General features: G+C 41.1%; 5 protein-coding genes across 7 annotated transcripts; 1 reads left to right on the forward strand and 4 right to left on the reverse strand.

Moving 5' to 3' along the window:
* Nucleotides 1–208: 208 nt before the first annotated feature.
* Nucleotides 209–2999, reverse strand: GPX1 (glutathione peroxidase 1). The gene is made up of 2 exons (XM_036739709.1): nt 2686–2999; nt 209–834 (listed from the first exon to the last, which is right to left on the reverse strand). The coding sequence occupies exons 1-2, from the start codon at nt 2908–2910 to the stop codon at nt 475–477; spliced, it is 585 nt and encodes a 194-aa protein (XP_036595604.1). The 5' UTR covers nt 2911–2999; the 3' UTR covers nt 209–474.
* Nucleotides 3000–13204: 10205 nt separating this feature from the next.
* RHOA (ras homolog family member A) lies at nt 13205–83479 on the reverse strand. 3 transcript variants are annotated; one of them, XM_036737523.1, is made up of 6 exons: nt 83023–83245; nt 74379–74459; nt 27162–27319; nt 21561–21681; nt 19011–19141; nt 13205–14531 (listed from the first exon to the last, which is right to left on the reverse strand). In XM_036737523.1, the coding sequence occupies exons 3-6, from the start codon at nt 27315–27317 to the stop codon at nt 14358–14360; spliced, it is 582 nt and encodes a 193-aa protein (XP_036593418.1). In that variant the 5' UTR covers nt 27318–27319; nt 74379–74459; nt 83023–83245; the 3' UTR covers nt 13205–14357. The 3 variants fall into 3 exon arrangements, with proteins under 3 accessions (XP_036593418.1, XP_036593419.1, XP_036593421.1); XM_036737524.1 differs by having other exon boundaries at nt 74375–74459; nt 83023–83173; XM_036737526.1 differs by lacking the exon at nt 74379–74459 and having other exon boundaries at nt 83023–83479.
* Nucleotides 82285–94043, forward strand: TCTA (T cell leukemia translocation altered). The gene is made up of 4 exons (XM_036737527.1): nt 82285–82341; nt 83563–83883; nt 84463–84517; nt 92405–94043. Exons 2-4 carry the CDS (start codon nt 83652–83654, stop codon nt 92445–92447), a joined length of 330 nt encoding a protein of 109 aa, XP_036593422.1. The 5' UTR covers nt 82285–82341; nt 83563–83651; the 3' UTR covers nt 92448–94043.
* Nucleotides 94044–95514: 1471 nt separating this feature from the next.
* AMT (aminomethyltransferase) lies at nt 95515–109111 on the reverse strand. Its single transcript, XM_036737521.1, is given in 10 exon segments — nt 95515–97378; nt 98212–98367; nt 102805–102985; nt 103296–103441; nt 103611–103689; nt 103870–104001; nt 105395–105475; nt 107536–107703; nt 108815–108958; nt 108960–109111. Coding segments are annotated over 10 exon segments (1356 nt in total). The 5' UTR covers nt 109050–109111; the 3' UTR covers nt 95515–97199.
* Nucleotides 109112–109595: 484 nt separating this feature from the next.
* Nucleotides 109596–118893, reverse strand: NICN1 (nicolin 1). The gene is made up of 6 exons (XM_036737522.1): nt 118584–118893; nt 116510–116689; nt 114645–114758; nt 112340–112411; nt 111598–111705; nt 109596–111518 (listed from the first exon to the last, which is right to left on the reverse strand). Exons 1-6 carry the CDS (start codon nt 118713–118715, stop codon nt 111477–111479), a joined length of 648 nt encoding a protein of 215 aa, XP_036593417.1. The 5' UTR covers nt 118716–118893; the 3' UTR covers nt 109596–111476.
* Between the last annotated feature and the right edge of the window lie 91465 nt (nt 118894–210358).

Consider the following 210358-nt stretch of genomic DNA (forward strand, 5'->3'; position numbering starts at 1 on the left):
GTGATGGTGGTATAGTGAGATCAACAGATGTGTTTTGGTATGTGGCTTGGCTGTTTACAAATCAATTCTCTCCACCTATAAGATGCAGGGGGGGTGGTCTAGATGATCTTTAAGGTTTCAGCCTCTCATCTCAGCAAAGAGAAAATATGAAAAGCGTTCAGGAAAGGAAAGGAAGTCAAAGGTCGATTCTGATAAATGACAGACACACTTAGTTTTCCTTCTAGAACTTTATTAGAACGGACAGGCACTTGGGCTATCCAGAGTAAAGGCGAGGCAGGCCACTAGAGTCTCATGGAGGTTTTACAAGCAACATCAAGTGTTCTTTCTCCATAGAGGTTTAAAAAGAACACTATCATAGATAAAACTCACATGGACTATTAGCACCCTTCTGCCAAACTCCAGACAACCCATTTCAGAGGAGAAAATTGAGAATCCTCTGAGCAATGGCTGCATCTTCTCAGACACAGGGCCTTATTATGCCTTTTGGGGCACCTTTGCCAGGAGCTCTTCGATATCCTTTTCAATATTGATGGTTTCAAATCTCCTGCTGTATCTCTTCACAGGTACACCATCAGGACCCACCAGGAACTTCTCAAAGTTCCAGGAGATGTCATTCCTGCACACCGGAGACCAAATGATGAACTTTGGGTCGGTCATTAGAGAGACAGCATCGTCACTCGGGACTGGCAGTGCCTCTCGAAGGAAGGCAAAGAGAGGGTGAGCCTTCTCTCCATTCACCTCACACTTCTCAAAGAGCATGAAGTTGGGCTCAAACCCGTTGCCCGGTCGGACGAATTTCAAGGAATTCAGGATCTCCTCATTTTTGCCATTCTCCTGGTAAATCAGACACCAGAATTATATTATAGAGGGAGGCTAAAAAGTTAGCCCAGGGTGTTCTGGGCCTCCATTTGGGGGAAGCCTTTATAAGGCAGAACAATGAAGGATTTCTTTTTCTGATGAGTCATAATGGTCTTTTCCTGGCAGAAGCCTGATATTGCAAAATTCAAGTTGGATCCCCCACGCCCACTAAGAAAAAATCCTAAGACATCCTTATTTTTAGCTCAAAGCTCAAAGCAAGTCCCCAGAGGTCATTTTCAGAAAAGGGTGACTCAAGAAGGTAAGTGGTTTGCCTGTTAATTTCCCTTCACATACTCTTTATTCCAGACAAACAGGCCAAGCATCTTCATCCTCCCCATTCTGAGCTTTGACTCAGGCCACTCCCTACCCCACTCCCAAATCTCCATCAGTTGAGGTTCATTCAAGGCCTCAATAGGGGTAAGAACTACTCCATAACTGCTCCCCCTCCCCCACAGTCTCTCTTTCAACCAGAATCATTGGTTCTGTATTCTCCTAGTTAAAAATGTACTTGTTCATCATCTTTCCCAACTCTTTCTCCCACATAGTAAATTCCTGGAGAACAGGGTCTGGGTCATCCATATTGCATATTTACCCAAAAGAGTACAAGGCTTTGCATACTGGAAGTGCTAAATGACTATCTGCTGAATTGGATTTACAATAGCAGGCCCAGGCCTAGGCCTGCCAAGGTCTCTCCCACCCTAGAGGATTGGCCTCATCCTACTCATCCTTTAGCAATGCTACCTAGAAGACTTCCCAGAGCCCTTCCAAGGACCTTCTCCCTCAGACCTGAGGCAACACTTTGTTTTGTGACTGTTTAGACTCCAGTATTACAGTGTAATAGTTATCTACGTTTTACAACAGAGCCTGGCTCCCCTAAGGGCGAGGTGCAGTCTTTATCTAACCTTGCATTCCCCCAGCAGCGGCTGCTGTAGTCAGTGAGATAAAGGTTGAAGTGAATAAACCCAAATACCTCCTTGGAAGGCACCTCCCCTTACCCTACCATGGGGGTAGGGGTAGGGGTGGAAAGCTTTTAGCCCTCCCTATAGCTGCCAGTATTTCTTGCCAGCTTTACCGAGTTTTAGAGAATGATGAAATCAAACAGTATGAATTAATACTGTGATGCCTACTGTGTTCTGGGCTCCTGATGGGTGATGTGGGGGGAAAAATTAAGATTCACGTGTGGAGTCTAAGAAGGCTGGCGGGTGACAGATCACTTAATCTTCGGGGGCCTCAGTTTTCCCATCTGTAAAATGGGGGTGATGTTTTCACTGCCAGTCTCACGGGGGTTGTTGTGAGGAAAACACTTTGTCAATCTTCAGGTTGTTAGAAGAGCCTGAGCTATGGCGTGGAAGTTAAGAGAGAAAGAGGGGGCACGGGAAGGTAGTTCGAAGGTTTCTTTGTTTTGTTTTGTTTTTGGTAACCTCTGCATCCGTCTTAAATTCCCCTTTCCCAGGGCAGAGGAGTTCGCCGGGGCACAAGAACTGCAGACGATGTTTATATATCGCCTTTCGGGTTTATAGAGGGTTTACACAGATTCGTTACCTCACTTGATCTTTACAAGTTGTAAACTACACATCCCAACAGGTATCTTCATCTCTATTTTACAGGCTAATTAACTAAAGGCTCCGAGAGGTTGGGACTTGTTGGGGGGAGGGAGGCACACACATTGCCAGAGGAAGCATCCAAACCCAGGTGGCCTGGCCATTTACTATTGTGTGAGCTCCGAGCAACTTCCTCTCCCTCCCTGGGCCCCTCTGGGCCAGAAAGCGCTGAGGCCGGACTGACTCTAGGGGCCCCGCGCGTTCCCCGCTAGGGTACCCCGCTCACCTGGTGGCCAAACTGATTGCAGGGAAAGCCGAGCACCACGAGTCCGCGAGCCTTGTGGCGCTCCTGCAGCTTGTTCATCTGCGTGTAGTCGCGGACCGTAGTGCCTCAAAGAGACGCCACGTTCTCGATCAGCAGAACCTTGCCCCGCAGAGAGGCCAGGCTCAGTAGCTCCCCGCTGCCCAGCAGGTGAGCTGAGAACTCGTACACCGAGCGCGGCACAGACATGCTGGGGCCGATCGGGAGGCAGCCACAAGTTCCGAGCAGGAGAAATGCGGAGAACCCCGAAGCCCTGGAAGCAGCGGTCTGCTGGAGTCTCCAGAGCCGCGCCTTTTAAAGAGGCCGCTGGAGAGCTATGACGTAGGGCGGAAGCCTGGGCCCCAGGCCCAGCCCCAGCCCCAGAGGGGAGGGGTAGGTAGTCAAATTTCCAGTCACCAGGTGGGGGAAGGGCCCCCGGGTCCACCCTCTCCGTCTCAGCTACTAGGTTGATCTTTGGGCTCTCTTTAGAACTCCAGATCCAGCCTCTCAGATGAAGCAGGAAGGAGGAAAAAGGACTTCATCCTAGACTCACCCGTTAAACTATTAGGGCTGGAAGGAACAGTAAGCAATCATTTGGAACTTCCCGTTTTATGGAGTGGTAAACTGAGGCCCAGGGAGAGTAAGAGACTTAACCAAGGTCACACAGAATATTAATTGAAAGGGTCCTCCGAGGCCGTCAAGCTCACAGACATCAAGAGAGAGTTCATTACAAACCTAGATAGACCTGTTAGGAACTTTTATAGTATGGCCACAATTCCCACTCCCATCCATTGCTCCTAGGTCTGCTCCATGGGGCTAATAATGATAGCTAACATTTATGTAACATTGTGTGCCAGGTGCCTAAATATTTTCTCATTTGATCCTCACAACTCTGAGAGGTAGGGACTATTATAGACGGGGAAACTGGGGTGACTAGAGGTTAAGTGACTTCCCCAGAGGGAGTCCAGTCTTGAATTCAGATTTTTCTGATTCCGAGTCCAGGGATCTAACCACTGTAATACCTCTCTGATATGCTTGTGAAAAAGAACAAGTCTTATTACTATCACTAAAAGGCCATGCATGAGGCATTTTGTTGTAGGGCAAAGTGCCATTACCTTGGAGTCCCAAGACCTCACTTGGAATCCTAGCTCTTCCACTTTCTTAACCTGGGTGCCTTTGAACACTTAATCGCTCTGGTCCTTGGTGTGCTCGTTGTAAAATGAAGAAATGGGATTAGATGATCTCCAAGATCTCTTCTAGCTCTATGATCCTGTGAAAGGACAGAGACAATCTTCCGGTTCCCAGAGTTCTTGTCTATTCTCCCCCGGCCTGCCCCACAACCCAACCCCCCCCCCCCAATCCCAGGATCCTGGAACACAAGACTAAGTGTTGGATCCATCTGTGAGATCAGAAAGAAGTTTCTGTTTACTGTGGGTTGTGAAGTCTTGTGTGACACTGCCCTTCTGTTTTAGTTCCTGAACAGTAGTGATGATTTTTTAGTTTGTTCCATACCCTTTATTTTAAAGCTTCTCTAATTTTCTCAATTATAATAATTTCTCTCAATCAACAAGCATTTATTAAATGCTTAGTATGTTCCAGGTACCAGGAAGACAAATAAAGACTAAAACAATCCCTACTCTCAAGCAGCTAATGTTTTACCTGGGGAGACGCGTGTGTGTGAGTGTGAGAGACAGAGACAGACAGACAGAAAAATACAGACAAATCAGTGTGAAGGTCCTGGGACCAAGTTATTCATTCTTGTCAGTTTTAAATAGAGTCAGGTATGCACAGGGAAGGGGCCAAGAACTCACTTGTCATTAATTCTCATAAACAGCACCACTCCGGATTAACCTAACCACAGATCTTCAGCAGGCAGGCTGATGCAGACCGCAGTGCCGTTGCAAAAAAGGCTGTTCTAACAGGTCAATGCTTCACAAAGCTCAGATGCTCAACTGTGCTAGGCAGATGCAGCTACTAAAGGAGCTGAAGCTGGCTTTTGTAAAACAGCTACTGGTTGGCAAACATTAAGAACTTACTATGTGCCAGGCGCTGAACAGGAGATGCAAAAACCAAACCAAACCAAACAGTCCTTGACCTTAAAAAGCTCTCTCTGACACTCTGCGGGTAGGTAGCAGTGCTGGAGAAAGCCTTCTGTAGAAGGCTGGATGTCTTGAAAGAAACCAGGGGAAAGTAAGAGGCAGAAGCGAGGAAGGAGTGCACTTCAGCCATGCTCAATAGCCATACAAAGGCAGAGATGTGCGATGGATTGTTGTATTTAAGGAACAGTAAGCATTCAGTATAGTTGGATCATATGGAGGTGAGTCAGGTGTAAGAAGAGTGGAAAGGCAGGAAGAGGCTAGTTTATGAAGAAGGGAATAGGGAGATACACTGGAGTTGATTAAATGTAGGGGAACGACATGGTCAGACCTATTTAAAAAAAAAACACCTTTATTTGAAACCCTTTAAAAATCCACTTATTTTTAATTTTTTTAAATTGTGAATTCCAAATTCTCTTTCCTTCTAGTATTTCCTCTACTCATTGAGAAGACAAGCAATATGATATGAATTATACATGTGAAATCATGCAAGTCAGACTTACACTTAAGGAAAATCACTTTGGCAGCTATGTGGAGGGGAAAATCTTGTGAGAATGGGTGGCACATTTGTAAAACCCTGGTCTTCTGGAAGGAATTCGCAGGGATGATTTAGTTCCTAGATTCTGAGATGTTTAGGACTGTAAAAATAACTCAGAGCAAAAGGGGCCACCTTTAACATCTGCATGGAAAATGCAATGGGCCTTGTGATATTCAAAGTCCTGATGGTATGTTCATCTGTTCCATGCTTTGTCCCATTCTGTATTTGGTGCCAGGAGAAGTACTGTTAAGGACTATTGAAGACTTGGAGCTAAGAAACAAATATGAAACTCTTTTCTAAAGAGGAAGAAGGTAGACATTCAGAAGAGGAAGCAGCAATTGCCAAGGAATGGTAATGGGGTCACAATAGGGGCTGTCACTTGAAAAATCATCCATAAGGATCAGAGGAAAAAGAGATGAGTCACAGTGGTCAGAGCTGTAACTTGGACTGTGGCAAAAGTTGGCAGTTGATTATGGTAATGGTGGAGAGAAAAGTTTGAATGCAGATAGGTACAACTGTGTTGGGAGAGGGGCAGTCCATTCCCCAGAGAGTTTAATCCTCACTCCTTTGAGGGGGTAGGCCTTGAGACCTTGGGAGGATCCAGTGACTAAGTAGTTATACCATTGGCTTTGATCCTCACTTGAGAGAACCACCTTAGAGGACAACCTGACTCAGGCCATTACACTGTTAGTTTAGATTTGGTGTTTGGATAAAATGAGACATTCTTTGATTGTTCAATAGTTAACAAAAAGTGTCAAGAGAAATAATAAAAAAAAAATTGGGAGGAAGGGGGCCTAGAAGTGCCACATCTCAAACCACACTATAATTATGAAATTTATTAGATATTGGTTAATTATCAAAACAATTTGGTACTGGTTAAAAAATGGAGATGGATTAGTTTAACTGATTTAGTACACAACACATAGAACAAATGTTATGTAATAACCCAGTATTTTATAAACACAAAGACCCCCAGCAACTAGGATAAGGACTTGCTATTGGACAAAAACTTCTGGGAAAATTGGATTTAGAACAACACTGCATACCTTAACCAAAGGTCAGTTCCAAATGGCCATGTGAACTTCATAAACTGAAGACTGATATAAGCAGAATCAGAACAATTTATACAAAAACAAACAACTTTGAAAGTTGCAAAAACTACAATCAGCACAACTATTCATGATTCCAGAGGACTGATGATGAAACATGCTATCCATTACAGAAAAAATGATGGCTTTAGAGTGCAAAGACTTTTTTTTTTTATACACAGCTATTGAGGAAGTCTGTTTAGCTTGACTATGCAAAAAAAATTTTCTTTCTTTCCAGTGGGATGAAGGATGGGAGGAAAAGAAACAAGGTGTTTTTTTTTTAAGAGGTGTGTGTGTGTGTGTGTGTGTGTGTGTGTGTTAACTATAAATGTGAAATATTGCATGCACTTTCAGATAAGGTCATTGTTTTACTTTGTTATAAGAGGCCTTTCCTGAAATGGGAGTAATCTGTAAATGCTTGTAATGTAAAAAAAAAAAATACATTGAACTCTAAAAAATAATCCATGACATTTATATACCAAACTTGGCCTGGACATTCCCAAATTGATGGGCACGAATTAGATTCAAATTCTTCGCTTGCTTTCTTTCTCTCCCCCTCCCCTACCCCCTTTTGGATCAGGAAGCTTATTTTCCTTACAACTATTCCTTGCCCATTGCTATTTTTCCTCTTATCCTACCCCCCCCACATCACTAATTGTTTCCCATTCTTTCCACACCTAATTGCATGTCCATCCTATAAGACTGGCTAATGTGACAAAAAAGGAAAATGGCAAATGTTGCAGAGAACGTGGGAAAATTGGGACACTAATGTCCTGGTTGGTGTAGTTGTGAACTAATCCAACCATTATGGAGAGAAATTTGGAACTATGCCCAAAGGGCTATTCCTTTTGATCCAGCAATACCACTACTAGATCTGTATTCCAAAGAGATATTTTTAAAAAGGGGAAAGGACCTATGTGTACAAAAATATTAATAGCAACTCTTTCTGTGGTAGCAAAGCATTGGAAATTGAAGGGATGCCTATCAGTTGGGGAATGGCTCAACAAGTCGTGGTAAAGTGTTGTGATGGATTATTGAACTGTAAGAAATGATGAGCATTATATTTCAGAAAAACTGGGGAGAGATAGGAATGGATGCAAAGTGGAGCGGGACCAGAATGTTGTCCAGAGTAACATCAATATTGTATGATGATCAATGGTGAATGACTTGGCTATTCTCAGCAATACAATGATCCAAGACAATTCCAAAGGACTCATGATGAAAAATGCTATCTGCACCCAGAGGCAGAAATGATGGAGTCTGAATGTAGATCAAATTATACCATTTTTCACTTTTTAAAAATCTGTCTTCCTTCACAACATGACTAATATGATGCTTTGCATGACTGCACATATATAATCTATATCAAATTGCTTACCATTTCAGAGAGAGGGCAGGGGAGAGGGGGGAAAAGAATTTGGAACTCAAAATGTTATAAATGTTTTTACATGTAATTGGGGAAAATATTAGTTTTAAAAATTGTGTATGTTTAACTTTACACCCTTCACAATTTCCTCTGTGTCTGTATACTCTTCTCACACTGATTATGAAGAATACCAAGTTCCTCATTTCTTTCTCTTTTCTATACTAGTGTATTTTTTTATCCTCACTTCTCTTTCCCCTCTTAAAACCTCAAGAAAAGAACCAATTTATTCCTAGGTTGTTTTTCTTATTTAACACAAATACCCCAAGACATTAAATTTTGAAGGGACATTTGTTTTTTCTCCCCAATTAGAACATTAGTACTACATTCTCACATATCCCCTTCCAATTGTTCATGCAAGTTTACCTTCCTAAAGTTTCTCTGGATTTTGGTATTTCGAAGTTCTTACTCAGCCCTGGTATTTTCATTAGAAATGCTTCAAAGTCCTCTGTTCCATTAAAGATCCTTCCCTCTTCCACTCCATTAGATTTGCAGGGCAAGCTAGTCTTGGTTGTAAGCCACTACCTTTTGTTTTCAAAATATTTTATTCCAAGATGTCCACTCATTTTTAATAGAAGATGCCAAGTCTTATGATCCAGTTTCCTTGTTACTTGAATGGCTTGTTTTTGGATATTTGAAATACTTTTTGATTCAGGAGCTCTGGATTTTGGCTATGACATTCATGGGACTCTTCATTTTGAGTCTTCTTTCAGAAGGTGATTCATGGATTCTAATTTCATTTTACCCTCTAGTTCTAAGAGACAGAAGTAGTTTTCAATTATGATTTACTGGAAGTGTTCCAGCTTTTTTATTATTATTTTGATCATGGTGTCTAATTTTCCAGTTTTAAAAATTTAATATTTTCAATTAACGAAAATCTACTTTCCCTTCCACTTTTCTACACTGACAAAGAAAACCAAAAACCAAAAACCAAAACTCTTGTAACAAATATTTCAGGCAAAACAAATTCCCACAATTTATCCAATGATTCTTAAATTATCTTTGACCTGTTTTCCAGTTGTTTCTGATTTATCTTACATTTTCTTCAATTTTTTTTTGATACTATCCTACTTTGCAACATCTAATGGAGTCACTGATTTTTGTCTGGTCCATTCTAGTTTTCAGGGAGTCTATTGATTGGATAAAGTTCACCACTTTTTCTTCCAGGTATTTTCTTTCCAATTCTTTCCTCTAGAGCTTGTATTTATTTTTAAAACTATTTATTGTATTTCATTTTAAAAAATTTCTTCTTTGAATCTCTATTGTTGTTATATTTTTTCCTTTTTGGGGGAATCTATAGATTTGCAATAATCTGTGATAGGGTTTCTTCTTTGTTTCATTTCTCCAGTATTAGTTCCTGAATTAAAACTTCATGCTTGGGCCAGGCTCCAATCTGGTATGCTTTTGAGTAGAGTGGGTAGCCCCATTTGGTCTTGTCCTAGATCCCTTGGGTTCTTTAACTGACCTCTTCTAGGGTTAGGTCCCTCTGGATCTTTGAGATTCAGTGATGGATCTTCAGGGCCAGAATTCTATGGCATTTCAGGACAAGGTGCTAGAGACTTTGAAGCTCTGGGGTGTTCTGGTCCTACCTAACTTTACTGTTGGTTCCTGCCAAAATCACACAGCTACTGCTACAGGGATATCAAGTTTCTCTTCTCCCTATTCCCTGTCCCAGTGCTTTCTGTGGGAAATCCTTCACTCTTGCTGCCTTAATAGGGTTCTGCTGGTTATACCTGTCTCCAACCCATTTCTGTTCACTTTGGGCTTGTCTGGGTTGATGGCCCCCTTTTTACTGTCCATGGATTTTTTGTTTAATTTTGAGGTGGAATTACTATAGCTCCTCATTAGATGTTATCATTACTCAGTCTGGCCTGAAGGTTTTTGCTGGAGTAGGTGTAGGGTGACATGGAGAACATCAGGAAGCTATTTTGCCCTGGGTTATTTAACATTTTTATCAGTGATTGGAAGATAGAAGTGACATCCTTTTATCAAATCTGTAGATAAGAAAACTGGGATAAATGACATGATTAAAAAAGATTTGGACAGGCTAGATCATTAGGATAAATTGAATAAGATGAGGTATCATCATTAATACTCTTCAGTTCAAAAATCAACTTCAGAAGTACAAGATAGGGGAGTTGTGGCTCCAGTTTTTAAAAAATTTTTAGTGAAATGCCAACTTTGATGAATTGTGAAATGGTAACCAAGAAAGCTGGTATAATTTTAGGCCATATTAAAAGCATTCTGGTACTTTTAAGACTAGGATATGAGGACCAAAGATTTAGAGTCAGAAGGAACCTAGCATATACAGTTCATCTAGGCCGACTCCATCATTTTACAGAAGAGGAAACCAAAACCCAGTAAAGTGATTGCACAAGCTCAAAGCTAGGTTCTGAACCCAGTTCCTCTTGCTATAAACATAAAATAGAGCACTGACCACTGTGGTCTATGATGGTCAGACCACATTTAGAGTACAAGGCACAACATCCTAGAAAGGGAATAAATTTGAGTGCCCAGAGCAGAGCAAGATACCAAAGGATCTCTCTGCATGCTATGTAAGTACTAGTTGAAAGAAGTGGAGGTGGTTAGCCTAAGAAGACACGAAAGACATGATAACCTCAGTATTTGAAGGGCTATCATACAGCGAAGGGATTAGGCTTCTTGATGGCTCCAGACAGAAAAACCTAGAGTTACCAAGAGGCAAATTTAGGCTTGAGATAAGGAAAAAAATTCCTGACAATTAAGAGTAATCCAAAAGTGTAACAGAATGAACAAATGAGTGATAAAATATGAATTACATATTCATCATATGCCAGGTACTATGCTAAGTACTGGAGACATGAATGCAAGCAAGATATTCCCTGCTCTCAAGGAACTTACATTTTATGTGGGAAGACAACACATAAAGGGGAATACACCCATAGTGACACAATTTGGAAATGTCCAGGAAGTGCTTTGGAGGCCAGGCTCCGGGTGGGATATAGTGAAAGCTTACTTATCAGAACCTATGGTGGTCCCAAGAAGTAAGTCCAAGGATGATTTGAGCAGTTGGTTCTCTCATGGAAGTCTGGACACAAATCTTGATGACCACTTTTTATTTGATGTAGAAAGAATTATTGTTCGGTTACAAGTTTGACTAAAGGGCCTCTGAGATCCCTTCCAACTCAGATCCTCCGACGTAGTAGAAAGAATGGACTTAAGAGAACTCAGCTCAACGTCTGGCTTTGCCACTTAACATATATTAAGTTTGGGAAAATCACACTCTGAGCCTCAATTTCAGTATCTGGAAAATGGGAATATCACTTCCATTTCCAACCAATTACTTAACAAGCATTTATTAAGTGTCTATGTTCCAGGCAGTATGCTAAGAGCCAGGGCCACTGAGATAAAATTAAAAGTCTTTGCATTCTATCAGGTTTTTAACCTATATATATGTGTATATATGTACGTATGCACATATGCACATATATGTAGGTATATATGAAATAAGCAGGATAAAGTATTTGTGGGCAGGGCACTAGCAATTGGGGGATCAGGAAAGGAAGAAAGGATTTTCTAGAAACTTTCACTTGAGCAGAATTTAAGATAAAGAGATTCAAAGGGGTGGAAGGGAGGTGGCTTCATTTCATACATGGAGGACAGCCAATTCAAAGGTGTGGAGGCTGGAGATGGAAAAGCAGTTTGCCAGTCTGGAAAAGGCCAGTTTGGCTGGAGTGTAGAGTGCAGGGAGTAGAGTATACTAATGTTGGGAAGAAAAGGTCATACACAGATTGTGAAAAGCTAAAAAGAGGAACTTTTTTGATTCTAGAATAAGTTACTGGAGTAGGGGGAATGACACAATTACATAAAAAAAAATCATTTTGGTGGCATTGTGGGAAAACAAATTGCAATAGGGAGAAAGACCAATTAAGATGCTGTTGTGGTGTTAAACTAAGGTGGTGGCTGTTTAAAGACAATAAGGGGAAAGATGTTATAAAAGTAGAAATAGCAAGATTTGGCAGGTGATTGGGGGGAAAGATGAGATCAATTTTGGACATGAGTTTGATATGTTTGATATGGGATAGGGAATTTGTAAGGAAAACCCTTTACCTACTCCCTTACTAAACTTAAGTCTCCCTACTAGATTACCTTACTTTACTCTAGAAGGACAGGGATTATCTTCCTTAATCTAACTACTTGTGACCAATAGTGGTTCTGCATACAGTAGGCAATATGTATGTATATGTTTGTTGAATCTAAATAAACTTACTCCCTAACCTGAAAAGACTTAGACTCTATTCAGAACACATCATCTTTTGTCTCCAGTACCTGAACAAACATTTGTTGGCTAAAGGCATTCTACCCTCAACCCCCTTTCCCTCCTAGGGACAGCACCATCACAAGAGTTCTAGCTCTAACCTAGGGTCAAGTTGGGCCAGTTATATACAACTCAAAAGAATACAAAGCAACACTTTTGGTAATTCCTGTGGGCCAGATATTAAGGTACAAGTGATGTAAACTGGATGTATGTGGGAGGATGCCTCAACAATTGACATCACAGCCTAGTTCTGCTATTTTACCAATTATTAATCATCAGAAACATAAGACTAAGGAATGAATTATAAGCCAAAAAAAGCTGGCAAGAGTAGTGCAGAGTCCAATTGTTTCTTCTTAATGGAAGCAATAGTATTACTGGGATGAGGAAAAAATGATCATTTCTGTTTAATCCCCTCCCCTCCCTAGTCAGTCTTCAAAGGAAAACATCCCCTGTCAATGTTGGTGAAATACCATCCTAGGTTCCTAGAAGGTGGACTCTGGCCAGCGGGTCTCTAGCTGGGATAACCTTGGGGTTATGTTTGATTCTTCTCTCTCCCACACTTCCAAACATAATGAACAATTTAGGTCCCTTGGAGGTTACCTCTTACCCACCTTTGTGTTATACAAGTTCCAATAAACTGCCACTAAGACTTGTAATAACTTCTTCACCAATCTTCCTGCTTTCTCTATTGATCCTTCATTCTAAATGCTAGGTAATCTTTCTTAAGCCAATACATCTGGTCACATTGCTCCACTTCAGGAATTCTCAACTGTTTCCCAAGTCGGTAAGGACCTTCCTTCCTTCTGTAGTATTTCTTTTGCAACTGAGCCCTAACCTAGGTATAGCATAGTTACTTTCCTACTAGCATCTCAACTCCATGACAAGGCTCATATCTTACTTAAGACTCTGATTAGTACAGGATTCTGGGCACGGTAGAGACTCCATGTTTTTTTGAAGGCATTTCTAAGCCACTGAGGTCAGCCTATCTCAAAGTTTGTCCTGGGACATCCCCCTCACCTGCCACTGTTGGCCTGGAGAGTGAGCGAGACAAACACCAAGATACAGGAAGTTTAGAAAACTGCCTTTATTCTATTAGTAGTTGGAAAAAATTAACTGATACAGAAAAAAGTTTAGTCATCTGGAGAGGAATGAGAAGTTCCAAGGGGGACTTTGGCCACCAACAAAGAGAATGGGTAACAAGTTCCCCCAGGAGATTAAGGGGAGTCACCACTGTAAGAGTAAGAAATAAAGAAACATTATATAGACCAAGATGCTGCAACTTGAGTTCAGACCAATCACTCTGAACCATGGCATTGCCTTGGGGTGGAACCAATTCCCCATTCACTGACCCCAGCTCCAAGAGACAGGGGTGGATACTGGGCTATGTTGTGCAGAAAAGGAACTGCTAATGGCTGTCATTCACTGGAGAAAATGACAAAAAGGGATTTCAAATGTTTTTCCATCTGACTTTATGTTCAAATGTACTTTCTTAAAAAAAAAAAAAACAAACAAAAACAAACCCAAAGAGACCTTCTGTAGAGATAACAAATATCAGTATTAGGAAATCCAATTATACAAAAAATACTACATCTAAGCTGGGGTAGATATATTTATTTTTTGGTAACATACATTAAGTGGCACTAATTACACAGTAACTCTAAGGTAACTAACATGAAACCACAGAACTGCAGCTTTGCCACAGCTGTATGGGGACTTGCCATCTCTGGCTGTGTCCCATTTTCAAACAATTGAATAATACCCCAGAGCTATACCAATAAAAGCCTTAGAAGAGGTCCTGCTCTGAAGTGACTTTGTATTTATTCCCCAGAGGGCCCTGCAGCTAACAGCAACAGGACATGTTAGGTATAAAAGTAGTTAAAGCCCAATTCACAAAAGTTATCACCTTTTCTCTTTCTAGAAAGAAGCAAGAAGTTAAGAATTCCCTTGAATTAGTGCCAGATGTGCTGGTTGGGAGAATGAAGAAGGTTATTAAGAGTAATGTCAGAGGGACCCTGGTGTGCACAGATGTGTTGGACACAGACTGTCATTAAACAATCATGGTTGGCTTCTAAATACTGGTAGCAAGATGATTTCTGATTTGTAAATCTCTTAAAGTAAATTATAGATAAATGAAAAAGGCCAGTAATCATACACTAAGATTAATAAACAGCACTTCAAAAATTAACCGAGCGAGGGCCTGGGCTTTCCATTGTGTTTACAAGACAAGGCACCCGGACTTTTTCTTTCCACGTCTGGCTTGTAAAGCCGCTCTTGTGGCCATTTCAAAAACCTCCCTCACACCGTCTTTGGTCTTTGCTGAACACTCCATATAACCAAATGCACCGATCCGATTTGCCATATCTCTGCCTTCCTCAGGTTTCACTGGCTCCTGTGGGGAGAAAGGGGGAGAGAGAGAGAGAGAGACCTTTAGGTTCATGAACACATTCCAGGAGCCACCCACAAGAAACAGTCACAGACCATCTATAAAAATGGCGCTAGCACTGACTGAAATTCAGTTTGATCAGAGTATTCATAGGCTCAAAGAATGTCACAGAGCTGGAAGTGATGTTTACTCTGACCCCTGCATTGGACAGAAGGGGAAACACATAGAGAGAAGAAGCTGAGCTGGGGCATGGCCCCAGACTCTCTGATCTGAGCTAAATCTACTACTCTCTATACCATAAAGTCTCGGTCTCAAAGATCCTTCCTTCGGGGACCAGTTATGACTAAAATCCGCATCAGGAGTTGAAGGGAATAAAGATGATGATTTCAGATGGAAAGGTTAAGTGCTTGAGGGCCAAGTCCCAAGAGGGCAAGGAAACTCTAGGACGGATAAATGCCTGTTAAAGAGATGGATCATGACCCCAAGATATACAGAGACTGAACATGTGGCTGGCAAATACTGGTATGAAATACAAATGCTCCCTTGAAAAAGGCACAGATTTTTTCCTGAAAGCCGCTTAAAGCTGTTAAGACAAGTGGGAAAAGGTAAATAATAATAGGATGTACATCGCAGAGTTCACACCCCAACTACTGTAAGGTCCCTAAATAAACCCAAGACCCCAATGTCTCCTGGGCTGTTGACCTCAAGGGTTGCTTCAATTCTGTAGAGGATAAAAGGCCTCATGAACTGACTATCTTTATAGTCACAGAACAGGAGAGTTGGAAGAAACCTTGGAGACGACCGAACCTATCCAGTACAACGTTCTCATTTTATAGATGAGGAGACAGAAGCCTAAGGAAGTGAAGTAATATGCTCAAGGTTGTCCAACCAGTTAAGAAGCAGAGCTGAGAGGGCGGAGCCAAGATGGCACTGGGAAAGGGGGGACTTGCTTCAGCTGTCCCCCAAATCCCTCCAAACACCTGTAAAAAATGGTTCTGAACAAATTCTAGAGCTGCGGAACCCACGAAATAGCAGAAGGAAACAGGTCTCCAGCCCAGGAGGGCCAGGACGGTCACCAGGAAGGGTCTACTGCATGGTGCTGGGAGCCCTGCGTGGGCCACGCCAGGACAGACCAGACCTGGAGTCAGCCGGCAGAACAGGCCCTAGGGCCATGAGTCATTGGGCTGTGTGGCAGTTATCAGACTTCTCAACCCACAAATGCCAAAGAGCGGGTTAGTGGAAAACTGCGGTATCACGTTAAAGACCGGACCGGCCACCAGCCCTGGGGGTGGCGATGGCAGCAACAGGAAGCTCCTGAGGCTGCTTCCAGAGCTCCAGCATCAGCTGCTTCCCAAGTCCCTGGCTCACACGATGGGAGCAATCTAGGAGCGGATCAGAGCAGGAGTGCAAGGGGTGCTTTGTGGGCACAAAGGAAAGTTTTCTTGCTGTGCCCTGCTCGGATCTGGACTGCGGTCCTGGCTGGCGGTTCTTGGGGGAGGAGTGCTGCTCTGATGGTGGAGTAGAAGTAGCTCTGAAAACGGCAGTGCTTGGACCCCAAAGCTTGGGACAAAGTACTCTCTACTCTACAAGCAGTCATACCTTGACAAAAAGTTCAAGGGTCAAGTAATTGGCTGGGAACATGAACAGGCAGTGAAAACAAACTCAGACTCAAAACTCAAACTCTAGATTCCTTTTTTGGTGACAAAGAAGATCAAATCATACAGCCAGAAGAAGTCAACAAAGTCAAAGAGCAAGCCTCCAAGAAAAATATGGATTGGTCTCAGGCCATGGAAGAGCTCACAAAGGAGTTGGAAAAGCAAGGAAGAGAATTAGAGGAAAAATTGGGAAGAGAAATGAGAGAGATGCAAGAAAACCATGAAAAACAAGTCAATGACTTGCTATAGGAGACCCAAAAAAAATACACCTTAAAGAATAACTAACCCAAATGTCAAAAGAGCTCCAAAAAGCCAGTGAGAAGAATGCCTTGAAAGGCAGAACTAGCCAAATGGAAAAAGAGGTCCGAAAGACCACTGAAGAAAATACCACCTTAAAAATCAGACTGGAGCAAGTGGAAGCTAGTGACTTTATGAGAAATATCTCATTAGAAAAACCACTGACCTGGAGAATAGATTCAGGAGAGATAATTTAAAGATTATTGGACTACTTGAAAGCCACAATCAAAAAAAGAGCCTAGATATCATCTTTCAAGTAATTATCAAGGAAAACTGCCCCGGTATTCTAGAACCAGAGGGTAAAATAGAAATTGAAAGAATTCACTGATCGCTTCTTGAAAAAGATCCCCAAAAGAAAACTCCTAGGAGTATTGTCGCCAAATTCCAGAGTTTCCAATTGAAGGAGAAAATACTGCAAGCAGCCAGAAAGAAACAATCTGAGTATTGTGGAAACACAATCAGGTTAAGACAAGATCAAGCAGCTTCCACATTAAGGGACTGAAGGGCTTGGAATATGATATTCCGGAGGTCAAAGGAGTTAGGATTAAAACCAAGAATCACCTACCCAGCAAAACTGAGTATAATGCTCCAAGGCAAAATGTAGACTTTCAAGCTTTCTCAATGAAAAGACCAGAGCTGAACAGAAAATTTGACTTTCAAATACAAGAATCAAGAGAAGCACGACAAGGTGAACAAGAAAAAGAATTCATAAGGGACTTGCTAAAGTTGAACTGTTTTGTTTACATTCCTACATGGAAAGATGATGTGTGTAATTCATGAGACCTTTCTCAGTGTTAGGGTAGTTGAAGGGAATATACATATATATAGACAGAGGGCACAGGGTGAGCTGAATATGAAGGGATGATATCTAAAAAAAATAAAATAAATTAAGGGGTGAGAGAGGGAGAAAGGGAGAGATAGAATGGGGTAAATTATCTCACATAAAAGTGGCAAGAAAAAGCAGTTCTGTGGGAAGGGAAGAGGGGGCAGGTGAGGGGGAATGAGTGAATCTTGCTCTCACTGGATTCAACTTGAGGAGGGAATAACATACACACTCAATTGGGTATCTTACTCCACAGGAAAGTAAGGGGAAGGGGATAAGAAAGGGGGGATGATAGAAGGGAGGGCAGACAGGGGGAGGAGGTAATCAAAAGCAAACACTTTTGAAAAGGGACAGGTCAAGGGAGAAAATTGAATAAAGGGGGACAGCATAGGATGGAAGGAAATACAGTTAGCCTTTCACAACACGAGTATTGTGGAAGTGTTTTACATAATGATACATGTGTGACCTAGGTTGAATTGCTTGCCTTCCTAGGGAGGATGGGTGGGAAGGGAAGAGGGGAGAGAATTTGGAATGCAAAGTTTTAAAAGCAGATGCTCAAAAAACAAAACAAAACAACAACAACAACAAAAAAAACAGAGTTGTTTTTGCATGTGGCTGGGAAACAGGATATATAGGGAATGGGGCATAGAAATCTATCCTACCCTACAAGAAAGTAAGGGGAAAGGGTCAAGTGGGGTGACAGAAGGGAGGGCTGACTGGGGAATGAGGCAATCAGAATATATGCCATCTTGAAATGGGGGGAGGGTAGAAATGGGGAGAAAATTTGTAACTCAAATCTTGTGGAAATAAATGTTGAAAACTAAAATATTAAATATAAATGAAAAATTAAAAAAAAAAGGAGAGCTGAGATGTCAAAGTGGGTCTCTAATAATTTTTCCTACTTGTAGCATACTATCTCTTTCAGACAGGCTTGATTATTTGATTCCTGGAGCTGAAAACAATCATCTCCTGTGTTTTTCTCCTAAACTGCTATTAAATTCATTTTTGGTGAGTACAGTTATTATAAAAGTGATGGGATCCTGATTTTAAAAGCAAAAGAAAAAAAGCACTCCCACTCATCCCTATTTGGAACAATCATGAAAGTAGAGATTTCTGAGAGCCTCTTTGTTTGAAAGCAGAATCTATAGTAGAACGGGCTTTGAAGAGATTTAATGCAGTCCTCTTACATTTTACAGATAGACAAACCTAGGCCAGAAAGGAAAGAGTGAGTGGTAGAGGCAGAAGTGACTAGTCTGATTCTGGAAGACAAGAAGTGGGTTTGTGGATCCATCATTTTGATTTCTTATCAGCTACTTAATGACTCTGTGACAGTATGTTAGTCTTGTGACCCCCAGTGTTCTTCTCTAACATGGAGATAATTATTTCTGCCCAAGGTAGAGAGTGAGGTGGCAGGGATAGAATTTGCAGTCAGGTGCTCACTATTTTCAGTCTCAAGCTATTTCTATTCTAACATGGTGTCTTCTGGTGAATAATACAAAGATCTTCAAAACATTCTTGCCCAAATGGAAAAAAGGCCAAGAACAGTAATCCCCAACCCAAGCTTGTTAGTTGTAAGGATGCTGAGAAGAAGCTGGGAAAAAAGACAGAGGCCTGAGCTTCTCAGAGAGGGTTCTTTACATAGTCAGGCACTTTTCCTCTTAGGAACATTCTAGTCCCTCCCACCCCACCCCACCCCGACCTAACACATGCCTGCTTCATCTTGGCCAGCTCTCGTCTCGTGTGCTCATCATTTCGAAGATCCTTCTTGTTCCCAACAAGAATAATGGGCACATTGGGACAGAAATGCTTCACCTCTGGGGTCCATTTCTCTGGGATGTTTTCTGGAAGAACCAAAAACAAGTCACAAGGGGGTAGATGTACATAAAAACTACAGAGAACTCTGATTAAATGATAAGCATCTTTTTTGCTAAGGTGAGGCTAGACACTCAGTGAAATCCCTTTTGTTTCATAATTTGTGGAAAAAGGCAAAAATTGAATCCCTGAGCTTCAGTATCAGTAATGTGTTGGCATTTCCAAGTAGCCACAACAAAGCTTTCAAGTTTACCAAGTGCTTATATCATGATCCAAGACAATTCCAAAGGAATCATGGTGGAAAATGTTATCCACATCCAGAGAATGAATTGATGAAACATACTAATTTTATCTTTTTTTGTGGTTTTTTTTTTCCTTTTGGTCTGTTTCTTTCTTTCTTTTTTTTTTTTAACAACGTGGCTAATATGGAAATACGTTTTACATGACTGTACATATATAACTTATTTACCTTTTTAGGGAGGGAAAAATTCCGGAACTCAAAATTTAAAAAAAAAAAAAAAAAGAATGTTAAAAATTGTCTTTACATTGATTAAAAATTGAATACTATTAAAAAAGTTTACCAAGTGCTTTCCTCACCACCACCACTCAAAAAGATAGCCAGGCAAGGCAGCACAGGTATTATTATCCCCATTTTATAAAAGGAAAAATAGGGGCAGAATGAAAGCCAGTGTCCAAAGGTAGGTTCTGAACACATATATCTTCACAGTGAGGTGTCGCTCACAGTGGATAGAGTGCCAGGCAGAGTGCAAATCTGACCTCAGACACATATTAGCTTTGTGACCCTGGGCAAGTCATGTAACCCTGTTTGCCTCAGTTTCCTCATCTGTAAAATGAACTAAAGAAGGGAATGGTGAACCACTGCAGTATGTCTGCCAAGAAAGCCCCAAATGGGATCATGAAGAGTCAGACACAACTGAAATGATGGAACAACTCTTCACTTTTAAGTCTAGTTTTCTAACTACTAACTACTGCACGTTTTCACATGGACCAGTCTGGGTACCACAGTGACAATTAAAACAGAGTGTAAAATCACTTCGAGGCTGGTTTGCCAGAGAACCTTGCCTGCCCTAACCACTAGGATCCCAGGGCTTTATCTTTCTTCTTAACAGTAGTCAGTCCTTAGACTTTGAGTTTATCAGGGAAAGCTGGGCTTTTTGTCACCTTGATACACTCTGATACATCTGAAGGGTGAGAACATGTTTCTACCTTTTGGCAACATTATGGCAACCTTGAAAGAGGTTTAAGAAGTTATTTTAAATACAAATTACTCTTATTCTTTAAATATGAGACATTTACTAAATTGCCAACAGCAGAAGCATGAAAGGCATATTATACCTGCTGGGCCAGAACATCATCTTGTAGAACGGAAGCTTTATTTGTCCTATCACAAAATAATCTACAATTCACCCACAGTTCTCAATGACATTAGTTCAGCATACAAAAAAGAAAACACCACTTCACCAACTACGGCTTACTTTATTAATACCCTGATGTCTCTCTGGTATTTATACTTCGTCCGAATCTTGTTACTTCTACAACCTCTTTAGAGGGAAGACATATATATACAAGTAGTTACGGAAACAAAAACACCTCCAACACCAAGCCAGAATCAGAACCTGGAAGACCCTGAATCAAGTACCAAATCAGGCTATTTATTATCTATGTAACCTTGGGCAAAGCAACTTGCCTTCTGAGTTCTAGTTTCCTTATTTATAAAGATGGAGATACAAGTACTTGTACTACCATAGGGCTGTTAACGAGAATCAAGTGGGATAACCGATATACAACACTTGAACTAAATTTGTATCTGGAATATATTCCTTTTCCCAGAGCTACCAATTTTCAAGTTCTGAAACAAAGTGCTCTATTTGAAACTTGTGAAGTTTCCCACACTGTCACCCTGATCTTGCTGGCTGGAAAGAGCCTCTCTATGTCACAGCCATAAATTACACATCAGAGAAAAAGAAGGATCAGAAGAGCCAATTCCCTTAACAGAGGCATTTCTCCGTGGGACAAAACAGTAGTTGCAAAAACTAGTGTTTCTGAAGATTCAGACATATTAGATAGCAGGACCTCTATTCTGTTCATTGCTGTCTCTCTTCTTGGAAGTACCTCCTATTTCTCAGCTGAGTTCCTGTAACTTCCATGAACCCTCCCCACCCTCCCTCAAACTATTGTGCAATCTAGCTCAGATCTCACCACATGACATTTTAACTGCTTGCTGCATGCTTCTTGTTACTTAGTGATGGGAAGGAGTGGTGGTGGTGGTGCAGAGTAAGGGTGGGATCCAAGTCTAGCACTACAACATACTCAACAGGAAGTTACTGTCAAACAAATGAAGTTTTATCACTAGATGTACACACAAAGGGTTTTGGTTATTATTCCTTCTCCCACACATTTACCCATGCACAAGCCACTGTTACTTACCTAAACTATCAGGGCTATCGATGGAAAAACACATAAGTATAACATCAGTATCTGGGTAGGAAAGAGGTCTAAGGCGATCATAATCTTCTTGACCAGCTGTGTCCCACAAAGCCAACTCCACCTACGTGGAAAAACCAGGTAGATTATTCAGATAAGATCATAAGCACAACCATAAGAAAGCAGGACGAACAGAACCTACATTCAGATAGAACAGATTCTTTCAAAACAGGAAAATCACTGCTTCCCTGGGTGTAGAAGGTTTAGAAAGTGCACCTAATTTTACATAGATGAAAGCCTTTATGTAGAAAGAATGAACAGGGCATAATGGTAAATTGTTATTAGTCTTTGAATGCAGGCCCCCCAATTGTAACATCAGGACTTTTTTATACTCTATTGTGCAATTTCCCAAGCTAGGGGCGGAACCAGACAGGGACTAAACTAAATTTTATGTCATTATTGGAGTTTATCCACGACCTTAGTCACTAAACTCTTATGTAGAAGGGGAAGTGGGCAGAGTCAGAAAGTATAAATATGAACTGCCAAGAAAACTGAATGAACTATAAATAGCAATCTACTGACTGAAAGAGTATGAGCTTGTCCAGAAGACTTTACTTTTGCACAAAAACTCCAGCCTAACCTTCCCAGACACATTCCTGCCAGAAACACTCACTTCAATGCATGTTAGCTACAGCAGAAGATGGGTAACTTGGAAAGAAAAAAAAAAGTATCTGATGGAATCTGGAAGAAAGGCAAAAGGAATCGGGCAGGACCCATTTTTTCCAACCAAGGATAAAGGTAAGTCATGGTTGTGAATATGTGGAATTCATCAGATGAAGGAGGCATTGATTATTTCGTGCTTCATCTGTCAAGGAAGATGCTATTTCATAGGCCTTATTGATAGGGCACATAATAGAAAATGGTCTCTATCACCTTGTCAGTTTTAAAAGGTTTGTCATCTGTAGCAAAGGATAAAACTGATGTGCAACACCAAAAGCCCAGCCTCAAAGGTGGGAGGGAATAAACATTTATTTAGTGCCTACTATGTGCCGGGTACCATGCTAAGCACCTTTACAAATACGACCTCATCCCATCATCATGACCTTGTAAAGCTGGTACTACTACTACCCCCATTTTACACATGAGGAAACCAAAGCAGAGAGAAGTTAAGTAACTTCCTTACAAGTAATAGAGCTGTTAAGTGTTTGAGTCTTGCTTTAAACTCATGTCCTCCCGACTCCAGGCCTCATGCTCTATCCACTGTTCATCCTGAATGTGGGAATTAATCCTTAGGAACTTAAGGGGTCATCTTGCCCAAGACCCACAGCCTCTGTATACTCAGCTGAGGTTTGAGAAGTGTCGGTATTAACATTTTCCTTCTCACACAGGCAATAGTAACAAATAGTTGCTTTTAGCAAGTGCTCTAAGGTTTGTAAAGCACTTTACACATTTTTTTATCTGATCTTTGTAACAACTCTAAGAGATAAACAGTATAGATATTATTTCTATTTTATACATATGAAATCTGAGCTCTGAGAAGTTAAACGATTTACCTATATGGACACAGGATTAGGCTCTGGGTCTACTCTACCTTTAAAACCAGTGGTCTTTCTCTTAGATCCCCCTACATCTCCCTGCAAAGACACCTCAGAAAGTACACCCTTCATAGCTGTGTGATCCTGGGCAAATCACTTAACCCTGATTGCCTTGTTGAAAAAAGAAAAAAGTACACCCTTCAGCTCATTCTTGAACAGGAACTCTTCCTCTCTCCTCCTCTCCCAGGATGGCACTGCTTGAGAAGAAGCTGATGAGCCTTCTTTAGAAGATCTGCAGTGACAGGGGACTACCCACTCCATCTCTGGACAGTTTTAAATGACAACAAAGTTTTTCTGTCTACTCTAAGGTAGAATCCAATCTACCCACCATTCTCCAGTTCTCCCCCCTAGAGTCAAGCTGGACAACTCCAATTCCTCCCCGGCAAGGATCCCAGGAGTGTAGACACTTATTAGAGGGTGGGAGGAAGGGAAGACCAGCTTCCAAGGCAACTCCACAGCAGTGTAGCTTTGGAGGTTGGGAAGGTCAAACTTTCTACCTTACACCATTCCCCACAATGATGGGGAGTACCTTGCAAAGTATGATAAAGAGCATCAGGGAAGGCTACAGACTAAGATAATCTTGGGCTTCATTCTATTTTTCCTATAAACCAAGAGATTTAGACTCTAAGGTGCTTTCTAGTCTGGCAGCTATTGGACATATTATCATTCCTACAGAAACAGTGATCATCTGGGAAATCTAAGATGCACCTTCAATTACTTATCTCTCAAGTAACAAGCTACAACTTTCATATAAATCTGTAATTGTATGGTAAAGGGAGGGGGTGAAGCAAGAGATATAAATGGCTTTTAGTTATCTACTCTACACAAAGCTGTTTAATCACAGCATGTACCATAAAATAGGACCATTAGATTTGCTGAGTTATCAGCTATATGTTTGGTCATAATATCTGTAGCACCTACTTCAGAGGGCTATTGTGAGGTTCGAGTGAGAACAAGTATCTAAAAGTGCTTTGTAAAATGTAAAGCACCACCATATTATTACACAGTATGTATTCATTTCCATTTTGCAAAGCTTTACAAAAGAAAGGAGCTGGTTTGGTGCTGTAGAAATACACACCTGCTTGATGTACTTGAAGTCAAGGGGAGCTGTGCTCAAATCTTGACTAGTTTCTATGAATGTGGGCCAATCACTATCTCAGGTTGGGCTCAGGTGTAACAGGAATTAGGATAGGTGGAGAAGATGACTTCTAAGGTCGATTTCCAGTTCTAAATCCTATGACCACTGCTGTTACAATCCTCAGTTGTGAGTAGTACCTTAGGAAAATGACATATCCTAATACTCCAACTAGATAACTCAGCCACCCCTTCTCAAGAAAAATTTTCCTCAAGGATTTTTGTTGGTGCACATCTAAGGGTCAGAGGCCAGTGAAGATGAAAATATCAGGGAGCATCTGTACCTATAGTTCCCACTTTAAGGGAGTCTGGAGAAACATTCACCTCTTCCCAAAAGGGCACTTACTTTCCCATGCAAACCCACAGCACCAATAAGGAAAGCCTCAGTATCATGAATAGAGTTGAGGAATTTCCATTAGGACTTCTCAGCCTGTTTCCCTGGTGATACTGTCCCCATTGGACTTAGACCTGGCATAATAGGGGCCTGGCTTTCTCTGCTACTCCAGCCACTGCCACCACTTCCACTTTCACTATCTACCTTGTCTCTCTTGCCCCTATTTTACCTCTGCTTACTTTAGTTCCACCCTCCCTTAAAAACATTTCTCATCCAACAAAGTTCTTACAGCTTCACTTCCCTGGAACTTATGTTTTTGGAAAAATGATAACAATTCTAGATCACATCCACAGCTTTGCTTTAAAGTATTTCAACAATATTAAATAAATTGATCCAATGGTCATCATAATGGAGCAGAAAGAATATCGGCTTGTGGAAAAAGAACTCTATGAAATGCTTAGCTCTATTATTCTAGGGTCCACAAGGCTGTTCACATCTCATAGAAATTGTATATGATGGCAATAAGAATCTGTTTCCTGTATTGGCCCTTACATATTTAGTTAACATTTTAAAATGCTCCTTTTGGCCAAGATTTTCATAGATGGCAGTTCACTTGGCTGAATAAGTAGTAGGGTCTGAGTAAGCCTCCACACTACTCAGACAGTCTAGAAACCAGGTTAGCACAGAAGGATGAATTCGTTAGCTACTGGCTCCCAATGAGTCTTACAAAAATGATGGTTCTTTAGATATAGTTAGCTCCCCGCATTCTACAATTCTCTGCGCTGTAGGAAACACTGACTACCACTGTAGTCTCCATGTAGAAACCGCGACCAGTCAACTATCCTCTATGATGGTTCCTGAATGACTCATCAATATTCTTAGACTTTGGGGCAGCATGGAATATAGGAAAGAAGATTTGATTTGGAGGACTTGAAAGTTAACCTACACCTGTGTGATTCTGGACACCGAATTTCACCTCTGAGCCTATTCACTGATTTGTAAAACGAAGGAGTTGAACTAGATGATCAAAGAGGTCTGTTGCCAGATTTTAATCCTATGACTTATGGAATGATCAAAGCCCAAGCAGAACTCACTTCTCACAGCTGACTTCCCATCAGCCCTAGACTATCCTATACCAGTGTTGGGGCCTCTATTTTAACTCTTTTGCTTGTCTACATTCAAACAATTCCTGAAATCCTAATAAAATGGCTTACTATCTCTTTGTACCCCCCACTCTAAACTGCCTGTCTAAGCAGCCAACTCTAAGGATCCTTAGTCAAATTAGAAAGTATAAGTAGTAAGTACTAGTGTTTGCATGATGTAAACATACTAGTATCTGTGGATGTCCACACATTATCCCCTTTTTTCAAACGAAGAAACCGAGGGTCACAACTGCTGAAGTCACTGGCCTAGAATCATATGACCATAACTGTCATATACCTATAAGAGAGCTAGAATTTGGACCTAGGTCTTTTGTCTTTATGTCCACTGCTTTATCCACTATGGTACTCTGTTAACAGAAGTGATACTAAAACTTTTTAAATTGACAGATGAGAAGGAATCCTTGTACTTGAACAAGGAAAAGAGATACTGTCAATGTACAGCCATTAAACCCATGGATCTTTGTTTGTAGTTAGGGGGGTTTAGGATGATGAGAAATATTAGGTGGGTAGGATGAGGCAGCTGAAAGGGAAGGAAAAAGGAAGTATGATATAGTTCTTCTACATCAGTACTCTTAAACTACATCTATATTCTTGCTATGTGAATTTGGGCAAATCTGAGCCTCAATTTCCTCATTGGTAAAACAAGGACATAACTCCCTTAGCACTTGGTGTATAATCATTAATAAACATTAGGATGGTTGTATGAAAAACAATTTGGAATATATTTTAAGGTGTTGCATAAATTTGAACTTTTTAGATAAAGTAAACTGAGGAGAAAACACAGTCAAGTTCTTTATAAAGTCCTGGTTCAGGTGTGATAAATAGCTCTCTTCTTGAATGTGTGCATATAAAGTAGGACACTTTTCTGTTGCAGATAATAGCTTCAGTATGTGGCATATGCTCCTGGGCCTGAATCTAAGAATGGTGTGATGAGCCCGGAAATGTACGGTAAATTATGGGCTGAATGTGAAATCATTTTGATTCAGTATCTTGGTCTAAAGAAGTGAACTAACTTCCTTTATATCCTTGTCAGTTGACATCAGGAAGAAATGCAAGAAGCTGTTTTGAGGGGATTCCTGGTTCTTCTGTTACAGGTTGAAGAGAGAGACAGGATCACATGAGAGGATCTAAGATAAGATTAAGATGTTTTTCTTTTGACATCACTTTGCCATTGGAAGTGCCTGTCTAGTCAATCTTGTAATGGAACTACGCTGGGCCAACGTTGGATTAAGACATTTTATCTTTTAATACCACTTACTTTCTCCAAAGAACCTTGCTCTATTGCCTCAAGTATATTTTAAGACTGCATGTTTTCCTACTACATTTATGTATGACAAAAAGGGGAATACACAATAGCTCTTAGAGAATGCACACTTACCTGTTTTCCATCCACTTCAATATCTGCTACATAATTTTCAAACACTGTGGGCACATAAACTTCAGGGAATTGGTCTTTGCTAAATACAATCAGCAAGCACGTCTTCCCACATGCACCATCACCAACTATAACCAACTTTTTTCGGATGGCGGCCATAGCTGGAAAACAAAGAGAGCAAGAGAGAAATTTATTTTGATGCTCAAGTACATTTACACCCAGCACATGTGGATACATGGTTACTAGTGCATGCAGGGTAAGTAAAGGGAAATGCAAAGAGCTTCATCTTCAGGTTATAAAGCCATTCTGACAGGTAGCCCTGGGATTTGCTACTTGTACATATAGGCATTGAACAGAATCATCTTAGAAACTATATGCATTTTCCAGACTGGTTGAAAATAAATGTTATCAGTGAACAGCCAGTAATGACATAGTTAATTTAGGACAGAACAGAGATTTCTAAACTGAGTGAATGGAGAAACACAATCCAGCTCCTTACTTCCATTCAGAAGAACCCTCATTTTTGTTGTTGTTCAGTCAGACAGGTTCTCTTGGCAACAATACTGCGGTGGTTTGCCATTTCCTTCTCCACCTCATTTTACAGATGATAAAATGAAGGCAAACAGGCCTAGGGTCAACTGAGCCAGTAAGTGTCTGAGGCATGATAGGAACTCAGGAAGAGAAGTCTTTCCGACTCTAGGCCTGGAACTCTATCCACTGTACCACTTAGCGGTCCTCAACCCTCCTTTTAGGGGTAGAACATATAAAGTTCACTTTTTAACCCAAAGCCACTTCTTTTCCAATCAATAGAGACAATATATGTGGCAGTCAGGTGATTCAGTGAATAGAACAATGGGCCTAGACTCAAGAAGCCCAGAATCCGAAACTGAACTCAGACACTTAACAGCTGTGTGACCTTGGGCAAGACACTTAATCCATTTGCTCAGTTTCCTCATTTGTAAAATAATAATACCACCTACCTCCCAGGGTTGCTGTAAGGATCAAATGAGATACTTGCAAAGCACAGTGTCTGGCACATAGAAGGTGATATATAAATCCATTTTACAGCCTGCTTTTCCAGTCCTTAGTTAACAATTTAAATATGGCATAAATAATGTCAATTATTTTATAAAAAGTCTGACCAAAGAGAAGGGAAAAGGCTTAAGTTATATGAAACTGAGCTTATGTGCCGCCTTGATTCTCTGGAAGTATGTAAAAAGCCAGGCCAGAGCACTCATCTAGGTGGTTCCCTTCTCCTAAACACTTCCCAAGGTGGTTTTCTTGGGAAGGGAGGGTGAGGCCTGAGAAGAAGATACAAGATAAATGCTTACAATGAAACTGACACCTTGAAGAATTCAGTTCTTTCCAATCAAGTTGAACATTATCTAGAAATGTCTGAAACAATGCAGTTTTATGGATTTTTATGGTGGAAAGAACCCTGAATCTAGTCAGAAAAACCTGGCTGTGATACTGACTAGCTGTGCAAGCACAGGAGCGACAGCCTTTTAATTTTTTTTTTTTAGATTTTTAAAATTTGATATTTTTTAGTTGTCAGCATTGATTTCCACAAGATTTTGCGTTATAAATTTTCTCCCCATTTCTACCCTCCCCCCCACTCCAAGATGGCATATATTCTGATGGTCCCTTCCCCAGTCAGCTCTCCCTTCTATCACCCTCCTTCTCCTCCCCCCCATCCCTTTTCCACTTACTTTCTTGTAGGACAAGATAGATTTCTATGCCCTAAACCTCAGTTTGCCTACCTATACAATGAAAATAAAGAGCATAAAACTAACCTCACAGGATCTTTTTGTAAGCCTTAAAATGAGATAATATATTCAAAACCCTAAATATCAACCATTGTGCAGGGCTGCTTAAACTGAAATACATGAGACTAGAATAGAGGTGACATCCGGTTCTAATAAAAATCACTAACAGCAGGATCTCCAAATATCAGCTGAAAGCCTACTTAATTTTTTGACTTGCATTTTACATTGTGCTGGAAGGGGGAAAAAGGGAAAAGGGACATCTTTCAAAGCCCCAGAGCTTTGGTGACAGACAGTGAAAAAGCCAGACTCAGGAGCCCCAGGGTCCAGCCTGGTCCTGACAATAACCAGTTGTGACCACTGGCAAATGACTTTGCTCTAAAGTGTCAATTCCTTAATTAAAATACTTACAACAGAATTCATTTCACAAGGGGGGGGGAGGGGGAGAAGAGTGCATTAAAGATGAAAGCATTTTATGTGAATTATTTTTATTAGAGCTCTTCATGACGACAGAAAGATCCCATGTCAAAGGAAGGCAAAAGCAAACCCCCATTATTGAAGGAACACAACTTGATTCCCTATAGAAGGTCATGCTGTCTAAAGGAAAGTTTGGAATCATTTGGTACATTTTTGAACTTACTCTAGAATCCCTAAAAAAATAAGGTGAAGGAGAAGTGGAAAAAATTGGAGGGGGCTTCTGTAACATCTCCTGCTTGCCATGATTTTTCCTTTCCTTCAAAGCTCATTGCACTTATAGTTCCAGACAGTTCAAGAGAGAAACATATATATTGTGTCTCCCACTAAACCATAAACTTCCTAAAGGATACATTTCTTTTTATACCCTGTAACACCTTATTGGGTACACTGTAAATACACAATAAGCAGTGGTGTATTGCATCGCCACTTTTTAAAACTGAAAGGGAAAAAAGAGAAATAAGCATGGTATAGTGGAAAGATACTGGAATTGAGGGAAAAATGTGTTCAAATCTCAGCTCAGCTATTGTCTGTACAAACCTAAACAACTCACTTCACTTTTACGTAAATTTCCTACTATATCTTTTCCCAGCAAGCCATCTCTTATAATAAAGAACTGAAGGGGGGCAGAGGGAGAAGAGGAGAGGGGTCCACAATATTAACCCACATTTCAAGAAAGCCTTAAGTTATATATACTCACAGTCATCCACCTTTGTAAAGAGCAGGGGGAGCAACTGAAAAATGGTCAAAGGACATGAACAAGATGAAGAAATCAAAGCCATCTATAATCACATAAAAATGTTCTAAACCATTATTGATTAAAAAAATGTAAATTAAAACAACTCTGAGGTATCATTTTACATCCATCAGACTGGCTAGTATGGCAGAAAAGGAAAATAACAAAACATTGGACAGAATGTGGGACAATTCAGCCACTAATGCATTGTTTGCTAGTCTATGAAATGATCCAACCATTCTGGTGGATAATTTTGAACTATGGCCAAAGGGCTATAAAACTACGCAAAACCTTTGACCCAGCAGTACCACTACTAGGTCTATATCCCAAAGAGATTAAAAAAAAAAAAAAAAAAAAAAAAAAAAAAAAAAAAAAAGGAAAAGGACCTATGTGTATAAAAAATATTTATAGCAGCTCTTTTTGTGGTGAAATAGAACTGGAAATTAAGAGGGTGTCCATCAACTGGGGAAGGGCTAAACAAGTATACAAGTGGTATATAATTGGGATGGAATGCTACTGTGCTATTAGAAATGAGCAGGTGGATTTCAGAAAAACTTGGAAAGACTTAAATGAACTGATGCAAAGTGAAGTAAACAGAACAAGGAGAACATTGTACACAGTTACAACAATACTGTAAAATGATCAACTATGAATGACTTAACTCTTCTCAGAAATACAAATATCCAAGACAATTCTGAAGGACCTATGATGAAAAATGCCATCCACCTCCAGAGAAAGAACTGATGGGAATCTGAATGCAGAGAGGACCCTTAAAAAAAAAAACCAAAAACTTCATTTATTTTGGAACTGTTTTCTTTCACAACATGACTAATATGGAAATGTTTTGCATGACTGCGCATATAACTTTTATCAAACTGCTTGCCTTCTCAATAAGAGGAGATAGGAGTGAAGATGGGAGAGAATTTGGAACTCAAAATTAAAAAAAAAAAAGTTAAAAAATTGTTTTCATATGTAATTGTGAAAAAAATAAAATACTAAAATTTTTGCAGCATTGTTTTGATGATTTTGTTGTTTTTCTTTTCATTTATATTATAGTTCTTGTGTACTGGCTTCACTTTGCATTAGTTTATGCAAAGCTCCAGAAGCTTTTCTTCAATCACGCTCACTGTTTCTTAGAGCACAATAATATTCTATAACATTCATGTACCACAATTTAACTATTCCTCAATTGATGGGTATTCTCTGTTTCCTTGATGCACGCGTTGCCAGAGCTAGCTCACTGTTTGGGAGGCTCCAAAGGAAAGTATGAGAGAGAAGAAGTATCAGAATGACCACCAAACTGAAGGTCTACAGAGCTGTTGTCCTGACCTCATTGTTGTATGCCTGTGAAATCTGGACAGTCTACCAGCGCCATGCCAGGAAACTGAATCGCTTTCATTTGAATTGTCTTAGAATAAGGTACCAAACACTGATGTCCTTACTTGAACTAAACTGCCAGGCATTCAAACTCTGCTTCAGAGAGCACAACTCCAGTGGGCTGGCCACACTGTTTGAATGCAAAACCCATGCTTGCCAAAAAGACTATTTTATGGAGAACTTACACAGGGCAAGTGTTCACATGGTGGTCAGAAGAAGCAATACAGGGACACTTTCAAGGTCTCTCTGGAATTGTGTGACACGGGAGACACTGGAATAGGATCGCTCAGCATGGCCTACCCACATCAGAGAAGGTGCTGTGCTCTACGAGCCAAGTAGAATCGAAACAGCTCTAAGGAAACACAGGATGCGCAAATTTAGAGTATCCAACCCAAACGATCACAAGAACCATTTGTGCCAGATATGTGGTAGAGCATTCTGAGCTCATACTGGTCTGATCAGCCACAGTCAAGACATACAGAAACTTAACTCTAGCACACTGATGTCATTTTGGGCCTCTTCGAGAATGAAGGACAACAACCAACCACTCCTACCACAAAAAGTGTTGCTATCAACATTCTAACATAAAACAATTCTCTTTTTGTCAATGAAATTCTCGAGGCATATGCCAAGGAGTGGAACCTTTGGGTCAAAGGGTGTGGACATTTTAGCCACCTTCTTTGCACGATGCCAGATCTCTTTCTATAACAGTTGTACCAATTCATAGCTCTACCAACAAATGCATTAATGTACCTTTTTCTTTCCTCAACCTAACATTGACTATTCCCATCCTTTTTTGCTATCTGTGATAATTTGCTGGGTGTGAGGGAAAGCTTCGGGATTTTGGTTTGTATTATTATTATTATTAGCGATTTGAAACACTTATTCATATGGTTATCAATAACTTGCAATTCTGAGAACTGATTGATCATATCCCTTTGACCACTTATCTATTAGGGAATGTCTTGTGGGTATGGAGAGAGTGAGCAATCTCCTTGGCTATCGAACCTTTATAGATATGTCATAATATTTTTCATAATCAACTCTTATCCCAGTGACATTCATTTTGCTCATGCAAAAGGCTTTCAATTTCATGTGAGCAAAATTATCTAATTTATCCCCTGTGCACAGTTGTGAAAGACACATAATCCTCTGCTCTTCTAATTTGCCTGATGCTATGATTTTTGGTATTCTCTTATTGTGGAATAAGATGTAGTATATAGTACGATGCAGTATGCTGGCCTAAACCTAATTTCTTCCAGAACATTTTTTAGTCTTCCCAGAAACTCTTGTCAAATAGGGAGTTCTTCCTTGTCTATCTAGCTTGTTCCACTGATCCACTTTTCTACTTACTAACCAGCAACAAATGGTTTTGAAGATTACTCCTTCATAACGTCTAGATTTATCTAAGGTCTGGAAGTATGATTCCCCCTTCACTCTTACTTTTTTCATTATTTTCCCTGATATTCTAGATCTTTTATTCCTCCAAGTAAATTTTGTTGTTTGATTTTTATTATCTAAACCACACTCCTTGTGTGGCAGTTTAATTGGCATAGCACTAAATCTGTAAATCAACTTTGGTAGTAGTCATTTTTATTATATTGGCACAACCTACTCATTAGCACTGAACATTCCTCCAGTTATTTAAGTTGTCCTTTATTGAAGAACCATTTTCTAATTGGGTCTATACAGGTATTGAGAGAGGAGTGGTAGACTGATTCCCAAATATTTTATCAACTATCTGTAAGTTATTTAATTCATGATTATTCTGAATGGCTTTCCCTTCATCTTGAGACGTAGTTTCCTCATCTGTAAAGTTGGTATAATAGTTCTTTCACTACCTACCTTCACAGAGAACTTCAGGTAAGTTAAACTTTAAACCTCAAACTATTTTCTTCACCATCTTCTTCTGTGACAAGTAAGATTAACCATCAGTCTTCAGTGTTAGAATTTTAAAGAATCCTTTAAAAACAAATGTTGGTGCTCAAGCCTTATAGGATTCATAAATTTGCTTTTATTCTCATTTTTGTCTAGACATCACATGATTTATTATAATCTAGAGTTCATCTGTATTGTTTTATGCAGAGTCAATAAAAACAGAGCCTTTCATTGAAAACAAAATTTCAATTTTAAATTCCTAATTCCAACTGGAGAAAAGTGAAAATGCCAACAGTACAGACCTCTAGCCAAGTGCTTTGGGGAGAGCACCTAAATACTGAGAAGTAGACCACTATTCTAGTTATCAGCTTAAGCAGGAACAAGGAAAAGCATGAACGTCAGTATAAAACGAAAGCTCCATAGTTAGGAGGTGGATTCTGGACAACAGAGGAGTGGAAGGGCTACCATATTAGAACAGAGACATTGCAGGGCAGACAAGAGAAAACAACAAACTTGCTATTTTTCCTCGTTCTTCTTTTACTGAATCATCTTTTTCTCTTTGCTACTACATATTTCTTTTCAAATACAGCTGCCTGCCAGTTTGAGAAAGGAAACTAGCTCAGGCTCTCCCTGAACAGCTTGGGTCAGATGACTCATTTTCATGAAGGGATTTACTGAGGACATTTCTGAAGCTCAGTCCAACTCATCTAAGTGTTAACTGCAACAGCTTTTTTCAGGTTTGATTCTACTACCGCTCAAAGTTACAACAAATCTGTTTACTAGTTACCTGGAAGGGTACTACAAAATTAAAATCTCAACAAAAATGTTTAGGTTTTTTAAGACAGGCATTCTATATAGGAGTCACTACATTATCTGGCATCAGAACATTTGCTGATCATGCTAATGGGAACAAACAATTCAAAATCTGCTCTCTGTTCATAGCAGAGGTATGATCAAAATTGGATAATGAATCTTCCTGTTTGTACTTTTACTTCCCATTTTTGAGACAAATTTTGCCTCTAGTAAGGTTACAAAAGGCTCCAGAAATAACAACTGACATTCCTTTCCCACACTTAATAGTATTTATTTTTTCCAATTACATGTGAAGATAGTTTTCAACATTCACTTTTATAAGATTTTGAGTTCCAAATTTTTTTTCCTCCCTCCTTTCCCCTCTGGGCTCCCCAAGATGGATAGCAATCTGATATAGGCCATATATGTACAATCATATCAAACATATTTCCACACTAGTCATTTTATGAAAGAAGAATCAGAACAACAGGGAAAAACCATGAGGAAGAAAAATAAAAAAAAAACCAAACAAACAAACAAACAAAAAAACAGTATGTTTTGATCTGCATTTGGACTCCATACCTCTTTCTGTGAATGTGGATAGCATTTTTTATCATGAATCTTTTGGAGTTACCTTAAATCACTGTATTGCTAAGAGAGCTAAGTCTGACATAGTTGATCATCGCACAATGTTGTACAATGTTCTCCTGGTTCTGCTCTTTTCACTCAGCATCAGTTCATTTAAGCCGTTTCAGGTTTTTCTGAAATCCACCTGCTAATCGTTTTTTATAGTACAATAGTATTCCATTACATTCATATACTACAACTTATTCAGCCGTTCCGCAACTGATGGGCATTTCTTCAATTTCCAATTCTTTGTTACCACAAAAAAGAGCTGCTATAAACATTTTTGTACATGTAGGTCCTTTTCTATTTTTTATGGTCTCTTTGGGATACATACCTAGAAGTGGCATTGCTGGATCAAAGGGTACGTGCAGTTTTACGGACCTTTGGGCACAGAATAACTGACATCCTTTAGTTCTTTCAGGTTTAGAATCTGGGTCAACTCCTATGTCATTTAACTACTCTGAGCCTAATAGAAACCTATTTTGTCATCTTTTAAAATCCCTTCCTATCTCTGATACCATATTGTTGCTAGAACCTCACATTCGACTTTATACCTAGTGTGTTCACATACTTTCATTTAATTTTGTGAATATTTACCTGAACTTTCCATTAAACAACTCAACTGAAGAATCCCAAGCCTATATCTTCCCCATGGCCACAGCTAGTTCAGTACCATTAACAATTAAGGGTCTCCTATGGGGCTAACCAAAAACTATGATGAATAATGTAATGGAGGAGGGGGGAAAGGGAAGAAACAAGAGTTGTTGAAATACTGAGCTCCTTTGAGGTCTCTTCTGTAAATCTTGTGTTTACTCAATCCCAGGGATCCTCTATTTTCTGACTTGATTTTTTCACATCCTTCAAACATACACAGAACCCTTCTGACCAAATAAATCTCTGTAGCTACACATGGATTTTTGCATTAACCAACTATTTTCAACCAGATATTCTACCTTCCTAAATCCAGACACGATATGTACATTAGGTTACTCCCACTGAAAGTCCAATGAAGACTAAGTCCACAACAATCCACATGAAGATGAGAAAATAAAAGTTTCATAATGACATCCTTTCAAAACTTACTACTCAACTTGTTGCCCTTCAGTAGGGTTTTACAATATTGTAAATGATGATGTGTGCAATTAGTCATTAGATGTCACTGATTAGGGAAATCTGGCTGTCTTCACTGTTCAGCTGTAGTCCTATACTTACTTTTGAAGGTAGGGATAGAGTGCATGTAAGTGATCATATGGTGTAAGCAACCTTTTATTATTTACCCAATGGTTAATCTCATTTTCAATTGTTAAAGTGGCTTAAAAAATACAAAAGACCAACAGACCAATGTTATGATACATATTTTGGGCTACCAAAATATACCCTCTATCTATAATTACAACCTCAAATATCTACAGAAGTTCAAGGACCAGCAAGCAATGATGGACAACGACAAGATACCAGTATCACAGTTATGAAAAGAAAAACACTTCATTAGCTCTAGATTCTCATTTTACTTCCTGACTCTTAGATGGGAGCTGAAATGAATGTGTAAAGTGAGGAAATGAAGGCTATCTCTATGAAGTAAACTAAATTTACCTTTCTTAAAAAGACTTGCCTATGAACGGAAAAAAAAACAACCAAATAACTCCAGTCTACTGTTCCCTACACCCACATACTACTTACTAGCCCTGGGAGAAACAAGTAGCCATCTTCCCACTCACTTCCTGTCTCCCTCTGTTCCCAGATACAGCTGCTTCTCAGGACACAGGAAAAGGCAAGGAATCATTAGCTACTGAAGCAAGGAAATGGGAGATATATTTGTCTTGCTTCATTTCTAATCTCTCCTAAATCCTTGGGGATGGAGGCCTTAATCTTTGCCACTGTTCAGCCTTGTGATCATTATTCAAAAGTTAATCAAGAACACTTCTAGGAGGCTAGAGAATAGCCACCTGCCCAATAATTTTCTTTACATTGCTTAGATTTCATTCTTATCTTTCGTCTGACCCTCTCCCAGGAGAGCAAGCCCTTATGGGAATTTATTTCTAAAAGAAAAAGAAGAGAGATGAAAAATTTAAAGTCAATCAACACATCAAACAAAAACAGTCTAACATCATTTATTATAGTTCCTGTGGAACCCACATCTACAAAAGTGAGTGCAGGGAGAGGTCTTCTAGTCTTTTTTTGGGGTCAAGCTTGCTCTTCATAATTTTTTAGCATTCAGTTGTGATTTTTTGTGGCTTTACTCTTCCCATTTTCACTGTTGATGTTCCTGTGTACACTCCTGGCTCTGTTTATCTCACTTTGCAATGGTTACATAAATCTTTCAACACTTCAAAGAATTTATCATCTTCACTTCTTAGAGCTGCCCAATGATTTTAAAAATTAATTTCACCATATTTTATGACATGGCTCAACAAATCTAGTTATTGGGTTACCTTGGTATTAAACAATTTCATCAGAGTGCTTGATTGGTTTTTTCAGAATGATCTTGCCTCTAAACTATATATATGTTCCATTATCCTCCTACTTGCATATACAATTTCAAGTCCACAGTTCTAGAAATGACAACAACAAAATATCACAATTTTTGAGGCTACAAAGTCTGATTATCACTAGGATTCTTTTGTCCATTCATTCTTTTTTGTTGTTGTTGGAGGGGAGAAGGAAAGGCAATTGGGGTTAAGTGACTTGCCCAAGGCCACACAGCTAGTGTGTCAAGTGTCTGAGGCCGCATTTGAACTCAGGTCCCCCTGACTCCAGGGCCGGTGCTCTATTCACTGTGCCACCTGGCTGCCCCCCATTCATTCTTACACCCTTCATCTTATGGGGTTGCAGTGAATGAGTGCTCCATTATCTTTGTTCTTCCTGCACTTTTCACTATGCATTATTTCATAAAGGTCTTTCCAGATTTCTCTGTATTCTTTATCTTTGTTGGTTTTGTATAGTATTTGCATTCAATTAATGTACTATAATTTACTTAACCAGTTCTCATTTAAATTGTTTTAAGTTTTACATATGATGTTGCTATGAAAGTATCTAAACAGATTTTTTAAAAATGTTCCCTGAAAGAATTACTGTTGCATCGAAGAATTATTATTTTAAACAACTTTTTCTTTGTACTGCCACATAGCTCTCCAAAAAGATTCTATCAGTTTGCAATTCCACAAACTGCTCCATTCAGATGAGAGAAAGAAGATGGATTAGTTAAAGGTTTGGGGGGAAGTAGCTGTTGGCCAGCAGAACTTGTCATACAGGTAGGATGATGGATTTAGATTTACAGGTGAAGAAACAAGAATGAAGAGAGGTGCAACAGACAGGCTGAGGCCACGTATCTCCTGGAATAGGTATAAGGATCTAACTTAAAGGGTGTTTGTGCCAGCATTCTCAGTCTTGGGCCTGGCACACAGCAGGTGTTATATAAATGAAGGCCTCAAAAGCAATGCTTTTCCACTACATTCCAGATCAGATCGGTAGCCTGGTCAGAGGCTTTCAATGGACCTTTCCAGGGGATCCTTGGAAGTTCTTGGTGACTAATATGGGTCTCAAGATGAGTCAGGAAGCAAATGTCCTATAGCTCTTTCATCTCCCTCTGCTCCAGGATACTGTTCTCTTGAAAAACTAGTCTAATTTCTACTTTTAGGGTTGGTCTCTCTAAATCCAAAACAAAAATTTCAAGCACTTGTTTATAGTTTACTAAATTCTGGGATTCCACAGGGATGACTGTAATTAATTTGGAATGACACTGAACCTCAGACCTATAGAGTGAAATCCTTGGGAAAATGGTACTTGACACTTTTTGGGGGAGGGAGGCTTGGGAGCTGGAAGGAAATGTAGAAGAGAGGACCAGGGAAACAGAAAGCCTAAGCAAGAAGCCTAAAAGAGATAAAAGGCTGGTCTCAATGCAGTTAGAATCAGAGTTGGAAGCCTCATTGGTCATCTAGTTCAACACTCTCATTTTCCAAATAAAGAAATTGAACCTAAAGGAAGTTAATTGAAATGTCTAACTCTTACAACTAGCAAATTATAGTCAGAACTTGGTGATTCGGAAGGCCTTGTTTTCCAATTCAGTGCTCTTTCTTTTAGGAGGGTAGCTAGGTGGTATAGTGGATAGAACACTGGGCTTGGAATCAGGAAGAATCTGGCCTCAGATAATAGCTGTGTGACCCCAACAAGTCACTTAACCCTGCTGGCCTTAGTTTTTCATCTGTAAAATGAGCTAGAGAAGGAACTGGCAAATCACTCCAGTATTTTTGCCAAGAAAATCCCAAGTGGGGTCACAAACAGTCAGACATAACCGAAACAACTGAACAACAAAACTCTTTATACCTACCATGCTGCCTCTCAAGATGGTTCTTCAGAAAGTTGAGCCATTTAGACACGTAGACTAGGGAACACAGGCAGTGTGGTGCAGATGAAAGAGACAACATCTGGAGTCACAGAATCTTGGTTCAAATAAGGCTCTGCCACTTCAGACCTGTGAAGCCCTGAACAAATCACTTTAACTTCTTTGGTTCTCGGTTTCCTCAAGAAGTCCTCTAAGTTTCTTTCAAGCTCTAAATCTATGATTCCATGACTTCAAATACTAGTATTCTTTTATAGAGGCATCATTATGACTTAAAAACAGCACCAAATGCAGCTGTGTTATCTCCCTGACCCATATTTTCTGTCCTCTTGCTTCAAAAAACAAGCAGCAGGGTCTGTTCTCCTGCTTCCTGTCCCTAGTACTACACTACGTGCCTGGAGAATTGCCACAAAGAGAAAGGAATATAAAGATTTTTTGTTAGGCTGTAAAACCTTTGAGTAAGAGTAGATAAGGATAATACTTTGCCCATAAACACAAAGAGAAAAACTTGCAATTTTTATTCTGAATCACTGTCTTTACTCAGAAGGGAAAATGACCACTTCTCCAAACTGGATTAGAAGATGGATGGTGCTTCAATTTTAGCTGTTGCTAGGAAGGGTTGGATGTACACTTTGCATTTTGATGACATAAGCTCTTTAGCAAAATAAACTTACTTTTTAAACTGCAAACACTGATTAAATAAGCAGGCAATAAGTGACTGCCTAAGCAGTCATGAGGACTGAGAACATGAGAAGCACTCTAGAGAACAGCCATGTTTTACCTCTGGTAACAAGAAATAATCCATGTTTTAGTAACAATCACATTTTCTAAACGATTTACTACTTTCTGAAGTTAGGCAGAACTTGGGGAGGAGGAATGAAGAAAAGCCAAGGATTATTTGATAAAGCATGAAAACTTCAGATGATCACCTGAGACCAGATAAGAAAAGCCAGCCAAATCACAGGCAAAACCCTTAAATTAAAATAACAGACGTGTGTGTGGAGAGATATTTGTATTTATATATTTTTTCATATGTGGAGGAAAGAACTTTTGTAGGGCTCTTTTTCAAATAGACCACTTAAGAGAAGGTGCTTTTTACTGATTTAAAAGGGCTATTTTCAAAGTTAGTTCTTAAAAGAGTTTAGACCAATATCTCAACTCCCTTTGTTTCTTGCAATACACTGTGTGCACACCCATATGTACACAAACAAATCTTGTAACTTGTAAATGTACAAGTATCAAATGCATACCCAGAGCCAAGATAACAATGAGAAAACTTCATTCAAAGTCATGTATCACCAGAGTTAGGAGAGGTAAATACTGTGTATACTAAAGTGACAACACAGTTGAAAGAACACTGGGTGAATGGGACCCAGAGGACCTGGGTTCAAATACCACTTCTGATGCTCACTACCTGTGATGTTTAGCTGGTATCAGCCTCAAATTTCTTCATCTGTTAAAAAAAAAAAAAAAGAAAAAAAAAGAAACAAAAAAGGAAGGGGTTTGATCTCCAAAGTCCCTTCTAGTTCTATGAAGGTACTCAATGCTTACTTGTTCAGTGGGGATGCTGTGCCAATGAATTAGTCTCCCAAGACGGGCAAGGACATACCATGAAAAGAAAAATGACATTCCAGTGGTCTGGCTTCTTCCAAGTCAAATGTACAATATTCTTTTCTTGGTTGATTGGTGATATGATGTGAAGTGAATGTAGTAATGTTGGGCTTTTCTCTGACATAGAGCCTCCCTGCCAAATTATCAATACCTGACACCTTTTTTCCTCCCAATGCCTCCCTTTGTACCCTAGTTTCCTGGTGTCATTATGAAAGCTCTACATCAATCACAATGGCTGAAAGGAGGTCAAAAAAAGGGACCACAGTGGTCTTTTTAGATGCCTATGAATTTAGTTGAGGTTTTTTTTTAAAGGCCTTGTTTATAACTATTGTTCACCAAAGAAAGGATGATAAAAAAAAATCATGTTTTGTGGGTCAAGTGGAGAACATGGTCAATTTTTAAACCCGGATCACCAGGGTCAGTTTAGAATTCAGTACTCTAACAGCATAAAAATGAATACAACTACTACCTGTGAAACCCCTGGGTCCTGGGTAAGTTCCAGTTTTTTTATCTGTAAAGTGCTCTGGGGGCTGGACTAGATTATCTCTACAATTCCTTCTAACACTAAATCATTCCATGGCCCTAAGACACAGATGGCGTCAGCAACATCCCTGTACTTCCTGGTCTGATTGATGACTTATGTGGAACAATGACAATGATCACAATTGTACTCTTTAAAGGTTCTTCTTAAGAAAAAAAAAAAAAGAAAAAGAAAGCCATGCGTTCATTACTGCTATTCAAAGATACAAACGCTGCCATTTTTCCTTGAGAGACATTAGACATATAGGACTTAAGAAGTTGCTTTAGAAATGAAACATGAGTATGCCAATGAAATAGTCAAATTTCTATGAATTAAAATAGGTCCTTATAAAGGAAGCACCTCTCTTGAAAAGAATTGTATATTATGAAAGAATAAATATCTCAGAAGTAGAACTTATACTAATAAATCTTGTCTCATAAGAATATCTTCAGGCCAAACCCACATGGGACGGTGAGAAACTTGACATTTAACAAATAACTGCTTTGGCTGGAAGAGCAAATGGCAACATTGTAGTACCATATATTCAAAAGAAAAAGGCTTGTGTAAATGTGCTTTGGAGTAAATGCTAAACTGTCATGTAATTGCAGGAAAAAAACAACAAACCAGTCTGGAGATAATGGTTTTGAGAAGGCTAGGGCTAGATACTCATTAGAGGATTCTAACCACACGATGGGTTGACTTAAATTAGCCAAAACTGTTTCTGTGAACATAAGTCAAATAGGATCTTAAATATTTTAAGTTAGTCTGTTCTTCACCTGTCAAATATTGACAACTAAGGGGTAGCTAGGTGATGCGCTGAGTAGAGCACCGGCCCTGGAGTCAGGAGGACCTGAGTTCAAATTCAGCCTCAGACATCTGACACATGTACTAGCTGTGTGATCTTGGGCAAGTCACTTAACCCCAATGGCTCTGCCAAAGAACAACAACAACAAAAAACCCCCAAATATTGACAACTACTGCTATTCTGGAGTCCCAGAACAAATTTAATTATAGCTCATGGCTACCTGTATCTATCCAGCCTAAATCACTTTTATACAGCTTTGGTCCACAGACTTGGTTTCAAAGTAAATAAGGTTGCTCATAATTACTCCTCAACTTTATAGATAGATTGTAGGGAGTTGGAAAGCTAACCATATATTTATTTCTAGCTCTGATATGTCTGCAATAATTCTTATCAACAAATCAATCTTATAATAGAAATGACTATTTAGGAAAGCACCTTTAATGTGGATTATTGTTTTGGCTCCTGTGTTCTTGTTTATAGGTAATATAGTTACTGCCATGGTCTGTCTCAGAAGTCTATAAAAATGTCATAATTTTTAGACACCATACACTGCCCATGTATGCGTTAACTTTAAAAATAATCACCCCCCCCAATTTAATGTGGATAAATATTAAGAAATATAGAGACCCTTTGACCTAAAGGACAAGGCTTTCTTCTAGTTATAAGCATTTCATACCTTTGGACCCAGAGATTCCACTGATGGGCACATACTTTCCTCCCCAAGGAGGGGAAAGACAGAAAAGAGATTCCATATGTATCAAAATATTCAGAATAGTACTTTTTGAGGTAGGAAAGAAACAGAAACAAAGTGAGTACCCATCAATTTGGGAACAGCTAACAAGCTCAGCAATGATTTTATATCCATTAGAGGGCAGGGACTGTTGTATCTTTTTTTTTTTAAATCTTCAACACTCAGCACAGTGCCTGGCACATAATAGATGCTTAGTAAATGTTTACTGTTTTGTTTTACCCTGTCAGATGCAACTGATGTACAAGTTAGTTATGCCTAACTTTTCTTTCCTTTTTTTTGTTAACACTAGGCAGGACTCATTAAGAAGGAGGGAGATTCAGTCAAAAGAAGCCTGATGCTGGGTTTCTATTTGTCAGGAACTGTGCCCCTCCTCACCCCACCATTTTCCTTCTTGAGGTATGTCTTTGCCATTCTTAGGAATCTAATTAATTCACTAGCACAGCATCCCCACTGAACAGTAAGCATAGAGTACTATCATAGAGCTAGAAGGGACTTTAGAGATCAAACCCCTTTAATGTTACAGATGAAGAAACTGAGGCTGATACCTGTTAAACAGGAGATATTATACTGTTTAAAATGGGTCTCATGAAATACAAAAAGCTTTGTTGTGAATCAACATTTTTACACGACTTGAAATAAAACAAACCTAGATCACACATGACTAAGGGCAAATAAAACTGAAGACAGGAGTGCTGATACTAAACATCACATTCTTACCTCACAACAAGCAAACACAGAAGTCAAGTCATTTGGTACTTTGTAATTAAAAAGTTAGTAAGTATGTAACAATCTATATTTTTTACATTGTACATACAACTTATTTGCCACTGTTCACATAGGACAACTACAACCTCTTGGGTACTCCTCTAGGAGGAATTTTGCATTTCGAAAAGGAGAAGGCCCAATACCGGTCTAGACTACGTGTGTGTGTGTGTGTGTGTGTGTGTGTGTGTGTGTGTGTGTGTGTATGTATGTATGTGTATATATATATATATATAAATATAAATAAACTTTTGGATAGTGCACGAAGCTAGGTCTGCTTGCAAATGAGGTAGTTATAAATATAACTTGTGAAATCTGTTTAGACAAGGCAGAACTTAAGTCAGATACATTACTCACAGCTAAGGAGGCCTCCAAGTCAACTCCACCCTTGTTAGCCTGTATTGGGAAGCCAATGAAATAGGCCAGTTCTACTCAGCCCACAAGTCATGGAAAGTCTCTGAGCTCCACCTGATTAATAACTTACATACAGGTAAACTAACAGACCTATAATAAGAGGTCTTCTGACATTAGACACAAACCATATTAAGGAATAGTTAATACCCCAAACTGGCACAACAGCACTAGATGTTGGACTGAAAATAAAGCTTAGCCAAAAACAAAAAAACAAAAAACTTTGTGTGTGTGTGTGTAACATTATGATTAGAACTGCTCACATCTCAAATAGGAGTTCCCACATCAGGAAAAAGTTGATTTGGATACAAACCAGAAATTTAAGTTGTTATCCCAAAATGCTCTCTTGAGACAACTGAAGCCAAGAAAAGTTTCTAAACATTTTAAGGTTAGCCTGTTCTTCATCTGGCAAATACTGCTGGCTGTGGTACTGCTCACCTAGAATCTCAGAGCAAACTTATCTTTGGCTCCCAGATACCTGCACATACCTAGCAAGAATTAATTTCACACAACTCTGAATACAAGGACACAAAACAAGGATGTTAGGATAAGGGCTATGGAAAGATTGGTCTCAAAAGAAACAATGCAACTTCCAATCACTACTCTATTCCACAAGCAGTCAAGGGGCTAGAAAACTGACATGCTAAAAGCTGCTCAACTGAATGCTTTAAGTGAAGCCTTTTTAGAAGTCTTGTAAAAAGGAATCACTGTATCCAGGAGTTGGGGGGGGGCAGAGAGTAGAAATGGGAGGAAAACTTTTAACTCAAAATCTTGTGGAAATCAATGTTGAAAACTAAAATATTAAAAAATAAAATATGAAACAAACAAAAGGAATCACTGTATCAAGATTTGCAGTAATTCTGCCTGCGGGGGGGTGGGGGGGGGGAGGGGCCAGCCCCCCCCCCCACAACTGCGGAAATGAAGAGAAAAAAAAGCTTTCCTTGGGACTGAGATGCCAGAGATATACAAAAATGAATAGTTTGAAACAGTCATTACCCAGGATAAATGTTTTGGGACATAAATCATGACATAAGGTGTTTAAAAACAAAATAAACCCATGTCAGGCAAGGGTCACCCTGCCATAGACTCTATTCTAGTAGTTTTTAAATTTTCCCTGGAAACCTAGGGAGTCATCCAGGTAACTCAAGGGATAGACAAGAGACTACTCTAGTTCCAGTAGGTTTTGGTGGATGAGATGCTAAACCTATAACATTAAAAGACATGCCCTATCTCTTCTCGGAAATATCTAGTGCTACCTTGGAGAGGCTTCTCTCCTATACTTAGACATGTGACTTTGCCCACACTATGAGGCACACACTTCTAAAGAAGGGGATTCTTGAGAGAATATGCTTTCACATGTGTCTCAGATGTAGACTACATTCTAAGTCAGGCATCTTCTCAGAGTTATGGTCATTTCCCCTGAACTAAAGCTATGAGTGGTTTGAGAAGGCAGGTAGCCTCTAAAAATCTGTAAATTCTCAGCTGATCATTTTCTGGGGTTGTTTCTAATTGCCACATTGGTCTTGCTTGATGTTTGTTGTGGTCCTTTGCTCAGAATGTTAGGAGGTTCTGCCTCCCTGGCCTACTGATAGAAATGAAAATATTTCCTTATGATGTAATAAACTATCAATAAAAGGCTGAAAATTATAAGTAATACACATTGATTAGTCACACTCTGTGGGAATTTTCTCTTCTACATTAATGAAAATGTACGAGGCCAGAAAAAAAAGTTATTGCCTGAGTGAGACCAACTTGTCACCAGTGCAAAAAAAATTTTTTTTGGGGGGGGGGGGGGGTGTGGAGAATTAAAGGGGCTGGTTGTTTAAAAATGTTTCCTATTCCCCAGTTAAGAAATGGTCAAAGAATATGAACAGGCAGTTTTCAGATGAAGAAATTAAAGCTATCTATAGTCATATGAAAAATGCTCTAAATCACTATTGATTAGAGAAATGCAAATTAAAACAACTCTGAGGAACCACATCACATCTATCAGATTGGCTAACATGACAAAACAGGAAAATGAGAAATGCTGGAGAAGATTTGGGAGAATTGAAACACTAATGCATTGTTGGTGAAACTGTGAACTGATCCAAACATTCTGGAGAGCAACTTGGAACTATGCCCAAAGGGCTATAAAACTGCATACCCGTTGATCCAACAATACCACTACTAGGTCTGTGTCCCAAATAGATCATATAAAAATGAAAAGGAGCCACATGTGCAAAAATATTTATAGCAGTTCTATTTGTGGTGGCCAAGTATTGAAAAGTGAGGGGATGCCCATCAACTGGGGAATGGCTGAACAAGTTATGGTACATGAATGTAATGCAATACTATTGTTCCATAAGAAATGATGAGCAGGGGGATTTCAGAAAAAACCTGGATTTACATGAACTGATGCTGAGTGAAGTGAGCAGAAGCTGGGGAACATTGTAAACAGTGACAGCAACATTGTGCGATGATCAACTTTGATGACTTAACTTTTCTCAGCAATGCAATGATCTAAGACAATCCCAAAAGAGTCATGGTGGAAAAAGTATCCAGAGAAAGAACTATGGAGTCTGAATGCAGATCGAAAAGCATACTATTTTTTTCTCTCTTTTCCCCTTCTCTTGGTTTTCCCTTTTGTTCTAATTCTTCTTTCACAACATGACCAATATGGAAATGTCTGACGTGATTATACATATAAAGGCCCTATCAGATTGCATGCTGTCTTGGGGAGGGAGGAGGAGGAAAAATTTAGAACTCAAAACCTTATAAAAGTGAACATCAAAAACTAGAAATAAATACATTTAATAAAAAAAGGAAAATTGTTTTTACACATAACTGGAGAAAATAAAATACTAAATAAATTCAAGAAAAGAAAAAATAATGCTTCCCGATAGAATCAGAAGAGACAGTTCAGATCTGACATCTCCAGCAATACCTTGAAATTCACACCAGACCAAATAATAATGAAGAAATCCAATGAAAAAACTGACTTCTTCCACATCAGAACTGCATTAAGAGGTCACCTAGAAGCAGTGACTCAAAGGAAAAAATGGATTTTCCACAAGTGCCACATGAATAACTATAAGAAATGAATTAACATGAAAAAGAGCCATGGAAGAAAAATTGGAAGGAAAATGAATGGCTTGTATAAAAAAGTAATAAAGTTTACCAAAGAAAAGGACTACCTGAAAACTACAATAGACCAAACAAATCAGTGACTGTTAAGACAGCAAGAAATACTAGAACAAAAAAACAAAAGAAAATGTCATATGTGATATCAAAAACAAGTAGGCTAGAATATAGGTTTTAGAAGAGAGAATCTGAGGATCAATGGATTCACTGTGGAGGAGAAAGTATACAGCTTTTTCAAGGAGTTTGGCTAGAAAGGGGATAGTATGATAGCTTGAGTGTATATGGCAGGATCTAGTCAAGGTTTTTTAAGGCTGGAGACTTAGACATGTTTGAAGGCAGTAGGAAAGAAATCAATGGATAGAGAGAGGGGGGAGGGGGGGGAGAGAGAGAGAGCGCCAGCAGGGAGATGATTGAGGATGTGATCTGCTGGAGGGAAGAGGTATTCACTTTGGAAAGGATAAGGAATACCTCATTTGCAGAGACTGGGGAGGAGAGGAAGAGAATGGGAGATGATGTGAGACAAAGAAGAGGGGGAAAAGATGATCCTCACCTTGAATGGACTCAATTGAGAAAAAAGGCAGAGGTAGAGGTGTGGTAAGCTTTCGGTGGTGAGAGAAGGTTTAGAATAGCTTCTGTGGGGAATAAGATAGGCAGTCAATTAAGGAAGAATAAAGGACCTGACTGGCTAGACATAGTGAGAGCCGATTCGAGGTTGGATAATGTGAATTTATAATGCATCTAATTAGCACGGTTTTAATACTTCCTCCAGCTGCATTCAAAGGCTTGTGAGTAGGAGTGAAGAGATGAAATGGCTAACTCTTGGGTTGTGAATGGTGAGGGAGGAGAAATAAGAACAGGGGTAATGGCTGAAGAAGGTACTGACAGGCTAAAGGACAGGCTGATCTTCAAGTGGGGAAAGATGTTTACAAGGGGTGAGGCATAAGAGGGAAGGTGGAATGAAAGGGTGATGGTCAGATAAGTTTTTGATCAAGAAAGTGGAGCACTTGTGAGTGGTGAAATCCAGAGTACTAATCTATGCATGGTTGAGGCAGAGCAAAGGCATACGTCACAGGATTTAAGGAGGCTGAGGAATTGGAGAGGTAAGGGAGTTTGAGGGAGCATCTATGTGGATATTCAAGGCCTCCAGTGTAAGGAGGCAGGAGTCCCAACAGGGTCTGTTAGGGATTTTCCAAAAGAGACAATATCAATGAAGTGTAGTAGTACTGATGGCATTAATATCAGGAATACAAAACCAAGTTAGTCAGTCATTAAGCTGGAACTCAATTAAGCACTTACTTCTTGCCAGGCACTGTGCTGATAAGCACTACAAGCAAAAACAGACCCTGCTCTCAAACAGCTTACAACACCATAAAAGAAGAGCAGGAGGTACCCAGGAATAATTTTCCAAAAGGAGGAAGGATCTACAGGAGTAGAGTCAGGAGGCAGCTTAGGCATGGTTGTGTAGTCACCTCCATACATCCCAAGGGAAAAAACTGCTTAAGTATAAAAAGGGCTAATGAGGATTCTAGTAGACTTCAAACTCAACTTGAGCTAGCTGGGTAATATATGGCAGCCAAACAGGTTGATGTGATCTTAGGCATCTTTTTTTAAAAGGTTTTTTTTTGGAGGGGAGAAGACAGGGCAATTGGGGTTAAGTGACTTGCCCAAAGTCACACAGTTAGTGTGTCAAGTGTCTGAGGCTGGACTTGAACTCAGGTCCTCCTGACTCTAGGGCCAATGTTCTACTCCCTGAGCCACCTAGCTGCCCCAGATCTCACGTATCTTTAATAGAAATGTGGTAGCCAAAATGAGAAAAGATACACTCTGCCCATGTCATACTATAGCCAGAGTTTGCCATATTTTTGAAAGGATGTTAACAAGCTGAAGCACATCCAGGAAGATGACACTAATGATACAAGACTCAGCAGATATGTGGATGTTTAGCTGGAAAAGTAAAAGACTAGGATGAGTGGGGGAAATGATGATGGTGACCATGAAAATCAACAAATATTTGAACACTTGTAATGTTGAAAGGGAGTGACTTGGTTCTGCCTAGCTCAGACAGATTTACAGCAGTAATTCTGCTTTGCCCAGAGCTAGGAGCAATGGGCAAAAGTTATGGAGAGACTGTGGCTCAATAAGGAAGAACTTAAATGAGAACTATTACCAAATAGGGCAGAGATAGCTCCCAATCATGGGAAGATCTTCAAGTGCAGGCTTGATGATCATAAGCCAGGGATGTAATATAGGCAATCATGATTTGGGCAAAGGTTGCTGACTCTTTGACCTTTGAAGTCAACACTAAATCCTACTTAGTATTTTATGATACTTGGAGGTCTGGGTTGGGCCTGTAAAATATTAGCATTCTGCTATTCTACTGGAGTTCCCAGAAATCTAAACAAGAGACCATTAGCTGCCTCACAGCTTATCTTTCCTTTTGCCTTTGGGGACATACCTAACCAGAGGAAGCACTCTTCAAGTCAGTAATTTAGGAGGAGGAAAAGGCTGAGAGGGAGAAGACATTGTCTCTAATTACTTCTGTCTGTAATAACTTCTGAATGTAGGGGTCATCCATGGGAAAGTCAAAGTGGGTAATGATCTAAGTTGGAGCCCTACAGAACATTAAACCAGGGATGAAAATTTGTTTTTAGAAAGACAAGTCAATGCAACCATGATCAGCCTTTATTATAAAGATAGTCTACAGTAGGCATGATTCATTTATTCCAAATGATTTTCAATAGTACCCAGGGCTCCCAGTAAACCTCCAGAGTATATAAAATGTGTCTTAGGTGCTCTTCTGTAACACCCCATCCTCCTAGTATCTTCCCACTAGATCAAGATCTAGGTTACACCCTTCCCAACCACGTCCTTAGTGATCACTATCTAATCTAGTCAGGAAGAAAGCAAGTTGTTTACAGTAATTCTTGATAAAATGTGAATGATGGAAAGAATCTTGAAAGGAAAACATTTGTTTTTTAAAGGAAGGCTATAGCTAACTCAAATAGATGTCTAAATTTTATGAAGGGAAGACCTTGGTACCCAATGCCTACTCTTCAGTCAGCAATCCAGCAAATCAGGGACTCCTACGAGGAAGGAGTGCCCTGTACTAACTACTGTGGGATATAAAGGACTACAGAAAAGATTTTCAACTGTTAAGTAGCTCAATGTCAGGCTAGGGAGAAAATATTACATCCAAATGAATAGGAATCAAACGACTTATGTTGAGTGTAATGATTTTAGAGGAAGCATCTACCATGTACAAAACCTTATACTGGTCACTGAAACGTATTTTTAACTAAAAGCAGCAATAAATAATTGGGGTGCTGTAACACCCTGAAGCAATGAGGAAGACTGTTTAAACGAGGCTTTGAGAACTATTAATCAATATAAAATAAGTTTTAGCAAAAGAGAATGTTCTTACAAATGAGAAAGTTCTCATTTAATAGTTCATACACTCAGTATGAGGTGACTAGCTGTCTAGAGCTTTAAAAAGTTAGATTTTGTATAAGGGAGTTTGGTTTCTAGAAATATTTGGTCTATGCACAGATGTATAAACATATAAGGGGACATATAAACATAAAGTTAACCATAAATGAAACAAGCACAAGCAATTTCTGTAAATACTAACATTTTGAGCTAGCAGCAGCTTTAACACCAAAAGGACCAGAATTTGAGAGTACCATGAAGGATCAAGCTGCATTACTTGACACAGTGAATTAAAAAAAAAATCCATCTGGCAAAAAAATATGGAGATAGGATAAAAAACTATTTCAAAGTAAAATCAATAAATTTTTTGCATCACATGATGCTCACGTTTTTTTTTTAAGTCTTACAAGTGACTAATAGAAACTGAGCCGAAACATGGCGAAGATATCACAAGCAAAAACCTTTTTGCTTATATGTAGAACAACAGACTGACCACAAAACTTAGGCAGAGCTAGAAACAATAGCCACAGTCACTGCAAAGAATCACATACACAAAAGCAAATGGGATTGAAAGGAGCTCTCAACTTTTGTTCTTTGGATTTTTTTTTATGCCAGGGTACACTAGCTGTGTCACTCTGGGTAAATCACTTAACTTCTATTGGTCTCAGTTTCTCCAACTTTAAAACAGGGTATTTTCCCTACCTTGTATGGTTATTCTGATGATCAAAAGAGAATTTATTTATAAAGTGCTGAACACGGTGCCTGGCATACAGTAGGTGCTTTCTCTCTCTATACAAATGCTTCTTTCCTTATCCTCCTCCCTTTGGAAGCAGAGGGCTTCTGATATACCTTTCCTCCTACTCAGTACGATTGCAGAAATGACCCTGTAGATATTGCAGGTATTATTATTATTATTATTGTTATTGTTATTCTCATCTTACAAATGAGGCTCAGGCAAGGTGAAGGTTAATGAGTATTAAGAGACTGGATTTGAAAACAGATCTTTCCTGCCTCATTCAAGCATTCTTTCCACTATACCACGCTGCCTCTAATGGCATAATTAAAAACAAACCAATACCATCAACAACAGCAACAGCAACCACCACCACCAAACCAGTAAGAACCAGGACATTCAGTAGCAGAAAGAAAACAGATCTTTTTTTGGTGATGATACTTAATCATTTTCTAATCTGTAAAATAGTAAAATGTTTTTAATCAATTTCAAATACTCTAAAAAGTCAATGTAAATACCATAACCCTAAAAAAAAGTACCAAGGATTTTATAAGCAAAATCATATCTGACCAAGTATTCACAGGGCCAAAAATCTCAACTTCATGTTACAAAGAGAAAATTCTCAAAGTTTGGTTCTCAAACTTCACCATTAGCATCATTTTTACTTTAGGTTTCTGGAACTATTCAAAATATTCCCAAGATTCAACCAGACGGGGAAGACTGTGTAAAAGAGCAGGCAGTTGCCACCTGTTCTTTGGAAGGTGATGGTAATTATCTCAGGAAATTATTTCTTTGGCTCTCTTCCTCTAAATGGCTGCTTTCCATTGACTGTCTTTGGTTCTAAAGCATTAGATGTGTCAAGGAGAATACACAGAGAGGAAGAGGGAAAGTAAAGAAAGTAAGTAACAAAACCAGGACTTTGCTAGCGCAACAAATTAGAACCCAAAGGATAATTAAATCTTATACTTTGGTTTCCTGTTCTACAATTATAGTCATTATAATAATCAATTATACTTAAAAGGGGGAGGAGCTTTGCCAACAGATGCTAGTTGCCCTGATTCATACTTGGATCTGAATTGAAGGGAACAAGTAAGAGTTTAATTACCAAACCAGGACTACTACGCTTCAGGCTATCAAAGCTGAAATAATTAACATTATAGAGAAACAAAACTAAGGGAATAATAATGTAACACCTGCTAAAATTGTTTAAGTGCCATAAGAATGTACTCCATAGAGAATTGCAAACTTTAAAAGGCAGCAACTAAGTTTAAGAGGAAATGGATGTTTTCTTTGTTACTGACTAGACTTGGAGTGGCCCCCTCTAATCAGACTAAACAAGTTCTCCTTCCTAATGTACACTGTAACACACCCTGGGCAAGGGGAGGAATGTTTATTCCACAACCATTTTCACAAAGTTAACCTGGATGATAGGTTATATCACATTTGAAACCAAACTTTATTCAAAATTGGTTAAACTCAGGTGGTTCAATGAACTCTCTCAGTACAGGATTCTAACCTGACAATCTGCAGCACCCGCCTGCCCCGCCCCCCGCCCCCCCCCCCCCCCCGCCCCATCGTTTAACTACCATACTGACAGTGAAAATTCATTTAGTTATGTCAAAACATTTTTAATACTTCAATTTTCCTGTAAAGTGATCTCTCTAGACAGTCACTCTACTTCCTGCTACCACTGCTACTTTAAATAAAGTGAAGGGTTCAGTCAACCAAATATAACTGAGTGCCTATTTGTAAATAAGATAAAAAGAAAAGTGCTTTTAAAGCCTTAAAGTGCTATGGAAATGTCAGTCAACAAGCATTTATTAAATACGATGTGTCAGATAGGGGGCTACATAATGGGAATGAAAACAGAAGCAAAAACATGGTCATGACCTCAAGGAGCTCACTTTCTAATGGTGACCATGTACATATGTGCTATTACTATTGAAAGGTTCTAAACTACACCATAGGAAAAACACAGTCACTGTTTTCAATATCTAATTGGGAAGAGAGGCATACACAGAAAAATAAAACAGAAGGCAATAAGTGAAGCACCAAGTAGGCAGTAATATTTCTTCCTCAATGGGGTGCTGAGCAGTAGCTATTCTAGCTCTTCTCTGATCACCAACGGCCTCAGCCTCCAAAACAATGCTAAATACTCTAGGCATATCCTTTGTCTATATGCTTAAAACATTTTTTATTGATGACTTTTGTTGCTAAACTTAGCTAATTTTAATAATCTATAGCAGATGTCGTTAATCTGTGGTCTGTGAACTTCTGAGGGAAAATTTTTATTACTTTATTTTAATATAATTATTTTCTTCTGTAATCCTATGTATTTTATTTTATGCATTTAAAAACATCCTATGAAGGGGTCCATTGACTTCTGACTACCAAAGGAGTCCATGAAATTAAAAAAAGACTAGAACCCATGATCTATTCAGTCACCTTAAATTATTTCAATAAGATTATTCACCTAGAAGTTTAAGACATTGCTTCCTAAAGAGAGTCAAAGCATCCATCAACTACTGCAACTACTATGACGATGACCACCACGAACACTACTACCCACCTACACCACTACTACCCTAATTCAGACCCCCAGACCACTTTACCACAGTTCCTCATTCAAACTAAATATATACAGAAGGAAAGAGAAATGGGCTTCATCTTTTTCAAAAATAAAAGATTAGAGAAAGCTAGACAGCTGCTTTACAAAATGATTACACAGGCCCTTAGCGAGAATTAAATGACTGACAAAATGTCCTATCACCTTTCCAAGGCAAGAATGAAGCAGAACTTTTATTAGTATTAATTTTTTAGCGCTGTTAATGCAGCCTCCCTCATTTTTACAGAAAAAAATAGACCTGGGAAGTTTAAGCAAATTGCCTAAGAGTTAAAAAAAAAAAAAAGCTTGACTATAATAATACAAGCTCCATCACAATACAAAATTACATTGAATTGCTTGAAGATTGTTTTAAATTGTATACCTCTAAAAAGTAAATAGACGAGAAGGTCCATAAGGAATGGTACCAATTCTTAATTATTTCTATTAGGCAGGAATTCAAGTAGTTTTCAAGTATAACAACAGGGTCCACAAGAGTGGTGGCTACAGAGCCCTGTAAAAGCTGGAGCTCTTTGGGTTTCGGAGGCTTCCAGAATGGAATATGGCTGCAGTCACCTTCAAGGTGTCCAGTTACTCTAGAAGTGTCTGAGGAAGGTGGGGGTGCAATTCAAGTTGTCCATCCACCAATATCCCTTTCTTAGGATGTCCAGTAGTGGAGAACAGAAAATTCCTTATTCCTAAGTAGTTACTGACTAAAAATGTTCTGCCAATCCTGGTCTAAGCCTACAGTCTAAAGCAGAGGTGTCAATATTGCCAAGTGCGGCTCAAACAGATTAAAATAATTGGGAAATACTTAATAAGAGAAATAAAAATACAATACAGAAAATGTTAATATGTGGTTTTTCTCAGTCAATGTGTGGCCCCTAGTAGGTAGGATTTAATGACCCCTAATTCTATTTTTGACACCACTGGTCCAAAGGTTTTCCCAATGTTGTTCCCTGTGGACTCTAACTTTTCTTAAAGTGTAAGGGCACACAATGTGGGAATTTGTTTTGCTTGACTATGTTTACATAGCACAACAATTTTTTAATGGGGAAGAGGAAGAGAAAAATAAACTCTTGATAATGGTGTGCCTTTTTTTTTTAAATGTAAGGGAACATTTCCCAACAGATGTGGTCAAAGGATATGGACAAACAGTTCTCAAAAGAAATCCATATTATCAACAACTACACTAAAGATGTCTACAAATCACTAATAAGAAAAATGCAAATCAAAACAACTCAGTTTCATTTCACACCCAGCAAAGTAGCAATTATGATTGAAGCTGGAAACAGTAATTTTGGAGAGTTTGCAGGAAAGAAAGCACATTAACAATGATAGGGGAGCTGTTAATTGATCTAACCATTTGATAAAGCAGTTTAGTACTATGTTAAGAAAGTGACTAAGATATCCATATCCGTGGACCCCAAAGATCCCTCTACTACATATATCACAGAATTGACAACAGAAAGGTTCTATATGTAGTAAAATATTCACAGCAGCATTTTTGTGGTGGCAAAGGACTAGAAACAAAGGTGTGTAGCCATCTGGAAACTGCTACAAAAATGCAACAGATATGTTGTTGCACCATAACAACAAATATGAGCTATTCAAAGAAACACATATATGAACTGAAGCAAGCAGAACCAGAACAACAATATACACAACTACGATGTAAATCGAAAAAAATACAATGAAGTTGAACGTTGTGCAATGATAACAGCCAAGCTTGGTCCTCAAGGAGAGTGGAACAAGTATCCATTTTTCTTCATTGCAGAGGTAGTAGCAGGGATTGCTAAGGGTACTGAACTCTGCCTGTGGTACTGTCAGATAAGGTCAACGTTCTGCTTGCCAGATTTTGTTCAACTGCAACTTCTCCCTTTCTTTTTCAGTCCATGCTACAAAGGACAGTTTGACGAATGGGGTCAAGAATATATTCATAAGTATATTGAAGCAAAAGGCGCAAATTAAAAAGAAAAAAAACCTTAAAAGAGAAAAATACACAAGCAAAGGATGCCATTGGGTAGAGGGAATAAGAGAGAAGAAAACCAGTTTTACAATACCAAATTATTCCTGTGTTTTTTTTTTAATTAAGCACGTGAAAGATATAGGCACTTAAATTTTCCATTAATGGCAGCACTAAATAGTCAGCTCTTAACCTGAACCTAATTATAATCTAAGTCACTAATATTAACATTAAAGTACGAAATTACTCCAACGGTTGTGATAAGTTCCTTGCTAGAGAGATACATTAACCTACACAATGGCGTAAGGATCTGTGAATTTTAATCCTAGCTAGTGACTTCAGTAGAATTTAGATTTCCTAGGCAACCTAAAGAACCTGTAAGCACAAAGAGGCAAATCTATAAAAAGAACTACACTAACCTTTAGCAGGTGTCAAAAGGGATAAATAATGCACCATAACAATGCTTTAAAAGTACTCCACTACCAAGGTGCTATAAAAACTTGTCCTTCAAAACATGTTTTACTCCTTCCTCATTTTGTGTTTCTACTGCTATCACCACAGTCTGGGCTTTCTGTATCTCACACTTAGATTCTTAAAACAATTCTGACTCCAGCTTCTCCCTACAAGTTCTGCACATTATCTACCACCATATTACTTACTCATCCTCTCACAATCCTTTAATCGTGTTTCCTTTCTACTTAAAAGCCCTCAATGGTCCCATGTTTCCTGCTAAACTGCCTGGCTTTTGAGATCATGTCTAACTACCCTCCACCCCAACCCTAACAAATCTCATTTCTTACTCTTCCTCCATCACATCACTTCTGCTTTAGTTAAACTGGTCTCCTCATTGTGCACCCTTTCCCCCTCTACTACTGTATGCTCACTTCCACTTCTGTCTTTGCTAGGAAGTAATATACTCTGGTATTATGTCTTAATTGTTTCACATGTTAATGTCTAGGCCTCCCAATTAGGTTATAGATTCTTCAGTGGCAGGAATGACAGAAAACAACTCAAGTAATCAAAATTAGACAATGGCTTCCATTTTTCATTTTCTTCCTTCTGAATTTAGTTTTAATTTCATCTTCTCCAAATGATTACCTTTTTCAAGTATGACTTGTCAGTATCCACCACTCTACCTACTCTACCTAAACGGTCTGTAGCGTAAGCAGTGGAAGGAAACCTACCCCCCCCTCCACTTTTCTACCTTCTCAGCATCAGATAAGCTCCTATCAAGAAATCTGAATAAATTAATTAAAAAAAAATTTGAAAAAGTCCACCTCCTTATGAGGCCACAATTTCAACAAGGGAGAAAACTTCACAAGAAATCATTGATATTGTGTTCACAGCCCTCTTCAGAGGACTTCAAGCCAAGATGCCTTGAAGGAAAGCAGGCAGCCTAACTCCCTTACTTCTATTCCAGCAAAAATCTAAAAGTAGCACTTGATCGAATGATCAAGAAACCTCATGAGCTGTAACTACAGTAAATAGCTTCTTCTACTTCACAACAGAGCAAAAAAAAGAAAGTCAACCAGAAGTCCACAAACAACAAGGAAGAAGACCCACCAGAAAAGCCAGGGCCTGTGCTCAAGCAAATCAGTATTCTCTCAGCCCACCAGAGACACACGTAGGCTTCAAGGTTCTCTATCTAGAGAACAAAAGGCTCCCCTGCAAAAGCCCCAGGCAGGATGGTCAAAAACCTACGGGATGGACCTTGGAAAGAAAGAGGGGCCAGAGGAACCAACAGGGTGCACATGCGGTCACCATGGCTTTCACAACATCCCTCATTTTGAGGTTCCTGTCCCAAGAAGATGTCATAGAAGGCCTTCAAGATATAGTGCTCTGAACTTCAAAGATCCAGAAAGACATAACACTAGGAGGGGGAGATCAGCATAGAAATCCAGGGCTACCCAGGGCCAACCAGCAGGAGGGAGAACTTGGCCCAGGAAGAAAGCCCCAATTCAGGAATTAAGACTGAAGATATCAACAAACCTAAGAAGATATAGATCATTTTTTAAAAAACCAAAACAAGATCTAAAGATACACAAAATTCCAACTTGAAAGAGGAATTCCCAAGAACTACAAGCAGAAAATCAAAGGAAAAAAACAGATTCTCCACAAGGACTACTGTGACTACTTAGAAAATATGAAGCAAGAGATAAGGCCTGGGAGAAACAATTAACTGACTCTGAAAATTAGAAAAGCCCTAACAGAAATCTATGGGCATGAGATATCAAGAAATACTAAAACAAAATCAAAAGACTGAAAAAATTGAAGAAAATATAAAATATCGGCTATCAGAAACAAGTGACCTGGAAAACAGATCAAGGAGTAAAAATGTTAAAAATCATGCTCTCTGAATGTTGTGATTTTAAAAAATGCCTTAACACTATTTTTACAAACGGTAACTGTTCAGATAAGAACCAGAAGATAAGTAAAGATAAGAAGAATTTATATTCTTTCTGATTGCCTCTGGGAAAGAGGTCTGAAAGAAAAGGTCCTAGGAGTGTCATAACCAAAATCCAAAGCTTCTACTTCAAAGAAAAAAAAAATATTGCAAGCAGCCAGAAAAAGTTCAACTGTTAAGGAACCATGGTTAGGATCACGTAAGACCTAACAGTTTATATTATAAATGAACGAAGATCTTGGAATATCATATTTCAAAATGCAAATAATAGAATCTTACAACTAAGAATAATTTACCCTGCAAAACTGATTATAATTCTCAGGGAAGAAGTCGTAAGAGAAAGGATAATGTATCATATTGGGAGGGAAAAAAAACAAAAAAAAATCACAGATTTCCTAATCCTTGGGGGGGGGGGGGGGGGGGAGATTGAAAAGGAAAACAAAAAACTGAAAACTCATGAGAAATTTTAAAACTCAGAGCAAGGACTAACTATGTCTTCAGAGGACCTATATATTATTCCTGACAGAAAACTAATGGACTCAAAGCATGGAGAGAGAAGTACATTTTTGGACATGTCAGTGTGGATTTGTTTTGCTTGACTATCCACTTATTTGTTAGAATGCTTCTCTTTCCTATTCCCCCATTTTTGATGAGTAGTGATGGTGATGTCCCTCAAGGAGGACCACTGAAATTTTTAAAGAGCAGAAAACAGAAGAAATTCAGACAAGAAGTTTATTTTTGTTTTGATATTTACTCTGAATTTAAACACCAAAAAAGGATGAGAATTTTATATGATATTGTTAATCTCCATTTTATATTGCTTGCTTTTTAGAAAGAAAGTATATCTATACAATACTGCCTTCGGGATCTATTTCTATTCTCTTTATTGCACTTTAAAAGAAGTTTCAATACTTTTCTTCACAAAGCAAAACAAATCCATTCAATAGCCATGTCTAAAAACATTACGTCTCTTCCTTTATCACAGATCTGTCTCCTCTCTGTTGGGCAACATACTTCATCATAATACCTTTGGAAACATAGGAGGAATGAATGAAGCACAAATTAATTGCTTACTATGTGCAAAGCCCTGAAGATATAAAGACAGCCCATCCTAATGGGGGGAGACAATATATATGGAAAATTTCAGCTGCAAATAATATTGAAAAGGTCAATGGTGCTTATGGTGCAGCTAAACAGATATTAATACGTTTTCTTTAATGTCATTATTCAACGGATATTGAGGGAGTTAAATGAAAAAGAGGCTGTAGGGGTGGACTGGTTCTGTTCAGAGGGTTGGAAGAGGGAAGACAAAGAAGGAGTGGAACTTACTAGTTCTTCAAAAAATGCAATAAATATGAAGAAGGATATACGAACATGGAAGAAGGGGTGGGAGGAATGGGCATCAGATAAACCTCATACTCATCTGAAATGCACAAGACTGTTGAATACATACACACAATTTGCTATAGAAATACATCAAACTTAATGAGAAATGTGAACTAGATAATAATAAAATTAGATTCAAAATTGTTTGGATGGCCAGAAAAAAAAAAAAAAAGAAATACATCAAACTCAACAAGGGAAAAAGCAAGGATGGGGAGGGGAGCAAATTTCTTCATCTTGAAAAGGAGATGATTAAAAGAGGGAAAAAAAGAGAAGAATTAGAATCTAATTAGGTACTTTAGCCTGTCTCTTCTTACACAAGTGGCTAATAGTCTAACAAATTGTAGTATATATAGTTTTGTTTTAGTGTTTTAGGGGGTGTATTGAATTTATTATATACTTAAGAAAATCCAGCCCTTTTGATATGTAGGTATAGAAAAACACAGTATAAATTGACCAAACATATCAATGACAAGCAATAACCATTAACTTGTCAGGGAATTACTAATAGTTACTATTACTTCTTTTCCACTTGCCTAGTTATTTGTTCAGGCAAAGGGCCTTTGTATAGTATTTCCTTTATTAGGCTGTAAGAATCCTTTAGTCCAGATATCAAAAGATAACTGCTTAAGATACTTTAATTATTTACAGCAGAACTTATAAAATGGTCTGTAATTACAAAATTCAGAATGTTTTAAGGTCACAAGAAAATCCAGTTAAAAGAACTTTTCATTTTAGATACATTATTTCAAATGTGTATCCTATTTAAATTTTTTATTAAGCTTTTTAAAAATTCTTAACACATGTCAATTAAAATTTGCATTCCATCAACACAGTGAAAGGGGAAAAAGGCTTGTACATGAAACTGCAAATCTTGATTATGTCCAGCTTGTTTTCTTTTCTTTTTCTGGCTATGTTATCCCTAGTTTCCCTCTCCCTTCCACTCCTCACTAATTGAGGGGAAAAAAAGAAAAACAAAACCCTTCTAAACAAATTCCCACACCTACCATGTCTGAAAAGACAGCTCTTATTTACAGATACATTATAATTTCATGACTAACCTAAGACTCTTTCAATATTCTACCACAAAATGCCAGTGTTTAACCAATTGACCAATCACACACAAAACTCCACCCCTCCCCCAAGTTAAAGGAATGTATTTGTGTGTCTTTTCCAGCTAATAATGGGAGACTGAAATTTTAACTTTTAAGCCAAGAGAGCAAATCAGGGACCCGTGATCTAAAATTTTAAAAAGATTTAAAAAAGTCTTTCTTGATGAAACTGTTCAAAGATTATAATAGGAGTTTTGCTATGCTTACTTTTTCCAAGACTCAATTTTCTCAAGTCAAAATGGAATATTTATTAATCCTTTTCCATCATCATATAAATTTGATATAAATTTCCTGCTTAAAAATAAAGACATGAACAGTCTTTGAAATTAGCAGCATCTCAATTTTTCCCCAAGGGCTAATTACACCCACATTTCAATTTTCCATCAGTATAAAGCTTTCTTAATCTCTAAGAAATCAAATCATTTCACATAGCTTGAGATAAGAGAGGTAAAAAATAACATCTGATTGATTTACATAGCATGATTTTCAAACAGGAATCTAATTGAATATGGAAGGAAAATTTGACATTCTTAATTGACTCCTTAATACATACATTGCAGATAACTATTTTGATTCAATATAGGATTATCATTGCTGCTGCATCCATTCCTTCATTTTGGATAAAGCACTGGGTACCTGAGCTCAAGTCTGGCCTCCATCAATAGCTATATGATCCTGGGCAAGTTATTTAACTTGCCTTGTTTGCCTCAGTTCCTCATCTATAAATGTCAAACCACTCCTGTATTTTTGCCAAGAAAACTCCAAAAGGGGCCATTAAGAGCCAGACATGAATGAAACGACTGAACAACAACCTGGACGTAAGAAAGACTATACAAAGGATACTGCACCTCCCAAGGGCTTGATAATTTATCAGAAAGGAAAGTTTTGTTTTCTTAAAAGCAAAACATCAAAAACTGGTAGAGAAGTGAAAAGTGTTAATAATTTAGTAATGTAGCTTACTGGGCTATCCGCTGATGATGCAGCATTTATTAAACTTATTATATGCCAGGCATGGTGAACATCTAGTAAAATATGTTTTTCATATTTAGTTTGCTTTATTGCTTGTTTCTGGAAATGGGGCCAGTATTTGTATGCCACATAGTTTTCTGAGCAAGTTTTCTGGATGGAATTTTAAATAAAAAATTTCACATTATATCTAAAAGACTAAAAACTCATTTGGACAGAACTTGTTTTTACATACCGAACTCACAATATCTGCTCTACAACTAGTTCTTGTCAAAGTAATAAAATACACTAAAACCTTCACATTGGGTAGTTTTCTTTAGTGTACTGGTGTCAAACTCAAATAGAACCTACTTGTAGCTACATATTGAGTTAGAAAACCACAAAGTAACATCCACTCTGCTGTATTTTTATTGTTAAACATTTTTAATTAATTTTAATCTGGTTCCAGTTTTGTGAGTAGCCTTTGACACTTCTGCTTTAATTCATCTTACGTATAGACGTTTTTATTGATATCCCATGCTCCCAGTATTTAGAAGTTCTTTGATGGTAACCAAGGTTTAAGTATCCTATCTTCTTTAGTGTTTAACATAGTGTTCTAGACACAAAGTACTTAATGATTTTCATTTGGTTTTATTTTTAATAAAATTTTCTTCCTGATTTTAGCCTCATTTCCACTGACATATTCTATTTTTTTTTAAAAAGTCAATGTCCCAGCAAAGCTGTTCTACAGCAAGATTAACTGTTTCTAAAAGTAGAAAGGAAAATGATTGCTTCCAGAGGAAGCTCGACTTTTTCCAACTCTAGGGTTTGCCTCACAGTATACCACACCTTACAGAGCCAGAGTCACTTACAAAGCAATCTCAACTCTTGGAAACATTTCCTAGAACTAGGAGGGCAAGTAAGAAAGGCTCTGAGCAGCCAAAATGGATGTCAAAAAGTCTGTGCTGTATATCTTTTCCACCTTATTCTTAGAAATGCTCCTCAAAACCTTACTCAGAAACTGACTCTTACTCAGTTTCTGACCAGAATGAAACTTCATAGACTACAATATATCAGGTAAGGGAAAGGGGAGAGAGGAAGAGAGAGGAGAGAGCAACAGGAGAGAGATGGAGGTAGAGGGAGAGGAGAGGAAAAAAAAGTGAAGCTACCATGCTTACAGAAGCAAGAAGAGCTGATGGCCAGAGAAGAAAAGGATAAAGATAATCTATAAAACCACAATATTTGGAGCTAATTTATTGCACTGCCAAAAGTTTTGGTACTTAGTGGCAAGTCTTCAAAGTGGGGGTGGAGCCCCCTGAGGGGCTATGGCATCAACCCAAGGAGCCCAGGACTTGACATCAAGGAATATCTGACTGTGAAGACACCATTCCCACCATCCCCAGGAACAGCCAGCCAATTAAGAAACTGTCTTCAACATAAGGATACCTAACAACTTAACTATCACAGCCCAAAACTACCCAACACTACCCCTTCCTACAGCTGTGTCCCACCTTCTCTGGCTCTCCTGAGCCAAGCATTGGCCTCTCAGGAGAACTATAACCTACTCCTGTTGGCACTGGGGAGAGGGTACCATGGTGAAAAATCATGACTCCTATACCTACAAGAGAATTTTTTTTTTCCACAAAGTGGTAAGGGATCAAAAAAAAAAAAAAAAAGTTTAGAGGACACTGATCTAAAAAAAAAAGTCCTTCCTAAACTTGCTTAAAGACTCAATTTTCTTTAAGAAACTACACTCTAATTCCTGATGAGCAGGGGCAATATGAGAAATACAGTAATTTATTACTCTTATGCTGAAGAGACTGTTTAGGAGAAGTATAATGGGCAAGAGAAGCAAAGAGGACTGACTCCAGTGAGGTACTTTAATATTAGGTTTAGGAATAAATGTCAAAATAAAGCAAAAGCAGCTAAAAATCAAAATGGAAAACAAGTAGTAAACATACCTTTTTCCTCTAGTCCATTTATTCCTTCCACATAGCCAGTTGGTGGGTCAGTCAACAAGCATTTATTAAGTGCCTACTATGTTCTAGGCCCTGTGCTAAAAACTGGGGATACAAAGAAAGGCAAAAAAAAAAAAAAAAAGTTCTGACCCTCAGGGAGCTCAGATTCTAATAGAGAAGACAACAAGGGGACAACAATTTATAATCAAGCTATATACAAAGTAAATGGGAGGTGATTTTAGAGGGAAGACACTGAGTGGGGTGGGGTCAGGGAAAGAGCTCTTGTAGAAAGTGGGGTTTGAGTCCTGAAGGAAGCAAGGAGGTAGGGATCAGGAGGGAGAATGGGGGACTGCCAGTGGGAACCACTTACAATTTCAAGAAAATGAACCCAGAGAAAACTGCTAACAAAAAGTGAGCCTATAATCATTTCCCACTTGTTGGGTATGCTGGAAAAAAAAAAAAGGATTCTTGTTCAGGTACAAGGTGGAAAAATATCCCTTGAAGGTCTTTTCCCACTTGGACTTCGTGAGTTAGGACTTGGGTCACTATCATTAGAATTTGTGATTTATTAACTATTCACAACAACCTTTTTTATTCAGAGTTTGGCTCGTTCTATGGTTTTGATATGTCAGTCAGCTCAGGTCTTCAAACCTAGAGGCCTAGAAAATGTTGAAGGAGGAAAGGAGGCCAAAGGAAGGGGGATTCTGTGGATCAACGGCATAATGGTATAGATTTGTCTCAGGGCCAAATGTTATTCATTTATATTGGGACTTCTTTATTTGACAGAAGGCAACCTTAATGCACTAATCTTCAGTCTCTGCATTTCCTTAATGCAGAGTGATACAAAAAGGTGTTCAATAAGCAGTTATGTGGGAATATAAAGACGAGAAACTACACACTAGGATAAAATGCGTATACAGTTATCCCTTCTATATTACAACTTTCCCCATCATGATTTTGATATATCATAGGTAGGCATAAGAAATTAAATGGGAATTTTGGGGGAGTTTTGCAGAAGCTGCAGAGAGCACAGAAAAAGTTTAGAAACTCAGAAATGCATAAAAAAATACATATAGTAATATATAATATCAACTCAAATTTTACAGTAAGGTACTGTAAACACCCCCAAGAGAAAAAAAAAATTCAGACAACTTTTCTGGTACAAAGGAGGGCCAAAAAATTTTATATCGATTTTCCAGATCTTAGAGGCACTATGCCCCTAATCCCCTCGATGTGGAAGAGATAACTGTATACCTATAACACAAATTCAGAAATAAAAGTGATGTTAAGATGGCATGAAATATGAAAGGAGGCAAGGACTATCAATAAAACAGAAGCCCATTGAAGGCAGGAACTATTGGATTTTTGTCTTTGTCTCCAGTTCCTAGTATAGTGCTTGGCACACAGCTGGAGCTACTTAACAAAGAATTCACTTTAACATCTTTGAGGGTGTGGGAAAATAGGCATATGGATGTACTATTTATGTAGTGGTCTACAACCATCTGGATTCTTTCTGGATTTCAATTTGGAATTTTATTTAAGATTTGGACCCAATAACCCCAACACTGGACATCTACCATTTTAAGAAAGACAAAGACAAAAATAAAGGCCCAATTTTCTTCCATAGCAGAATTGTTTATGGTAACAAAAAGTTATAATTAAAGTGGGTGCCCAATGACATGTCTGAAAAAGCTATGCTACATGAATTGTAATGAAGTCTTACTGTGCAGTAAGAAATAATGAACGTGAAGAATTTTTAAAAACACTAGATAGCTGTATCAACTGACATAGGAGCAAAGTATGAAGAACCAAGAGAATATAGTCAATAACAATAACAACATAAATCAAAAGATCATTAAAAGGAAACTGAATTCTGAGTAACAGAGAAACAAAAAGGGATTCTAGGAAAGATTATTTACATGCATTATCAAACATAGTCTTTGTTGGGTAGTTTTGCTTAATTTGTCTTTGTCACAAGGTAGGATTCAACGGGGGTATGTGTGGAAGATGGCAGATAAGACAAAAGCCATCAATAATAAGTATTTTATTTAACAAATTAATTTTAAGTTTTCAATATTCACTTTTATAAGATTTTGAGCATTAAATTTTCCCCCTCCCCAAGAGGGAATGGAATCAGATATAGGCTGTACATGTAGAATCATATTAAACATATTTCCACATTAGTCAAGTACCATGTATTTTAAAAATTAAGTTAAACAATAGCTTCTTGAAAGAAAAGATCACTTCTAAGGAGTTGAAGGAACGGGTAATAAGGCCATAGCACCTGAGCTGAGCCTTGACAATGGGATTCTGGGATAGCAACTGGGATAAATGCATGGAATCTGGGGAGGAAAAAAAGAGAATGGGGAACAGAAAACAATCTAGTCTGCCCAGAATGTAGAGTAAACCCAGGGGAAAGCATGAAATAATGTTGGAAAAGTAAGTCAAAGGCAAATTTGGAGGGCCTAACCTGCTAAGCAATAAAACTGCATTTTATTCCATAAGTAATGGTAGCCACTAAAATCCTCTGTAGAGAGGAGTGACAGGGTCAAACTCATATATAGGAAAATTACTTTGGCATCTGGGGGAAGAACAGACTGGAGAAGGGAAAACCAATTAGGGGGTTATTACAACAGTCTTAGTAATCCAGGTGAAGTTAGGTAGGGCACACTTTAAAAGGGGAGTTCTATTTTGGATTGTAGAAATGTTGGCAGGACACAAAAGTGGTTATGTCCAGCAGGCAATTAGAAATAGCAGACCAGAGAGGTCAAGGCTAGAATGTAGATTTAGGAGTCATGGCATTGGATAAATTCCAGTTTACTTTAAAACATGAAAGGCTTTTTTTTTTTTAAAAGATCAGAGACCCAAACTCATATTGATTAAACATAATCCTATGTAATACACAGGCCTTTTTAGAATTAACTGCTGAGACAATAACATGAACTTACTGCTTTATTCTTCATTTAATGGTGAAATTTATTCATTATTGGCAACACAACTTCATGACTAATTTATGAAAATGAATCACAAGGCACAGATAGCAAAGTAACTATCAGATCTTCATGGTTTCATTTAAAGAGAAAAAGGCATATCTATTTTATCCTGCCAAAGTAAGGCCATCCTTTTCTCCCACCTTGGCTACATGGCTCCTGAACAGTGCCTCAGATCAGCTTCCAGTGTGAGAAGGCTCCAGTGGAGCTTTACACATCTCACTGAGGCAGCTAGTGGGCACCACAGTGTACAGGGCACTTGGCTTAAGAGTAAGAAAGATTGGAGTTCAAATCCAGTCTCAGAAACTTACTAGCTCTGTGACCTCAACTGTGAAATGGGAATAATAGCACCCACTCCTAGGGACATTGTGAGAATAAATGAAATGATACTTGTAAAGCACTCGGCACAGTGCCAGGCATGTATTAGGTGTTCTATAGATGCTTATTCCCATCCCACGCCCTTTCCCACCACTAGAATCTTAATGACCTCTAGGGAGGAACCCCTGAATTAAACTCAAAATGAACTTAGATCGCTCCTTAAGAGACTGAAGAATTGTGATCATTAGACATTACAGAGAGTAACAAAAATTTTTCAGAACTTACGGTAATCAGAGGAAAACCCAAGTGCTTTCTGCAAAGCTAGAAATGTTGAACTGGAAATATAAACATTCCCAAAAGAACTATCATGAAACATAATAAAATTACTTAGCAAAATTCTGCATATACACTCGTTAAACAAAGAGCTATTGTAACAGTAAGTCTATCTTGAGTTTTTCTATGTAAGGTATCTAGAAGCCTAAAAGAGCAGGCATGGTATCCGAAGATGGTGGCATCCTACCCCATTCTATACTTTCAACTAAGGCAGACAGTAGAAAATCACATCTCATCTGCATACTTGAGAAGTTATACAATCATTACATGGTAAAACTAAGTGAAAAATAGCAAAGCATACAAACCAACGAGAATTTTTAATTGTGAACCTTAAGATTCGTGCATTAATTTAAAAAGAAAACAAAGATTGGTAATCCCTACCTAAAATTCAACAGGATTTTACACTAGCACACTTTTTGTCCACTAATAGCTGAGAAGAAAATGAGGTTATTTTCTTCCATGTTTTAGTCACTGTAATTCTGAGTCTCTGTTTTTAATCCATCCTTCCTAATAAGCTATAATCAAATCGTTCTCCTGCTCAAAAACATTCAATAGTTTGCTTTTTGTTTACAGAATATAGTTCAGTCTGCCATTCAAGGCCCTCCACAATCTGGCTTCATATCATAATTATATTTGTAGTATAACGTAATATATTGTAATATCGACAATAGCAGATATGTATAAACATAGCATTTAAGGTTTATGAAGCATTTTATACCTATTTTATCACCTGATATTCACAAAATTCCTAATGTAGGTGCTATTATTATTCCCATCTTAAAAAATGAGAAAACTAAGGCTCAGAGAGATTATATGACTTGCACAGATGGGATTCTGAACCAGGTACTTCTACATCTAGTCCCCTAGACTGGCTTTCTTACCTTTTCAACTTTTATCTTACACCAGAGGTGTAAAGACTTCCTTCAGCAACGTGGGTCAACATTCCAGAAAGAGATTAACATGTAATTGGAAAATATTTAACAAAACAAAAATACAAGAGAACATAGATAATGTTAATATGTGGTTTTCTAAGTCAACGTGTGGCCCTCAGGGATGCTTATATACCCTATAAAGGCCTCTGTTTCTATTTGAGCTTGAAACAACTGTTTTACCCTACTTCCCTTCACATATTCTACTCTAGCTAAACTGGATTAATTAACTTTCCTCAAAATGCATTTGCACAGCCAAACTCACATTAAAATAAACTTGCAGTATTTTTTGTCTCTATTTCCCTTTGTCTTACTGACTTCTCAAATACTTGCAAACCTGGCTTCCAACCTCAAAATGGAAATTGGCCATTTCCAAAAAAATCAATGATCTTTTAATTGACAAATAAGATCTTTTCTCATCATCTGGTACTGCTTACCACTCTCTTCCCTTTAGATTTTCATGACATTTCTTTCTCAGTTATCCTTTCTCAATTGCTTTTCTTAGTTTATCATGCACATTCTGGCCTCCACCCCCCACCCCCCCACTACATCCATCTCCAAAGGCTGTCTTGGGCTTCCTCTCTTCTTCACTCCCTCCAGTATCTCTATCCTCTTCCACTCCTCCCCTCTATTCACTCCCTCTCCCGTAACATATCTCTCTCTCTCTGTGAGCTCATCAGCTCTCAAGGATTATCTCTATGCACTTGACTCTCACATCTTGATATCTAGCCCTGGTCTCTCTCTCATGAGCTCTAATTCCTTATCACCAAATAGTTCCAAAGGAATGACCAGTAGGCACCTCAAGTAGAACAAAGAATGTATAATATTTTCCCCAAAACAATTTCTTCTGAACTTCTCTATTTCTGTTGAGGGTACTACTATCCTTCCAGTCATGCAGGTTAACAACCTGGAATCACTCTCTCTATTCCTTTCTCCCTCATCTCACTTGGCCAATCAAGTGCTAAGGCTCATAGAGTCTAACATTTCTCTCATCCACCCCCTACTGTCCACAGAACCTAGCCAGCACCTGTTTGCCACATCTTAATAGACTCCTAACTGGTCTTCCTGTCTCAAGGCTCTCCTCTCCTCAAGAACCTCCCGTGGCTCCCTGATTCTAGGACCAAATACAAATTCTTCTATTTGGCATTTAAAGCCCTTCACAAATCTGGCTCACAACCTACCTTTCCAGTTTTATTTTGAAAGATTCACTCTAGTATCTACTTTATGTTCCAACTCAAATAGCTGGCTTGCTGCTTCTAGGAATACAAGTCATCTCCCATCACATGCCTTTGTACAAGCTATCCTCCATGCCTGGAAAGCAATTCCACCTCACTCAACCTCTCTGAAGAAACCTGGGGATTCTAACAGTACTAGCTACTACCAATAGGAGGCTTATCATGACCACTTATTATTAGCACCCTCTCCCACTAAAATTACTTTGTTTTCGTGTACATACGCACACAAGCATTTCCCTTGACAATGGAAGGGACTGTAATGGTTCTTGTATACTCAAGCATATAGCAGTGTGTGGCACACAGAAGGGTTTTAATCAATGATATCATTCATGTCATTGCCAAACATTTGAGTGCCTCCGTCCTACCCCCTTCCCCCATCCCATCCCTCAAGGGCCAAATCAAATGCCATTTCTTCCTGAAAGGCTTCCTTAATTCTACTTTCTCCATTTGGAAGAGAATACTTTCCTGGCTCTGTAATCTCACAGAACTTTGTACTTCTTATATAATTATATTGGTTTGAAGATAGTCCACATAAATTGGCCTTGTACAAGACCTGAATACAGGCTATTTTTACCCTAATTCTAACCCAGGGATTCAACACTGAATTTACAGTTTATCTGAGGTCACTTCTCAAACCAACCAATTTGAAAAGACAACAAAAAATGGTAAATGGACATCGGAGTGGTGCCATGAATAGAACACTCAGTCTGAAGTCAGGAAGAATGGAGTTCAAATCCAGCCTCAGGCATACTCATTATGTGTATCACCCTGGGCAAGTCACTTCACTTCTATTTGCCTCCATTTCCTCAACTGTACAATGGGGATAATAGTAGCACCTATCTCCCAGTGTTACTGTGAGAAATCGAATGATATAAAAATTGTTGTTAACAGTCAATATTGGAAGGTTGTAAAAAGACAAGCATACTAATCTTCTGCTAGTAGATCTGTGACTTCACCCAATCATTCTAGAAAGAAATCTAGAACGATACTAAGAAAGCAATTAAAATGTCCATACCCTCTGAGATCCTACTGCTGGCATAAGCCTTACGATGTCAAAAACAAAAATTAAAGTCTATTTACATATATAGCAGCACCTTTTGTATTAGCAAAAGCCAGAAATAAAGTAAACACCCATTTACTAGTGGAATGGCTAGATAAATTGTGGTATGTAAATGTAACGGAGTACTACTACAGGATAACAAACCAATACGAATACAGAGAAACATGGGAAAACTTATGTCAATTGATGCAAAGTAAAGCAAGCAGAACCAAGAAAACAATACATACAATTACTACAATAATGAAAAGAAGAAAAGAACCCCAAGTACTAGTTATAATGATTGAGTCTGGCCCAAAGAAGAAATGAGAAAATGCATCTTCCTGTGTTTGCATAAGAGGGGGGCTATAGGTGTGAAACACTGCACATACTGTCTGACTCAACGAATATGCTGGTTAGTTTTGCTAAATTCTCCTTTTGACACTGTGAATATGGCAATGGTGCCTGCTGGCTGCTTCTTCTCCCCTTCTGTCCCTCCATTCCTGCCAGGGAATTTCCTAATACCGGACACAATTTTGGTCACACAATCACCCTCTTCAATCGTACGATCATCCAACATTCAAAGCAATCTGTTTTTATACAGTAATTTGTATTAAGACTTTTTAAAAAAAAGTATGTATTTGTATACTTTTTGGAAAAAGATCTCCTTTTAGGGAGATAACTATTATCTGGACCAACAGCCTATCTTCTCTCCCACTACAGTCTAAGCTATTTGAAGGCAAGAAGAGTGTTTTATTTATCTGCATATTTTACATAGTGCTTTGTACATTTCAGGTAACTGAAAGGCCCAGGTTGAAATCACAACTCTTGACATATGATGGCTGCGTGAACCTGGATCAATCGCTTAAGTTCTCAGTCCTCTAGGTACTCTCTAATACCAAATTGCAGAGAAGAGACTGAACTGGTGGAGGGAGTTCCATATACCAATTAAGTCACAGGTTCAGTCCTTATCCTTCTCTTATGGTAAATATAGAGAGCTGATACCTGTAAAAATATTGACAGTTGGTTGCCCCTACCTCTCCTCAAGAAAAAGGTGAAATGATAATTACAGTGAGGGCCAGTAGCAGCTATTTCTATAATGATTTATGATTTGCAAAGTACTTTAAATACATTATCTCATTTGATCCTCAACAACCCTGTGAAGTAGGTGCTATTTTACACCTCCATTTTCCAGATAAGGAAACTGAAGCTCAGACAATTTAAGTGACTTGCCTACATAGTCAGTTGCCAGCCAGTATTTGGGTGGGAACCCTTTATGACTTCAGGTTCAGCCATACTTGACTGCCAGAAAGTTCTCTTTCCCACTGCCCATTCTTCTCACTTGATGTTCAGAGGTAGACACAGGGAGCCATGTTAAGCTCAAAGATATAACAGGATCACCATCACAATTCAAAATTAATAAGCAATCTTTTCTGTATTTAAAGAGACAAAAAAGTAATAAATTTCCTAGTTTTCCTATCCTTTCCCATAACAATACAGGAAAAAAAACCCTGAATTTCAAGCAGTGGGTACACCTGTCAACAACCAGGCTAAAGCTCACAGACAAAGCAAATTATATGTTTATGAATATTTTGCTTTGAAATCTTGGAAGATAAGTGCCTGGTTTCTTTTTTTCGGGGGGTGGGGGGAGGGAAAAGGAGGATACAGGGGAAATCTAGACTTTGTAAAAACAAGAGCTATCAAAAAATATTTTTAAATTAAAGTGCTATCATATGAATATCTTCTATGCTTGGGAAAGGACAAGTAATACCATCCTAGATTTTTTTTAAAAGTAGGTTGAATAACTTGGTCACTGGTCTCATGGCACATCACTGGCAAAGCCAGAAATAAAACACAGGTCTCAAAACTATCTAGCCCATTCTAGTGCCTTGTTCACTGAACCATATCTCAAAAAAAGGTAGTGATAGAGCCATCAACATCTCTAGTAAACTAATAGTGGCCAACAAATTCTACAGGAAAAAAATAGGTGAACTTGGTTTTTAAAAGGCAGTAAAAAAAAAGAAAAGGGGCTAAAGGGACCACCATCAATGAAAGGAAGCAGTTTTAAAACAAGTATTGTCCCTTTTATAGAAAGATTCTACTAACTATCACTAGGATATGCACTATAAGCTGTACATACACACACTGCCCTATCTACCTACATGCAAGAGCTCTGCCCTAACAAAACGGAGACTTCATGTTAGTCATGCTGTGATGTTTAGTAGAATGTGAGTTCCTTGAAAGGAGTGATAGTTTTCATTCCCAGGACTGGCACCTAAGTGCTTAAAAAACACTTGCTGATCAACTAATTCCACTGCTACATTTTTACCAAATGTATTTGCTATGCACAGCTCTATTTTCTTAGTTCTTTTGAACAGCGATACTAGGCGTGTGTTGGGCCAAGCTCACACCCTCACTAGTAATAGCATGAATTTGTTAAAACAAAGCCCAGGAGAAGAATTGAAAAAAAAATGCACCTCACTCATTTCATGAGAAGAGCTATTGGTTATGGAGTTTTACATATGCAATCAACAAAGTTGGTATGTTAGTTGATTCTGCTGAAAAAACCTTTTTTTTATTTAATAAAACTTTGATTCAAAGGAAGACTCTGATCAGGGGAAGGAGATATTCAGAAATGAATGTGACATAAAAACAAGAGGCATCAATAAAACTTTAGAAAACAGGAGACAACAACAGTGCTTTGAGGGTAAGTGTACACTTTGTAGCTCCAGTTTTTTTTTTAATGGTAAAGTTAACTGCCCCACATAAGGATTAAATTCACGATCTCAACACCATACTTAACCGAATGAACTAGCCAACTACAAGGTCGTAAGATATAAATATATATTTATTACAAGATGTCATCCTCCCTCCCCCACATACAAAAGAAGGGAGGGAGAGAAAACAGGTTTCTTTTTTCAAATGAAAAAATTAAGTTAAAAGGACAGGAGTACTGTAGTATCAAGGATTACTATATGGGGAAGTTATATATACACAACTACATAGTAGTTAAGTTATTCCTCCAGACATAACAGAAGGTGGTAAGCAATCTACTCAATTAAATTCAGAAATTTATTCTCATGCTCCATCTTATACCTAGCTGAAGACTGAGTTATGTGTATAATTTCTGGATCTCCACACATCTTTAAGGTGAACTTTACTCCCTTTATCCCCTTTTGTCCTGGTCTGTTTGTTATCAGTACTTTCTCCTCCATAGCCAATCATGCTCAGGTAACAGTCATAGCATGAGCATAAGGTTAGGAGGACCAGCTGACATAAATCAAAACAACAAAGAGAGATGAAAAGAGGAGGCATAGCTCAAAAGTGGCAAACAATTAAATTCAGCGAAGCCATCTAGAAAATTCAGATGTCTTCTGAAATACAGGAAGAGTTATAATTATGAGTAGAAAATAGCAGGGAAGTTAGGGAAAAGTATATCACAAAAAGTTGAAGAAAGGATATGCCGGGAACTAGAAAAAAGAATTAAGCAGAATTATGAGTGAAGAGTGAATTTGGACTACGACTATATAAATGGAAAAAACAAAAAAGGGAAATTCATGGTTGTGAAACACTACATACTGTCAACTCAGTTGATATGGTTCATTTTGCTTTAATTCCCCACCCCCCTTTTTCTTTTATTTTTTGTTACCCAGGATAACTCTCTGGTGAGGGGGGAGGGTTTTATTTGGAAATAAAGGCAATTTTAAAAGATGCCAATAAAAAAGCTCTTAAATATTTTTCAAAAGAGTGCCTTAAGCTGACATTGATGAATAAAAGAATGTTAATGATAGTGATGTACCAACATTTTCCCTAGCACCTTCTATTACTTGTCCCTGTGGTGAAAAGGAAGCAAAAAGCAGATTTCTGATGCACGTACCTACCTCACAGGGATGCTGTGAGAAATACGACCTGTATAGCAGATAGGTTCTGTAAAGCACCTTGAACTTCTCAGAGGAAAGGCACTATAGAAATGTAAAACAATAAATTTAAGAATTAAAATCTATTAATTGTGCACATGGAAACCCAAGTACAGTAACCTGAAGAGACCCACCCCAAGAATTCTACAAGGTGTACAGTGAAATCCAGTAGCCAACATAGGAGAGATACCCAGGATTTAATTTCTGAGAGACCTGCTAAGATTTGCAACATAGACACACATTCTTTCCATGCTCTATTTCATGTGTTAGGTTATGTACTATGAACACTGCAAACTTTATAATCATTTTCTAAAGAGCTTATGGGATGGTGATATTTTTTTCTTTAAATAAGACTGTAAAGGAAAAAAAAGGACAGACTATACTTGTCTATGCAACATTCCCTCTAAAACATAACTTTTCACTAACGTCAGAGACCTGCGAGGACATTCTAAGGAAATTGCTAGTTCTAGACCAAAAAATAAACTTATTTAGGTCATTGTGACTGAAATAGAAAGAAAATAATATTGGCAACATCAACAACCATAAGACTTTTGCCTGGAACAATCTAAAGGAAGGCTGTGAAGTAAGTACAAAAGGCCATCATTTGTTGTTAACTTTATTTCTGGCTATGTTTTAAAAACAACCCTTTTATTTTGCTGGTAGGCATGTTTTTGTTTTCTTGCTTCCTGCAAGTCAACTGAACTTAAAAGATCTTTCCAGCTCCTAAGAAAGCTTAAATAGATTCATTATTTTGGTTTCTCATTAAAGAACATACCACTAACTTTCATACCCCATTTTTTTTGGAGGGGGGAAGGCAGGGCAATTGGGGTTAAGTGACTTGTCCAAGGTCACATGTCTAGTAAGTGTGACAAGTATCTGAGGGCACATTTGAACTCAGGTCCTCCTGACTCCAGGGCCAGCACTCTGCTCACTGCGCCACCTAGATGCCCCCACATCCCATATTGTACTGCAAACTAGCTGCAGTTAACTGTGTATGTCTCAAAACATGACGCTTATTAACTACTGTAAAAATGTCTGGAGCGGTCCCATATTTCAATGAGGAAGCACATGAAACTGAAACAAAACAGACACAGAACAAGCAGCTTTGTTTCCTATTTACTATCAAATGTCTACCACAATTTTAAGTACATAAAGCTTTTTTTTTTTTTACTTAATGTTACTGGACTGAATGTGCTTAAAATTTTTGAACAGAGATCAGTAACTTCAACTAAACTGCTACTTAGAAACTTTAAATGCCTTCTTATCTCAAGAATACTCTTAACACAGAATGTGTCCAAAATGGAAAAGCATGAGAGTTACTAAGACGGTGAGGGTGAGAGAGAGAGAGAGAGAGAGAGAGAGAGAGAGAGAGAGAGAGAGAGAGAGAGAGAGAGAGAGAGACACACACACAAATGTGCTTATTTAGTTTTACACAAAGTCAAGAAGCACAAAACTAAAATGGTTAGAATTACTAAGTTGTAAAGAACTATGTATACACATAGGTGAACTTTAAGAACATAGATGTGGCTAGACATATGTAAAGAGGGTAGACAGAGGCAATATGGTAAATATAACTCAAGACAGAACTGGAAAAATTATTGAGCAGACTTTAAAAAAATTAAAAAGAATCTGTGTGTGATTTTAAAAAGTGGCAAATGTTTATCTGTTCTTAATGATAACTGACTATAAGCACAACGAAGGGAAGGAATATGTCTTATTAATCTTAAATCTCTTTTCCAGGTCTAAAATAGTCCAAATTGTACATACCATGCACTTACTAAATGTCTGAATAGTAAAAATAAGCTCAAATATGTGAAACCTGAGAAGTTTATTACAGGACAAAAGCCCCCCCAAACTAGGCCACAATTCTTATGAGGTTAAAAGGTAAGTTCATCTTCAGTTGAGCTGGAGATTAACACTAATCTCTGATTTGAGCCTCAGTTTTCCTATCTATAAAGGAGGTTGTATTATTGTCTAACTTGAGCTAGTCATCTAATCTCTCTGGGCCTGTTTCCTCAACTGTGAAATGAATGGGTTAGACTTAGATGACCACTGAGGTCCCTTACAACCCTAAATCCAAGATTTTAGGGTCCCTTCCAGAGCTGATTCTAAGCCCTACTATGACAAAAGTAATGTAGGTAGCACTTGATCCATCTAAACAAGTTGCCGGCTGGCTCTGATGTGGAGTCAAAGGACTTGAGTGTGAATAACACTGGTTCTTCTACTTACTACCTGTGTAACCTTGGGCAATATACCTTAACTACTCAGGGCCTCAGTTTTTTCATTCGTAAAATGAGGCAGGTAGACTAGATCACTTCTAAAGTCCCTAACAGCAGCTGATCCTATAAACTGTTCAGAAATCTTAGGGAATCTCTTCCATGGTTGTGTTTCCACTCTATACGTTCAGGAAGTAGATAAGGATTCTCTCGTATGTATCCTCCCTATAACTTATATCCAATCTCAAATGACAAGAAAAATTTGGCCATGTTAAGTGGCAGTATAGCAGGGGGAAATTAGAAAAAAAAAACCTTCTTACCCACTCATGGTCAGGAAATATGTTGCATAGGAAAACAATACGCTACACATAGTAACTGATTTTTTAAAATAAAAGTTTCTCTGTGGGTCGAGGAAAACAAAGAACAGAATAATGGATTAGACTATATATACTAAGAAAACTTAGTCTCCACTAAGGCTCACATACAGAGGGGAAAAAAGATTTGGGAGAGAGAAATCTCTTAACTTACCTAGCTATAAAAGTATTTGAAAAAAACTCTCGTGCTATTCTTGTAGACAAAATAGATAAATGTATGCTAGACAATAGTACAATAAAAATGAATTAGAAATTGGATGAAGAGTAGGACTCCAGGATAAATAAATACTTAATGGGTTCATATCAACTTGGATGTTTTTAGAGTAGAGAGACCTGTCTTTTACCTAGTGCTATTTGGCATTTTTACTGATGTCTTGGATAATAAAATTCTTATCAAATTTACACATGACACAAAACCACAAAGTGTAACACACTGGGTCAAATTTAATAGGAAAACAGGTAAAATCTAACACATGGATTCAAAAATTTAAATTCACAAGTACAAAATAGGGGAATTATAGTTTGTCCGAAAACAAAAAACTAAGGTTCTAACAGATAGGAAGTTCAATCAATCAAGAGTGCAATATAGCAGCCAAAAATGCCAATGTGATCTTAGGCTGCATTAAAAAAGGCAGTGTTCAGAGCTAAGCAAATGATGGTATCATTGCACTCTGACCCTGGCCAGACTGTACCTGGAGAACAGCACTACACCCAATTATATGCATCATATTTTAAGAAGGAATTGAAAGCTAGAAATTTTCCTGAGGAGGACAGTCAGAAGGACTTCAAGAACATATCAAAGAAAGAGGGGATGTTTTTAGCCTGAAGAAGAGAAGGCTTTGGCTGGAGGGATGGACCCATGATTGCTGTCTTCAAGGAGGTGAAGAGTTGTCACGAGGAAAACATTAGATTTAGGAGGTAGGATGGAAGTTGTAAATAGGCAGATGTAGATCTAATGTAATCAATAAACAACTCATTCAGTCTGGCCTTCTCTGTTCTAGGTACTAGAGATACAAATACTAAAAATAAAATTAATCCCTACTCAGAAGCAGCTTAAGATATGTAATAAAAACCTACCTAACAATACAGATCATGTAAAAATGGACTCTTTGGGTTCCTCCTTCAATTGAGGTCTTCAAAGGCTGGATGAACATTGCTAGGTATGACACAAATAAAGGGTACAGGCTTGACTAGAGAAGGGTTCTTAACTAGAAGTCCATGAACTTTTTAAAGAATAACTTTGATAATTGTATTCCTATATATTTTATCTTATGCATTTAAAATCATTAGTTTGAAAAGAGGTCCATAGCTTCACCAGACTGCCAAAGGGATTCATGACATAAAAAAGGTTAATTAGAATCTTTGCATACAGAGTGTTGCATTGAGACTTTTGAGAGTCTGAGTCTGTCACTTCTTAATGGAAAGGTTCATTAACCTCATAGGGCTGATAAGCGCACACCTATTGCCATGACTGATGTAAAAACCAGAGCTGCTCTAAGAGTCAAAAGGTCAATCACTCTATCTGTACAAGGCTCATCTGATTATTACCAAATAAATACTTTAGATTTGGGTCCAGGCCAAAGCAGTTAGCTTTAGTCCAGAGAAATGACCAACTCTGTATTAAGCACTCCAGCTGGGCATCTATTTACTCTATAGGAAGTACAGAGGTTGGGGTTGCAGTGTCATCTACTAGCAAGCAAGTTACTTAATGTTATTAAGTCTCAGTGGCCTGTCTATAAAGTAAGGATAAGATGATTTGTACTGCCTAACAGATTAGTGCTTTCTCATTGAAAACCTCTTGAGGTAGTAGAAGTATTACCCCCAATTTACTGATGAAGAAACAGACTCAGAGGTTAGATGAGCCACCCAAGGACACGTAGCTAATAGGAAGTACCCAGGACTATCACCCATCATCAAATGCCATGCTTCTTTTCTACTTGCCCACAATAAAGCAGTGTGGTTTAGTGGGAAGAACGCTCACTGGAGTCAGAGAAATGGGTTCAAACTCCACCTCTGATGTTAGCTGCGTGGCCAGGCCCTGTCCCACATCAAACCAAATGCTGCAGAGCCATCATAAACACAGTATGTCCAAAATAGAATTGATCATCTTTCCCTCCAAATCCATCCCTCTTTAAAACTTCCCATTTCTGTCAAAGGCACCCTCATTCTTCCAGGACTGCAACCTCAGCACCCCTCGCTCTCTCTGCTTACCCTACATATCCAATCAGTTGCCAGGTCTTGATACTTCTACGCCTACATCCTTCATAGCCAATATAGCCAACCCTTTTTATTCACACAACCACCTCCTTCGCTTGTCACTGCTCATCTAGACTACTGAAATGTCCTTCTAATATTGGTCTCCTTTCCTCAAGCTTTCCCTCATGCTTGGGGTGTACTTCCCCTCCTCCCCTAGGCCTCTTCCTTCAAGATGAAGCTCAAGAACCACTTTGAAGGCTTTTGGTTCTACCCAACTGCCAGTGCTCTCTCTCAACTACATCTTGCATTTATTTTGCATCTACTTCTGTGTAGGGATCGATTAATTCTTTATATTGTGTCTCCCCATGAACCTGCCTAGTGCTTGGCATACATCAAGTGCTCAATAAATGCTTCTTGATAAGTTCAGTGGCCTTGGGCCAGTCACTTAACTTCCTTGAGTCTCAATTTCTCTATTTGTAAAATGAGAAGCTTGGACTAACTGCCTTCTGAGCTTCTAGCTCTACACCTGGGAATCTTTAATTATACCCCATAACTGAGCTGGTCCTCCTAAGATACACAGGATTGGGACCATAAGCTTGAACTTGCTAGCCCAGACCTTCGAATAATGTCTGATCTGACTCCAGGACCTTGCTTGGCTTTGGATATGGTTAGCTGTTGCACTTAGTACACTTGACTCTGTCATGCTGCCATCCAGATTCAGAGAGAAAAGAGAATGCTTTGACAATTCTTTGGAAGCTGAAGAATTGTGATTTCCATTTGGCAAATGAATTCTGCAGATTCTTAGAAATTATAGACCATTAATACAGTGTACTAGAAAGAGTACTGTAGGTCTAGGAAATCAGAGGCCTGGGCTCTAATCCAAATTTTGCTGCTCTATGACCATGAGTAATTCAATTCAACAAACATCTTTTAAGCTCCTACTATGTGCACAGGAGTTAAGAAAAAAGAAACACGAGGAAGTTCAAGTAGTTTATATTCTAGTGGGGAAAACATATAATAAGATTTGCAAAGTAAGATGTGAGAAAGGAAAGAGAACTATCAATTATAGGTTAATCAGGAGAGGCTTCCCATAGTAAGTAGCATGAGAATTTAGCCTTAAAGGAAGCTAAGTATGGTAAGACGTAGAAATTAAGAGTGTACTTTATGTATGAGGAACAGGCCAGTTAAAAAAAAAAAGCAGGGAGGTTGGATATGGAATCCAAGTGCACTAAGAGTTCAACAGCAAGACAGTTTAGCTGGAATGCTGCTTGCTCCCTTTTCCATTCCCCTTCTGCCTCTATTTCTCCACCTGTAAAATGAAGCTGGGCTAGATAATTTTTAGTCTCTTCAAAACGAAAAATTGTATGAAAACTTCAGCCAGTGACTCTATTCATACCTCCTCCTGCCTAACATTCCACATAACCTACATGTGGGAACAGAAAAAAAAATTCAAGGTAAACTTTATTTTTTTTTAATAAAGGACTGTATTACTAAAAAAAAGGTCACTGGACAAAGGAGGGTGATAGATACATTTTAAAGTAATGACCCTCAGAGATGGACTTTTTAAGAAAAAATGATCTTGAAATAGTTTATAACCAAAGTAGTAAATTTAGCTCAAGTTTTTAATAACACTTTAACGTCAGTCAATAAACATTAAACTCCCACTACGTATTTGCTAGGCACGGTGATTGAAAACTATGTTCCTGCAATTATAAAATGTGGCCATCTGAGTAAGAAACAATATGCACATTGGTTTAACAAATGCATATTCTAAAATATCAGGCTCCAGGTTGTTTCAAATTGTCAACATAACAATAACTTTCAAAATGAAAATTCTAATCACATCAGAAAAAAAAAAACATAAAATGCTGATTTTAAAAGACCGTGATTAAGAGCAAAATGTACCAAAAGGTTTAATCAAAGTTTCAAAAATAATGACTGATATAGTGTTATCCAGTTAAAGCAAAGCATTTTACTCAGCACCTATGTGTAAGATTCCAAGTGGTAGGTTGGAAGCTGGGGTAGGGGTGGGGGGCCTAGGGAATTTCTCCTTTTCTTCCCTCCTCCCTCCCTTAAAAGAGGGTATGGTCTTATTAATTTGAGAGAGTTCAGTAGTTATAATACTTAATTTGCACAGTACAATTTTAAGGTACAAAAAGTGTTAAGAGAATTAAACCAGTAACTTTTTGGCCCAGCTAAAATTTAGGACTATCAGGTGGTTCTGATTTAAAGTGCCATCTGAAAGGGGACACTGTCACTCCATTTTATTCCAACAAGGTCTTTGAAATAATAAAATCGGTTTTTACATGAGAAAAACCATATGGATAATTTTTTTTGGCGTTAGGATTAATTGTCTAATTTCAATCCAAAAGGAATGTTTAAGCAGATTAGTGAATGGGATTAGCATATAAAATGAGTTTGTAATCACAGCCACAGCAAAAACAAGAAAGCATAAAGAAAACTAGAAGGTATCTGATAAAAGTGCCCGGCCGTTTCCTTGGGTTCATGGGTTACTGCATTTAAAAGCAAAATTAACAGATTGGTCGCATTTTACATTTTGAAGGGGCTGTATGAACCGTCTCAGGGGTAAAGTATGGTGGGATTTCAGGGAACTCCAGTCTTCACAGATCAGGTTTGCAGCAAATAGCGAGGTCCACTGAATACACCGCAGCTCCACGGGGGCAGACCTCCCGTCTCTTTCCTGCCCCCAACTCTGTCCCGCCCCCACCCCGCCACCGGCCCAGTGGCCCGCACCCCAGAAGGTGCTCACGCAGGAGGCGTCAATCTGCAGGAGCCTCTTCCCGGTTCGGTCCACCTCACTACCTGCTCTCTAGAAATCCGCAGCCCAGGTGGGTTCTGAAGGAAAGCAAGCATCTGGAGGTGACCACGCTCCAGGAAGACTAGCAACTTTAAGGGGAGTCTGAGAAAGCTGGCTAAAAAAAAAAACCCGCGAGGGTGGGACTAAACCTTAAGTAAGCGCCCCCCCGCCCCCCCCCCCCCGCCAGCGCCTTCCCTAGCCGGGCTCGGCCTTTCTGTGTGAAGCAGGCCACAGGCTGGGTCCCTTCGGTTCGGTTCCGGGTGGTACGGGGCTGGGCCGGGTGGCGCCGAGAAGCACTTCAGTCGGGGCCGGCCGTGTAACAGGTAGGAAAACAACCAAGAGGCGGTGTGAGGAAGTGCCCCAAGAGGAAGGAAGGGAAGCAGGGAGAAAGGGAGGGAGGAGGAGAGGCTTGAACCAGGCCCTGGCCTACGGGGAGGGGGACGGAGTCAAGTAGGTGAGAGAGTGTACAGACCCCTGGGACTGGGGTCTCGCCGCGGCCAGGCAGCTGAGGGCCGGCGCGGGATCGGGGGGAGCCGCCGCTTTTTCCTCAGACACCGGGCGGGGGCGGGAGGGGGGGGGCTCGGCTCGGCTCCCACCAAGCCCGCAGCCCGGACGGCCCCACACCCATTCGGCGGCCGAGGACCGAGTGCGGAACTCTGGGGACGGAGCGTGGGCAGCGGCGGCGGGGCGCGGCCCCGGGCTCCCCGGGCCACACACCACCCCCACCCCAGGGCGAGGGCGAGGCGGAGGAGTTAGAGAGAAGCAGCAGGTGGGGCCCGAGCCGCGGAGCGACGCCCGGGAGGCTGCCGGCTCAGCGGGCGGTCGAGCCCTGGGACCGGAACCGAGCGGCGACTCGGGCGGGCGGGCGGGTGAGCGAGCAGGCGGGGGCCGCAGGGCGAGTAAGGCCCAGGGAGGCGCCGGCACCTCGGACTTGGGGGCCGGGGAAGGAAGGAAAGGAAGGAGACCCCGGGAGGGGACGCCCCCGCCGTTGGGCGGCCTCTTACCTCAGGCGGTTCTCGAGTCCCTCCGCGCCGGGCAAGCTGCTCCGCGAGCCGCGCGTTCTAGGACTCAGGCAGCTTCTATACAAGAAACCGGCGGGCAGGCGGGCGGGGAGCGGGAGCGCGGGCGGGCGGCGGCGGCGGAGGCGGCTGGAGGGCGGGTCGCAACGTGCGCGCTCCCGAGCCCAGGACGGGTTCGAGCCGTGGCTGGCCGCGGCCGCGCTCTCAGAGCCCGGCCCCTAGGCAACGATTGCTCCAAATCACGTAACCTCCCGAAGAGGACGCCGTTTAGCCAATCACAAACGCCGCGCTGGGCATCACGGGAGCCGCAGGGCTATAAAAGACCTGGTTACTATTTTGTGCTCCCGAGTCACCCACTCTATAGGTAGGTTGGGTCGGGGAGGGGCTGGTATTTAGCTCTTGTTTGCGCGTGCGTGTTTTCGTGTCATCCATTCACCTTTAACGGCCACCTCTTTGCGCATGCGTTATGGCTTTTCCTTTTCGGCCTCTGATGATAGGGGCTGCTTATACTGTCTGATATTCCAGCCGTCCCCTCCAGAAAACACGGCGCCTGCGCAGCAGCCGCTGCAGTAACCGCCCCCGGGGCAAGGTGGGTGAGCGTGAAGTTGATTAGCATGGCGGCTGAATCCGGGTCCGAGCTGGGGTGGCAAGCCCTGCCCACTGCTGTCCTGGGCGCCCTGAGCACACTGGGCACTGAGTTTCTGCGTGAGTGGGAGGCGCAGGATATGCGCGTGACCCTCTTCAAGCTGCTGCTCCTATGGCTGGTGCTGAGCCTCCTGGGGATCCAGCTGGCCTGGGGGGTGTACGGAAGCACCGTGACCGGCCTGTACCACCGCCCGTCCTCGGGTGAGCCGCCCCTCCCACAGCCCCGCTTCCCCGGCCCTAACGTCCCGTGTACCACAGACCTCGCTCCCCCCACCCCCGACTGTACCATTCTTGGGGGGGGACGGACCCTATGCTGTATGGAGCCCCCTGCTAGTGCCCCCCCCCCCTGCCCCGGCTTGTACCACTGCATATCCATCCTGGCGGGTGGCGGGGAGGGGAGGTCCGTGCTAGGACAGTCTCCTGCCGCGGGACCAAGTGGCAGCTGGGCTCGTTGTCTCTAGAGTCCATCCCCTCACCCGGGGGGTGCCCCCTCAGCAGGGGATGAGGGTAGGCCACCATTCCTGGGGTTCCAGATCTCATACTCAGTCGGATGACCCTGAATGTCCTTCTGACCACAGTAGCTGGGGCCAGGGGTCCAAGGCCTAAACCTTCCAATCAGTCAGCCAACATTTATTTAAGCACCCATTATGCGCCAGGCTATGGCCCTGCCAGTGTTGGTGTGGCAGTGAGAAGACCTGGATTTCCCTCCCACCCTTTGGCTTTGGTCAGGCCTGCTTCCTCTGGCCTAGGCCTGAATGTTGATCCTGTTACCTCCCATAGGTCTGGGAGGCCAGAATGGCTCCACTCCCGATGGGTCTTCCTTGTTTCCTCCGTGGTAAGTGTCTCAGCCCAGGGTTAGCCATAACCCCGTCTTGCCCAGGTTAAGCCTTACTGTCTTAACATTTATTTTCCACTTAACAGTTGGCAAAGCACCTAGCCCTCAAAAGTCCAGGTGTGTAGGGCAGGTGATGTTATCCCCATTTCCCAGGTGGGATCATAGACTCAACATAGTAGAGCTGGAAGCAGAGCTGTGCAGAGCATGGGACTTGGCCTTGGAGAACTGGCTGCAGAGCTTCTGGGATCCTAGAATTTAGAGCTCCAAGTGACTTTTTAAGATGACCTTATCTTTTCTCAGAGGCCTGCATTCGAACCCAGGTCTTTCTTCTTGCTCTGTGATTAAGTGGGCAGCTCACGTCCACTCGGACTCTTAGTTTCCTTATCTGTAAAATGTGAATGATACTATTGATTCTCTTCTCTCTGTTGTCGTTGTTTGGAAAGCCTTTTGGAAATCTCTAAAGTTTAGCTGTAGGAATGCATGGAGTCATTTTAATCTGATACCTGTGATTTTACAGGCAAGGAAACTGATGCCCAGAAAGGGGAGGTGATCATTCAAGGTATGGTGGGGTGGTATTTAGCAGCAGAGGCAGGACTGGAACTCAATTCACCAGCTCTTTTAATTGAGCATCATTTCCACTGTTTCCATAAAAGCTCTGGATCTGTGATTGGGGAGGGGTGAGGAAGGGGATGGGAGAAGCAGGCAAAGCTGCCTTCCTTTGGTTATCATAGGCCCTAGATCTAGAGTTGGAAAGGCCCTCGGAGACTGCCAGATTCAGGTTGCTAAAAGTCTCATAGTCCCACGCTAAAAATGTAGCTAGCTCAATGTTTCAGTCTGTGCCCTCCTGTCTCCCATGTTACCTTTTCATAACCTTGGTGTGTTAGCTTTGGCCCTTTCTCCCTCCCCTTTCATATGCAATCAGTTACCAGCTCCTGTCAACTCTACCTCCACAGTTTTTCGTTTGGAGGCTCTTTATTCCTGCTGGCACTACACTAGTTTAAGTCCTCACCTTCATTTGCCAGCATCTCTTTATTATTGGACCTCTTTATTATTAGACCTCTTCTTTCTCTCCTCATCCTCCCCCTCAATTCACCCTTCATACCTTTGTCAGAGTAGTATTTCTTATATTTGATCATAAAACTTCAATGGCTAACATACAGGCATCCAAAGCCCTTTGTAACGTGGCACCACCTTCTTTACCTTTCTAGCTTTATCTCATATTACTCCCCAGCCACTCTGATTAATGCTCTGCACCCTGAAAATACTGGGTGCTCTTAGCACTCCTTGCCTTTACTCAGATACACTCTATGCCTAGAATATCCTCCCACTTTGCCTTCATTTTTATTTTTTAATTGATTTATTGATTTTTAACCTTGTCATTTTTCCAGTACTCCTCCCTCAATAAAACCCTACCACGAGACAAAGAAGTGTGGGTAAACAAAACAAATGGGTGCATTGACCATATCTAACAGCCTCCTTCTGTAACTGTGGCCACTACTTGTCTGCCAAGAAGGGGGAGGAGTGTTTCACCCCAGGCCTCTGGAGCCAGGATTGGTCACTGCATTGATCAGTTTTGGCAGCTTTCATTACCCAGTGTGGTGGTCACTGTCCATTGTTCTCTTGGCTCTACTTGCTTCACTCTGCCTCAGTTTATACAAATCTTTCTAAATTTCTCTGAATTCTTTCTGTTTGCTGTTCCTTGTGGCACAATAGCATTCCATTATATTTATATGTCACATTTTGTTCAGCTATTAAAAGTACACACAGGAGAGGCAGAATGATCTCATCTGATCTGTACCCCTGGGCAGGTGAGTTCTACAGTTCTGAATCTCATAGAAAAGGCCATCAGTGACATTCTTTTGACAAATTGGTTGCATAGCTGACTTTTCATTTTCTCCCAGGCGTACAGTAAATTAAGCCACCCTCTCAGTGATCCCAGTGTTACCAAACAGTTCAGGTCTTTGAAAAGCCACCAGCTTCTCTTACCCATATTTTAAACCTCAGCTCAAATCCTCCCTCTTCTAGGATCCGGATGTGTCTTTCTCTGCCCCTCTCCCCTCCCCACCGCACCCCCCACACACTTCCCCTGCCCAGTTGATTGGGAAAATTTTAATTTCCAAGACCAGAACAGGTAGGGCTAATAAAAGCACCCATATTGAGAAGGCTTTGTGAAGGTAGTGAAATTTCAATTCATCAAATGTTTACTAATACATGATGTGTACAGAGCACTATGCTGGGATGTGGGGAAAAGCCTTCATGGAATTCCTAGTATATTAGGAATGCTGTGATCTATACAATTTGGGGGTGGGGTTTGGAATAGATTTTTTTTTTAATAAATTAATTTATTTTTAGTTTTCAACAGTCACTTCCATAAGTTTTAAATTTTCTCTGCCTCCCTCTCCTCTCCCCTCCCCAAGACACTGTGCAATCCATTATAGGCTCTACATATACATTTCTATTAAACCAATTTTCACATTGGTCATGTTGGATAGAAGAATTGGAACGAATGGGAAGGAACCATGAGAAAGAAAAAACAAAACAAAAAAAGAGCAAATAGTCTGCTTCACTCTGCATTCAGACTCCATAGTTCTTTCTCTGGATGTGGATGGCATATTCCATCACGAGTCCTTTGGGGTTGCCTTAGCTCCTTGCATTACTGAGAAGGGCTAAGTCTATCAAAGTCATCGCACAAGGTGGCTGTTACTGTGTATGGTGTTCTCCTGGTGGAATAGATGTTTTCTATATCCCCTTCCCACTTTTATATGTCCCTTGAAGGCACTTAGTGTTCTTTTTCATCTTTGTATACTGAGCACCTAACACAGTGCCTCACACAATAAGTGTTTAATAAATGTTTGAAAATTTTAAAACAGCTGAAATGAAATACTGGTTTGTTTTATAGTCCTTCATAAAAATCATGTGAAGTAGGTAATGTGGGTAAAGTATTATTGTCCACATATTACAGATAAGAAAATTGAGACATAGAGAAGTACAGTGATTTATTTGCCCGGGAGTGAAGATCTCAGACCACATCTCCCAGCAAGGGCTCTTTTCACTCTGCCATGTTTCTTCTTCTAATATATGATGGGTGGACTGGAGAGAGATGAACAAGGTGCTGTGGGAAGTCTGCCAGGGAGAAGGCCATTATCAATCATGGAGGGCTTCTTAGAAGACATGGCATTTGAGGTAGGGCTTTAAAGGATACCCAGGAATTGAATAGAAGGGAAGGCATTCCAGGTGTAGGAAATAATGTGACCAAAGATCTGAAGGCAGAAAGCATAAAATGCCCTCAGAGAATGGTCTGGATGGAATCCTACAGAGTACATGATGGGGGTGGTTAGAGCAGCGAAGGCTTACTGTTACCAGATTGTGGAGAGCCTTTCATTGACAGGGTAAATGGAGGGACTGTGCTGTGTTCTTCCTTTCCCTAAGAAGACGTACAAAGAAGAAAAGCTAATTCTGGTTCATTTAGCATTTATCAAGTGCCTGCTGTGTGCAGTGGCGTAGCAGTGGGAGAGATGTGAAGGTCAGTAAGATGCCATGCCATCCTTGCCCAAAGAGCTTATAATGTAGTAAGGGCTGAGTATAAGTGCAATACAAATTAGGCTGGTTAAGAGTCATAAGATGAAAATGAAATACTATTTGATCAAGTTGGAGAGAGATCCCTTCTTGCTGGGGACTTCTTAGAGGAGGAGGTAATAACTGAGCTGGGCCTTAAAGAATGGGTGGGACCACACGGAGGCACTCATGGCAAAGGCCGAGGCCGGAGAGTGTGAGATGTGTATGGAAGTGGTCACCTAAAGAAGACAGACTGAAACAGTTCCCAGGGGTCATGTGTACAGATTGACATCTATGCACACGTGTATGGGTGAAAAAGGCATTTGTTGTCATATGTGATCAGCCTCCCATTTGTTTGGCATTATGCTACTCTGGGACAAGGAATGGGGTAATTGAGTGAAAGCAATATAAGGGGGAAAAGAAAGACCAATAAAAGTTGTATTTTAATTTTTAAGAGTGCAAGGCAGGGCACTCCTGCCTGACCCCCTCGCAGAAGTGGGAAGTGCTCAGTGCTCAGGTGTTGGACATTGCTCATATTTTCAGACTTTTTTTTTTGATGTATTGATCAGTTATGCTTTTTTTTTTCTCTTTGTTTTGTCTTTTTGTCATATGAGGTGGCTCTCTAGGAAGGAGGAAGAGGGGTAGTGGGGGAAACTATGGTGATAAACATGGTGGTAAAACAACATATAACAATAAAAACTAATTTTTAAAAAGAGCACATGGCAGGTGGAAGGAGAGATAATGTATATGAGAGAAACAGTTGGAAAGTAAGGATGACTCCAAATTGTGGAAGTCCAAAAGGCCAGGATAATTATGTGTGTGTTGTACACTTCAGCTAATAAGGAGATGGCGATTCATTGCCACAGACTATCATTTCAAGGAGCTGCTTAGTAACTGTGTGACTCTGGGCAAGTTATTTAACCTCCGTGTCGCAGTGTCCTCACCTGAAAAATGGGAATAATGATACACTACTTACTTCACAGGGTTGCAGTGAGTATCCAATAAAACCATTTGGGCAAAGCACTTTATAAATTGTAAAGCCTTAGTTCAGGGCGGCTAGGTGGTGCAGTGGATAAAGCCTACACGTGGCTTCTAACTGTGAAGTTGAGATTCAAACAGCCTCACTGTAGGACCTCGAGGGCCACGTGTGGCCTCAGAGATACATGTTCTCCACTCTTGGGATAGAGCATCAGGAAGACTCAGACACTAGCTATATGACCCTGGACAAGTCACTTACCCCTCTTGGCCTCAGTGTCCTCATCTGTAAAATGAGCTGGAGAAGGAAATGGCAAACCACATCGGTATCTTTGCCAAGAAAACCCCACATGGGGTCACAAAGAATCAGAAACAACTGGGAGGAAAAACAAGACAGACTAAACACAATAGTTCATTGTCAATTATTTTTTATTATTATTAACTGACCAAGACGAGGGAGGTTAGAGTGCTCAGGTATGAATGCAGGTACCGGGCAGACTACAAGAAGAGGAAATGAGAAATCTGCCCCAGTCATCCTTTACCTGAGGTCCTGTCCCACAGCGGAAGGAGCGAAGGCATGATCCCACTCTGAAAACATACTCCAGGGAGCTGAGTCATGGACCACAGTTATCAGCAACGTGGACACAAACCCCAACTGCTCCAGCAAAGTTTTGTCTGGATTGGAAGGGTTGGGGGAACCTTTCGCAATCATCCATAGCCTCCTAGCTGGCTCATGTTGACTCTTTGGTTTTCCATAGCCCTCCAAGAGAACCAGTTCAGACAAGAAACTTGCATGCCATTGGACTGGATGTTATTTCCAGATGATGGTTTAAACACACAAATATAAAGTACTACTCTCTTTACCTTGTTTCAGCAAGACTTAATCCAGCCCTGAGCAAAGGAGACAGTTTTCTTTCTAGGAACAATTTTCCCAATGCCATAGGGGTGACCGTGACCTGACCATGCTCACCTGGACCTCATTTCCTCACCCTGTAAAAAATGAAGAGGTTGGACCAGATAACATTGGAGGTCTGCCAGTTCTAGAACTAAGATCTCATGAATTTCTGGTGGCTCCCTATATCCCAAGGGAAAAAAACCAAACCTCCTTTGCCTGGCATTCAAGGCCCTCGGCAGCCTGAAGCTTCCTGGTCTAGCCAGCCATATTTGATACTTCTCTCAGTACCCTCTGTACATCAGCCAACCTTGAGATCAGGCTCTCTTCACTTAGTGTCCATTTATTCCATTTTTATCTGTGAGAGGAATGAAAGTTTTTACAACTCGTTCCAGAGTAACTGAAGACTCAGCAAATTGGTTGTGTGGAGCAGGTGTTTATCCTCACATACTTAAATAACATTATTCCCTTAATGAATATAAACAAGGACTGTGGGCATTTGGGCACTGAATAAATCCAAGCTGAATTAAGCCTAGAAATAGACTTACTTTCCTTGGCAACACTTTTGACTCAAGTACCTATGATGCTCAAGTTTCAGTGGTAGGTATTCAAGTTTTCCAGTGAATCTAAACTTGAAAATAATTTTTCAAGACTCTGGCTTAATAACTTTTAAATGTAGAAACATTCCCTAGTTCTTCTAAACCTGTGCTGGCAATTTGTTGGAATTTAGGTTGGAAATTAGAATGAAATGAGGTCAACTGAAGTACTTTTCCCTATTTCATTTGGCCCTGGTGGACAGAATAAGTACCCATGGGGTGGGAGTTGAATCATTATAGGAAGGGACCTCATAGGACATCTATAATCCAATCCCTGACTGAAGAATTTCTCCCAAGGCATTCCATTTCACTTTTGGTAGAGTTAAAAAGTTCTGTTGCTCCTAGTTAACTACTGCTGATACAGGACTATATGCCCTCTCTGTCCCATCTCATATTTTGCATGGTGGACGTTTCCCATAATCTGAAGTCAATAGAGTATTTATGCAATTCTAGAATATTAGAATAGAAACGGGAATCCCCTTTGGGACTCAGTCACAACCTATTAGGGCTGGAAGGTGATCTCAGGGATCATCTAGTCTAATGGAACCTGCAACAGAATGAGTATTGGTTTTAGAATCAGCAGGAGCAGTTTCGAATCACAGGTCTACTATTGATTTTGTGACCTTGTATAAGTCCCAAGGCTTCCGATTGTTCATCTATAACAGGGCTGTCCAACCTTAGATTTTTATTGAAACAATAGACAATATATTTTGACTTGCCACTTTAGTGAGAGCTCTATGGTAGCTCAGCCTAGTTTACTAAAGTATTTATGTAAATTTCTATGCTTGTAGGTGGGCCGCAAAATCGCCCTGTGGGCCTCATTTTGGACAGCCCTGATCCATAAAATGAGGGTGACAAGAGGGGAAAGGGCTCAGTCTTGATGCTCTCTTAGATGTTTTAGAGCTTTAAATTATATTCGCCTGGGACGGAAGCAGGCAGAGTGTGACTCAGTAAAAGGTAAATTATTCCTACAATTAGAGCTCTCAGCTATAAATGGAAGGGCTATTTACTGAGGTTCTCAGGTTCCTGTTCCTGGGGATTGTCAAGCAGAGATGGAAGACTGACTGGGGAATATAGAACATCGGAGGCCTGCTCAGGGAGGGGGTAGACTCAATTCAATTAACTGAGCATTAATTAAGCACCTCCTGTGCTGGACACTGAGGATACAAAGACAAAAACTAAATAGCTCCTGCCCTCAAGGGGCTCACCTTTTACTGGGAGAAATAGACATGTAAGCTTGTCCCGATCTGAAATGGAATTAGAGCCTAGCTCTTGTTGATTTCCAGTCCTGACCTCTAGCCACCACACCACACTCCTCTCAGATGACTAAGGAGGTCTCTTCCAGCCTTGGAAAGGGCTGAGATTTCTAAGTTTCAGGCAGAGCGGTCTCTTTCCTGGTCAGAACCTAGGGAATGCTTTAAAAAAAAAATCTCCATCAAACCTTGCTTAACTTCATGGAGTGTGGGCTTCTGGCATTCTGGGAAGTACTTTTAATACCCCCTGTTCTGTGCCTGAGCTGAGCAAGTTGATTCATTACATCCTGTCTCTTAGGCCAATAAGGAAACTCTTAGATTTTGAGTTCCGTGAGGGCAGGGATTATGCCTGAACCATTCACCACAGAGCTTTGCACACAGATATTGCCTAGATACCAGAGAACATAGGAAGCTGGAATGGAACTTGGAGATTGGCTAGTCCAACTAAGCCAAGGAAGTTAAGCAAGGTCATACCAATGTCAATAAAGAGCGGTGCCCTACTGATGAGGGTGGGGAACAGAAAGGAAACGGTATGTATTTGCTGGAAGTGCCGGACTTCAGCAATGATCATGTGTGTGGAAATGATATATCCATTTTCTCTTCCCAATTCTTTCAGGGAAACTTCAGAAAATGAATCCATCAAAACCCATCGTGAATGAGGGAAGGTGGCTTCGTGGGCCTGGCTTTCCTGCTGCCTGTGCACCAGCAGCCTGTGTGTGTTGGATTCCCATCTGCCAAGGGTCCCAGTTTCACTTACCAGTTGGGGTTTGTTTCTGGGGAAATAGCAGTCAAGGGAATGGTGTGGGTTTGAGGAAAGCAGAGAAAACAATATTGGGTTCAAATCCCAGAAAGTCTCTTCAGTTCCCCCTGTTTTCCCTTTCTAGAGGTACTTTCCCCTACTGGGGAAAGGAAGCCCTGAGACCCGACCCTAGTGGAAGCCTGGCCTGCCTGACATCTCCTTGCTAGCCTCCCCTCCCTTGTAGCCACCGGCTGTGGTCCCTTGACAGCTGACACTCTTGGGGCAACCCATACCTGGAATGAATCCAGGAGAGGTGGTGGAAAGGAGGAGCCTTAGCTTTGCTTTCCTCTTCTAGTTCTGAGTCCTTTTCGATAAGGTTGAGAATCACAGCCAGCACTGTCACGATGGGGTGCTAGTTATGAGGCAGCTTTGGATAGAAAAACATTTTTGCTGTGCGGGTCTGTGCTGAGTTTTCCAGTAGATCTCATTCTTGAAGGGGAAAAAAAAAGTTGTTTCCACTTAATTCCTCCCACCTTCCAGGAGGCCTTTGGGGAAGAGACTTGCCTAGGGCATGAGTAACTTCCAGTTCCAGCCTTGCTGAAACCTGTCTCCCCCTCCAAGATATCCCAGTAGAGTGTGAGCCCCAGGCTGGGGCCAGCCTGGATCTGAGAAGTGAGACAGGACTGGACTGGAAGTTTCCCTGATCAGATGGGCCTGAGCCTCAAAGGAGACACTGCATGCTCCTCATCCACTTATACCCATTGCATTCCCTTCCACCTGAGGCTGTACTTAGAGCTCCCCCACGTGGGGGTAATTGGATTCACTAACCTGTCCAGGGTGTGGGCTGAGAACTAGAGTAAGGCTTCAGCATTGATGGTTGTACTCCTGTTGCTTGACAACAGACCAGATTGGACTCTTAACTTAGCTGGACAGGAGGGTCAGCAAATGCAGAATGACTGTCTTTCTGATGGAATTTTCTCCATTCCTTCCTCCTGTCCTAGTCTGAAAACTGAAGAAGAGACTAAAGATGTGTAGGACCACAGCCAGCCTGTGGCTTGAAAGTCACCCATTTCTTTAGCTGGTTTCAGCTCTTCCATATACCCAAAGGGCCTTTGAAGAGAATAGGCCAGAACATACCATGTTCTTAAGTAGTACTGGCTTAATATAGCCGAAGGATTTAGTGGCAGGAGGCTAGGCAAGGCCAGTACTAGCTTGCAGGAAGGATGTTTTTCTCCAGGGCCCCATTGCATACCGAGCAGTGTTACCTCTTCAGTGAAGGGTATGAGCGATAAGTGTTCTTACCTGCAAGTTGGGTGTTTTGGAGCCCCATCCTAGGGGAGGGAGGGGCGTATGGGGAAAGGCCCACTGAATGATTTCACATTTGTTATGAAAACTTGACAGGCCAGCCAGCAGCTACCTCATCTCTCCCCTTCTCTGGCTTTTACATCTTTGCCTTTTCTTCTTCCCACTGAATCAGTGGTGCAAACTAATAAAAGCTTATGTTTGTGACACATCTTTTTCTAAATGGTCTTTGCTAATTCATCTTTAAAGGATGTTGGGAGAAGACTGTATTTGACAACCCATATCTCTTCTAGATTACCTTTTGACTATCACTGCATCTGTCTGCCTACCTTTAATTTTACCCCTTAACACTCACATGAAAACAATACTTGTGGGTCTTAACGTGGAGTTGTGTCCATCATATCACATCATTCAGAATAGGAAAAAATGTTCTTTTCAATGACAAGACAGTGAGTGAAAACAGTTTTCAGGGATGTCAGTGACCTGAAAGACTAGCTGTACCTGCTTCAACTCAGCTGACACCCCACTAGGATGTGGGCACAGTTTGGAACAGAGAAGCCTGATGCATCCATGACATCAAAGTCCTTCCAGAGATGATTTTGCCTTCTAGTAAGCTACCTTTGAAACAAATGGCAGAATAGCTACTTTGGGCTACCCTGGGAAAAGAGAATTGTGAGTGGCACCCTGGGTACCAGTGCAGTTCCATCACTGACAGATTGTGACCTCCACATCATTTCTCCCTCACTGAGCCTCTCATGCAAAATGAAAGGGGTGAACTCGATGAGCTAACAAGCTTTACACTTTACAGCCAGAACCATTCTGCCTCCTACCTTGCTGGCTATTTGGAATATCTTACAAACTTTTGGTCTGGACATAAGTGTGCAATATTAGGGCTTAATTGGGAGCGCATAGACCCCAACTTGGAAAGTGGATTCAGATGTGACCCTGGACTGACAGCTCTGATGGGCATGACCCTTGCCACCCTCCCCACCTTGTGTTCCCTTCAGGTACTACAGCCTCAGAGTAAGAAGAGCCCTATTTGTGGTTCAGACAACTTGGCTGACAATTTTATAGGACTGGTAAGTGCCAGTGTTATCACCACATTTTCACGGAGGGAAACTGGTCCAAAGAGTGACTTTTCTGTAGGTATAGGAGTCAAGATGGGTCACATCTTGTATGATGGCAAAACCACAGGTATCAATGACTCATGCAAAGCCTCCCCAAATCTCAGATAGCCAGCAATGGCATAGCACTTTACAGGTGTGCAAAATGCTTTCCATGGGATCTCCATGACAATCCTGTGAGGCAGGGGCAGTCATCTTCCTTATTTTACAGAGGAGGAAACTCAGGCTGAGTGAGGGGCAGTCATCTGACCAGGGTCACCCAACCAGTTGATGTGTGAGGCAGCATGTGACCTTGGATCTTCACCTAAATGCCTACCTCTTCTAGTTACAACCTGAATGAGCCAGCCAGTGCATATTTGGGACTTTCTAAAGGGAACCTATTCAGGATTGGTTCTAAAATAGGAACTCTTCTTAAAATCAAGCTGTCACTTTTCCTGTTCCCAGCCAGCTCAAATTCAAGCAGGGAATGGGTATGGAAGCACCCCTAGGCCTGGTGGTGTCCACCTGAAGGAAGCATGAATCAGAGGCTCAGACACTGAAATAAACAGACTAATGCCTTTCCTGGAAATTATCAGTAGGATTTCTTTATCCAAGGAAATAATAAGGCAACAACAGGAAATGGTCAAGCCCCATCCGTTACAGAAAGTGATCGCAGGGAACAAGATCGGCCCTTGGAATGTCCCAGTATTTAGAATGGACCTCTCCCCAACCCTCCCTGGCCAAGGGAGCAGGGATACATTTGTGAAGTCCCATATTTATTTAAAGAGTGGCTGCCCTGGCACTGGAGCTTCCCAGACAACCTGTAAACTGAAGGGGAAGGGAAGGGCTCCTTCCTAAGTCATTCACAGTGTATCTGCAATCACATATTTAGTTCAGTTCACACAGGAGTGTCAGTTCATCAGCTCAGGTGTAGATTTTTCATGCTATGGTATCATCTGGCAAACACCAACACCCAGCCTTCCCTCCCTGCCTAACATACTTTGAGAATGCCTCTGTCAAATATTTTGGGGAATGCATGTCCCTGTCTAGGAATCTTATTGGATCATCCTGAGCACAAGAATCTATTCACAGTATAGGCTTCATAAATGTTGGTTGAAGGAATGAATAAATGAGTTATGTGTAGGCCTAGAGAAGGCAAACTGTTAGTTGTATAACATATAACTAGGAAGGTAAACTGAGAAGAGAAGGAAAATCACATGGCAGAAGAATTAATCTCTGTCCCTCAGTTTCTTCATCATAAATAGGTTGAATTAGCTAATCTCTTATAAAGTCCAGCAAATATTAAGAATGTTATGCTCAAGGCACTAAACCCTGTGATTCTACAATTAGACTCGTTTAGCTTGGCCACCCCCAGAGGGCAAAATTAGGATGGGGTGAGGGAGAAGTTATAGAGACAGATTTTGATAAAACATAAAAAAATTCTCAACACAGAAGGCTATCAAAAAGTGAATGGGACTCCCATTCACTGAGGTCTTCAAGCAGAGGCCTAGGGTTTGGTAATGTTAGAGAGGTGATGTGTGTTTCAGGTACCATCTTGGGTTAGATTATCTTGAGATTCTACAATTTGCATCATCCAAAAGTTTTAAACATCCTCCAGCCCAGAAAACTGAGTTGAGGGTTTAGAAAACATAGGAGATGACAGCCGGCTTTTGGCTAAGTTCCCCCTGTCAGCACACTCACAGCAAGATTCCTTGTGGAAAGGAGAGTGGTGCCCCATGCCATCCCTGGGCACCTCTAGAACACCCTAAGGTGGCTTCCCCACCCTTGGATGCTCATTCTTTTTGTCCACAGCTACTGCAGCGCCTTTATCATAACCACAGCTCCCATTTCTGCATCATTCTAAGATTTACAAAGCACCTTTCCTCCCAACAGGTACGTGAGGTAGGTGACCCTGGGACAATGATCCCTCATTTGACAAAGGAGGAAACTGGCTCAAAGAGAAAGGTCTTGCCCAAGGTCATATCAAGAATGGCTAGCAGAGCAGAATCCAAACCTAGGTCCTCCAGCTCCAAACCCTGTTTGCTTGACATCATTCGACCTCAAATTATTTTTTTCCCTCCCCAGCCCCTGACTTCTATACCCCTCTTTCTCTAGAAGGCCCTGGCAGAGCTGCTCACCTATCTACTTAATAGTTAGGATTTCCTCCCTCTCCCAGACAAAATCAGCTAACCATAGAGGGGACTCTGTGCTGGGTGCATCTCATTCAACCCTAAAGGAAGACAGGAAGAAGAGTTGGGAAGGTCAGGTCACTTCAAGGTATAGTAGCGGGTGGGCACAAAGGGCATCTTGCTAACCACTGCCTCCTGCTGCTTCTTCCGTACCTCCACCAACAGCTGGGTCCCAATTTTGCTGTAGTCTCCATGCACATAACCCATGGCCACATTCTTCTTCAGGCATGGGGAGGGGCAGCCACTGGTGATTTCCCCTGGGAAGGGCATAGGAAACAAGACATGGAATCAGAGGGCACACCTGTGCCCACACACAGGGAGATAAAGCGGATTGTGTCTCACACACACTAGTGTAGTGGGAACGCTGGCTTACTTCAAGCACCACCTTCTACAGGAAGCCTTTCCTTTCCCAGCTGCATGTGCTCTCCAACCAGAAATATACTATTTATCTTGTGTGTTTTCATATAGTACATGTACAAGGTCCTCTTCTAATGGAATGTAAGCCCCTAGCTGCCAGGGGCTACTTCATGTTTGTGGTTAATTGGTGGCTGATAGCTGATGATCACAGTTCAAGGCCAAGCCCTGCCTTTGGGGAGAGGGATATTTAGGATCATGGGGCAGCTAGGTGACACAGTAGACAGAGCACCAGGCTTGGAATCAGGAAGACTCACCTTCCTGAGTTCAAATCCAGCCTCAGACACTTACTAGTTGTGTGATCCTGGACAAGTCATATAACCGTTTGCTTCAGTTCTTCATCTGTAAAATGTGGTGAAGAAGGAAATGGCCAAGAAAACCCCAAATGATAACACCAAGAATCAGACAGAGCTGAGCAATAAAGAATCACAGGATTCTGAGCTAGACCGGACCTCACAGATTTCCTAGTCCGAAAGAGGAAATTAAGGCTGAAAGATGAAGGCCCTTGTCCAAGACCATCCAGATGGTAAGGCACAAAGCTGGGATTTGAACTCTGGTCTTCTGATTACAAATCTTGTGTTCCTTCTATCACAACCCTCTCCTCACTTGTGAGCATGTTAGAGAAGGTGGCACTTACATCTGCCTTGACCCCAGCTTTTCCCCTGGTTCAACCTACCAATGACAGCTCCCTCTGTGTTCATGATGAGGCTGTGCTGGCGAATAGGTGCTCCTGTAGACATCAGCCCCACACGCTTACGGGAAAGCTTCCTTTTCAACTGGGGGACCACAATGGCAGCACCAGGGAAGTCCATGGCAACCCTGCGTCTTTTTCCTGTAAACAGCCCCCGACAAATGGGGAGATGGACGTTTAGCACCCCCCCCCCGGGGGGCATCCATCAACCTCTCTTTACCTCCAGGCTTTAGTCCGCAGCCACAGTGAGTACTCAATGAATATCTACTGAATAAGTGATTTAGTCATGAATGAATTAGTCTTCCTATCTAAATCCTACCCATGCACCCTTCACAGGTACCCTCCTTTTGAAAACTTTTTTTGAATCCTGCCCCAACCAGTAATGGCTTTTCCCACCAAGAATTACAGACTGTTAGAACTTAAAAAACAAGAATTCTCCTTCCAATATGCTTTAGGGTTTACAAAACACCATCACCATCACCTTTACAAAACATCTGCACAATAACCCTGTGAGGCAGGTAGTATAAGTATCGTTCTCATTTTATAGAGGAGTTTGTCTCGACTATCCACTCATATCCATCCTCCATCAGCTGCCAAAGGATCTTCCTAAAATGCAACCCTAACCAAGTTACTGCCCCTATCTCAAAACTCTACCAAAAAAAAGATTGAGAAAACACAACAGATTTAATCTTGATCAGGAAAGTCATGGGAAAAAAACCACTGAGTCACTTATCTAGCCCTAGTTAACATAAGGAGACAGAAAGGTTTGTGGACACTGGAGACAGGGTCTGGCCAAGAGCATACTATGGGGAGCATTCCAGTTCAAAGAGAGGCCATGAACCAGTGTAAGAAAAGATCCCATCTCTAGCATGAAGGAGCCTAAACTTGTATAGGTGCCAACTGGCAGCTTTGTTACTCACTACCCAGTTCTGGATTGTAGATCCTAGGTGGACTGAAGAGAGGATCTATGCCTAGGAGTGGCATTCCCAGGAAAGAGAAGGTTAGGGGCCCTAAGTTGTATACTTGCAAGAAGCAAATTCGGAAGCAGGCAGCAGATTTGAGGCTTAGATCCCAGGAACAGAGTAGGGTCTCAGTTCCAGGTTCTATCCTAGTCTGAAGCCAGCAAAAAAAACAAAAACAAAAAAAACCAGGGCAGGAATCCCAGAACAAGAGGAAAACTATAATTCTGTCACTGAGAACCAGCAGAGCTTTCTAACTAGCTAATAGTGGCTGGGTCTAACAGCAGTCTGGCCAAACTCCAAAAAGGACCTCCTCTAGGTCTATTGCTCAGACCCAAACGTGGGTCAGGAGTTTGCAGAGGTCAAACCAGAGGAGGCATTATCTGATCATTATCAGATTTTGCCCTAGATCAGATCACTTTCAGACCACTGAAAGCTTGCAGGTCTCCAGCCTGAGCTCTCCCTAGGAGCCGGAAATAACACAATACTCCATACCCCAAGAAAGCAGCAGTAGGATCAGCCCAGACATTCCCTCCAGGGGTACACAGAGCCTGGCCCTAATAAAGTGCAAAGTCAGGAAGTAATCTGGAAGAATGAACAAATGGAAAAGAATCCCACCACAAAAAGCTATTATGGTTATAGAGACACTCAAGATACAAACCCAGAAGAAAATAATTACTTCAAAACATTTACAGGTAAAGCCTCACAGAAAAACACAGTTTGGGCACAAATTCAATGAAAAATTCCTGGAAAAGATAAAGTAAGAGTTGAAAAAAAAAAGTAAAAATATTAAAAGAAAATAATTAATTTCAATTAATTAATTTTAAATTAATTGATATTAAAAATATTAAAAGAAATGAGCACACTAGAGAAAAAAAATCAGAAAAGAAGAGCTATGGAAAAAAAGATTGGAAAAGTAATTAGCAGTATGGCCCAGGAGGTACAAAACCTGGCCCAAGCAACAAAATCTGTGAAAATTAGAATGGACCAAACAGAAGTTAATGAGACAACAAGAAATATTAAAACAAAGTCAAAAGACTAAAAAGACAGAAGGAAACAAGAGACCTGGAAAACACATTGAGGAGAGAAAATTTAAGAATCATTATACCATCTGAAAACCATGACAAAAAAAAAAAAGCCTAACAGTCATATTTCAAGATGGCATAAAAGAAAATTGCCTAGCTCTATTAGAAGTGGAGACAGTAGGAAATAGAAAGAATCTATTAAACTCCAAAATGAAGATTCCCAGGAACACTGAAGACAAAATCAAGAGTTTCCAGATCAAAGGAAAAAAATTACTAAAAAGAGCCAGAAAGAAAGAATTCAAGTACTGAGAGAGATAGTCAGGATTATACATGATTTGGCCGCCACAACTCTAAAGGAGCAGAGAGGTTGGAATATGATATTACAGCAGGCAAAGGATATAACTGTCAGCCAAGAATAAATTACCCAGCAAAACTGATAATCTTACACAGGAAAAAAAAAAAAAGGATCTTTAGTGAAATACAGGACTTCCAAGTATTCCTGATGAAAAGTCCAGAGCTGTGTAAAAACTTTGAGGTACAAACACAGAAGTTAAGAGAAACATAAAAAGGTAAATATTAAAAAATAATGATAAAGTACTAAATATGGATAAACTATTTACATTCTAATATGGGGAGATGATATAAATGTCTTCTCTGAACCTTATGATCATCAGGGTTCATAGAGGGAATCTAATCAGACAGAAGGCCTGGAAGTGGATATGTGTGTGTGTGTGTGTGTGTGTGTGTGTGTGTGTGTGTGTGTGTAATTTTGTTTGGGGGGGAAGGCAGGGCAATTGGAGTTAAGTGACTTCCCCAAGGTCACACAGCTATTAAGTGTGTCAAGTGTCTGAGGCCGAATTCGAACTCAGATCCTCCTGACTCCAGGGCCAGTGCTCTACTCACTGCACCACTTAGCTGCCCCTGTGTGTGTATAATCTTTTTTTTTTTTTTGAAAAAAAAATTTAGTTACAAATCAAATTTACATAGTCTTTCATGGTCAATAAAATTACTGAAAGTTTCACAAAGAAAACTAACTAGCAGGGACCTCCTAAGAACCCACAAGAAATTCCACAGAACTGTTCTCAGGCAGTCTCCCTCATCATGGACCACAGGACAAGGATGGTATGTGTATAATCTTGATGACCTTAAAAGAATAGAAAAGGGAAGGGAAGAGGAATACATTGGGGATGAGACAGGAAAAATTATCTCATCCAATATGGGTATGTGATAAGAAGTCTATACAAACAAGGAAGAAGGGGGAGGGGAGTGGCTGACATTTGAACCTCACTCTCATCTGAACTGGTCAAAGACAGAACAGCCACACATAGACACAGTTGGCTACAAAAATGCATTTCACTCAACAGGGAAACAGGTGGGAAAGAGGACAAGGGAGAATTCAGAGGAAGGCAGATACTAGCCCTAAGGAAAACAAATTCTAAAATAATATACAAAAATATTTATAGCTTTTTTTGAATGGGAAACTGAGGGAATGCCCATCAAGTGAAGAATGGCTAAATAAATTATGGTATATAAATGTGATGGAATACTATTGTGCTATAAGAAATAATAAAGGGGATGGTTTCAGAGAAACCTGGGAAGACTTGTATGAACTGATACAGAGTGAAGTGGGCAGGACAAAGAGAACAATTTCTACAATGACAATAATACTATAAAGATAAGCAACTTTGAAAGATTTAAGAACTCTGATCAGCATAATGACTAACCATGATTCCAGAGAACCAATGATGAAAGATACTCCCAATCTCATGATACAGAGGTGAAAGTAGCAGAGTACAGAATGAGGCATATTTTCTTTTTGCAGATGCAAAAATTTGTTTTCTCTGCCTATATATGTTTGTGATAGCAGTTTTGTTTTTCTTTCTTTCTCATTTGGGAGGGTGGGGTTGGGAGAGAGAGAAGATGGATTTTAGTTGATTGAAAAAAAATTTAATTAAAAAAAGTTATTTCCTCAAATTTAGGGTTTTTTCTACTATATCACACTTCCTCAAATAAGCATTTTTTTTTCACCTCCTTAATGTACTTTTCACATATTATAGCCACTTAGGAATTGGGCTGGGTCACATAGCAAGAATGAAGGACAACATATCCCCAGCCTAAGTGATGTACTAGTAACCTTAAAATATGAAAATATATAGAAAAAGGCCTCTCTGCAGGGTAAGGCAACATGGATAAGAGTCCCATCTCTGATACTACTTATATGATCCAGGACAAGTCAATTTGCCTCCTGCAGCCTTTGTTTTCTCATGGTTGAGCGAGGGGGTTGGATTAGAGGCTCTTTGAGAATCCTTCTAACTAGACCTATGATTTGCTAAAGTACAAAAATAAGCCTGTTTCATGTTTCTGTGTTTCACTGTGAGCTCCATGAAGGCAGGGATCATGTCATAGAGAAACTCTGTACTTCTCCCCCCGCCCCCAAATACAGGGTTCTGAATGCAGGAAGTGCTTACTAAATGTTCAAATGAATGTGCAAATGATACTTCAAAATTTACCCCATGTCTGGCCCCAGCCCCCACCTCTTGGCATGGCTAGACCCAGTGGGGGAAGCTGCCATGGTCACCCCTGCCCTGACTCACCCAGAGTCCAGGCCAGGCTTCCCTCCACAGGGGTAGTGCGTTCATCTATGTCGTTCCCATACAGGCACAGACCCGCCTCCAGCCGCAGGCTGTCCCTGGCTGCCAGCCCTGCCAGCTTGACCTCCTTATTCTCTAGCAGTGCCTCTGCCAGGTGGATGGCCCTGTCTGCTGGCACTGAGATCTGCACAGAATACAGGTAATGGGGTTGTAGAGTGCCCCCGGCCCCAGGGGTACAGCTATTCTAAAGTAGGCTGACACACCCCAGTCCTGTTGAGAACCTGGGAAGGGGAGAAGGTGTGCCTCAGGTTTTAGAGCCAGAAGGGACCTTTAAGACCATTTAGTTCATCATCATTTTCAAGGGAGGAAACTGAGGCCTAGGAGGGGAAGGAATCTGCTCAAATTTCCACAGCTAAAAAATATCTGAGCTGAGATCTGAACCCAGGTTGTCTGACTTGAAACAAAAATGCTTTCTCCACTGCGTCCTTATGTACCTCCACCCCATCCTCCCCGGTGTAACCACAGCGCGTCACACGGCAGCCAGGTATTCCAAACACATCCATCACCGCGCTGGTCATGAAGGTCAGCTTCCGAAGGTCATCTGACACCCCAGCCTGCAGCACCTGGGCCGCTGAGGGACCTGGCATGGAAAACAAAGGGCTCAGAGCTCTGCCTAGCACACTATTTGGAAACCATGCCAACTGTTCTGTGGGGTTGTGGAAGCATGAGGGGAAGAAAAAGGCTTTAAAGGAAAGCCTATTTCCTCCCTTCCTCTCACTGCTTAAGTCACTGCTCTGAAAGGCACTCACCTTGCAGGGCTATCAAGGCATTATCAATCACCTCCAGGTTCACATCACAGCCAGCACTTCTCAGTTCTGATGCCTTGTTCTGAAAGCAGAGACAAAGACTTTGGCTATAGGGCCCTTGTGAACACAGCCCCACGTTTTGTCCCATAGCCAAAGAGTTCTACTGCTCTCCACAACCCAGCTCCAGTGATAGTTGTCCCTCTCCCCCAACAAGAAACAGGTCATTCTCAGGGACTTACCACCATTGAATAACACCCAATACCTGCATGAGGGCCATGTCCTTCTCTCGGCACCCAGCATTGGACACCACGTACAGATACTGATCAGATGTGTTTGTCACAATCAGGTCATCCATGATACCGCCTTCTTCATTGGTGAAAAGAGTCAGCGTCCCCTATCACCAAGACCAAGCGCATCATTCTCTGGTCACTGGCCCTGGGCTTGAAGCCTGGACCAAACGATCCAAAGGCTACAAAGTATACTCCCACAACACTACAGCAGAAACCATGATCTATAAGATCACCCCAGTGACTGGGGCATGCTCATTTTTTTTTTCAATTATCAAGCACTTATTTTTCCCCCACTTCCACCTATATTGGCCTCTTCCTACCACCCCCTGGGGGGAAAAAAGAATACAAAACCATTGTAGCATATAAGCTTGCTTACTACACATTCCTACATTGGCCATATCCAAAAACCAGTTCCTCCTTCTGCATATTAGTCCATTAGCAGCTGCTACAATCGATGCTGGTCATTGCACTGATCATTGTTTTTCAGTCTTTCAGAATTGTTTTTTACCATATTAATGTTATAGTATAAACTGTTTTCCTGCAGAGTGAACTAAGCGTAGAACTATGCTTATCTTTAATGGCTAACAAGAGGGCTTAACAAGGGTGTTCTCTATAATAAGACACCTTATGGGAGAAAAGATGTGTCAGGATCAGGGGCAGGGCTTACTTTGTGATTGGGTTATATACATCTGTGACTAGTAAGGGCTCAGGGGCAAGTACAGCTCATAGAGAGTCTAAAACTTCACTAATCCCTACAGGTGGTGGTTAAATTCCCTTCAGCTGAATTTTCTAATGGCCCTGATCATGCTTCTGCCCTCATTACAAGTAGGCCTTACTCAGAAGTATAGCAACACTACACCACTGAGACTGTCTACACGACATGGTATTCTTGGCTTCCTGTCATTTCTTCCATGAATACTTAAAGAATGCTTCATTGGGTTGGTGTGACTATTCCCACTGCACCAACACAGACTGAAATCCTTTCACAGTTTAGAAGGTGGTCTTTGAGAGTTGCCATGGCTTGATGTTACTTGCAGCCAATCTTATGATGAGGCCCTCCAACTCAAGCAGAACCACAGTCTACACCAAGGCCATATACAAAACCCACTAAGACCTGCCATAGGTTGAACTCCATGGGCAAAGCCTGTGAGAACTGAGAAGCTGAGACACACTACAAAGAGGCATCAGAATAGGCCTTCAGTGGAGACTTTACCGCACATATACAACAGTTGATGTGGTGCTAGTGCACCTGCTGTTGAAAATGGAATCTGTCAATGGGCCTGTCCTAATGGCCTACATCCAGCTGCAGCCCTAAGATAAAGCCTTGGTTGGGCCCCCAGGTGATACAAACTTACCTGGGGCTAAGCCTCAAGCAGCAGTCCCTCTAAGAGTATTGGTAAAGTAAGTCAGGCATTTTTATGTAGGCTGGGCTAAGCTAAACCAATGAGGGTAGGAGTGAGGGAGAAACAGCTGGGAATTGACAGGGGAGGCCCTTACCTGGTTTGGCTTTAGTTCGGCAATGTCACTGACCACCAAGCTCTCCATCAACTTCACTCGATCCTGACCAAATATCTTGGTCTTAAAAAAAGATTGAAAGGTAGTTTTAGCAGCAGGGCTGTTGTGAAGATAGAATTGATAGGTCCTGGCAACTGATTGGATATGTAGGCAAAAGAGGAGTTAAGGGACCTGGCTGACAGCCTCAGTCTGGGTTGAGATCCTGTATGACTGAGAAGATGGCTGTGTCCTCGACAGTAATAGCAATGTTAGGAAGAGGGAAGGACATGTTTAGTTTGGACATGTCGAATTTAAGATGTCTACGCTACGCAACACCCAGTTTGCTGTCAATGAGCAGTTGGAGATTAGAGATGGGAGGCTGAAGAAGTTAGGTTTGAGAATCATCTACACAGAGATGATAATTTAATTGATGGGCACTTATAATATAGTACAAAGTGAGAAGGGAAGAGGGTCCCCATAGAGCCTTAGAGGGTACCCTAAGTTGGTAGACATGACCCAGATGAAGATCCAGCAAGAGACACTGAGGAGTAGTCAGATAGGTAGAAAAAGAGGTAGAAGAGAGTAATGTCATTAAAATACCCAGAGAAGAGGGTTTCAAGGAGAAGAGGATGCTCAGTTGTGTTGAGCTGCAGAAAGGTCAAAAAGAATGAGGGCTAAAAAAAGGTCATTAGATTTCACAATGAAGAAATCCTTGGCAACTTTGTAGAGAGCAATTTCAATTGAATGTTAAGATTGGAAGCCAGAGTACAGAGAGTTAAGAAGAGAGTGAGAAGCAGATAGCTTTCTGGAGAAGTGTGAAGGTTTTTATTTGTTGTTGTATTTTAGGATGGGAGACTATAACAATAATTCAGCTAGCAGGGGAGAAAGACCCAACAAGAGTTGCCAGCACAGGCTCTTTTGATCTGCTTTACTAAGGAAAGTAACTGCAAGGGGTTAACAATCTCACTTTAATTCAACACACAAATATCATTCACTTAGCTCAGGAAGAAAAGTCAGCAACCGGAACTTCAGAGCAAATACAAACAAATTACAAACATACATTATAAACAGACCAAATACAAACCAACATCTGGGTGAGCAAAAACGGGGGACAGTTACAATGGCTTGCCCAGAGTCACACGCCACTCTTCCAGTGAGTGAGAGCCCCAAGGTAAAAATGCCAACCTTCTGGGTTTATATATCCTGTTCAGGGTCAAAGGGCGTCACACTCAAACCCATGTGGCCTAAAAGCCACTGGAGTCACAAACATGTGACTCAAACCCACATAAACTAGGCTTTACCCCTGAGCCAAGGAGGTCATCAAAGACTCCAGATTTAATCAAAGAAACAAAGGCCAGACTCTTCAAGGGCACTTAAATTACTGATACAGAGACATGGGCATATTTGTAAGCAGCAAGGAGGCAGCCAGGAGACAGGAAGAGACTGAAGATTAGTGAGAGAGTAGGGATGACAGAGGGGGCAATATTCTAGAAAAGACAGACAGAATGGGATTACCTGTGCATGTACAGCCAGAATTCAAAATGAGGTCCTCTGACACCAGGAACCTCATTTATTCTAGCAGACCAGAGGCATCTCTTAATGTAACTCAGTTGCCTGGAGCCTGATTTTTTTTAGGCACAAGTATTTCCACTATTAGTTCTCAGTCCTTTGCTGGACCTTGATTACCCAGGTGAAAATTAGTTTCTGAACTCACAAATTGGGGGCCCATGCATGGTGACCCACCCCAAAGCCCAGCCTGAAACCAAATTCAGGATTTCGGAGTAAATGCTAAACCATTTGCCTACAATATATCTTCTTCTCCTTACAGGTCTACTGCTTAGCTTTGTCCTCCTCAGATTTCAAAAACCTGATGAAAAATAAAATCACTTCTCCAAAGTCCTCCCACTAATTAACCCTAACATTCCTTTAGCTTGGGAGGAAGGGTGACAAGGGAGGGGCATTGTGGTGGATAATCTTTAAGGTCTCTTCTGGCTCTAACGTTTTAGGATTCTTAAATACAAGTCTACATAGTGCTTGGCTGGCATACCCAAGAGCCCAAGGAAAACAAGTGGCCATGGTTCCAAAAGGGTCACAACTGGCCAGCTCCCCTCCTTTCATCCTGAACTTAGGTCCAGGTCATTCACCTGCAGCATGTGGGACACATCAAATAGGGAGCAATGTCTTCGGGTGTGCAGGTGGGACTCTAAGTGGCTGTCCCCATACTGCACAGGCAGGCTCCAACCAGCAAAGGATGTCATCTTCCCACCATGGCTCTGATGGAAATCAAACAGGGCTGTTTTCTTCAAGGCCTCCTGCCAGGGAGTGAAATCATTAGTCTGAGAAGCTGACCTCTCCACGCCTAGTCCCATACTGGGCAGGTAAGATGGAAATAAGGCCTGACTCCCGACTTGGGGCCTCACTTTCTCCTGGGGTCTTCTTTACCTCTGACATATTCTCTGGGACTATTTCCTTTTCTCCCACTCTCCTTTTAAATCCCAACTAAAATCTCATCTTCTACACAAAGCCTTTCCCAAGCCCTCTTCATTAATTCTTAGTGCCTTCCCTTCCTTATTTTCTTGTATATTACTTGTTTTGTACTACTGTCTCCATTAGATGGTGAGGTCCTTGAGAGCAGGGGCTGTTTTTTGCCTCTTTTTGTATTCCCTGAGCCTAGGCAGTGTAGCCAGGCACACAGTAGGTGCTTAATGTTTACTGACTTTTAAGCCCCACTTCCCTCTTCCATTCCCAAAATCTACTTCTCCCTCGCTGATGCCCCCCAACGTTAAGCCCCCCCGCAAAGCCACCCTCCTTCCGTACCTTTGGCCCTCCCCAAGTCTTTTCCCTGCCCCATATAGACTTCTTCCCCAGGCCAAGCTCCCCTTCCTCCAACCCCCTGACCCACGTGCCCTCTCTCCCCTTTCCAGCCTGTACTCTCCTCTACTTATCCCTCCTCAGGGTCTCTTCCTTCCCTGAGACACACCCCTTCTCCCCCCACCCCTCGCCCCAGGGCCTTCAGTTCCTCTCTCCCCTTTCCTGCTTAAAGATCCTCCCTAGAACCCCTACTCGTCCTGCCCCCCCCCCCCACACCTGTAGACCATTCCCAGGACGCCCTTCCACCCTTCCTGAACCCTCTTGGGAACCCAGCTCCTGTTTCCCCTTCCCCGCCTTGTAGACCCTCCCCAGGGCCAACCCCTCTCTTTACCTTCCTTTCAGGAACCCCCTCTCCAAGGTTTCCGCCTCTCTCTCCCCAAGACCCCAGCTACTCTCCCTCAAGGTTTCAGCACCACAACCCCTTTTTCTGGGTTTGCAGCCTGCTCTTTGGAGCCTCCTTTCTCCCCTGAAGCACCTCCCCCCTACCCGGGCTCCAGCCCCTCCACTTTGTCTCGTGCCCTAGGCCGCAGCTCCGGCCGAACCCCGTCCCACCTGCCCTGAACTAAGAGGCCGTCGAGCTGCCGTGGGGTGGCCACTTCGCACCCCCGCCGCACCGCCGCAAAGAGTGTCAAAGAGTCGCCGAGCCGAGCTCCCAATGCGCTGCATCTTGAAGGTCAATTGCTGGGGCCAGACCCCCTAGCCCAGGACTCTGCTCTCTGACCGCGCAGGTGCTGGACGACTGAGCAGCAGAGGACGGTGGGAGATGTAGTTCCGTTTCCCCCTCCATTTGCCCTGAGGGGGGTCTTTTGAGTTTCCGTCCCAGCCCTAGGGCAAACACCAAGGTTTTCTTCTTATTAAACACTTAATGGTACCAATGTTAGGACCAGGTTTAGATGCTGCCTCTAAAGCATCCACCATCATTATATTTGTATGGGTTGGGGGACATGTAATTTAGCTACCCACCCATGAAGCATATTTTCCTTAAGAATTTAAAAATTCATATAAGGGAATCAGAAAAACAAGAACCAGGCACTTGGACCACCTGAGAAATAGGAAGACAGTAGAGTATGGCCTATATTGTGGTCAAAGCAATATATTTGGAATCAAAACACCCGAGTTTGAAAACCATATCTGCTTCTTACTGTGTGACTGTCAGCAAATCACTTAACCTCTCTGAAATTGTTTCCTCATTCATAACATTACCCAGACTGCAGAACTTAAGAGACCTGCCTGCTTAGCAATAAGGACCAGAATCAGGGTATCCTAGCGAAGTTTGAAATCTTTCCTCTCCCTCCTCCCCAACATTTCCCTATGGAAGGAATGGGTTTGCTTATCCTTGTAAGCACATACAATAGTTGTCGATTTTATTAAGAAATTTGTCAACTCATCCAAGCATACACAATAGGAATGGTCTGCTCACCCAACTACATTTCAATCATCTTGCATTTTGCTTCCATATCTGAAAATAAACTAGCGCTGTCCCTGACTTCCAAAGGAATGCTTGGGTCACTACCCTGTGGTGATTTGCTGAGCAAACAAGCCTGTGTGCAATGTAAAGGAACTTAGCTTTTTGAAGAGATCAGGCTGTACTTTTGATTGTGGTCAGGAGAGGACATTACGGAGAAAATAGTTAAAATTTAATTCAAAAAGACAGCCAAAGCAATTAACCCTTTAGCTGCTAAGTCATCAGAAACTCTCAATTTTTAAAAAATCTGCTTCTACCAACTACCAATCTAATCCTTACCCCACCACCCAAGCAGGAGCTGCACAACCAAAATTCTGCAGTAGGAAAGAGAACCAAGATCTAGCAGATTTCTGCTGTCCACCTGTACACGGCAGCCCATATTTTCTTTGTAGGAATGCTCTTCTGCTGCTAGCACCTGTTCTGTACGTAGTCCCTGAGCTCAACAGACTAATTCATGTCTTGCCAAGTACTAAAGTGTTACTAGTAATAAACTTTGCTGGGCACCAGAACAAATGGGAGAATACATTATTATTTTTTTTTAATCACAGTAGGGAAGTTGGCTACCATTGGAAGCAGTATACTCAAAAATGGTCCCTTTGGAAGCAAGTACTAAAGTTAGCCTGGCATAGAACTTTCAGGATTAGACACTAGGTATAGTGTCTGCTTGGCTCAGCATAAACTCTGCATCTGCTGGGCTAAGTCAGACTGGGGAGGGGGAAGAGAAGAGACAGAGAGACTGAGAGGGAAGAGACAGAGTGAGGAGTAATCTAGTCCTAAAACAAGCCCCAATCCATCCAGCTCCAGCTCTGTCTTAATTCCCCTCTTCTTCCTCCAATCTGTAGTTTGCATATTTTGACTAAGAGATGTTGCTGTGTAACTGACAACCTGCAGGACCTCAGGATTCTAGTCAGTTCAGAGGCTGAAATGGGAGTTTCTCTCCCAAATGGACCCCTGTGTCTACTCTGGATAATGGCTACTGCCTGGAGTTTCCCATGACTAAGACAAACCCTGAAACTTCCAAAAACCAAGACATTTAGACTTTGGCCAGGGCCAGGTAGGAGGTAGAAAACCAGCTCAAATTATGTCTTTTTTATGTACCTACATATGTACACATTGTCTTCTCCATTAGAATGTAAGCTCTTTGAGGGCAGGGTCTTCGTCGTCTGTCTTTGTATCTCTCTGCACGCACCTAGCACAGTTTGTGGTACACGGGCTCCTAAAAAGACTTGTTGATTGAAAGACCTCGTAGTGCTGACGAGTATGTGGACAACAGTTATACCGTAGGATGGAGTTATCCCAAGCCCAAATGAGCTCAGGATCAGAAACAATAGGAAGCCACAAGTTACCATTAAGGCAATACACAGACAGGACTGTAACTATCCAGGAGTGTGAAAGAAGCTAGAAGGAATAGACCATGTCAATGCTATGCACACATTGGTTCTAAAGAAATAACATTGGTGAGTTTTTATGATGAGGCTGAGGCAAGGAAGGAAGGAAAGGTGGCATCTCAGAGTTCAGGCTGAAGCCAGGGGATGGGAGAGTTTCCACCCAGACCTTACATTCAAGCTGTTTATCAACACCAAGAAGCCTTGGCAGCCTCAACTAGAAGCAAAGAGGAAAATGATATTCTGGGAGCAGACAAGGGACACTGGGCCTCTCTTGTTTGAGGATGGCCTTGGTCCTCAGCAGGAATAAAAAGTAATCATCTCAGTCATGAACAAAGTCTGGAGGCCAAACAACCTCGAGGGTTCACGTGTAGGAGAGCAGGTTCAAGTCATAACAGCCATCCACCTGTAACACAAACAGAGCTAGTCAATCCTGGCCAGAAAAGAGCTAGGGAGCTCAAAGTGAAGGCAGCCGGACAACTCACATCAAAGCGGCCGATACGGGCTGTCGTGCGGTTGGCTCGGATCATCTCGGTCAGCATCCACATCTGCTGTACCTCTGAAGAGACCTTATCTGGGTCAGGGAGGGCTTGCTAAAAGAAACACAGAAACAACTTACTAGAAGAAAGGAGTAGGGAGCTAGAATTAAACCCCTCCTAGCTCCACAGAGCTTCTACACCCGACTTGTGGAGCTTCCATAGCCATGAGTAATAATCACAGCTTTTAAACAGGTCTAGAAGTAACAGCTGGCAATCCAGCAGGAGACAACAGGTCTGAGATGCGTCCAGTGATGGGGTGGGGTGGGATGGGGTGGGGTGGGGTGGGGTGGGGCAGGGCAGTGAGTGATTCAGCTGTGCCTAACATAGATGTACAATCATTTCCATCCCAACACCAGAACAGCCACAGTAACTCCCTATGTCACTACCCTTTTGTCAGTGCCCTTCCGTTCACTGTGTTTCTCAGGCCCAAAAAGGAGTCAAGGTTTGCAGGAATGGGGAGCACGAACATAAAGGCTTCAGGAAAAGTGGGTATAGTGTCCCCAGTCCAATTCTGATGGCACATCCACCACAGTCAGTTTCTTGCAGAGAGAGGCCCAGCACCAGGCCAACTCAATCTGACAAAACTTAAACTGCTAATGTGGAAATAAAAAGCTTTGACCTAGGTGCTATGGCAGTGGGAGGAGAGGGACAGGGAGGAGCCAGAAATATAAACAAAAGATGAACTTACCTGAAGGAGCAGAGCTGGCTGTTCATAGGGTGCTGGGTGGGAGAGCCACTTGGTAAAGGCTGATGAAGGGCTCTATTAAGTAAACGGCCACCAAAGGAGATGGGGTTGGGGGAAGAAATGCAACATGTTCAGAACAGAACTTGTTCTCTTTCACTCCCATGTTCCTTCTAAATTTCCCTCTTTCTACAAGTTCACAAGCTCAGAGTCATCCTGACCTCCTCATATCCATCCAATCAGCTGCCAAATCTCCTCACTTCTACCTTCGTGACATCTCTCAAATCCATCCCCTTTCCTCCACTCACACAGCCATGTCCCAGTTCAGGCCCTCACGCTTCTGGTCTGGACCACTGCAATAGCTTCCTAATTGGTCTCCCTGCCTCTCCCCTCTCTAATCTATCCTCCATAAAGTTGCCAAAGTGATTTTCCTTTTAATGTGTGGGTCAGATGTCCCTCCCCTCAAAAAGCTCCAGTGCACCCTATTACTTTTAGGATCAAATATAAACCCCTCTGTCTGTTTGGCATTTATAACTCTTTATAGCCTGACACCAACCTACCCTTCCAGGCTTATTATATACAGTACTCCCTTTTAGGTACTTCTTAGTTTAGCCAAACTGGCCCTCCTGCTGTTACTCACAAAGTCCATCAGGCCTCACCTCGGCCTCTTACAATTGCTAGATTCCTTCAAAGTTTAGTTCTAATGCTGCCTTCTTAAAGATGTCCTCTGTTGCCAAGGCCTCCCCAGGGAGATTGCCTTGTCTCTTGTAAATACATGTTTACGTGTTGTCTCCTCCAATAGAAGACAAGCTCCTTGAGGATAGAAACTGTGATTTATGTCTTTGTATTGCCAGCTCTAAGCTCAGTACCTGGCATGGAGAGGCCTAACTCTAAGATGCCAACCTTCCTTCTTTCTCTAATTCAGCTTTATCATCATTCAATCCCCTTAAGGACTTAGAAGTGAGCATAGGGTTCTGCAGTCCTGATGGCACACCAGAGGACCCATATGTATCTAAGAATCATGCTGATCCCAAAGCGATCATGCAAGGGGGAAAGGGACCCATATGTATGAAAATATTTATAGCAGCCCTTTCTGTGGTAGCAAAGAATTGGAAATCAAGGGGATGCCCCTCAATTGGGGAATGGCTGAACAAGTTGTGGTATATGAATGTAATGGAATACTATTTTGCTATAAGAAGTGGGGAAGATACGGACTTCATAATAACCTGGAAAGAACTACATGATATGATGCTGAGTGAGAGGGGCAGAACCAGGAGAACATTGTACACAACCACAGACATGTTGATTCTGTGATGACTAACTTTGATAGACTTGGCTCTTCTCAGCAATATAAGGCTCAAAGACAGCTCTAAAGGACTCATGATGGAGAGAGCTATCTACATCCAGAGAAAGAATTACAGAGTCTGAATGCAGATTGAGGCAAACTATCTGCTCTTTTTTTTTCTGTCTCTTCTTTTTTGGTTTTGTTTCTTCTTTCTCATGATTCACTCCATTGATCATGGTTCTTCTTTACAACTTGACTATTGTGTAAATATGTTTAATTCAAAGGTATATGTAGAACATATATCAGATTCCATGCTACCTTGGGAGGGGTGGGGGAGGGGAGGAAGGGGAAGAAAATTTGGAACTCAAAAACTTGTGGAACTGAGTGTTGTAAACTAAAAATAAAAAAATCTTAAAAAAAAAGAATCATGCTGACTTTGGGACATGGTTCTACACACCAAATACCTTGCTTCTCACCAAATACTCAGAGTATTCCCAGGATAGCTGGTGAACAATTTGCAGCCCCAATTACAGCCATGGAACCATTCATTGTCCCTGTCCTCACAGTTCCTAGTCTAACTTGGCTGCTATCCCTCACACTCCTTTCATACACCCATGTTCTTCTGGCCTTGACTTTCCATGCTGATGGTCTGCCCCAAAGATAAAGGTTTACTTATTTTTACTCTCTATTAGGTTATATGTTTACGCTGTCTCATATATAAATGCTGTATCTCACTCAGTACCTAACAGAACAATCTGAACACAATAGGCATTTAATAAAAATTTGTTGAATGACTCTCTCCAGACCTTGACCCCGAAGTGAAAGTGCAAACCCACAGCTATAAGCACACAAAGGTGACTGGTCTTCAAGAACTGATCCTTTCAGTACACCCCACCTCATTGCTTTTTTCTGATGCTTATAGTTCCTTTGATGAGTTTAATGGGTTCAGTCCAGCACAAACCGAGGAACAAACATTATCCATCTTATCTGGCAGTCCTCCTCCTTAATCATGAAAAAGTCTCCCACCTGTGGTCCATGCTGAAAAAACTGCAATTCCTCCAACGTGAAGTTGAGCCACAGTGGGGATGGCTGTCGAAGAATCAGGCGCAGCTCCAGCACCTTGTCCATATCACACAGCATCTGCACAAAGGCAGGCCCATCTCCATCACCAGCATGCCTCCCATTGGACCCCTTCCAGCTAGAGGGCCCTCAGGCAACAGGAAATAACCTGGGGAGCTACTATACCCACCCTAGCCCACCTTCCTGCCTAGAAGTATAGACGCTGAGGACCTAGAGCTAACCTCCTTCCAAGACTTTGGGGCTACAGCCCAGAAGGCCCTGCCATTTGTTCTGTCTACAAAGTCCAAGCCTTCGTGAGGCTCAAAGTGCCATATAATAACTAACAAATTTATATAACGCCTACCGTATGCCAAGCACTATACTAAGCGCTTTATAATTACTTCATTTGATCCTCATAGGAACCCTGAGAGGCAGGTATTATAATTATCCCCATTTACAGTTGAGAAAAGTGAAGCAGACACGTGTTAAGTGACTTGCCTAGGGCACGCAGCCGGTATGCATCTGAGGCTAGATTTGAACTCAGGTCTTCTGGAGACCAAGCCCAGCACTGCACTTCTCTACCACCTACACACTGAACCACCTAGCTGCCCGGGTGGTTGTTGTCCTTCGTTCTTGAAGAGGAGCAAAATGATATCACGATGCTGGAGTCAAGTTGCCATGTCTGACAGTGACTGACCAGACCAATACAAGCCTGGAATGGGCACATATAGTCCACATGAACATTTAGACGTCTCTAAAGAGATTTCTCTAAATTTGTGCACCTCACATTTCTATTGACTTGCTGCAACTCTGTTTTGTTCACAGGGCATGGCATCTTCTTTGATGCGGGCACGCCATGCTGGGCAGCTCTTTGCTAGCATCAACCATGTCACACAATCAATTCCAAAATTCTTCAGAGAGCTGCCTATGTAAAATATTAACTATTATGATCCCCTGGATCAAATATTCTCTATCCGAATATCTATTTCCCTAGTCCAGAAAGCATCTAGAAAGTGATTAGGCACCACAGAAATCTAACTCCAGGCTGTGGATTGGTCCACCCTTCCTGGAAAGCAATTTGGAACTATATTAAAAAAAAAACTCACTAAACTGTACACACACTTAGACCCAGGGACAGCACTACTAGTTTGTATACCAAGGAGTTAAAGGACAGAGAAAAAGGACCTACATGTACAAATAGTAATTCCAGAGGACGAATGATAAAAAATGTTTCCTACCTCTTGACAGAGGGGCGATGGAACAGAGGTGAAGAATGAGATATAAGTTTTTGGAGATGGCCAATATGTAAATTTGTTTTGATTGACTAGGTTTATTGGTTACAAGGTAGGTTTATATTTTTGTTCTGGAGAATGGAGAATTGGGGGAGGATGAGATGATAGTCATATAATAAAAGAATGATAAAAGTATCGATATGAAGCATTAAAAAAATTCTCAGAGCAGAACAGAAGGAGGTTCGGAGGAAACACAGACAAGTGGGACAATTTTGGAACTAATATCCTGAATAAATTATATATGTAAAAAGAAAAAAGCTTTATATAATGGAGAATTTCACTATCATGTACAATCTTCTTCTGTTCTGTGTATGTGGAAATGCTCATATTTGGGGGCATTTATAAAATAACCAAATAATGCTATATCTCCCCTTTTTTTAAAGAAAGAAATCAAGCCTCTGGGTTTTCTTAGACCTTCACACTCCCTTAGTGAAGAATTTAACTTGCTAAAAGTGACCTTCACAGAGCAAGACATCAGGTCTCTTCTCCCCAGAGGCCCCTCTTCACCTTAACTCTGAGGGAGAGAGAGTTCTTACTGACCTGATGCTTATATAGGGACACATAGTCCTGGGCTCCTTCCTCATTGTGTGGATTGGGCATTAAACAGTAGTCTCGTAGACAGGTGATCCATTTGTTGGACGACTGGTTTGGGGAACCAACCTGGCGTACGCGGATACTCAAGAAGGCTGTATAATAATTCTTAAAGGTGATCTCCTGTAACTGAAACACACACAAGGGCCCCAGCTAGGGCTGACACTATTTCAGAGGAAACAAAATCAGGCCATATCTATAAAGTTTTTTACTCTATGCTCCAATGACATATACAGTGGACAGAATCAGGACAAGACTTTGTGTATCCAGGTAAGCTTTAAAAGCCCTTACATTCATGGATAAGTCTGCATGTTCAAGGAAAATTTTAAGCTTTCACAATAACATGCAACTTGACTTCTTGGATACTTCAATGAATCTGAGGTCCCATCCATGTGGGTACTCTTTCCAGTGATATACATCTCAACCCAGCCAGGCCTTCTCATCCTGTATAACTCTTGTCCATGCCCTCCTATAAATTCCACTCCTCTAGATTTCTTATTGTTACATGATACCAATGAAGTACACAGATTTCATTAGTTACCTATTGATCCAATTACATGACTGCCCACATCCTTCTCCCATCTGACATCTCTCTGATAATCCTATTTGCTACTTCTTCTATGTAATTCTTCATTGGCAATTTGTTACAGCCTACCATGCGGCATTATGTGTCTCTCCGTTGTTAGTTAATTCTTTCCAAACTGTAGCGTGTCATGACTCAGAGCCACACAGCATCACCAGAAGGATACTGATGTTAAACAGATGGGCCTTTGTTTCAGGGAACAGCTTGGGGTCATTCAAAAAACTTCCTAATTTTTCAAAAACAATGCAGCCCACTTTCTTCCTTCTCTTCAGTTCTGGGCCCCAGTCCGTTACCCATGCACAGTGTTTATCCAGATCAATTTTGCCTATCATAATCTGGTCAGTCCCTCTTCCATCTGGACCCTGCATTGGAGAGCCTGCATAAAGTGGCAAACCTCTCTCTGTTTTAAGCCAAAGTCACCTCAACCGAGCCACCTTTCAAGCAATCTTCTGTTATTTTGACACGGGCATAGGAGCTGTTGGAGAGAAGACTTAAAGGGTCTGAGTTCTAATATACCATAGCCAAAAGGCAATCAAGAAATGCTCAAAAGTGGGTATAAACAGGCTTCAGCAAATTACCAAAGAAATGTGCGGGAAGAGTAGCATCCCTTATCCGATGTATAACCAGAAAAAGAGGTAGCCTGGTCACATAAGAGTTAACCGATGGGAAGTCCTGGGCTGCAAGGCAGCAAGACTTCCCAGAGAGAGGTTAGAAGACGTAGATTCAAATTCTACTTTTGACACTCCTCAGCTATGCAGCTCTGGACAATTCACCTAATCTTTCCAAGCCTTAATCTCTTCAACCTCAAAATGAGAATAGTGATGCCTGCAGTATCTACCTTCCAGGTTGTAAGGCTTAAATGACATACCTGTTATGCATTCTGTAAACTTTAAAGCACTATGTCAATGTCAGTTATTATAGTTATTTTTATTGGCTCCATTGGTATGAACCAACACAAAGGTCAAGAGAACTAGAGGAAAAGCTCTCGGAGGATCCCTTTCTGGGGAATTTAAAAAGGACGTCTGATAAGCGTAGAACAGGAGGGGGCCAAAGTACCCACGTCCAGAAGATCACAGATCTCCCGATTTATTGGGGGAGGGGTAGATATTTTATTATCTAACTGCCAGAAGCACGGTAAGCAAAGCCTTCGAACAAAGGGAAATTGAAGGGGGGTCATTATCATCATCTTCATCACGCACTCGGTCGGGCAGGGACCTCACACGTCATCCCATCAGGCTGTCTCATTCTACAGATGGGGAAACTGGGGCCCAGAGTGGGGAGGAGGCTTGCTCTGGGAACCGGGCTTCCGTCCCCACCCTTGGCACCGTACAAGCCGCTCAGGGACAGGGTGAGGGCCAGCCCGAGGAGCTGCGGAGCCGGCCTTCCTTCTCAGCCCCGCCCCAGCCCGGCCCGGGCCCAGCCCCTCGGGCCGGCGCTCACCTCAAAGGGCCCGGCAGTGGGGAAGGTGACGTCGATGACCAAGACGCCCGGCCGGCCCTGAACCGTCCGCACATCGCCCACCTGCAGCGCCACAGCCCCCTTGATGTGACAGGGCACCTGCACCCGGGACATGGCGCCGGCGGCTGCTGCTTAGAAGTCTTCTATGGTCTGAGAATCCCAGACCGGGAAAACTACACTTCCCAGCAGACCCTGCAGCCTGACAGCAAGCTGTCCTATCAGCATTCAGGAGCGTCCCAGCCCAGGCCGCAAGGGCGTACGGAAGCTCCCCTTCAACCAATCACCGGCCCTCTCCTAACCTCGTAGCCCCACCCCTAACTAGAATCTCAGAGTCGGGCGGGGCAGAGCTGGCAGAGATTCTCAACCGCAGCAGGCCAACCGTCTAGGACTACCAACGGTCGTCTTTTTTCGGCCGCCCTTACGTCTCCCCTCCCCGCAGAGGCCTGATGCAGATGGAGGGAGGAAGTGGTGGTTTCTAAAACCCTTGCAGTCAATGGAATTGCGGGTGCTGTTGAGACAGGGTCTCCGTCCTTTGGCAGAATCCAAGTGGGGCCAGACACTGATGCACGCTAGATGTATACTGCCGCTAGGTGGCGTAGTGAGCGAGCGCTACTCACAAAGGACCCGAGTTCAAATGCTGCCCCCGGACGAGTCAACCCCACTGTGCTTCAATTTTCGAGTTAAAATGGGGATAAAACAATGATAATAATAATAATAATAATAATAATAACAATAATAATAACAATAATAATAATAATAGCAGCAGCATATATTTCTCAGGTTCATCATGCAGATTAAATGAGATAGCACGTGTAAAACCTTTGCAACCCTTAAAGTTAACATAAATAAATATATAATATATAAAATAAATAATATAATATAAATATTATATAATAAATACAAATATATAAAATAATATAATAAATATAAAGTGTCATTATAAATTCTAGCTACTATTATTGGAAAGAAAATAAAGCACTCGGCACAAAAGGGAGTTGTTTTGGTGTGAGGATTTTTTTTTTCTATTAACATACTCTTAATCCATGTTGGTTTTGTTCTTGGGTTCTTTTTCCACTGACCTCACTTTGTATTGCAGGATCATTTATTTCAATCAATTGATAAACATTTAACAAGTGCCTACTATGTGCTAGAACCTGTGCTAAGTATTAGGGATAAGAAAAGAGACAAAAGATAGTCCCTGTCTTCAAGGGGCTTACAATTTTAAGCTAGGAGAGGCCAAGGAGACTGATGCCCAAGAGAAGAAAAATTATTTATATAGCAGATGACAGAACTGAGTCATGAAGACACAGCTAGCCCTCTGAATATAAATATAATACAGCTCCCTGCCCCTTACCCCACTCTTCACTGCCTCAAAGAACCATTCTTCCTTCAAAAAAAAAAGCTGTTTCTTCATATTTGTTCCGTTTATGACACAGTAATAACCCATTCTATGGACAGACCAGTTTTTTTGGCCATTCCCAAATCTTTGGACATATAATTTCCTGTTTACCACTAGTATAATATTTTGATACACAACAATCTTTTTTTTTTCTTTTAACAAAAGATAAAGTTTATCCTTAGGATAAAGACCCAACATCAGGTCCATAACTACTTAATTCTGCTCCTGAGCCAAGATTATGACCCTGTGCCCTCTTAACCTAATGGCATAGCATTCTTAGGCTAGTACTGAATATTTTATTTATTTTTCTTTGTTCCCCCTGCCCCATCTTTGCTTGCTTCACCGTTGTTACAGGCCTGCCTACAATGAGATTAGTGGAGTCAAAGATTTGTTTTCCTAGGCCAATTCGACATTGTCAAATTGTTTTGAAACAGCCTAATAGTTAAAAAGTGGGAGAGCGCCTGTTTCTCCATAGCAATGTCAACACTGAATTATATTTTTTTAGTTATTTTTGCCAATTTGATAGATATAAGATATAATCAAAAATTGTTTTGATTTGCATTTCTTGATCATTAAAGAGTTTGAACGATTTTCCAAGTGGTTAGTAATGGTTTGTGTGTGGGATGAAAGACCCTCACCAAATAATGAAAATTATTTTCTGATAAAGAGACATCTCAGGGAGGGAACAGAAATACATTTTATTCAATAGGGCATCCTCTGCCAGAACAGATCTAGCAAGGAAGGTCAAGGCACAAGGAACAAAGCACCAATATTATACCTAACGCAAGAGAATTCCTGCCCACTTCTGACCCTTCTCACCATTGGCTGGGAGGCGGGCTTACAATCTGAGCAGGAGATGGGGGGGGGGGTGGAGCCAAGATGGCGGCTGGAAAGCAGGGACTAGCATCAGCTACCCGCTGAGCCCCTCCAAAAACCTATAAAAAATGGCTCTGAACCAATTCTAGAATTGCAGAACCCAGAAAATAGCAGAGGGAAGCAGGGCTCCAGCCCAGGACAGCCTGGATGGTCTCTGGGTGGGGTCTATCCTGCACGGAGCTGGGAAAGGAGCAGAGCGGGGCAGAGCAGAGCCTAACGTGGGCAGCGAGGACCAACCAGACCAGGAGCCGGGCGGAGCAGGCCCTAGCGCCCTGAATCAGTGAGCTGCAGCAGTTACCAGACTTCTCGACCCACAAACACCAAAGACAACAGAGAAGGTTATTGGGAAAAGCTGCTGGGGACAGAGTTTTAAAAGGAGTTCGTGGTTCGGCCCCCGCCCCGGGGGGCAGAGGAGGTGGGGCAGCTACAGAACTACAGCTGCAGTTGCTTCCAGCCCCAGGCCTGCCTGGTGGGAGGAATTAAGTGGAGGATCAGAGCAGGAGTGAAGAGCCTGCTGAAGATCTAAGTCCAGTCCGGACTGGGGGTTCTTGGGGAAGGAGGAGTGCTGGTGTGGCAGAGCTGGCACCTCCCCCACAAACGTGGAACATAGTTCTCTTAACTCTACAAGCAGTCATACCCCGCTGAAAAACTCAAGGGTCAAGTTAGTTGGCTGGGAATATGGCCAGGCAGCGAAAACGCACCCAGATTCAGTCTCAGACTCTGGAATCTTTCTTTGGTGACAAAGAAGACCAAAACATACAGACAGAAGAAGTCAACAAAGTCAAAGAGACTACAACAAAAGCCTCCAAGAAAAACATGAACTGGTCTCAGGCCATGGAAGAGCTCAAGAAGGATTTGGAAAAGCAAGTTAGAGAAGTAGAGGAAAAATTGGGAAGAGAAATGAGAAGGATGCGAGAAAACCATGAAAAACAAGTCAATGACTTGCTAAAGGAGACCCCAAAAAATACTGAAAAATATACTGAAGAAAACAACACTTTAAAAAATAGACTAACTCAAATGGCAAAAGAGCTCCAAAAAACCAGTGAGGAGAAGAATGCCTTGAAAGGCAGAATTAGCCAAATGGAAAAGGAGGTCCAAAAGACCACTGAAGAAAATACTACCTTAAAAATTAGACTGGAGCAAGTGGAAGCTAGTGACTTTATGAGAAATCAAGATATTATAAAACAGAACCAAAGGAATAAAAAAATGGAAGACAATGTGAAATAGCTCATTGGAAAAACCACTGACCTGGAAAATAGATCCAGGAGAGATAAAAATTATTGGACTACCTGAAAGCCATGATCAAAAAGAGAGCCTAGATATCATCTTTCAAGAAATTATCAAGGAGAACTGTCCTGATATTCTAGAGCCACAGGGCAAAATAGAAATTGAAAGAATCCACCGATCGCCTCCTCAAATAGATCCCATAAAGAAATCTCCTAGGAATATTGTCGCCAAATTCCAGAGCTCCCAGATCGAGGAGAAAATACTGCAAGCAGCCAGAAAGAAACAATTTGAGTATTGGAAACACAATCAGAATAACCCATGATCTAGCAGCTTCTACATTAAGAGATCGAAGGGCTTGGAATACGATATTCCGGAGGTCAATGGAGCTAGGCTTAAAACCAAGAATCACCTACCCAGCAAAACTGAGTATCATGCTCCAAGGCAAAATATGGACTTTTAACAATCTGAGCAGGAAAAGCTAGACAAAGAACTGGGAAATCAAGGCACAGAAACTCCAATTCCCATTCCCTTAGTTAATGATTACAACTGAGGTGACATCTATAAGTCTGAAGGAGAATTGGATAAGGGGAGGGGGAGATCCTCTCCATTCTTCTACGGTACTTTTACAGTAAAGGAAAGCAGGTCACAGTGACCCTGTTCTTACTTTGTGAATCTTTAAACCAGAACCAGAAGAAAGAATAAAAAGTTTCAGGGTTAAAAAAAAGAAACTCTCCCAGAGGCTGAGCAATCAGACTCTCACGGCCTCAGAATTTTTTTCACTTCCCTATTTCCCTATTTCTTGATTTTTAAACATTTCTAAGTATAGATATGAATAGATATACATATATATATTTATACATATATATTCCCTGAGAAGTCTTCACGTTTTATTTTCTCACTACCTCACACAGTTTGTATGTTCCCCCTCCAAAAATTTAATGTCCTTTGACCACTTCTCCATCACAAAATGAATATCACTTTTGTATTATATTACATTATGAATTATAAATTTCTCTCAGTTTATCAAAGAATCTAGATATTTGATTTTATATAGGTTTACTGTCAAGGAGAAAAATGATAGTAATAACATCTTGCACTTTTATATTTTCCTTTTTATTTTTTCATACTTTTTTCTCAACATATCTGGACCATTCTCTCTTTCCCAAGTTTTCCTGTTTCTCACCTTCCAACCCATCCTCATACATTCAGTCTGAATACTCTATAGAGTCCAGAACTGTTTACATTCCTTCCCTCACCAAACACTTTTAGTGACTTCCTCTTCCCTACTCAATCTGCCATTCAAGGCTCACTACATTTTGGCCTCAACAAACCTTTTCAACTTTAATTCCTATTCTTCTAACCAAATTACTAACAGTTGACAATAAATGGATAGCTGTAATGTTAATCAGGGTGGTGCTTTTTGCTGTTCTGAAGTGCCTTTAATGATTCTTGCCTTTCAAATGTAATGGTTAGCAAAATGGGACTTTTCGCTGTTCTTTGTTTGAATGGGGCAGCTACTATGGGATCTTTTGCCTTGGAATGTTTCTGTTTCTCAGCACTAAGACAATCAGGAGCCATGACTTGTATATGATGTGATACTGAGGATGGGGAACTTTCACACACCCAGCCCGGGCAAGGTCAGAGCCCTCAGGGCTCTGAACAGGACATAATTGAGGGGAGCTTGGTGTCTGACTTTTGGGGCTCTCAGTCACTGGAAGAGTGGTGAGAAACTCTGGGCAAGCTGTTGTAACTGTCCCTTGGCTTTGCTAACCCAGACCCATTGGTTCTTTGGTAACTATGAATTGTGATTTAGTCTGTTTATATTGTGTATGTTTTTAATTTGTTTGCATTTGCTCTGAAGTTCAGGTTGCTGGCTGATTAAAGTGAGATTGTTAACTTCTTAAGGTTACTTTCCTTAGTAAAGCCGATCGAAAGAACCTGTGTTAGCAGCCTTCTGTGTGCTGGTTGTTGTTGGTTTTACACGGCCACAGCAGCTGCTAGCAAGATTGTTGCTGCGATAGCCAAATTGGGACTTAGGTTCCGAGATTTGGGTTCCAATACTTGGTTGGATACTTTATGACCTGTGTGACAACACGGAAATCCTGTAGTTCTGTCCCATCTCCTCACATTTGTTCACACAGACCCCAAATCTTAGATTCATCTGGCTTTTCTCTTTCCTTCCTCCTCTGCCATATCCAATCAAACACCATTCACACCTTCTCTGTAAGTCTACCATTCACCCATCTCTGCTTCTGCCCTGCTTGAGGCCCTCAAGCCTCTGGCCTGGACTGCTGTGATAACCTAACCATTGTTCTATCTTGCCTCCCTTCCTTTCTGACTGTAGCTTCTCCCCTGTCCAGTCTGTTATTCACACAACTGCCAAAACACCACACACATCTCATCCTGTCACTCAGAAACACCCAAGCTCCCTATCGTCTCAATATAAACTATCTAGCCTGTCTCCTCAGGTCATCTACAGTCTGCCTTCTGTCTCATTCCACACCCATATATTCTCTGCACTGGACTCAAATCTAGCATCCTGCCTGCTAGGTCTACATGCATTTTCATAAGCAATCCCACCTGCCTGGAGGGCACTGCTGCCACATCTCTTCCCCCATTAGAGGCAGCTAGGGGGTACAGTGGATAAAGCTTTGGATGGGAAGCCAGGAAGAGCTGATTTCAAATTAGTCTCAGATACTTGCTAGCTATATGACCTTAACAAAGTCTGCCTCAACTTCCTCACAGCTTCTACCTTGTAAAATGGTTTCACAACCTTCAAGTACTAAATAAATCTGTTATTACTAAAATCCTTCCCTTCATTCAAGCTCTAGTGTAGGCCCCACCTCATCTGTGATGCTCCCAGCTGAAAGTGATCCCTCCCTTCTCAAATTTCCTTACAGTCTTTTTTTTGGCAGGAGGGAGGGGGAAGGGTCATAGGGTTAAGTGACTTGCCCAGGGCCACACAGCTAGTAAGCATCTGAGGCTGGATTTGAACTCAGGTCCACCTGACTGTAGGCCCAGTGTTTTATCTACTGCACCACCTAGCTGCCTCTCCTTACAGTCTTTTATCTGATTGTTCCTTTGCCCATTTAATTTCTCCCTTTTATCATATTTATTTGTGTGTAGGTCATTTAACCCCTACCAGATAGTAATGAGTGGGATGGTGAAGCTCTCTCATGGAATCTGGATCTCAGCCTTTCTGTGAGTTGAGTGAACAGCATGGCTCAGGGCTTCTGACTGACAGCTAGGCCTAAGTCTCAGAGGAGTTACTAAGGAATTACCTGATCTATAGGAACCTGGAACTTAGAGAAACGGGACCCACTTCCTCTCCACTACCACCTCAGTAGGAGCCTTGCCAAATAAGGATAAAAGTGTTAAGAATTGTCATTGGTTTAATTAGCATTTTCCTGTTCCTTGTAGCTGGGTTAGAGTTCTCTTGAGATTGTGAGCCTGGACTCCACCAATGAGAGTTAGGCCAGTGCTGATGTGGGGGGCTGTTTACCTTAGGGTATAAAGCTCAAGTTCTGCCATCCGGACCCTGCCTCTCCCTACGGATTTCCTATCGGTTTGGAGACTTCCCTTTCCCTGCAGGATCGTAATAAAAATTACTTTCTACTTTCTACTTGAGTAGCCTCTGAGTTTAATTTAATTTTGGGGGTTTAATTTTTGTCCCACACAGTAATCTCCCTGAGGATGTCAACTAAGTGGTTTTCATCTTTTTATCTCCAGTGTCTACACATAACAGGCAAGAAATGGATAGAATGCTGTGTTTAAAGTCAGCAAAGCCTTCAGTGGGAATCCTGCCTCAGACACTTATTAGCTATAGAACCCTGGCAAAGTCACTTCACCTACTCCAGACTCAGTTTCTTCAATTGTAAAGTGGGGATTATAATAGCATCCACCTCCTAGTCTTGATGTGAGCTTCAAATGAGATTATATATATGTATATATATATATATATATATATATATAAGATATATGTAGTACTTTACAAACCCTGAAGACCTATATAAAGGCTTACTATTATTATTGTTTGAGAGCAGCTAGGTGGCACAGTAGACATGGGGCCTGGAGTCAGGAAGATTTATCTGTGTGACCCTAGGCAAATCGCTTGCCCTGGTTTGCCTCAGTTTCCTCATCTGTAAAATGAGCTGGAGAAGGAAATGGCAAACCACTCCACTTTCTCTGCCAAGAAAACCCCAAATGGGGTCACAAAGAGACAGACACAACTGAAATGACTGAACAATAAATCATTTCATTGTTATTTGCCCAAGGTCACAGCAAAACTGGGATCAGAAACTAGGTCTCCAGACTCCAAATCCTGCCCTCTTTCTAACATATCACAGCTGCTGGATCTCCAACAGATGGCCCATTTAAGTAACAATGACTTTGTGGTTCTTTGAAGAAAACACTGAGTTAACTACACAACTCTGGGTTAGCTGAAGGGGCAGCAGGTTCAGGAGTTGAATGAATAACAGCCTGAGTCATTTTAGGTGTTTGACATAGTTTCCATTGTGGTCACTAAATTCTGTACGAGTCTAGAGTTAGGCGCAAAGAAGCCAAATATTGCCAGTGGGAATCTGACACAGAAGTGAGAAAAAGATACTATCAGATGGGTATGACCAGGAGTTTGGGGCGGGGCGGGCGCTCCAGGATTGAAGTTTGAATGCTTAGCTACCAGGAGAGGTCCATTTTATTCAACGTACTCACAACATTCCAACTTCTCACCAGGCTCCTTGGGTTCTGTAGTCAGTATCCAGACTCTAGGAGAGATCTCAAAATCAACTCTCTATAAATCATAACAATGACTTCTATTTATACAGTGCTTTGGGGCAGCTAGGTGGTATACTGGCTGGTCCTGGAGTCAGGAGGATGTGAGCTCAAAGCTGGCCTCAGATGCTTACTAGCTGTGTGATCCTGGGCAAGCCACTTAACACCCATTAGCTCAATAAAAAAATGTTTCATTTTAGCTTTTCGACAACCCTGAGAAGTACTAGTGCTAGTACTAGTGAGAGGTACTTCCCCTTTTGTTGTTATTGTTGGAGGTGGTGATAGCCCTTGGTTTTTGAAGCGGACCAACGACATGGGGTGATGTCTTGACTTGCTTGGGATTTGGATTTAAGTGCGGCAGAGTTGCACAATGGGCCTCTTCTCCTTTCACAACTGTGGAAATTGAGTCTTAGAAAGCAGAAGCAATTGGCTAAAGATCGTGGAGCTACTATGAAACATAGAAAGATTGGAACCTCTGGGTCCAAAGAATTTATACTAATAAAAGTAATGATCATTTGTCTATAGCTAAGCAATAGCAAAAAAACCCTGCAAACAATCTCATTCCATTCAACAAACATAAAAGGAAATACATTTGTAAAAAAAAAAAAAGGAAACAGAGGGGCAGCTAGGTCATGCTGTGGCTGGAATATAGCCTTAGGGTCAGGAGGATGAAAGTTCAAATCCAACTTCAGATGCTTATTAGCTGTGTGACCCTGGGCAAGTCACTTAACCCCAATGGCCTCAAAAAAAAAAAAAAAAGAAGAAGAAGCTGGGCCTATCCACAAAGAGCTTCTACTCTTATTTTTTCTAAAGCTTTATTTATTTAAGTTTTATTATTTATTAATACCACTTTCACTATTCATTTATTCCACTCTCCCCTGAGCCCTCCCTTGCAACAAACAAGTATAGTCAAAGAAGACACATCAACACATTGGCTGTGTTAGAAATGTATGCTTCATTCTGCGGCCATAGTTCACCACCTTTCTCTTGTGAGAATCAGGAAGCACGCTTCACCCTCCAGGACCTTTTCTACTTCACCAGAGCTGCCTTAAAAAATGCTTTAAATGCATTAGTAATCTGATGGTGAACGCTTCTGTAAAGAGAAGAATCACCCAATAATTTTTCTGTCTGAAGTAGGATGGAAAGATCCCAGGCCTGATGGAATGGGCTGACTTGGGAGATTCCCCTTCACTCTTAGGGTTTCAAGAAGAGGTTAAATGGGAATATTTTAGTTAGAACTCCTATTTAGGGATAAAAGTTGGCTCAGAAAGGGATTCTGAACCTAACTTGTCTTAAAAAATATTTTGAGAATTGTATTTCAATTCCTTTGTTATATTATGTATTTTATGCTATGCTCATAGTAGGTGATTAAATTAAAAAAAATGAGTTGAATGCCACAGACACTTGTGTGAGGCAACTATGGTGTGGAAGGAAAAACACTGGATTTAGACTCAGGAGGCCTGATTTCCAATCCTGACTTGTCACTTATCAGTTGCGTGGTATAGCAGTCATGTGACCACTAAGCCCCTCAGCCCCTCATAACTTGCTCCCTCACCTTGGGATTTATAATACCTGATTTGCCTACCTCATAGGACTATTGTGAGGTTCAAATTAGATAACGTGTGCTGCGGTCCTTGAAAAACCATAGACCACTGTGTAAATGGTAGCTATTCACAATAGCCATGATGAGCAACCAGAAAGAAAAGAACAATGGTACCATCTGCTGTTGGCAGTAGGCATTACATGCTAACCTTTTCCAGTTGGAGGGAGGGCGGGGAGACACAGGCTCTGTGGCACCAGTTCTCAAAGAGAGCAGATTCCCTGATGCCAGAGATATGCCTTACTTGCCTTCTGGGGGCAGGCCAACTCTTGACTTCCCCTGAGTTGTTCCCAGGATGTTGACAAACTGGCCCCAGAGGGGGCCACCAGAATATAGTGGAAGGGAGACCATGCCATAGAAAGATAAGATGAAGAAATGTAGATTTACAGATTTAGAAATTTAGAGCTTGAAAGGACTGCCATCAGGTCCAGCTTCCTCATTTTACAACTGAGAAAACCGAGACAGAGCAAAATTAGGGGACTTGCCCAGGGTCACACAGATAGTAAGTGTCTGAGACAAAACAGAATCAAGGTTTTCCTCACTCCAAGCCCACTTTGACACCAACTGCCTATGGTGCCTGTTTTCTAACATTTAAAGGGTTGTCATGCATTGTACGGAATTGATCCCCATGCTTGCAATGGGCTCCCTCCTCATCTCCACCTCTTAGAACTCCAACAAGGCTCAGATCAGGATTTTCCTGATTTCTCCACTTGTTAGTGCTCCCTACCCACTGAAATTATTTTACATTCATATATTTTGTGCTTGAGGGCAGCTAGGGATAGTGCCAGCCTCAAAATTGGGAAGACTAATCTTTCATGAGTTCAAATCTAGCCTCAGATACTAACTAGCTGAGTGACCCTGGGCAAGTCACTTAACCCTATTTGCCTCAGGTTCCTCATCTGTAAAATGACCTAGGAAGGCAAGCCACTCTAGTATTTTTGCCAAGAAAACCCTGAATGGGGTCACGAAGAGTTGGCCATGATTGAAAACATGAGTGAACTAAATTTTGCATTTACTTCTGCCCCAGCCCCTAAGTAGAATGTAAGCTTTTTGAAGGCAAGGACTCTCACTTTTGACTTTGTATCATATGCATCTAATACATAGTAAGCACCTGTAAATGCTTCTCAAATTGAATAGAATGTAGAAGAACGGGGATTGAACTTGCTCTGTTTGAGTCCAGAGGGCTAGAAGAAATGGGAAGGAGTTCAACAGAATCTGGGTTCTTCATATAAGGAAAAACTTCCACAAAATGAAAACTGTCCAAAAGTGGAATGGACTAAGGCATTAGGTAGTGAGTTCCCCATCACTGAATTTTTTTCAAGAGACAGATAAATTGTCAGGACATTATGGGGGGGAGGGGGGAACGGGGTTCTTTACTCATATACAGGTTGGGCTTGATACCTCCTAAGGTCCTTTCACACTTTTGAGACTCACCATGATCCTGTTCTTACTGGCTGGCCTCCTATACTCAAAGGCTACTTAAAGTAATAAAAGAAATTATAATCTCTCTATAGTTCTGACCTAGGCAAAAGTGAAAAACTAGAAACAATCTCAATTTAACAAGCATACAGAAAGGATATTAATTCTACCCTCAAAGAGTTTATATTCTTTCATTTTAAAATTTTCTTATTTTTCCTGAAGTGTCTTGTTTTTATATCACATTCATTTCTGAATATATTCCTTGTCATCCCCATCCAGTCATCCAGCCCTTATAACAAAGATTCAGAAAAAAAAAAAAAAAGAATAAAAGCAGTTCCTCAAAATGAACCATCAGCTGTGTCTGACAATATAGGTAGTGTTCCATGACCATAGTCCCTCACTCCTGCAATAAAAGAGCTTACATTCTATGGGAGGATACAACACACCTACAGGTAAGTAAATACAAGATTATCTGAGGAAGAAGAGAGGACTAATACTTAGCACCATGAGGAGAGGCTTCCATAGAAGGTGGCATACGGATCGAATCTTGAACAAGATAAGGATTCTGAGAGGTAAGAGCATTCCAGGTGTAATGAAATCAATTCAATCAATCACCCCACCCTACCCCACTCAAAGTAACTGACAAGATTCTATGCCCTCATGCCGTTGGTCAGGTGAGAATATCTCAACTGAATGAATGACAGGTTAGAACTAGGTGTAAACAAGGCATGCACAAAGACCTTCGTGTCTCCAGTCAAGGCATTTAAACTACATTTCTCTTATACTTTGGGGCTTGTATAAAGCCAGGAAGTTAGTTTAGAATCAAGTATATGAAGGTCTGGAAGCTTAATGGCAGAAGCTTCCAGCCATATTCCTGAGGTAATTGTTTGGGAGAAAGGAGAACACCTCAGCCGCAGCCCAAGCCTCCTGCTCTCCCCTCTTGACCAGAGGAGAGCCGTATGAATTTCAAAGACCTGAGGATTTGGACTTTTTTGATGGGGCATTCTAGCAGTATTCCCAGGACAGCAATATATGACAGCATTAGGAACTGAGGACAGACTGGACGTGATGAGGAAAAGTAGATTCAAGGATCAATAAGGAGCCCAGCAGAAAAGTTATATCATAAATTTTAAAAAGTAGTTTTTAGAAAAAGGGTTTCCAAGAGCTCCAAGTTACGCTTTGCCACATGTGCTCTCTAAACCTGAGCCCTCTTCCCCCTAGAATTCTGTACTTGTAGGAGAGTGTGTCACAGGCTTTTGGGTGGATTGTTTTGTATCAACTGTTCTTGTCATATCGCTCTAGTAAATGTCCTTTCTAAAAGCTAAGTAAGTCTGGATGACTAATTGATATCAAATGATAATCATAGTGGAGAGAACACCAGTGGGGGCTCATGAACTATAGCATTAGAAAACCACCTTCCAATTTCCCCATATAATCCCTTAGGATTATCCCTAGGGCTCCCAGGGGAGATATAATAGCTGAAAATGTAAGTTAGGTTGGAGATCCAACTTGTTAGTTGGAATAGGGGTTGGGAGAGTAGCTCCAGAGTCTATCTGTGCTATAGAAGCTTGGGAAATGTCTGTAGGAGATGTTACATCTAATTTGGGGAGTCGCTAAAAGTCTAGCTTGGCTAGAACATATAGCGCATGAAAGACAGTATTATATAACAAAGCTAGAAAGGTAGTTTAGAGATAAACTTAAAAGGGCTTTATTTTGGCCTTAAAAAAAGTATTTATACATTTGATTTTTGCCCAGCAGACACTTCCCAACAAACACCCAAATAAATCCCTGCACAAAGTATACCTCCAGGCAGAGCCAAGATGTCAGAGTAGCAGGAAGTATAGCAAACTCTTCCCTTTTGGTCCTCCCACCTCACCCTTCTGACCCTAACTTCTCCAAATAAATCAAGCATTAGATTGAATTCTGATCTGGAAATTTAAGAAAAATAAATCATTTTTTCCTTTCCAGGTCAGCACAGGGAGACAGAGAGAGAGGTCTATGGACACTAGAGGTAGGGTCTGGCCAGAAACACATAATGAAGAGCATTCAAGTGCATGAAGAGGCTGTGCACCAGGGGAAAAAGACGCCCCTTACAGTGGGACCATGACCTAGTTCACAACGCTGGAACGGGTACCAACTGACAACTTTGTCAGCTGTACATCCCTAGTTCCGGTTATAGATCCGGAGTGGAGTAAGAAGAGGACCTGTCCCTGGGGGTGGCATTTCGAGACAAGCCGTGGTTTTGGATCCTAGGCTATGTATTAGCAAGGATCAAGTTTGCAAGGAAGCAGCAACTGTGAAGTTCAGCCCCTGGGAGTAGAAGAAAGTTTCAGTTCTAGCTCTTAGCCTAGTCTGAAATCTATAAAGCAATACAAGGGCAAGAATTCTGGATCAAAGAGAAGACTACAGTTCTGTAATTCAGGACCAGCAGAGCTGCCCTGTAGGCTGATAGTAGATGAGTCCACCATCAATCTATTGAGACTCCAAATACAGCAGGCCCCCAAGTTTGCTGCTCAAACCCAAACTCAGGTCAGGAACTTGCAGAGCTCAGATGAAGGGGCCAATGAGCAGACTCTGTCCTGGATTAGACCACTTTAAGCCTGATCCATCTACTCTGACAGTTCTTAAAGTGTGGTCTGAGGACCCTGGAAGTCTCTGAGTATCTTTCAGGGGGTCTGAGAAGTCAAAACTATTTTCATAATGACATTTACGATGTTATTTGCTAGCCAGGTGGCACAGTAGATAAAGTGCTAGGCCTGGAGTCAGAAGACCTGAGTTCAAATCCAGCCTCAGACATTTACTAGCTGTGTTACCCTAGGCAAGTCACTTGACCTCTGTTTGTCTCAGTTTCCTCATCTGTAAAGTGGGGATAATAACAGTACCTACTTTGAAAGGGTTGTTGTGGGGATCAAATGAGATAATAATTGTAAAGTGCTTAGGCATAGTACCTGGCACATAGTAAACACTTTGTAAATGTTAGCTATTATTATTATTATTATTAGTTAGCTAGGTGGTTCAGTGGATAGAGAACTAGGCCTGGAGTCAGGAAGACCTGAGTTCAAATCTAGCTTCAGACATTTACTAGCTGTGTCACCCTGGGCAAGTCACTTGACCTCTATCAGCCTCAGTTTCCCCATCTGTAAAATTAGTATGATTACAGCACCTACCTCAAAGGGTTGTTGTGAGGATCAATTGTAAAGCGTTTAGCACAGTGCCTGCCACACAGTGGGTGCTACATAAATGCTTATACCCTTCCCCCGCTTCCTCCCTTTTTCCAACTACATATCTGTGCAAAACCAAATTTTCTTCATATACCTCAAAACAACATGTAATAGGTAGTGTTTATAGGGGCAGCTAGGTGGCGCTGCAATGGATAGAGTGCTGGGTCTGGAGTCTGGAAGACCTGAGTTCAAATATGACTTCAGACACTTGCTAGCTGTTTGACCCTGGGCAAGTCACTTAACATTGTTTACCTCAGTTTCCTAGTCTGTAAAATGAGCTACAGAAGGAAATGGCAAACCACTCCATTATCTCTGCCAAGAAAACCCCATATGAGGTCAAGAAGAGGTGAATATGATTGAAATGACCAAACAATAAAAAAGCGTTTAGTGTTTTAAGGTTTGCAAAGCACTTTACAAATGTTATCTCATTTATCCTCACAACAACCCTGAGAATTATCCATAATTATTTCTATTTTACAAATGAGAAAACAGAAACAGATTAAGTGACTCGTTGAAGGTCTCCCAGCTAATAAGTATCTGAGATCCTATTTGAACGCAGGTCTTCCTGCCTCCAGCACCAATATTCTATCCATGTGGCATCAGCTGATTGAATATAGAAGCCTATTTGAGAATAAGTCTGTCTTCTATGAAGCCAGACATTAAAGAGATTTGCAAAAATATGTTAAACATTGTCACTCCTCGCTATTTTTTGTTTTGGAAAAATATAGTTATTTTTCATAAAAATATGATATTTTTTAAACATATAATGAGCTTGTTACTTTAAACTAATTAATAAATATTTTTAAATTTATTCATTTTATTTTTTAATGCCATAAATAGTTAGATATAACCCACACAAACAAAAGTTCTTTAGGGTCTTCAATAATTTTTAAGAATATAAAAGGGTCATGAGACCAAAAAGTCTGTGGACTAGTGATCTCAAGATGAGGAAACAGGCCCTGAGGGATTTCATAACTTTCTCAGTATCTGTAGATCTTGAAAGTGACAGAGTCATTGTTCAAAGGCAAGAGTATCCTTTTCATGACACCCATTTATCTGATTTTTCAGAAAACTCCCTCCTCTTTATTGGTATTTGCCCTCTCCCTAATCTCTCTGTCCAGAGCCACAATGTCTCATAGTTAGAAGACCCAGGTTAGAGCCCTAAGGGTTTGCTGCTTATCACCTGTGGGACCTTGGGCAAGACTTTTAATCCCTGTTCCCCCCCTGCAAAATAAAAAAGACCTAGATGACCTGAGTGATAACCTCTGTAAAGTAGTTCCTTATAAACCTGAAAGTCCATATAAGTGTGAGTTATTTATTAGGAGTGAGAGCTTGAAGACGATGAACCTGTGAAACTCATTGGAATATTGTCCTGGGAATACAATCTCTGGTTCAAAGAGTATAAACAATCAAGCAACTTGGGGGGGGCTTTAAATGCCAGGCTAAGGAATTTGTATCTTAGCCAAGAGGCAAGAGAATGCTGCTGACCGCTTGTGAGCAGGGGAGTGGCATGGTCAGCTGTGCCTTAGGAAGATTATTTTGGCAGCTGTGTGGAAAGATGGATTGGAGTGCAGTGATATAGCAAATAGAGAGAACAATGATGAGGTCATTACACTAGTCCAGGTGAGAGGTGATGAGGCCCTAAGAAGGGGCAGGGTCATATAAGTGGAGAGATGATGGTGATGGATGGGAGAGATGGGGAGGTAGAATCAACAGGAGTTAGCAGCTGATTAGATATGGGGGAGGGCAGTGAAGGAGAGAGATGTCAGGGATGACTTAGAGGCTATAAATCTGAGGGAATGGGAGGATATTGGTTCCCTCAACAAAAATAGAGAAGTTTGGAGGAGGGGTAGGTTTAGCAGGGGAAGATAATGACTTCTATTTTGGACATAAGTTGGAGGTATCTACAGGACATCCCACAGACTGATTCCAGAGCTATTGCTTTTTTCTATTCTGTGACAACAGCAGGCTAAGAATGTTCATTCTTCATTGTCTGCCTGTAAAGCACTATACTTTTTTTTTAAATTCAAAATTATTTTATTTTCAGACTTGCATTCTCTCTCTCCAACACCCCCACCTCCTCCCTGGTGAAAACAAGAAAAACAAAACCCCTGTTATAAACATGCATAGTCAAGCAAAAAAAAAATTCCTGCACTGGCCATGTCCAAAAAGATATGTCCCAATCTGTACTCTGAAGTCATCACTGCTATCTAGGGAAATAGGCAGCATGTTATGTCATGAGCCCTCTGGCACTGTGGTTGGTCATTGTGTTGGTCAGAACTTGCAAGTCTTTGAAAGCTGTTTGTCTTTACAATATTTCTGTTATTGCATAAACTGTTCTCCTGGTTCTTCTCACTTCATTCTGCATCAACTCATATAAATTTTCCCAGGTTTCTCTGAAGCTATTTCCTCCATCCTTTTTCTTTCCTTTCTTTCTTTCTTTCTTTCTTTCTTTCTTTCTTTCTTTCTTTCTTTCTTTCTTTCTTTCTTTCTTTCTTTCTTCCTTCCTTCCTTCCTTCCTTTCTTTCTTTCTTTCTTTCTTTCTTTCTTTCTCTTTCTTTCTTTCCTTCTTTCTTTCTTTCCTCCCTCCCTCTCTCCCTCATACCTCCTTCCCTCCTTCCTTCCTTCCTTCCTTCCTTCCTTCCTTCCTTCCTTCCTTCCTTCCTTCCTTTCTTTCTTTTTCTTTCTTTCTTTCTTTTTACAAATTAATTAATTTATTTTTAGTTTTCAACATTCACTTCCATAAGTTTTAAATTTCCTCCATCTCCCTCCCCTCCCTTTTCCCACCCCCTCCCCAAGAAGGCATGCAATTCGATATAGGCTCTACATATACTGTCTTATTAAACACATTTTCACATTAGTCATGTTGTATAGAAGAATTAGAATGAATGGGAGGAACCCTGAAAAAGGAAGAAAAAACAAAACAAAACAAAGAGCAAACAGTATGCTTCGATCTGCCTTCAGACTCCATATTTCTTTCTCTGGATGTGGATGGCATTTTCTATCTCCATCATTTCTTACAGTACAATACCGTTCCATCATATTGATAACATAACTTGTTCAGCCATTCCCCAATTGACAGATACCCCTCAGTTTCTAATTCTTTGCCACTGCAAAAAGAGTTGCTATATTTTTGTATACATTACTCCTTTTCCTCATTCTTTGATCTCTTTAGGGGTATAGACTGCATAAAGGGTATGCACAGTTTAATAACTTGGGGGGCACAATTTCAAATCGCTTTCCAGAATGACTGGACCAGTTCATGGACTCCACAAACAGGAGCAGCGTATCATTTATATAGTGGTCTAAGATTTGCAAAGCACTTTACAAATAGTATCTCATTTGATTCTCACAACAACCCTGAGAGGTAGGTGCTATTATTAGCCTCATATCCTCAAACTGAGGCAGATAGAAGTTAAGTGACTTGCCCAGAAATTGCCAAGCTAGTCAGGATCTGAGGCTGAATTTGAACTCAGGTCTTTCTGACTTGAGGTTCATTATTCTATGCATTATGCAATCTGTACTTTTCAAAGTATTTTATAAGCCATTATCAAGTTCACCCTCATTTATCCAGAGGGTATTCAGAGATAGTGGTCAAAACAGGGGTTGACCACTATTCCTGTTGTCATAATAATCAGAAATTCAAATCCATCGACAATAATTATGACTATGGCTGTGTAACCCTGGGAGGTCATATAATCTTTTTGTGCCCAGAGGAGTGCTCTAATATGGTGGGTTACACAGCAGTAGCCAATCTGCTTCAGTAGAGGGAGTTTCCTCTTGAAGAGATCTCCATGCCAGTAGAATAACAGGTCTGGACTTTCCCTCCCCTCCAATTATTATCACTAAGGTACAAGGTGGGATGAGGGGTGGCTATCAAATAGTGTCTGGAAATTTCTACAATATAGGGGTCTGGAGCACACCCAGAGCATTTCTGATGGTGTCTCCACAGGCAGGAGACTAGGGAAAAGATGTCATCTTTCCATGTTGAGGACACTATGGAGCTGCTTCAGGGAGAATTGTGATAAGGTGTAGACATTATATAACAGCCAATTACATACTCATGTAAAGCACAAGAAACATAAAGAAGAGGGTTTGGCTTTGATTGGCACAGAGCCCTGTGCCAGGAATTTAGGGCATACAATAATGACGTAAAAACAGGGTGCCTAACCCATCTGGAAGCATACAAGCAAGTTGGGGAAATCACACAAGGTTGGACGTAATAAAATGAATACTAAAGGCAGGAAATGCTAAGGAAGCAATGCCTTCTTCAAGCTAGGAAGGTCAGGAAGGATGGGTCAAAGAAGCTGGGACTTGAGCCAGACCTTGTAGGACTGACAGAACATGGAGGGGGCAATCAATATATCAGTTAACAAGAATTTGCTAAGGGCTTACAATGTGCCAAGCATTGTGATAGGTAACAAGGATACAAGAACAAAGAATGAAACAATAGCCTTTCACAAGGAACCTACATTCTAATGGAAGAAAAGCACTTGTGTGTGTGTGTATGTGTGTGTATAGAGAGAGACATGTGTACATATGCATGCATGTATATGTACACATGTAGGCATACAAGGCACATATACACACGTATTTGCATATATGTGTACACATACATGCACAAACACACATGTACATGTACACAGCACATAATACACATACATATATGTCTACATATATACATACATACATACATACATATGCGCGCACATGCACATATGGGGCAGTTAGGTGGCACAATGGATAGAGTGTCAGGCCTGAAATCAGGAAGACTCCTTTTTCTGAGTTCAAATCTGGCCTCAGACATTTACTAGCTGTGTGACCCTAGGCAAGTCACTTAACCCTGTTTGCCTCAGTTCCTCATCTGTAAAATGAGCTGGAGAAGGAAATGGCAAACCACTGCAGTATCTTTGCCATTGAGGTCACGGTTGAACATTTGACTGAACAATTACAAAATGTGTATATGTGTGACACACATACATACATGCACACGTGCACTTATATGTGTATATACAGACTATATATGTAACATAAATTTAAAATCAATAATACAAATATACACAAGGTAGTTTGTGGGGAGACGGACCTAGCATTTGAGGGAGATGAGGAAAGGCTTCAATCAGAAGATGGTGGTTAGGCTACATCTTAAAGGAAGAGATGCACAGGGGACAGAGCTAAGGAGGGAGTTCCAGCCACTACGAGGGCATAGAGATAGGAAATGGAGTGGCGGTGTATGAGTAACAGAGGTCAGTTTATCTGGATCACAGAATGTGGGAGAGGGAGTAATCTCCTAGAAAGATAGGTTGGGGTCAGTTTACAAAAGGTTTAAAAAGCTCAGCAAAGGAGTTTGTATATGATTCCAGAGTAGGGATTCTTAAACTTTTTTGTGTTAGGACCCCTTTGGCAGTCTAGTGAATCCTATGAAACCCTTCTCAGAATTATGTTTTAAAATAAAATACATAGAATTACTAAAAAAAACCCATTATATTAAAAGTTATTGAAATATTACAAAGACAAGTTCATGGAACCTAAGTTATTAAGGACTGCTTTTCTAGATGCAGAGGGAAGCCAATGGAGTTCATTGAGTAGGAGTCATATGGTCAGATCTTTGTGTAACCCACTCCTGCCCATGTGGGTTTAAGGCTTTTCCCAGGGCAGCCCTCTGACTGCATGCTGGAGATCTCTGAGAAGATGTCACTTCCAACTGGATTAGAAACTTTGGAGACAGAGGTTTGGTGAGAGGAACAATATGGACTATGAATGATGCCATGGGACTTCTCAGGAGCTACAGGCATGGGGAAATTTGAGATTTCATCTTGATTCTTAGTCCCAGAGCCCTCGGATTCTCGTGTGTTCTAAGCTAATCTTTATCTTTCCTGGTTACTGTTTTATGCCTTTCTTTGATAAGTGTGTTTGCTCAATATCTGAGATTGTCTTTTGTGTACTAAGTATTTGGTAGCAGGGAAGTGGAGATGGCCAAGGGTTAGCAACTGTTCTTCTCCCTATTTGGGGTGGGACTCTTTTCTTCTTGGAGTGAACAGGAAAGGTAACTTTTATCCTGAATCTCCTCTTGTGTCTGTGGACTGCAAATATCCAATGTGCAATAAATAGATATTCTAGACCAATATACCTCTTGAAGACACGAGAATGAAGGGATGAGAGTCCAGTCATGGACTAGAATCAGGAAGACTCATCTTTCTGAGTTCAAATCCAGCCTCAGACACTAGCTTTGTGACCCTGAGCAAGGCACTTTATTCTGTTTGCCCCAGTTTCCTCATCTGTCTGAGATGGAGAAGGAAATGGCAAATCACTCCAGTATCTTTCCAAAGAAAACCCCAAGTGGAGTCATGAGAGATATGACTGAAAATGACAACAATAATAGGAGAGTTTAGAAGGAAAGATAATGAGTTTATTTATGGATAGGTTGAGTTTGAGATATATTTAGTTTGAAATGTCCAATAAGAGATTGATGATGCAGGCTTCAGGGCCAGGTTTAGGGACTTCTACAAAACTACAGTGACTCAATTCCAAAATCCTATCCCATTCTCCATTCCATGCCTCCAAGCCTTGCTATTATATCCCATTTGTGGTAGCCCATGCCCCTTGATACCTAGTTCCCTATCACTGTGGAATTTTAGCCTGTTTTCAGTTTTGTGATCCAGGGTCCAGAAGAAATCTATGCACTGGGGTGGAGCCAAGATGGTGGAGAAAAACCAGGAAGTTGCATGAGTCCTCCCTACTTTCCCTTGGAAACGTTAAATCAACCCTCTAAACAGACTCTGGAGCTACAGAACCTACAAAAAGATGGAATGAAACAATTTTCCAGCTTAAGATAACTTAGAAGGACTTCAGGAAAGGTCTGTCTCACTTGGGTCTCACTTGTCTCCTTGGGTAAAAGAGGAGTGCAGCGCAGAGCAGATGGTGTCTGGGCAAGCCAGTGGGAGGATGTTAGTCATAGAATAGATCAACAACAGAGGGCTCTTGATCCTGGCTCAGCAGGCCAGTGGCACAGCAGGCTATCTGTGGGGCTTCCAGCCCTAGTGCAGAAGGCAAACTGCCAGTCCAGGAACCCCCACCACAACAGGTGCAACTAGGCTGGGCCACCCCAGAGCAGTGGGCAAGCTAACAGCACCAGAGGCCCTGGGCACAGAAAGTCAGTGACCAGACCCTGGGCCCCCAGCACAAGAAAGTTAGGATAGTGTCCCCTGTGCCCAGGAGCAGAGCTCAACTTTAAAAATCTTTAAATAATAATAAACTTTAAATAGACCAAAAATGAGTAAAAAACAGAAAAGAGCCATGACCATGGAAAGCTACTATGGTGACAGGGAAGATCGAACACAAACTCAGAAGAGGACAACAATGTTAAAGTCCCTACGTGCAAAGACTCAAAGGGGAAGATGAATTGGTCCCAAGCCCAAAAAGTCTTCTTGAAAGAGCTCAAAAAGGATTTTCAAGGCCAAGTAAGAGAGGTAGAAGAAAAACTGGCAAAAGAAACAAGCATTATGCAAGACAGAGTCAACAGCTTGGAAAAGGAAGGACAAAAATTGACTGAAGAAAACAATTCCTTTAAAAATACAATTGGCGGGGGCGGAGCCAAGATGGCGGCTGGTAAGCAGGGAATTGCGTGAGCTCCATACCGAGTCCCTCCAAAAACTTATAAAAAATGGCTCTGAACCAATTCTAGAACGGCAGAACCCACAAAACAGCAGAGGGAAGCAGGGCTCCAGCCCAGGACAGCCTGGATGGTCTCTGGGTGAGGTCTATCCCACACGGAGCTGGGAGCTGGGAACGGAATGGAGCAGAGCCCAGCCTGAACGGCGTGGACCAACAAGACCAGCAACCGGGCAGAGCATGCCCTAGCACCCTAATTCAGTGAGCTGCGGCAGCTACGAGACTTCTCAACCCACAAACACCAAAGACTGCTGAGAAGGTTAGTGGGAAAAGCTGGGGGAGTGGAAGGAGTTCTCGGTTCGGCTTCCAGCCCCGGGGGCAGCGGAGGTGGGGCAGCTACTGCTGTTGCTGCTTCCGGCTCCAGGCCCACCTGGTGGGAGGAATTAAGTGGCGGATCAGAGCAGGGGTGCACAGCCTGCTGAAGATCTAAGCCCAGTTCGGGTTGGGGTTTCTTGGGGAAGGAGCAGTGCTGGTGTGGCAGAGCTGGCACCTCCCCCCCAAATGTGGAACATAGAACTCTGTAGTCTACAAGCAGTCATACCCCACTGAAAAACTCAAGGGTCAAGTTAGTTGGTTGGGAATATGGCCAGGCAGCAAAAACGCGCCCAGATTCAGTCTCAGACTTTGGATTCTTTCTTTGGTGACAAAGAAGACCAAAACATACAGACAGAAGAAATTAATAAAGTCAAAGAGCCTACAACAGAAACCTCCAAGAAAAACATGAACTGGTCCCAGGCCATGGAAGAGCTCAAAAAGGAGTTGGAAAAGCAAGTTAGAGAAGTAGAGGAAAAATTGGGAAGAGAAATGAGAAGGATGCGAGAAAACCATGAAAAACAAGTCAATGACTTGCTAAAGGAGACCCAAAAAAATACTGAAAAATACACTGAAGAAAACAACACCTTAAAAAACAGACTAACTCAAATGGCAAAAGAGCTCCAAAAAGCCAATAAGGAGAAGAATGCCTTGAAAGGCAGAATTAGCCAAATGGAAAAGGAGGTCCAAAAGACCACTGAAGAAAATACTACTTTAAAAATTAGATTGGAGCAAGTGGAAGCTAGTGACTTTATGAGAAATCAAGATATAAAACAGAACCAAAGGAATGAAACAATGGAAGACAATGTGAAATATCTCATTGGAAAAACCACTGACCTGGAAAATAGATCCAGGAGATAATTTAAAAATTATTGGACTACCTGAAAGCCATGATCAAAAAAAGAGCCTAGATATCATCTTTCAAGAAATTATCAAGGAGAACTGCCCTGATATTCTAGAGCCAAGGGGCAAAATAGAAATCGAAAGAATCCATCGATCGCCTCCTCAAATAGATCCCAAAAAGAAATCTCCCAGGAATATTGTCGCCAAATTCCAGAACTCCCAGATCAAGGAGAAAATACTGCAAGCAGCCAGAAAGACACAATTTGAGTATTGTGAAAACCCAATCAGAATAACCCAAGATCTGGCAGCCTCTACATTAAGAGATCGAAGGGCTTGGAATACGATATTCCGGAGGTCAATGGAGCTAGGATTAAAACCTAGAATCACCTACCCAGCAAAACTGAGTATCAAGCTTCAAGGCAAAATATGGATTTTCAATAAAATAGAGGACTTTCAAGCTTTCTCAGTGAAAAGACCAGAACTGAATAGAAAATTTGACTTTCAAACACAAGAATCAAGAGAAGCATGAAAAGGTAATCAAGAAAAAGAACAAGAAAAAGAAATTGCAAGGAACTTACTAAAGGTGAACTGTTTTGTTGACATTCCTACATGGAAAGATGACGAGTATGATTCATGAGACCTCAGTATTAGGGTAGCTGAAGGGAATATGCATACATATATGTTTATGTATATATATATGGGTGAATGTGTATGTATGTATATATTTATGTGTATGTATATATATAAATTAAGGGATGAGAGAGGAACATACTGAGAGAGGGAGATAAGGAGAGATAGAATGGGGTGGATTATCTCGCATAAAGGAGGCAAGAGCAAGCAGTTCTGTGGGAGGAGGGGAGAGGACGGATGAGGGGGGAATGAGTGAACATTGCTCTCATCAGATTTGGCCTAAGGAGGGAATACCATACATACCCAATGGGGAATCTTACCCCACAGGAAAGAAGAGGGAAGAAGATAAAAATAAATGGGGGGGATGATGGAGGGGAGGGCTGATGGGGGTGGAGGTAGTCAAAAACAAACACTTTCGAAAGGGGACAGGGTCAAGGGAGAAAATTCAATAAAGGGGGATGGGTTGGGAAGGAGCAACATATAGTTAGTCTCTCACAACATGAGTATTGTGGAAGGGTTATACATAATGATACACATGTGGCCTATGTTGAATTGCTTGACTTCTTAGGGAGGGTGGGTGGGAAGGGAAAAGGGGAGAGAATCTGGAACTCAAAGTTTTAAAAACAGATGTTCAAAAACAAACAAAAATGTTTTTACATGCAACTAGAAAATAAGATACACAGACAATGGGGTGTAGAAATTTATCTTGCCCTACAAGAAAGGAAGGGAAAAGGGGATGGGAGGGGAGTGGGGTGACAGAGGGGAGTGCTGACTGGGGAACAGGGCAACCAGAATATATGCCATCTTGGAGTGGGTGGGAGGGTAGGAATGGGGAGAAAATTTATAATTCAAACTCTTGTGGAAATCAATGCTGAAAACTAAATATGTTAAATAAATTTTAAAAAAAGTATATAAAAATACAATTGGCTAAATGGGAAAAAAATCTGCTGAAGAAAACAACTCCTTCAAAAGTAGAATTGGCCAAATGGAAAAGGAGGCAAAAGCTAACTGAATAAAATAATTCCTTAAAATTGGAATTGGGACAAGTGGAAGCTAATGACTCTATGAGATATCAAGAATCAATCAAACAATAACAAAAGAATGAAAAAACAGAAGAAAATGTAAAATACTTCATTGGAAAAACAACTGACCTGGAAAATAGATCCAGGAGAGATAATTTAAGAATTATTGGACTACCTGAAAGCCATGATTAAAAAAACAAAAGCCCAAACAGCAGCTTTCAAGAAATTATTAAAGAAAACTTCCCTGATAGCCTAGGACCAGAAGGTAAAATAGTCATTGAAAGAATCCAGTAATCACCTCCTGAAAGAGATCCCAAAATGAAAACTCCAAAGAATATTGTAGCCAAATTCCAGAACTATCAAGTTAGGGAGAAAATACTGCAAGCAGCCAGAAAGAAACAATTCAAATATCAAGGAACCACAGTCAGGATTACATAGGACTTAGCAGCTTCTACATTAAAGGATCAGAAGACTTAAAATATGATATTCCAGAAGGCAAAGGACTTGGATTACAACTAAGAATCATCTACCTAGCAAAACTGAGCATAATCTTTCAGGGAAAAAGATGGATATTCAATGAAACAAGGGACTTTCAATCTTTCTTGAAGATCAAAGCTGAACAGAAAATTCGATCTTCAAATACAAGGCTCAAGAGAAGAATAAAAATGTAAGCAGGAAAGAAAAAAAACCCATTTATTCAATAGGATTAAACTGTTTACAGCCCTACACAGGAAGATGATGCTTGTAACTCTTGAGAACTGTATCTCTATTGGGGCAGTTAGAAGGAATATACATAGAGGATGTGGGTGTAACTTGACTTTTATGGTAATAAAAATGATGATATAAAAATTAATGGGTGAAAAAAGGATTGTATTGGGGGAAGAGGAAAGGGGAAGGCAGAATAGGGTAAATTACATCACATGAAAAGGCACAAAAGACCTGTTATAGTAGAGGCAAAGAAAGGGGGTGGTGAGCATTATTTGAACCTCACTCTCATAAGATTTGGCTCAAAGAGGAAATAACATACACACTAAGTTTGGTGAAATTTATCTTACCCTATAGGGAAGTGGGAGGGGGAAAGGGAAAGAAAAGGAAGGTAAGGAGCTGATAGAAGGGAGGGCAGATTGAAAGAGGCAGTAGTCAGAAGCAAACACTGGTGGGGAGGGACAGGTTGAAAGGAGAGAGAAAAGTATAAATGGGCAAAAATAGGATGGAGGGAAATAACACAGTAAACATAACTGTGAATGTGAATGTGATGAACTCTTCTATAAAACAGAAGCAGATCACATAGTGGATTAAAAACGAGAATCCTACAATATGTTGTTTACAAGAAACACATTTGAAGCAGAGAGATACACACAGAGTAAGGGTAAAAGGCTGCAGCAGAATAAATTATGCTTCAGCTGAAGTAAAAAAAAAAAGCAGCAGTAGCAAACCTGATCTCAGACAAAACAAAAGCAAAAACAGATTTAATTAAAAGAGATAAGGCAGGAAGATATATTTTGCTAAAAGGTACCATAGACAATGAAGAAATATCAATACTAAATTATATATATATATGCATATATATATAGTGGTATAGCATCCAATTTCTTAGAGGACAAGTGAAGTGAGTTACAGGAAGAAACAGACAGCAAAATTATACTAGTGGGGGACCTCAACCTCCCCCTCTCAGAACTAGATAAATCTAACTACAAAATAAGAAAGAAGTTAAGGAGGTGAATAGAATTTTAGAAAAGTTAGATATGATAGACCTCTGGAGAAAACTGAATGGAGATAAAAAGGAACATACTTGTTTTCTCAATGATACATGGCACCTACACAAAATTTGACCATGTATTAGGGCATAAAAACCTCACAATCAAATGCAGAAAGGCAGAAATATTAAATGCATCATTTTCAGATCATGATGCAATAAAAATTACATGTAATAGATAGATAGGACAGATTAAAAATTAGTTGGAAACTAAATAATCTAATCCTAAATAATGAGTGGGTCAAACATCAAATCATAAAAACAATCAATAATTTCATCAAAGAGGACAACAATAATGAAACAACATACCAGAATTTATGGTATGCAGCCAAAGCAGTTCTTAGGGAAAATTTTATATCTCTAAATGTTTACATGAACAAAATAGAGAAAGAACAATCAATGAGTTGGGCATGTAACTAAAAAAGCTAGAAAAAGAACAACTAAAAATCCCCAATTAAATACCAAATTAGAAATTCTGAAAATCAAAGAAAAGATTAATAAAATTGAAAGTAAGAAAACTATTGAACTAATATGTAAAACTAAGAACTGGTTTTATGAAAAAAATCCAATAAAATAGATGAACTTTTGTTCAATTTGATTGAAAAAAAAGAAAGAAGAAAACTAAATTACCAGTATTAAAAAAAATGAAAAGAGTGAATTCACCACCAATGAAGAGGAAATTAAAACAATAATTAGGAACTATTTTGCCCAAGTTATATGCCAATAAATCTGACAACCTAAGTGAAATAGATGAACATTTACAAAAATATAAATTGCCCAGATTAATAGAAGAGGAAATAAAATACATAAATAACCCCATTTTAGAAAAAGAAATTGAACAAGCCATCAACATACTCCCTAAGAAAAAATCTCCAGGGCCAGATGAATTTACAAGTGAATTCTACCAGACAATTAATTCCAATACTATATGAACTATTTGGAAAAATAGGTAAAGGAGTCCTACCAAATCCTTTTTGTGACAAAAATATGGTGCTGATACCCAAACCAGGAAGTCAAAATAGAGAAATAAAATTATAGACCAATTTCCCTAACAAATATTGATGCAAAAATTTTAAATAAAATATTAGTAAAGATATTACAGAAATTTATCACAAACATAATATGATCAGGTGGGATTCATACCAGGAATGCAGGGCTGGTTCAATATTAGGAAAGCTATCAGCATAATTGACCCTATCAATAAGAAAACAAACAGAAATCGTATGATTATCTCAATAGATGCAGAAAAAGCTTTCGATAAAATATAACACCCACTCCTATTAAAAAAAAAAACCACCGGAGAACATAGGAATAAATGGAACTTTGCTTAAAATGATAAGTAGTATCTATCTAAAACCATCATTATGCATTATATGTAATGTGGATGAGCTAGCAGCTTTCCCAATAAGATCAGGAGTGAAACAAGGATGACCATTATCATCACTATTATTCAATAATGTGCTAGAAATGTTAGTTTTAGCAATAAGAGAAGAAAAAGAAATTGAAGGAATCAGAATAGGCAATGAGGAAACAAAACTATCATTCTTTGCAGATGATATGATGATATACTTAGAGAATCCTAGAGAATCAACTAAAAAAACAGCTGAAATGATGAACAACTTTAGCAAAGTTTCAGGATATAAAATAAGCCCACATTAATCATTAGCATTTCCCTATATTACCAACAAAGCTCAGCAGCAAGAGATTGAAAGAGAAACTCCATTTAAAAATAACTGTAGACAATATAAAATATTTGGGAGTTGACACAATTAGAAAACTCTTTTCACACAAATAAAGTCAGATCCAAATAATTGGAAAAATATCAATTGCTTTTGGGTAGGCTGAGCTAATGTAATAAAAATGACAATTCTATCTAGATTAATTTACTTATTTAGTGCTATATCAATCAAGCTACCAAAAATCATTTTATAGAACTAGAAAAAAATAATAATGAAGTTCATCTGGAAGAACAAAAGATCAAGAATATCAAGGGAATTAATGAAAAGAAATGCAAAGGAAGGTGGCTTAGCCATATCAGATCAAAAACTAAATTATAAAGCAGCAATAATCAAAACTAATTGGCTTAGAAACAGAGTGATGGTTTAGTGGAATAGGTTAGGTACACAAGACATAGTAGTAAATGACTATAGTCATCTAATGTTTGATAAACCCAAAGACTCCAGCTTCTGGAATAAGAACTCAGTATTTGACAAAAATGGCTGGGAAAACTGGAAAATACTATAGCAGAAACTAGGCATAGACCAACATTTCACACTGTATAACAAGATAAGGTCAAAATGAGTACATGATTTAGATATAAAGTGTGATACCATAAGAAAATTAAGAGAGCAAGAAATAGTTTTACCTGTCAGATCTATGGAGAAATGATGAATTTAAGACCAACAAGAGATAGAGAACACTATGAAATGCAAAATGGATAATTTTTATTACATTAAATTAAAAAGGTTTTGCACAAACAAAGCCAATGCAACCAAGGTTAGTAGGAAAGCAGAAAGATGGGAAATAATTTTTATAGCAAGTGTTTCTGATAAGAGCCTTATTTCTCAAATATATAAAGAACTGAGTCAAATTTATAAGAATACAAGTCATTCCCCAACTGATAAATGGTCAAAGGATGTGAACAGGTAGTTTTCAGATAAAGAAATTAAAACTATCTGTAGTCATATAAAAAATGCTCTAAATCACTATTGATTAGAGAAATGCAAATTAAAACAACTCTTAGGTACCACCTCATGCCTATCAGATTGGCTAATATGACAGACAAGGAAAATGATAAATGTTGAAAAAGATATGGGAAAATTGGGACACTAATACATTGTTAGTGGAGTTATAAACTGATCCAACCATTCTGGAGAACAATTTGGAATCATGCCAAAAGGGCTATAAAAACTGTGCATACCCTTTGATCCAGCAATACCCCTACTAGGACTGTATCCCGAAAAGATCATAAAACAGGAAAAAGGACCCACAAAAATATTGATAGTAGCTTTTTTTTGTGGTGGCCAAGAATTGGAAATTGAGGGGATGTCCCATCAATCGGGGAATGGCTGAACAAGCACTGGTATATGAATGTGACGGAATACTATTGTGCTCTAAGCAGTGATGAGTAGGTGGATTTCAGAAAAACCTGGAAAGATTTACATGAACTGATGCTGAGTGAAGTGAGCAGAACCAGGAAAACATTGTACACAGTAACAGCGACATTGTGCGATGACCAACTTTTGACAGACTTAGCTCTTCTCAGCAATAAAATGACTCAAGACAATTCCAAAAGACTCATAATGGAAAATGCTATCCATATCCAGAGAAAGAACTAATGAACTAATGCAGATCAAAGCATACTTTTTTCACTTTTTTTGTTTTTTCTTTCTTGTGGTTTTTTCCTTTTGTTCTGATTCTTCTTTCACATTAGTCATGTGACTAATATGCAACTATGTTTAACAAGATTGTGCATGTATAACCTATATTAGATTGTTTGCTCTCTTTGGGAGGGGAAGGAGGGAGGGTGAAAAATTTGGAACTCAAATTCTTATAAAAATGAATGTTTAAAACTATCTTTACATGTAATTGGAAAAATAAAATACTATTAAGTGGGGAAAAAAGAAATAAATTAAAAAAAAAAGAAATTCATGCACTCTAAAAGCTCCTAATCACAGGGTAACTCCCTTACTCTTCCCATTTCCTCCTCAACACCAACACTGCCCCCCCCCAAAAAAAACCCCACATTCCTTACTTTTATATTTGGTTATTACCACAATGGCCACACCCTCAGCACACCCCAATACTGCTTCTCAGTGATGAAGCCAGATGGATACTGTCCACATTCCAAACAGCCCTATAGGCTGTTTAATCCAGTTAAACAAACATTTATTAAATGGCTTTTGTGTATTAGACACTGGGGAGAGGAAGTAGAGGTAGTGTCTTACCCTCAAAGAGTTTATAGTCTAATGGAGGGAAAGGTTGCATTCACAATGAGTATGATTTGATGTGAAATGTGATAAGAGCGGAGGAGAAACCCAAAGTGCTCCAGGAAAATGTGAGGAGGAATAGATCACTTCCAGCTGTAGGGATAAGTGATTCATGGAGGAGCTGGGTCATCCACAGAAACAGGGAAGTCGGGAGGAGGAACAGGTTTTGGGAAAAAGTGAATGAGTTCAGTTTTGGACATGTTGGGTCTAAGATTTAACATGATTAGAGATTAATTTCCATTCTGACGCAAGGTCGTCCTGGAAGCCTATTTTCTCTAGCCCTTGGGCCCTATCCCAACACAACTGAGTCCCTTTCCCTCCTCCCCAGTGACTGGACCCAGCTGGTCTCACTCTCCCCAGGCTCTAAGACCTCCACTCCCCTTGGGGGCTGGCCAGAAAAAAAAGAAGAGGGGAACAAAGCTCTTTTCCATTACCCTATCTCTGCCCATCCGGCTTGGGCACAGCCTGGAACAGCTGAAACCTTGGAGGAGGCCCTGGGCAGCTGCTGGGAACCGGGGAGGTCAGGGGAAGCCAGGGAATGTTTGGGCCCCTGTGGGAGTCTTCCCTAGCTACTGTGGGGCCTGGGCAGTCCTGTCCTGGTTGAAGTCATCACTACTCCCACAAGGCTCCATTGTGAGACTTCAGCTGGGTAGATTTTGCCCCATTAAAGAAAGAATCCAAAGAGAATATAACTCCCACATTGGATAGTGTGAGAACCAAAGATGGCCCCCACCTGGCTCACCACCCCCTGAGGCCCTAACCTTGTTCCAGCCTACCTCTTTATTGGAAAACAAAATTGTGTCCTTGCCCTGCATAGGCAGGAAACCACAGGATCAGACAAGTTTTCATAAAGCCTAGGAATTCAGCAGCAGCCAGACCCTGGACATCTGCTCTCCTTATGACCCCTGCCCCACTCCTTGCCTTTCCTAGACTAACTAAGCCCAGGCAAGTAGCTGCTGTGTCTATCACCACTGCTCGTGAGGACAGAGAGCCTACCCTCTCACCCCGTGCCCCCCTCCCCCCCAGGATAGCCTCATCACCACCTGTATGCTACCTGTACTTGGCCTGAATTTTCTCTTTTCCTTCAAAGTTCCAAGTCCTAGACTTTTTTCATGAATCAACTGAAAGGAAGCCTTTCTTTACTACTCCTGGCCATTGTGATCTCTCCCAAATCTGACTCTTGCAGAGTACATGATGGCATAACTGGATCTCTTAGTAGCTGGTAATGTGTGATATTTGTTTTTCACACTGTTTTTCTAACTGAACTCTGCTGAGTTAATTTCATTTATTCATTCCCTATCTACTGTGTTCAATGCATTGTTTTGGCTGGTGGGAAACATCCAAAGCTTAGATAGGACACAGTCCTTGATCCAAGAAAACTAACAATCTCTATCATGTAGGGGGTGATAAAACACAAACAGAGATAACAACAATACACACTATCACATGGGGAAGCACACACTAGAGTAGCAAAGCAAAGTTCTACGGGGGCTGAGAGTGCTCTGGACTTAGAGTCAGGAGAGTAAGGTCATGGGCAAGTCACAACCCATCTTGAACCTCATTTTTCTCATCTGTAAAGTGGGGATATTCCTAGAGTACTTTTTTCTCCCATCAACTCATTGCCTTATATTATACTTTTCTGTGTACTGGTAGTATTCCTTTCCCTGTGGACTGAAACTTTCTTGACATTCATTTTTATCTTTACCCCTATGAGGGTCTTGCTTGAGAAGGCAAGTAGGGGCTTAATAAATGTATGTTGAATTGTAAGGACTAAATGAGAAAACACATATAGAAATATACAAAGACTTTGCAGAGGAAGTGGAATTTAAATTATATTTTAAAGGGGATAAGAATTCTACATATAAAAAGTTAATGGTGAGGGCATTCCAGGCATAGAGGATAGTTTGAGGAAATTCAAAGGCATATGGCTGCCCCGGGAGCATAAAATAGTCTATGGCTGGAGTGTAATACTTGGAGGGTGAGCAAGATGAGATAAAACTGGAAAGACAGGGTAGTAGATGGTGGCCTTCAAGCTTAAGCTTTCAGCTATTAAAACTTAAATCTGCACTAAGAGTTTTGTGATACCTTATAAATACAAAATAAACACAAAGTTTTGGGGGGGGACTCAACACTCTGTGTGTGTGTGTGTGTGTGTGTGTGTGTGTGTGTGTAAAGAAAGACATCCTATAGGAAGTAAAAATTGAGTTGAGCCTTGAAGGGAGGGAGTTAACATTCCTGCCTAAGGGGGCAGCCTATGAAAAGGTGTGGAGGTGGGAATACAATATCATATTTCGGAAATATCAGTTAGGCCAATTTCTCTGGAACATATAAAACATGAAAGGTAGTAATGTGTAATCCATTGGTGTCGATCTCAATTGGAATAGATCCTTGCCAGCAGCCCATTGACTTAGAAAACCACAAACGAACGTTGTTTATGTTTTATTGTATTTTTATTTATTTTGTTACACATTTCCCAGTTACATTTTAATCTGGTTCAGTCATATTTGGGAGTTTTGCAAGCTGCATGCTTCCTACTGGCCAAGAGGTTGACATCTTTTTGTAATCAATGTATAAGGTAGATTGGAGTCAAACTGTGAAGTCAAGTGCCAAACAGAGATTAGCCTTGACGCAGTAGGGACCCAGTAAAGCTTCCTGAGCAGGAGAGCAACATTTTATATACTTTCCATAATATAGACATTTAGAAATCTCAGTTTGGCAGGGGCAGATTGTAGAGAGGGGAGGATGGAGGCAGGGAGATCAATTAGGAGGCCACTGGACTATTAGGGAATAGGCTAGATGAGAGGTAATGAACGGGTGGGAGCCATATGATTGGAGATGAAGAGACAGATTCAAAAGATACTGTGGAGGTAGAATCAACAAGGCCTGGCAATTTATTAGATATGGATGAGTAAGTGATAATGAAGTCTAGGATAATAATTAATAATAATAATAGCTAACCTTTATACAGTACTTACTATGTGCCGGATACTGTGTTAGGGACTTTACAATTATTATCTCACTTGACCTCAAAACGACCCTGAGATACAGGTGCTATGGTTATCTCCATTTTACAGATGAGGAAACTGAGGCAAACAGCAGTTAAGTGACTTGCCCAAGGTCACTTGACCAGTAAGTGTCTGAAGTCTGATTTGAAGTCAGGCCTTCTGGACTCCAGGCCCAGCACTTTATCCACTGCATCACCCAGCTGGATAACTCAGAAGTGGTTAACCTGAGTACCCAGAGAGTGGTATAAAATGGGGATAATAATACTTCCCTCTTCACAGGGTTGTCATTAGAAAATGTGTTTTGCAAACCTTACAGCATTAAAGAAATGTGAGTTGAGCTGTTATTGGTATCCTAGACAGAAATAAGGAAGCTAGGAGCAGAGGTAGTCTTAGTAGGGAAACCTAATGACTCATGTTTTGGATATGTTGAGTTCGTTATGCTAATGAGATATCCAGGCAATGATGTCTAGGAAGCAGTTGTTGATTCAGGCCTGAAGCTCAGGAGAGAGATGAGGGAGATATGTAAATGTGGGAGCTATCTACCTGGATAGAGATGACAGCTGAGCCTGTAAGAGCTAATGAGATAATGCTCATAAGACCATAGAGAGAAGAGATCTGGGACCAGAACGGAGCCCAGAGACATATTGATATTTGTGAAATAATACAGAGATGACGGTACTACAAAGGAACCTAAGAAAGAGGAGGACCAGGAGAGCAGCCTCACAAAACTCCAGGGAGAAGAGATATCCAAGAGGAAATTCTCAGGTGGATTTATCTGACCCTGACTTCTCTTCTGACCTCTAGTCTCACACCAGCAACTGCCTATTGGATGTGACAAACTGGACATTCTGTGGATATCTTAACTCAACTTGTTCAAAACAGAACTCCTTCTCTTTTTCCTTAAATCCTTTCCTTTTCTGAACCTCTCGATTACTGTAGAGTGCACCATCATGGTGCTTGGCTTTCCTTGGCTTTCTATAAGACTCTGCTCAAATCCCACCTTTTTCAAGGGGACTTTACTAGTTCTCCCTTCCTTCCCCAACTGCTGGTGCTTTCCCTCTGAGATTATCTCCCCTTTACACTGTTACTTATCTTGTATATACATAATTGTTTTCATGTTGTCTCCCCATTGGACTGTGAAATCCTTAAGGACAGAACCTATGTATTTTTTTTTTACTTTATTTGTATTCCCAGCACTTAGCACTGTGCCTAGTACATAATAAGAGTGCTTAATAAATGTTTGCTGATTGACTGGTCAACTTCATCAAATGCTTAATAGTTCAAGGAGAACTCAGACTATTGGACTTTGTCATTAAAAGATCAATCACTGCTAACTTTGGAATGAGGAATCCTAGTCAAATGATAGGATTGAAAGGGGTAGAGAAATGAATGGGAGGTGAGAAAGTGGAGACAATGAGTGTAAACAATTTCTTTTAGGAGTTAGATTGTGAGAAGGAAGAGAGATCTAGAATAATATCTTAAAAGGATGGTATAGTCACGTAGAGGTTATTTTTTTAAAGGTTGAGGGAGATCTACTAGAGAATGTAGAGAGAAGAGAAGACCAAGTAGAGATACTTGAAGATATCCACATATTGGAAAGTATTCTAGGGAAGAAGGAGCTGCTAGTGAAGGAGTGGTTGAAGTGGAAGGAGATCCAAGGGTGTCTCTGAAGCCAAAGAAGGAAAGAGCATCCATTTGAATGGAGCGGTCAAGTTTGTGAAAAGCTAGCTAGCTAGCTACACTGAAGTCAAGGAGGATAAGGATTGAAAATGGTAGATTTGAACATCATGAGGTCACTAGTGACCTGAAAGAAAGTAGTTTCAGCAGAGTAATGGGAGGTGATAGCTAGATTTCAAGGGGTTGAGAAGATAATGGGTGAAATAGAAGTTTAAACAATGAATATAAACTTTTTTTTAAAAAAAAAAGTTTAGTAGTGAAGTAGAAGAAAGCAATGGGACAATAATTTAATCGGATTTAAGTAATGGGTAGAAATTAAATAGATGGGAGTAGGGAATATCATCTTGATCCTGGTCATCAACAACGTGGGAATAGGAACTAAATCCTGGTGTCAGACTTTTAGTCCTCATTTGAAGCCTATTTTTTTATTCTAGTAATGAGGTCCTAACAATGGCAAATTCAACAGATGCTTTGAGAAAATGCTTTTGTGGGCCGGGCCCCTCTACCCTAGTGGCGACACATGTTTCCATACCGTAAGCATCTGGTGGGTGGATGTTCCTTCTGCTGACCCAGAATATAGCCCCTCCATGCCATAATAGACCACCTTGGAGAGTTGTCACGAAATAATCCCCTACCTAGTGGCCGGCTCTCTGGTAATAGAGGAGCCTCTGCAAACGTAGCTAGACTGACCTCAGGCATGCAGTCCATGTGGAAGGGCCTGTTCTCCACACCATTCCTGCTGGGGAGGGCCTAGGACAGTTTGAATTTCATTGGTCTAACAGTTGAAAGCCCAGGGTTCCCTCTATACCCTAATGAGGCATGAGTCTGAGACATATATGATCACCATAATATACAATATTAAGTGCCTTATTGAATGCAGTAGAGAAGAAAACTGAGTTATTCCTCCAGTGGTAAAGGATAACATGATGTGGTGACAATTCCACTGGACTCTAGTCAGAAGAACTTGGTTGAGTCTCCCTAGCCAAGTCACTTTCTTTGTTGTGAAAGTCAGTCAGAAGTACTATTTGTCATATGGGATGGCACTCTGGAAGGGCTAGGTGAAGGATGCATGAGATACTATGGTGATATAAGAAACAGAAAATATCATCTGGGCATGGTCTGTGGTCTACAGTGGGATCTGTGACTCTCTGGGATGAGAGGGTTAAGAACTCTTGCTATATGATGACTTACCAATCCTTGGGGCTTGGGCTGGGCTTGGCTGGGCCTCTTTGGAAGCCTGGGTGGGATACAGCTTTACCACACAGATTCATGACCTTGGGACACAAACTGCTAAGCTGACATAGCCCATAGGGGAAGGCAGCTGCTGCCCCAGATCAACAACCAACAGGTGTCAGGAACCAGCTCCAGATCCTGGACCATTGCAAAGGGATATGGGGGAGGATGGGGAAGGGCAAAGGGCTTTGGCAACACTGGTCTTTCTCTCTTGCCCTTCCAGGAAGGCATTCAAGGGCAGTGGGAGAGGAGAGAGCAATGAATGGACCTTTGTCCATCTCCAGGGGAGGAGGGGGTCACAGCAGTTCAGTTCAGCAATGATCTCCCCTCCCCTTGACACAGTTGTTAATGAACAGCTGGAGTGACCACTGAAGAGTGGGGAGGGACCTGACCTTGGCAGCAGGTGAAGGAGAGGGCACTGGGCCAGACAGGGCCAGGACAGTGGGAAACTGAGAAAGCCCTGGCAGGAAGCATTCTTGAGCACAGTGGAAAGAACACAAGTTGCATGAAGTTGGGTAAATCACTTCATTCCCCTTGGAACTCTTGGTCTAGCACAGGGATTCTTAAACTGGAGTCTGTGATAGATTTGGGGAGGTCTGTGAACTAGGATGGGAAAAATACATCTTTATTTAAATATAATTGATTTTATTTGTAATTTCATTTATCTTACTTTATGATTTTAAAAATATTATTCTAAGAAGGGGTCCGTAGGATTCAGCAGACTGCCAAAGGGCTCCCAACCCAAAGAGCTTAAAAACCCTGGTCTAGATCCATAGTTTACTGACTCCCAAACCTGTAATGGGTATATGTGTTGCAAACATCCACACCTCTTACTGGTGGGGTATCTTAGTATAATGGAAAGTGCACTAGATTTAGGGACAAAGGACCTGGGTATGAATCTCAATCTATGCCCCCTTCTAACTTGAAATCATATGGTCATATAATGTCTGTGAAAGCTACAAAGCAATGTGCTTGAATGAGGGATCAATTGTTTTTGTTTAATCCTCTATAAAAGTTCTTCTATGATGCCTTATTATGGCATGGAAATGACTTTGGGTTCTCAAAGTGGGTTCCAGTGGAGTTTAAGTTCTGTTAAATTCTATTGAGAGACTTTGAGGTGGTCCAAGCAACAGATTGAGATTGCTGCCTGAGGACAAAACTAGTTAACAATGGAGAGGTTCTTCACCAGTAGGTCATCACCAGGTGATGAATTATTTAATAAGAAATATGTATTTATATGACACATATCACAACGACAGCCCAAGAGACAGCAAAAATATAAAATAGCCTTTGCTCAATTGCAGACACATTTCACTTCAGCAGTGGTGATATCTGAATGGTGGATTCTAAGACTCATCCTGTCTGTAACTACTGAATTAGTATTTGGTACTTTATATAAGAGATCTTTGCCTAGTGAGTCGTTACATTATATTATAGTCTCACTATAAATGAAATCAGAAGACACATAGCTAGATGGAAGGATGGCTCACAATTTCTCCCAAGGGAAGCAAACAAAGGATTTGGAAGGGTTGGTTTCATGAAGTGCCCAAAGGCAATTAAGTGCCAGCATTTGGATACAGGGTTATCTTGCCTTGTAGCACTCAAGGTGAACATACAGAAAAAGACTACTATGAACGCAATTTCGGTTTGTGTACTAGCATCTGTTGTGGAGGATGAAGAAATTCTAGCATTTCCTAGACAGGGTTAATAGATGTAAAGCAGTTGCCACAAAGGAGAGGTCAAGAGAGTACAGAAATCTCCTTATCCAGCAATTATTTGTTAAGTGGAGAAACTGGAAGCCAAAGTCAACACAAGTTTATAGTGCAAGCTCATTTGTAAATCATTATAGAAGGGCTGTGTGGGGGTAGTATCAGATCAATAAAATAATGTATCACTCTGTCTGGTTTTACTCTCTGTACTTCCACTGGACTGGTAGGTAAGGCTCCCAAAGGATAAAATACTATTTCTCCCTTCATGGTTTTAGGGCTAATGTTAGGGAGCGGGGTTGGGGAGGGTGCTGTGGTTTCTAATACTAATCTCTCATGAGCCTCTATCTGGTTTGTACTTCAGTAATGATTAACCAATTGCTATCAGTTAGCTTTTATGAAAGGATATTTAATGAGAAAGATAGCAAGAATAGATGTTACAAACAGTTTCCCAAACTGGGGTTGAACTCTCTTCTCTGCATATATTCATTCCCTGGGAAGGGTGGGCTCAAACTTAGAGCACAAAAGTACTGAGGCACATAGGTAGGGAATACATGTGGCTGACAGGTGCCTTGTGACTCATGTAGCTAGGAGTCCTTTTCCCTCTTCAAGTCCCCACCAAATAGTGCATGAGTCGCTCCCGTATTCAGATGGGTGAACTCTTCTCAGGGTGCGGTGTTTTAGCTAACAAGTTGATCACTGGTGGCCTGAATCAAGGAGGTCACTTGGCTACTAATATTGCCAGTTCTGGTTGCTGGTGAGAGCTCACAGATATCCATCCTGAACTCACTGGTCACCTGGACACTTTTCTTATAGCGCCCACCAGTCTACACTTTCCTTATAGAATATTCATTTGCCTGAGATCGGGAAAGAATAAACACAAAAGAGACAAAAGAAGCTGGTTGGTTGGTTGTTGTCCTTTATTCTTGAAGAGGACCAAAATGACATCACCATGGTAGAGTCAAGTTACAGTGGGTCCAACTGTGGCAGATGTAGCCAGAATGGACTTTGTTTTCTTTGAATGACTCAGCTCGCCTCCTTGAGCTTCCCTGGACGCTGGGGCTTGCTCTTCCGGGGCAGGACCAGAGCTTCCTGTGTGATGAGTCGTGGCGCTGGCTGAGGGGAGGTGTGTTAACGTGGTCTACGCTGGGGGAGGAGCCAAGTCAAGAACCAATCGGCCCTGGTCGTTCAGGCGGCGCTTGATGATGTCAAAAACTCTATAAGAGGGGAGAGGACAGCTTGAAGATCCTCCTTTCCTTTTCCGGTTGGAGCCAGAGACACCTACAGCCGAAGCTGAGCTTCCGGTAGCAGAGCTGACTAGAGGCTAGTGGGTAATCTTCTTACCGTAGAGGAGAAGCATGTATACGATTTTGCCTTATACCATCTCGCTTCTCTGTGGCCTTCTGATTACCCTTGTAAGGTGGACTTATTGGGCCTGGAAGCTTTTGATGAAAATATCAAAATGGGGATGCTGGTTTGTGGGCTTGTTATTGTGGAGTGTAAATACATGCTTTAGTTCTCCTGCCTTCTGCCTAGAGAATTCCTTGTATCCTGCGGTTCCAGACCTTTTAGGCACATATGAGATTCTCTTTGAAATCATAAATTCTGCCTTCCTAATATAGCAGATCAGACCAATATGAGCTTGAAATGCTCTACCACACGTTGGGCACTAATAGTCCATGTGGACATTTGGGGTAGATTCTCTAAATTGTGCATCTTGTGTTTCTTTTGAGCTACTTCAATTCCGCTTTGCGAGGTAAAAATGGTAAAATGGTATGGATGATGTCTTTTGATTTGCGCATAAATTAGATTTAAGTGAGACAGAGTTGCACGAAGTTGTGGCCTCATTCTCTCTTCCAGAGTTGTCACAGTCCAGTGGCAGGACAGAATCAAGATGATTGGTGATGGCTCGAGATGCAGTGGATAACCCTGGTGTCTTTGATGTCTAATCATGCTCTAAGCACTCCACAGCACCTGCTTTAGCTGCCTTCGTGGCCATTGTAACAAACTATTCTCATTCACCCATTCCACCAGGGGGAAGTCTTCACGTGATTGGGGTAGACACCCCCCTAACTCACCAAAGGGTTTGAGACGCCTCCGTTATCCTCAACCTGGTTTAGCCCATATGCCGAAATGGTTCACTGGGGTGTGGCTGCTGCCCTTGCTACAGCTTCTTGGAGCCACAGGTGAGAATTAGGTGGATCAGATAGACACTGAAGGTGGAAAGCAGCCCTCACACCAGAAGTACTAGTCTTCCCTGCACACACCCTACATCCTATAGTGCCCACTGGTCTACACTTTCCTTATAGAATACTCATTTGCCTGAGATCGGGAAAGAATAAACACAAAAGAGACAAAAGAAACAGAAGCACCATGAACATGTGGCCATCATGAGGGAGACAGGGCAGATAATGTCAGTCCTCTACCTGGGAGCATACAGTATTTCTTGTCTGGATCACTGTTTGAAAATAAAGACATAGAAAGGCTGATGGAGGGCTAAATTGATCTTTTTGTGTGCAAACTCAGCACCAGGAGGTACTTAGTCTACTAACTGAGCATTTTATTCGCTCTCACTTCCCCAAGCTCTCCTGGGCTCATGTGGTAACACTACTGCCCGCAGGTTCTATATATGGGTCTAAAAGTATGATCTGGAATGTGCTCCAAAGTTGTTAAAATATGAGATACACTATAAGAAATCTTTTAAATAGCAAAAGTATAAAGAAACTGCTTAGGTTGACCAACATTTTCCCTATACTCTCTCTAATCAGGCAGATATTCCAGAGTTTGGAACTATCTCCTGATGGCCTCGCCATCCCTGGCAGGGAGGGAGAGCAGCTGTTGGTCCTATTGGGCTCACTCTATGTCTTTCCCACAATTCTCGACCTTGTTCTGTTGTTCCCACACTGCTCTAAGTTCCTCTGTTACCACAATTCTCCAAGATTTGTCCCAGATCTTTCTTTGCTGTGGTTGGGTCATGCTTTAGAGGCAACTCTGTAAATGGGGAGACCTGAAGCTAAAAGCAGCAAGCAGTTGCAGGGTGCTTTGCCTAAGTGGGAGGGCCCAGTCTCTCAGAAATCTTTTGACTCTCATTAGTATGGAAGAAATAGAATGGAAGACCAAGCTTCTTTCTCTGGGTGAAGCTGGAAAAAAAAAAACCATAAATAGGGGGAGAGTTTGTCATCAAATAAGGGATAGAGAGTATTGTAGAATATAAAATGGATAATTTTGATTGTATATAATTTTAAAAGTTTTTGCACAAACAAAACCATTGCAGTGAAAAATTAGAAGGGAAATGAGTAACTGTGGGGAGAAATCTTTGCAGCAAGTTTCTCTGATACAGACAGGCCTCATTTCCAAGATATATAAGAAAGATATATGAATATTTAAATGTAAAATAAGAGCCGTCCTTAAATTGACAAATGGTCAAAGGATATGAATAGTTTTCAAAGGAAGAAATCCAAGTTGTTATTATGTATATGAAAATTGCTCCAGATCACTAATAATTATAGCAATGCGAACTCAAACAACCTTGAGGTTCTACAACTCATACCCATTAGATTGGCAAAGTTGACAAAAATGGAAAACACCAAATACTGGAGGGGTTTTGGCTTTGTGAATACAGGCTTATTAATTGTTGGTAAGTTGGTCTAACTATTCTGAAGAGCAATTTGGAAATGTGCCCCAAAAGTCACTAAACCATGTTTATCCTTCAGCTTAGCAACGCACTACTTTGATACCCCAAAGAAATCAAAGAACGAAGAAAAGATACATATGTAATCTAATATTTATAGCAGCCTTTTGTAGAGGCAATGAAGTGGAAACTGAGGGAGCGCCCATCAATTAGGAAATGACTGGACAAATTTTGGCATATTAATATAATAGAATGCTATTATGCTATAAAAATTATGAAAAGGCCTGGTTTCAGAGAAACTTGGGGAGATTTGTACGAACTAAGGCAGAGTGAAGTGAGAAGAACCAAGAGGGTAATTATGCAATACAGCAACAATATTGTAAAGACAAACAACTTGGAAAGACTTAAGAACTCTGATCGATACAACAACCAACCACAATTGAAGAAGACCAGTAATGTAGCACGCTACCCTTCTGGACTCACGATGCAGAATGAGACATACATTTTTGGACGCAGTCAATGCAAGAGTTTGTTTTACTTTCTTTTGTGTATTTGTTACAAGGCTTTTGTTTTTCTTTTTCAGTTGTGGGGGAAGGTGGAGGTAGAAGGAAGAAAAAATAAATAATTATTAATTAAAAAATAAAATAAAAGTTAAGAAAATAAAACAAAAACAAAAACAACCATCCTGGAAGTAGAGCCAAGCTCACTCACTCACAAGTAAAAATCTCCCAACTTTTTGTGTGGCTTTGTCCTAGTCTTGAAGTCATGCTTGGGTGGTCATTGAAAACCCCGTTACATTCACAAGGATGATTTACACATGTTGAGGGTATCCTTGATAAAAATATGAAAAGGAAATGGGTGGTTTTTGGCAAAAGATTTTCTACAGCAGACCATATTTCACAGTCACCCAGTTAACTGAAAAGGGCATGGAAAACAAGGCCCTATTGTGTTTGTTATTTGTTGATTACCAAAAAAAGCATCTGACTCAGTAGAGCAAAATGCCTTTAAAATCTCTTCTCCAACAAGGATTCTCTCATGTCAAAACTCCTTCAAAAATATATTCACAGGGGCAGCTAGGTGGCACAGTGAGTAGAGCAATGACCCTGGAGTCAGGAGTTCAAATCCGGCCTCAGACACTTGACACATGTACTAGCTGTGTGACCTTGGGCAAGTCACTTAACCCCATTTGCCCTGCCTTCCCCCCCAAATAAATATAATCACAGAGCTAATTATCCAATAAACCCCTGATTATCAACATCAAGCAAAGCATAATAGCTAGCATTTATATACAGTCCTTTAGGGTTTGCAAAGAGCTTTTTCTATGTTGTCTTACTCAATCCTCATTGATAACCCTATGAGATAGGTGCTATTATTGGCTCCATTTTACAGATGAAGAAACTGAGGCTAAAAGATGTTAAGTGACTTTTCTAAGGTTACACAACTAGTAAGTGTCTGAGGCAGGATTTGAATTCAGATCTTCCTGACTCCGGGCCTCATGCTCTATCCGTCGTATAACCTGGCTGCCCCCATAAACCAGGGACATATATATATATATATATATATATATATATATATATATATATATATATATATATATATATATATATATATATATCTGCCGCTCTCATAAAATTCCTGCACAGAATCCAAATGGAAGATGGATTCTCTATGAATGCTAAGTACCTTCAGATGCTTTTATTAGCAGATCACCTTGTGTCGATTGTCTCTAGCCCTAGAATATTACAGGGGCTTCTCCATGAAGTCTACGGTCACTCAAGAGAGAGAGACCTAACTAACATCCATAGAAGAAAAACCAAAAGGATGAAAAATGCCTATTGTCCGGAAGATCGTATGTAGTTGAATAAGCACTGAGTTAGTATAGCAGCATGTATCTAGGATAGGTACTGTTGATGGGTGATGAAGTAGGCCCAGAACTGAATTGCAAGAAGATCTTATAAGATAATATCTCAAAACTTTCAAAAATGTTTTTGGTGAATACTCAGCCTGGCCTAGCCACTCTTCCTAATCTCTCTTAAAGTACCATATTAGATAAAGAGATGTCAAGAGTCGGATATGGCTGGGTGGTAACACTTTCAATAATCTTAAACTGACACAAAATGCATATTTTCAATACTTGCCAATATCACGCTTGAATCATGTATTTATTAATCCTTGCTCTTATTATGTGATTGGTCCATCTTCTGTTTCAGTCATATATTTTCTCACAGATATCCCTTCTGTCACTCCTGAGTACAAGTTATCATTGGAAAGAGGCTATAGCTTCTTTGCCCCTGCCATAAATCTCTCCATTATCCCTTGGGTTATTCACAGTTTTGACTTGGAGACTATGGTTTCCTAAGGTTAGGGTGCTTCATGATTCACAATCATTTGGTAAAGATGGGTCCTTGCACTAGGGAAAAGCTTGGGATCATTAAAAGAACTATGTAGTTCCTTAAAGGCAATTCAGCCTGATTTCTTTTTCTTTTTCAATTATGGGCCCAATTCATCACCCATTCACTGTGCTGGTCCCAAATTCTATCTATCTATCTATCTACCTATCTACCTATCTCTTTCTTTCTACCTACCTACATAGCTATCTCAACACATACATGCATGTACGAGCACACAGACTCCATCATCAACTTGCTTGATGCAATCTCCTAACATGGAGAGACCATATGAGGAAGCTGATGGGGTCTAATGCCATGAACCAGACCCCATTACACATATAAACACATATATTGCATATAGACACGTATGTCATCTGACCACATGTTATGGTCTGGACAACAGTCATTTTTCATCCATTTAGTTTTTCCTCTATGAATTCTAAGTAAATCTCTTGGATAACAATGGATTCCGTTAATTATAGGATACACTATAATATTCTGGGACTTGATGTAATCATCATATATCATAATATAATCACCACAATATCATCCACTCAGAGAATTATGTGGAAAATTTTAACATTAACACGGTACAGTGGAAAAAAAGCCATGGATTTAATATCAGAGGACCTGGATCCAAATCCTAGCTATGGTGTGTATTACCTTTGTGACTCTGGGGAGGTCCCTTCACCTCATTTGGGCCTTATATTTAAAATGAGGACTAGATAACCTCTAAGATACTTTCTAGATGCTTTCTAACTCTATGATCCTATAGGGAAACTGTCTTCCATTTGGATATTGTACAATAGTATTCAGAATGAGGGAGGTGATAATCCCACTCTCTTCTGCCATTGTGAAAACAACAACAATGTGGCAAGTTTGATTCATAGCAGGGCTTCACAACCAGAACTTGTCTGAGCTTATCTGATGCTTGTCTGAGCTAAGAGAACACCTGGTGCTGACCAAAGTAACACAATATTTATGACTAAACATTTGCATTATGAAATGCAAAATGCGTAATTTTGATTAAATAGACTAAAAAGTTTTTGCGCAAACAAAGCCAATGCAACCAAGATTAGAAAGGAAACAGAAAGCTGGTAAATAATTTTTACAGTCGGTGTCTCTGATAATGGCCTCATTTCTAAAATATACAGAGAACTGAGTCAAATTTGTAAGTACACAAGTCATTCCCCAATTGATAAATGGTCAAAGGATATGAAGAGGCAATTTTCAGATGAAGACATTAAAGCTATCGATAGTCATATGAAAAAATGCTTTAAATCAGTATTGATTAGAGAAATGCAAATTAAAACAACTCTGAGGTACCATATCATACCTATCAGATTGGCTAACATGACAAAACATGAAAATGATAAATGTTGGAGAAGATGTGGGAAAGTTGAAGTGCTAATGCATTGTTGGTGGAGTTATGAACTGAACCAACCATTCTGGAGAGCAATTTGGAACTATCCCAAAGGACTATAAAACTGTGCATACCCTTTGATCCAGCAATGCCACTACTAGTCTGTATCCTAAAGAGATCATTAAAAAAGGGAAAAGGACCCACATGTACAAAAATATTGATAGCAGCTCTTTTTGTGGTGGCCAAGAAGGAATGCCCATCAATTGGGGAATGGCTGGACAAGTTTTGGTATATGAATGTAATGGAATACTATTGTTCCATAAGATATAGCGAGCAGGTGGATTTCAGAAAAACTTGGAAAGACTTATACGAACTGATGCTGAGTGAAGTGAGCAGAACCAGGAGAACACTGTACACAGCAATAGCAACATTGTGTGATGACTGACTTTGTTAGATTTAGCTCTTCTCAGCATTGCAATGATCTAAGACAATTCCTAAAGACTCATGATGGAAAATGCTATCCACATCCAGAGAAAGAACTATGGAGTTGGAATGCAGATCAAAACATACTATTTTCTCTTTGTTTTTTCTTTCTCGTGGTTTTTCCCTTTTGTTCCAATTCGTCTTTCACAAATTAACTAAAGTAGAAATACATTTAATATATACATGTATAGCCTATGTCAAACTGCATGCTGTCTTGGGCAGGGAGGAGGGGAAGGCGGGGGGAAAATTTAGAACTCAAAATCTTATAAAAGTGAATGCTGAAAACTAATACATAAACAAACGACAACAAAAAACCAATACAATAATTATGTGATTTTTCCAGAGGATGAGATCATCCAGAGGGTGAGTGCAAAGAATTGTTGTTATGCCAAGCTCAGGGCACAGCTTGCTTGCTGGACCTTAGCTCTGGAAAAGAGGCTATCTCCTAATATCTTGACATTTCTCCCATTTGGTCAAAAGGAAAGGGTCTGAAAGAACCCCTACCCTTCTGGCCAGTAAAGAAAAGGCAGGTATAAGCCAAGATGCCATGACAGGCCAGTTGGCCCAGGACAAGATGTCAAGTTGAATAGGTCTTGTCTAGTCATTGTTCACTTGTAAGCAGAAAAGAGAGGAAGGCCAAGAATGTAGAAGGAGAAAATGCCAACACACACTAGCCTTGGTGGTTGGACACATAGCAAAAGGGAAGAGGAAAAAAACTAGGACAGTATACCCAGCCCTCATCCAGAATCTTGGGACAGCTGTCTCATCTGGATGTTAGCTGCTTCTGGGTCTATACTAGATGAACCTTGAGGTCCCCAGAGAGTTCTGTCTTTCACTCAGTAATGGAGGCTTTCTTCAGATGATCCAGGAGTATATACCCACAAGTTTGGCAGCTGTGGGAATAATCAGGAGGACCTTGTAGGGGCCCTTAGAAATAATGATTATTTTCAGATAAGTTTTGAGATGTACAATTATGAGAAAACTCCTTGCATCAATCTTTGTATCTGAGTTACTAGTCAGCATCTCTAAACAGCAAATAGAGACAGTCTAGTTTCCTAGCTACACAGGGCTAGGTTCAAACAATGCAAGAAAAATTTTCATAAATTCATTATCATAATTACATCAAGTCAGGCAACATTAAAGTCATGTAACAGATCAAACTACTTAGAGGGCTCACAATGTACTACTTTTGAAAAGGGAGATTTACATGTCACCAAGGTAACCAAGAAAACTTAAACATAACATCAAAACTCCTTACATTCTAGTGACCCATTCTCAATATCCACTTAATCAGCACATTTTGAGTTGCCGATGTCTCAGGTAGTTATCTGGTCCCTAGACGTTTTTTCTTAGACAATATGTTTTATTCCCAGGACAGCTCTGAAGAGGGTTCTGCTCCTCTGGTTCCAAATGTAGAGGTTCTTAGGTAATTCTGACTTAATATAATTTAGTACAACCACTTAAATTTGGTTCTCCAATTTTGAAACTTCAGAGAATTTTAATTTATATACCATTTGCTGTTTCTATCCTTACCTAAATCATGTATGTGACATAGGAATCTTTTAAAAAAATTTTATGAGGGTCCAACCATAAAATGAGTCCTTCTGACTTTTAAAATGATCAGAAAGATACTTTAAAAATGGAAAAATAATTTCACTTTCTTTACTATTATCAATACAATTTATGTGTAAAATCCAAATAACCCTTAATTAATAAATTCTTAATCTAATTTTGAGAGATTGTTACTAAAATATACTCAAAGCCTGAACTTCCATGACAGATAAATTTGAAAGCCAGTTATATATATATACATATATATATAATATATATATACATATATATCTTAGAGGAAACAGTCTAATTCTGTTGCTTTCTCAAAATTTTCTATGCCATTTATCTAGAAAACTTTTACATTACATCTTTGACTTATTACTTTGTCTAATCATTTCCCTTTTAGGAGGATATCATCCCTATGTTGTAATTTGACCACAAATATAGGTTCAAATTGTTTTAATTTTGAGTTGAAATTTTCACAAAAAACAATGACAACATTTAAACACCACTTAACTTGACCAGTAAAAGCAATTCACAAAGATAGATACCACTTAAGTAACAAATACAAGCATTCCACAAAGACAATTTAGGTCACAACTCTAACAAAGCATGAAGTTACAATTCTAATTTTAATGGTTCACTAGAGGCACACAGTTACCAAGGTGTGCAGCTTTAAAAAAAAACAATAGAGAAACACGGTTACAGCTTTACAGAGGCGTGCTGTAAAAAAAGCACAACAGAGGCACATAGAGGGGCCAATTAACAGAGGTGTACAGTTTAAGAAAGTATATCGTTACCAGAGTAATCTGAGACAAATCGGGTCACCAAAGAGGCCCTGGAGCTTTCCTCACAAAGAATGGTGAGCTCAACTAAGGTGGGAACATGGAGGACTGGAGCAAGGACAAGGACAGAGGACTCACCAGACTAGTGGAAGGTGGTGGTCAGACTCCGGAGAAATAAATCTCCAATGGTTCCTAGTCCATTCCCACTAGTACCAGAGTCCAATGGCCCAGTTCCATCTTCAATCCCACTTCTGATGCCAATTAATGTCAACAGGACTGAACAGATGTCTAATCCATGGATGGTTGTAGCTGAACAGAGCAGGCTAGAGACAGGAGAGTGAGGAATCAAACAGAAATTTAATTTCAAAGTGAGGGAAACAGCTTTCAAGCAAAGTCCTCCTTCCAAAGAAGGAGGGCTCACCTACTTACCGCAGGGGTGGGGCTTTTAAGCATGAAAACCACAAACAACTGAACCACAACACAGGTATTTTTGGGTCTTGTGTGATTAGGCTCCAAGTCATCAGGGTGGTTGAGCCTTGTGGTTGTTTAGTGGAGCACAGAACCAGGGTTCGTGCGGCTGGGGACAGAAGTGAGGCACCTGGTTTGGTTCACTTGATGGTTACAAGTGCAGGCATTGTTAGTGTGTCAGGGAATCTGATTGATCACTTTGACTGCAACCTCAGCTTCCAAGTCAGGGTCCCCTGGAAAGTAGGGAAGCTCCAACAAATCTAAATAGTATAATCATTACACATGTCATATCAATTAATATAGAAATTATAGATCTCACTACAACATCCTCAACTGAAGCTTAGATGACCACTTCCTAGGGCTGTTAAGAGGGGATTCCTACTCAGGAAATGGTCGGAGTAGATAGTCTCTCAGATTCTCTAGCTCTGGCATTCTGTGAATCACATGACGTCTATTTCTGACAATTCCCCACTCTCAAATTTACTCTAGATCTTAGTGTGGTCCTCTAATTTCAATGTGGCCCTCAATTCAAAAACACTTCGATTTATTAAGTGCCTCTATATGTTTGGCACAGTATGAGGTTGGGCCTTGGGGATGTGAGGCTAAAAAAAAGACACAGTGCTCACAAGAAGCTTATATTCTTCATCTAGTCTGTATTTATCTCACATGTACCTAGTTATTTACATGTTATCTCTCCCATTAGAATATATGTTGAGGACCAGACTATATTTTTGCCTTTCTTTGTATCCCCAGCACTTAGCACAATGCCTGGAACATAACAATAAATGCTTACTGACTGCTAGAAAGGATACAATACATACATGGAGAAGAATAATACAACATGTTGTTGAGTGTAATGAGGTCAAAGGAAAGATCTAGACTAAGTGCTCTAGAAACATTGTAGAAGGAAGTGAACGCTTTCATAGAGAGTGGGGGTGACATCAGGGAGGGCTTCAAGGAGAAGGGGGCACTGAAGCTGAAGTTCAGAAGACAGAAGAATTTAACAGATGAAACTGAAGAGGAAGTCTAGTCTAGGCAGGGGATATGGAATTCTTTGCAGTTAAATAGGCAAGGAAGAAACTCTTTGCCCACAGGGTATCCCTACTCTGGAATTCTCTCTCCTTCTGCTACAGTCTTTGTCCTTCCTCTAAGACCTCGGTCCATCATTCCTCATCTTTCTCATAGGATAAGACCTCAGATCTGGAAGGCTTCAAGGTTTAAAGTTAATGGGAGAGCCAGGACTAGAAACCAGGTGTCCTGACTCCAAGGCTTGTCTCTTCTTCCATGCATTGTGTTTCTCCTCTCTACTCAGGGAACTTGGAATCCTATTCAGGTCTTTCCACTTCAAAAAGTGTGGTGTTCTTTGAGTTTGTTTATTCATTCATTCAACAAACATTAAGCACCAACTGTGTGCAAACTGTAATAGGTGCTGGAGAAGACAAAGAGTTTAAGTAATTTGCTCACTCTCTAGAGCACACCCTCTCCCCACAAAGAGGATTATAGCATACAATATTACATGATAAATATATCAGTGCCTCCTCTAAAGTCTTCCTTTAGAGATGAATGGTGAGATAAAGAAATAGAAGTTAGAAAACAAAATTATGGTGTATATGTGTGTGTGTGTGTGGGGGGGGGTGTTGAGACAGAGCATTTTCCAGGTTGTCTGGAGCAAAGATTTCCAATCACAGCATGAAGACAACCCTGGGTTCTCAGAGACAATGTCATTAGAGGGCAAGCTCTGACAGGCTCAACCACAATGAGAAGGCCTCACATAGGAGCCCAGCAAGGAACTGCCTATTATCTGAGAACAAGACTAGCTGAGTGCAGAGGGATTGATCACTAGGTTAGCTGCAGGGTGATACCTTTTTGGGCCATAGCAATTCCAGGAGAATGTCCACAAATTTATAAAAGTGTTATGATCTGTGCTGGTCAAGAGAGCACTATAATAACAATTTAGATTTGAAGATCTTTCCCACCCATTAATAGGCCATGTGACCTGCTTACACCACAGGAAGCCTAAGTCACATGTGGTGGGAGGAGCTTCCTGACAGGAAAAAAAAAGTTATGTGGAAGAAATGGAGAGAGAGATGTTATGGCTGTTAATGGCCATAGTGATAGTTTGAGCTGAGGTAAAGAAAGTCGACCTGTGATAGCTGAACAGACTGTGATAAGCTGTACTGTGAGTTCGTTTTTGGGAAGGCCCCAGCAGGGGGTCGGAGAGGTTTTGGGATGGTGAGGCTCTATGTTGTGATATTGTGTTTTAAGTTCCTTGCTGTTATGATAAAGTGGGCTCACTGGTTGTGAAAGCTGATCATTTTGTTATGGGATATGGTTCTCTGGTGTTTGAATAAATATTTTACTTCTACCTTCTATATGGACAGTCTCTCATACTTTGCGATACAGAACTACATAGGCATATTCACGATTATCATTGATGTTTTATTTATTGCCTTACTGATATATGCACCCACACCTACACTAACAACATTTGAAATTTGAGCTTCCATGCATCAGAAAGGAGGAGCAAATTTCTATGGAAGGCCTGAGCTGGGAAGGCTTCCAGGAGGAAGAGGAGAAGGAAGAGCAGGAAATATTTGAGGTGGGCTTTAAAATCCATTGAGGCTGAATGAGACCATAGAGGCTATCCCAGGAAGCATGTGACCACATGTCCCCTGGAGACTTCCAAGGACTTCAAGGTCAAGGTAGTCCTTCTAGTCTTGGCTCTACACTGGGGCCTCCAGATCTGAAGTTCTATGAAAAGGATGAGGAATGATGGACCGTAGTTCTATGGGAAGGATAAAGACTAAAGCAGAAGGGTAGAAAATTCCATTGCTTGGGCCACTGGGGATGACCTATAGTCTGGTTACTTCTGGCCATATGTTGGGGGAGGAGGTGTTTAGAATAATACGCTAGTTCTCACATGGTCCCTTGGTCAATTCCAGCCCAGGGACAGCAGAAAGAGGGTAGAGTGCTACATTTGATAAAAGAAGAGTCTTCTAGTTAGTAACTCACTTAGATATAATCCTACATGTAATAGTGGTGAGGAGTGAAAAGGAATGAGCCTTCTCTACCCTGAAATAATAGCAGTAGGCTGGAGAGTGGGGATGGGGGCAGAGTGGAGCTGCTACCTCTCTGTGTGTTTCCTTTTCTTTGCTAGATAACCTTGCGAACACAAAAGGTCAGGAAATCTGTGATTGGTAGCAGCAGCTGGTGTCTTCTCTGGCACCCAGGCAGCAGGGAGGAGATGGTACTTAAGCAGCTGTAGGGGTGGGCTGGCACCATAGGCAGCAGTTACTGGAAATGGTTTTAGTTGTAGCAGCAGCAGGAACAAGCTGGTGGTGGCAAAGAAAATGGAAAGTGTGTGTGTGTGTGTGTGTGTGTGTGTGTGAGAGAGAGAGAGAGAGAGAGAGAGAGAGAGAGAGAGAGAGAGAGAGAAAGAGAGAGAGAGAGAAAGGGAGAAAGAGAGACTATTGAAAAGATCTGCTTGGTGTTTGATTGGACTGTGCTCAGTGGAGGTGAAATGTAAACAGGCTAATTATCAGCCTTGCAAGAACTGTTTACATCCCATGGGACTTAAATATTAATCTTTCAGCAGATTGTATTAATTCTGATGTTAATCATTGTGTGATACACAGTATGACTCATATGCTTAGCATCCTTTTTCTGGGTGAGAATAAACTAACTGTCCCATACCCAATTTATGTTTGTACTTTTGGGTACCTTTTTTTTAACTGATTCCTCTTTTGTTCAGTGGAATCCTTCAGATCATTTCAGGGTTGCATTTCAACAAACTCTAAGTGCTTTCTGGATCTGGGGCCCCAGAATTTTCCCTTAGAGCCCAAAATAGAAATGTCCTAGAATTGCTGGGGTAAGGTTGAGGAGCCAATCCATGAGAATCCATGAGAAGTGAGGTGCCTACTTACCTTATTGAGAAGTAAGGAAACTGAGGAGCAGTGAACCCTGGGTAAAGAGATAAAAGACCAAGATTGGTACAGGTCGCCAGTCCCTGTGACCTCAGTTGAGTGGGACCTAGCTGGCCACCATACTAGAAAAGGACGGGTAGATATTTAGTAGGTGAAGATGGAGAAAGGACATTCTAGGCAGAGGAAAAGGCCTGAGCAAAGACAAGGAGGTGGGATTCCACTCTCTTATGTTGTATTGTAGCAAAAGAGAGTTGGCTAGTCAGGTACAGCCTTGGCCTCATTCTTGCCTCCTTACCCTCACCCATCCTCTCAAGATGCCAAATCTTGTTTCTCCCTCTATATATCTTGTATATATCCTCTTTTCTCTTCCTGCCTCTACCACCATCATCACCATCACCCTAATTCAGGACCTTAACACAAATTACCTGGACTATCGCAATATCCTACTAATTGGCCTGCCTGCCTCAAGTCTCTCCTTACTCCAACTCATCATCCAAACAGCTGCCAAAGTGACTTTGCTAAAACGTGGGCTGACAGCATCACTTCCCTTATTGATACACCTTAGTATCCTGTTACCTCTAGAATCAAATATAAACTTCTCATTTGGACTATAAAGTCTTTTACATCTTGAGTCCAACTTACCTTTCCAGCCTTATTACATATCACTCACCTTCATGCACTCTAGGGTCCAGGCAATCTGGATTTTTTACTGATTTACATGGTCTTCCATTTCCCATCTACAAGCCTTTGCATTAGCTATGCCCCATGCCAGAAATGTATTCTCTCCTCCACTCTCCCCCTTTCAGAATACTTAGCTTATTTGTCACCTCCATGAAATGAGGCTTTTCCTGATCCTCCCAGCTGCTAATGCCCTCCTTCCAAAAAAAATCACTTTGGATCTATTTTGTACATACTAGTACACATACATGTTATCTCTTCCAACAGGATGTAAGCTATTAAGAGCATTAACTGTTTAACTTTTCCTATATCAAAGTAAAATGAACCATCTATACATCATCATTATCATCATCAGAGTGAGTATTTATTTATCTCTGTAAGGTTTGCAAAATAACTCACATGTGTAATCTAATTTGGTCCTTACAAAGGTCAGTCAGTCAATAAATATTCCCAGCCTTGTAAGGTAGGTACTATTAATAAGGAAGATTAGTCTGCCAGTAGTCTGCAGGGACAGATAGGTGATGCCTAGCCTGGAGTCAGGAAGACTAATCTGGCCCCAGACACTTACTAGTTGTATGACCCTGGGCAAGTCACTTATCCCTCTTGGCCTCAGTCTCATCTGTAAAATGAGCTGGAGAAGGAAATGGCAAACCACTCCAGTATCTTTGCCAAGAAAATCCCAAATGGGATCATGAAGAGTCAAACACAATTGAAAAGACTGAACCACCACAGTCTACAGAATAGATTAGAGCAGGGCACCAGTGGAGGCAGGAAGGAATGTTAGGAAACTATAATAATAAAATAGTCTAGGTGGGCAGGAACAAGGACCTGAATTTGTGCAATAGCCATGAGGACAGAGTCTGAGATGAACACAAAAGGATGTTCTAAGGGACAATCAATCAACATTAGGGTGAAATGGTCATTTGATACAAGAGGTGAGAGAATGGGAAGAATCAAAGATAACCCCAAAGAACCAAAGATAACCCAGGAAACCAGATGGGGAGTGGTGGCAGAGATAGAAGAAGTAAAATCCGAAGGATATTCCAGGCAGCCAGGTAGAGCCATGGAAAGAGCCCTGGGTCTGGAATCAAAGGAATATTTGCTCTGCCACTCACTAACTTAACTGTATAATTTGGGACAAGTCACTTCTTTCTGGGCTTTGGCATTAAAATAAGCATAACAGCATTTGCACTCCCTGGAATGTAATGAAGAAAGCACTTTTGGTACACCATATAATGAATGTACCCCATGAATCTTTCCTATAGGTAGTTAGGGATTCTAATCTGCTTGCTGTCTAGGTATATTGACAGAGATTGCCATCTAGGCCTCTCCCTGATTCCAGTTGCCTATTTTTAAGGCCAGAGGTCATGAAGAGCCTGGGCTTGTGTGTTTTGCGGGGGAAGGGGAGGGGAGAACAGCAAATCTTTCCTTCCTTCCTCCTTCTTCCTGTTTAATTCAATCCATTTCTATGGTGGGAAATCTGTAATTTTGGTTGTTGGGTATTAGGCGGGCAAAAAAGCAGGTGACAGACTGAATTTTCACTTTTCACACTAATGTTTAATAAAGTGAGTCCGCAATCCTCTCCACTGTGGTCCTATAGGATCCTGTTCCAGCCAAGCCTTATCAGATTGGGAGCCAAAACCACTCAAAGGAGGGAGGGAGGAAGAGAGAGAAAGACAGAGACAGAAGGAGACAGACACAGAGACATAGAGAGAGACAGAGAGATTATTCTGGAAAAGTTTAGTAATCCCTTAGCACCGAGAAACTTTGCCTTACAACTAACCCACAACAAGCAAAATTCTCATTTCGTGTCTTGCATACATATGAGTATCCATACACAGAGGCATTCACTTATGTATGCATATACACACATGTAGCTCCTGCAGTATCTTACGTCTCATGTTACCCTAGGTTCAGGATACTCTGTTCATCTCCTTCCTCTCTAAGTCATAACTCATTAGCCCTGCTTTAATGTGTTTACTTTTATTAGTCAGCCATAGGACCTGATTCATTCAAAGTAAAGGTGTCGTCATCAGCATCAGCCGCAGCACCAGCAGCAGCAGCAGCACTAGCATTTACATAGTTCTTTTAGATTTGCAAAGTACTCATTAAATCATTTGACAGTATAGTAAGAAAAGTAGCAATGGAAATCTCCCTCCCCATCTATAAACTTGGGAGTATTTTCCCATAAATAGTATATCCTGTACAAACCTTCAGTGGAGAAGAGTAGGATTGACCGAAGGGCACAGGAGGAGGGAACACCTCTAGCCAAAGTATATTCATAGAAGGGCAACTCTCACGTTTTATACTCTAAGGCCACTAGTGACTTCTGGTGATATCATCTCTCTGGTCTTTCTTGGCCAGTTCTCAGCTGTGTCTGCACTTAAGTGTTCTGTTTCTGCTATAACTTAGCTTTGCTTCCCTTCCTCTACTCTTGGCTTCAGCTGGAGTCCTCAGAATCCCTAAGAGAAATGGGCTTTTCCAATTCCCCTTTAGCTTAACCACTAGATCCTGAGCTTTGGGTCTTTTAGAAAGGCAGGGCTTCTCCACACCTAAGCATCAGTCAAGGAGGAAAGAAAACCTGAGCTACTTTCTCTCCATAAGGAGATAGATCTCTAAGCTTTCTTTGCCTCTAATGTTTTAAGTTCTTCTTGGAATGCATAACAGCCAGTCAGCTGTTTAGAGCCTACAGATATTTTGTCCATCTTTTAACTCCCTTCTGCTAGCAGGATCAGTGTGTCTGTCCTAAGCTTCTTTCTGACTTAGGATTAGAAGCCCCTTTTAGATGATTTCAGAAAAACTTGGGAAGGCTTGTATGAACTGATGTCAAGAGAAGTGAACAAAACCAGGAGAACAATCCATATAGTTACAACAATATTTTAAAGATAATTAACTTTGGAAAACTTGATAATTCTGATCAAAGCAATGACCAGCCACAGTTCCAAAGGACTCATGAGGAAACATGCCATTCACCTCCAGATAGAGAGCTGATGGACTCAGAGTACAGCTTGAAGTACATTTTCTTCTATTTCTTTTTTTTTAATGTGTCTAATGTAGAAATTTGTTTTGCATGCTTATACATATTTGTAAGGGGTTTTATTTTTCTTTTCAGTAGGTGGGTGAGGAGAAGAAAAAGGCGAGGAAGACAATTTGGAAATAAAAATAAAGTGGAATTTTAAAAATATAATAATAACTTTTAAAAAATGAAAATCCCCTTTAATTCCAGTTGACTACACTTTGCCAACCTGCACCCCTCTCCCCTCTCAAATCATTACAAGGGTTTTATTCCAATAAAACACAGATGCTCTCTGGGACTGGGGCAAGTCCTTCGAATCTTTTGGGTACTGTCATGCAAATGAGTCTGAGCGAGCTCAAAAGCTAAGCTAAGAAGGCAAGTTCACAGTGTTTCCTGACCCACATTCCTGCCTTTATGATATACTAAACACTAGAGCAAGCCTCCTTCAGCCTACGCTACATATTCCTGAGGTTCTTGTCTTGAATGCTTGGCTGAATCCTAGGTTTTAGGCTCTAGATTCTTGAAAGCTAGGCAGGAAACCAGATGAAGCCAGCTTTAACCATCTTGCTAGAGTTCACTGTTGAATTTTCAGTGTGAACATGTACACCAGAGATCTACAGTTGCTACAGATTAAGGCTTGGTTTGTTGTTTGGTTGTTTGCCTAAACCCTGGTTGTTAAACATTTTGCCAGCACGTCCCTGGATCCAGGAGATCTTTACAACCTGTGTGATCTTCGGCAGATTGATTCACTTCTCTGGGCCTCATTTCCTTCCTGTACAAAATAAAGGGGGTATGGTGTGGAGAGTGGTAGACTAGATGATTCTGTGATCCAACTGATTATGTGCATGGTGACTTTCTGAAAGCAAGCCATAGTTGTACTAGATTCTTCTGGTTATCCAGAGAAAGAAGCTTCTATTATTACCTGCTCAGGAGACAAAATTCAGACACAAGAATAAGGTAGAGAAACACCCAGGCGGCAACAGGGATACAAATGTTGCATATGGACCAAACTGGATGCACAGAAGGATCTTGGAAAGACCTAACTGGGTTAATACCAGAGGGTTCCCTGGAAGAGGAGGCTCCCAAGCATTAGGACAACTGTGAAGGCTGACAATTGGTGTGTGAGGCAGGAAAGCAGTAGCTGGTGCCAATAACCCTGATGAGGGCAAGTCTTTCTCCTCTGCATTGGGCTGTCAGTTATCAGCCTAAAGCAGACCACCCGGGGTTCTTTCTGAGCTGGTGTTTCTAAATTAGTCATCGTATTGTGAAGTGATTGTATTGTCAGGAAAGAGAATAAAGGTTCTTCTTTCATAATTTTTCATGGTTTTTGGTACATAGGAAGTGCTTAGTAAATGTTTGTGGACTGACAAGTGAGCCAGGTGACACAGCTCTGTGTCAGAGCAGTTCAACTCAGAGGAGTTTGATTACCTGACTGGTTTTCCTTATGCGTCTCTGGGGAGAGTCTTGTATAATGGCTTATGTTGTAAACTAAAGGAGGTCTTGAGAAACAGCATATATCATAGGGTCTAGGGATGATGATCTTTTGGGTCAGAAGGTCAGTGGAAGTTTGCATCATCTTCTGTTCCATTTCCTATTCTCTCAGACTTGCTAATGCCAGAGGTCCCAGGACCTCATCTGTCAGAAGATGGGAGACCTTGATGCTAAGCCAGTTAGATTTATTCAGTGACTGATAGTGAAGAAGGCGAAGTTATCCCCTACAGAAAGGATTCATAGGAAAATATAGAGGCTGAAAGATTTGGGACTGGACAAGGGACCACACAAGAAAGGGATGCACAAAATCACAGGATTTAGAGCTAGAAAGCTCAATCCTCTCATTTAAAGGGAAGAAAACAGACCTAGAGAGGTCAAGGGATTTGCCCACAGTCACACAGGTAGCAATAAACAGCAGAAGTAAGATTCCAATCCTGGTCTCCCCACTCAAAGTCTGGATTCTTTCCACTTATTCTGTGTAGATTCTCCAAGGCAGAGAGGCCCCTCCTCCAGCCAGGACTTCACTTCCCAGCCCCAGACTGAGCCCCAATTGCTGGTGGCTCTGCTCTGGTGACCTTCCTGTCATCTCTCCCACACCAGGAAAAGTAAACACCTGTGTATTGTGTCATGTCAGCAGCCCTTCTCTGTGTCTAACTGCCACAGCTCCAGGCTTTGGGCTCAAACTAGAGGGGATGGGACAGAAGGAGTTGGGGGAAGGGCTGAAAACTTTCTTTTCTTTTCCAGAACACACTGTGACCTGCCCCATGAATGGGCCCTTTGTGCTTCTCTGGGGACGGGCAACGTCACCAGCCTCCTAGAGTTGGAAAATGAAGTCCGGGCCTTTGGGGCCCAGGGCTCTGCCCACATCCCAGGAAAGAAGATGCCTATTCAGCCTAGACTGGGCCAGACCAGGGAGGGAGCAATATAGTATAGGGGAAAGAACTCTGGATCTGGAGTCAGAAGGCCTGGGTTCAAATTCTGACTTTGCTCTATTACCTTGGGCAAGTCTCTGGGCCTCAATTCTCGATCTGCAAAATATTGGGACTGGAGGAGAAGATATCTAAGGTCTCACACACTATGTCTCTCTAGGAGAGAAAAGAACCTAGGCAGGGAGCTCTAAAATAGTGGCTTGAATCTTAGTTCTACTACTAACTCCCTATGAGATTTGGGGCAAGGATTTTTAGTCTTTAGGCCTCAGTTTTCCTATCTACAAAATGATGGGGCTAGATTAAATGATCTCTAAAGTTCCTTTGAGCTCTAAAGTATATGGTCCTATAAGACCCCACGGCCTTCTCTATCTGGGACCCTCTCCCCTTTCTCTCTATGCCTGGACATCCCCCTATCTATAAATAAAAGTAAGAGCTGAGATCTGATACACCCAGAATGTCTCTTCTGCAATAGCCAAAGGCTCTGGGAGCAGAAGAGGAAGGTTGGGATGTTGCCAAACTGAGGGCTTCCTGAGTCTCCCCTTCCTTGGCAGTGAGCCCTCCCCACCCCTACTTCCATTCCTGGCACTTAACTTGCCACCCCCGGCTTGGGGGGCACTTAACTCAGTCTCAATGGAGCCTTTGAAGATTCTGGAGAAACCTTTCCCCACATGTCACAGTCCTCTCCCTTGAAGCCCCAGGGCTAGCCTTGCAACCCCCTCAGGGTGGGAGAAGGGAGGCCTGGGGTGGGGTTGACTTTGGTCCTACTAGCAACAGTTTCTGCACAGTCCTGAATTGGACTATCCTGGGACTTCAGAAAGGACCATGAAAAGAACTCAGGGAAGTGGAAATTGCTCTGGGATAAGAAAGGGGGGGCCTTCAAGATCTCTGGGCCCCAGCAAGAGCAGGGAGGCTTGAAAGAGAATTTTAAAAGTCAGCTAGTATGAGTGAGACTGATCACACAGCTGCCTGGGCTGCCTCACCCTTGACTCATTTGGATACTCCAGCTTGTCCTGGATCTGCCCCAATATTCCCAAAGTTGGGACAGGGTGTTTAGAAAGATTCCCTAGCTCAGACCTCACAAAGCCCCCAGGATCGTAGAATCTCAGAACTTCAAACCTGGGAGAGGAGGGAACGGGAGAAGAGAGAGCCAGAAGGGCATTATCCAGAAACTGTCTAGGGCAATGGGTCCTGTGGGGGCAAAGAAAGAGGATGATAATGATGCCATAGTAGTAAGAACATTGGATTTGGAATTAGTCAGCCTGGTTTGACCTAGACTTTAACACTGACTATCAGTGTGACTTCGGGTAACTGCTTTTCCCTCTCTCAGTTTCAGTTTTCTCCTCTGTAAAACAGAGGAATCAGATTAGAATTTGGACGATTTCTAAGGAAGGGCCATTGAGTTCTATGGACTATGATCCTACAGTAATAACTCAAATTTCTATAGCACTTTAGGGTCTTCAAAATACTTTTCTCACAATAGCCCTGTGAGGTGGGTGGCAGAAATATTACCTCCATTACAGGTGAGGAAACTGGATCTCAGAGAAGTAAAGTGATTGTCCAAAGTCATACAGTGACAGTATCAGTATCAGAGCTGGGATATAAACCAAGGTTCCCTGGTTCCAAGTCTGGTGCTCCTTTTCATTTTTCCAAATTTTTCCAAATTTTCACTGTAAAATAAAGATAATAATAGCACCTACTTCCCAGGGTTGTTGTGAGGATTAAATGAGATAATATTTGTAAAGCGCTTAACACAACACCTGGCACATAGTGGGCACTTGATAAATGTCTCTTTCTCTTTTCTTCATTCTTGCCTTCCTTCTTCCTTCTTTCCTTCCTTTTTTCTCATCCTCCCTCCCTCCTTCCTTCCTTCTCTCTATTCCTTTCTCCTTCTTTCCTTCCTTCCCTCTATCTCTTTCTCCTTCCTTCCCTCTATCCCTCTTTCCTTCCTTCCTTCCCTCTATCCCTTTCTCCTTCCTTCCTTCCCTCTATTCCTTTCTCCTTCCTTCCTTCCTTCCCTCTATCCCTTTCTCCTTCCTTCCTTCCCTCTGTCCCTCTCTCCTTCCTTCCCTCTATCCCTCTCTCCTTCCTTCCCTCTATCCCTTTCTCCTTCCCTCCTTCCCTCTATCCCTTTCTCCTTCCCTCTATCCCTTGTTCCTCCATTCTTTCCTTCCCTCTATCTCTTTCTCCTTCCATGTTCACAGTTTTAAACCCATTCGAAGGAGTACAGGATGTAGAGCTGAACAGTTCCTGAGTAAGGGCTCATAACAGCTAGGACAGACCTCGTGCTTTAAGGTTTACACAGCGAGTGACATGTGCCGTCTTATCTGATCCTTACAACAGCCTTGTGAAGTAGGTGATATTATTACTCCCGCTTTGCCGATGAGGAAACAAGCTGAGAGGAATTCAGTGACTTGCCCAGGGTCAATCAGCTAGTAAGGACAGATTTGAGTCCAGATCTTCCTGACTCCGGGTCTAGCACTCTAAGCATGATACCACCAAGTTGTCTCAGTGGCCTTTAAACCATCTCATTCAGCTCCCTCATTTTACAGATGAAGAAATTGAGGCCCACAGAGGCTGATCAACTTGCCTAAAGTCACATGGTTATGAAGTAGCAAAGTTTGGGTGTAAAGCTGGGATCAGGTCCTCCAGTGTCCAGGCCAGGATCCTTTGCATTCCACTATGTTGTTTCCCTGGTTCTAGTTTAGATTTATCCATCACTGGCTGTGGTCACTTCCCCTCCCTGAGTCTCAGTTTCATTTATAATAGGAAGAAGCTGGATTATGTGTTGGCTCCCCCTATAGAATGTAACCTCCTTGAGGACAGGGATTGTTCTGTGTTTGTTCGCTTGGTGTTCCAGGCAACCCTCTGACCAGAAGTTGCTGAGCAGGTACCCATCTGCAGTGGTAGAGGGAGTTGCTTCATCTAGAATTTCATACCAATTAAATCACAGATCTGGATCAAACACCAAAAAAATACCCATTGTCTAGCACAGTGCCTGGTATACAGCAGGTGCTTAATAAATGCTTGTGGACTGATTGATTGACTAGAATATCTCTAAGGTCTCTTCTAACTCTGTGAGTAGCTGGAATTCGAGGTGTGGCCATAAGGGGACTGTTAGCCCAAAGAGAAGGGTGAGGAATTTCCTCTAATAAAAAGGCTAATCTGGCTGACCCTCATTCCTTTGGGACTGAGCCCTACCCTATGAATCCCTGTGCCCAGTATTTAGCATAGCCTGGAGCCTGGAGAAACCTCTGTGGGTGGGACAATTTCTTAGCCTCTTAGTCTGTTTCTTTCCCCTCTCCAGAAAGTCCAGACTTCCTCCTAAATCCTTCTCCCCTCTTCTCTGGCCCCAGTCCCTTAAGGGCCTATAGGAGATTCTTGGAATGTGATTGAGATCTCCTCTACTCTGAGGGACTACAGGTCAGGGCAAGACCACTCCCCCCCCCCAAACCCCATGACATCTTATCTCCCATCACCCTATCCCCCCCTCCCAGGCCCACCCACCGCATTCCTCTGGGGGGCCCAGCCAGCTCAGAGACCTCAGTATGGGTTTGGCCTGTGCCCAAACCCCAGTCCCCACAGGCCTGCAAAGGGCTGGGAGCAGAGCCATACCCTGGAGTTTGCTGATTTGGCTGAACCAAGAACTCAGTGAGGAAGACCCCTTTTTAGGAGGCAAAGGTCTCTTCTGGCAATCCACCCCACTTCCTTTCACTTCTCCCTATGGAGGTCCATCCAGACTCCTCTGTCTGGCTTTCCAAGGCCTCCCACCATGACAGATCTCCGATGCTACTCTCTTCACTCAGGAGTCAGAAACTATTCCTCTTAAACTCATCTATCTGTCCTGTCTATTCAGGTCTCACTCTGCTTTCCTTTTCTGATTCCTTTGCCTAGCCAAGGCTTCTTAAACTTTTTCCACTCTCAACCCCTTCATTGCTTCTTGAAATGTGGGTCAGGACCAGTTTAAGAAGCACCGGATGACTATTCCCCTCAACTATCTGCCCCTCTGGGTACCATCTCTCTCCATTCCCAACCCACTCCCACTGAGTGTAAGAATGTTTGCCTGTTATTGGTTTTTTGAGGACAGGCCCATGTCTCCTCTTTCAGCCTAGGAACAAATCTAGAGGTACATGCGTATGCTATGTAAAGGGCTCCTCTAAGAGTAAGGGCATTATAGGTGTGGTGGGTCACACTAGTAATCCCTGCTCCTGGGGGAAGCTGAGGCAGGTGGATTACTTGAGTTAAGGGTTCTGAGTAGAAGTAGGGCTAGAGCTGATGGTGTATCCACATTAACATCATCACCAAGATGGTGGGCCACCAGGTTGCCTAAGGAAGGGTGAACCTGCCTGTATTGAAAAAATAGAACAGGTTAAAGCTTTTGTGCCAAGTACTACTGGAATCCATCTTTGAGTAGCTTGGGCAAGATAGGGAGACCTAGTCTTAAAACAAAAACAAACAAACAAAAAAACTTTAAATTCCATGGCTCAGAATGTGGGGAATAGCCAAGAGACACCCCCACACAACCACTGGCACGCATATTTGCCCTTTTCATCCTTAGGAAGTCCCTGTGGGGCTTTGGCCAGAATTGGCTCTGGGTGAGTCCTTTGTCCTTTTCCTGGACTTCCTGGAGTTTTATCCCGCCCCTTGGTGGCTGGACTCTGCCTGTGGGCCTTTTATCTTAGAGGAAAAGAGCAACCTAAATTTAAGCCCTGAACTTCCTGGGTTTGCTTTCTTGGGAAATGTCCATACCTGTAAATGGATAATGAGCCAATTATTATCTTCAGTCCTAACCCTGGGGGTGGCTCCAGGCATCTCAGGTGTCTTTGCTGCTTTTGCCTTCTAGATTCTTGACTCTGGCACTAGCAGCAACACCTCTGGAAGCCAAGTTCCTAATCTGGGGGACTCAATGTTTCCCTCTTCCTCCCTTGGGGCCAGTGACCTAGCAAGAAGGAAAGAGCTTTAGATTTGCAATCTGAGGACCTAGGGTTGAATATTGGTTCTACTTCTTACTGCCTGTGTGATCGTGAGCCAGTCAGCACCCCTCAACAGGCCTCGGTCTACTCTGAAGTAAAATAAGGGGTTTGAACTAGATGATCACTAAAATGCCTTCCAGGTCTAATCCCTATGAACTCCCAGGTGTCTCCTACTCATGCGAACAATGGCACACAGGCAGCTCAAACTTAACGTGTTCCAAAATGAGATTTTTCACTTTTGTTCCCCAAAAGGTCTTCCTTCCAACTCCCCTATTTCTGCTGAGGGTGCCACCATCCTCCCAGGCCTCTAGGCTTGAAGCCTCAAAGCCACCTTTGACTTCCTTTCCTCAGCCCCCATGAATTGCCGAATCCTGTTGATTCTACCTCCACCCATTTCTCCCATCTATCCCCTCCCCTCTATTCACATCAACACAACTTAAGTTCAGGCCCTCACTCTGATCTGTAAAATGGGGATGATATTGTAGCATTTCCTTCACAGGTTTATTGTAAGTAAAATGCTATATATTGTTATTTATCAGTGTTGTCATCATCATCGCCTCTCACTTAGACTATCAGAACATCTTTCTGACTGGTTCCCTCACCTTCAGTATCTCTTCACATAGTTGCCAAAATAATCTTCCCCCTGCATGGGCCAATAGCCTTCTGACTGGGCTCCTTGCCTTAAGTGTCCTCCATCCATCCACTCGGCAGCCAAGGTGGTTCTTCTAAAGCGTAGGTTTGATAGGTCACTGCCAAGGCCACGCACTCCCTCTCCTCTCCAGGCCCCATCCATGAACTCTAATGGCTCCCTATTGCCTCAGAAACAAATTTAAATTCCTTTACTTGAAGCTTTTCACGACATAGCCCCTTCTTATTTTTCTAGTCTTCTTGTACCTTACTCTCCTTCACATACTCTTTGTTCCAACAACAAATGCTGGCCCACTTGTAATTCCTTCGACATGATACTACATCTTCCATCTCGGCTTTTTCACTTGCTATCTCTCACCCATGGAATTCACTACCTCCACACCTTTGCCTCTTCCTTTCCTTGACTTCATGCAAGGCAGCTCAAATCCAACCTACTCCAGGTAGCCTTTCCTGGTCCAGCCCCAATACCCCACCCCCACCCCCAGCAGACTAATGCTTTCCCTTCCATCCACTCTGTCTATCTTTTATCTGCATAGTTGTTTACGTGTTGTCTCCCCCAATAGAACAAAAACTGTTTGCAATTCGAGGGATAGCACAGAATTGGAAACAAAGTAGATGCCTGTTGATTGGGGGAATGACTAAAGTTACTATGGTGCACGAATGTGATCGAATTTTAATGTGCATTAAGAAATGATGCATGTGATGAGTAGAGAAGCATAGAAAGATCTGCATGAACTGATGCAGATTAAAGTAAGTAGAGCCAAGAAAACATAGACAATGACTACAACAAGGTAGACAAAAAGAAAAAAAAAACACACCAAAATCAAAAAGGTAATATTGCAAAATCATAAAGAACATGAATGGCTCAAAAGGAAGTCATTCCCACTCCACCTCTAGGTAGAGACGTACATAAAATATGTACATTACAATATTTTCAGACTTTTTCAATGTATATCTCAATTACACTGATTTTTCCTATTTTTCTTTGTCTTTAAAGCATACTATTTGTTACATGTATAACCTATATCAGATTGCTATTTGTTATATGGAATGGCTGGGGAAAACTAGGTTGTTGAAAAACCCCCAAAAGAAAGTAATAAAAACTAATTTAACAAAAGAATGTAAGCTACTTGAAGGGGGGCTGCCTCCCCTCCCTCCCTTGACTCCCCCCTCCCCCCACAGTAGTCTGGCACTTAGTGAGTGCTTAATAAATGCTTGTTGACTTGGCTTAGATTCAAACCTTTAATGGTTTTCTTTTTTTTTTTCCTTTTTTTTTTCTTTTAATGGTTTTCTACTGCTTCTAGGATTAAATACAAGTTCTTTAGCCTGGCATATAATTGCTCCAGTTTACCATTTCACACTAACTTAATATTATTCTCCTCATACACTTTATGGTCCAGTCAAACTGGTCTATAGTACTTGCTATCTCACATATATATGACATTCCATTTCCCATTTCCGTCATAGGCTGTTCCCCATGCCTAGAATGTACTCCCTCCTTACTTTTCCCTCTTAGAATGCCTCCCTTCTTTCAAAATTCAATTTAAGATTTCTAGATTTCTACTTCCCCCTAGCTACTAGTGCCCCTCTCCACCCCCTGAAGATTACTTTGTAGTTATGGTGGTATATACGTTACTTAGGGCAACTGATAATTTTTATCTTGTTTCGTTATATGACAGCAACATCATATGTATGTACTTTTGACTAAGTCTGTCTCAGGAACATCTACCGTTGACCAAATGAAACCAGATTGAATTGGTTTTCCACCCCTATTTCTGTCAAAGTTGAGTGCTGGATTTCATTGCCATCTTTTATTGCACTTTGAATTCTGGGGATTTTCAGAATGGATATCACTACTCCAAGAAGACATATATAAGCTGTAGAACTTAAAGAGTACCTTTTAATGACTTAGAGACATCACAGCAGCCGTGGGAGTGAGGAAGTCAAGAATTTCAAGAATCATTCAAGCCCACAATGAAACAAAATCAGCAGCTCAGAAACCCTAAAGTTCAATGAAAAATGAAAAATGATGCCAAGAACTGACAAACTTTTGCTGTGAAACAGACTAATGAATTCTCAGAAAACAAGCAAAGATCTTCAAAGGGTCCAAGCAGCTGGAAGGGTTATTATTAATTCCTCTACAATGCATTTTAGGCTTTTTGAAGTTGGAAGAAGAGCAAAAAGACCAGTTTTTGTTTGTTTGTTTGTTTTAAGAGCTGCTAACCATTGTCATAAAGATAAAAATGATGGGCAAGACAATACAAAGACTGGAACACTGAAGATGGGAAAAAGGATTCAACGCTCCATTAAAACCATTGTCAGAAGGAGTCCAGGTAAGTCTGTAAGATCTAGACATCTTCATTAGACTGGAAAACATTCACTTAAAAAGGTGTCTTGGAGGTTTTTTACTTCCAGTGTGTCCAGAAATTTTATCCTTGTTGAGGGAAGAATGAATGCTCATAAATATTTGCTATACTAAGAAGAATTATTTCAGAATTACAGAAGTCCGCAAATGGAGGTGGCATATTACGACACAGCCTTGCACCATGCCATATGTCATGAAAGATTAAGAAATTTGTCTAAGAGATGGAAATTAACATGCTTCAGTGGCCCGGAAACTTGACTGATTCAAGTCCACTTAAAACCCTTAGGGCTATAATCTAGGCTAGACTTGGAAGAATGAACTGTTTGTCAAAGGTACACTTAATATTGATAAAGAATTAAAGAATGCTTCCCAAGTCTTTTGAACTCAATGCCAAATCATGTTTTTTAAAAAATGATTGCAGCAAAAAGGACCTATTGCATATTAAACTTTTTTTTAAAGATGTAAAAAGTTGTCAGTCAACCAGCATTAAGTGCTTATTATGTGCCAAGAACAGTGCTAAAAGTTAGGGATACAAAGAGTAAAAACAGACTCTGCTTTAACATATGTTCTAAGGGGGGGAACATAGATTTTTTCTAAAAAAAATGCCTATCTTCTATTCTATTTTTATTTGTTTTGTTAAATATTTCCCAATCACATTTTAATCTAGTGACAAGTTAGAGTTTCACACCTCTTCTGTAAATCCTCTGATCCTAATACTAGTTAATGTTTTAATTAATGTTTGTTTATATTATTATTTTTTTAAATTTGGAGTTCCAAATTCTCTTCCTCCTTAGAGTCCCTCTCCCATCCATTAAGAAGGCAAGTAATATAGCAATTATACATATGAAGTCACGCAAAACTTATTTCCCTATTAAGCCATATGAGAGCATACATTCTAATAGGGGAGACAGCATGTACATAACTAGGTACATACAAGATACTGACAGAGTAGAAGGAAAGTAATCTCAAAGAGGAAGGCACTGGCACCTTGAGAGAGCAGGAAAAAAAAAAAAAAAGAAAACACTCCTGCAGAAGTTGGGACTTGAGTTGAGTTTTAAAGGAAGTTGGAAAACAAAAGGCAGTGGTAAGAGAACTGAGTATTCCAGGCAAGGGGCATAGCTGGGGCAAAGGTATGAGATGAGAAATACAGTATTGTTTTGAGGAACTACAAGTAAGGCAGTATTACTGGTACTTAGAATGTATAGAGTAGTGTAATGTATAAGAAGATTGGAAAGATAGGAAGGGGCCAGGTTGGAAAGAGCCTTAAATGATAGAGGGATTTACATTTGATCCTGGAAGTAATAGAGAGCCCCAGGAGTTTATTGAGTGTGTGTTGGGGAATGACATAATTAGACCTATGATTTGCTGAATATCAATGTATTTACTTGATTTAATTGGTTATTTTTAATTTTAATTTATTTTAATTAATTTTCCCTGTTTTATTTATATACCACTGTCTGTATGCTGTATTGTGTGTGTGTGTGTGTGTGTGTGTTTCCTCTGATAATGTAAACTCCTTAGAAGTAGGAACTTTTTCATTTTTAGTTTTTTTACCCTTGAGTATCTGGCACATAGAAGGGATTTAATAAATTGGTGTTGATTTATTGATTCCCTTCCTTTAAGAATCAGTTCAGGTGCTGGCAATTCCTCCATGGAGCTTGTCTCTGATTTCTTCAGCTGAAAGTGATCTCTCCCTTCCCAGATTGTAGAAGTCTCACACCCCTGTTAGACTTCAATTTCTGGGAAGGCAGAGATTGAGTCACATTTCATCTTTCTTTGGAGGGAAGCGGGGAATGGGCGGGAAGGAAAGGAATAAGCATTTCTATAGAGCCTACGATGTACTACTAGTATTAATTTACGTAGAGCCTACTTAGCACCAGGCTCAGCCCTAAGTGATTTTTACAAATATTATCGTATCTGAGCCTTACAACAATCTACTGTGAGGAAGGCGCTCTTATTATCCCCATTTTACAGATGAGAAAAACTGAGGCAAAGAGAAGTTAAGTGACTTTTTTTTCCCAGGGTCACAGAGCTAGTACGTGTCTGTGGCTAGATTTGAATTCAGGTCTTCCTGATTGCAGGCCCAGTGCTCTATCCACTGGACCATCAGTGGTTGCCTCTGAAAACCCACTGCCTCACATAAAGCCTTGTACAAAGAAGGTGCTTGATAAGTGTTTCTTGAATTGGATAATAGAGACAGCCATGCGGAATAGTGGATAGAATATTGGACCTGAAGCCAGGAAGAACTGAGTTCAGATCTCCTTCAGACTTTTACTAGCAAGTCACTCAACATTTCTTGACATCAGGTTCCTCATCTATAAAACGGAGATAACGCTAGCACCTATCTCTTGTGATAGTTGTGATATAGGATAAAAGAAGATAATATTTGTAAGGTGCTATATAAAACTTAAAGTGTTTTGTGTATATTTGGAGCTATATAAATGCCAGATACCATTAAAAATGATAATTGAGTTGGTAACCTCTCATAGGTATATAGCTCTTTATGATTTCCAAACTTTAAAAAATCTATTTTTTCACCGGATTCTATAAGGTTGTAAGTTGTAGAGGGATTCCCATTTTACAGATGGAGAAACTGGATCCCAGGGGAAGTGACTTGCCCACAGTCACACAAAAAGTTAGTGGAAGAACCTGAAGTAGACCGGATCATCTGGCTGAAACAGATACCTCTGGGCATTAGAGTAATGACTCATTTTATTTTCAAAATTTTTATTGATACCTTTCACTGTTATGCCACACTTATTTCCCTACTTCTCTATCTCTAGCAAGCCAGTCTTTGTGAGAAAAGCTTAAAAACAGGGGGGAAAGGGGGGCAGCTTGGTGGCACAGTGAGAAGAGCACTGGCCCTGGAGTCAGGAGGACCTGAGTTCAAATTTGACCTCAGACATTTGACATACCAGCTGTGTGACCTTGGGCGGGTCACTTAACCCCAATTGCCCTTCCTTCCCCCCTCCAAAAGAAAGAAAAACAGGGTGGTGGGGAAGGGCAATTTAGCAAAACCACCAAACAATATTTGATACCATATAACATTACCCTACCTGGTGAATGTAGCAAAGGGCAGGTGATTCAAGCTTACTGTGAATTGTACTCTCTTCCTGGTGGATTTTTAATAATTATTAATATATTTCAGCCATTAGAACTTCCCTCATAACTGCCCCCTCCCCTGTAAGGTAGGTAAGGTGAGCTACAACATCTCACAAATGAGGAACATGTAGCTTAGTGTGATTAAAGGATGCATGCATGGTCACTTAGCTAGTTAATAAAACCCAAGGCACAAAACCAATGGCCTTGGGTTTCCATGGATTGGGTTAAATTGTGGACTCTTCTCATAAATTATTGTCTTTGGCTGAACTAGGAATTTGGTTCATTTTTCCCTCTGTAGTTTCTTAAACATGATACTCTGTCTCTCATCTTGCTTTTACACTGGCTGTCCCTCACACCTGGAATGATCCACTCCTTATCTCTGCCTCTTAGAGTCCTTGACTTCCTGCAAGACTCTGCTTAAATACATCCTACTCCAAGAGGCCTACCCAATATGTTGAGGTTCTCTTCTCTTATCCCACTATGGGGAAAGCATTCAGGATCTCTAGAAATTTTAGGCCCCTCTTGTTTCTGGTGAGCGCCACCTCAAGGAAGATCAGCAAACATTTATTAAGAACTTACTATCAGTCAATACTTAAAGAATTTAATTCAGACTATTCACTGGAAGGATAAATACTAAAGCTGAAGCTAAAATATTTTGGCCACATAATGAGAAGACAGGACTCATTGGAAAAAAATAACAACCCTGATGTTGGGAAAGACTGAAGGCAAAAGGAAAAGGTGACGGCAGGGGATGAAATGAATAGATGATATCATTGAAGCAACAAACATGAGCTTGGACAGATTTTGAGAGACAGTGGAGGACAGATAGAGTTGATAACCATTTCTCTCTGGACCAGCACAGTCCACACAATTCACATTACCTTTGAAAAGCAAAACCCAGCTTTGCTCCTCCCCTTTGTGGTTCTGTTCCTTGCTGATCCTTGTATCTGACTCTCTAGTTAGGTCCAGGAACTTCTAGGCTGCTGGCTACTGCTGCTCCAATACTGACATATAAGTGACTTGCCCAGGGTCACACAGCTAGCAAATGTCTGAGGCAGAATTTGAACTCATATTTTCCAAGTCTAGCACTCTACTGTGCCACCTGGCTGCTTTTAAGAATAGGACCCAGGATACAGGCCAATAGGGAAAGGAAGGGAAAGGGGCGATAGTAATGTGGAGATAGACTGGGATATCCAGCCTAGCTCTTGGCCTGCCCATAATCCACGATGGAACTCAGTCCTTGGGACATCATCCATTACCCTTTCCTACAGGGGAAACTGGGCGCCTGACCCTGAGTCCAATTCTATTTGTTCCAGATACTTTTCATACTTTCCAAGGTCACATTTGTCTGATATGAAATTAAGGCTGGAGCCAGAGATATCCAGGCACTTGGTCAGTTTCCATGTGTACAGTGGCCTATGGGGAAAAGGAAGGGGAGACAGAGGAGAGCTCTGCCTACATGGAGTCCCTATTTTGAGATGGAAGACAGTTTAGGGGAAAGGACATGGTCTTTAGGAAGACAGAATCACACGCATGGAAGAGGGTTAAGGGCTCGTCCAGGACCTGCAATTTCATTGGTATAAGGCACTCCCAGGTGAGGAAATTCCCTCTCCCAATACAGGTTGGCACCTTTACTGCAACTTATAGTCCTGGAGAATTGCCTAAAGCATCCGGAGGTTAAGTGACTCACGCCCTTCCTTTCCTACCAGTTCTCACAGCCAGTACATATCAAAAGTGAAAAATGACCCAGGTCTTCCAGAGGCTCCAGAAGTAGATATTATACCAAGGTTACCTGTCTGTATTATGTTCTAAGGAATAAAAGTATTTTGGTGGGGTAGTACAGTGGATATAGTACCAGGTCTGGAGTCAGGAAGACCTGAGTTCAAATCTAGCCTCAAGACACTTAGCTGTGCAACCACATTTCACCTTTGTTTGCTTCAGTTTCTTCATCTATAAAGTGGGGATAATTAATAGCACCCTATCTCCTAGGGTTGATGTGGGGATTGATAAGATAATATTTGTAAAGCTCTTTGAACAGTGCCAGAGACATAGTAAGTGTTAGATAAATGTAAGCTATTATTAATATTATTAGGAAAAACTAAGCCACTAAGACTGATTAAGTGATTAATATGGACAGAGCCCTGGGCTTCATTCATTCAGGGCCCAGCTCTCCTGTCACCACTGAGGCTTTCGGGTTCCCCCAGCTGGAAGTGATTTTGCTGTGTTCCTACAGTCAGTGTCTACCTCTCTAATGGCTTTTATCACATGATGTATGCCTTGCTTTGCACAGGTTAAAACATATATATATTTATACATATACCTACATATACAATGCAACACATACATACGCACACATTATAAATATTTATGTATATACACATATTAAGATATATAAACATATATGTGCGTGCCTTGCTTTATACATTAAAACATTTATATTAATATATCTATATTTATACACATACACGTATATACAATGCAATACAGATATACATATACATACATTAAAATATTTGTGTATATACACATATTAAGATATATAAACATATATGTACATGCTTTGCTTTACAATGTTAAAACATATTTATATTAATACATCTATATTTATACATATACACATATATGCAATGCAGATATACATATATACATATTATAAATATTTGTGTATATATACATACTAAGATATATAAGCATACATACGAGCACACACATTACATGTGGACATATATTAAACATATGTATAAACACACATACATGTGCATGCACATGCATATATGCAGGTGTTCCCTGTACATTTAAGCTATTAAAACTCAAGGTGCAACTAAGATTTTCTGAATTAACTGGTATTATGTAAATATATTCTATATACTATATAGGTGATATATGGTATACATGCATGTCTATATATTAACATATACTATATATTATAGCTACTACTGAATGTGCTCATACTATGTGATACATCCATAATGTGTACATATGTGTATATGTGTATACACACAAATATGCATACATATGCACATGCATATACATACATACATACATACATACATACATACATACATACGGAAAGTATAATGGACTCGAAGGTCAGAAGATGTGAGCAAAAGCTCTTGCTCCGGACACTTAATAATTGGGTGACCTTGGACAAGACATTTCCTGTCTGAGACACGATATCTTCTGTAGACTGGAGATGATAGTGTTACCCCATGGTACTACTTGGAGGCAAAGCCTTTGTAAAGGGTCATAGAAAAGTGAGCCGCCATAATGATGGCAGGGGTAGCTTGTCTCTTAAGTCCCTCAGGAAACTGTCTTGGGGCTGAGTTCTCGATTCGGGGAGGCAGTTTGTTGGGCCAGAAGGGTTAATCATCCTGGAAATCAGGGGCAGAGGACTTGGGTAAGGATAACTGAGCAGGTCACCTGGCCTGGAGTGGGCAGCAGCAGCTGCTATTCCTGGGGCCCTAATCATCCTGTTTGCATGGGAGCTCAGTGCTGCAGAGGGGATATATTTTGGGAACAGTCACAAAGATAGTCCTTGGGGGAGAACATCTTATCAGTAAGAAAGGCTGATAGTGGAAATTGCAAAGAGACAAACAAGGGTCTGGTGTCAGGAAAAAACTTCCTGACCCAAAGTGGAATGGCCTGTCAGGGAAGGAGGCCGTGGGGTGCCCCTCATTGGAGGTTTTCATACAAAGGCTGGTTTACCAGTCAGTCTTTCATCCAGCATTTATTAAGCACCCACTTGTGTCAGACGCTGTGCAAAGCCACTTGCCAGGTATGTTATGGCAGGGGGCGATCCTTGCTCATGATGGAATAGACTAGATGCCCTCTGAGGCCCCTTTCCAGCTCTGAAATGTTAGGATTCTGTGAAAGTTAAGTCCTTGTATTTCTGGTGCCCCTGCTGAGGGTTGGGAGAGGGCAAGCCACTGAAAGCTGGGCTGGAGCCCCTGGACACTTGGCCAGAGGCCAGTTTCCCGACAACGGACAGTGCCCCTCCCCTTCCTCCCGCCAGCACCCAGGGCAAACCCTCTGGTCAGATAGGTATCTTTACTCTATTACTTTTTCTTTTAGCAGTTATGGGTCATTTGCAGGAGGCCCAGAGGCCTGAGCCTTCAGTAGGATATTTTCTGGATGACCAGACACAACTATTTCTAACCTATTCTGATTGGTTTAAAGAGGGAAAAGGCTAGAAAAGCAGTGTAATTTAAGTGGGGCAAGTGTCAGGAGATCAAGGTTAGAGTCTCTGCTACAGACTGAAAAGCCATGTAACTGTAGCCAGGTCAGTGTCCCTATGCTTGTGGGAGGGAGGCCCCTCCTGCTGCACCCCCTCCCTCCCCACCTCCTCAGGGTACAAGTAGAAGGGCATGTGGTCTGCTATTTGAGGCAGAGAGAACATGAGTCTGGGAGCCAAAGGGAGTCCTTGCCTGGGTGGGGCCTTGGCTGGAACTGGGAGTGAATCACCCCTCTGGCATGTGGCTATGCAAAAGGAAGGCAGACCGGGACTCTGGGCGTCTACACTGATTAAGAGAATAGGCAGACGGTTCAACATTTAAGTGTAGAATGGGAGGGGGGGGGGAAGCGGAGAGAAGGGTGGAAAGGGAAGAACAGGATCTAACTGATGCAAAAAATTCCTGGACATAGTTTAGCTAGGTGGACTCCAGAACCACAGACTATCAGAGTTGGAAAAGAGAATTTAGTCAGTATCATATCCCCCCAAAGTGGTCATCTAGCTTCCACCTGAAGTCTTCTAGTGATGGGGTTGGGCGGGGGGAGCTCATTATCTTCTGGGGCTTTCGCAACAACTCAACCTGATTCAGTTCAGTTCAACATGCATTTTTAAAATGCCTATTATTTGCCAGGTACTGTACTAAGCTCTGGGGAGCCAAAGGGAAAAAGAAATAGTCCTTTGGTCTCAAAGAGCTTACATTCTCCTGGAAGAAACAACTTGGTTGGGCCCAGGCTACTGATGATTAGGGATTAACTTTGTGTTTCGGATAAGGGGAATCCTTTAGCCCTCCTCTCTCTCTCTCTCTCTCTCTCTCTCTCTCTCTCTCTCTCTCTCTCTCTCTCTCTCTCTCTCTCCCTCCTTCTCTCCCCCTCTCTCTCCTTCTCTCTCTCTCTCCCCCTCTCCTCCCTGTCTCTCTCTCCCTCCTTCTCTCTGTCTCTGTCTCTCTCCCCCTCTCTCTTCTCTCTCTCTCCTCCCTCCCCCCCTTTCTCTCTCTCTCTCTCCCCTCCCTCCCCCTCTCTCTCTCTCCCTCCTTCTCTGTCTCTGTCTCTCTCCCCCCCCTCTCTCCCTCCTTCTCTCCCTCCCTCCCTCTCTCTCTCTCTCTCCCTCCTTCTCTTTCTCTCTGTGTCTCTCTCTCTGTCTCTCTCTCCCTCTCTCCTTCTCCCCCCCTTTCTCTTTCCCTCCTTCTCTCTGTCTCTGTCTCTCTCCCCTCTCCCCCTCTCTCCTCTCTCTCTCTCTCTCTCTCACACACACACACACACACACACACACACACACACACTGCAGAGTCAGGAAGGCCTTATTTATATCTGACCTAAATCTGTCCTGCTGCAAGATTTCTTTCTTTCTTTCTTTCTTTCTTTCTTTCTTTCTTTTCTTTTCTTTTTTAGCTAGCAATCAGAGTGAACCTAGGGACGCCAGGAGCCTTAAGGCACGACTAACCTTCCCTATTCCCTGATTCCAGTTACTCAGCTCTGGTCTCCAGGGGCCAGGGATATTTTCAGTATGGCTACTGAGGGCTTAGGAGCAATCGTCATCCCTATTTTGAAAGCACCCTGTAGGGTTACCCCTGTGCTCAGCCCTCTGCTAGCTACATTCACAACAGGACTTAGATAAGAGTGGGGAAGACAAAGTGGGTGAGAATGGTGGCTGTTCAGGAGTGAGCAGACCAAGGAATTCGTCAGGCATTTGGCTGAAGGGCCAGGGAGAAAGAGCCAGAAGCAGGCCTGCTGGGGTGAATGACCAGTGTCAGGAGGGGGGCAATGCCGAGAAATGGGAAGAGCCCTGGGAGAGAGAAGGCCTGGGTCTCTCACTAACCTGACTGTTTGAACAAGTTCTGTGAGTCTAAGATTTCAAGGGAGCAGGGTCTTAAGGAGGTTCTTCCTTGCCTCCTTTAAAATGAAGAAGTAGATTATACGGTCTCTGAGGTGCTTTTCAAATCCAATAGTGGTGCAGTGAAAAGACATTTGTGGTTGGAGGAATGGATTTCAACTTACATTTCTGCTCTTAGATGTGGGACCCTGAGGGAATCCATTTGCTTTTCTAAGCCTGTGTCCTCAGCAGTAAAATTAGACTCTGTGACCTCTGAGGTCCTTTCCAGCTCTAAATTTTATCAACCACTTCGATTCTCTGTTCTCTTTTCTCAGGGCCTTCTCAGTTCATCTTTGCTTTGGTTCTGTGGTGTGAGGTCCCTTCCACCTGTGACATTCTGTGTTCTAGAAACCCTTTCAGCCCAGACCTTCTCCCAATCCAGGATTCTAAGGAAGCAGGGTCCTGAGAAGGTTGGCACGTGACTGATATTTAATAAACAATCACTCCCTTTGGCATTTTCTCCCGGATGAACTTATCAGCTACTTTGCTCCTGTGTCAGCCTGACAATTCACCTTCTGTTAAAGCCAGACAAAGGGACCGGAACTGAAGGCTGCTCTGCCTCACACTCAGCCAGGCCAGGGCCAATGCCCAGGATTCCTTGAGGCTAATTCCAGGAGCAGCCTTTGGGCTGGAAAAGAGGCTCTCTTACCTCTTTCTCCTCAATCCTCCCCCACAAATGGTCAGTTGATCAGCCTAAGTAGGAGCCTCCACACCTGCCTTATGGGACTGCCTCCTTGGAAGTAAGACCTGGGAGTTCTTCCTGAGGGCTTAGGCACCCTGGTCCTGGTGCTGTTGTTGGAGAGGGCAATGACTCCTTGAGATGAGCTCCCCTCCCTTGCTCATCCTCCTTCCCCCAGTCCAGGATGGAATTTTTTTCTTGTTATAATGGCTCCTAATCTAGAGGGATTTAGGGCACTGGGAAGTTTGGGGGAAGCTGATAGAATTGGGGGAAAGAAATGCTGAAGGACCCCAAGAAGGATAAACCTGATCAGAGGCAGAGGCTGCAGGATACCTGGATGAATGAGCAGGCATGTATTCAGGTCATTCAAGTTCAGGGCAGCTGTTCCTTTGGGGTGTCATTCACTGACTTTAAACCCATGGAAGGAGTTACGAATCTGTGTCTGTGTTCCAGGGATCCCGAAGGGAGGGACTCCTTCCGGGGAGTCTTAGGCTGATTGGAAGGCACCACAAACGGCCCATGGTGAGTCATTAGGAACAATGAGCCCATTCCACAGTACTAATTAGGGAGTTGACCTCCAGACTGCTTTCAGAAGCTTTGGGCTGGGTTGGGTTGTGTGCCTGCTGTGGAAATGCCCTTTTTGTCTCCCACCCAGCTTCAAATCCTCAAGTGCCTCTCCCTAATTCCATTTTCGAGAGGTGAAGAGACCAGGCCACTGGCAAAATGTCCCTGTTTCTCTCCCCTATTCCCGCCCCCCCCCAAAAAGGGGCTCAGAAACAGGTTCCCTCCGAGGCACATGATCTGCTCTGCTCCCTGGGGCCCTTGCTTCTGCCAGGCTGGGCTAGTCCTGGAAATTTTCTGAAGACTGGGGACAAATTGAAAGACAGATGGTCAAAAGATAGGATTAGACAATTTTTAGAGGAAGAAATACAAGCTATCAATAGTCATATGAAAAATGTTACTATTTAGTGCTAATTAGTATATTACTAATTAATATTACTAATAATTAGTCATTTATATTACTTATTATTGATAATTAGAGAAATGCAAACCAAGACACTGAAGTTCTACCTCTCAGACTGGCAGGGCTGACGAAAATGGAAAATGACAAATGCTGGAGAGGCTGTAAGAAAATAAGCACATGAATGCACTATTGGTGGAACTGTGAACTAATCACACCATTTTGGAAAGCAGTTTGGAACTATGACCAAAAAGCTATTAAATTGTATGTACCCTTTGACTTAGTGATACCACTACTATAATCCAAAGAGATCAAAGAAAGAGGAAAAGGAACCACACACACAAAAATATTTATAGCAACTCTTTTTGTGGTGGCAAAGAATTGGAACTGAGGAGTCTCTATTAACTGGGGAATGGCTGAACAATTTATAGTATATGAATGTGGAATCCTATTATAATGTAAGAAACGATGAAGGGGATGGATTCAGAGAAACTTGAGAAGAGTTGTATGAATGAATGCAGAGTGATGTGAGCAGAACCAAGAGAACAATTTATACAGTAACAATAATATTATAAACACAAACAACTTTAGAAAACTTGGGAATTCTAATGAACACAATGACTAACTGTAATTTCTGAGGACTCATGAAGAAACCTGTTATCCACCTCCAGAAAGATAACTGATAGACTCAGGATATAGATTGAAGTATATTTTCTTCTATTTCTTTTGTTCTCTCTTTTTTTTTTTGGACATGGTTAATGTGCAAATTTGTTTTGCATGTCTATACGTATTTGTGATGGGTTTTATTTTTCTTGGTTTCTCAATAAGTGGGAGGAGAGAATTTGGAACCAAAAATAAAAGTGAATTCAACCAAAAAGACAGTTCATAGCCTACCTTTGGTGGAAAGTCTTTCCCAGTCTCCCCATCAGCTAGTACCTTCCTCTCTGAGATTACATTTCTTTTATACAAATTTTGTCTCTAGCTCATTGTTTATATGTTGTCTTATTAAGGGCAGAGACAATTTTTGCTTTTCTTTGTATCCTCAGCTCTTAACATGGTGCCTGGCACATAGCAAGCACTAAATAAATACTCATTGACTGACTGACAACCTTTCAATGCTCAAGTAAGTCAGTCACTAAGACTATATAAGTTGTAGACAAGATGCCAACCTGCTTTGGTAGAAGGAGTTTCTTTGGTAGAAGGAATTCACAGGAATTCCCTTTATCAATAAAATCACAGGGTTCGCTTCCTATCCCTGTTCTTGAGCTTTATGGAGAGCAAGGGACAGTCCATGGTAGATGTGAGCACGCTGTAACATAGAACATATAACCAACGAAGAGTTTAGTAAAACAAGAGTAAAAGATGTTGCTGGTTGTTAACATTATCAGGGAAATGTCATAGGAAGAGATGGACTGGTCACGTGTTGAGGGAGAGAGATGACAGGTCCATAGCTCACTGTAATCCTCTCAAGATCATAGAAAAGGAGGAAGGCCCCCTGCATGTCGGGTGGACCCTCTGTAATAGCAAGACAAAGCCAGAGGTGGCCTGACCACAATTCCAAAGAACTTAAGATGAAAAATGCTATCGAGAGAAAAAGAGAGAGAGAGAGAAAGAGAGAAAAACTGATGAATTCTGAATGCAGATTGAAGCATACTTTTTTTCCCCACTTTCTTAAAAAAAAACAGCAACAACAATTTAATGGGATTTTTTTGGGGGGGTGGGGAAATTCCTGTTGGGATATTGGTTTGACCAGATGTGCTCTGAAGTTCTTTCCATCTAAGAGATCCTGTGATTCTGTGAGTTAAATCGGATGAATTGCTACCCAGCGACAACTGAGTCAGTGGCTCCCACTACAAAGAAGGACCTTTTATGATGCAAAATGTGGCTATGGGGTTCCTGAGGCAAGTGCCCCCCCTTTTTTTCTTTTACTGTATTTTATTAATCTGCCTCTGGCTGGATCCCAATGTATGTGGTATTTGTGGTGGTGAGTGGAAGGAGGGAGTAAAGAGGAGCATAGAATGGGTGAAGAGCCTCTCTCTGAGCAACTATTGCTCTGGGGGCTCATAGCAGGAGGTCACTCCTGAGAGAGCTCATCATTAAGCAGATGGATCCCAGGCTGGCTGAGAATGCAAAAAAGCAAAAGCTCTCCATACAGCCCAGTTTAATCAAAGAATATGCAGAGATCTCTAGACTGAAGAAATCTTCCTAGGATGGGAGCTAGCAGGGAACAAACTAAGAATCCTGATAAAAGGAAGAGACGGGGATAGAGTGCCGAGCCTGGAATCAGGGAAAACTCATCTTCCTGAGTTCAAATCTGGCCTCAGACACTAGCCATGTGACCCTGAGCAACTCACTTAAACCCCATGTGCCTCAGTTTCCTTATCGGTAAAGTGAGCTGGAGAAGTAAGTAACAAATCACTTTAGTACCTTTGCCATGAAAACCCCCAAAGGGGTCACAAAGAGTGGGACACAACTGAAAAACAACCAAATTGAAAAGGGAAGAGAGAAGAGATAAAGGCAACTTGGGAAGTACCCAGAGAATTTCTAACAAACACAACCTCAGGCACAATCCTTTGCTTTGAGGTTGGTGACTTGCCTAAGCTTTCTGAATTCTCAACCCTGGGAGTCATCCGCAACTCTTGGCTCTCCTCCATCCCCAAATCCAATCAGTTGCCAAATCTTATCTAATCTATTTGCACAAGATCTCTCCCATCTGTCCCATTCAAGCAGACACTACTGGCCCTGTCCAGGCCCCTTTACCTCTGGTCTAAAATATTGCATCAGCCTCCTAATTGGTCTCCCTGCTTCCAGCTTCTTCCCTTTCCACATAGTTGCCAAATTAATATTCCCCAAATACAAGCTTGAGCAGGTCATTCCTCTGCTTAAGAAAATCTTCAGTGGCTCCCTCCTGCCTCTAAGATAGAATCCAAACTTCTGTGTTTGACTTTGAAAGCCTATGATGATTTGGCTCTAACTTTCCAGACTTATTTCATATTATTCCCTTTCACACACTCTAATGTTTAGCCAAATTGGCCAAGTAATGATTCCATCTACACAAAAATCCAATTCTCAGGCACAGGGCCTACGCTGTCCCCTGGGCATGGAATGCACTCCTTCATCCCCTAGGCCTCTCGGTCCTTAGCTTTCTTCAAGGCTCTCAGATACTGCCTCCAATGTAAAGTTTATCTTGGTTCCTCTCCCTCCTCAAAGAATCTTGTACTGACTTACACGTTTACAAGTATTTCTCAAAAGAATTTAAGTTTCTCCAGGGCAAGGACAACTTTTCATTTTTGTCTTTGCATCCTCAGTACCTCAAACAGTACATTGTACCTAGTGGGATGGAGTCTAGAGCTGTGATTTCATTGATATAAAGAAATCCCTTGCCTTATCAAGCAGGTCAGCAACTTCCCTGAATCTCAACTGTCTTAAAGAGTTGCCTAGAACATTGGGAGGTAGATATGTGCCCCTCTGAGATCCCATGAATTGCTACCCAGTGACAACAGTCAGTAGCTCCAACTAACAAGGGGCGGCCACTTTTTAAGTATTATGTATAATGTGGCAATGGGGTCATTTGGGTATATGCTCTTTTTTTTAAAACTACATTTATACTAATCTGCCTCTGGCAGGTCTCTTCCTCTGTGGAGTGTTTGTGGAGGTGAGTGGAGGGAGGGAGTAGGGAAGAAGGCCAGAAGATGCGAAGGGGTTCTCTCTGGGTAGCAACAATTGGGGCTTATGGTGGGGAGGTCACTAGAAGTGGGATTTGGACCCAGGTCCTCTTGGTTGCAAGCCTGGCTCTCTATCCACTAGTCAACAAGTCAGCAAGCATTTATTAAATGCTTACTATATGCTAGACACTACACTAACCTCTGGAAATGCAAAGAAAAGCAAAAACCAGTCCCTTCTCTCATGGTGCTCACAGTCTAATGGGATGGACAACATGTAAAAAACTGTGTACAAAAAAGATTTATCATCTCTCTCTGACTGTCTATCTACATATATATATGTTTACATACCTACATACATACATATACACACACATGGTAAATTGGAAATAATCTGAGAGGGAAGGCATTAGCATTGGATGGGATGAGGAAAGGCTTCTCACAGGAGGAAGGGCACAAGCTGAGACTTAAAGGAAGACAAGGAAGCCGAGGGATGGAGATGGAGATGAGAAAGGAGAGAGATCCAGGCTCAGGGGACAGTCAGTGAAAATGCCCAGGGTAGGGAGATGGAATTGTCGGGCCCATCCTCTCCTGGCCATTGGAATTGGGTAGGTGGTCTTGAGTGGAGAGAAAGTATTTGTTGAAAAGGAAGAATGAAGCTGGGTGAAGAGCCAGGTGAAGTAATAGAAAGAATGAGAAGATCTGGGTTCAAGTGCTACTTCTTGCCACTTATGGCTGTGGGTAAGTCACATTCTTTCTCTGAACCTTGGTTTCCTCATCTGCAAAATGAGAGGGTTCAAGTCAATTAAAAAGGCATTTATTAAGCACCCATAGTACAACGTGCCAGACATTGTTCTAGACCCTGAAAATACAAAGACAAAAAGGAAATAGTCCCTTTCTTCAAGGAGCTTGTATTGGGGGAAAGGAGGGAGAGGAAGAGGAACAACATGTACATAGAAAATTAAATGTAAAATATAATTTCAAAGGGGAGGTCATATGTCTAGCATGAAGAGCAGTTTGTTCAAAACAGAATGGGGTTCCAGTGCACAAAATGGAGAGATAGGACAAAGATAGGGACATGGGAGAGATGGGGCTGCCATGGATAGGTATGAAGGAGCAGGGAATAGTAGCCTAGGAATTACTCAATTGACCAATAAGCATTTATTAAGTACCTATTATGTGTGGGGCACTCTGATAAATGCTGGGATACAAGTACAAATAATGAAACTATCCCTATTCTCAAGGAGTTCTCATTCTAATGCGAAGTAACAAGCTAGCTAGCTAGATATAAATATATACACACATATATACATACATGTGTAGATAGATATCCATATACACATACGTATGTACAAAATAAATATAGAGAAAATAAAACAAACGAATACAAGAGAGTTTCTGTCTAGAGACCTGACTCAGAATCACTGGTTTCTGAGCAGAGCTTTAGGGCAGTGGATGGTCCTATCCTCATGTTCTTTCCATAAGCAGTGGATTCTAATTAGCAATCCTTCAGCAAGGGGTGGAAAGTGTGGGTATGGGAGGGTGTTACTTGTAAAGTGGTTGGGAAGATGAGAATATCTGGTTCTTCCAGATGGTCAGTGCAGGGGTCTGTGGAGTCCTTGACCTAGTCTGGCTATAGATAGGTCAGGCATATTTGAGGCACTCAAACTCCAACCCTGGTCAGGCCAGATCTGGCCCAAGGCTCACTCCAGTCTTGAGGTGATTATGGCCCCTAAGATGGAAGAGAGAGTTATGGCAGAAGGGTAGTTAGTGTCTGTTGGGTCATTGGTCTTGGATTGGTTCGATTTAGGATCTCTAAAATCTCTTCCAACTCTAATTAGCTATGGTGAAACGAGATTAGCATCACCCTTTATCCAGAGAACAATTATCAGAGAATTAGCTCATTCCTAAGGTACACACACTCCTTCCCTCTCCTCTCCCATTTTATAGATGAAGAAACTGAGAGAAGAAAAATGTCTCGTCCAAGATCACATAACTAGTTCATGGTAGACTGGGTATGGTGGGAAAGCACCAGATTTGGAGGAAGAGTTTGAGTCTGTTTCCTTTATTTATTTCCTTAAGAACCTTGGGCAGTCATTTGACCCTGGTTACTCTTGGTTTCCTCATGTATAAAATGAAGGGATTGGACTGGACAGTATCTACATTCTCTTCCAACTCTAGACCTTATGACTCAAACCCAGGTCTTCTGACTCAAGCCCAGCACTCATTTCAATATACCACAATGTTCTGAGTTTGAGAAAAGCCCCAGTGTTAGGGACCCTTCTTGAGGGTTTCTGAAAAAGTCTGGGAGGTCAGGCAAACTGCGTCAACCAGATTACAGAATGGGCACACTGTGGCCACAGATTGATTGGCTATAATAGAAGCACATCTAATGCTGACCTTTGTTTTTTTTTTTTTTTTTGAAGGAAAAAAGTTAGCTATCCCTTCAAATCTATTTTGAATCAGACCAGAACAAGATATAACAACAAGCATACGAATATATGAACAGAATCATCTCCTTTGCATAAATAACTTCTATTCACTCTGGTTGGAGTGAAAGGAAGTGAGCTCCTATCCTGGTCCCAATACCTATTTCACTGGGTGACTCTGGGCAAGACATTTACTCCCTCAGCTTTAGTTTCCTTAGCTGTAAAACGTGAATGATAATGAAGGCTTGCAGAGCTCTTTGGAGCAAAGTGCTACCCTTAAAGGGCTATGTTAAAAATGGCCTTTGGTACAGTAGGTTCACAACTGATGTCAAATGAATTCATTCTTTCATATTCTCAGTCAATTCTTTCCACATGCTTTCATAAGTACTCTCTCTGACTGGTTCCACTATTCACTACTCATGTGACTTCACTCTTCTGTGCCTTAGTTTTCTCATCTGTAAAATGAAGGCATTAGACTAGATGACTTTGAAGGTCTCGTCTAGTTCTCAAGCGCTATGGTATGATTTTAGAGAGAGAAAGAGGATCATGGTTCATAGATTTAATGCTGGCATGGACCTTGGAAGTTAAATGCCCAAGATCGCACAGATAGGAAAAAATCCAAGATTTAGACTCCAGTTCTCTGATTCCAAATCCAATACTCGTTCAACTATATTATGCTGCCTTTCACTTATATCTTTGCTTTTTTTGGTTCGGACTCTGTCTTTATACACATACAAACATATATGCACATATGCACACATAGACTTACACACATGTACATGCATGCCTATAGTCATGCGTACGCATACATATATACGTACATTCCCTCTTCTAAAATCCTCCTCTGCTCACGGAGTGGAGGAGGCTTTGGGCTCCTGAAGCAATGCCATTGGAGCACCACTTTTGGTAGGCCCTAGGTAGAATGGAAGCAGAGATCATTTGTTTTCTTTTGTATTCCTAGTATTAGTACCTTGAACTTAGTAGGAACTTAATAAATGCTTAATTGGATTAAATTAGAATAAGGGCTTAGAACATCCCTAAATTCTTTCTGGCTCTACCTCTATGATCCTAAAGGCCAAGATTTGGACTACACGTGTGTCATCTGAGGATTGGGCTGTCTGGTGTGGTAGATAGAGAGTCAGCCCTTCAAACTACAGAAAAGCCAGGTTCAAATTCTAGTGGTGACACACATTGTCCCAATGACCCTGGAAAAGACACTTAAGTTCTCAGTACCCTGGGCCACTCCTGAAAACTGTTTCAGAGTAGTTGTAAAGTCTGCATTGGTAGAGGAAGTTTACACAATAGCGTTTCCTACACCAATAAAATCTCAGGTCTGAACTATTCATTCCATTACCAGAGAGTTGTCCATTAGGTGGTTTTGTTACTGTTGTTGCTGTTCAGCAAGTCATAAAACCGCCTATTAATGCATGGTAGGGTCCAAACTGGATAAATCCAGGGAACATTTTGATGAACTCATAAATCACTGAACTACTGACATGTAGGAACATATGGATTTATATATGTATACAAACACAAATAAGGAGGTCAGATCAGATGATTGTTCTCTAAGAACAGCTTTCAATGTCTTATAATTAATGGAATTTCAGAGCTGTGAAGGACCTTAAAGTTTGTTTGGTCCAATCCTCTGTTTTAAAAAGGAGGGAATCCAGTCCCACAGAAGGAAAGTGATTTGCCCAAGATCTCAAAGGAAGTAAGTGGCAGAGTTAAGATTCAAATCTACCTTTTCTGAGTCCAGATACAGTTCTTTCCCTCTTTCCCTCTCTCCTTATCCCCTCTCTCAATGTATTTTTATTTATTAAATATTTCTCAATTACATGTGAATTTTTTTTACTTTCATTTTTTAAAAATTTTGAATTCCAAATTTTTTCCTTTCCTCCTTTCCCTCCCTGTTTCTTGAGAAAGCAAGCAATTTGATATAGATTATACATCATACAAAATATATTTCCATTTTAGCCATGTTGAAAAAGAAAACACAGAACAAAAACAACCAAACCCTCCCCTCCCAAATAAAGACATTTTTAAAAAATAGGCTTCAATATGCATTCAGACTCTATCAGTTCTTTTTCCGGAGGTGGATAGCATTTTTCATCATAAGTCTTTTGGAATTTCTTTGAACATTGGGTTGCTGAAAATAGTTGTCTTTTACAGCTGATCATCATTACAATATTGCTGTTACTGCTGTTCCACTCACTTCAATTTGCATTAGCTTCATATAAGTTTTCTCAGGTTTTTCTGAAACCATCCAGCTTGTCATTTTTTAACAGCACAAAAGTATTTCATCACAATCCTATAACACAACTTGTTCAGCCATTCCCCAATTGATGGGTATTCCCTCAATTTCCAATTCTTTGCCACCACAAAAAGAGCTATTATAAATATTTTTGTATATGTAGGTTCTTTTCCTTTTAACTCTTTGGGGTACTGACCTAGTACATGTATTTCTGGGTCAAAGGCCATGCACATTTTTTTTTGAGGGGGGAAGGCAGGACAATTGGGGTTAAATGAGTTGCTCAAGGTCACACAGCTAGTAACTGTGTCAAGTGTCTGAGACCAGATTTGAACTCAGGTCCTCCCGGCTCCAGGGCTGGTGCTCTGGTGCACTGTGCCACCTAGTTGCCCCACCCATGCACATTTTTAATAGCACTTTGAGCATAGTTCCAAACTGCTCTACCGAATGGCTGGATCAGCTCACAACTCCACCAATAGTGCATTAGTGTCCCAATTTTTCCACATCTCCTCCAATATTTGTCACTTTCCTTCTCTATCACTGTAGTATTAATGTGATCGAAGATATTCCTCACTTATTCAATAGGCCTCAGTTGAGCCTGGGTGGGAAAGCTTGATTATATCTTTGTTTATAAATAGGCCTAAAGCCCCCATTACTAGGTGCTAAGCCAATGTGAGTGTGAAGCCCTCACGGCCCTAAGGGGAGTTGCTAAAACCAGAGCCAATGGTATATGCACTGAGTTCTAGTCAAGTACGAATTCAGCTAATCAGATGCTGGCTAGGACTGTATATAAAGGAGAGCCCAAAACTGAGAGCAGCTGAACTGAGAGCTACCGGAATAGGAATTCAGCCCAAGGAGAAGGAGCAGGAACTTGGAGTTGACAGAGCTGGGATGGGGGGGGGGGGAGAGAGCTCTCTGCAAAGAGTTAGGATTCATGAGTGATTGTTTGGTGGGGGGTGGGGATGGGGAAGGTTACAGGATGACTTGGTTCCTTGCTGTAATACTGTGTTATAATTTCCTTGTTACTACATTGAGGTGGGCTTACTGGTTTTGGAATATAATTACTACTATATGGAATTGGAATTACTAGTCCTGGGATTGGATTCTCTCATGTCTAAATAAATGTTATACTTTGCTTTCTGCATGGAGACTTTTTCATACTTTGCAATTCTGAACCATTCAGGCATGTTCATGATTATCTTTGAGGTCATGAATCTTGCCTTACTGGTATAGTCACATTAGCCAATCTGATAGGTGTGAGGTAGTTCCTCAGAGTTGTTTTAATTTGCATTTCTCTAATCAATAGTGATTTAGAGCATTTTTCCTATGACTATAGATAGTTTTGATTTTTTCTTCTGAAAGTTGTGTGTTCAAATCCTTTGACCATGTATCAATTAGGGAATGACTCATATTCTTAATAATTTGACTCAGTTTTCTATATATTTGAGAAATGAAGTCTTTATCAGAGAAACTTGCTGTAAAATTTCCCTCCAGCTTTCCTTCTGATCTTGGCAGCATTAGTTTTGTTTATACAAAACCTTTTTAATTTAATGTAATCAAAATTATTCATTTCACATTTCTTAATGCCCTCTACCTCTTGTTTGGTTCTAAATTCTTTCCTTATTCATAGATCTGAGAGGCAAAATTTTCCATGTACTCCTAATCTGCTTGTATTATCCTTTATGTCTAAATCATGTACCCATTTTGATCTTATCTTGATACATGGTGTGAGACATTGTGCTATACCTAGTTTTTGCCTAACTGCTTTCCAGTTTTCCCATCGGTTTTTGTCAAATAGTGATTTCTTGTTCCAAAAGCTTGGATCTTTGGGTTTATCAAACACTAGATTATTAGGGTTATTTACTACTGTATATTGTATACCTAATTTATTCCACTGATCCACCATATGATTGATTAACTGCTTTGCAATACAGTTTGAGATATGGCTCTTCTAGGTCTCATTCTCATGGAATCAATCAGTAATATTTATTAAGCTTCTACTATATGCCAGGGGCTGTGCTAAGTGCTGGGGATACAAAAAGAGGCAAAAGAGTCCGGGACTTCAACGAGCTTACAATCTAATGAAATCAGGGAACATTAAAGCCTATGTAGAAAAGGAAAGAAGGGGTCAATACAAGTTATTTGGGCAAAACATCTTATGTAGTGTCTTCTATTTTGCATTCAGAATGTGCTGCAGCTGGCATGACTGGGTTTCCAGGCCAAGAACATGGCCAAGAGGAGCACTGGACTGTCTTTGGAAAGGAGTGAAATCTGATAGTCCCTTCCAGTCTGGGGTGCTGAAGTCAGGGGATGGATGGATAATCATGTTTAACTTTTAAAACAAATGATGGAAAACTCAGATTAATTCAGCTGCAGCAGCTGATAAACTTTAGGATACTGCAAAAAGTATAATCAAAGGAATGGAAATGAATACATGATTTCATCAGGGAAAGTTTCAAAAGCACATTTCAGTACTAAAAACACCTTAAGAACAAGTACAGCTCCAATTCCTTTCCTCTTTCCTTTTCTCCCTCCCAGAATTCCAATACCCTTCACCCACAGGTGCTGAGCTGCTAAAGAGTTTATGCTATGACCTGGTATCAAACGGGGGGTGCTATTCTGGGTTAGCTCTAGAGAGGCATCAAGTTTCTTCATTCCTGGACAGGCCAGGGAGGGAGGGAAAAAGGGAGAGGGCTTGGGGGCCCCCAGAGACTATGCTTAGTGCCAGTCCTACTGTCTTTGCCTTCCCCTGGGAGCCCAGCTTGCTCACCCATCTAAGGCAGTCTCTTTAGGACAGATTTGAAAGGTAGCCAGCAAGCTGGATTGAACTCTGCGTCTGAAGCAGGTAGAGGGAATAGGGCATAGCCCAGAAGCTTTCAGAGGGAATCTGTTTGGGCCCAGCAGGATGTGCTATAGAATCTCAGTCCCACAATCTTGGAACTAGAAGAGATCTCAGAGATCATTAAGTCTAACCCAGTCAGAAAAAAAACATTCCAATTGTTTCAGTTTGTCAGACTCTTCCTGACCTCATTTGGGGGTTTCTTGGCAGAGATACTGGAGTGGTTTGCCATTTCTTTCTCCAGCTTATTTTACATATGAGGAAACTGAGGCAAACAAGGTTAAGTGACTTGGCCAGGGTCACACAGTTAATAAGTGTCTGAAGCCAGATTTGTGAACTCTGGTCTTCTGAACTCCAGGCTCAGGGCTCCATCTACTGAATGATCCAGCTGACCTAGATCTCCAACAAGCTTTAATCGTTAGGAAGTATTTCCTTACGTTGAACCTCAATCTGCTTTCTACACCTTCTAGCCATTGTTCCTCCTAGTGCCAAGCAGAACAGAATCTGATCCTTTTTTCACACTATTACCCACTTGTTAAGCTGCCTGAAGACTGTGATATCTCCCTCCTAGGTGTTCTTACTAAGTACACCCCCAATAGAAGTATAGATCAGCATCTGTCTGTAGTTTATAGGCTTAAAGGGCTGTCTGACTGGGTGTGGTGGTTCTTGCCCCCTCTGCCCAGCTGAGGCTGGCAGAGCTTGCAATTCTGAGCATCAGTGACCTATCTATCCTCCTTCCTGCCTTTTCAGCCTTCTTACACTTTACACTCCTCTACCCACTCTACAATCCAGTTACATGGGTCTGCTGTTCCTTATACTTGACAGTTCGTCTCTTTCCTGTGGGCCTTTGCAGGGCTGTCCTCCCATGCCTGGAATGCTCTCCTTTCTCACCTGCAAGCTCTTCTATGAGGCCTCCCACCCCTTTCCTCTGAGATTACTTTCCATTTACACTGTCTATCTATATGAACATAGACATTTGCATGTTTGTTCCCCCATTAGAAAATGAGGTGCTTGAAGGAGCGCCCAAATCCCCAGACACAGTGCCTGGCACATAATTAGTGCTTAATAAATGTTTATTGGCTGACTGACCATAAAGCTTCGTGGAGTAAACACACCTATTTACCTAGGTTGGGTTTTAAAGGAAGGGAGGCATTTCAATAGGCAACGAGTCTCTGTGTGTATATGCACTATGGGGGATCTCTTCAAGAGATTTTCTAAGAAAATGTTTTATTGCCAGTATTCCTCTCGAATCACAGAAGCCTAAATACATTCTTCTTAGTTCACTAAAATAAATGTTTCCGTTCCAGCAAATGTTTTGGACATTTGGATGGAACAAAACGAAGTGGACATTTCCTGATTTCCCAGTCTTTGGAGCTTATTTTATTGGATGGTTGGGAAGCAGGGTGGGGATCTTCCCAGACCACTTCAATGTCTGTACAGAGAAATGTTCTTCTGGAGAGATGTAAAATTTATAAAAGACGGGGAGGGTCCTGCCCCTCTTCTTTTTTTCTTTCTTTCTACATTTTTCCTCTTTGTGATCTCATCAGCTCCCATGGATTCAACTCTCACCTAGATGCACCTAGATGCAGTTGACTCCCAATTCTAATCTCGCTGCTGAGCTCCATTTGTCTATCTCTAATTGAATGCTAAAGATTCTTTACCTAGGTATGCCATAGCTACGTCAAACTAAACATCTTCAAAACAGCTCATTACCTGTCTTCCCAAACTCACCCTTTCCCCTAACATCCCTAGTTCTGCCAAGGATTCCATTATTCTTCCAGTTGCTGGACTTTCCCTCTCACTCATGTCCCTCCCAACTCCAACCTTTGCACACGCCCCCAATTAGTTGCCAAGTCTGGTTGATTCCCTCTCCACAACATCCCCGACATCAATCCTCTTCTCTCCACTCATATACCACCACCACCTTCATTCAGCCCTCATCACCTGTAACCTAGACAACTGTATCAACTTCCTAATGGATTCCCTTGAATCTAGCCTCTTTACTTTTCAATCCCTCTTCTTCACAGCTGCCAAACCTGAAATCCTGAAAGCACCAATCTGATCCTGTTACTCCCCTGATTAAGAAATTTTAATGGCTCCCTATTGCCCCAAGGATAAAATACACATTCCTCTGTTTGGCATTTAAAGCCCTTTATAATCTGGCTCCAGCCAATCTTTCCAGGCTGGTTACACATCACTCCCCCTCAAATTCTCTATGTTCCAGCTCAACTCGTCTGTTTGTTGTTCTTCATAAACTATATTCCATTTCCTGTGTCTTTGTCTTTGCATGGAATAGTTAACTATACCTCCACCTCTCGGAATCGTTAGGTGCTTGAAAGATTCAGTTCAAGAACTCCCTTCTATAAGGAAGGGGCCTTTCCTGATTCCTCAAATTGTTACCCCCCCGCCCCCATTAGTTGGTATTCATTTTTTATAAATCTTATAATTACTTACCAACATACATGTTGCACTGCCCCTCTCCCACCACCAGTAGAACAAAATCTCCTTGAGGACAGGAACTGCTTTGTCATTTCATTCCCAGTAATCAGCAAAATGTTGGACCTAATTATAGGCACTTAATGCTTTTTGAATTGAATTGGGTGTACCTGGGCAGCTAGGTGGCAAAATGGATTGACTGCCAGGTCTGAAGCCAATATAAGACCAAATTTGACCTCGGATACTGACTAGCCGTG

This window comes from Trichosurus vulpecula, chromosome 9 (assembly GCF_011100635.1).
Source record: "Trichosurus vulpecula isolate mTriVul1 chromosome 9, mTriVul1.pri, whole genome shotgun sequence".
Lineage (NCBI taxonomy): Eukaryota > Metazoa > Chordata > Mammalia > Diprotodontia > Phalangeridae > Trichosurus > Trichosurus vulpecula.

What these genes read in the sequence shown, in the direction of transcription:
- NICN1 (XM_036737522.1), bottom strand. Translation starts at nt 118,715, where the DNA reads ATGTCCCGGGTGCAGGTGCCCTGTCACATCAAGGGGGCTGTGGCGCTG. An exon ending in TTTTTCAGCATGGACCACAG is followed by an intron (nt 112,412 to 114,644) that starts GTGGGAGACTTT and finishes TTTACTTAATAG; the next exon opens with AGCCCTTCATCAGCCTTTAC. An exon ending in AGCCAGCTCTGCTCCTTCAG is followed by an intron (nt 111,706 to 112,339) that starts GTAAGTTCATCT and finishes TGTTTCTTTTAG; the next exon opens with CAAGCCCTCCCTGACCCAGA.
- TCTA (XM_036737527.1), top strand. Translation starts at nt 83,652, where the DNA reads ATGGCGGCTGAATCCGGGTCCGAGCTGGGGTGGCAAGCCCTGCCCACT. An exon ending in GTACCACCGCCCGTCCTCGG is followed by an intron (nt 83,884 to 84,462) that starts GTGAGCCGCCCC and finishes TACCTCCCATAG; the next exon opens with GTCTGGGAGGCCAGAATGGC. An exon ending in TCTTCCTTGTTTCCTCCGTG is followed by an intron (nt 84,518 to 92,404) that starts GTAAGTGTCTCA and finishes CAATTCTTTCAG; the next exon opens with GGAAACTTCAGAAAATGAAT.
- RHOA (XM_036737526.1), bottom strand. Translation starts at nt 27,317, where the DNA reads ATGGCCGCCATCCGAAAAAAGTTGGTTATAGTTGGTGATGGTGCATGT. An exon ending in TTGAAGTGGATGGAAAACAG is followed by an intron (nt 21,682 to 27,161) that starts GTAAGTGTGCAT and finishes TTTTCCACGTAG; the next exon opens with GTGGAGTTGGCTTTGTGGGA. An exon ending in AGCTGGCCAAGATGAAGCAG is followed by an intron (nt 14,532 to 19,010) that starts GCATGTGTTAGG and finishes TTCTCCCCACAG; the next exon opens with GAGCCAGTGAAACCTGAGGA.